General features: G+C 41.8%; 6 protein-coding genes and 1 long non-coding RNA gene across 9 annotated transcripts; 4 read left to right on the top strand and 3 right to left on the bottom strand.

The window, feature by feature from the left end:
- Positions 1–11,130: 11,130 nt before the first annotated feature.
- Positions 11,131–12,789, top strand: LOC135493988 (uncharacterized). Its single transcript, XR_010448334.1, has 3 exons — positions 11,131–11,209; positions 11,514–11,579; positions 11,984–12,789. It is a non-coding gene; the product is annotated as an uncharacterized LOC135493988 (long non-coding RNA).
- Positions 12,790–17,708: 4,919 nt separating this feature from the next.
- LOC135493670 (uncharacterized) lies at positions 17,709–23,740 on the top strand. The gene is made up of 3 exons (XM_064781164.1): positions 17,709–18,314; positions 18,991–19,346; positions 20,046–23,740. Exons 2-3 carry the CDS (start codon positions 19,098–19,100, stop codon positions 21,057–21,059), a joined length of 1,263 nt encoding a protein of 420 aa, XP_064637234.1. The 5' UTR covers positions 17,709–18,314; positions 18,991–19,097; the 3' UTR covers positions 21,060–23,740.
- A 6,993-nt stretch (positions 23,741–30,733) lies between these two features.
- LOC135493375 (E3 ubiquitin-protein ligase parkin-like) lies at positions 30,734–36,319 on the bottom strand. Its single transcript, XM_064780687.1, has 9 exons — positions 36,237–36,319; positions 34,321–35,384; positions 33,789–33,872; positions 33,392–33,510; positions 32,704–32,840; positions 32,384–32,595; positions 31,811–31,894; positions 31,357–31,480; positions 30,734–30,934 (listed from the first exon to the last, which is right to left on the bottom strand). Exons 2-9 carry the CDS (start codon positions 34,744–34,746, stop codon positions 30,831–30,833), a joined length of 1,290 nt encoding a protein of 429 aa, XP_064636757.1. The 5' UTR covers positions 34,747–35,384; positions 36,237–36,319; the 3' UTR covers positions 30,734–30,830.
- Positions 36,320–37,513: 1,194 nt separating this feature from the next.
- Positions 37,514–39,924, top strand: LOC135493376 (cytochrome b-c1 complex subunit 8-like). The gene is made up of 3 exons (XM_064780688.1): positions 37,514–37,638; positions 38,438–38,598; positions 39,310–39,924. The coding sequence occupies exons 1-3, from the start codon at positions 37,547–37,549 to the stop codon at positions 39,402–39,404; spliced, it is 348 nt and encodes a 115-aa protein (XP_064636758.1). The 5' UTR covers positions 37,514–37,546; the 3' UTR covers positions 39,405–39,924.
- Positions 39,925–41,225: 1,301 nt separating this feature from the next.
- LOC135494010 (hepatic leukemia factor-like) lies at positions 41,226–56,873 on the top strand. 3 transcript variants are annotated; one of them, XM_064781738.1, is made up of 6 exons: positions 41,227–41,435; positions 43,703–44,068; positions 48,011–48,103; positions 48,433–48,477; positions 51,667–51,749; positions 52,614–56,873. In XM_064781738.1, exons 1-6 carry the CDS (start codon positions 41,243–41,245, stop codon positions 52,836–52,838), a joined length of 1,005 nt encoding a protein of 334 aa, XP_064637808.1. In that variant the 5' UTR covers positions 41,227–41,242; the 3' UTR covers positions 52,839–56,873. The 3 variants fall into 3 exon arrangements, with proteins under 3 accessions (XP_064637810.1, XP_064637808.1, XP_064637809.1); XM_064781740.1 differs by lacking the exon at positions 48,011–48,103 and having other exon boundaries at positions 41,226–41,435; XM_064781739.1 differs by lacking the exon at positions 48,433–48,477 and having other exon boundaries at positions 41,228–41,435.
- A 7-nt stretch (positions 56,874–56,880) lies between these two features.
- Positions 56,881–61,969, bottom strand: LOC135494009 (transforming growth factor-beta-induced protein ig-h3-like). The gene is made up of 7 exons (XM_064781737.1): positions 61,050–61,969; positions 60,189–60,357; positions 59,406–59,545; positions 58,917–59,056; positions 57,855–58,008; positions 57,344–57,455; positions 56,881–57,132 (listed from the first exon to the last, which is right to left on the bottom strand). Exons 1-7 carry the CDS (start codon positions 61,320–61,322, stop codon positions 56,999–57,001), a joined length of 1,122 nt encoding a protein of 373 aa, XP_064637807.1. The 5' UTR covers positions 61,323–61,969; the 3' UTR covers positions 56,881–56,998.
- A 4,721-nt stretch (positions 61,970–66,690) lies between these two features.
- LOC135493975 (cGMP-dependent 3',5'-cyclic phosphodiesterase-like) lies at positions 66,691–231,568 on the bottom strand. Its single transcript, XM_064781682.1, has 29 exons — positions 231,324–231,568; positions 195,030–195,119; positions 148,181–148,275; positions 136,379–136,488; positions 124,817–124,872; positions 107,439–107,498; positions 106,383–106,506; positions 105,388–105,440; positions 104,733–104,804; positions 102,901–102,942; positions 100,921–100,944; positions 98,352–98,417; positions 97,278–97,408; positions 95,436–95,651; positions 94,798–94,876; positions 93,644–93,667; positions 89,510–89,567; positions 87,743–87,824; positions 85,909–85,943; positions 85,246–85,358; positions 84,036–84,236; positions 83,534–83,604; positions 82,452–82,665; positions 81,645–81,692; positions 79,688–79,762; positions 78,036–78,135; positions 77,563–77,672; positions 77,151–77,296; positions 66,691–76,400 (listed from the first exon to the last, which is right to left on the bottom strand). The coding sequence occupies exons 1-29, from the start codon at positions 231,471–231,473 to the stop codon at positions 76,133–76,135; spliced, it is 2,913 nt and encodes a 970-aa protein (XP_064637752.1). The 5' UTR covers positions 231,474–231,568; the 3' UTR covers positions 66,691–76,132.
- Positions 231,569–234,380: the final 2,812 nt, after the last annotated feature.

Genomic DNA, 234,380 nt, shown 5'->3' on the forward strand with positions numbered 1-234,380 from the left:
ATTCAGAACCTTGTAAAAGTCATTGACAAATAAAATCTGTCGAATTGTAATTCCACTCTGGCGGCTTGACTAACTCGTGATTTCTTCATTAGCATTCCACATCTTTGCTAAAATATCTAATGCAATAAAATGGCCCCCTCTCCAAATTGTACTTCGATTAATGGATCGTGTATTTCAGAACAAATCTATTCCGGTAAGAAAAGTGATTAATTTGATCCGGTATTAGAGGTACTACGTCCATTCCCTAAACTCGCTGTCCCAAGTAGCCCTTCTGATATTAGAATGCGACGGCGTCAGTTGAAATTTATACCACAGAGCTGGAGAATATAGACGTTCCTGAGAATTTTAGAGCTAGACTTTTTGAGCGACCTTTCTTCAGAATGTGGACTGTTACCATGTTATCGCAGTGGAAAATGAGTTTTCGACCTCGCCATTCACTACCCCATAAACAGGGTAGCGAAAATAATCGGAAAGAGTTCAAGATACGCCATGGACAACTCGAGATTGAGCATTGTGCATGTTGATTGATTATTTCAGTTATGTAACTAATTTACATAACAATGCGCTCCATTGTTTTTAACCTCGTTAGCTCAGAGCCCGCTTATAGTTAATGCAGTTGATGAGGAAAATTAAAACACCTTGTGTCGAGGTTTAATTGCTTGCCAACAAGTGTTTCTTTCGTTCAATCTGCAAAAAAATAGAGAAAGCTGTGTAGCCTTGGGTCCATGGTGGAGCCAGGGGGGGGGGTCATCACTCTCCACTGACCACGTTAAAACGACGTCACGACGGCGTCACTTGCAACTTCGAATCGATTCTTGAAGAGAATCGACTCGAACTACAGTGCAAATCTGCCATTGGTGACGTCTTTGGCGCCAAAAACTATTCTGCTGACCTGGATTCCATGAAAACTATGGAGAAAAGTCCACACAAATATCGAAATGTAAGATTATTTTGAGGAGAACTACTTTGGCGGATTCACTCTGTCACTCGCAGGAAATCGTCACAACCGTCATGTGGTGACGACAGGAATTGATAAAAGCAGCTACAAACAATCTTTATCAACTTATTGAACTACATGTACATGTATATGAAAACTATATATTGGGAAAAGATCACACAAATATCGGAATGTAAGATTATTTTGAGGAGAACTACCTTGGTCGATTCACTCTGCCACTCGCGCGAACTTGTCACAATCGTAATGTGATGACGACGAGGATTGATTTTTGATATGGCGACGTGGAATTGTATTAGAGGGACTTCGTCCGTTCCCTAAAACCTCGCTGTCCCAAGCAGCCTTTCTGATATTAGAATGCGACGGCGTCAGTTGAAAATTATACCAGAGAGCAGGAGAATAAAGACGTTCCTGAGAATTGTAGAGCTGGTCACTTCGGAAGATCTGGTACAAACTGATTTTTTCTATTGAACGCTGTTAATGATTTCACGGCATCGTAATAAAGCGAACTTTTGGCGTGATACAGATTAGTCTGATACTGCTGTTATCAATCCCATTGGCCGGCTGCAACGCGATTTGATCAATATATGATAGTGGTCAATAGATCGATGGATGTCGGTTGGAAAGATCGAAAATTGCTTCTAAAAGGACCATACGGTTGATCAATTATCGGCAAATTTATCTATTGAATTCTAAATTTCTATTTCCCTTCAGGCGATCAGGAGGCTCCAGAATCAGACCGTGTTGTTTCTCGCCACAACTGAGACAAAGACACTCTAATGTTCTTTGTAGTCCCCTTGATCGATGAGCAATAAAAAAACACACTGCCTCCATACCACTAAAATGTGAAAACGACATTAATACATGTACAATGTCGTTATAGAGATATCAGAAGGTATAATTTCACAAATCGACACCTCAATGAATGCAACTGAGTTGATAAGAAACCCACCAGCATAACAACCAGAATGCAGTATGGCATTACATGTATATGACAATGAAGAGCCTACACGTAGCATTATAGTTATATAGATACAGCCCACAGGGACAGGCAGTTCATAACAAGTTCTGTCACTAACGCTGGCGTTAACTTAACGTAGCGTTAAGTCTAATGGCTTAACTGACGGAGATAACGCCAAGTTAATATGACGCCAGCGTTAGTGATAAAATTTCTTTTGAACAACCAGGCCTAGGGGAAAAAGAATAACAGCCCGTTTACGCTCACCTTGACCCTCAATGTATTGACATCGCTCAGCTGGGAGAGGCTACGTAGGCAATACTGCTGGAAGTCAGCTTGTGTACTAGCAGCTCTTTCTGACCTTAAAAAGTTTGTCAAATTAGTCAAACATGTATGATGGGATGTTTCATCAAAAATACCTATGATGAAAAAAGTCACACAAGAGAAAGGCCGTTGTGACTGTCTCGTGCCGGAATAAGAATGGATCCGCCTTCACCAAGTTATCAAATTAGGCCTACACAGGTCAAGGTGACATGGCCTTGAACGAGGGACGATAATGATGACCTGGAAATGCAACTACAAATGTACAAATAAGACTGATTTTAAAATCTTTTCCTCCAAACCGACTTTGGCATGGTAAGACATCCGAATTTCGCCCTCAATCCACAGCCATCCGGCATGGTCTGAATATCACTAAGAGACGAATGGGTCAACTGTTTCCAACCCCTTTTTTTCGCAACAGACAGTTGCACTGGCAGACACACGTGTCTATAGACATGTTGGGAAGGTAAACGTGGTCCCCTGGAGAATCATCCATTTAAGGCAAGGGTTTGTTTACAAACAGATGTATACATTGCTAGCGCTGAAAAAAAGGTCAATGGTGTACACAAAACTCACTGATTTGGAGGAAATAAATAGCCTAACTTAGTTTCAGCAAAGTCTTTCATATAAATTTATTTGAAAGACTCTGGTTTGAGTGACGAAAACATGTTCTTAACCATGTTCCTAGCAACATTACGGTCCTGAGTCGTCTGTGTGCAGCACCTCTCTTGCAGCTCCAGCGCGGATACAATATCCGCGCAGCGCGCTCGGCATCTCACATCGTCTTCTGTTACTCCATCAGTATCTTGAGCCTTCTGGTTCCATTCAAGACACGTGTCCATGCACCAATTACGCTGCTGATCTTATAAGGGGGAGTATGGGAAAGAAAGATCAAACAGGTACAGGAGAGTTGGAGAAATTGGATTGTTATTCCGCATATTATTCGCTAATTATACCACAGTGTCTGTCGTCCTTCGTCGTCGTCGTCGTCGACTATCTGTGCTATTGTGTCAGAAGCTAAGGGATTCCTCATCCACAATAGACAATTACAATATATATACAGTATAACCACTATAAATGACACCCTTGGGACTGACAAGTGCTGTTCTTCATAGAGAGGTATCCTGATTAGAGAGGTACTGTACTTCTCCTCAAAAGATTCAGGCTCGTATCTTTGACCAGCCCTACCAAGACATTTCCGAGTGAAATGACCATCGGCTGATTAAACGTTTTTCTTTTATACTGATAATGTGGAAAGAAAGAAGCACAGTTGGAATACTCTGGAAGCACTAGGAAGAATGTGTCTAAGTTATAAGTTTTTTTTTTAATAAGTACTTATATCAAATATTGGTTGCAGGCTGATCCTCCCCTTCGAAGTCCCTCTAATTATGCTGGCATTGTTGGAAGGGTAAGACTAGATCTAGCCCAACGATGCGACTAGCGCTGATCTCACTCACATCCTACTACGAGTTGATAGTATTTCTATGTCAACTTTAGCATGACGGTCCTGAGTCGTCTGTGTTGCAGCACCTCTCTTGCAGCTCCTGGGCTCTCTGCATCGCGGGATACAATATCCGCGCAGCGCGCTCGGCATCCCGCGTCCTCTTCGTCGTTTCCCTCCAACAGCTTTAGGTTGTCATTCCATCAGAATCTTGGGAAGCTTTGCTGTTTCCATTCAAGACACGTGTCTAAACCAATTACGCTGCTGATCTCATCGGGGGGAGGGGGGGGGGGGGGGGGGGTGGGAAAGATAAGATCAATACGGGCATAGGAGAGTTGGAGAAATTAGGTTGTTATTCAGCATATTTTTTTGGTCACGATTCCTTGGGCCAGGGCAAGATTTTACCCTCATGTTTTCCAAAGATCCAAAACAGTTTGAAACTGTTGTGTATTCCTAAAATAACCGACAAATATCGTGGTTTCAGTGTCATTTGGAGCTATCCTTGTTATTCGACTTTCAGTTGACGAAGATGATGAGGACGGTGCCCTTAAGATAGTCAACTGTTACCAAGAGCGCAATCATCTTCTGCCTTGCGTGGTAGAGGAGTCCAATATGCTGAACCTTGCCCACGCATTGAAGACCGAAACACCCTCACTACTGCTGCGGGACATGCTCAGCATGCTAAAGGATGTGGCCAAAGCCATGGCATCGTTGCATGAAAGAGGCCTGATTGCTGGCAGTGTGACTGTAAATGAAGTTGGGATAATTGTCAGCACCGGAAATGAGGTAAGACAGGTTGATTTCAGCTACTCTATGGTGATTCAATTGACGACAGAGATTGTCCTTGTGAGCAACAAGTTTCTGACACAATGTGCTCCTCTGTCTCTTTGGATAGCCGTGCTGTGACCCACTGGACTGGCCATCACTGGACTTCTTAACGGGTTACTATCTTCAAGGTAGGTCAGAATAAGTTACGGTACACGAAGTTGTGGTAGTGCATTTTTAGTCTCACTATCGAAACTTTATACCTACCGCTGAATCAAACATAACCTGAGTCTTTTTAGACTTTAAATTTACCTCCTAGTTTCTGCCCATAGTCTCCCTTTAAGTGACGCATTTCATGAGGATCTCTTGTACTTTAAATTTTGTCGCATTTCATGAGACCTATGATGCAGTTGCACAAGGGTGCTGGTATCCTAAAATCGAGCGTTTCCTTTAATTGCGATACGCCGCGATCAGTTGTTTACCAAGTCGAAATGTTGGATACGGGCGGCTAGCGGTGTGCATGGAAAATGACTGTTGTACTATGGTTGTATACCAACAATGCATTTAAAGCAAGTGGCCAACTTGAGCTGGACAGTGATCAAACTAGACCATATTATCTTATTTCAGAAAGTAACGATGACATGCAATGTAAAATCAGCATTCCCATGTTCAGGCGTGAAACAGACGTTGATTCTGCGCGATTTGAAAGAAAATATCCAGGATTTCGGCAACCTATGCAAGCGACTCTTACGTCACCACACCATGAGCAAAAATCAGCATTGACGGTTATGGCTGGCGCGAGTGGACAAAATTCAGAATTACGCCACGGCGTAAATAGGAATTGTGGTGCACCATAAAATCTGTAACCATCCTCTAGTGAGGGAATCGTAGATCTTGCCTACCTGGTGCCATGGCGATACACTAGGCAGCAGTCAAGTATTTTTATGAGAGAAGCCAAACCTCAAGCAACTAAATAAGGGAAAAGGTGAATTCAATTAATTGTTTAAATTTAATGGATCTCATGATGCAGTACAAGTTGTCCACCTACCTTGTTTATTGCGCGTTGGAGGCAGATACGAGTGTATAGTATAAGTCCGAAATTGTTTCAAAGAAATAATGGTGTCTGGTCTTTTGTCCCCCTCTTCCGTCTCTGAGTTGTACCCCAAATTTAGTGGGTACATATACAACCTCGTACCTGCCAACTAATCCAACACACAGTAAACAGAGTTACAAAACCAAGTTTGTTGACCAAAACCATGCCAACTCGAGTATTTTCCGAGAAAACCTCCCACTTGGTCCAGCCAAACGTGGGAAGATCGGAGGGATCTGTCACTCAAAAGTCCTCTTTATCCTCTCGCACGGACCCAAAGAGCAGTGAACCCACGATTTCCTTCCCAAAGGTACCCCAAGAAACCTTATAATCCCCATAAAAACTAATGTCTTGGAAGACAGCGTCCTAAACCTTAGATACTGATAAGTCAATCCTGCAGCTTAAATAACTGCCTGCTGAGGCCATCCTCCGTGTCTCGGATTATTCCAAGATTTGGCGAGAGAGCCTCTTTAACTAGCGTCCGAGAAGGGCATTAAGTGATTTTAAGGACAAATCCCTATCTCGCGTGACAAGGTCTTGCTCTGAGACCCGGTGTAAAAGTAACCCACGACCTACCTAGCTGGAGTCCGCCGGACTCTAACTCCTGGGAATCTAAGTCCTACGGTCCTGGACGGCTAGGAGCTGGAGTCCTAGGACTTAGGTTACTAGCAACCAATGTCCTTGGACCGTGACTCCTTAGGAATGTAGGTCCAAAATCTAGTAATCTCCGTCCTAGGTGGACTTCCATTACTAGAACAAACTAGTATTCCAAGTCCTATGCAAAACTACAGTAGATTTTCAAGGAAGATACATTACTCTACTCAAAGTGCCTGCACCTAATTTTCATTCGCAGTGAGGTGTTGCAGCTTACCGATTTTCTATGGCAATGGCTTTTACAATTTCATTCGCCTTGTACTGTACATGTATGTACATAAAGAAATCAACAAGTCATTCTGTTTAACTAGATTCTGTATTTAATGCAAGTATTCACAAGGGTTGACATAAATACTAGTATCATACCCTGCTCTTGAATTGGGCTCTCAAATCACTCTGTTTTTAACCAGAATTGATACATATTGTGGTATTGATAATGTGTTGACAGTGACATGAAGACTGGAACGTAGTTTATTTCTTTTCATTCTCAGACGGCCCCTCATGCCATATCTTTAAGTTCGCCCCGTTTATTGAGGATTTCAAGTGGATACCATCCTCGTTCGTTAACAAGTATCCCCCGCTCTTGGTCTTGCTCCTTATGACATACGGGCCCAGCCAAGGTAACGCAGATTTTCCCCCTTTTCGATCCGATCGTACCAAATTTTTCTTCAGGACCTTAGTTCCAACGGGGATATCCTGCAACAAAAAGAAATATGAAGTTTGAGAACAGAAGTTTGTAATACATGTAAGGTGCACATATTTGTCGAAAAAGTGTACCATTAGATTTCGCGCTGGAGAGGAAAAGGCCTATGCTATGGCATGGGGTCTATATATTGATTGAATTTGAAACATCATAACCAAAATCCTACGCAGCGCATCAATAGCCTTCTCAAAAATAAGCTTCCTCCAGTCATCCGGACCTATTTTCCTAGGAAAAAAAGTCCCCAAGACCTCCTTTCCTAGGAATCTAACTCCCCCGGACCTTCTTTTCTAGGAATCCAAGTCCCAAGACCTGCTTTCCTAGGAATCCAAGTCCCCCAGACCAGCTTTCCTCGGAATCCAAGTCCCCAAGACCTGCTTTCCTCGGAATCCAAGTCCCCCAGACCAGCTTTCCTTGGAATCTAAGTCCTCAGCTCTGCTTTCCTAGGAATCCAAGTCCAAACTTACCTTAAAATTGTTCTTTGCTGCTCGGCGGATGGACCGCTTCCTCGAAAGACTGCAACGAGCTGGATAGGCATGGTTCCGTAAATAGCGAAAAATAATGTGCGGGTCATGAGGTGTTCTTTCGGTTGATATCTCGGCAGGAATGAAGGCCAATACAAGTTTCCACTTGCGTTTAATAGGCCTGGGCTACACTGATGATCATGATTGAATGTTGAGTCACTCGAATGATTGTAATCGATTATGCAAGATGTAATGAAGAGAAATAAACAAAAAAAGAATAGACCGAGCGGGACTCGAACCAGCGGTTTCTGCTTACTAGGCAGGGACCATGACCACTACACTATGGGGGATTGGCTGGCAGACATCCCAAAACTTTAAATATTTGAACGCATGTTCTATTATATACCGTAGTACATGCGTATGTAATTTAAGTGGGTACGGACATTGGTTACGGGGACCTCAATTTCTGTCACTGTTGTAAAAGAAATCTAAGTCCCCCAGTAATCAAAGTCCTACCTTCCTTTTATATATATAGGAATCGTAGCCCAGGAAGGGAAGTCCGGTTAGGACAACCGTTCCCAAGGAATGGGAACCAAGGTCCGTAGGACCTTGGTTCCGGGCGGACTTGCATTTCTTTTACACCGGAACAAATCAACCCAGGGGGAGATAATGTGCGTATTGACGAATTCCGACCTCGTTGAACTCAAAGTGTTTAATAATTGAATATTTTAGCGTCTCAATATATAAAGAGAAATAGACACTTATAACTGTATCTGAGAATGAAATGAAGAATAATGGTTTAGGAACTCGGTCACTGATTCATCCTCTGCAACAAATCAACCAATCAAAACATCGGATCTCGTGAATTATGCCGCGGCAGAATTCAGAATTATGCCACGGTATAAATAGGAATTGTCGTTTGGCATAATTAAAACAATCAGAAAGTGGCAATCGTTTTATGTATGATGCGGCATAAAATCGCACTTCCGTCCACAATTCCTATTTATGCCGTGGCATAATTCACGAGATCAGATGTTTGGATTGGTTGATTTATGGTGCACCACAATTCCGATTTACTTTCGTCCTCCATAAATGGCACTTCCGTCCACAATTCCTATTTATGCCGCGGCATAATTGAAGAGATCCGAGGTTTTGATTGGTCGATTTATGGTGCACCACAATTCCGATTTATGCCGTGGCATTATTCTGAATTCTGTCCACTCGCGCCAGCCATAGACGGTGTTATACAGAGACCAATACGTTGTATCCCCATATAGGGGTCACACTAAACAACGTCCACCAGGTTTAAAAGCATATTTTTAAGTCATCAAAATAAAATCTAATGGTCATAAACGAAATAAGCGGGACATTTGTGTGCTAGATTAGCGAGTTGTTATCTAAAATGTACCGGCGTCACCACCCAGTCGGCGGCCATGTTGGATTTGACTTGGAGGAAATGATAGGGCTTCCCAATACAACAGGCGCCCTGTGATTTTAGACAACATCTCCCTTATCTTACACCCAAATGTCATGAAATTTTCAGGAAATGTGTTTTATGGTGTACTGATTACGTTTATGGCTACTAAATTTAATTTTAATGACTTTGTACCTGACTTTAAACCTGGTGGACGCTGTTTAGGATGACCGCCATGTAGGCCTAGTGCATTATACATGCCCCATAGTGATAGTGCATTATAACACGTGAAGAACTATTCGAATTAAAAACAACGATATCTTGGAAAAAGCACATGCAAATTCAAAATTACATTGGAACCTCCATTGGCGAACGGCTCTCTTTTAAGGACAGCCACTCTAATAAGGACACCGCATCTGGTCCCAATTTTCATTTCCTGAATTTGACCTTGCAATCAGGACACCTCTCATGTAAGGACAGCCCCAAGGATCTCCTTGTTACAGAGAGGTTATATTGTAATAGTATACTAAAAGCTAATGTACATTCTTCTGCTCTGTGGTGTCCCAAATATTATTCGGGAAATGTAGTTCTAAATTTTAAATGTATGAGTCTTCAGAAGCTCCTTGAATACTATCTGAATCGCTGGCCCCTTTTTTTGGGGGGGGGGGGGGGTGGCGAAGTCCTTTTTCTTTTCTTTTTTGGACACCCTGTAGCCTATTTTAAGGTAGGCCTATATTGGTAAGCTGGTTGAAGTTGAGAGTTTTTATGGCAACATGATTTATGTGCGTATTACATCAGTAATGGACTTTCCTATAAATATTATGAAATTGTGCTTTAGAAGTTGACTCTCTCTTACATGTAGGAACATTGTTAGGTGATTCAGGAGGAATGAGGATTCAACTAGGCCTGTTGTGATTTGTGCTGGAAACTCCCTGTTATGAAATGTTTTGGGCTAATATGGGGTGTGTGAGCAGAAGGCTGGACGCAAGGGCCCAACGCGCCGCGTAGCGGCAAAAAAGCGAAGCTGGCGAAACATTTATAACGGGTCACCGTCACTTATTATTGGACTTATAGCGCATTTACGGGGTTGCAACTATTTTGCTTTATAGTGTCACCAGGAAAGAAAAGCATGCGACCTAACGCCGATCTATTTGTATAAAGTGATAATTGGAAGGTATATAGTAGGAAATATCAATAAAATAATCATTCCATGTCGTCTTTTGAGGGCATTTTTGATTGTAAAAAATATATGTGTACGTCACCGTAGTCTCTGCAATGATAATTTTATCAGAGCAGTCTCGCGCAAGTAGAAGTTCTTTACCTATTAGTTCTTCACTTATTAGTCTCAACGTCTGGCGCAAAGCCAGACGTTTTCCATTACGATTTCACTACGATGTTTGACAAGAAGGAGCAGTGCGCGAGATATGCTAATGAGCAGACGTCCCTCGCTTGAGTTTCTGAAGAATGTTCCATATCGCGCTAAGCTCGTCACTGCTGATTATGACAGGCGTTCAACGGTAGGTATCTGCTCCCCAACTTCCACCCTAATACGGTACAATAAGTTACCATTTGATGGGAATGGGACAATGCCCTCACTGTGTATGGAGTCATAGGGATAAGAAGACATTATTCATTAGTGTTGGTACAAGTGATTTTGCCCAAAAAGCATGCGCATTCAAAAAACAAAATGCAAGGTATCACGTACATGACCATGACGACGTGCAGAAAGTGCACTGGCCAGTGCATACCCTATGGCTATGTACTAGTAAACATGGTAAACATGAACAACATCATTATTCATCGGCAGTTCATTTTACTCCGAGCTTCTCCTGAAACATATAGCCATGATGATTAGGCCTACCATGTACCATGACCAATAACAGCACTAGTAGATCATGTAGGCCTAGATGTCAACAAGTTCACATGAACCGTATAATCCCGCATGGCGCATGTGGGGCATGCGTCTAAACCAAAGCCCCAAAATTACTTGTTTTGGTCTATTTCACTTGTGTTTCCCCCGTCTCCCAGTCCATAATACATTTACAGTTTACAATCCCCGATCATGGCCCAACAAAAGGTCATCGGTTGACTAAAGGAACACAACTGTTCAATGGATTTATAGTTGAATGCGATCAAACTACGTCTTTTCAATCGTGGATTGTAAATTTAACCCCATGGGCCTAGGGAAGGCCCTATAAAAATACTTTCGACACAGTTATTATCTCCGCTGCCTCCACCATGTTACACACAGTGCTCACTGCTGATTCTAAAATGCGCCACCTAGTCAAAACAGGACATATGTTCTTCTAGGAATAGATCTCTTTCCAATATTTCGTCATTCCACTATCGTCATCACCTCATCATACTTTCATTGACATTACAGGCACACATCCACAGAGCACTCTTCAAATCATCTACACAGTGGTTATCCAACTAGGATTATAAAGGTGATTTCTTAGCCCCGCACAGTGGGTTTCAGTCTTGATAAAGGGGCACTATTGCTAGCAGCTAGGTAGGCAAGATAAAGTTAGCCGAAGTAGCCGATAGGGGTCTCTCGCCCCTCAAAGTCCGTCACAACTATTCAAGCTTGTACAAGGAATACATGCAGCGCTGACTCTAACAAGACCCAATGGGAATGTCGCACAGTCATCTGTCAAAAACAAGACCTATGTTGTAGTATGATCTCTTGCCAATATATATTTAATAATTGCACTATCGTCATCACCTCATCATACTTCATTGACATTACAGGCACACATTGACATAGACCACTGTTGCAATCAACGACACAGTCGCTATCCAAGTAGCATTATAGAGGTAATTATCATTATCATACCTCATTAGCATGTGAACCAATCGCGTCGCGTCCTTTGCGATCACGGCAAAGCCTCATGGAATAATGTCTTTCATCGTTGAATAATTTTTCATATTCCATGCCTACAACTTCAATTTCTTCATATTCCATGGCTAGAAGTTCAATACTAATATAATATCCAAGATAAAGTACAAGAAGTAGTCAATAGGGGTCTTTCACCTCTCACTGTATGTCCACACTATTCACGCTTGTACGAGGAATACATTCAATGCTGAATCTAACAACACCCAGTGCCCTTACTCTGTATATTAGTCACTGGAAGATGGCCCATTTCACTCCTTGCTTCTACTTCACCTATAGTCTCATTGCAAACGCCTCAGAGCTATGATATCACATTCACTTTCAGCTGTCATGCAACGCAACAACTGTGCTATCTGCCATCGCACATCAACGAAGAAGTGCAGCCGCCCATATTCCACCTCACGTCTGTCCGACCAGCTGCAATCCTCGAGGACGCCCCACTGTACCACGATTTCACTACGATGTTTGACAAGAAGGAGCAGTGCGCGAGATAGGCTAATGAGCAGACTTCCCTCGCTTGAGTTTCGGAAGAATGTTCCATATCGCGCTAAGCTGACCACTGCTGACCATGACAGGCGTGCATTGGACTGGTACAGGTTGGAACTGAACATTGAATATGCTGGTGGTGACGCTTTCTGATGAGAAGTTGGTCGTGACTGATGCAGTATCCTTGGACTTGTCCACAGCATCGTTCAATCATTGCTCTCTGAGCTGCCTTGATTCTGTACTTACCCAAATACTAAGACCAAATGCCTGTTGACTGTGCTTTAAGTGAGACTGGCGCCATGCCTAGAGATATGACTGACCCCTATTGGCAAATTTGTATGACTTCATCTTGCCTACCTAGCTGCTGCCTATAGTCTCCCTTTAACTGCGGAACACTTGAAAGTCGATAAAATGCCATGTTCCACCTTTTAATGTGTTCAGACCGCCATTTTCAAAATAATCAAGTCAGGACACTGCCTTCTCGTCTCATAATAAATTTTGCTTTCCTCAATAATAACATTTCTTCTTCTTCAATGCTTTCATCATTCCAAACTTCTCCTCCTCTCACTTTTACAGGGGTACAGTCATGGCAATCAAAACCCAAATACTAAGACCAAATGCCTGTTGACTGTGCTTTAAGAGAGACTGGCGCCATGCCTAGTCTCTCTTAAAGCACAGTCAACAGACACCAACCCCCTCAGACTCAGAAACCACAAACGCCCAACCCTTCCTGCTACCTTAATACTTCTGGGTCACTTTGGAAGTCACCGAGGACCGAGCAGGACCTGTTTTACGGAAGGAGCTCCGACTTATATCCTGGCGTTGGTGCCGCTGTGACTGCAAGACTGCAGTGTACCGTTCTTGGCGTTGGTGCCGTACGAGTCGCAGTGAAACGCGGCCAGACCACTGTCGTGGACGTGGTCAGAATCTGTTCCTGGCGTTGGTGCCGTTAATATCCTTTTCAATATCTTCCTGCCTGAGGGCATACCGGGTCGAAGCACCCAATTCCTGCACTGTGTCTCTTCGAGGTTCGGCCGGCCGAATGTCATCCCGTGTTTATAATAATTCGTTGCTCATACCCCAACCGGAACTGTCCCTTTGATATTGCTGAACACTGAACACTTGTCTCCAGAAAAATTTTTGGACTGTTGCTAAAAGTAGTAGTAACGTGCTCATATGAACTATTTTTCTTGGGTTTTTAATATTCGTTATCTACGTTTATTCTTGTAAATAATCACTCAGTTAATTTTAACCAGCTTTTGTTATAATTCTTGCCGGGGGGGGGGGGGGTACCGATAGCCTTGATACACTTTGTCACGGGGGGGAGGGTAATTTCGCCTTGTTCTTTTATTGTGACATATTTACAGATCTCCATAATAATAGACCACAACAGAACAATACAACACCAATACAATCCGAGACCTGAAAACCAAATTAGAGGAAGATATCAATTTTAGTTTTTTCGAAACGTTGTAGCAGAGGATCTGTGGCTCAAGTATATGTGTGCTATGTTTGTGTGTTGATTGCTTTTGATAAATGAGGTATATAACACACTTAAAGTGTTCAAGAAATGTTTGCATTCATTGCATACACATGTACATGGTCGCATGTACGACATTTGTGCTCATGAACTTCGACCAGATTTCACTCTGAATTTACAGCCTGGAATCTTGATGGCCATATAATTTTCATGACTTTGAATGAAATATACTAGAGTCTCTGGTAAGATACAACCCTTGCTGCGAGTATAAGACCATGAGGTTCAGGCTGCTGGTCAATTGTGGATCAATATATTCACGATCGATTATCAATTAATGGTCCTAAAAAAGTAATCAATGTACAGTAGAACCTCTCTATAAAGGACACCCTTGGGACTGACAAGTGCTGTCCTTAATAGAGAGGTGTCCTGATAAGAGAGGTCAGATTGAATGGAAACTGCCATTTTGTGATCAAAACTAGTGTCCTTAATAGAGAGGTGTCCACTAAGGGAGGTTCCACTGTATCTTATCGATCCAAGGTATGAACCTCCTGAACAATATCGGCTAACGGCAGATCAATACTCTTTTGAATAATGCAACAAGTTTATTGTCAAATGCTAGTTTTATACGGTAGAAGCGAAGCTTTTTGTTAATTCATTTCTGGTTGTGGTTGCCTCGGGGTCTTCTCAATGATGCGCATTGAATTCAAAACTTGACGCAAGGGCCCAACGCGCCGCGTAGCGGCAAAAAAGCGAAGCTGGCGAAACATTTATAACGGGTCACCGTCACTTATTATTGGACTTATAGCGCATTTACGGGGTTGCAACTATTTTGCTTTATAGTGTCACCAGGAAAGAAAAGCATGCGACCTAACGCCGATCTATTTGTATAAAGTGATAATTGGAAGGTATATAGTAGGAAATATCAATAAAATAATCATTCCATGTCGTCTTTTGAGGGCATTTTTGATCGTAAAAAATATATGTGTACGTCACCGTAGTCTCTGCAATGATAATTTTATCAGAGCAGTCTCGCGCAAGTAGAAGTTCTTTACCTATTAGTTCTTCACTTATTAGTCTCAACGTCTGGCGCAAAGCCAGACGTTTTCCATTACGATTTCACTACGATGTTTGACAAGAAGGAGCAGTGCGCGAGATATGCTAATGAGCAGACTTCCTTCGCTTGAGTTTCTGAAGAATGTTCCATATCGCGCTAAGCTCATCACTGCTGATTATGACAGGCGTGCAGCGGTAGGTATCTGCTCCCCAACTTCCACCCTAATACGGTACAATAAGTTACCATGATGGGAATGGGACAATGCCCTCACTGTGTATGGAGTCATAGGGATAAGAAGACATTATTCATTAGTGTTGATACCAGTGATTTTGCCCAAAAAGCATGCGCATTCAAAAAACAAAATATGCAAGGTATCACAATCACGTACATGACCATGACGACGTGCAGAAAGTGCACTGGCCAGTGCATACCCTATGGCTATGTACTAGTAAACATGGTAAACATGAACAACATCATTATTCATCGGCAGTTCATTTTACTCCGAGCTTTTCCTGAAACATATAGCCATGATGATTAGGCCTACCATGTACCATGACCAATAACAGCACTAGATCATGTAGATGTCAACAAGTTCACATGAACCGTATAATCCCGCATGGCGCATGTGGGGCATGCGTCTAAACCAAAGCCCCAAAATCACTTGTTTTGGTCTATTTCACTTGTGTTTCCCCCGTCTCCCAGTCCATAATACATTTACAGTTTACAATCCCCGATCATGGCCCAACAAAAGGTCATCGGTTGACTAAAGGAACACAACTGTTCAATGGATTTATAGTTGAATGCGATCAAACTACGTCTTTTCAATCGTGGATTGTAAATTTAACCCCATGGGCCTAGGGAAGGCCCTATAACAATACTTTCGACACAGTTATTATCTCCGCTGCCTCCACCATGTTACACACAGTGCTCACTGCTGATTCTAAAATGCGCCACCTAGTCAAAACAGGACATATGTTCTTCTAGGAATACTAGATCTCTTTCCAATATTTCGTCATTCCACTATCGTCAACACCTCATCATACTTTCATTGACATTACAGGCACACATCCACAGAGCACTCTTCAAATCATCTACACAGTGGTTATCCAACTAGGATTATAAAGGTAATTTCTTAGCCCCGCACAGTGGGTTTCAGTCTTGATAAAGGGGCACTATTGCTAGCAGCTAGGTAGGCAAGATAAAGTTAGCCGAAGTAGCCGATAGGGGTCTCTCACCCCTCAAAGTCCGTCACAACTATTCAAGTTTGTACAAGGAATACATGCAGCGCTGACTCTAACAAGACCCAATGGGAATGTCGCACAGTCATCTGTCAAAAACAAGACCTATGTTGTAGTATGATCTCTTGCCAATATTTAATAATTGCACTATCGTCATCACCTCATCATACTTCATTGACATTACAGGCACACATTGACATAGACCACTGTTGCAATCAACGACACAGTCGCTATCCAAGTAGCATTATAGAGGTAATTATCATTATCATACCTCATTAGCATGTGAACCAATCGCGTCGCGTCCTTTGCGATCACGGCAAAGCCTCATGGAATAATGTCTTTCACCATTGAATAATTTTTCATATTCCATGCCTACAACTTCAATTTCTTCATATTCCATGGCTAGAAGTTCAATACTAATATAATATCCAAGATAAAGTTACAAGAAGTAGTCAATAGGGGTCTCTCACCTCTCACTGTATGTCCACACTATTCACACTTGTACGAGGAATACATTCAATGCTGAATCTAACAACACCCAGTGCCCTTACTCTGTATATTAGTCACTGGAAGATGGCCCATTTCACTCCTTGCTTCTACTTCACCTATAGTCTCATTGCAAACACCTCAGTTCTATGATATCACATTCACTTTCAGCTGTCATGCAACGCAACAACTGTGCTATCTGCCATCGCACATCAACGAAGAAGTGCAGCCGCCCACATTCCACCTCACGTCTGTCCGACCAGCTGCAATCCTCGAGGACGCCCCACTGTACCACGATTTCACTACGATGTTTGACAAGAAGGAGCAGTGCGCGAGATAGGCTAATGAGCAGACTTCCCTCGCTTGAGTTTCGGAAGAATGTTCCATATCGCGCTAAGCTGACCACTGCTGACCATGACAGGCGTGCATTGGACTGGTACAGGTTGGAACTGAACATTGAATATGCTGGTGGTGATGCTTTCTGATGAGAAGTTGGTCGTGACTGATGCAGTATCCTTGGACTTGTCCACAGCATCGTTCAATCATTGCTCTCTGAGCTGCCTTGATTCTGTACTTACCCAAATACTAAGACCAAATGCCTGTTGACTGTGCTTTAAGAGAGACTGGCGCCATGCCTAGAGATATGACTGACCCCTATTGGCAAATTTGTATGACTTTATCTTGCCTACCTAGCTGCTGCCTATAGTCTCCCTTTAACTGCGGAACACTTCAAAGTCGATAAAATGCCATGTTCCACCTTTTAATGTGTTCAGACCGCCATTTTCAAAATAATCAAGTCAGGACACTGCCTTCTAGTCTCATAATAAATTTTGCTTTCCTCAATAATAACATTTCTTCTTCTTCAATGCTTTCATCATTCCAAACTTCTCCTCCTCTGACTTTTACAGGGGTACAGTCATGGCAATCAAAACCCAAATACTGAGACCAAATGCCTGTTGACTGTGCTTTAAGAGAGACTGGCGCCATGCCTAGTCTCTCTTAAAGCACAGTCAACAGACACCAACCCCCTCAGACTCAGAAACCACAAACGCCCAACCCTTCCTGCTACCTTAATACTTCTGGATAATTCGTATGTATGATTCAATGGATTAAACTTGTTTTGGCGTTGAGGAGGGGGAAGAGAAAACGTACACTTAACCCATCCTCCACTCCTAAACCAGTGTCGACAATCAAACGCAGGCCTTGCCTTTTGAAATTTACAGGAGAGCTATTGATCACTCTCCAACAACATGCTAGGAGAGCTAATCACTCTCCCACCTCGCAGTGCCCATAGCTCTCCGTGAATGGTCTCGGAGTGTGGTCACCCACCATGTACAATCTGTCTACATTACAATAGTGTTTCAGCCAGGATTTCCAAAAGGCAGGGCAATTTCGGACTCTCTTGGTTTGATAAAATATTGAAGTCGGTAAAAGGTCCCACTTCCCGTCCCAACTCTTATCTAAAATTCTTGTTCAACAGTCACATATAAAAATCAAGCAAAAGACATTGTAAAACTACAAGATGGACATACAATTCTTCAGATGCGAGCGCGATTGACTGCGCCCCTCGGCCGAAGTTTACGAGCGCTATGGAGCGCAGGAGCAATCGCGCACGTCAAAAGGCAAGGACTGCAAATGTAAGTCTCACTTGATGTCAGTACTACCAAGTCCAATCACTTCATCCGGAGTGTAGCTGTTGAAAACCCATCTTCCGGTCTGGAGACGGGTTATCAGGGGGTCACCTGGTACACTCCGGACCCAGTGGACCGGCCTCGTCCTGTTACCCGGGTGTATCGAGGAAAGACGATCAGGATGACGAAATGCAGTGCATAGGAGGAGTCTATCACCTGAAGGCAGATGGCAGGATCTTTTGTGGGAATACGCGACCTCGACATTAGTGTTTGACTCAAGGGTAGGTAGCATCCGAATTGAGAACACTGCCACAACACTTGTTCAAGCCTTGGAGTATAATGTTCCAGGACAGCCTGCGGACGAATTAGAAGGGGTGTATGAAATAGTTAAGAGGTCCAATCGGTGCAGTGTAATCGGTGGTCTCCAGGTGATTCCGTCTACAGCGTTCGCTCAGCACGTGGAGGTGCTGCAAGGAATATTCCTCCTTCAAGACCGGATCGTTGTTTTACGTGTCACTACAGTTTGGCGCCAATTGGGTTTATTGGCTGGCCAAGTTACTTCGTTCTCGGCCTGTATAGAGTTGATTGCAAGCTATTCATATTTCTCACTTGATGGGCCGGGTACGTTCCATCATAGCAAATATTTCATGAAGACATGCACAGATTGCGATATTTGTAGGCCCAACGAAGGAGTTCTTGAATCTTTAAAAAATCTTAATGGCTGAAAGTTACGAGGAATCAGCATGTCCGTTTAGAGGCACTTATTTCAGAAGGAAGCACTGTATGCTTGGCGTGCATACTTGACTTACAAAACAGGGATTTTCAAAATAATTATTCAGCCAGTATTTACATATACATGTACAATGGAAATTTCGAACTACATGTACATGTATGTATATAAACATCATATTTCGCTCCTACCGTAACCTTCTGTGGCTTTATGTGCATGAAAAACAGACTCTGATCACGAGCAACTTTTTACAGTGGAAGCTGCCTCATGTTAGATATCAGAAAACAACTGAGAGAAGTATTACATAACTTTATGTTACCAAGCACTGGTCGATATGAATGTGGTCTTCATATATTTCGTAAACGTCATAATCGATTGGTACATTCTAAAACCAGATTTAAGGTCTCAATCCGTAAAATCCGTTTTGGTTTGCGCCTTTGTGTGCCACCAGCAGAAATGCACGACTTTTAATGTTCTGTTAGACGATAATCATATCATTTGCCAGATGAGCAAGCGGAAGGGAACATGCATGGAAAAGACAGATGCATCTCCTTATCCTGGGTTCCGGATGTTTCAAGTGAAGGTAAGTATCAATATGAAATGACGCAAGTTGTTTTTACTTGGCTTATATATATACATGTATGTATATATACATATATAGTAGTTATCCTACCTACGGCGTTTGCTGCCGGTGCAAAAGTAAAAAGTGTCCCCCCCCTGGAAAAAGTGTCCGGCCTTATTGTATTCTGCAATATGGTTCTATAGAAACCGTGACCGTCAATAGCTCAGAGATTGAAGCGCATAATAGAATCCTTTGTTCCCGGACATTTTATCCTAGGACATTTTAAACTTCTACACCGGAACCCAAGGAGGCTCTAGTTTAACAACAATGACAATTAATACGACGCCTATAGCCGCCAGCGATCGTACTGTTTTTCGATATACTGTACGGACGGACTGAGCGCCAAATTTTGCGATTCCGCGACGATAGATTGATCTTTGAAACTTCTTTGCTGAACCACATGTGAGTGGAAAGGTGACTAGACAGGTGAGTAGGCGGATGAGGAGTGTATGGACAATGCTATTTTGGCAAACAATACCTATTTGATCCAATTTGTAAGTACATGTTTGCCGAAGCTTGGTTTGATTGTCCGGTAAATTCCCCGGATTCGGCGTTATTGGGTCCATCCGGACGCAATGAGCACCATTACAAAACCATTCAGGTATACATGTTGCGAATAGCCGGATTCTGTAGATATGTGTATGTGTATTCACATTCTAGGAAACTTCCCGAATTAAGCTTAACCACGAAATGAAATTCGCAGCTATTCCTCCAATAAAAATGACAAGAAGATTACATCTGTTCTTCCATCCTCATCGTCTTCTGGTACTAGCTGCGTATAAAGAAGAACCAATGTTCTACACGAGGCTCCTTGCTTATGTTATTGACTACACCCACCATACCTTTAAGCTTCTCTACAATTCCTCAATAATCTACATGCCTTCTTTCTATACCATCTATAAATTGGCATCAAACTATTACACGATATACCGCCGTATCAAAGTTGGTGCGAAGAAAATATCAATAGGGAATATCGCGAAATTGTACGACATTTCTAAAGGTAGCTTTGTTGGGCAATTGGTCATACCACCAGAGGAGAAATGTCTTCACTCGGGCGGATGGCGGAACCATTATTACTCTCCGGTTCACACTGTGGATCTAAGAGTATATGTTTTGGCATGTTCATTGCCTAAGGAGGGTGTTCATTCCGTTACCACTTACTATTCCTTTGCGAAGTACGAGGAGACGGAACTAATCGTAACGCTTTTTCCTAATAAAACAGTCACCTTAGCTCATGGAAAAAGAGCAGGATTTATTTTTTCGTTCTTGTTTAGAAACGATGCTTGTTTGTATTTTATTACTGAGTCAACTGCTTTCATTTTCTTCCGTAACATACGCCTTGGTCTGACCAACCAACAAAAATTCACCCTGCCAATTCGGCAGATTCGCTTCTTGGCAGTCAATTACATCACTGGGATATTTCTAGAACAAAATGTTTCGCCTTTGACAGATTTATTTGGTGTCGCTATTAGTTGTTCTCCAGCAGATGGGTTGGGTCCAGACACAGAAAATAGAGTAACTCGGACCTACATTGAAACGCGTGGGGTCAGAAGGCTGTTCGTTCCAAAGAAAGCGATGGTCCTTGGTCGGTACATGAAACTTTTGCGAATATATGCTGCAAAAGACAAGCAGGGTTACTCAAAGTTCGATGGCGTTCATGTATTCAACCGATGATCAATTTAGCTTAAAAGCTGTTCTGACCTGTCTAAAACCGAAATAATACACAGGAAAAGAAGTACATTCTCCATGCTATATGTAAGACACTAAATAATCGGATCCCACAGGGTTCCGTCTTCTGACCATTATTGCTTTGTATATACATGTATATATATTGGTGGCATGAAATCACATTCTAGAGGAATAGTGACAAACTTACTTCATATAGGCTATGATATAATGATGTTTGCTTTCCATAGGATCGCAAGAAATTTTTCTACCGCCTTACCAAAAGGTTGCCGTTCATACCTTCGTTCAATCCACAGAAAGCCTGGACCTACGATGAGAACAGTGGCAAAATGTCTCTATTGAATACCATTTCAGAAATGTCTCCTGAGAGAGTTATAGTCGTATACGAGTTGAGTACCACTTGTTACAAGATTTTGTACAGCGCAAATTTTCACATAGGGCATTTGAAGAGACTCAGTGTATTTAAGCAATTCATGGTATTGCAGTGTGCCACTGGTGTCAAGCTTACGAAAATTTTACACTATATTTTTGATCCCGCAAAAGGTTCTATTTGCGGACAAATCATTATTCCTAAAAGTGATGCTTGTTTTATGGCTTTAAGCGTTGTGACATTCGGATGCCAGGGAAAGGTATTGGTCCACTGTAAGGTACGGGGTAGAATAGCAGCAACTGTTTATGACATAAAAGAGTTGAACCAGACTAGAAATGTTTTAGTCCGTATGGAAAATGGCATAAAGGTCTCTCTAAGAAGATTTCTATTCACAATGTGTGAAGATATTTACCACTTCGAACAACGAGGGAAAATAATGTATATCATATCGTATTTTAAGTCGAAAGTGTACCAACCGGCGAAGTATCCAATAAAATCAGAATGGAGCAGTCAAATTCGTGCTCTCCAACTGAAATTCAACAGAGTTTACGGGTTACTGTTTGCAGTCGGAAGGCCTGGACCTCGAGTGTTTGGGCTTAGGCACTCCCACCGAGTAAATAGTATTAAGAGAGAACCAGGTGAACTCGAGTACCGGTACAGAGAGGTCCAGGTATCCTTCTCCCCATCACAATTCGTCATAGATCACAATACTTTTAACCTCAACCCAACTGATGGGTCATTTTTGCATTTCATCCAGTCCTCATCAAACAAACCCGGTATTATGGTGCTGTATCACTCAGTAGATATATACAGTGCAGAATTCTACCACAGCTAGGATAGTTACCTTGAAGCTAAATGCGGACTACCGAACATTATACTCCCAGACGCAGTTGAATCGGCCCTTTATCTCTCCACCTATTCATGAGTAAGCAAAAAGAGGATGAAGAAATCGGGCTGCCTCGGGTGGCTATTACCTGCAGAAATAGGCCTCTTATAACATTATTTCTAGCAAATAGTTACCGTCGTTCTGTCACCAGCGTCTCACCTTGGGGTTTTATTGACGTGCATGGCCGTCAAGGGTTGGCTGTCCTAAATTACACAATCCCACTTTCGGATACATTGAAGTAAAAATTGTTTGGAATGTGTGTTTGTGTTGAAATTTTGGAACTATATATGTAATACCGTGTCTTTAGTTCATCGGTTGAGTAAGTGGAAGATAACATGTATTGAAAAGGTTTTAACCTTGCATTGTAGTTTAGAGTAACTCTTAAGATTGGAGGCTTTCGACCAGCAACCAGGGGTCAGTCTTCGTAACTCTCAAAAATCACTTTTCTGCAAGAGTTCTCCAAGTTAGTCAGGGCAGACTGTACACACATGTAACAGTTCTCTTCTTGAGGCATGGGAAATTTCAGAGAGGGGTGTCCACTATTGGGCCAACCCCTTGTCTGCTATTGCCCCGCTATTCCCTATCAGCTCAGCATGCAAGGTACATGTTTTGTGACTGTGTTGGAACTGATCATTCATTCCATCAATCAAATGGAAATTGCCATTGTCACAATTCACATCAATTAAGTGGATTTATGTGGTGTCACCAACTGATGAAATGTCACCAAATTGTATGCGTTTTTTATTTTCACAACCATAATGAAACGGCCAAGGACCATTGTGCTCACCGTATATATATTTGGTGGTTAGGAATTCATCCCGGTTAAGAAACATGCAACATGTATAGTATATAGGTCAAACCAAAGTCGGTATGGAATGTGATGTATCGCTGCTTGGAGTACCTACCATAAAAATATCATCGAAAACAAGACACTAATAAGCGAGATATTGCACTTTTTAGTGAAGAATCAGATCGGATCCAAATTCGGTGTCGTAGGGAGTCATGTGTACCAAATTTCAAGTTCATAGCTTTAGCGGTTAAGAAACGTGCCATAGTTACACTTTAGCGGCCAATTCACACCATTTTGACCTCTGTGACCTTGAAAATTAGGTGAAATCAAAAACCCGTATATATATATATGTGATGTATCCTTGCTAGGAAAACCTACCATAAAAAATTATCGAAAACGAGTCACTCATAAGGGAGATATCACACTTTTTAGGTTTCCACTTCTGGCCCCCTGGTGGCCAAGTGAAGAATTTGATCGGACTGAAATTTATTGTCAGAAGACACCTGACCTGACCTCGTCAGATGAAGGGTCGAATCCTCAACTGTAAAGTTTGTGGGTTGCATTGTTGGAACCCATGCACAAATTATAACGCCAAGTGTTCCAGAGAACGCCAACAGCTCCCCTGCCACCATTAAGAGGCGAACAGCTTGTCGAGATGAATGCCACACACGACAATGCAGTACCAGCACCAGTAGGAGCAGAGCCAGTTCAATTAAGCAAGATGAGAAAGTATGAACTTTCCCTATATTAACCTCGAGCATGCTTAGCAGAGCTCAAAATCTCAGGTTTGTTAGTGGTCTGAAATATTGATCAGATTTTCATCAAGTTCACAAAGGAACTAGGAAATGTGCTTCTATCAGATTAGTGCAATTTGTTCTATATTATTATAAGATTATAGAGAAATCCTCTCCAAACACATCCAACTCCTCAATTAACATCAACAACGAGACTGCAGTAGAACACCACCCACACTTCGGTATAGAATTCAACAAAGAACTCTCATGGATCCTTCCCATTACCAACACAGTGAACCAAGCTGGCAAGACCCTTTGGTTTTTGTGAAGGAACTTTTGCAGAGCCGAGCAACTTAAAGACGACACGTACAAAGTGCTGGTCCAACCAAAAATTCAGTATGTGGCAAGCAAATGGGACACTCACCTCAAGAAAGATGTGGCAAAATTAGTAGCAGTACAAAGCAGACAAGCAGCTATCAATCTTCCAAAACCATCAACAGCCACCATAAAAGCTACATGGGGAACCGACAGAATGCTCTATGATCGGACATCATTCAAAGCAATAGGAAACCTTACAAGAACAGCTTTATTCCCTACACCATCGTAGAATTAACTTTGGATCACACCAATGGGTCTATTCGAGTCCCCGTTCTCCGCCGTTCCGGAGCAAACCAAGGACAGCCAAACGTTCTCCCCGAGTGTCGAACTGTGGGGAACAGGTAAATACTGTTGTCATAGCTACACTTCTGCAAACACGGGAAAACCCAGCTGTCAAATTACTTACGTAAACAAACATGGCGTTTCGTTCTTTGATTCTTGAGGAATTTCTTGATATTTTTATTGATGAAGATGAATGTAACGATGAAGATCATGAAATTTTCATTTTGGTACTAAGTGGTGTATTGGGGTTGGATGCGAGAGTGTGAAGACAACGGATGGCGCAGTTTGCAGAAGAAAAAGTGGCATCGATAGGAGAGTCTGAATTCCAGAGTCACTTCAGATTAAGCACCAACACATCTCTTTTCATGTGTGAGTACCTTGAGCTCCATCTGCTGCCTAAAGCCCGTGGAGGTTTCGACGTTGTTCCCCCCAAAAAGCAGCTTCTACTATTCATCGATTACATCGCAAATGAGGGGACCGCGATGAGGACTCTGGCAGTGCTTTTTGGAATTTCTGAGAGCACTGTGGAGAAGACTGTATAGTCATCGATTACATCGCAAATGAGGGGACCACGATGAGGACTCTGGCAGTACTTTTTGGAATTTCTGAGAGCACTGTGGAGAAGACTGTATATGAAGTGTCGAAGGCAATATGCAAGCGAAGAGAAAGATTCATCAGATGGCCCAATGCTTGATTCAAAGGTTGATATCCTCAGTATTCGAGGGAAACTGCGACTTTCCAGGAGTATCAGTTGTGGAGGCCATCGATGGTACCCACATAAAAGTGTCAAACGTCTTGGGAGGGTTACCACTGAGTATGTGATTCGGAAAAAGTTTCCCCCAGTCCAGCTCCATCTTGTGGTCGATGGCCTGCAACTGATTAACAACTCGTTTGTTGGATGAAGAAAACAAAGTCTTTGAATTCCACTACTGAGGCAATGAATCAGAAATGGTGGTTTTTTGATTATTCTGATTGTAGACGGTAGAATCTCACCGTGCCGGCATGACGGAGGGGCAGCCAGCCCAGAATCTTTCTGGTTGAGGCTGTCTCATCTCCGTTACCTTGTCGGCCAAACAAATGAGCAGCCAAGCCCGATTTTCTGGCCAATTCGGTATGGTTGCGACACGTCCATCTCTCTAACAGTGTTGGCATGACATGCGGAGGTGGCCCCTAAACTGATAATTAATTTTGTCTCCTCAAGGCTACTGGTTGTGACGAAGTAAACACTTCTAAGTGTGAACAGAAAACTTATCAAAGTCATCACCGTGTTGGCAAGACGCTGTGGGAGGTGTTGGGCCAGGCTTGATGGCAGTCTCATCTCTCACATCGTGTGGGCAAGACGGCAATGTTGCCAGGTCCCATTCGGCCTGTGGTTCTGACTGTCTCGAATCTCTTACCGTGTCGGCAAGACGGTGGAGCTGCAATGGTCGATCGATTTAGTCTGATTGGGTCTGTCACAATACGCTCACTGTGTCGGCAAGACAGCGGAGCTGCCGTGGCCGATTCAATCTTGTTGTGACATTCTCATTTCTCTTACCCACTTTGAAAGACGGTTCTATCTGCCAGGTCCAATCTGTGGCTGTTCCATCTCTCCCACAATTTGTGCGACAATATGGAGCAGCCAGGGCTGGTCTGGTTATGATCGTCCCTCCCACATCTCTCCTTGAATCGTTGGAAAGTATGAGTCGCCGCATCGCACTACTGAACCTTCACAAACGTGCCATCCGCGTTTATAAGGATCCCTGTTTTGCGAGTTTCACCTTTCACACCTGTAGAATCAGCTGCCCTACTCTTGTCGAAGTCATTAGCTAGCACTGATACGCCTTCAAGATTGGTTGTTCCCCCAACACATCAATGCCTTCAGTACGAGCACTTATCTGTCTTTTAGATAGAGTGTTCCCTCTGGACACCATTGCCCAGAGCAAGCACTCAGTGATCTGTCTTCAAGGTAGATTGTTCCCCGCTTCACCAACACCTGGAGCTCAGACTAATATGTCTTCAAGACGGATCATTTCCCAAATACATCATTGCCTATCATGCCAAAGTTATTAGCTAGCACTAATCTGATCTTTCACGGCTTTGGCAAGACGGCGGGGCAGCCATGAAGGTCCCATTCCCACTATGAATAAGTCTTTTAGGACTGTTACCAGGTTCTGGTCACTTTAAAAGCGAGTCGTTCCTCCCCAGATCCCTACAGTGAAAAATCAATACTACACAAAACGTATAGAAGACGTACCGCAGGCTAACCATGGGAGAAATGCCGATAGAATCGCACTGCTATATATACGTCGTGGTATGTATCGTATGTTGGGTAAAGAGAAACTGCTGATCAAACCAGGTTTGACTTAATGGATGACGTATCAGCAGTCGCTGGTTTGGGGTTCCAGTTTATAAATCGTCCCCCTGTTTTCTTTCGGGGAAAAAATCAATGGCACAGAATGGTATAGCCTCAAATTAGTTTTGATTTTAGGCAAATGCCTAGTTCCAATGTCTTAATTCAGATGGCAGCACCTGAGAGTGACAAAGACTTGTAAAGGTGTGACAAATGTCATACGGATTTACCGTGGCTCTTTGTTGTATATCTGCTGGGAGGACAATTTTTCTTCAGAAATGTCTTTTGCCAATCAGACAGTAGACCGGCCTGGCCCTTCCCTCCAATGGATTGTTCCATTTCGCTATACCTGGTGCGCCTTGGCCCCAATGATGTGCCATTCCTCTGATCTGCAAGGTGTGTTGAGTTCTCCATGGTGCATCATGTCTCTGCTGGATGTGCCCAACCCACTTCATTGCGCACCATGTTGATACAGGGTATACCAAGTCTTCGCTGGATGTGCAATGCCCCTTTACTAGGCGCGCATACTCTGTCTGATCTGGATGTGTACTGGTCAGAATGCCCCAGTTGATAAAATGTTACAATCTTGCCCTCGGCAAACAAGAAACTGGTCAACAGTTCGTACTACAGAGCCCAAAAAGAGTACGAGGTAAATGAATAGCTTAATTTATGAATAGCTTTTTTGTGGTTGTGGAAGTGTTCTCTGTCCCAACTGATTGTTACGTTCTGTACCTTAAGTACTTGTGCCAGCTGATAGCCCTGTTGATTGCGATAGTGCCATGTTTGTGTTAGTCTCAGCTTTTTAAGGTCGTGTTTTGTGTGTGTCAGTCATGCTTGGAATGACTAGAGTCTTATTTGAAAGACTGTGGAATGACTAACAAGCTGTGATAACATCAGAGGCTTCTGTAATGGGAGGTGCTGTCTCATTGTGCCCTTGAAGACAGTCACATCCCAACATCAGCATCATTGCACTAGGGACAACACCAGGGGCTATACTGTAACGACAATGACATATTCTGTAAGACAGTCACAACCTGACCATAGAGACACTGTCATATTTACTGGGGACAACGCTATGCCCCCATGTCAATTGTAGTTTTTTATTAATTCTTGCTGTATGTAATGGATAGAGCTGCTGCCTCATTAATGTGCTCTTGACAGCAGTTACATCCTCGTCATAGAGACAACAGCACATGTCCTAGGGACAACAACTGTGCCAGCCAGCGCTGCAATGGATAGAGCTACTGTCGCGCTCTTGAAGAGAGTAAAACAATCTTCCAGCTGGACGAGTGGATGAGCATGCAGAGCCATCTAGTGTCAAAAGGTGACACTAAACGAAAACTGTCTCGAGCTTCTGGCAGAGCTTGAAGAAGACACGATAGTGTCGAACGCTAGTCTCAAAAAAATTCTATGTCGATCTACAAAAAATGTTATTTTATGCTTTCTTTCAGATATTATTCATCTTGATCGACACAGCATCTTCCTGTTCTCATCTCCAGCTTAGTGCATCCGTACGGGTGTATCTGTACGGAACAGGAGTGTCATTTGGGTGTTTTTGAACGATACTCTGGCCATGGCCACTCTCTGTCAAATAAACTTGCAACTTGAGGTGCTACCAGTTTATACTTCAGCCGACTGATCTTGCCAAACGGTTTAGGGAGTTGCACCTCCAGTCACTTTTATTACACCAAGACAACATCACAACGGACCACAGAAGTGAATGTCAAGTGAACTTTTGCACCACCAGACTATGCCACGGACCACATAAGCAAAGGCTCATCTACTGTGTGCATGTCTCAGCTTAATGTGGCTGCAACATCTCACTATAGTATGTATCACTTTCCAATGCGGATACTTTGTTCTAGTCGATGATGTATTCGATACAAATTCTATGTCTATGGACAAAGCACCAACAAAATTAGACATACAATTATGGCAAAGACAATTTACTAAAAACATGCTTTATTTCCAAGAGATAAGACCTACAAAATTCAAACTAGCACCAAAACTTTCATTTTTGTACACTTTTAATGAAACAGATAATACAAGTGAAACCTGTTTATATCGGGTAATATCTGGCACCATTTTAACAACCTCTTTATGTACACTTTATGTACACATGAACCTCTTTATGTACACATGAATATCTGTTGCGCCCCCTATATAAAAAATCTGCACTATTTACACTACAGGGTGTCCCAGAAAAAACCTAATCCTCAAAGTAATGGGATAATATGACCAAGTTGCGGACTACATGGCCAAAATCACGTTTTTACCATAAAGTAGAAGCAAAATGCTTTCCAATGATACCTTGAGGACATTTCTCCAGTCAAGCATGACTGAGCACCACTGCTTTGAAAATGGTATGTCAAAATCCACTTGTTTCAGTTGGGAGTCCGAACATGAAGAAAGAAACCAAGACTTTTATCAATTGAGGATATTAACATTTTTTAATCAATAATTACACAGTTTATGCACCAACACCCTCCACGTGTCCACCTCCCCTTTCAATGCAAGGTTCACAACGGCGGTGCATGTCAGCCACAGCTCTTCTCACCATTGCTGGATCTTGGCACAAGATGTCGACTTCGTGTTCAATGCGAGCTCGTAACTCTTGGATGTTAGGCGGTGGACTGGTGTAAACTTTGTTTTTTAAATACCCCCACAAGAAAAAGTCACAAGGGGTCAAATCCGGTGACCGGGCCGGCCATTCGATAGGATGGTTCAGAGCAATTACTCGGTCCTGAAAAAGTTCCCGCAAGCGATTCCGGACAGCAATGAGTCTGTGGGCAGGTGCACCGTCCTGTGCCCACCACAGTTGTCGGAAGACACCAGGTTGGAAATCAACTGCAGCTGGGGCACAACATCTTGGTTGATCATTGTCAGGTATGCTTGACCATTCACATTGCGTTGAAAGAAGAATGGTCCGATAATCGTACCATTACCACACAGTCCTATCCAAACGGTGATCTTTTCTCGGCTCATGTTTTTCTCGAAGTTGAAATTGGGGGGGATGTCTCATAGGCGCATATTCAACACAGTTATGGGTGTTAACTTGTCCATTCATGGAAAATCCTGCTTCATCACCAATCGTCAATCACTCGAGAAACCTTTCATTTCTCCGTCATCGCTCAAGGAACCATTCAGCAAAACGTAGTCTTCTCCCCAGGTCCGCAGGCAAGATTTGATGACGAACGAGCATTCGATAAGGATGGAAATTCAGGTCAAGCTTGGTTATGCGATTGAACGATGAGTGGGCGATTCCAAGTCCATTTCTCCTGCTACTGGTTCCCCTTGGATGCTCAAGAAGTTGCTGTCGAACTGCGGCAATGTTATCTTCAGTTCGCACCGTGCGTTGTCTACCTGAATGGCCCTTGTTCAGATTGAGGCTTGTTCCATGTTCTCGGTACTTCTTCACAATTGCCCAGATTGTCGTCTTTGCTGGCGGATCCCTATCAGGGAAGGCTTCCCTAAATGCATCTTGAGTAGCTTGTAGGCTCTTGTTTTCAAGGAATTTTGTTACAACAAACACTCTTTGCTCACTGGTAAGTTGCACCATGTTGCTGGCTTGATGTTCTGTTGTTAATAGACCCATCCTTCACCAATTGCCTACATAGCTTACTCAAGAAATCATTGCATAACTTAAAAATTATGTAAGTTAACCTTCTCTCATGAAGGTTATTGTCCCTGTCTTCCAGGTCAAGTGTGACAGTGAGTGCACATTCCATTTCACTGGTTCATCCCAATTGAAACAAATGCGTTTGGACACACCATTTTCAACACAATGGTGCTCTCTGATGCACGACTGGAGGAATGTCATGAAGGTATCATTGGAAAGCATTTTGCTTCTACTGTACAGTAAAACGTGATTTTGGCCATGTAGTCCGCAACTTGGTCATATTATCCCATTACTTCAGGATTAGGTTTTTTCTGGGACACCCTGTAGTGTTGGCTGGGTCTACTCTGGCATTGACTTTGCACCATCTCTCAGCCAAACCAATGTTCTCCTTGGCAGTCTAGATTCCATTCCGTCTGACAAAGCCAACACCAGTCAAACTTGCACCGTGGACATACCATGTGCATACAGCCACCTGTTAATATAAGGAAAAAGAATAAATCCAATTAGAAAATGCAACCTGCTTGATCAAATTCATCAGCTTGAAGGAGGGAATTGGAAGAACAGATCAGAGATTGACCCTTTTTTGACGAATAAGTGCCGTACCTCCCATGAAATCCCCAAGTTAAATGCAGCCTACTGACACTTTAAGTACAATTACAGTAGAACCTCTCTATTGAGGACACCCTCAGGACGAGCAAATGATGTCCTTAACAGAGAGGTGTCCTGATTATGGAGGTCAAATTGAATGGAAAGTACCAATTTGGGACTAAAACTGGTGTCCTTAATAGAGAGGTGTCTGCTAAGGGAGGTTCCACTGTAATTGATATTCTAGGTGAAGAACAGAAATACACTGTATAGAGTCAAAGAAACACATTAAGTATTTGAGAGACTCACCACTTTTCTCCACTCTTACTTTACAGGCAGTATTCGGACAAGGACGAGTTGTGTCATGTATTGTGTGTTGGCTGGCGGCCTCCCACTGTGCTCTCACTGCATGCTCAGGATCAACTCGAAACTCCTAGCATGGAAAAAAGAAACATTTACGGCATATCTGCAGTCTTCGTATTCACTGACCGATCTTCAATTCTTACATCACAGTTCTAATTACATTCAATGTAAAGTACAAACATGAACGACAACAGTTACTAAAGTTTCCTTCGAATAAACCTCAGGAGTTTGAGACACGACTGAGTGTAGAGTGTAGCATCAAGGGTTATTTATAAAAGTGTCAGGTAGATTCATTCGTTTTTTTAGCCATCATTGCCACCTCAATACATGTCGTGTTTCTAAATCAACATCACACACACCAAGAATAGATTAAGAGGTGCTTGCATACATGTATACTCACATTCATTAAAGAACTAGCAGCTTCAATCCTCGACTGGCAGCTCCCTTCGTGATATGCTTCGAGACAGTGCCGACAGAACACAAACTGCAATGCCAAGAAAGCACGTAAAGTAGAACCTCTCTATTAAGGACACCCTCAGGACTGACAAGTGCTGTCCTTAATAGAGAGGTGTCCTGATCAGAGAGGTCAAATTGAATGGAAACAACCAATTTGGGACCAAAACTAGAGTCCTTAATAGAGAGGTTATCCTAATAGAGAGGTATCCGCTAAGGGAGGTTCTACTGTATACCTGCAGCAACAAAGAAAATACTCTCAGTGACACACGAAGAGCATAGGTATACCCAGAGGGCACTCAAAGGGTGAAATTGACCGAGAATTGCTCTAAAGCTGACATCTTCAAAACTGACCATGAACCAGGTCTGGCCTACCGGTAAACTAGATTTTCTGAGCACGGCAAAATGGCAGCCTCTACTTTGAAGCTCGAGTACACTGTACTTGTGTCAGCAAGTTTTTTAAGGCAAAATTTATTTTGCAAGACATCGGTGATGCACATAATCCCACTTGAACACTTACACCACAACCTCGTAGACCTTCACTTTCACATTCAATTCGTCTCTGGCCCTCCTCATGTAGCAGCCCTTGCCCACACCCAGGCCTGGGACACAGCACCCCACCCATCTTCAGGAGACACTCCTCTGTCCCAAATCTCTGGTAACGGTCATAGTCGTCTGCTCCAAGAATGCGGAAGTGGTGAATCTCTTTTATCAGAGACTTATCACATCCAGCTAAAAGATAAAGAAAACTAACTTTAATGTATAAGTACAATGATTTTATCAACACAAAACATACGATACTAAAGCGGGCAAATTCGTTTTTCAAGAAGTTATAGTTACCTGGACATAGTAAAGTATATCCCAACTCCTCACTATGTATAAAAGCTCTTTCGTTAAGCTTTGTGATGCAGTAGGTAGCAAAGCAGTCCAGGCACATACTGTGACCACTTTCACAGGGGAAGACCAGGACAGGACTTCTGTAAAGGAAAGATGGTCCAATCAATACGTTACTCAAGAAACTGATGAAGAAACAAGACAAAGTACAGTAGAACCTCTCTATTAACCCTCGGGACTGACAAGAGCTGTCCTTGATAGAGAGGTGTCCTGATTAGAGAGGTCAAGTTGAATGGAAACTACCAATTTGGGATCAAAACTAGTGTCCTTAATAGAGAGGGTGTCCTTAATAGAGTGGGTGTCCTTAATAGAGAGGTGTCCACTTAGGGAGGTTCTACAGTACATCACATTTTCACAACTACAGGACAGGAACAAATCATCAAATGTTTGATTACATCATCATAATTGTCTTGGACTTCTGGTCGCTACAACACAAAGAGTTCAGCGGCGAGTCCAAGAGATTATAATACTGATAGCCAATTAGATGAGAAATTCATACTTCAAAATAACCAGTTTTGAATGGGAAACTGAGAACTAATGAAATTTGCCAAATACTACAATACAGCTATTGATCGTTGTATAATTTTGAGAAATTTTGGAGCCAGAAACAAAGTTTTCACAAATCAATTCATACACTGTATCCATACAAGTGATACAAGGGACATCCATTATATTTGGCTTGATCAGGTGCAGAACCAAAGCTGTCTCCTCTGTGTCCTCCGACACATGGCCAGAGCATTTGAAGTAAAATTCCTGAGAGGAAAACAAACAAAATGATTAGCAATTTGCAGGAGCAATAACTTAGTTATCATCGAAAAGGGGAGTAAGGTCAGGTTGGCTATAGTCCAGTCGTAAATGTTTTATCCTTTGGGGCTCTGGAGCACAAAGCACATGTAGCTCGATTTCTTTTAAGGTTGGTTTTTATTAAGCTTTGCTGAGCAACTGAACATGCTTTTGATGTTCAGCATGACGTCAGTGCAGAAAGGAAAAAATGTTTTTTTTCAATATAATTCCTAAAGACCAGTACTTACAGCCTTGTTCCCATCACAGTTTTCCAGGAGGCAATCACCAGAGATAGCACCAGGAGTAAGGACATCATGCCAACAGGATGGCTCCTGAAATATTGAAATAAACATGTCACTGTACTGCATTTTCAAATACACATGAAATAGTTATCAACCAGTAGCAGCAGCATACAGTAGAACCTCTCTATTAAGGACACCCTCAGAACTGACAAGTGCTGTCCTTAATAGAGGTGTCCTGATTAGAGAGGTCAAATTGAGTGGAAACACCCAAGTTGGGACCAAAACTAGTGTCTTTAATAGAGAGGGTGTCCTTAATAGAGAGGTGTCTGCCAAGGCAGGTTCTACTGTACTTTTGAAAGAAGCAGATCTTAGACTAGTTACTTGGAACGTTTCATGGTCATGCAATGAATATGGACAAATTGGCTCATTCATTATTCATATCGATAGACGTTGCGGACACTTCCAACTCCAACATGTCCAACTTCATCGGAACACTGGAGCAGTATCATTTACCCTTGTATGTCAAGATGCCACTCACCCGATTGAGAGTAAATGCCCCTTGCTTGCAGGAGGCACATCTTACACGAAGTCTCCCTCCCTTGATCGTCTTACAGGAAGACTTACAGAATACAAAATACTGATTTTTACCATGACCTGCTGGAATCCTCAGGTCACTATTTGCTGCTGGCATTGCTGCAGCTCCATATGATAGTTCACTGGGGTTTTTTAGTACACTATTAGACTTTCTCTTGACGACATGCAACACACTGTTCTCTTGGACACAGTAAGCCTGAAGTGATGCATGTTCTCCAAGTTCTTTTCCAGCAAAGATGATACAGATCTCCTCATCATCCAGACAACTAATCTTTTCGCTGATCTTCTTTTTGATCGCTGGAATATCCTCTCCCTCATTCACTGACAAAGAGGTGGTGCTTGCGTTGAACTTCACATTTAATCTCAACATCCCGAGTTGGTCACTGCTCCCTAGACATGCTAGACAGATGTATCTAGTGAAAGGCAAACCTTTAATCGGCTTCAATCATTAGACTTCCTAAGTTTCTTGCCCCAAAATGTGGAACTTACAATCAACTAGATGGCATCATCGTCCTATGATGTCTGTCTTGTCACAAAGCGATCAAGAATGAAACATACCAGAAGGACGGGGGTTTGGTTGGTCTCCCCACCATGTCAACCCTTGTGCGAGTTCACTAGAGCTGCACTTTACCTATCATTACTTTGTATAGGGCCTCGGCCAAGGCCTCCATACAGTAACACTCGCACTCACTTACAGTGACACTCGACACACAGTCAGACACTACTCTCGTATAGACCGTTAGACGAATTCAAAAGTTTGTTTTGGCGCTGACCAGTCATGTGTTTCACCTTGAACAAAGGATCGCTGTGTCTCTAGGCATTGTCTGAACTCGGCTTAGGTCTTTCATGTGTGCTGAGTGTGTGCATTTGATTTGTTTTGGCATGCTTCGAATTCGTCTTTTGAGACAGTACGAGAATGACAGAATGTCACTGTCGCGTCAAACGCTCATCCCGCCTTGGAGGAGGAGTACTCCCTAGAGAAAATCATCTCAAAGTGCAGAGCGAACACTAAAGAAGAAGAAGAAGAAGACTGTCACTAGTGTCAGTGTCAGACTCAAGACAAGTCTGTCAACTCAAGAGCCTTTTACACCAGGTTGAGGAAGTCTAGTCTATACAGGCCCAAACAAACCTAAATTGGCAGCACAACGCCAAAAGATCATGTGGTGTGCGACCATGCGGTCTTTTGTTTGCTGCTTGTTTGTTGGAGCCCTCAGTGGCTTCCTCCGCCTGGTGTGAGGGCTCCCAGTTCTATGTCAACATGATCATGATGGTGACACTGACGAGACAAGACCACTAATGAATATTCATAGGTTGGAGGGTCGAGGCCTATCAATTAGACGAGTGCATGTTTTTTACTCTCAAGTACATATTTGGAGAGGTATTGAAAAAATATTTGCTGTGGCAAGTCTACAGATATAAAGAAATTATTTGATGAAAAAATTAATTTCGAATTTTGCTAATTGGGTAATAGGGGGCGTGTTTTGAGTTTTTTCTGCCAGTTGGCTGAAAACAGTGGAAATATCAAAGTCTGTCTAATTTGTCGATTATAAAAAAATTTCCGTGGTCAATCACCAATTTCCATCGCACCAGTTACTCGCAAGACTAACCCGTATATCATATCCGAATTTCAGTTTCACTACTTGACGCGTTCTTTGATGCGTCGCGGTCAAACATTGACAATTTAACTGCTAAAAGGCTTAAAAAATCAATTGTGGTCTTGTCTCTGACAGGTCAAGAGAAGAGGAGTTCAATCGATTCAAAGAAAGAGAAACTGAAGTGTAAACTGTAGTGTGGCTTTTCCTCGATCTGATGCATCGATCAATGTCCGCGATTTCAACATGTTTAACGAGTTACACTCACATGTACTTAATGATTACTGAGCAAGTTAGGAATTATTTTGGCAAACACCCCAACCAAAACACTCAAATCGAACTAAGTTTTTTCGTTAACTGCTAACTGAAGTACCATGTAGGTTAGTCAATACTGAGGCAAGTGGTAGTTGGCGAATGGCGTATATGATTTCCATCGATCCATAGTAGCCCCACCTCGAGAGCTGAACGGATGACGATGAACCAAATCCCTGGTTCTATTGTGACACAATTTTTTGTTTAGAAGTCGACTCGAGCCAGGCAGGCAGTCTATATCGTCATCCGACTCATCCTGTATAAATATCCTGTATTTTCTTCTGATCCCTTCTTTACAATGGATCTATCCCCTTTAATATTCCATGACCTGAGAACTGACATCTTAAACCGCAATGATTTTGATAGTCAGGTGACAGCCGCAAACGCATGAGAGTCAGGATGGAGAATTGAGAGCGGACAGAGATAGAAAAAAGAACTAGAACTACATTTTCTTTCAAGAATAACTTGTACACAGCACTTGTTTCTAATGACTAGGCTATTCCTCGTGAGCCTAGAATATAACCACTTTCAAAATCGCTCCCCCTAATTGGTGCAACAAATGGGCTGAAGAATCAATATGAAATCTGACAATAAAAAATGATTACAGACAACTCAAAGACAACATATGCCTGTCAAGGTAAGCCCTGTCAAAAGGGTGACCCACCCAAGTGAAGTTTCTTTTTCTTCTAAGGAAGCTACCGGAACTTAGCATACAAATTTGTAGGCAAATAGATGCCCACGGACTGTACAACCTCAAGTGCAAGGTGGGCTTGGTTCAAAACTGGTTCCTTTCAAAACCTATTGGAAAAGCTGCAAATAAAATCACCATTTACTCATAAACTATATAAGGTGATTACTTTCTACAACATGCTAGCTTGCCCTTGCAATGACCCTTATTCACGCATTGATAAGGTCGGCGGTTTGCTTAAACCTTGCCCCAAAAAATTATTTTGTTTCTCATAATTAGGAAGATTTGTGAACCTGAAATAATTTTTCACTGATTCAATATTTGTTACTGATCCCAAATATATCTTTTATAGCAAGCAACGTTCTTTATTTTATTTCGTGTTTTAGGTTTCGGACTAGTAAAAATCTTACAAAAATTCACCCAGTATCTCTGTCTGGTTACTCTAAGGGGCGGTTGGGGTCCGGGGTGCGCAAAAACACCATCCTCCCGGGGCATAGGAAAAAAATCCTAGGTGTATATATATACTTTTCCTAGGCCGCGGGAGGTGTTCTCTGCTCACCACGGACCCCGACTTAACCATGGGGGTAAGTTTGACGTCACGTCCGCCGTTTTCCGCCGTACTGGTAAGTGAGACCATTGCTCTGCGTGACCTTCGATTCGAGCGAAAAAGGTAGGTATTTTGTCTACAAAAATTATATTTTATGGCTAATTCTCAACCTTCAAAAACCATTGACCAGAACTGTATACTGTTCCAGTACCATGTCATATTCATATTACCACAATGAATGATTAATGGCTTGAGAAACAAATATGTTACAAAATAAAAATAATCCAAATCCGGATGACTTGTTTATGCACATGACATGCGTGATGATGTACATAAACTTCTAACCTAATTTCGGACGAGCGTAATCCTTGCTAAAAGCGACCTGTGGTGTTTATCACAACAACCGGCGTAATACCGCAAAGCCAACAACCAGACTGGATGCTAAGGTCTCAGACCAGAGCTGGTTTGCTCCAGTTCTTAATCTTAGTCTAGTCGAAAGTCCACCATGGTCCTCTTAAGTCCAAGACCAAGACTAGTAGGCAAGATGTTGAGAAATGTTGTGTATCGCATGTATCGCTCTCATTTTCAGAACAGAAGTGGTTATTTCCACGACAGAGTTGTGGATGCAAACCTGAAAGTGACTTTCGGTCCACGACAATTTTTATATTTCACTCGGGGTTCAAGTGAGGGTAATGTGTGCCTCTGGCTCATTTCGCCACAGATCTATTTATAAGCGTCTCGTGGAATTACCTGTTTGAAGAATTTCCCCACAGCACTGGCCACCAGGCCTGACTTTGTTTTCTGTGTGATTTTAGTAATTGTCATTGATCAAATCTCAAAATAATCACAAATCATGATTCCGACTGATTGTAATGTCAGATCTGTCATTGTTTTAAAACTTTTTGAATGCATTTTTTTTCAGGTCCAAGATGGGTAAACGTTTCGGAAACCTGACCACTGTTCGGGGCATCATTCACTATTCCCTGTCTCCCTTTGAGCAGCGAGCCTTTGCTGGTGTGATCAGCCATGGTATACCCAATATATTAAGGAGAATACGGAGTCAGATGTTTAGAGTTGCACCTCGTAAGTTATTTCTTTTATTCTGAGTTGGGCCCAAATTCTTAGCTTAACTTAACCCCAGCCCTGCGACGAGGGCACAAACAGGTGGTGTTGGGCCCTCCCCCCCATTTGGAATTTGAGTGCCAAATATCTGTTTTTCTGGCATCTGAGTGCTGAAATTCGAGTACTCATTTACTTCTTGGGGCGAGAAATGCATAAAAAATTGTTGAGCTCTTCCGTTTAAAATGGAAGATGCACACCTAATGTGCCTCCACCTCCAAATGCACCACTGAAACCAGCCGCCAAATCAAATCTGAGTTTTCGAACATCGCTTTACTAAACTTTTGCATTGACTTATTCATAATATGATAGACAGAATTAGAAGGTTCAACTTTCAACGGGTTTTAGGTTTTAGCAGTGGTCCCGTTTGCAGAGACCAACTAAATTTAGTGACTGGCATTTTGACCTAATCTTTAAAATCGACAAATAACTGACTAAACAGGATTTACATTTAAAATATAGGTTTATTATGATGCCAGTAGATTTTTGATCCTGAATAAACTGTTCCATCCCAGCTTGAATACATACATGTACATCTGCTTGCTGCATGTTTGATAGCTAGTCTTTTAAAATATAGGAGGGAGTTTTATGAATGAGAGAAAATTCACATTGATTTTATAAAAGGAAGGACAAACAAAATGGTCGATGATTAAATCTCTTGACTTCTCTTTTCAGCTTTCATCATAGGATACCTCATATACGATTGGGGGGAGAAGGAAAATGCGAGACTCAGTAGGAAAAATCCGGCAGACTATGCCAATGATGAGTGAAGACAGTGACAGGCAAAATACCTCAAAAAGACTTTATAAGACAATGTTTTCATTCGCTGGATAATAGTGTATCATCTGACACTTGACATCACCTTAATAGCTACAAATGATAAATCACCAAATTCTGTGTCCGTAAAAACTATTTGAGAAATGTTTATGATGCAATTAACAAGGATGAATAGTTTTCTGTACGATCTATTAAACTTCAGGCTCGGCACAATTTACTCCTTAAACTCGATGTCAATGATGCAGCATTTTGCAGTTTTGATTTTAATGAAGTAATCACTGTTAAATAACATCAGCTGTCATGTGAGAACAAGTTTGTCATGTGCTTGGCCCAGTTCATCATTATTGTAATCTAATCCTCATCTCTAAACATGCTTTACGAGGGTCATATTTCAGTGAATATTTTAGGTTTGATGGGTTTAGCTTCAGTAACATCTTTAGACCTGTAGTGTGTGCGTTTGCTGAACAAATTAAATTAATTACATGTATTTCATTTTGAATACAATTTTGCCTCTTTATTCAATAGTTGATTTGTATCAAGTCTCACAGTGTTCAATGGGCAGGTCTTCCACTAGCTGGTCACATTTGTCATGGTGAATAAGTGTTGCTTGTTCCTTTAATACCAAAGGCTTACAAAAGACAAAAAAACCACAAATATGACGAAGCTAGTTTGATTGTGGTGATAACATACCCTGTGCTGCCAAAAATATTCTTCGAAATTAGTCCCAAATGCCGACGGAACGACCGTCAGCTAACCCGTACATTCCCCAGTTCCCGTGTGGCGCCATCACTGTAGCAATACAGTAACACATATTGTTGTCATTGTATGTCTAGTATCCGTCAATAGTTTATAGGTGGACACCTACGCTGCGATTTGTTTAGCATGTCGTGTTGTCACATGACATTGTTCATTAACTGAGCCATTGGCATTTACCCTCAAACATACATATACTTCAAAAGCAAGCTCTCTCGATTAATTTGACACCAGCAGAATCATAATCCTCCCATGGTTGACTGCACAGGACAGATTTAATTGACTCATGTGAAATCTTACTTGTGCCAACTTGTCAGTGAGGGAGAAGTGGACTATCCACAGTGGCGACGATATTGATGCTCCAAAACGGTCACAATATCCTAATATAAGTTCAACTTGAAATGTTCTCACATTAACTGAAAATACAGGGCATAGCCTACCTACTCCTCAACCAGTGAGAATTTGTTTGAATACTTTGTTCCAAAGATTCCCAAATATCATATTTTGGGGAAGAAGTATATTTATTTACTACAATTAGTTTCAATTTTCAAACTTGAAATAATACAATTGTGACCCCATCGCATCGCCATACACGATAGCCAGAAGCAACACGTCATTTGAGGTAAAACTCGTGCTGGTCACGTTCTGGCACATGCTTCAGCGCTCAACACATTGACAGGTCTGGCGCGACTCGATATCCTGAGTATAACGAAATGGTTGACTATACTTCATCCGCAGCGTTCAGGGCATGTCTGCCCAAGGCATAAATCTTCCTCCTCCGTATGCGCACACATCCCCCTTGGTTTTAATACGTCAACGGACGGACAACCAAGTACCTAAAGAAATAAAAGAAGAAGACATGATACTCGGGAACCCCACCCCATCAACAGAAGGCACTATCAAAGCATCGACCCGACCATTCCCGGGCATAAATCAGGACACGCGAAGGTTGCCGAATGTCGAGAACGCCTGTATACTCTGAATATTCAGTGTCGGCCAGACCTGATCAACATGTGACCGGGTCGAGCAATCTGATAAGGCAAGGTGCTTGTGACGTCAGTACACAGCTTAATATTGCATGTGTGTTGGTAATGTGGAACGCACTATTCGTCAACATTGGTTAGAAAGTACAAGTGTGTATAAAGTATCTCGATTTTGCCTCATTTGCGTTAAAATGTCAAGCCTGCCGGTACCGTATCATGGGGCGATAACACTAAAGTCTCTATTGGAAAATCCAGACTTGCTCAACCCTCCACAGCTGCACAGTGAAGGTGAGTTTTTTCTTATGATGAAATGAATAAATGGATTTGGCAAGTATGGGGCGCCGTTTGTGCAATAAATATTTAGCGTTTTGACAGGTAAAAACATAAATTTGGTTTCAGGGCTCATCTTCCTCATTGGCTTACTGGACATCAACAAAACAAAACCAATGAGATAGCGAGTGATCAATTTTTCTAACCGGGTCAATTTTTGCTCCAAAATTGTTTACATTGTATCAATGTATGATTGACTCAATGACTGCCATCCTTGGGAAACAGCCATAGGGTCGGTGAAGCGAACGTTAACCCCTGATTTCCTCGGGATGATTGACTGCATGTTCACGTCTGTTCTGTTGATTTCTAATAGAAAAAACATGTCAGCTTGCCTCTGTCTCTGTGTGATGTCACCAATAGACGTATTCGAAGAAGACGAATCAGTGCCAAAACAAATCAAATGCACACACTCTGAACACCTTAGACTAGAGGGCCTTAGCCGACTTTGGACAATGGAGACACGGCGATCCTTTGTTCAAGGTAAAACGCATGACTGATCAGTGCCTAAACAGACTTATTCGAATTTGTCTGTTAAGTGGCCTCTTGATTGGTCAGGGAAGAGATGCCAAATCCGTACCCTATTTATCCCTGTGCACGTCAAGGAGGATACCGCGGTGACGTCACGGCTTTTCCAAGATGGCGCTGCATATTGTAAACAAACTCGATCCACAGCCAAGGGAAAATCAAGTCTTCAAACAAAGTTAGATTTTTCGCATCAAATCAGAGTTATTAGTACCTTTCTGCTATGAAATAAGTCTTCAGACAACAAGTTATCATTTGAATAATGAAAAGTGCTGTTTTGATGGGGAAAAATTGGGTTTTTAAAGCCAAATAGCCGGGCACCGATCTTCCAAAATTAGCGATGGTTTCAAAACAGTCTTCCAGATATGGGGCAATCTCTTCATTATCATAATGGGATTTGGAGGCATGTTTACAGATTTTACAAGTTCGAGACATGTAGGACCTAAAACTCGCATAGATCCCCATAGATCCCCTCTATTTGTCGAGTTAGCGCCCCTGTAAGATCATGCATTTTCGGACACTAGAACGAAATCTTCCTGCGGATATCGCGGTTTCGGTGATGATTAAAGGAGAAATTGACTGTTCTTAGAGTTGTATGGGACAGAAATGAGTTCATACTTCTTGAATACATGAATATATTATGATATGGGTGGGCTTCTAAGTCAAAACAATAACAAACTCAACTGCATCTCTACCGTGTATCGCGTAGTGCATTGCCTAGTGTATTTCGTAGTGTATTTTAGCGGAGACATTATTTCCGCACTTTGGCCACGCTAAACGTCTTTTTTATTCGTGGAAGTTAATCTGCTCTGTAAATTTTATTTTACACAGGAAGAATCCATACTAGGTATTGCAATATTTCATGTCTATTGGTGTTTTTGTGTACAGGAGCGCACCAGACAGTGGGACGTGGAGATGTGTTCAGTGCTGGTGCTGTCAGTAGACTGAATCTGATTGGCCATAGCGATCACTAATATGGGATGTGATCACGTGATATGACGTCACCGCGGTATCCTCCTTGTGTGCACGTGATCATGTCCCGCCAGCTTATTGGAAGGAGAGTGTAAATAAAGATCAGATTGTGTTATTGCCAGAGAATCTGGTATCTACACTCAGCTGTTCTGGAAAGGAGGATTGTTTACTTGCACATTGCACCTCATACCGCATGGTTGATATCAATATGGGGAGCAATTACTCCCTATTACACTGCTCTCCCCATGTATAACTGCAGCCAACGGATGAGGCGGCTGTGTTTCATGAACAGGAAAAGAACCCTAGGGAATCATTTCGTCGGTTTCGTTTTGTTGCACCTAATTCAGTAAACCCTTCTCATTAGTCATTCAATGTAAAATTTAGAACTGCGAATATTTCAAAGACTGGCTTTCACAGAAGAAAATAGACCGCTCTCTCTCAGTCAGGCCCAACATTTTAAAAATCCAGAGGCATTCTTCAAAATATAACCATGACCCTCCATAGGTCTCTTATTTTCAACTCTTCATTCCTCAGATTAACTTTCCCCTTGAGTTGCGAGAGAAACATACCGTAATCCCGCAAATATTTGAAGCCATTCTATTTCGGGGTTTTGTGGAATGGCAACTTCATACATTCTTTACTTCCCTGTAACAATAACTTCAATAAGATGTTCTTTTTCATGGCCATTATGTAAATTATATGTAAAAAATAAAGATGGTTTCTAATTTTAGATGACACAGAAAAGAAGCTTGATGTTGACCTGTCCATCTCAAGACATCCCAGTTCTGCCTACCTCGGCGGCAGCCTCTGGGACAACACCATCTCTCTGGCAGACCCTGACAACTTCAAATTCGAGTTTATGGACCTGGAGGAATTCCTCATGGAAAACGAGAATGTTCTCCCTGATCTTTCCCCATCCAGCCCGCCGCTCCAGGTACCCACTTCACCAGGATCAGTTAATAGTGCCCCGGCCTCTCCTGTCATTCTCGAGCCGATGCCAGTGATCCGTAACGGGAATCTACAGATGTCACCGCCTCATATGTCATTCATATCGCCAAATACACAAGCTTCGATTATACCCGTGAAGCCTCCTCTTGGTAAGTTATGTCATCAAACTAGAAATTATTGCAAAAACTTGATAACTTGATATTAAACTAACATAATGATATGTGGTGTTTTATCCGCTGACTGCTGAATCATTCGTCAGTAAGGGGTTAAAACATTGTAGAAATGTCCATGAATGGTCAAGGTATAAGAAGGAGAAGGATATCTAACAGGAGGGACTATCTTCAAGACCTTGGATTTCTTGATCCCTCTTCTACTGTTAAATTTAAACCTTTTTACAATGTTTTGACCCTTCACTGACCCTTGAGCCAGTGGCCTGTGTTTATCATTGGAATATTTTGTCGAACATTTATTTATCGAACATGAAAAATGTTTTGCAGTTGTAAAGTGATTGAAATCAATATCCTAAAGATACCAGTACCAAAAAGATGTGATAGGGTTAGTAGGTTTTTTTAAAAGACCTTTACAAGAAAATTGTAACAAAAGGGGATTTTTTTCCCAAGTATCTGAACCTTGGGAACTATTGAGCAAAAGATTGAAATTAAAATTTCTACTAGAATTGTCCTGTCGCCATTATTGCAATTCATGAGCTGGAAATTGAAGCATTTATGTAATTATCTTGCGATTGTAATTGTTCAGCAATTATGGACTGAACAAAATTGAGAAATTTATGGTATTTAAAAACAAAAAAATTAATTTTTAAAGTGTTTTTATCTGTCTGCAAACAAAAAGTGTATGATAAAAACAGGAGTATTCTATTAGGATCAGTATCAGAAAATACTTAGGGAAGTGCATCCAGACTGTTGGGTAGAATGGAATGTTGGTGTACATTTTCGGAAGTATCCAATATGTGGATATACAGGTGCTGGCCCTCACATTTTTTCCCAAAGGCCCAGTTCAAGTATGACCCATGCTATGCCTTAAAAAGTACCATACTCACCGTAACTCTGTAACGGGTTGTCCATAATTATCAACATTTTCAAAAAGCACAAAACATGCTCTAGGTGGGGGGGGGGGGGGGGGGAGTGACAAATGACCCTTTTGAACTTTTAATGAAATGTTGACAATATTCTCAGAAATTAACGTTTTTAGCTCAGCTGACAAAGTCAGCGGAGCTAGTAGAATAGCTGTTCAAATGGTGTCCGTCCTGCAATCCATCCATCTAGGGACCCATCTGTGGACAAAATTGGACATTTCTGATTGGGAAGGCCTAGCCACTTCGTTGACGGTGCTAAATTAGGAGTTGCCCAAGGTGAACTCAAAAAACGAAAAATCAGCGCGATCCGACCTGTATTAAGAGAATGAGGTCATTTCGCGTGTAGATTTCTTTCCCTTTTTACCTCGGTCCACAGAGCAAATATTGTTTTCAAATGTGGCTGAATATTTTTTAATATTTTTTCATTTTTTACTTTTAATGGAATTAATATGGTTTTCACCGCCAGTTGGCGCTGCAGGCACATTGACTGAATTTTGGCGATTTCAAATTTGGCGGTGGCTCAACTTTTTGCAAGCAGTGCCGCTGATTGGCCGATCGATAGAAGAGATGCCACCATTTAAAAATGGCGGTAGTCGCTGCTTCAATGAAGATGAGTGAACTTTCTCATGTTCAATCGGTTGATACTCTTTTAATCAACATGACCATGTACCTGAAATTTGTTTAGGTACTGAAAAGAGTCTATATAATTCAGATTTATCGATAGTTTTTTATAATATTGCGGAAATTTTGTGCACAAATTAGCGAAAGTTGGTGCTCGTCTCATGTCATTTTAGAGCGAGAAATTTGTTTCCGTCGATCTCTACCACTGAAAAATCGCTTGCATAGCTTCGAATTTTTGTGAAAATAAGTATCTGAACTTGGTTTCAAATAGTCTAGAGAGTTACCTTTGTGGTGATACATATGGTATGTGATAAATATTTGTGGAATTTGTGAAATTCGGTTTTCAAACGTGCCGATGATGCAAGCGATCTCGCGTGAATTTTGCAAGTCCTGATATGTCGACCGGGTGTCAAAAATCACTCGCCTAAATTCAATTCAAAGATCAAAAATAATATCTGAACTTAGTTTCAAATAGCCTACGCAATTATCATTTCGGTGATATATAATGCATGCATGTAATAATTGATTAATCTGCCTAAAACGCGCTATTAAAACGGCGAAAGATCGTGATAAACACTCTGGTGGCGGTCGCACTAAATAACGACCGGTAGGGCCCGGCGTCTGGCGGAGAAAAAAAGGTAGCGGCCGGAGGTTGAAACGGGATTTTTATGCACTTTTAACTGTATATATATGTTGTTTGGATGTATTTCTAACAGTTCTGTAACTTTGATGACCAAGCTTGCGCCCAAAGTTGGTGAAATTGATGCTTGTTTATGGACTGCGCTAGCGACCGGAGAATTCGCCGTCGGCCATTTTGGCTACGGTCCCTGAGATGTTGTGGTTGGCAATTTTGCAACAAATTTCGCCATTTAGGCTACGTTTGTTTACAATTATTTTGAAAGTCACATTATGACATCGTAGTATGAATTCCACTGCAGTTTCGTTACGCAGCAATGCTCATGTTTTTGGTTTGCAATCCTGTACTGTCTGTACACTGCGCTGTGCATGGCTGTACTGTAGCTGTAAAAAAGACAAAAACCATAGCCTAGCCCTATAGGACAGGCTTAGAGTATAACTCAACAAACAGGCCCTCATGATTCATTTGATGGACACCTTATTTGATAGTACCTCATCATTAAGTCCACTAGATCCTGTTCTGTCACATGTCGTAGACGATAGACAATTTTCAAAATGTAGTACACCACTCGCTCATCTTTAAGCCCAGCTCTCGGCTCACATCATGTGGGCACGGTTGGCTGTTGAGTGTTATGGTTCAGTCTGTGAGACTAATTTAAAGAGGTTACACTTTTATTTTGAATTGGAAAACAGCCCACAGGACTGACTTTTCACTGAGTAATAAGTGTGCCCTTCGAAGGTAAAGTCTCTTTCTGGATTTGCTTCCATAGATGCCTTGTTCAGGATATCATCTGACCGATGCCTGATCAAGCACAGACTGTATCCGGTGGTGTACATTTCCCCGTCTATGTCACCCTTTTTTATTCAGTCAGTGTTAATTTCTCTTCTCTTTTTTTACAGATTAACTGTTGTTGTTGGCACATTTCAAGTCCAGGAAAGCACTTGCTGTTCCCACATTCAGAGTGAGGTGTGCTTACTCGTTTTACTGCTTTCCATTCCCGGAGAGCGTTATCAAATATCTGCTGCAAGGCAACAAATATCTGCCGCAAGGCGCTTCAAATATCTGCCGAAAGGCATCAAATATCTGCCGCACCAATAAAGTTCATTTTGTTAACCAACTCTTTATCTTCTTTTCTTCACATACAAAAAAGACCGTCCCAAACATTTGGCTGCATCCACTTCATCAATGTCCAGACAACAGTCGGTTCATTTGACCATTGTAAAGCACCAGGCCCCACCTCACAAAATACACTGTAATAATCATGTACCTTGTGTCCATGTGCATGTTATTAGTTCCACCTACGCTGCATGAAGACAAGGACTCCACTCTTTGACGTCACCACACAACTCCTTGACGTCATCACACACCCCACTACTGCAACGGCAATAGAAATGACTTTACGTCATAATACCAGGGTGACGTCAACTCAGTACTTCAGCATGCACTGATATAGCAAGAAGGTCTTTCGCATCAGCACTTCTGCGTGCTAGACGTTATAGCTTCACGTTGCCTCATAATAACGTTACCGACACACACTTGGCCCTTGCCTTCACCTATCCATTTCAGCTGAGCGCCAGGCCCTTGGGCCTCTTGTTGAAAGTACTCTTTCAGGAGGATAGAGGGGGCCTGCCAAAAGTTTTGTCTTGTTTTTGAAAATGTTGATAATATTAATTAAAAGAAACCAATAGATTTATTGCCCATTTAAAACTTCTGACCTTGGAGTTGGTGTTCTTTCTTCAGCGAAGCCCTCCCCCAAGCTTGACGTCAGAGCATCCCCTCCCACTGTTGACTTTAAACTGAATGAGCATGATGCTGTACTTGCCACGATTCCTGGTGAGTTTTTGCTTTCATTTATTTGTGTGATTTGAGCAACGATTGTTCAGGTATAACGCAATATGACTTGAATCGATGGGACAAGCTGGAGTGAAACCGAGGCGGCGTGAAAAAATCTCGCGTCCTGAAAATTCTAAAATCGTGGATTAACTAACTTAGAAAAATTCATTTCATTGGATGAAAAACACCTTTTAGATCTGGCTGTTTACCTAGCTTGTCATCCCCGTGTAGAATAGTCATGTTCATCATGCCTTAGCATTAGCTACCTCAAGCGCACAATGTCATAATTGCATAGCTAGCTACCGTAATGAAACAAGTTATTATTTTAGATTACAACCCTAAAGACGAAGATATAAAGTTATCTTCGATTCCTGGTAAGTTGTGAAGAATGTACAGTCATGGCAGTGAGATGTTAATTTTCATTGTTTCGTCGTTTGTACGGGTTTCTTCTCCATCATAACATTGAGCAGATTGGCGACTTGTACCTGTTGGCTACATCTGGAGCATACTGTAAACCCTGAAATATATTGCGGCCATATTTTTTGCGATAATTTTTTGACGCCAAAAGGCGCCCAATGGGTTTACAGGAGGTTCTCCATCGTCTTCTTCCACCTCCTGCAGTCTTGTGCTGCCGGCTAAATTTGCCACCATGACTGCTGCAGGCACTTCATAAGGATCATCTCCACGTACTGCAGGGTCTGCGGGTCATCACCTCACTCATGGGTTCTGTATAAGAGCCTGCCTGGTGATGCTGGCCACTGGTTTTCGCAGTGTGTGACCAAGCCATCCCCATTTTCTCTTCAGCACTTGGATTCTATTTTAAAACATCTAGATTTATATTGAACCGCAGTTTACAGTGTGCACTATGAGCCTACGGTGCCTCATTTTGAATTCAGCGGTTTCGGTGCCACCGTAACCGCTTGGTTTGGTGCAAAATATGGAAGCAGTCAAAAAGCATTTAAAACCACATGATTCATTATCAAATTTGCGATGTTTTAGGATAAAAATTGATACCTCACTGTCGCTATTGATTGTCTCACCAAAACTGCTCGGGTGGAGCTAAAATGTTCACCAAAACCTCGACTCTGCCTCGGTTTTGGTCAACATCTTAATACACCCTTGTGGTTTTGGTGACAGTGAGGTATCAATTCCTTAATCCTCCCATTTCCGTCTAGTGCTCCGCCATAAATCAATATTTGAGTCTGATGGTGAGGATTTCCTTAATTATGTTTACAAAACTCTGGAGTTTGAATGAAGTGGATAGTCTTAAACCATTTCTCATAGTTCAAAAGGGGGGCCGATATTAGCAGATTCCACTGTTTGTCTTTTAGAGTACCTATTTTAAATACAAAACTGCTAAGAATTTTTCCCAGATGTGTCCTGGATTTCCTAAGTAAAACAGGCAGTAGGTAACCCAAAATGTTAAGAGTTTATCTTTCTCCTTTTCTCTCAACTTGCCTTGCCGTCACTCAGTTCAATTTTTTCAATGTATGCCTTTTGGTTCAAACATTTGGTTCAAACCAGTGTAGGCACCAGACAATCCATGTGGAGTCCGTGGCGGAACTAATGTATGTAGGTCATGAATTTTTGTGCATCAGTGGCTTTGATAACATAGTCAATAATAGTTGTACATAAAGCTTTATCTCCACTATTATTTGTTTACAAGCAGCGTTGGTTGAGCATGATAAGCCAAGATTTGGATTTACTGCAGATTTAACCTTTTTGATCTCCTATTTCCTCAGACTGGAGACAAACTTGGTTGGGAATGACATAATGTGACCCACCATGGCAAAATGGGTCAAGGGTCGCACAGAAGTTGAGCCTAAAATGACACCAGGGCATAATAGAAGAAATTGATATAAGCCGCACTTACACCACCTGAAAATGGACCACCAATCTTGGTTCGGGAACCAATGCCGCACCATCGAAAATCCACCAAGCGCTTACACCAGCGCTGTAGCTAGTTATAAAATCCGGCTACAGATGGCGCGCAAACAATAAGCAGAACGCAGAAAGCCAAGGCAGAAAGCGCCATTTCGAAAGCGCCGCCTGGAGCCGAACCATCTAACTAGCTAATTGCCGATCCATTTGCGCTTACACCACGACAAAGCCGAGCTTTTAACAAGCCGGGCGAATTTGGACCATCAAGCTTGGTGGGACAAATTCGCTCGGCAATTTGTATCGGCAATGGATTGCCGAACCAATTTGTCGCGGCAATGTGGTGGTGTAAGTGCAATTGGTCCACCAATATTTCGTGGTGTAAGCGCAGCTATACTCAGATTTCAAAAAAGGCCAGACAATAGTGAAATGAAACACCAGTCCATCTCAACCTGTCAAGCTCAGAGCAACATGCGACTCATTTTGATGTGACCCGCCATGATGAAACAAGTAGCTTGACAGGTTGAGACGGACTGGTTGTTCATTTCACTGTTGTCTGCCTTTTGTGACATCTGAGCGCATCAATTTCTTCTATTATGTCCTGGTGTCATTTTTGGCTCATCTTCTGTGCGACATGCGACTCATTTTGTCGTGGTGGGTCACATAAGGCATAGACCACCAGGTCTTCGCCAGCCTTGGCCCCGAATGACCCGACACCTGTTATCAATGTCGACAATGAGACATGCACTAGTGTGTTATGTGCCAAGTTGACCATGACGACAGTCTCTGCATGTCCCATATGGTGGTCTGCAGCCTGTACGCATTCAGTAGAAAGAAATAATTTGAGAACCTATTTTATAGGGGTATAATTACTGGTGGTCCAGGAAAACTATGTGTTAAAGCGCATTTCCCCGACAAATACAATCTATCTAGCCTAATCTAGCTAACTGATCTGCGCCAGATGAGACGGTTCATTTTCACCGCCCCAGGAAATGTAAAAAGTAGGCCGAATCGTTGGTGAAGTTGTCATGCAGGCAAATTTGCTGAAAGTTGACGTCTGTATCATTTGTATTGCTGTCTGCACAACAGCTTGGTTTAAATTTAAATTCAGTGTGTATTCACTATTTGCGCCAAATTTAGAAATTTCAAATTTGAGTTTTACATTTTTGAATGAACAGAGTAGGCCTTTAAAAGAGGATATGATTGGTCATCGCTGATGTGTAATAATATCAGAGTTCATGGCTAGAGGGATACATCAAGAGGATACACAAATTAATGGTAAAACTTCTTCCCCGATCAGCCCTCCTAAGTTTTTCTCTGACTCTGAACTACATTATTTAGTGGTGGCCGTCAATGTTGCAATTGCTGAATTAAAAGCTGATTCTAAAAAAGTGGAATGCTGTCATTTTCTTTAAAGGCCTACTGCTCTCAATAGTCTCATTTGATAATTTGAATATTCAACCTCAAATTTGAATTTGAAAAATCATTATAGTGTAATTTCGCATTGAATGTAAATTGCAACAATTCTGTTGTGTTGACCGATACAAATGTTGTAAGTGCCTAGATTCAGTGAATTTGCATGCATATTTATTTCAATTTTCTTGAGCCGCTAGTAAATTCATTCAACACAAATAGTGTACCCTATTCATATATTTCAACTTGAAATGGCATTATTTTCCCCTCAGGTGAAGAAGAATTTGACCCAAGAAAGCGACCATTCTCTGAGGAGGAGCTCAAGCCACAGCCCATGATCAAAAAGTCCAAGAAGGTGAGACCCCCAATTGCGATGTCCATTGGCAGGAGATGTTTTCAGGTCAATGCCTAGATTAGGCTAGATACTTGATGCTGATGCTCCAAGTGAAGCATATTGGTCACCCAACATAATTCCCCTACTTTCTCCTGTCAATGGCAGTTGTGGAACTTGGGTCCAGTTCATCCCGATTGCCCACGTAATCTGCCCGCGCTATCTACCTTGCAGAGTCCATCTGAGTGCATGCCCTCAGCTTTCTCAGGGTGTGGCCAATTCCACTTCTTGGGTAGTAGACTAGATAACTGTATCATAATAGAACTTTGGAACTTGAGGGTCTTCACAGAAATTGTAATCCCAGTCACTTGATAAAATATTTCCGCGATGGACGATTACTGTCTATTGCTTGAGCTGCTACTGTGACTAACAAATATGACCAAGAACAGAATTAACCTCTTGAATCCCAAAACTTGAAAATCCCGGGATCCCAGGGTGGTCACGTGGTTGCAAATTGGGTCTGACTTTCACGATGCATAGCACCTGCATACAACCGCCAAAGTCCTGTACCGAGGCGCCATCTACCCAGGCATGCTCTAACTGACCCTTCTGTACATCAAAACATGCTAAAACAAGCAATAAACTAGCGTCCCAGCTGAAGGGAATAAAAATATCACTGAGACCAACCTGTCAGTCGTTGGGAAAAAACGTTATTTCAGAATGACCGACTGGTCGGTCACCGGGATTCAAGAGGTTAAGATAAATGGTATTTTATTGAGCGTTCCTCTAATATTTGTGAAAAATAATCGCAGCCCCGCTCCTCCAGCCTTGATATCTTCCTGAGAGACGTTTTCAATTTCGTTTTAAATGTGTCTTCATTTCCTACAGGTGTTTGTGCCGGAGGACTGCAAGGATGACCGGTATTGGTGTCGTCGGCGCAAGAATAACGTCGCCGCCAAACGATCGCGTGACGCACGACGAATCAAGGAGAATCAGATCGCCTTGCGGGCGTCATTTCTTGAGAGGGAAAACGACGTCATGAAGGAGCAGTATGAGAAAATAAAACTGGAAAATAAGGTGTTAAAGGCGAGGTTAGCCAAGTACGAGTGCTAAAAAATCCCGCCTTGTTTGCAATCGGCTATTAATTTTTAGTGTTGATCTAAATAAACTTTGAATGACATTGAATGATGTTGTATAATTGTTTAATTGCATGATGTGTGGCACCGTTTTTTTGTGGTGTCCAACTCTAAATCACACCTGGCAGGGAATAGATCATTGTTTTAGATGTGCTTTTACCTTGTCAGGTAAAATTGTAGTAATGGAGTTGTCAAAAGATGATCTTTCTGACCTGTGGAATGTGTATGATAGTGTGTCTACAAGAAAATGGATGATGGGGCGATTGTGAGAAAATCCTAACATTGATGTTTTTCACCATCTGGTTTTTTTGGAACTTGGGGAGCGAGTCTAAGGGTGGGGAGCAGGAGATTTTTCACAATCAGGTGTTTTGAACTGGGATTTGGGGGAGAGGCTCAGGATGTAAGGATTGTTTGTTTTTAGTTGATTAATATCTGAACATTTAGTTTGTAGTTACAACCACGCTTAGACGTGGTGAGAAGTTTCAGTCATACATTCCTAAAGTTAAGTGTGCATGCATTTGCTAACACTGGGTCTTTGAGGTGTTAATATTCGTCACCTGTTTACCATGGTAGCAGCTGATTGGTGTCAAACAAATGTATCTAAACTTGTAAATGATACTAATTGATTATGCAAAATTGTTATTCAAGATTCTAGAATAATGTCGAAATTTTGTAAAATTGTTATTCAAGATTCTAGAATAATGTCGAAATTTTGTATGAAAAATGCCTTAGGCTTTGTTTTTGTCTCAGCAATCCTTCGTCGTGCAACAAAGGACCGCTTGGTATGAGAAAAAATGTATCCGCCATCTTGGTTCTCCATACTAAAAGCTTTATGAGCTTGACTTCACACAGGTTTTGATTTGACCTACTTTTCATGGTCACACAGGTCGAAGTTGATAATTTTGCAGTCAGGTGGTACATTTTTGTCATGAAACTGAATCTGGAAATAGCCTGCTCATTATTCAACACCATCTTCATTTTGCCTCGGATTTTCTTGGGTATCGATTAGGCAGTGCTGGGATGCACCGTGATCTGGGAAGTCTCGCGATACTGATGAGCTGATGATGAAGGGGGACTACAGGCAGGAGCTAGAGGCTCAAAGTGTTGTCCTCCGGTTAATAAAATGCACAGTACCAGGATCTGGTTTTATTTGATGCTGTGATGGATAGCCTGAAAAATTTTGATATACTGTAAGATTGGAGAGACCCCTATTGACGACTTTGTTAAGTTTCGTCTTGCCTACCTGGCTCCTGCCTATAGTCTCCTTTTAAATGTTAACTTGTGATTTTGGTTTAAAACTCGAACATGAATTAGAATTGGTGCTCGTGTCATCAATTTAAAAATCTGGCGCACCTTGAATGATTGAGTGCGTCTACCTGATAAGTGTTCAACCAGGCAATCAATTCTAATTGCCCAATTTTTATCAGTGCTGTTACATGAGCCATTGGGCTACAGAGGAATAATGGGCATTTAAAATTTATATATAGATAGAAGAAGAGTCGACGTAAATTGGTAATGATGCTCTTAAAATAGCTAAAATGATAAAATTGATTTCAGGACAGCAATGAGATACAACCTGATACAAATGTGAATCCTATATTCATCATCATCATCATCTGGCGTGATTTATTTTTGTGATTTTGCCATTGTTGCATGGTACTGTAATGCGATCATTTTGTCACGATAATTGCCCTGCACTCGGTGTTGTCAATTATGTGGGAACGTTTTTGAAGTTGTCTAAAATCTATATTATTGTGTCGCCACAGTCATCTGTCACGATTTTGAAAACGTGGGTGAAAAAACCTCCTTTGTTTTATAGCGTTCTACGAGACTCAGGAATGGTATCGATGACGTCTTCTTGCTCTCCTTTTCTTCGTTTTGAAGTGACTAACAGCATATCATGTGTAACCTAGTGTTCTCCACACCCTTTAAAAAGGGGACCGATTTCCGCCCTCCTTAAAAATGGCCGCCCGCTAAAGTAAAGAATTTTTAAAGGACCTCCTTATTCGTTTTATCCACCCTAATTTATATAGCGCAAACGGGCCTAAATGCCTTTAAAATGCTTCTGAAGTCCTTGAAATCTTCAAAATAAGACCTTTTAACAAGGTAACAATGTAAAAACAATTTTCCTGGTGAGCGCGAAAACGGAAAAAAAGATTAGGCCTACCCCCCTACCCCCCCCCCTCCCAACTCGAAGGCTGTGGAGAACACTGGTAACCACATAAGGTTTGAGCTGATTGGTTGTCCAGCATAAATCAGCGGGACGCGCAGTTGAGGTTTTTTTTTATAAGTTAAAGGGCAACTTGGGTATGAGATCTGTTGTTTTTTCATTCGAAACTGGCTTCTAGGAGGATTTTGACTTCTCCAAACATGATAATTGAAAAATCATGGAACTTGAATTAACAATGCACAAGAACTGGGTGTGACAATAGGCCTGCCTAAAATTCGAATGCCATGCCCAAAACTGCCTCGCAATAGTGACAAATATCATTATTTAATAAATTATTATGGATCGGCATTGGTGTAATACTACCAGTGGCGCCGCATGGTGGCAAGCAGGGGTATTATCCTCCTGACCAGGTAAATCCCACGCCTAAGTAGTCCCTTTAATAGCTCAATTATGGTTGTTATATCTAGTACACTAGCTCATTTTAAATGTACTCTAGTTCTGCATTTTACCCATTGTTGCACCGGTGTTGACCCTCAAAATTGGTTAGTTAAGTCCTTGTCTATCTGAGAATCATAATTTTAATTGTTTAATTGTTTCATTATGCCGTGATGTTAGTTCAAAATAAAGTAAGAGTAGGGAGAGTACATTGACCCCAGTTAACGATTTTTTTTTGAGCCTTGTGTACATGTAAGTAATGTCTTTGAAGTATTGTAATTTCTGTGATGGTACAACCTTACATTGGGTTATGATAAGGTTTTGAAATGGGGTGTTCAAATATACATTTAGTGATAGTTGTTTGAAGAGTATGCTCTCAGGTCTACTCAGGTTGGGTTGAATTGTTTATATTGTACATAGTAGCAAAAATATATAAGTGATCCTTATATATTTTTGATAGTAGTTTGTAAAGATGTAAATTTTATCTCTAAAGTGTTAGTGCATAGCATTTAAAGTTGTCCTAATTACAGTTTACCAGTGAGACAACAGACATCTTGGCACCAAAAATGCGTCGCCCATGGTGGCGAAAATGACGTCATACCATGTAAACGTTATGGAGTCGCCGACAGTCTGGCATTTGCAAAACAAAAATTGCCTCTCCGCAACAGAGGTCACATGATATACAATCTTGTGACGCCACATGGCGGACATCGACCAGTGCGGTTATTTTGCGAGGAATGGCCGGCCGAACATGAAGTGTGCACAGTAGCCAAATGCAGCCTGTTTCTTGGTTGTTTTAGATGTTCATGTGATTACAGTTGTGAAAAGGGGTGTAGCACTAATCTACCGACTCTTTGAGATGGCTGGATAAAAAATGGGGTTGCGCACCAAGTATTTTTACTCTTGAATTAAAGGATCACTTAGTTTGAATTTTAAAAATATGGCTATAGAAAACAGTTCGCACTGTATTAAAATACAGTACAGTACAGCCCTTTCTAATGGCTTTTATTGGATTTGTGCATAACTAAAATGAGTTTTTTGTAGAAAATGTTGATCTTGGAGCTCCAAAAGATTAGTGTTAAATATAAGTGTGATAGTGAACTCGACAATAGTCTCTCATGTTAGCTGTGGAGCAATAATGATGTTGAAAATAAATGTTGCCCTTTACTTCAGTTGAGCACCTTCCTTGGAAAATTATAAAATCTATCTGTGATCTGTATGGATACTGCTATATAATGTAGTAAACGGTATGCAGTATTAACTGTACAGGGTGGATTCAATGTTTCATAGTTTAGATTTGTTAATCTACTAACTAGTGGTTGGATCAACCCTGTTGTATTGTGTTGCAAGTTTCATGAAAAAGAATATGAAACAGTTGGATTTTTTCCATTAAAAATATAAACAACATTCTTCAAGTTATGTTATTTCATTGTATTCATAGAATTCAAACTCTTTGAAAGATTTTTGTTTGATTGTTTAAAATTATTGTCCTTGACCCAAACAAGCCAAAGACAGACCTGTGAAGTGTCAAATCAGTGTTCCCCCTGCTGCAGTGTTCCCCTCCAGTCCCAAAGAAGCGAGTCTATTTTATGCAAGACACCATCTGAACTTGTCAAGTCCCTCTCTAACATGTGGCCATAGACACCATGGCCATAGATGTCTGTCCCTGAAAAGAACAGTGGAACTCTTATCAATCAACTGCTGTAAAATCGGTAAGGAGACTAAGTATCGAGGGACATTGAACTATGGAACAAAGGATGCTCGAATCCGCGTAATGCTCAGTGTAGGATTTTGTTCCTCCGGGTGTCCTGTGCATCCTGCTCTGGACCGCAACACAATTGTCTTGTCACTTTACTTTTGACCATGACTGTACGTACCTCCTGGGCCCTGAACGACCACCAGTTCACTTCCATCAAGAGCTGTCAAGTGCTTATTTTCATAAAATGAGGCGGTGTAGATGGAAGTAATAATCACATGTCTCTCCATCACCTTTAAAAAGATGAAACACATCATGACAGTGTTTTATGAAATGCAAAAGATTAAAATGGAGCTTTTAATTTTTGCCCGGTTTAACAATAAATTGAGTCCCCCCCCAGAGAACTGGTCCTAACCTTTTGGGGATTCATAGATGGAGCAACCATGCCTTTGTTGAGACTAATGTATGACAGGAGTAAAAGTAATGTCCTTCTGACTCTTTTGTTTGCCTGGACTACTTATAACAGGAGGGTAAGTAGATTACTCCACAAACTGATAAAAGAATACAGCGCACTTAATTCACCATCTTGCCGGGCCATTTGCGTTTAGGCCTGTGACATCTGCTCTTGACAGCAGTCATCTGCTGAGACTGGGGATCCATGACAGTAGTACTTTATCTGCGACAGCACCCACCTTTTTTAACAACTTTGTGTCATTTACAAGGTGACCATACTCTTTTTCTGGAATTTCGGCAAATGCTTTATTTGTAGGTGCAAATACGGTATAGCTTCCGAGCGCATTTATCTCCGCCTCCGTGGTTGAATTCCACAGAAGATATTCAAAGATGCTGAAAAGAGACTGTGGATTAGGCTTATGATTTAAACGAATAGTTGCGATACATCTCTTGAGGGCAATCAAAAAGCTTTAATCAGAAAGGTATTACATATTTTGTGTTCTATCACAGATACACAGACTGCGCTACACAGTATCAGTAGACTCCCTGTGGGCTTATTATAAACCGCGAGATGAGAAATCGCGAGATGAGTAATCATTATTTTCTGCCACAAGATTTTCTACTTCCCTGGACCATGACAGTCACCATTTGAAAAGCTGCTGTCCACTTCTCCATTCAATGATAGTAGGGCCGAAGACAATACAAAGGTTACATGCAACTGCATGTTCATCTTGACCACACAAAGGTTTTTGCAACTTATCAAGATATAAGTACCACGAGGTTCAGGATGCTGCATGTATCACGTTTATTTTCACGTTAAGCCTGGCGGCACAAGTCACCAAACACATGATTGACCGATAACACAGGGCATGCACCTGGTGAACGTCTGCTAGTGGTCATCCCTAAAAATAGCGCGGGATAGTCTGACCATCGAAACTAGGCTATAAATTAGGTTAAATTCCATACATCGCACTGCGGAGTCTATTATAATGGGCCAATCAAAACAAGGATAGCTCCATACTACAGCCTCGGTCTCATGAATGTTCGCCTTTTCAGGTTCCATATTTGCAATACATCCTGTGGCGCATGGTACTCCCACCGAGGTAGGCATCTCGCGATTTCGCATTCCACATCTCGCGGTTTATAATAAGCCCTCCCTGTGCAGTTCATTTTGCCACCCTAATTAGGCCTGTCCAGTGCTTACTGACTGTAAATATCAGCGGTGTTTATTTTATGATACACGGAGAGGACTTGAAGTTTGGCGTTTCTAAACAAAACATTTCGTTGGGTGACAGTCTCACCTGAGGTCATCATCTATCTGAATGCGCTCCACAATGGTGATATTTGGGAAGGGGAACATCACATGGTCTATGACGTGGATGATACCATTTGAGGCAAGACGGTTTGTTTGTTTGATGGCAGCACCACTGGCAGTCATTACCTGGCAATGAACATAAGAACAACTGCCTTAAAGATGAACTGACATTTTCAACATTTTGACTTCATTTTTTCCGGGTAATGACGTCAAACAGGGTGGCTTGCATGAATTACACGATTTTCACTGTGACATTTCTATTGTATTTATTTGTTTTTCGTGATTAAACGGCTGCCCCTTTCATATGCTTGGATATTATCTCTGCTTTGGAGAATGCCTGGAAGCCTGTTCTCTGGAAAACAAAGAACAAAGTCCCACCCTTGAATTTGTCATTGACTTCATTTTGAAAGAGTTATGATAAGGAAAAAAGGCAGTGCCTTTGACCAACAAGACAAGGACATGTACTGATACTTGCCTCATTGTCATCATCGTTCCTGTAAGCATTGACCCGAACCTTATACCACTCAGTCCAGTCAAGCTCAATGAAGGTCTCATTGGCCAAACTCTTAAACAAGATGTCATTACCAAACACGTCAGATGACACTCTCTTCTCCACTGGAAGAAAAAGCCATTCAGATTGTTTCTGTAAGAGGTATCTAGAATAGAAAATACTTTATACGTGCTTTCTTTTATACTTTCTTTCTTTCTATCTAGAATACAATGACTTCTATTCCTGGGAGTATTTCCCCCTTGTACACCATGGGCGTAGCTAGCTGGGAGTCACCAAAAATGTGTGTTTGACCATAATTTTGGAAGAAAAATTCGAATAGTGTCATATTGCCCCCCCCCCCCCACCACCACCACCACCACCACCACCACCAAAAAGCTAGCTACGCCCCTGTTCACTGGTGCTGTAAGTCAATGTAAAGGGAAATTGCGCCTCCAGGAGAATTATAGTCCACCAACCACATCCACTTACACTGTGGATGCATTGGATTGGCCCCATCCACCCCCCCCCCCCCCCCCCCCCCCACCCCAATAAGTGATTAGGAAGACAAATGGACTGTCTAAGGAGTCGTTTATGATGGCTAGGACTTACAAAATAGGCCATGTCAAAAGATAGGGGACATAGACACCAATCGACTAATGACTCGACTGTTTTGATGAAATCTTGGTCACCTAAAAAGAACTTGAAATACCAATCAGACACCTATAGATCACCTACTGATCACCAAGAAAGTGCGGCAATAAAGCTCACCCATGTGGTACAGCATCAACTGCCTACAGAAAGCATCATCACTCGATATCACATCCCGAAGTCTTGGGGGTAGCTTTGAAAACGCTGCCTCTGATGGGGCAAAGAGTGTATAATTGCCCTTCCCCGTCATCAGGTTGGTGAGGTTTCCTCTTGACAGGAGTTCGAGCAACTGGAAGAGACAAAGACAGGTTGTGCCATTCAGAGGAGAGATTGTGACATTGACATTCTAAACCCACACATGACTTAATTCTGTTATAAGCTTAGGGGTTGGCCATATTATTTTGGAACTTGAAATCCGAAAGCAAGTAAAACTCTTTCACTGCCAATTTCAAGAGTGGAAGTCTGTTCTTTGTTTTCCAGAGAACAGCCTCCCATGTCGTAAATGGGCATTCAGTTCATTTTGACGGAGTTATAATTGCTTTAGGATTTCAGGCTCTTGTCAAAACAATTGAGCCTATGGTCAACCCCTGAGCATGTAACTTTGTTAAGTCATGGATGGTGCCTATGGTCCGGAGCCGTCTTTGACATGGTTGTCCCACAAAAGTGAGAGGACAGAAGACTGATGTGACTTTCATGAAATGGGAGACACATTTCTGTAACATGATAGTCCTCACATGGTAAGGTAGTGCCTCTGATTTTCAGCTACAACATTTGAGTTTTCCTAAAATGTGAAATGTATCTCGTATCCTTTTTCCCTCAATAGCAAGTACACCACTGAAGATGATACAATTTTGACAGATTATTCCCAGAAACGACGACATCTGACCCTGGAATCTACATGTATAAAGTAAATGTCCTATGGAAGCTCTGGGCAGCTTGGGTGCTTGTTCCCCCAAAGCCCCCTTATCTAAATCAACTTACAGAATTAAGACCGAGTGATTTCGCTACCCCCATCAGGTTATTCATCTTCCAATTGAAATCCTGGTCGCGATGTATCCTCTTGAATCTCAGGGTCCCATCCCTATCTGGAGGTGACCGGAACAGTGCAGCTTTTAGAAGTGTCCATGGAAGAGAGCCGGAGTCACTTGACACTGTCCGAGATGCGTTGTCTGCAAGACAGACGTCAAGATGAAAAACAGGGAAAGTCACCATCACAAAGACGAAAGACAACATCACCACCTTATTTCTTGCCATTCTGTAGGCCTCTGCAAACCTGCAAAGTACTAATCCTTTGTATTGTTCAATATGTTGTGAAATTTGTTCCTCGTCTTTTAGCGTTGTCAGGGATTCGGTGAAAATGACCTATTCGTCCTGTGTCAGACACACTGGAGACGTCTCTTATGATGTTTTCAATGGGTGATCTGTCTGAAGATAAGAAACTGCTTTCCGAGAAATAACTCCAGATAAGAAGATTGTTGACCTCAATACAGCAGTGATACAGGTTGTTTCCTCAGCACTACTGGCTGTGGCATCTCACGATGTCCCGTGGTGGTGTGTCGTCCCAGGCTCTCCTCACAAATTCGTCAACATCTCATATACATGTATACTCCATCAGATTTCGATGTCTCAAATGGTCTGTGGGATATTTTGTGGTACGTCCTCTATTAAAATGCTCACAACTTGTCCTCATGAAGTCCTGGCAATTGGTGGCTTCCCCGTCTCCTCTGCTGTCCTGTCTTTGTCACATCTTAGAAGACAGAGGACTGTTACATTAGATTCCCCAGTAAATAGATGTCAGTAATCTGAGTGAACAAGTTCACTTTAACCATAATGTGTGCAGAAAATTGTGACAACGGTATCGAATGCATGTTATCAGGTGATATTGATCCCAAAAACGTATTGTGTACATGTACAAAAAAGCAGACGACAACAACACTGCAGTTATTTGCTTTGATTTGTGAATTGACGGGTTAACGTGACCTGGACCCTGAACTGAACTACATGACATAAGATGACTGTCACAAGATAGGATATTGTTCACATGCCTTGGCGATATGCCCAGGGTGATTTGTGATTGGTTGTGATTGGGACCGACGTCTAATGCCGTGATCTCTAGGGAGTCCCAGTTTTTCAATTGACTATTTCCTGGCAACCAGCTGAGAAAATCATGACCAGATATGAAAACTAGTACGGTATCACATATTATATGCATGATTTTCGTTAGTCTCTGCAAGTGATTTGATTTATTCAATATTGACGCTGCACTGATAGTAACAGTGATATCCTGGCATTGACCAGCTGGTTGCCAGGAAATAGTCTACTTCAGCACTAAGATCAACGATGCTGAGGCCGATCCTAAGGCCCTGCAGAACATCTATAACTCTATTCTCAATCGTAACTCGGATAGAATACTGCCAACGTGCTCAGATGCTGAGGAACTTGCAAACAGGTTTGCAACCTTCTTTTCCGACAAGATTGAGAACATTCGATTGAATCTCCCTCGACAATCACAATCCACTGATATGCCAGATCGTCCGATCTCAAACATAGTGTCAACTATGTCATTGCTCAGGCCGGCTGAGGATAGTGAATTACGCAGAGTTATTGGACGCTCCCCCGCTAAATCGTGTCAATTGGACCCATTGCCGACATGGATGCTTAAAGGTGCTACAGACGAACTTGTTCCATTTATCAAGGCGGTCGTTAATGCATCCCTTAACAGTGGTAGTGTCCCCAACGTGATGAAGACAGCTCTGGTAACTCCGATCCTGAAAAAAGCATCACTTGACCCAGAAGTTCTCCAGAACTATAGACCGGTAAGCAATTTACCGTTCCTCTCGAAGGTTCTAGAGAGAGTGGTGGCCGCACGCCTCAACGACTATGGATCGTCATCAACTCCACGATGTTCTTCAGTCTGCATATAAAGCAAACCATAGCACAGAAACAGCATTACTTCGTGTGCAAAATGACATTAGAGGTATGTTGGACAATGGCAGTGTCGGGATTCTTGTCCTCTTAGATCTATCGGCGGCTTTCGACACGGTGGACCATGAGGTGCTACTAAAGAGAATGAGAGATGTTCTTGGGATCGACGAAAGTGCGCTCGCATGGTTCCGTTCATATCTAACAGGAAGAATCCAGTTTGTGAATGTTCAGGACAAACGGTCCACTCCTCATTCCCTCAAATACTGTGTACCTCAAGGATCCGTGCTAGGTCCGTTGTTGTTCTTGATTTACATCACACCACTGGGGCATCTTATAAATGCTCATGACATGGATCGGCATGGTTATGCTGATGATAACCAACTGTATACCGCCATTCAGCTGTTTCGGAATGCAGCTGCTGTTCTGGACAAATGCGCAAAGCTTGAGGTATGTTTGCTAGCCATTCAGGATTGGTTAACCGCTAACTTTCTCAAGGGTAATCCATCAAAAACTGAAATTGCTCTGTTCGGAACACTACAGCGCCTTCGCGCCCTTGGACTCGAGTCTCTCTCCATAGCTGGGATCAATGTTCATGTTGCGGATGGTCCCGTTCGGAACCTCGGGGTCTTGTTTGACTCGTCACTGTCGATGGCTTCCCATGTTAGAGCTGTTGTCAGTTCTGCCAACTACCACCTCAGAAATGTGGCACTTGCTCGCCACCTCCTCACAAATGAAGCAACCAGGACACTGACTCAGGCCATGGTGTTATCACGACTGGACTATTGCAATAGTCTCCTACTAGGGGTATCCGAGGAACTTGCCGACAAACTTCAAGTGGTCCAGAACAATGCAGCTCGTTTGATAACCCGTACACCACGTAGGAATCACATCAGCCCGGTTCTAGAAGATCTTCACTGGCTCCCCGTCCGTCCTTGCTTTCAGGAACACTCTAAAGACGGTCCTATTTCAGAAGTACTTTGCTCGCTAGGGGGCGCACTCGAACAGTTTAATTGCTGGATTTGAGCGCCTTACAAGTTTTTATTGTATTGTATTGTACCACACTGGGGTGATCGAGGGCGAACCCTGCCCTTACAAGATTAGAGATAAGGTGACTTCGTGGCACACAGTAATGACATCCTGGCTAATAATATGTCGAATCCTAGACAAACCAAATATTTTTTACATGTCGACCAAGTATTGATGGCCTGAACGGGGGGGGGGGGGTGATGAAGCCAAAAAGGCGTGGCAGGTACGCAAGACCTACCATGAGAAGTCAGCCGAGTTAAAAGATACCGCAGAAGCCGCAAAAGGGGCTTGTGGGACCAGCTCTGCCAGGAATGTGACCCTCGTGATCCTTCTACTACCAGTATATTCTGGGTCCTGTTCAAGAAGATGAAGTGCGAGGCCGGAGAGGCAGCAGTGCACCGCAGCAGATATTTGATGACAGTGGCAACCCTCCCTGCGCACAGACAAAGAAAATGGGGCAGCCTTCATGGAAAGGTACAAGTCTCAGCTCCAGGAGGCCTCCAAAAAAAGCAATCAAAGCCATGAGGAAGATCAACACCACCATATCATAGTGGATGGGAACCAGGCAGGTGTTCCTTTGTTGACATGAATGAAATCCAGAGAACCCTGAGATGGATAAGGAAGGACACAGCCCCAGGGCTGGATGGTGTGAAGTACTCTCACTTGAAAGTACTATCAACAAAAGAGCTCGAGGAGATCGTAGATATGGTTAACAGCTCGATGATGGAGTGGGAGATACGCAGCGATTGGCTCCAGTGCGGGCTCCAGTGCAATATGGGCATTTTGCCCAAGTCTGGCAAAGATCACACCAAAGCCCAAGGGATTGCGAATCATCACCATGTGCAATGTGTGGACAAAGATTTGCGAGAAGATTGCAGCCCTGGCAGAGACTGGTGAAGGACCTGGAAGTGAGATAGAAAATGCCTACCACCTGAAGTCGGTGGAGCCAGGCCAGGAAGGTCGATCACCTCAAACATTGAGGCTACTGTGCACCAAGTTCAGCAAACAATGCAACAGCCGAAGCACACAGCGCTTGGATTCTACGACTTGGAGGACGCCTACAACAGGGTTGACGTCTGCATACTCGCCTCCAAAATGGCTGGGAATATCCAATATACGCTGTCTCTTGGGGAAGAGAATGTGTAGTAGGCCTATGATCGAGATTTGGATCGGCAATCCGAGCCATTTTCCGTCAGCTCAGGTCTACCGCGCAGGGCTCGCCCACAAGCTCTGTACTCTTTAACATCTACACTGTTGACATTATCCCTTGTCTCAGCCACAACAGCGGGATCTACCCATGTTGACGACATAATAGCCGAGAGCGTAGGGGATACACAGCAGGAAGCAGTAGAGGGACTCCAGGAGACAAGTAATGCACTCAGGGAATGAACTATCACTAACAACATTTACATCCAGGGAGACAATAGCATATGGACGAGCCTTGGGCACCAGAGAAAGCAATTACATACGGGGATACAGAAATGCCCTTGGTAGGCCATGATAATCGTTGCAGGTAGCACACGCAGGAATGCTAATGATGCTCTTCACCACTGGCAGTGAGAGGCAGATCATACTGGGAGCAAAACCCCTTCTTCTGAATGCAACCAAGACAGGAGGCCATCCCTTGCCAACAGAACTCATCGATAGAGAGGACGAGGACACCACAGCGACTCTCTACAGTGAAGTCGTGGGTGCGCTATGCGCGCGAAAGAATCGAGGAAATCTGCCCGATCGGCAACATCAGACCCCATTGACACCACAGGCATTGGCTTTCGTCAATGAAGGGACAGGATTGAAGACCTCAACAATGCCATGGTACGCGAGTACATCTATGAGAGGGCACCAACTATCGTTATCGTGACGGATGGATCGATCAGAGATGAGGTCACTGCCTGGGGCGGGACAGTATGGAAAGACGGCAAAACCATATTCGAATGGTCAACGGGCAGACATGGAAGGTCATCCTCATGCACTGATCCTTACTGACTCACTGAGCTTGCAGGTTGCAGAATAGGATGGTAATGAGCACATGGCGGATCATCCTACAGATCCCGGCCAGGATTGCAATAGCGTACATCCCAGGACACGCTGGTATCAAACTCAAGTTGGTTGGGGGAGCGGAACCTTTTCGGCGACCTCTATAAGACTCCTGCAGACGTGGTGCGGACCATTGCGGAGGAGAGCTGGTCCTTTCAGGTGGAGCAGCCTCCGTCATGGTCAAATCAGATACTTTTAGGGAGAGAAATTGGGTGAGGCAAAGGTGGCAGAAGTCAACTCTGGGGGCCAGCAAAGGAATACCAAGACACAACTCCTGATGGGCCAGGTCACCCAAAGGACCATGGAAAATCTACTCGAGATGCTAGAAGGGAGAGGACCAAGGCATATGCCAGTCGTTACTCTCCTGGTGTTAAAGGCAAGGCAGGCAAGGCAAGTTACTGCACCGATAGTGACAGTGATATCCTGGCATTGACCACACTGGGGTGATCTAGGGCGAACCCTGTATGATTTCGTGGCACACAGTAATGACATCCTGGCTGATAATGTGTCGAATCCTGGACAAACAAAATATTTTTACATGTCGACCAAGTGTTGATGGCCTTAAGAGGGGGGGGACAGGGTTCCCATTGACCGCTGCATAAGTCGGGAGAACAAAATGAGACCAACACAGAAATACTTGAAGAAGAAAATGTTTGTATTCTTAAAAATACACATGTCGTATCTTATGAACAATGTAACCTCACAAACTGAATCAAAACAGTTTTAAGCTAAGCTTCAAAAAACAAAAAGAGTGTGTGCCACCCTAAGAAGACCCAATAAACCATACGAAATGTGCAGTCACTGTATTGGTACTTTGGGTCTTGTTCAGGTGGATGACACTTTAACCACAACAGGAGACAAGACAGAAAGATGAAATAACGGCATCAAACTTTTCAAATATATTCAATTTAAATATTGAAACAACTGATTCTAAAGTCTTAGTAAGCTTTTTAAGTAAACATAAATCAGTTTAAAAGGCTTTTTGCTCACTATTTTACCCCTTGGGTCCGTGATTTCTTTGAAAATTCCCATTGCTTTGTGTTCTTTAAGCCCCTCACATTGATCGCTGTCCCATTCTGGAGAATTTACAAACTTGCCACAAATCAGGTTAGGCCAGCTTGGCAAATTGGCAGGCCTCCTAATATCAGAGCGGGCATGTTTTAGACTCCCTCGTCTCAGAAACATCCCAAGATAGGTCAGCTTGAAAGGCCTCCCAACATTCCGAGTTGGTCAATTTTAGACTACCTTCAAGCCTTCTCAGAAACTTCCCAGCTTGGCAAGTTGGCAGGCCTCCCAGCATTCATTGTGAGCTGGCCTGTCCTGGACTGTCACAAACTTCCCAAGTAAGGCCAGCTTGGCAGGCCTCCCAACATTCCGAGCTGGCCTGTCCTGGACTTCCTCAGGCCTGTGTCACAAACTTCCCAAGTTAGGCCAGCTCATCTTGACCTGCAATGTTTTGAGATCGCTAAATTGCTCACTCGTGGATCTCGATAGTGGTGATGCAAACGCATGAGAGTCCGGATGGGCCAGCTTGTCAGGCCACCCAACATTCTGAGCTGGTCTGACCTGGACTACCATAGGCCTGTCTCACATACTACCCAGGTTAGGCCAGCTTGGTCAATTAGCAGACCTGCTTGAATACACAAATTTCTTGGCAAGCTGAGAAGCTGATCCTCAGGGCGAGTCCATCATTAGTGGAAATCATTAAATGTGTCACCAATTGAAGCTTCACAGGTGATGAAGGCCTAATACTGCTCCAGCTAGCCAAGTGAACATGTCACCACCTGATCACCAACACGGACAGGTGTTTAAAGGAGTACGCCATTTGAAAATACTGGTGGTCCAGGGAAATAGAAGTGCATTTATACACAAAGCTGTAGAGCAGTTTTAATAGTATGAATAAAAATTTGCTGAAATTTGGTATCTTTGGTATTCAAATATCTCTCTACACAACAGCATGTGGGAAATTATTTTCAGGATGTCTTTACGCCTATGGATATTTTCAAATTCAATTATAAATTTTAGATTTGGCGTAGGCCTTTAAAGTTGATTAATGAATTATACCTGTGGTTCACAGCTGATAATAGTGAATCAGTTGACTTAAAGGAAACCTATAGTGAAACGCTTATAAAAATGGGGAGTTTTGAACGGCCCGGTTCAAACCTAAGGCGGGAATAAGCTTCCATTGATAAATGCTAGCAGTTTCGAGTTCCCCTTAGGTAGTTGGAAATGCATAAGAAGTAAACACCAATTTAGTTATTTTTACCAGGTTCAGCTAGTCTAAATAAAGACTTATGCCATGACTGGATCTCTTTAAAACACCTTTACTCAATAGAACGCCAGTGTTCGGATGTACATTTGTAAATGTCAGTTCCACATCGATTTAGGTTCTGTAGCATGAACTACTGGTCAGATATCTTTGAAGTTTGGTTGTTATTAATCTCAAATTCGAACCTAACAGGGTTTTAAATTTCTAGTAACCGTGGAGTAACCATGGCAATGAAATGAAAAAACTTTGTATGTATTTATGCACATTGGCGTTTGCATTGGATTGGGGGCATTTTCCACTCTGTACGGTTTATTACTCAACAAATCTGGATGGAATCTCAAGTTATCATCTTTTCATGTTCATCTAGCCACTCATGTGTCAATCATGAATGAGAGATACCCAGAAACAAATTATGGGGGCTGAAGAAATTTATTAATTTCTGCACTGACAATCCTACACTAAAAATCCTGTTAGAACTTGTTAGAACTGGTTTTTATATATCTCAACTTCCCAATAAAAAATCTAAATTGTGCTTCACGCTTTAGAGGTCTAAACCATGCAGATATAACATACACAAATGTGACCCGCTCTACCAAAACTAGGCGCTTGTCGCATCTGAATTTGACAGGTTGATACGGACTTGTTGTTCATTTCCCTATTGTAGACCTTTTGTGAAATGTGACCAAATCAGTTTGTAATAGATTTCACAAAAGGTCTACAATAGGGAAATGAACAACAAGTCCGTATCAACCTGTCAAGTTCAGATGTGACAAGCGCCTAGTTTTGGTAGAGCGAGTCACAAATGGGCTATTATGCAGCACACTGTGATCTCCGCCAATCCATTCTCGGAGGACAAAGTAGGATTGCAGGAAATCAATAAGAGAGTTAATTGGTAATATCATCCTGGTATTGTTTATCTTTGGTAAGAGATGTAAACATTTACACATTTTAACATTCTACTCAGAAAAAGTAGATTCACTCACAGCGTCTGCTAGAACAGAGCCCTTAAACGTCATCATGTTGAATAATGTTAGCATTTTTTTAGGAAACCCTGTTTGGAATTGATGGCAATAGGCGTGGTTTTGATTACTACCAAAACTTTCCACATACATGTATCTCTTAAGGGTTATTAGCATGGACTTACAATGGATTGCACTCCTTTCGTAGTGTATGTATGCCTGCTTGTTAGTCTATGAACTAGACGCTGAGATTTGAGTTTCATGACCAATATACCTAACTCATTTCTCACAAAAAGCATTTTCTTGTGAAACAAATAGCTGCAGTGAATTTGTAAACGTTTTGTCGAAGTAATGCATCGTCAAGACAATTGCAAGTAGCATGCCCTACATCGACAAAACAGCAACAAAGTTTTAGAAAATTAAATCTATATGAGCTTATTTTGACAAGAACGATAACATATTAATTGTAATAAATAATGGCAAATTTGTACAAACCGCTAGTATTTACAGAACAAGACAGGCAAGATACGCAAAACAAACAAACAAGATGACAGAATGAACAAACTCTTAAAATTTGGGCATTTTGAAAAATATTAAGATTTTTTCTTAAATTTTCTCAAACCCTGAATATATTATCAATGCTAAAGAGAAAAAGAAAATAAATCACAGAAGTTGCAATGCAAAGCTGAAAGGGATTATGCACACATTTTTCCCAACACAGTTTTGTAGTGATGGGTTATTTCACATCGAGAAAACAACATTCTGTCATATCTGTAAGGCTTGATAGATCTGGAGTACGGTATTTAATTTATATCAGTACTTTTGTAAGAGAGAGCCACTTTTGAAAAGAATTTGGCCATACAAGAATAGGCCAAATTATACTCTCATTGAAGGGGAGGGGGATTTCATCATCTTTAATTGCATAGCAAAGTATAACATGATAATAAAGGGGTAAGGGCCTTGGCATCAACCAACATACCCTTAGGGTTTGTGAGTAAAAATAATCAGCATTTTAGAACTGTGCATAAGTTAAAACAGCTTTAGACAACTCACTGACAACACAGATGATTAAAAATATAAAGACGGTCACCACAGTTCAAGCACAGAACATAAAGGAATTCATCAGGAGAATACTGTCGAGTCTATCAAAAGATGACATCAGAAGAAAGTTGATCGCACCAGTCAATAGTTCACTGTGGGCTTCGTGGTGTGCATTCAAAATGTCATATTATCACCTTCGCTAATTGGCATCCCTGTAACCACATCACAGCACAATCAACAAATGATGGTTTGGCCACTACGCATCAAGAGTCAATGTTTGGGTATGCGAAATCATCTGATAATCGTTAAAATGAGCTATTACAAAATATTTCCTCCCAGTAATGAATTTAGTGCATCCTCTAAACACATTTTTATACGGCAGATGTCAAAAAGCTTGCTCTGCTCTCAATAGAGAAATCGTTAACATTTTCGGTTCAAATTATTTCGTTCACAGTTTAAAGAAGTGAACCAGCTATCAGATGTGATGCACTTTATTGAATTTCAAGGCCCTTTTAAAAACTCTTTCTAAGCCTTGATGGTTTTCCTGCGCAAATGAGATCATTATTTTCTGCAGACAGGATTCCCATGAAGAAAGGTGACACTGATTTGCCAGGGTGATGTATCCATCAATTAACAGATCTATGTTGGCAAATTCCTTAACATCTTCATTTGCACTTCAACATGACGTCAATCAAAACATGAGGTGTCATTTGAGAGGTTTTAGGTTCCCCAATGAGGGTTAGGCATCAACAATGTCACGGACTCTAGAGTCAATTTATTTGTTTTTTTATATTTTGGACTGTTTATAACTTGATGATTTTGTAATTATATTCAGGAGGAAATCAGAGATGGGGAGATTTGCAATACAGAATAAATGTCACAACTCATGAACACCAAGACTAGTGCTGCCATCTTTCATCTGTATGCATCACTACAAGAAACGTCAGTTGTAAATACCTCAGTCATGGCTTTTAAAAGCTGCATTACATGTGGAGAGAGGGGGCATCATTGCGTCGTTTAGCCACACTGTACCTTCAAATTTGAACGCAACTTGTCAAACAGATTTTTTACGAGACGAATTGGTCTTCCCACATCCCTGGTAACACAGTAGGCGTTTCCTATAAAACAACGATGGGGCAACCCAGCCAGCACGGCGTGTGATTTTGTAAACACATCACAGCTAGAACCTAAACACACCTCAGACGCACCACAAATTGTCTAAAGTAGCCTATGTGAGCACATCCAACCAGAGAAGACGAATCAATGTCTTGAAATTCACACAAATTAGTACCTGTCACACTAACCTAAGTCTGCCAGAATTTCCCTCCATTGAACTACATGTATTGTCAATTTCGTGAATGGCTGGCACTGGGAAATTTGCACTTTGCCTCGAATTTTTTGTTCTCTGTCATGTGTTGCCTGACTCTGGCAATATCCGTGTCAGACATTGAATTTTCATACGAAACAATACATTTTTTTCAACTGCTGCACCATTTTCTCATGAAATGAACTATTGGCTAGAATTCCACAGTGATGGTGTCTGGATGATTCTGGCAAACTGAGTGTAGAATGAGCCAGTGTACCCGTCAGCTGCATCACACATATGCCTAGTGGCGCACCCTAACAGTTATGAAGAGAAAAATATATACAAATTCGTCACACAGCACAAGAAAAGAGTTAGAAAGAAACGTCTTATGTACATGTACTCTCTTGGGCTAAATAAATAGCCACTTCTCTTGATATGATATTTGAAAGCAGGTTTGGTCTGCTCAGTTCCTATTTCAAAGATTGGTGATGATATGTGACCCGTCACACCAAAACCAGGCGCATGTCGCACAGAAGATGAGCCTAAATGACACCAGGAGATAATGGGAGAAATTGATGTGCTCATATTTCACAAAAGGCAGACAATAGAGAAATGAACAAACAGTCTGTCTCAACCTGCCAAGCTCAGAGCGACATGCGCCTGGTTTTGCTGTGACGGGTCACATATACAACTGTACACTGGATAATTTAACTTCATTCTTCAATACTGTACTTGAGGGACTCGGAATTCAGGAATACCAGACGACTCGGACCCTGGACTTGGCACACAATGCCCGGAGTTCAGGATTTTGATTCTCCGGGGTGATGTAACCTAAGGAAAGGTCAATATATGTAACAGTTTCATTAAGCTGGGTGTTAATAAGGATGTATGAAGTGATAGGCTAGATGAATACCAAGCCTGGAATAAGTGTTGTCATTGGTACCTGAAAAGGTGTAAGACAGAGTTGGTTTTGTGCCTGTCACACAGGATTTTGCTGTCTGCCATGTAATGGATTATTGTTGTAATAACGGGCAGCTTGTACCTGTCGATGAGACAGACAGCAACTCATGTGTACCTGTCAAAACCTCTAAAATCACAATTTGGTGCCTGACAATGTCCTTGACCGGCACCCTATTTCCTGGCTTGGAATACTACCTCTGATTAACTGCTGATGATAACTGTAAGAGATGTGAAGACTCTTGCCCAATGACGCTTTCAGAAATCACTCCAAGATGTCAGGGTAAGGCGTGCGAAGTATCCAAGAAATCAACAAGAGGTAACCCAATACCCTGTTTCACGAAAATCCCCATCTTCGAGCACAACAGGATCACCTTCTCACCACATTTTATGTGATGATTGTAGAATGTAAGATACCGATCTGAAAGGAATTCTAACAGTTACTGAAAATCACTTCCTTACACTTTATCTCATACATTAAATGTAAAAGTTAAAATATACATCTTGTAAATTTACAAGTATATTCTACTGCATTTCTGAATGAGACTTTTTCACACCACAAGAACCAGACTCCCATACATTAACTATAGCAATTGTACAAGGAACACGGAGCAAGTTAGAGTGAAAATTTACACAGTCCTAAATTTACATTCTTTATACAATATACAATGTACATGTCATACATTATTAGTGTATTACTTCATGGTTTTGCGGTATTTGGTGAATAACTAAAAACAAATCGTTTAACTGGATTCATTAAAAGTCAAATTTAGTGAGCGACGGTTTGTCAATGATGGTAGAAATGAATGATTTAACAATAACAAGCAATGGATAAAGATGTCGCTGTTCAAAATCTAGTTTTGAACTTCACCAGAAAACTACTATAATGTAATTAGTAATCTACAGATTTTGCCTCAACACGAAATTGTAGTACATTTATATACAGCGCAGTGCAAATACTATTGAGTCAACAGGGTGTACCAAAAAAATTGATTGTTTTTTCCGGCCAGCAGGTTTTTACATCAATTTCTGGGGCAGATACAGAAGGTGGGCAAGGTCGCGCACACTCCTCTTAATATTTTTCGATATGGTCAATTGATTACAATCAGGTTGACCATGTCAACAACAACGTTCGATCGTTAAAACTCAACAATTCGTCAATAAAGCAAGATATCTTACATTAGGTGAATTGAGTAGTATTGCTCCTGGGGCAACATATTGGCGATTTGGAACGTTTTTGAAAACTATTTTCTGTTTTTCCTCAGAGATGCCTGGAAATCATGTTTATTGTATTACATAGGGAGTTCCCCCAGTCACCAATGTTGGAGCCAGTGCCTTTGGCTGTGCCTGCATGTGCTAAGATGTGCCAGAATCTGCCCCTGCTAATTTGGTAAGTCTCTCAACATGTAGTGCAGAATCATCCATTAGGGATTGCGAAAGAAATCAAAAACACACTCTTTCTGGCCCTAGGAAATCTAGAGGTTTTTTTGATGATACACCCTGTATGTAAGGTTGAAGTTTGTTTTTAACTAGAGCCTGACCAGTTGTAGATATGTACAGTGCGGTGTACAGCTTGTTGGTTCTAGTTAAGTCCAAACATGTGTGACCCGTCACAGCAACCAGGCACATGCTGCTCTAAGCTTAGCAGGTTGAGACAGATTAGTTGATTGTTTCATTATTGTCTGCGTTCTGTGAAATCTGAATACATCGATTTCCTCCATGACATCCTGGTGTCATTAAGGTTCATCTTCTGTGTGACATGCGCCTGGTTTTGCTGTGACAACTCACATTTCATATATTGATGAATCTACCGCTCTTGTCATGCGATATAATTGAGTTCAATCGGTAATGTAAAACAATGATTGAACAAAATATAAGGAGGCCTGGTGGCCAACACTGGCTTCAGGAAATAACCAAAGGATAACTTTTTAAAGGTGAGCTAAACAGTGAGATTTATTACTCAAGCTGACCAATCCCAGCAGACTTCATTTCGGAAAAAACAAGTAATGAAGTTGAAACAATTAGTAACAAGGGGGCCAACTCGGTACAATTCTCGTTTAATTTTCTTTGCATAAAAGTATGCAGGTGTACCTGCTGGATAAAACGAAACAAGTAAGATAAAACCATGGACGGTTTCTATGTGAATGAACCTCAAGTCAAGCCTCACACAAAACAGAGAAACGAACAAAGTCAAATAAATTTTACTCTCAATAGTGCTGCTTGGTCACGACCCGTCTGGAAAGAACGTTTTAATGATGACATAATGTCGAGAGTTATTTTGTCATGGGATGGTTGGGGATGAGCTTGTCATCAGTGACTTAGCCAGAAGGAATATACTGTGTCGACGCAGTTAAGCCGGTTAAGAGGCACCTGTACAAAAGGCCTATATGTAACACACACACCTCAATGGCTTAATGGCACTGACACAGTATGCTGATCATTTTATCATCTGAGCCAATAGCTACTCTTTTCTCATCCCAGTATGCAGGCTGACACTAAAAACTGCAACAAAAAATCCAAAACGTTTCAGTTTTAACAAGATGAGACATGGTTAAACATCACCAACAATTGCATGATATTCTGACTCGAGTTTAAAGAAACATACAGCCACACAGACTTCGAAGAAAACTTGATAATCGTAGACTAACGAAGAGAGCAAGACCAGGTGTTAACATCTCATGGTATCAGTATTCCCGTGGCCTATCACAGCCGGAGAAAAAATACCAAGCACAATCACCTACAAACACTTATTGAATTTGAAGAAATGCCTCTCACATCTACAATCAAATTGTCAATCAATGCAAGCTTTAAGTATTTTTCCTAAGAACAACACTCTTAAAATCCTCCGCTTCTTTTCCAGGGTCACAACGGAAACTTCTCAAGGTCATGAGGTCAAAGTCAACAAAACAGGCACAGATTTCAAGGCAGGGTCATGGTCCCCTTCTTTTCCTTGCCACCATAACACGTGAAATTTTGCGCAAGTATTTCATTTTTGCAACTTTGCATCTGCGAACTGAAAAGGTGCGAAAATTTCAACAACACATTAACCGTGAAATTTTGGCAGCAAACGCAACGTTTAGTCAACCAGCAATTGGAAATGAGCAAATATGCCAACTTTTAGCATTGCAAAAATTTCACGACTGACAGTACTGACAAACAATATCATGCTTGCCTTTTCCTTCCCCAAGGCTCTGTCCTGCACTAAATGTACCCTTTCGCTGCAGGTGACGCGCATAGCACGTCATGTACATTGTCCCATGTCGTGCGGGTGACGTGCATTGTACGTCATGTACTTGGTCCTATGTCGTGCAGGTGAGGTGCATAGCGCGTCATGCCCTTCTAAAATATTTATTAACCAGCACTTGATCGTAACCTCTCTAAAAATGCCAACGCACTCAGGAATAATTAGTTTCATCCTAATAGTATAGATGGCGACACTTTCGAATAGTTTCGACCTTTCAGTAAAAAGTTAGCTCCACTGTTTATTATTGATATTGACTGTCAGCACGTAGCGAAAGGGTAACCTGACATATATTTTGATTTACTACACATTATTTTCAACATGCCTGTCACCGTCTGCCTCGACCTCATCCTCAGGTTGTTCGCGCACAGAGTCACTGTTGAGTCTCTCTGCCTGTTCCTTGTGACGGCGCTCCTCCTCGGAATCGAGGTCCATCTCAAAGATATCCAACGAACTGTTACTAGTGAGCTGGCCGGCCTTCAACCGGTTACTAACCCGCGTCCACATGGATTTATGACTCTGGACGGCATCTAAACACTGCTTTGCCTTCGGGTACACCTTCCCCAAAACACTGGAAGGAATAGAGAAGTCCTTTATAAATTCATACTGGTACAGGAGTAACTTTTCAATCAGATTTCTTCATGAAGTCTAAGTAGAAATATGAGAAACGTGCGAATTACAAAAATAATTCCAAAATGTCTTAAAGGGACCCTATAGCCAACAGCTAGGAAGGCAGCAGCTGGGTAGGCAAGGTAAAGGTACACAAAGTCATCAATAGGGGTCTCTCACATCTCACAGTTCATCAAAATCATACATATGCAGCTTGGACAAAGACTGCAGACGAAAAACACATTTGGGAATCGTTCCGTCTGCATTCATCAGTTCACCCCAGCACAGGTAAACCAGTATATTCTAAAACAGGTATGTTCTCAGAATCCTACTTGTCCATTAGGGATACAGGCACGCTCCCTGTCCATCATATAACTTACCCAAACACAGGTAAACAGATGTGTTCTAAGAATCCTATCTGAAGATCAGAGATACAGGCACGCTCCTTGTCCATCATATAACTTACCTGAACACAGGTAAACAGATGTGTTCTAAGAATCCTATCTGAAGATCAGGGATACAGGCACGCTCCTTATCATATAACTTACCTGAACACAGGTAAACAGATGTGTTCTAAGAATCCTATCTGAAGATCAGGGATACAGGCACGCTCCCTATCATATAACTTACCTGAACACAGGTGAACAGATGTGTTCTAAGAATCCTATCTGAAGATCAGGGATACAGGCATGCTCCCTATCATATAACTTACCTGAACACAGGTAAACAGATGTGTTCTAAGAATCCTATCTGAAGATCAGGGATACAGGCACGCTCCCTGTCCATCATATCAAGTGGCTTACGCCCCATTGCCTTCTCAAGGTCACCTTGGGAGAAGAACTCTTTATACACACATTCCTGAAAATGAGAAGTGGAGGATATCTTACCGGACACAAAATGAACTGGAATCGATACAAACGTTTGAAGAAATAGAATCCTTACCGCCCCCATTTATGACCTCATCCATAGCTTTTACTTATAATTATTCCAAATGAGCTACTTGTCACAATTGCAGTCAGAATGAAGGTTTGACATAACCCAGATCCAATATCAAGTCGCACTTGGTTTGTAGAGAACAAGTTAATACTACGGGGTATACCAAAAACATCTATGGGTGTACTTACAGCAACAGTTTTTGAGTTCTGCCAACTTTTGGTTTGGTCAGAGAGATCACAGCAAGTCATGAGGAGGCAGAGCACGAGCTTATGGCACTTTTCTGTGTCTTCCCAGCCATCTGAAACAACACAACACAATAAGTCACTGCTTTCTATATGCAATTGTACTTACTGTGTCCACGCAGTTGAGCCAGTTTAGGTGTGTCTGTTACACACAGGCCTATTGCAGGTGAATAGGCATTTAGTACAGACGATTTTGCATATTCCTCTTGAGATCAAATTGCTATAGAAGGCTTATATATGACCAGGTTCCGTGAGAAAAAGATCTTGAAATAGAGGACACCTCTATAATAAGGACACTAGTTTAGGTCCCAGCTTTGTTGTTTCGATTCCATTTGACATCTCTGTTAAGGACAGTACTTGTCAGTACCAAGGGTGTCCTTGATATAGAGGCTCTACTAATAGTCACTTAGTGTACTTACTTTCTGCCATAGCTTGTAGGTCTTTGATTATTCTTAGATGATGAGCAAGATCGGTCGCAAGGATGACATGTTGGATTAGATCGAGTACTCGTCGATAAGACTGAAAGAAGGGAAACAACAAACTTTAGGTTGGAATGGATATTTGAAGGGTTACTAAGCAAATGAAATGGCCAGGGCCATTGTGCTCACCTCATGTGGAGGAAAGATGGATAAAGAGCATGGTATTGTGTCATGTAGTGTTAGGTTTGATGTAGGTCCAAGCAATTACAATTTCCCCAAAATGGCCAATTTACAGTACATTCGACCTCTGTGACCTTGAAAAGTAGGTCAAATCAAAGAAGACCCGGGTGACACATTGAATGGTTGTTAGAATTAGATGTACCTATGATATAAAATTGGTGCCAATCGGGCAAGTCATTACTAGGAATAATGGCATTTTGAAGAATTTAGGATTTGGCCCCCTCCCTGGAGGCCAAACGGCAAATCAGATCGGACCAAACTTCGGTACCTGAGATCACCTGACCAAGGGGTCCATGTGTACTTAATTTGTGATCAATAGTCATTGCAGTTAAGAAACGTGCCATAGTTACGGCCTGACGGCGAATTTATGCCATTTGACCTCTGTGACCTTGACAAGAAGGTCAAATTAAAAACCTGTGTGACATATACTGTATGGTGGTTAGATGTACCCATGATATCAAATTGGTGGCAATCGGGCAAGAAGTAAAGGAATAATCACATTTTTAAGGTTTTTGGATTTTGCCCCCTGGTGGTCAAGTGGTGAATCATATTGGACCAAACTTTGGTCCCTGAGATCACCTGACTAAGGGGTAAATGTGTACCAAATTTGGTATCAATAGTCATTGCAGTTTAGAAACGTGCCATCGTTACATCCTAACGCCCAATTTACACCATTTGACCTCTGTGACCTTGAAAAGGAGGTCAAATCAAAAACCCGGTGGATATATGATGCACCTTTGCTAGAAGTACCTACCATATTTTTTTCAAAATTTCCCGACAACTATTAAGGGAGATATTGCATATTTTCACTTTTAACGTTTGGCCCCCTGGTGGCCAAACCATGAAACGAATCGGACCGAAACTTGGTCTCCAAGGTGTCATTACATAAGGGTACATGTGTACCAAGTTTCAACTCAATAGCTCTAACAGTTACGAAACGTGCCCTGCTAACGGACGACGGACGACGACGACGACGACGACGACGACGGACGACGGACGCCACGGTATGGGATAAGCTCACCTCTGCTAAGAGGTGAGCTAAAAACAGACAAACGCCATATCTAACGTATTGGTCATACAAAGACCAGCTCCATCTTTCAAATTTCATGTTAATTGGATGAATGACTCTCATTTCATGGCCAATAATGGGTAAATTTTTTTAATGCATTTCCCTTTTTAAAGACAGACAGACGGATAATCGGACCAAGGGTATTTTTACGTCCCCCTTTTGCTCCGCAAATTAACAGGGGATTAAAATGTCTGATCTTCTACACAAGGGAGTCTCACAGCCCAGTGCTGGTCCAACAAGCAATTGGGCCCAAATTTCCAAACAGAGGAGTCTCTGGATGAGGCATCGGTTTTCTTGGAACTGAAACTCCAGGCTCTTGAAAGTCCTACGGAGGGTAGCTCACCTTCTCTGACATACTCTCGAATATGTTGCACGAGTCCAGGTTCAGGATGCAGACGGTCTGTGCGAAGTGGTGGCGCTGAAAGGGAAAACACCAAGTAAGTTGAATGATTTTGGCAAAGTTAGAAGTTTGCATATCATTCTTATAATGAGAGCCCAGCAAGAATTAAATACTATAAATATAGTGGAACACTAGTTTTCAACCCTAATTGGTTGTTTACATTCCATTTGACCTCTCTAATCAGGACAGCACTTTTCAGTCCTGAATGTCGTACCACAAAACAGAAAGAAATTATTTATATATTTCAAGTTTAATCAGTAAAACTGGTAGGTCTGCATACTCAGCCTTTCACCAATTTTATGCATAATACAACCATGCGACCTGCTCCACCATTATTCACAGTGATAATAATTATGATAATAGTGAGTTCTTATATAGCGCTTTTCACTGTATTATCTTCTGTCTCAAAGTGCTTTACAATCGCAAATATAAACACCCAGCCCAACCAAAAACCTTTCTGGAGAACCACAAGGGCAGCCACAACGTAGCACACTCAAGGACATTTAGGACCAGTTTATTTATTTAATTATTCATAATGAACATTATAAACACTGAAATTGTCAGTACATAAGACTGAAGCATTGTGGAGAAGGCACATTCAAGTCAAAAGGGAGGACAGGATGTAGATTAAGTCGGATAATGGCACAGTGAAATGGAACGAAGACAAAAAGCCAGGTCTCTGCAGATACTGTGAGCAGATACTATGAGCAGGCTTTAAAAGCATTTGGGCCAGGTAGCTTGTCATGGAATGGTCAATTTGATGATACCAAGCGTATACCATATTTTGACTAGAAGTTCCGATGGGTAAGTTGTGGAAATCGCGTAACTCTCATTCCAACTAGGAGGGTCGTTCAGCGACACACACCAAAGCTGTGACCAGACAGGCCTTTAGACAGGTGTCGTAGCAGGTGCAGGGAAAATGACACTCTTTTACCATCCATTGATACTGGATGCATATACATGTACCTACCTCCATTACAGATCCCTCAGAGCTGTAAAGGGTAGCCAGTGCTGATTGCTAGAACACAAGAGGTTGAAGATCAAGCCATGGTCAAATGACTACAAGCAGATGAGAGATGCCACATCACCATAGCGCGCTGCCATCCATTAGGTATGCATGCATGAAATATGAACCATGTTTCCCCAAAAAGCCAAATACCCAAAAAACTGTTGACAAACACGTGTTCTGTATCATGAGATAATGATGGTTTCTGTATATCAAGATGGCCGAACAGCAGCCATTTTGAAATCTGTTATGGTCATTAGACAAACTTTTTAAAAAATGTCCTTTGTATCATAGATGAGATAATGATGATTTCGGTTTTCAAGATGGCTGAACTACAGCCATCTTGAATTCTGTTTTGCTCATTACACACTACTCTTACTAGAATGTCCCTATTTTGTTCACTGCATTACACATACCAAATGGACAGCTGACAGGGAGCAGTGCATACATGATCAGAGGCAAGATTCAAGGCATTCGAGAGGCCAGGGCATAGTGATTTACATACAGCATGCCTAAAAAATAGCTTTCACCTGACAAGACGTGCCTCTCAGGTTTTTTTGGATAGAAATTGTAACAACACTCTTCGATGTAAACAGCAAAGCTACTTTTTGCTGGCGATAGCAGTCTCATTTTTGGGCAGAGTTGGGGCAACAGACATATGGGACAAATAGCCATCCCGCTGTTATCTCCTGGAGAAACTACAGAGCTGCCCACTCCTTAGCTTTTGGACTACAGTACAATCAAGTGTACTTTGTACAATTCATTTAATTTATTTTAGTCTCAATTTTTCGACCTGATGTTACTGTTTTAATTTCAAACCTGAGAGGATCGTCCAATCATGCAAAAGCCATCCACAAAGCATGTCATCACCTCGGTGCATCATGGGGTACCTACCTCCATAACCGACCCCTCAGAGCTGTACAACGCTGCAAGCACTGATTGCTGTACAGTGGAAACAGAACAGAGAAGTTAGAGGGATTCCTTACACAGCTTGTGTAACTAACCGCAGCTCCAAAACATTCAAAAGTCTGTTTTGTTCCACAGACTCCGAGCCATTTAAGGAATTGCCATACATGTAGATATTGGTTTTGGAGTGATGTAAACATTATAAACATTTAATTGAAAGTTGTTTTATTTCTAACAAAATTACTTTGACTTATCCAGCAGTATATATGCTGTCACATTAGTTTTCTATACGTGACACTGGTTGGTATTAAACATGACATTGGTTGGTATTCAATGTGACACTGGTTGGTATTCAATGTGACACTGGTTGGTATTCAACGTGACACTGGTTGGTAGTCAGCATAAACACTGGTTGGTATTCAACGTAGCACTGGTTGGTATTCAATGTAACACTGGTTGGTATTTAACATGACACCGCTTGGAATTCAATGCCACACTGGTTGGTATTCAATGCAACACTGGTTGGTATTCAACATGACACTGGTTGGTATTCAACATGACACTGGTTGGTATTCAACATGATACTGGTTAGTATTCAACGCGACAATGGTTGGTATTCAACGCGACACTGGTACGTAGGACTGGTTGGTATTCAATGCATCACTGGTTGGTATTCAACGTAGCACTGGTTGGTATTCACCATAGCACTAGTTGGTATTCAGCGGACACTGGTTGGTATTCACCGTGACACTGGTTAGTATTCAATGTGACACTGGTCTTGACTGAAGCACTTACCGATGCAACTTGGAAGGAGTTATTGGTGCCTCGATGGTCAATGTCATGGCCGATACAGCCGACAAACAGGGCAAGCATTTCAATGTCAGTGAGGTATTTGCCAGCCAGGTCACAGTTCTTGATACAGAGGTAGCAGAAGTGGGCCACTGAGAACGAGTGCATCCAGTTGTGGTACGGGTTGTCACGGTAACCTCTTTTCATCATCAGGGTGAACCTGCCAAGAGAAATCACAAAATGTAAGGACCATTTCGAAAAAATCCTCAAGACTTATTATGAGTTTTTTACATACGCAAGCCACAGCGGATTTCACCAATGCCCAGACCATTCCACGTCGGAACCGAGGTAAGCCCATTCTCCAAAGCAGACATAATATATTCAAGCATATTCTCGGAAGTTTTAGCTTCCATGATGCATTAGTGACTCAAACATGGCTTAGATTCGTCGTCACCTTGGGGATAAAATTACAAAAACATATGCCCTTCAAAATAAAACCACTTCAACCAAATTGTTTCAACCCTTTAACTGCGGCAGCCATTTTTCGGCCAGCGCCACCATGTGCTGACAGTCGATACCAATAATAAACAGTGGAGCTAACTTTTAACAGTTGAAACTATTCGAAAGTGTTGCCATCTATACTATTAGGATAAAACTAATTATTCCCGAGTGTGTTTGGCGTATTTAGAGAGGTTGCAACCAAGTGCTGGTGAATAAATATTTTAGAAGGGCATGACGTGCTATGCACCTCACCTGCACGACATAGGACCAAGTACATGACGTGCTATGCACGTCACCCGCAGCAAATGGGTTATTGTATCATTTTAAACATGTCAACAATTTTGGCATGGCTGGAGGCCCTTAAAGTCTTAAGATAGGGAAATGGCCTACTCGAGGCAATTCGGAGGCAATGGCAACCAATTTAAGCAGGGACAGACAATATCATCATTAAATAGAGTTCCAGTCCAGTGCAAGGAGATGAGCAAAGTCCTCTATTTGTCCCCTGGTTGGACTTGGTAATGACTTCAAGAAGACACAGACTAATCACAAATCTCAAGGCCTTTCTACACATCAGTGTTTCACCTTACCTAGTTAGGGTTTCTTTTCGAATCTTCCATTTTTGCACGAAACCAAGTTCGTCAAACATTGCCATCAATGCCTGAAAAATATTGTTCAGAGGGAATTAGACTGATCTTGGGTGCCATAGGAATATAATAATCAACAAATTGGTCTACTCTCCTGGTAGTAATAAAGACGCAAATTGGTTAATTTACCAAGGGACCTATTGGGCCAAAAACAGGGGCTGCATGCACAGCTACCAATTTGGCCAAAAGGTCTCAAGAAGGCACAACAAGAACCACATCATTATCAAATTGCTTCAAATAACTGACCAGAAAACGTATTCGATAATGAATACAAAATCCAACTCAAAGGGTGATATGAATAAAGACTAGCAAATTCTTTTATCTAAAACTCCATGTACATTTACACTAGGCCTTTCTGTACAAAATTGAAGTAAAAGCATTTGCTAGTCTTTATTCATATCACCCATTGTTATATGATTGTGATCATCAATCCAATCGTAATTACCATGGCCAGGTCTTTGTCTTGGAGGCTCCTTGGAATGTAGTCAAACGTGGAGAAGTTCTCGCCATAGACAGATATTGGAGGGATAGTAACATTCAGCATATAAGCGACGTCATCTTCATTCACTTTCATATGATATGACATCAGCTCGTTGGCTAGCCGACTCCGACTTTGCGCATCTTGGACTTTCTGGTACATTAAGCCCTGAAATGTTAATAATAAGAGGGTTAAGAGGTGGTTGAGGCAAAATGCAAGACATGTGTGGGTTGATGCTTGTCCTATCGGTCCAAGCAATATGACTCTATAGTTGACAGACAACATGTCATTACTTGTCCAATCACAACTGACTGTATACTGGACTATGCTTATACATAGATACCAAGAGAAAATCTGTTTACTTGCATGGACTACAGTCCCAGTCATAAGTTGTGCCTAGCTCTCGCAAAGGTTACATGGACTGTGGTCATAGCATTATTAAATGACATAATTTGGAAACGTAGTTTTGTGATGCTGCTGTGTCCAATGGTAAGACCGTTGTGACTGACTGGGACGTATTAAATGACATACAATATGTTGTATATCTATGTAAGTTACATGTACATTCCACATAACATAGGTGAATTGAGAGATGTCACTTGTGATTGGGACTGTATGCTTATACAGCAATCCACCGAGAAGGCCTGTATACCAACATGGAATATGCTTATACAACAATACACTGAGAGGACCTGTATACCACATGGACTATACAGCAATACACTGAGAAGGCCTGTATACTTACATGGACTATGCTTATACAGTAATACACTGAGAAGGCCTGTATACTTACATGGACTATGCTCATACAGTAATACACTGAGAAGGCCTGTATACTTACATAGACTATGCTTATACAGCAATACAAAAAGAAGGCCTGTATACTTACATGGATTATGCTTATACAGTAATACATTGAGAAGGCCTGTATACTTACATGGACTATGCTTATACAGTAATACACTGAGAAGGCCTGTATACTCACATGGACTATGCTTATACAGCAATACAAAAAGAAGGCCTGTATACTTACATAGACTATGCTTATACAGCAATACAAAAAGAAGGCCTGTATACTTACATGGATTATGCTTATACAGTAATACACTGAGAAGGCCTGTATACTCACATGGACTATGCTTATACAGCAATACAAAAAGAAGGCCTGTATACTTACATGGACTATGCTTATACAGCAATAAACCGAGAAGGCCTTGGCAATCTCAACATCAAATACTGTGAAGTAAGCACCATTTTTCTTGTTACACAGCTGGGCAACACCAATAACCTCTGCAACAGGATGAGATGAAAATAAGTAGAAATTTTACGAGGAACAAAGTTTGGCCACACGCATCAGCCGTTAATTTCATTGAGAGGGATTTGATGACAAAGCCATTAAATGACGATCTCAAGCCAGGAAAACCAAAACTTTAAGCTTGGTCACTTCCAGTCTCTGGGACCATGGCCAAGTTACTTGACAAGCTTACTCTCTTCTTCTCAACTGGGTAGGTTATCCAAGGATCACCCATGTATTCCAACATTAAGCCTTATCTATGTCAGTGAACCCACAGCCTCACTTCACTTAGATGCCAAACTAAAGCTGTTACATAACATGAAAACGAAATAGTCAATTTGCTATACATCTGGACAGGGTGCTTCAATTTTGATCAAACCTGATTTGATGTGGAGCTTTAAGTCCAGCATTAAAGGATTTGTACATGTCATGCAATCAAAGCCGGAAAATTAAGGTCTTTAAACCTTTGTTCATTGAACCAGCCGGGTAGATAGGAATTGATCCAGGTCAGGATTAAGAATACTTCTTGATAAATCTCAAACTCACCATTGTCATCTTTGATTGGGAAACACAGAATGTTTCTGGAAAACAAAACATAAACATGAAAACAAATGAGCAGTTTATAGGAAACCATTTTGCTTAAAACTGCTGTCAATATACTTATTCTTCTTGTATACTATCACAAAGACTTCCTCAATGCTAGTAATATCACATCTTCCCATGTAGCGGTCAAGCTCCGAACTCAACACTAGTTTGGCTCTTAATCAGTGGTGACGCACACCAGGGGGGTACTAAGTTTATATTGACCGCTGCATCAGAAGTCTGGAAATTCCAAGCACACTTACCAACTCAGTTATTACACATCGTTCAGTATTTCATTAATATCTAATTCAAGGTCTCTGGCTCACATTTTAGATACGTTTTATAATTTACTCATTAAAATTGTGACTATCAGGTCTAGTTTAACATTTGCAAATCATAATGCATGTATTAAAACTCAAAGCTTGATCCACTATGACCTACAGATAATGAGGGTGGGATGAAATGTTAGGACTGATATAAACACAAATGCAATTTAACCATGATTAGTTCCATCTCATGCACTCTTGCTTCTACAGTACATACAAACATTACAGCACACAGAGCAACGGTCTTCACCAATCAGCATGTTACTTCCAAGTGCACTGTAGGTTATGGTTCATAGCTGTACACCATCCCTGATTACTGGTGGTCTAGTTAAATGGAAATCCACTGATACACAATGCCAAAGTGCAGTTATTATGAATACAAATTTATTGAAATTTGGTATTTATAGTATTTATAGTATATCTGTCTACACAAAGGCAATGCTGATAATTATATTCAGTATGTATTTACGCAACTGATAGTTTTCAATTTCGATTACAAATTCAAAATTATTTACGAACAGCGTAGGCCTTTGATATCAACGCCGAGACCAGAAATCATTGGAGGTTGGACCCAGTAATTAACACGACAACCTGCATGGTGCATTGATTAGTAGACAAAATAGAATGAAATTTTTAAATAAAAGTGAGGTTAGAAAGTCAGAGTGAAAGCAGTTGAGAAATTAATCAGTGTCAATACAATTAACGAAAAGCAAGTGGTTTTTTTTAAAAATCAAGCTTCAAAGAACAAAAACACATATTTTTAATGTCATTCCCAGCACACCAAAAAAGGTCTTGCAGCATCTACATTCTACTGGAAGGGTCACGCGTAACTCCTTTTGCCAAGCGTTGATCGGCAACCTGTACATCATCATCAACAGTCTTGAGCACTGTATCCCGGTGGGATGGATTTGATTTTCCACAAGGGCTTTTTCTCAGCCAGTTTTTGTAATTCAACTCGCAAATAGTACGTGTATAGCTAGTAACGATGTCTATAAGCATCATCACGTTCATGACATTTCTAAACTTCTGATGAAAGGCGGCTCTTCACAAGAAAACCTTGCCTAAACTAGCCAAGCCAAAAAGAATCTCGGCAACAAGATTTACACCAGAACAGACTAATCTGCCCGGGCAATGTTGACCTATTTCAACTCTTTACATCTATGGTCTGGAACACAGAGACTACAGTCCAAATCACAATTGACATCCATCCTGCATCGCGTCAGTGGCATGCGAGTTGTGCTCCGAGTTGCACGCCAATAATGCACCAGTGTTTTGCGTAAATTATGCACGACTTACCCGCGAACTACGCGCTGGGTAGCGTGTCAATGACGCACCACTGACGCGCAAATGACGCAATTTACGGGAAGTCAATTGTGCCTTGGAGTGTACTTGGCAAAAGGAGTTCTGAAGGTCATTAAGCGTTAGGATCATCTAGGTAGCCACAACGTTACATGCCGACATAGCATCTTTACCTCGTACGAAAGCCGGTGGCCTCGTCCATTCCTCGATAGAATAGACGGTGAGAGTAGGCATCCTTGATATTCAAAATCTCACCTGGATTACATGAGAGGAACAGAATGGGTGAATATGGTGGTGGTGGGGGGTACGTGATGGGGGGTCAGCTACAGTGCCTTGTCATCTTATTACCATAAACTGGATAATCACAGCTTGTTATTTTGACAGCTTTGCAAAAAACCTTCCTTTGATGGACTTTAAATTATTTTAGCACTAATATTTTCATGGACAGAGAGTGACTGCAAACTCAACAAAACTAACCAGCCAGCAGAAAATGTCCTGGTTTAGGATATACTGAGTACCACATTCAAATTTTTAAGAAATCTGAAGAGTTTTATATATCTTGACATGTTTCAGTTCTAATCACAATTATTACTACATGTATATACATATTTCAACAGAAATACATGTAAACACTTCACACTTCAAATTTCATAGTAGCCAATCCTACCAAATAACTTTTGTCACAGAGGCCAAACAATTTTACCAATATCGGTACATGTATGAATCCACTGGGAAACCTCCAAGGCACTGTACTGTGATTTATGAACAAGGTGTCCAAAAGACCAAATACATCAATAGAACTTGAACTGTAAAATGATGTATCTCGCCTTTGGGTGAAAAATGCTAGTAACAGGAGTCCAGTCAGTGCAAGCTTGTTTGAAGTAATACAATTATCGTTAAAGGTAACTGTAAAGTCAGCACATTTCTGGAAAGAGGCAGTTCTCTCCAAAGGAAGGGTATATGACGGTAGAGTTTTTTTGTTTTTTTAGCCTAGAAGAGCAGTGGTAATCCAATTTTATGGGAGCTACTCCGAAATACAGTTACAAAGCAGTTACATGATCTTATGTTTGGGGCCCAGTGAGAAATTCTTGAATTGAAACATACTTGCAGTGACCGCACAAAAAACTCTAACAAGCGTCAAATAAATTATGTTCTAGTCTTCGGGCGAACGTTCGAACAAGAACATAATTTACGATCAGCCAATGAAATGTGGTGATATGCGGGAGATTCTGGATTACCTGGTGTGGTAGCCCGTCTTGTCATCCATGCCATTGTAGAACAGCGGATGACTATACGCGTCATTAATGTTTAAGATCTCGCCTACAAAAGAGCGCAGCGGAACCAGACATTTTAAACTAATCTTGAGAAACTGGAATAATGCGTTAAGATCAATCATTCCACTCCTGCAACCACCTCTGGCATCATGACGGCGTGTTACGCACTGATTCTGATAACTTTTATACTGAACAGGTCACAAAGCAGTCACTAAGTTCCAGAAGGAGTCAGTCAAAGTTTGACCAAACCCTTGATTAAACTACGTCATACGGATCCTTGAGTTAAACCTCAACAATGATTAAAGAACTACTTGAAGGGAATCTAAGCTGGAACAGGACTAGATTAAGGTGAAACTAAAGTGACTTCATTTTGCCAAAGTAACGAGCACCATAACTCGATCAAACACCAAAATTCGGACAAGATTTTGTTTGGTGGCCATGCAGAACGAAAGTGACAACGTCCTCTAGGGAATACTTTTACCATCTTGAGGATTTTGGATGAGTTCTGGTGTTTCTCAGATTGGCAAAATGGAGTCACTATAGTTTCACGATAAGTCCTCAAGAAACATACACATTCCATCCCTCGAGATTGAAGGATGAAGTCTAATAAGTCTGTGACGAGATTTATTATCAATTTTGATCATGGTGAATAAAGTAATACTTTACCAGTAGTTGCAACATATCCAGCAATCCCTTGTGAGATCGGCAAACGAATCTCGGTTTGCTAAAATGGAAATAGAAGAGTTAGAGACGGAATATCAATACCTGACTTCATGATACAAAGTGACAGGGAAGGATTTGGAACAGATTGATTTGACTGATTTTTATCCTCAATGTATCCTCAACTTTGGATTGTTGTAGTCAAGTGCCCCATCCCCTACCCACAATCACCATAGTGATGAAATACATGTGATATGTGCAAAACTGAAGCAATGACAACAAGAAGCTTCTGCTGCTGACAAGACAAAAGCGAGATGTTAAGACACGGCTGATATCATCAAAACAAATACTAATCTTTTACATAATTATTGCAAAAAGTTGACAGAATAATTATTGCCATTGTAAAAGAACCATACCAGTTGAAAGTTTCATGTAAATTTGCTATCTAAAGCACCCTGCAATCAAGGAATTTTCATCAGTGCCACCTGCAATCATGACTGTCAATCTCCGTTTGTGTTGGTCATCGTGGCAGTGGCAACACAATCAGTGGTCCATCCAACTTTTAGATCAACATCAAACTCTGCGATTACCAGTTTCGCATGCAGACGAGCAAGCTTTTTCTTGCTCATAATTGGCACAGGGACAAAATTCGCTTGTTTGTCGGGCACTTAAGTTGTAGCATTAGAAAAATTCTCATGCAATTATCACGCATTTCAAACATTTGGGGGTGTGTGTGCAAAGATAACTGTCATTTGCAAACAAATTCCAGTCAACAAACCAAACGTAAACCAAGTCTGGGCTCTAAGCTATGTCTAAGATTCCTCAGAGAGTACAGTCCAAATCACAATTGTCATCCCCAAATTCATGTGATTGGCGCATTATTGACGCGCTACCCAGCGATTCATCGACGCGCTACCCAGCGCGTAGGTTGGTTGCACGCAAGTCGCGTGTAGGTCGCGCATAATTTACGCGAAAATAGAGAGATAAGCGCGTCATTGAGGTGCAACTAGTTGTGCGTCACTGACGCGAAGCAGGATGGATGTCAATTGTGATTTGGACTGTATATTATGGTTACTGGGGGAATCATTCAGTAGTTTTGAAATCAGACATTAAAATTCTGCTTATGAGTAGCGTGCACAGGGATTGGAAGTTATTTGAACCCAAACTAAATAAATGTACGTACACCTTTAAATACATAGTCAGGGGAGAAGACTTTCTTCGCAAAATCCTTCACGAAGGAGAATGGAATAGCATTGAATAAGCAGAACAAATTAATAAAATAATGCACAATAAACTAAGCTAAAAGCAATACATGCTAATTAAAGGGGGACTAGGCAGGAGCTGAGGGGCTAATTTGGCCATCTTCAGGTGGCTAATATACACAGTAAGGGCACTGGGTAATGTCAGAATCAGCACTACATTGTAAATATAATCCTCGTACAAGCGTGAATCATTTTGACGCACTGTGAGATGTGAGAGACCCCTATTGGCAACTTTGTGTAACTTTATCTTGCCTGCCTAGCTGAAGATGGCCAATTTAACCCCTTTGGTCCTGTCTATAGTCCCCCTTTAAGCTGCCTTGACTGAGATTTGCACCACAGATCTTTGGACTGCTGGTCCACTGCTCTACCATTGAGTTATCAATGTTCCCCGCTCTTCTGCAATGTGTGACACCATTATTACATCAACTTTTTTTGGGACGCTTCCGGACATTGTCCCCTTCTGCTCTTGGTAGGAGTGCTTCAGTCATATTGTACCTACCGACAACTACTCATCTTCCCGATAAAGATTTCTTCTTTATCATACCTCATTAGTATGTGAACCAATCGGAGCGTGGTATTCCGTACCACGTGACCTTGCAATAATTTTTTACTATTGTAGGACATTATCCTATGGTGATGTCACGGAGTAAAAATGGCTGTGTCAAGTTGCATTTCTGTGCATACATTATCCATATTTGGCAACTCGATGTATCCTCAGTTGCTATTAGCACGTGGATCAGGTCGTCTGTCAATATTGACAAACACTAGCAGACGCTAAAATCATGGCTGCAGGACCGCCTGATCGACTGACCAGAGTATTTTTCTGGCAGTATATCAAATCAAAGTAGTGATTTTGTATGATAAATAAGTATCGCACTTCAAGCCATGGAATATTAAAAATTATTCGACGGTGGAAGAAATTTCAGTAGAACCTCTCTATTAAGGACACCCTGGATTGAAAAGTACTGTCCTTAATAGAGAGGTGTCCTTCTTAGAGCGGTCAATTTGAATGGCAACAACCAATTTGTGACCAAAACTAGTGTCCTTAACAGAGAGGGTGTCCTTATGAGAGAGGTGTCCATTAAGGGAGGTTCTACTGTATTCCACGAGGCGAGGCCAGATAAACAAACAAAGAGCTTACAGTCCAAATCACAATTGACCTCCCTAAATTCACGTCTTTGTCGCGCTACCAAGCATTTAGGTAGCGCGTAACTTGTGTGTAGGTTGCGTGTAGGTCGTACGTAATTTACACGAAACCTAGAGAGATAAGCATGTCAATGACACGAACCAGGATGGATGTCATTTGTGATCAAGACTTTACTGTACATGTAGCTGACACATCTACTGGTATTTTAACATATACAATGTACAATTATTATTTCCTACATAATCCTAACATTATAGTATGATAAATATGATGCTAAAAAGCACTTTGGGGAGGAAGCTAAAATAAAAATGATGCGATTAATAAATAAATAACTAAATGAAGGTGATTTGTTTACTGTTGAATAGCCAAAAACATTGTGATTAATCACATGAAAATGGGTATTAAGTTGCAAATGGGGCATATACATGAAAAGTTATCCATTATTCATATAGCTGAGGAGATGAGATATGTTTTGCCACTCCTATCATTGTATCTCGTAAATTGTACTGACATGTACTGTGCCCGAGATACTTTTTTTAAATATATGTTCAGAGAAAATAGTCAGATTTCAAGACATTGTTTGGAGAAAGTCAAGGGTTTTTTTATCACGTTCTCTGTTCATTCTTAGGAGAATTTCACAAAAGTTGCTCTAAAATGCATTTTTTGCCAAACTGACTTACAGAAACCTCAAATAAGGGGTTTACAAAGCACTTATGTCATAATCTTAAAGTGGACCAAAATTGACAAATTTTGTTTTGTCAATAACTGAATAGGTGACTTGATACCAGAAATGATGTTGATGGGTCACATATTACACAAGGTCTGGGTACGCCAAGGGAAGTGTGGGTGATTTTGAGACTAGGTCCATTGGCAAAGTGAAGCTACAAGGCTCTTAAAGAGAGGATCCACTGGCTCCAATGAAGCTATGAGGCTCTTAAACAGCGAATCCACAGGCTCCAATGAAGCTACGAGGCTCTTAAAGAGAGGATCCACTGGCTCAAATGAAGCTATGAGGCTCTTAAAGAGAGGATTCACTGGCCCCAATGAAGCTATGAGGCTCTTAAGAGAGGATTCACTGGCTCCAATGAAGCTATGAGGCTCTCAAAGAGAGGATCCACTGGCTCCAATGAAGCTATGAGGCTCTTAAAGGGACAATGATTGTTTGTCAAATCACCTTCAGTTGAAGTCGAGCAGCAAGAAGCAATGAACAATTTGGCACTTGACATCAGGCAGAATTATAAACCCAGCCATTGGGAACACAGAAACGCATTTATGCATGTACTGTTAACACTTTCAGCGTCAAAGTTTCCCCCCCCCAACACCCCCTTTTCAGACCCCCACGGGGAAAATCAGAGTCAACTCAGAGAGGTTTTTTGCAATAGCTTGCCAAAGACCAGAGCTTGCTGAATCAACAGAGAAAAGATTACAATGCCACCTAGCTGTATTTTAATTTTCTGGTTGAAAAATGACAGAAAGTGACCAAAAATACCCCCTTTTCAGCTGAAAGTGTTGATATGAAACACAGCTAAACTTCAGCCCGAGCCAAAGTGTCATGACACTTCAGCCCAAGCCAAAGTGTCATGACACCAAGACAGCAAACTTGATTCAAGTAATTTTCCGGGTATAGCAGAAACTCCTTTGCCGATCAACTGAACACATTTTTTATTAACAATGCTGCCCAATTGCTGAGTTTGGGTTTGTCTAAAATATATCCACAAATGAAGATACTACCTGTTGTGGAAACCTCACAGTATTCTGAAATAGGAATGTGGTCGCAAAGTCATGAGATGCTGACTTGAAGGATGATGCCATGATATCTTTTGGAACCAGAAAATAAATGTACTGAAAGTGGGTGACAGCAGATGGTCATATGAGTGTAGTGTGTGCTTTGTGAACATCACCAAGCAATTATGACATGATCAGATGAGGAATGGCAGGAACTACAAGACTGGTAAATTTGATCAATATGACAGTTCAACCTAGTTGACCTTTTTCGTGCGGCTCGTCACCTGGCTTCAGGCGGGAAAATCTCTCCAAACTCATATGGTCATCAAAATGCAGCAGCAGCAGCAGCAGCAGCAGCAGCAGCAGCAGCATGCAGCAGCACTGTATTGATAGCGTATTTATGATGTTGAAGAGTTTCTCTCACCCTTTACACTTAGTTAGGACTAGCATAGCATCAACAGCACAGAATCTTGATAGTTTTTTCCAGTCTGGCCCCAACGCCCGAAAAATTGATTCGTCACATTGAGCTGCACACATTTTGGTAAATTCTACACAGAAAGGGTTAATACAAGTATGCTTGCTTGACTGCGGATCAGGCCCAGGTGGTCAGAGGCAGAACAAATCCCTGTTTGCCTCATTGTTTAGACTGGCCAATAGAGGTACACGACATCCCAATGCAATTTCCTGTGCAAAATCCAGCAGTCAAGTATTTTTTGTCATTGACACTGGTAAAAAAGAGAACAGTAAAGACTCCAAAAGTGTACTTGTTGACAGCTCTGCTAACCTGATCTTATAGTCCCTGTGTATCCTCACAGCACCTGTAAAGCATCAGTGAGCACTGGCAACACGTGGGTCAAAGTGGTCAAACTACACCAACCCGATCTCAACCTTAGTGAACAAACTGTAAAGTACCTAAACTAGAATTGTCATGTCAATCACTATTTCTCTGGTGAAATATCAAACAGAAAGCAGCCCTTCCCCAAGAAAATGTTACACTTCCTTGCAACACAATACCATGGGTGTAACCTCCTAAGACATGCAAGGTGCCAGCATGGCTAAGTGACTTTCCTTTCAACTCAAGTGAAAACTATTCAATCTGAAACAAGCCAAACGCCCCAGTCACAAAACCATTCTGGCCTTGAGCAAGTCATTTTACCTACCTCGGTATCAGCAGCAATCCCATCAAAAACTTTGGCGACGAGTTCTTTTGTTTCTTTCTCTACTAAGAAGACGGAACACCTGCAATAGAATGGTCAATTGAAAATACATCTTCATTCCTCCGAGATTGTTGGTCAAATTGTTCTGAATTCAGTTACTTGAACTTCCTTTGGCTCTGTGAATGAAACTTACCTGGTTCCTTATACTGAGTAGCCTATATATACACAAGGCGCACTACTCCTTGTCAACGACAGATTTGGGCGCTTAACCCCAATCAGCGCCAAACCATAGTGGCACACAACTATAAACACTATCAAAAGAAAATGCATATGTGGCAGGCCTCAGAATGACTGTACAGCAGCGAGTATCCTATCCCTGGTGAGGACATTATTTGAAGAAGGACCATTATATACCATTCACTTCACGATTTGGGAATAGCAGCGAGGTACAATGTAATGTTGGCATACACAGTTTGACTTTATTCAACATTTTCAAAGTTTAATTGTATATGACACACAGGCATTTGACATTTTTCTGCGATGGGGTAGCACAATGATACTAACACCACAAGGCTATCATTTACTTTTTGGGGAATTATAAAAGGTATCAAATGTGACCATTTGATGCGTTATTGACGTACCTCTCGGCTTGTGTCAAGTTTCGTGCCTCTTGCATGATCCCTCGTAATAACACAGTCAAGTCGTCTAATTGGCGGAAAAGATTTTTGGCAACTTTTAGTAATGTCTCGGTTTGATTCTTTAATCTCTGTTCTTTCTGGAAAGCTACCGTGCTCGTCAACACTGTTGCTGTATACTGAAAGCACTGTTTGACTGCATTTATGTCGGCCCCAGAAAATCTGAAAATGGACAATTCTAAAGTCAGTCATTTACTGGTGGCAATGTGCAGTGGCTACACACATCTTTTTTCAGAAAAATCTTAGAAGTTGGAAATAATCTCTGAAAGTGACCGAGAGTTTGAGCAGGAGGTGCCCCCTCTTTCTCTGAATCCTTGATCTGCGCTGGGTAGTTGTAAAACAAGAAACACAGAAACGAAACAGAAACACAGAAACGCAGAAACGAAACGCAGAAACGAAAATCAAACGGGTTTTCATAAAAGTTGGAATCAATCGGCACGCCGATACTTTCCTTGCCCAATCCGTTGTTATTGTCGTTTAAAAGTAAAATCTGAGGTTGGTGGGTTGCGGCCAGCCGGAATGCAATAGAGTTGTTGAGGGGATACATGGAGCAACTTGGGGGGGAGGGGGCGGCACGATATGGGTGAAGTCTTTTGAGGTGGTGGTGTAGTACTTTGGTAGGTTCGATTCGATTCCTACAGCATGTTATTTTAAATGAAGGTGCAGTGCAACATCTTGCCTTGTAGTGTTCAATTTACATGAAGTATCAGGATCATCCTACAAATCCCGTCTGATGCAGCACTAAATGCAAGGTACGGTACCAGTACATGGGTGAATCATTTCGACGTTATGTGAGACGTGAGAGACCAATTTTGGCGACTAGAATAGAGTAAAGTGGGGGGGGGGGGGGCGGGCACTAGACTTGGACTTGGAGTAACTCAATCTTGCCTGCCCAGCTGCTGCCTTTAAATAGTCCCTTTAAATATCTGTTTATGTTAATGAGGTTGCAGTAGGGAAGTTCAGCCTAGTGTCGTGCACAGGCCATGGAATGTGCAAAAGAACAGGACTCGCTATTCGAAGGACTATTTTCTATTTACGCCGTGTAGTACATACATGTAGTGTATTGGCACGATCAAGGCCGGATGCTGCCAATCTGCGCACACGTTGATGAGGCTAAAAGGGGTATTGGGAAATGAGCATTCCTCCTTCCATTCCGACTGAATACCAGTTTTAGTTACACCCGCGTTCGCGGCCACAACCATGGCAACAAGATGGAGTCTGCAGACCAGAATTCGCCACAAGACTGGTTTCTGCGTTTCGTTTCTGTGTTTCTGTGTTTCTGTTTCGTTTCTGTGTTTCTTGTTTTACAACTACCCATCTGCGCTGATGTAAGCATGGCATGTGCAGACTATACAGACAGATCTACAAGAAATTTGTTACCTTAATCGTATACAATGCACCTATGCCTATGCATCGATGCAAAAGTGACCTGCAAAGAATGCCTTGTACAGCTAATTCGGGCGAGTTCTCAACAATCCTAGGGGCGGGAGTGGGGATAAAAAGGGTCCAAGTCAAAGACCAATACATCTAGGTGTCACACATGTCATCTGTATATAAGAGAAATCACCCGAATTAGCTGTACAATGTGTTCTTTGCTGGTCACTTTGCATCGGTGCATAGGCCATTTTAGTATTGTCATTACCAAAGAGGGCTTTCTTTACTCTTTTCTGTGGTTCTACTGGTTCTACTGGTCTCTGGGGTGCAACTTCCTGCAGTCAGTGTCACCCCATGAGGGAGGAGTTCCACCCCAAACACCAGTTCTCCTTTGCCTTCCAACACGTTTCTTACCTGGTAGCACCATTTTTGTTGACCAAGCACGCGAGGGCGACGAGCTCGTTACTGACTTTACTGATCACAGGTACACAGAGTAATGAGTGGATCTCATAACCAAGAAGTCTCGCCAGGAACGCCCGCTGCTCCTGAAACAGTCAATCGGAATATTCATTAAAGGACAAGGTGGATTATCCCTTCAACGTACTCTTCTTCTGCTTCGGTTTCATTATTAGTAAATTATTTTTCAGAAACTGACGTTTTTCGATTCTGTTTCAAAATTTCGAATTTTTAACGAATGGCATAGGCCTTTAACACTTTCAGCGCCCAGCCATATTTAGCGTACTTCCCCCAGGGGCCAAGGTTACGCCCCTTTTTACCCTTTTTCAAAATTATGAAAACAATAGAAGGAATAAAGATAATTACATGAAATTTTCTGTGTTGGTTCTTCTTTGTTAGATCTCTTTACAATGCTAATTTGGAATGATAGTCAGCAAAGCACTTGATTTTGCACAATGGTACCCCACACATAGAACAGTAATATCTGGTGTCTTTCCGAATACCCACTTTTTGGCATACTCTCGGCTACATCTGCCCCCGTCATCAATCTTCGACCCGCCATTGCGCCTATTCGAATGCACACGATCTTGGCTATAAATAGCACATTGGCTGAACATCATACTATCACTTCAAGCGCTGTATAGTTAAATTGTTTTCCCCTATACTGCGCTGCTAGTCGCCTCGAAGACAAAGCGGGAAATTTAAAAACGCGACGTAATATTACGTCGGATGGCTCAACCGTGTGAACTTGCAAGACGTAAAATTACGTCAGATGGCGCTGAAAGTGTTAATGGCCCAATTGGTCGTGCAAGATTCCTTGATCGAGCTTCCACGTGATTCATTACAAGTTGCATTACAGGTTGGGAGCAATGGAACCAGCTTGATCTGTAGTGGCTGACGAGGAGCCAAGGGACATCAGTCTGCATTCCATTGACTTCTAATTTGTTAAACAAAGCTTATTTGCATGCACCAGGGCTCCAACTTGACTGAATGGACACTTTTCAGCCACAGATTCTACGGCTCTTTACATACCTCATGTAAATCTTCTAACGTTAAAGGGTCTCTTGTCGTGTGGAGATCCCCATGATCTTGATGATTCTACAAATAAAACATAGATGGCATGAGTAATACAAACAGAACCAACATATTGGATTGAAGGCAAACAACATTTTTTCAGGTAACATCTAATGGCTCCCAAAATAAACAACAAGTTATTCCAATTTCACATAAGGCTTTTTCAAGGCCAACGCAATGGAATTATCAGGTGTGATGACACGATTTACACGATCGAAAAATCGTTAACAATAACCGATCTGTCTAGTTTAAGGCATTGATACTGCACTGAAGGTATTGGTTGTCTCACCGAAACGGCCAGGGTGGCGCTAAAATTTAGACAAAAAACGTGGCATAGCCTCATACGAGCTACTTAAAATGACATCTACTGCATAATACAACCGTTATTATAACATCAACTGCATTCACTGATCCCAAAAATTCGACTTATCATGCGTAATCTACCTCATAAAGCAGTTAGAAAATTTCCAAAGTGACAACCTAAAATCTAATTTCACCAGAGTCGGATTCACCAAGTCAAAAATCACTACGTTACAGTCCCAATCACAATTGACTCCCCTAAATTTATAAATGTTGGGCACAATGTACTTGTAACGTACACACAACCTACGCAAACCCTGTGTGTATGTTGCACAAATGGACCAACCACATTCTATGTACCGGTAACCTTTGTGTGAATTGAGTGCACCTTACGCGTACCTTTTACACAGATTGATTAGCATATGTTATGCGCTATACTGTGTCAGTGTTTTCCACACCCTTTAAAAAATGGGCAGCCTGTCCCCTTTCAGGGGGTCCAATTCCGCCCCCCCTTAAAAATGGCCACCCCTCTTAATTTTTTTTTTAAAATGACCTCCTTATTCGTTTTATCCACCTTAAAATGCTACATTATGACCCCAAATATTTTAAAATGCTTCTGGAGTCTGTGAAATCTTAAAAATAGGACCTTCTAACAAGAAGTTAAAAACAATTTTCCTTGTGCGCGCGAAAACAGAATTGACGTTAGATTACCACCCCCATCTTAACTCAATGGCTATGGAAAACACTGTGTGTAGATGCTATTTAGTTGATTTTGGTGCTTCTGTTTCACACAGGCCTGTTACACATAACATAGGCCTTTTGTACAAGCCCAATTCAACCAGCTAAATCGTGTCTACATAGTATATATGCAAACTTCACAGCAATATGCATGCGCACTAGTGCCTATTACTACACATAGCACCAGAGTCTTAAGCTGCACGTAGCACCAGGGTCAAAGCTGCACGTAGCATCAGATCTTAGGTTTTGCCCAGCTTAGGCAAAGACGAAGGCATGTCAATCATGGATTAAGTTAGTTCACAGTACATTTTGAGATGTTAACAAGCAGGCTTTATTGAATCTTTAACATATAAGCAACTGTTGCTGTTAATACAAAAAAAATGTTTATTTGCAAAAAAGTAAGAAAGCAATTCCCACTTCAACTTTGAGAGTGAAGTACAATTCTCTCATGGCAATTTTGATTTAACTGAACTGAAAAATGCTTTCACATTGATAAAGTACTTGTACCTGCACAGTAGTACAGTAGAACCTCCCTTAGCAGACACCTCTCTACTAAGGACACCATCTCTATTAAGGACACTAGTTTTGGTCCCAAATAGGTCATTTACATTCATTTTAACCTCTCTTATCAGGACAACTCTCTATAAAGGACAGTACTTGTCAATCCCGAGGGTGTCCTTAATAGAGAGGTTCTACTGTATTTTGAAGTTGGACCTCTGCATAAGCACGATAAGGTGGAACTAAATGATGCCGATTCCATGTTGTGATAATGGCCTACAACTTGGGCAACAACTTCCTAATATCGGTTTTATGAAAAGGTCCGATGCAGAATTAAAAATATTATCGTAAGATTAAGGTGGAATATCAATATGAAAACATTCATCACTTCAGGGTTGACCATAGTCACCACCATTTTGTCTAGAACTTGAAATCCTAAAGCAACTACAGTGGAACCTCCCTTAGCGGACACCTCTCTAATTAGGACAACCTCTCTATTAATGACACTAGTTTTGGTCCCAAATTTGTAGTTTCCTTTCAATTTGACCTCTCTAATTAGGACACCTCCCTATTAAGGACAGCACTTGTCAGTCCCGAGGATGTCCTTAATAGAGAGGTTCTACTGTACATGTAGAATTCTTTCAAAACGAACTAAACGGCAATTTCAAGGGTGGTTGCTTATTAAAGATGGTGGTTACTGCGGTCAATTCTTAAATCGAATATATGACTAGATTATTGTAATTCAACCTTGGAGACATACATGTAGTCAGAGTGGGAGGCAGAAGGATGTGTAATATTGCTTTACTACAGGCCCGACATGTAAGCAATATAGACATATGGCTAAGGTCAAAGTTTCCACCTATGCACAGTCCCTATCACCAATGGGAACTTATGTCCAAAGCTTTTGCACAAATGTTCTGAGTTGAAATGCAGGGAAAAAGCCCGAACTGCATCTAGATGCAAAAAGGGAATATCAATATGTTCTTATTACACCAGTGTCCATCATAAATGCCGCCTAAAAATCAAATGAAAAAAATATTAATCAAAAAGTGTAGTGCATCTTCAAAGGATTCAAGTTAACGGAGTGAGTTGTGCACGTAGATCAAAGATTCCAATTCTTTTGTTTGTTAAATGCCTCAACCCTTGTTGTATTTAATTCACCCAAAGCTGGGAAAGCCACCCCCCCCCAGGCATAACCGGCAACACCCCCTTTTCAAGTTTTGTGCCACTGTCACTCTGCTACTGTTGATTGTAATCTCGTGGGAAATATGCGTATTTCTGCGTGAAAGTATTAATATATGGCTGCATCATTTGTTTTTTAAATCTCTCATACATTTTTTTTGTGTTTAGTTTTTACTTTTTGGGATATTGTATTGTTTTTCGGGTAGAAATATTAGCAGAAGTGGATCAGGTTGTGATTGAAAATGATCTTCAGCCTTTTCTGGAGTTAATACAATGCATAAGGGCATGGGGTTAGTTTACACATGATTTTTTTCAACATTTGTTTTTAACGAAAAGTTTGCCATTGCCACTGCAGGAGTTACAATGCATACCGGCGAGGGATCAGTTTGATATACATGTATAGGATGTTTTCGACAAACTTTGTTTTTAACGTGAATCTTGCCATTTAAGATGAATCAGACATGGTGTGCAGCCCATCATAATGCAAGAAAGTTAAAAAGAAACAACCCTAAAACATCATGCTGTTATATTCGCTGTTTGCTTTGATACATTTTTACTTCTTTTCAAACGTTGCACTCGGTCACATAAACACATACAGTCTAAACCACAATTGTCATACCTAAATTCGCATCATTGACGTGCTGCCCAGTGCGTAGGTCGCACGTAAAATACGCGAAACATAGAGAGCTAAGTGCGTCACTGGTGCGTCATTGACGCGCTACTCCCGCGTAACGTTGGGCGTCAATGACGCGAAGCAGGATGGATGTCAATTGTGATTTGGACTGAGCACATGCCTCTGTAGCCATGTTTCGGGCACTCAGTGCTTCAGCTTCCAAATTAAAAGAACCTCCTCAAAATTGCTCAGCACCAAACTAAAGGAACCTTTAATCACTGCAAATTCTCTGAATAGTTTGTCCAGAATGTCTACAGGTGAAAAAGAACTCCCAAGTCCATTTTAACTCTCAATTTCATTTGCTCTATACAACTGAGCTGGTCTAGTCTGTTGTTGCCCCGAACTAGCATACTAAGACAGCTTGATTTTTTGCTTTTTATGACGTATTTACGAATGATATCGATTTGTGAAAAAGCACGAAAAATTTGGTTGATTACAGTATTCAATATGATGAACAGTGTGAGTGTGATTACAAACCTCCATATTTCAGAGTTTGACGGCATTGGAAAGATTTGGTTTTTCAATTCAGATTCCATTCCCCTATGAGCTGAAACACTTGTTGTGCATTATTTTGTCAATGACAGACCAGCCTTACCTCAAAATGTAGCACCATCTGAATAAATATAAACTGTTGCCAGCTATCAATGGGATTTTTTAAATAATTCGGTCAGAAATTTCATATTTCAGACAAACATGACCACACAAAATATACCAAGTCACACAAGACACTTTGGCTATAGGATGCATCTATTTTGTGACAATTAGACCAGACAGAAAGTTTCAGAATCAGGTGGCAAAAAAGATTATGAAGACATAAGGCTTTCGTAGAGATTTTCCTTCTTTTTATGGATTAGTCTGCAGTATTATTTGACTTTGTATCAATGAGGGACTTTACAGCCAAAAGGTGGCAGTGATGGTTTAAAACGGTCCAATACAATACACAACCTGTCGTGGATGAAACTGACATAAGCTGGAAATCTATTGTGTATGGGCAACTAACTACTGGTGCCTGTTGGTAAGTTCCCCATTCTTGACAAGCAATGTTTCCTTCTTGGGATATGTAATCAAGATGACGGCCCTAGATCAAGAACCTTATGTGTTGACATCTATACTTACTGGAAATCCCACCTCTTCTTCTAAAACTTTGTCTCCTATCACCTGCAATGATGAAAGAATGAACAAGAGAATTTAGCTGAAAATCCCACAAGTTATTGTGACATGATTGATACATGTATAACTAAAATTTGCTCATCAACGGCTTTTTAATCAGTGGTCATGTCAAGAGATTTGGGGTATTTTAAACTTTTTGGAACAATCTGTTCCTTTCCAGATTAGCTCCTGTTGTCGCTGAGAGGGTAAACTTTGTTTGGGGTCAACCTCTATTGATTTCGAGACTCAGGCAGCATGGTGTGATGTCAGAAGACCCCACAAATCAGCCATTTTCTTTCCCCACATCAATGCTCCACCAACAGGAGCGCCGACTTGGGAAATTGAAAACCTTTTGGAACAAATTGTGCCTTTCCAGATTAGGGCCTCTTGTGGCCGAGAGGGTAAAATTTGTTTAGTTATGGGGTCAGCTTCTATTGATTTCGAGAACATGGCTGGTGTATTGTCAGATGACCCCACAAGTCGACCATTTTGTTTCCCCCAAATGATGCGCCAACAATTAAAGTGCTGATCTTGATAGTGGCAAATTTATATGTTTTGCACTTGGCGAAAGATTTCAACACAGGAGTTAGGCCGAAACCTAACTTCATAACAAGTTCACCAGTGGCATGGATAGATGTCTACTACTATGAAATTATTTGCAGAATAGCATTTATTGACAAGTAATGCCCTGCACCAAGTGCGGCCCAATCAATCCACATTAGGAACAGCCTCTCCCCAAGATTATCAATCCACTCAAACATCCCCTCATGACGCCAGCCCCCCTGCAGAATTAAGTTTAACTTTCGAAATTATTACTGTCAATTGCAGAGTACGTAGTTAAATCATTTGGGAATTTCATGCTAGGCTAGCTTTAGGAAGTAGCGAGTCACATTCTCCGAGTATAAGCCATTGGGGAGGATGAACATCATTTCTTTCATTCAGATCAGACAGAGCAGGTTATCTCTGCAGAGTCGCAACGAGATAAGATAATTAGATCGAGTGACGAGCAACAATCAGGGGCACCAATGTTCAATATTCGACGCACAATTCACTAAAATAAACCAGACATTGGGAAATGAAAATTTATCATATCCTTGTCAGTTTGCCTGTCGTGTTCTTGGTGTCATGGGACCTGACATTTTCGATTTATAGCCATGACGTCTAGTTACCTCGTCCCAGTAGACTGCTGATCTTGAATCAATGGTACAATGCTTATTTAGGATACTGGGAGCCAGGTTACATATCGAGTAATGGTCTTTTAATCTTGAATGATCAAGTGATAGAACACTGGCATAATATCGTAGCGAGCGATTATGAAAAGATCCCAGGCAATTTTTGATAGGTATGTGAGTAATATTGTTTGATTCTTTATTAAATACTTCCATTTGAAGTCAACAAGTGACAACAAACATATCACAGCAGTTTTTTTTCAAATAACAACTTATGGCTGTCTGCTGGGTCTGAGTGATATCCTCTGGGGAATGAACAACTAAGCGTTCTTATGAATGGTTGTCTGCTGGGTCAGAGGGAACGAACAACTTATGAAACTGGCGCATGGGTGTCTGCTTGGTCGGCGTGGTACCAGAGTAACCTTGGGGGAACAAACAGTGTCATTAAGCATGTTTCGGGATGAGCAGTGGCTTGTGTCAAGAGAGTTATCAGGAATCAGGACAGAGCCTTTCTTATAACATGACATTGGGTCAGGTACCGCTATTCCCCTCTTATCTGGAGCCCCTCACAGAGTTGCCTTCTCAACTTCTCGACTATAAAGAACCTAGGATCTAAACATTTAAACAAACCTGACAGAATAGTTCTTCTTCCTGTGACTTGAGTAGGAGGAATCCACATTCTGCGTCCGTAGTGTCTTGGAGCTGAAATATCAACAAAAACATTTGAGTCAAAAATATTATGGAACATTCATTTCCCTGCACTTTACACCTTAAAAGAGACAATGTACCCACGCTAAACCACCATATGGCTTTCGTCCTTTACTAAGAAAGTGCCTGAAAGTAGTTTTTGGCTTGGTTGTTGAAGTGACTTGAAACTTTTACCATAGACACCAACAGCCTATCAATAAATATGCATGCCTCAAAAAGAGATGGTTGGTGCACAGTACAAGTGGGATTTCAATTGTTTTTGGTGAATTATGGTATCAGAACTGATTTGACACAATTTGGCTTCAGTTCTCTACAGGATTTACACTTTCAGCACCACCTGACAAAGATCTAAGTCAAGGAACTGACTGAGGTTTCCACCAGGTGGGGTCCAATGGAACATGTGTCCACGTTCAATCTCTTTCAAGTGCCTATATAATTCTCCCACGAATATCTCTATAGTGACAACACCAAGTATTAACAGGCATGCCACCAAGCTTCAAATGGCCATCCTTTCCGAATTCCTAATGAAGTGTCTATTGACAAGATAGATGGTAGGAAATGAGGAAATGATACTTACATATTTAATGACTTTGAGCTGTAACGATGCAGCATCCTGGTCATATAATTCAGCTGAAAGGTTAAGACGTTCATTATTAGTCAAAGATACCCCTCTTCTAAGACATTATATTCTTAGTGATGTATACAGAGATGCCAATGAGCTAATAAGGCAAACAGTCTGAAATTAATTTTTTTGTTAAAATCTTCCCCTGTGCCCCGAAAATGTTCGTTTTTGGTCCGATTTTGAATATTCAAAGATCCACAGAAAGCTGAGAAAGAGATATTCCGATACCATCTATCAAATTTAGCATTTAGGGATACGAAAATGTCTGAAATCCACAATAAAATCAGAAATTTTACATCCCTGGTAGCCATCAATTACATGTAGCTTTTAAGCCCTGTGCAAACAAGCCATTTTAGTCCCTGTGACCTGCAGCAGAGTAATGACAAAATGAGGGGTGATTGCAATTAAACCAAACATCAGGATGTCATGATTTTCATCGCAGGTTGTCGTGACAATAAGGCTTGTTGCACAGCACTTTTAGAGATGTGATCACTGAGCATCTCTCACTGGACTGTCAATGTTGAGTAGTGTATAAGTCTGATGTTTGGCAAAAGCAAAACATCTGAGATTGAGACTCCCCTTTTGAAGTTCTCCAAAAGACCCCGAGACCAATGGAAGGCAATAACCTCAGAAAGGGTATGTTTTCTGTAGGATCTCTGGTGTTCTTCTACAATACATTACAAACCCTCCACCTACGGTTCATACTTATAACAGCTATGAATGCACTTGTGTAGGTACACCAGGTAATATCGGTGAATGACATCTTGGATCAGACATACTCTGGTATGGAGGCAAGCAGCTCCCATTGGCAAACAGCTGCCTAAATGATGATTGACGATGATGATGACAATGAAAACTAATATAATGATAATGATGATGATGATGATGATGATGATGACGGCAAGCCAGAAACTCCAATGGCATTGGTCAGAAAATAACTGTAAACTTACCACACAGTTCGAGTATCGACTCTGTGTGTTTTGGTCCCTTATCCTTCATTACATGGTTACTGATATTGGTGTGTGATGGGGTCGGAGACATGGTCTTCTTTATTCGATGGTAGCATACTGCCAACTGGATCGAAAGAAAATTGAGTTTAGACAGGTGACATGACAAACTGAGACCCCAGAAACCCGCTAAAAAGAAAGATTTGAGAAGCACGATGTAGCACCGATCCATGTCATAAACAGTTTGAAACTCATCATGATGACATCTTTCCAGTCCCCAGGTGACAGAGCATGGATATTCATTCAACAGGAGAGTGCTGATGAATCTCATTCTAGTATACCAGTGTGGTGATTCACGACTGATACTTATACTTATACGGATAGAAATGTACACAAAATCCGTCCTCTTTCTACAGAGTTTTATCCGTATATGTACAGTAAAACCTCACCGTTAAGGACACCCTTGGGACAGCAATTGCTGTCCTTAATAGAAAGGTGTCCTGATTAGAGAGGTCAAATTGACTTGAAAATGTCACTTTGGGACCAAAACTAGTGTCCTTAATAGAGAGGTTGACCCTAATAGAGAGGTGTCCGCTAAGCGAGGTTCCACTGTATAAGGATCCTTGATAAGTCGCTGTTCTCAACCTCCCTAATAAGCCGTTAAAGGCCGCTGGAAACTGACAACAGAATCGCTGGAATCAAATTGACGGATGATAGGATTTTAGAGGGACTCTTTTCGCCCCAAAATTCCCTCAATTTTCCAGCCACACAGGATTCCAGCTAGTCTATTATCATGATTATCTCTTTCTGGCGGCCAGAAACCAGAATACAATTTGAACCACCACATTTTCAAGTTGACTAACAATAACTTAGGAGAATAAAACTTGAACCACCACATTTTCAAACTGACTAACAATATCTCAAGAGAGAAGGAGTTTTTTTAACATGAATCTACATCATTTCAAGCACAATTATCATTTTTCGGGGAAACACCATGTTGTTCAACGTCAGGAGATATCAAACTCCTCCAAACGACACGAATATTGGAAAAGGACTTACTTGTTTTTCTAAGAATTCCAAATTTTTAAAATCCGATCCTGATAACTCGTCGCTTACACTCTGGAAAGACGATAGGCCACATGATGTTAAAGTGAGACTAAAGGCAAGAGTTACAATGTAGGGGGTGAAATTGCTTATCAAAAAATATTCATATCCCTCATACAGGCGTGAACAGTTTTGATAAACTGTGAGATAGAAGAGACCCCTATTGTAGGTTTTGTGTAACTCATCTGATCTATCTGGCCTCTGTCTATAACTTCCCTTTAAAGTGTCAATGGCCCCAAATCAAAGTGAATTAGAAGAATGGGTGTTTGACACTGGATGAGAGCTTCAAATCAACTCAATTACCTGAAAAAAATCTTGGTAGGACCTGACTGAATAAAATCCTGAAATGTAATGAGGTTAAACACATAAAGGAAGGCTAGGTCAGATTCTGGAAGAATCTATGCCGGCTGAGACACATGTAAATTGCTGTGAAACAGCCAGCGAAATTGAATGTCAAATTCCAGCTTTACCTGAAGAAAGAAAGACATCTCGACTAAGTCATGAACTCTGTTCACCGTCATCTTGTCAATTCGTGCCTACACTGTCGGGAAACAAGGCCAAATGAATGCTTCAGAGCCGAACACATGTGCAGATATGAATAATAGCATCCCGGATGATGGGGGAAATAGGAATGTCGTGCTGAGAAGACGACCTCGTTGATTACTTGGTATATCAAAATTGAGGAAACCTAACTAATTTTTCGAAGAAAGTGCCATATTCTATCAAAACGTAGGTACAGTAACTTAATGACTAAGAACAGGTGAAATGTATGATACTTGTTTTTGTGGGCCTACCTAGCTAGTTATCAAGCAGGAAGATTTTTACTCCATTGGCCTAAACTTTACTGAGAACATTTTCAATCTTTTATCGAGGATAGGATGATGATGGAGGCGTTTGATTTCTTACTTGGAACAGGTGGTCTTAAACTGAGTTCTTACTCGGAACAGGTGGACTGGAACTGATTACTTTGATTTCTGGAACAAGGAAAACATGAGATTTCTCCTAGTTTTGCCTGAGTTGGGAACAAGAGAGATAACAGGTGAACTGCAGCAGCCAAGCAAAGGTTACACAGAGGTCTGATCAATGATGAAAAGAGAGAAAAAACCGGACACTGATTAAGATGGACTTGTTGCTTTTTATACAACCTGTCTGAGGGGAGTCAAAGGTATAGTGAGCCAAAAAACAAACACTATCGGTCTCTCCCTAGAACCCCTGTCTGTGCCGACGCACCTTCCATCATACACTTAATTACCGAGCATATAAGCTCCGCCTCCTGTCAGGCCATATTTGGATTGACTCCTTCCGGTACTTTCTTAACCAATCGTGTTTACTTCCCCTTTTCGGACTTTTCTACCTGTAAAGCCTGTGATGAATAAAGTTAGTTAGCATAAGTATATCGTCGTTGTAACATCTCTCTGCATGTCTTGCATGGACTATACTCTGGACCACGTGGACTATATATGATAAACCCGCAATAGGCCGAACATTTGGTGCATGTGACCAGGATTTTCTCAATACGAACTCGGTCTATCTATCCTCACGTTTTACTCGATATCACGCTTAAATATGGCTCCAACACCAGAGGAAGTAGCAGCAGACAAGCTTAAACGCATGGTTCACGAGAGAGGCTCGAAACGAGCGACGATGACCAGACTCATCAACAAGATGGAGGACGTGGTGAAGGAACTTAACGCCGAAGCAGCAGTAGACACAACGCTAGACGTCACGAAACTGGATCAAGTATTTGCGAAACTTGCACTGGTCCCTACAAAACTGGCAGAGATTGTGGCTCTTGATAAAGATATCATCAAGGCCACCCCAACCGACACCGTAGACCACGCGGTGACGGAAGCCGAGGACTATACGTCAAACGTGGAAGAGAAAGACATCATTCTGAAGAAAATCTACGACAGGTTAGCGAGCCCTAAGCAGCCCAAACCCGCGACTCTAGCCCGGACTCCAGCTCCCACAAACACGAGCACAACGCCAACGGTACCGGTAACAAAAAACGTTCATCTTCCTAAACTCCAACTTTCCACCTTCTCCGGTAACATCTTAGAGTGGACGACATTTTTCGACGGATTTACGGCAGCCATCCATAATAACAACGCACTCGGAAACGTACAGAAATTCCAATATTTACGCGCCCAGTTACAGGGGGAAGCGTCTTTGGCAATCGCAGGATTGCAACTAACCGACGCTAACTATGCGAGTGCGATTGAACTTTTGAGAGAACGATATGGACAGAACCACAAACTAAAAGCAGCCCTCATGAAAGCCCTCTGGGACCTTCCCAAACCAAGCGATGAAATTGACAACGTGAAGAGCTTTTATGATCAACTTGAAAGTCACATCCGTGGCCTACGCGCTATAGGAATGGAGGAGAGTTCCTACGGCGACCTACTAGTGCCCCTCATCATGGAGAAACTTCCACGCCGACTGAGACAACTCATCACCCGTGACCATGGAGCGAGAGACTGGCAACTACAAGAAGTCCGCGAGGCGATCAAGAGAGAAATTGACATTTCAATTCAAGGAGACGCCATTCTGGATCTGTGTAATGATTCAAACATTGGATATGCCACACCCACTGCCGCATTTAGTGTTAACGCCACCAGGAATACTAGTATGAGTGAGAAAAAACGCGCGAAATGTGTATTTTGTTCTACTGATAATCATCCCAGCGTCCATTGTAAAAGTGTTACTGATCCAAAGCGCAGATGGGAAATCGTAAAAAGGGCCGATTTGTGTTTTAACTGCCTTGGCAACCATCGGGCAAAGTTTTGCAATTCAACCACCAAATGCCACAAATGTAGGCGACGCCATCATACCGCACTGTGCGATTCATCCCGACAGGCCTCAAATAGATCCTCAAACCCTAGTTCAACCGCAAATCCCAACAATGAACGGGAACAAGCTAAAACCGCCACAACTGTTCACCAGAAGTTGGTTAACACCAAACCCCTTATGTTGGGTCCCGCAATTCTGAAATCCGCCGTCGCAACCGCAAAATCTCCGACCCGCTCAACTAAGGTCAACATCATTCTAGATGAAGGGAGCCAGCGCTCCTTCATCACCGCAAAATGCGCCAGCAATCTCGAACTCAAACCGCAATCTCGAGAGATGATAAAAATAGCACCCTTTGGGGCTAACGCCAAAGCCGTACGTGCGTTGGATAACGTCATCGTCCAAATCGAAACCGCTTCTCGAGTAGAAAACGTTCCCATGAAAATGCTCATCGTCCCGAAGATTTCAGCACCGATTAGCACCTGCCCCCAAGCAATCTTCGCCTTACCACATCTGAAGAACCTCAAGTTTGCGGAAACCAGCTCCGGGGACTTTATGGAAATTGACATCCTGATTGGTGCGGACTACTATTGGTCAATAGTTGGAGACAAAGTCGTCCGTCCCGCAGAAAACACCCTCGGACCAGTAGCGGTCTCATCGAAATTCGGATATCTCCTATCAGGCCCGACTCCCGCCAATATCGAAGGTCAACGCGATGAATACACGCCCGCACTCCTGACGACCGTTCTAAACGTCCTAGCAAGCCACACCCTTGAAGACAAAATAGCACAATCTTACTGGGACTTGGAAACCATAGGGATTAAAGACGACACTGAAGAAAAAGAAAGTGACTTTCTACTCAATTACCGCGACACCTGCCTTGAACGAGACGACAACGGAAAATACGTAGCCAGACTACCATGGTTGGACAACCACCCAATTTTACCCACGAACTACCACGTCGCCAAAGCAAGGACAAGATCGATGGTACGGAAATTATCGCCTGACCTCCTGAGTAAGTACCAAGATATTATTACCACTCAACTCCAACGACATTTCATCGGCAGAGTAGCAAACGACAATATCAACATTGGCCACTACTTGCCCCACCATGCGGTTCTTAAAGATTCATCTGCCAGCACCCCAATCCGGGTAGTATATGACGCGTCCTGCAAGAAGTCAAATGATCACCCAAGCCTGAATGATTGCCTGGACCCCGGTCCAAACTGCCTCAACGAGCTCAACGCCATACTTCTCCGTTTTAGAATGCACCCCATAGGCCTTTCGAGTGATATTGAGAAAGCGTTTCTCAATATCAGGCTCAACGAAGAAGACAGATGCTTTACGAAATTTTTATGGCTCAGTGATCCCAGTGACCCCGAGAGTGATTTCCACACGTACCAGTTTGAAGCGGTCTTATTTGGAACAGTGTCATCGCCGTTCATTCTGCAAGCCGTACTGCACACCCACCTTGACGCCGCAACCTCATCCCGTATCGCAGCAGACGTCAAGAACAACATATACGTTGACAACGTGGTGACAGGTGTCGCCACTACAGACACCGCCATGGAATATTACAACATCGCAAACGCCATAATGAGTGACTGTGGCTTCAAACTCCGCGCATGGACCTCAAATGATGCTACAGTACGCGACCAAGCTCAGGCTGATGACATCAACGAAACAAAGACGAACGTCAGTGTCCTAGGCATGAAATGGGACACCGGTAGTGACCAACTATCATATGCAAAGAAAGCTGCTCCATCCCCAGATATTCTTCTGACCAAACGCGCAGTCATAAGTCACAGCTCTAGCATTTTCGACCCACTCGGATATATTGCCCCCACGCACATTAAAGCCAAGGCCTTCCTGCAAGAACTATGGCAACACGGACTACACTGGGACGAACCCCTTACAACAGAACTGTCTGAAAGGTGGCGCAAAATCACCATCGAATTGGAAGAAGCCATGAACATCACTGTCCCTCGGAAAATATTGGACAACATTGACCCGCAAAATTGTGAACTACATGCATTTAGCGATGCATCCCCAGCAGCCTACGGATGCGCCATCTACCTAAAGAGTGGAACCCAGGCATCTCTCCTCATAGCCAAAACCAGAGTCAAACCGCTAAAAGCCACTACCATTCCTCGCATGGAATTAATTGCAGCACTCACCGGCTACAGACTAGCCAAGTATACGCTAGAAGCACTCCAAGGGTTAATTCCAATCAAAAAACAAGTCATTTGGATCGATTCTCAGATCGTCCTACATTGGATTACAAGCGATAAGAAACTTCCTGTGTTTGTTCAGAATCGTGTGAATGAGCTGAGGAAATTCCCAGGTGAATTTCGCTATGTGCAATCAAAAGATAACCCCGCTGACCTCCTAACTCGAGGCATCACTGCACAGGAACTGCGCGACTCCCCACTGTGGTGGACAGGCCCCAGCTGGTTGAGTACCGGGATGTACCCACCCACGCCAACACAACTTCTTCATAATGTACTCTTACAGCAAGCCGCCACTACTGATGACGTACCAGACCAGGTACGAGACGACACTAGCGACCACGCCCCAGATGTCAGAGACCAGACCCATCACCCCGCTACAACACCGCTGCAACACCCGGGTATCGCCAAGGTCATTGACGTCACACGTTTCAGTTCGTACCGCAAGCTTCTCAGAATCACCGCACTTGTCCAGAAAATCGCCAAAGTCTGGATAACAAAGGATAAGACCAATCTCAAGACCCTGATCCAAGCCACTGCACAGGAAACTTCTGCCGCTGAGACACTGTGGATTAAAGCCATACAAACGGACTGCTATCACAATGAGATAGAAATCCTCAAAGGAAAGACCGCCACAGGACCCCTAGCTGGTCGCAGCAAAACACTTGTCAATCAACTTCGCCTATACCTCGATGAGTCAGGCCTGATTCGACTAGATGGCCGACTCAACAATGCCAGAATCAACCTCGACACCAAGTTCCCGTATCTGGTACCACGGAAGCATCCATTCACCGACCTTCTCATAGGCAGGGCCCATGCCGCCCAATTACACTCGGGAATGCGATCTACCGTGGCATGGCTCCGCCAGCGATTTTGGATTCCGAGAATCCGGGAAGCCGTCAACTCACAACTCCGACGATGCGTCACCTGCAAGCTGATTATGGGAAAGCCCTATAGCAAACCAGAAACTCCGCCCCTTCAGGCCAGCCGCATCCAGCAAGCACCCCCTTTTACTGTTTCCGGTTGCGACTTTACCGGTGCACTAAATGTCAGACCCAAGGAGGGTGGTCCCGAGGCAAAAGTCTACATTGCCCTATTCACCTGTGCCATAACAAGAGCGGTGCACCTTGAAGTTGTTCCCGATATGACGTCACAGACCTTTCTGAATGCCTTTCGACGATTCTGCGCCCGCCGCTCCACTCCTTCACAAATGATTTCTGACAATGGCACAACTTTCATCGCCGCCGCCAATGAGATTAAGCAGCTAATGCAATCACCGGACATCCAGGCCCACATGGCCGACCAACGCTGCACTTGGACCTTCAACCCCAAACGCGCGCCGTGGTGGGGAGGGTTCTTTGAGCGCATGATTGGAATGATGAAGATGGCCATCATTAAAACTCTAAGAAGAGCGCGAGTAACACTGGATGAACTGACAACCCTTGTCACCCAAGTAGAAGGCATACTAAATGACCGACCCCTCACGTACATTGGTGACATGGACATCACTGCCCCTCTGACGCCAGCACACCTTCTCCACGGGAGACAGATAACAGGACTTCCGTACGAAGCTACCGACTTGGATGAACTTGCTGATCCGAACTTTGGAGATAGTCTTAACAAACGCGCTAAACGACTGGCGGTACTGATTGATCACTTTTGGCAACAGTGGTCATCGGAATATATCCCTTCGTTAAGGGAGAGACATATTCGATCGAAGCGCAGTCATCGCGAAACCCGCGTAAAAGTTGGTGAAATCGTCCTAGTCCACAGTGATGAAACCAAAAGGGTCAATTGGAAGATCGCTAAAATTGAACGCCTGATCTATGGTCAAGATGGTATCGCACGTGCCGCACAAATAAAAACATCATCAGGAGTGACTAACCGCCCAATAGCGCGCCTTTATCCTCTTGAAGTCACTGCCGCTGAAACTGCGCCGATCGCTGCCCAGGTTCACGAGAAACACAATGAAGCCCAGCAAAACACAATGCAACAGGCACCTGTAAACAACAGGCCACCAACACGCAATGCTAGCAAGAACGCCAGAAATAAGATAATGCAATGGGCAAACGTACTTAATGGCAAAGACGATTAAATGATACGTGTTATTTAGTACGAGTGACGAAGTGGCAGTTCAGGACATGTTATTTAGGGTGTGGCACAACGAGAAAACTGATCCATAGGACAATATACATGTAATAACAATGTAATGAATAGCCGTGTGAACGCGTCACAAGAATTCATATTAGTGCGTTATATAGGACTCTATAGTAGATCATACTACAAACTCATTATTGTCATTCGAACTGTCTCATGCACACTATATTCTGTGCCTTTAGCTGATTGAAATAGGACTTTAGAAATTTGACTACATATACATTGTACTTCGAATTAGTACAAGTCTGCAAGTCTCATATATACTTTGGAGTTTTCGCAATCTCCACAGAGCAATTTAGAGATCCGGTTTGAATACAGGACACTTTAGAAGTCAAGTTAATTGATCTTGGCGTAAATACGGTGTAATCTTTCTAGTTTATGATTGTTTACTCTAGGACTTTAACGTAAAGGTGGCTACCTTGACAGCTTGTTTTTACAAGGGATTGGTCCCTTTGATAGCGTACAAGTCATTTTGGTTTCAATGCCAGACACATTTATCTGCCCTGGGGAGGATGTGCCGACGCACCTTCCATCATACACTTAATTACCGAGCATATAAGCTCCGCCTCCTGTCAGGCCATATTTGGATTGACTCCTTCCGGTACTTTCTTAACCAATCGTGTTTACTTCCCCTTTTCGGACTTTTCTACCTGTAAAGCCTGTGATGAATAAAGTTAGTTAGCATAAGTATATCGTCGTTGTAACATCTCTCTGCATGTCTTGCATGGACTATACTCTGGACCACGTGGACTATATATGATAAACCCGCAATAGGCCGAACACTGTCTGAGGGGAGTCAAAGGTATAGTGAGCCAAAAAACAAACACTATCGGTCTCTCCCTAGAACCCCTCCCACCCAGAGGACAGTCTTCTGGCATCAAAATTTTTTCATTAGCTGATGCCAAAAATCAAAGAGACAAACAGATGAAGCCATTTTTGTCGCCCCTCCCCAGTCAAACAGAATTCCTTTTTGGCTTTAATATAACTTTGACATGCTCCCTGATCTGCAAATGGGATGATCCACCGAACATTTTGGGAAAATAAACGACGTCACTAAATGATGTGATGTGACGTCAAGAGGGTGGAGGAAAACCTGTTAGCGAGATGTCAGTAGCATCTTTAGTAGCAGGTGGATCACCGACATTAAAAGGTAACCTATTTTTGAAACGGATGTTTCTGGAAGGCATCAACATGTAGGAGAGAAAACAACCTCTACCAAAGAACCACTCATAAAATAAGATGCACTGGATCTGTCTGACGTCTATTTCTTTGCAACACTGCAACATAGATCATTGCAGTGGGATATAGTGGGATATTCCTCCATCCTCAACAATCCGGAATAAATATCGGGTAACCGTTTCGCAGACGAATTCTCATACTAAAATTACCCATATTTGACCATCTTGACCCCACAAGAGGTGGAGTATTGACAACCTCAATACAAGTTCTGATGCAAATTAAGAACGAACTGGGCCTTAACTTCACACTTCAAGGTTCAGACTTCAGCTGCAAGTGACAAGTCTATCCTGAGCAGAATTCTGGGGACGAACATCCACATACCTGACCATCCACAGGTGAATCTGGGAACTGGGGGGTCAATTTCACTGCTCAACATTAGAAACACACGCAAATTCAATGAAATTCATTGCAGAAGTAACATCGGAAATCCTGGTTGCCAAGTAGATGCATGGGAGATGCATTTTCACCCCTCAACATTTGAAATCAAAATTCCATAAAATTCATGGCAGGAATAATATGGGAAATCCAGGTTTCTAAGTCGATGCATGGGAGACATATGGGGCCAAATTCATAAAGGGTGTTTAGCTTAAAACAGCGTTTAACTACTGAATAGACAGATTCTGGCCCTTGATGTGAATCTTCACAGAATATGAATAGGCCCTGAAACTGATTAGAGAGAAGTTGTACATGTCTAACCCTTAAACGCCCTTTATGAATTTGGGCCAAAGTGTTCTCTCAAGACAACACGTTCTGTAAATTTGATGTTAGATATGGATTGTCAGTGCCGGCGAAAGGGATAATGCACCTCAGGTTTTGACCACAAATCTGAGGGGGAATAGAAAGTGATGCACCTGTTGACAACATACACTGTAAATTTAATTGATAGGGAGTCTCATAGCCTATACTAGTGGTGAACACTGCTGGCTACCACGCAATTGGGCCCAGGTCGATCCTGGGGAGAACCCAGTATTGTATTTCTGGATGAACCGGCGTGGCTTTCAAGGAACTAAAATTCCTGACTCTTCACAACACGTACAATGCATGAAATACTCGAGGGTCTGTCGGATGAGACTAAAAGCCGTGGTCCCTTGTGCCCGAGTGTCTATGCCAGGGCAAGTAAAAGATCCCACATAGGTGGACAGTAGACTATAGTGGACTCCATACCTCCGGCAAAAATCCAATAGGGTAACTGACGCCGGTAATGATATGATGATTGAGTCTTGGCAAAATAGCCTACAAGACAGCAAGAGACCCAACACTACCGAACATGTGGCCGTCATTGTCCCTTAATGTCAGAGTTGACAGGTATTGTTGCGTTAATTTCGAGCACCTGTAATTGACAGGTGAACGAGCGCCCCGCCGCCATTGGTAGTTAACGGTGTGGACCTAGATTAGCTTCTTGAGACATTAAATCAATCCCGCTCCAATAGGCAGCTATACATCTCCTATTATGGCCGGCTACAAACATGCTAATAAAAGCAAGTCGCAGAAATGGGGTTCTTGATGTGATTTACCTGGGTATATTGGTCAGAAGCTGCGAGAGGAAATCACAAACTTTATTCACAAGTGGGTTTGCTGTACGATTAAGGATTTATATTTGGGGAATGAAGGTGGATCGATTTCTTACAAGCAAGGGTCACATGTACTTCTGTCACCTCTGATTAAACATGGTGCAGGGGTCCAACAAATCCAGTACACTCATGAGTCACTCATAAGTTTTCAGGCCCAGTAGAAGGTAGTTTTCATACCAGGAAAAACCACAGATAAGGTGAAACAGTTGCATTGAAACCAATCATGTCTAGCTAGATCCAGACGATATCATCGACATTTGCTGGCTCTGCAAGCTGATTGCAGCAAATTTCCCATGTGACCTCACTTGAAGTCAATGACAAGGAGCCTCATAGCCTGGTGGTTTACACGGCTGGCTACCAAGCAATAGGGCCAGGGTTCAATCCCGGGAGAACCAAGGATTGTATTTCTGGATGAACCATTTCAAGGAACTAAAATTCCTGGCTCTTCACAGACCTTCCAATGAGACTTGAAACCAAGGTTCCTTGTATGTGATGTCTATGAAAGGGCAAGCCAAATCCTCCACCAAGAGAGAAACATGAGTAGCTTGCGTGGACTCTACATCTGGACAAAATCAGAGTCACTAGCCAATACACCCAATTGGCCCCTTAACCTTAGTGACACACAATAAAATGCACTCATCACGCCTTGGAGGAGGAATACTCCCCGGAGAAAATCACCTCCGAGTGTAGAGCAAATGCATCAAAAGTCTGCTTCCCCATTGCAGGCAAAATACAACAAAGCATCTTGAAATCGTTTCTCTTTAAAATGCCACCGATGTGACCTCTAACATTCTGAACCAATGTGATTTAGAGGCAACAGAATCGCCCTGAAATCTAATTTGAGTTGAACAAATGATTTAGGAACCAATCTTGGTTGTCTATTTCTCCAGGCAATATCAATCAGAATGTTATGATAAAACAACAGATATTTGACATACGGTAACCTTTAAGATTCTCTGGGTCCAGGTTCATGGCACCTGCCCAAAAAAACGATTTCGTCATAAACCTACATCTTGGTTTTATGCGAATGTTGACTTTGCAAAGACTACTAGGACAGACTAAAGGACAAAGCCAAACACCTAGAATCGCTTTCATGGAAACTATCCAAAGCCGGTGTGAAGGACGGGAAGGAGACGAAGTGATGTCTAGTTATGGAACTTGATAATCACTGAGAGTAAACCCGAAACCACATTTTCATATCGTGTGTCTATATTAAGGTTTCCAAAGTACATCAAATTTCCAGTCTTTTATGACAATAGATCTGAAATTCAAAATTTTTGGAAATCTGATCAGCACAGAGCAGATTTATTATTGGAACATATTCTTCATGTTTGGGAGGGGGTTGGGGAATTCTCATGGGGTCCAACAGTATTTTTGACATGACCCTGACATTCCATTTCTCCAATAGATGTGATGACACAGAAGTGTGGCTCCAAGCTAGATATCAGAGGAACCAGGGAACTCAAAAGCATCGATGGTCTACACTATTATGTATGGAAGTATGGATTCTTGCTATAAGTGACACTACCACAGCAAGCTTGAATACCAAACACAAGGGGAGGGAGAGGTGGGAACCAGCAGCTTGCTAAAATTCTCAAAAATCTAATCGACTGACATTTGCCAATCTTGAATCGCGATCGAACAGGGAAGCTAAATGTACCTGAGAGTTCATTAAAACATCTGAATCACCCCCACAGAGGAACCAAAAAGCAGGGCACCATCAGATACAGCCGCTTTCTCTCATAAGAATGTCTACAAAATAATCCCCGGTGGAATTTCATCTATGGTATGTTTGGTGGTAACTTAATATTCCAATGGAGTCACTGCTCACGGCTAGGATTGATTGAAAGTTTCTGAGGGTTCCGCGACGAGATAAGACACAGAACTCACCATCGATAATCTACTCCCCCAGTCACTATAAGTACAATGCTACAGCAAGCTGACATAATGAAGACTAGGGGAGGGAGAGGTGGGGACTATAGCTGTTGGCTCGGATTCCTAAAAATTAAATTGATCAACATTTGCCAAGGAGAACCGATCCAAGAGGAGCATCATCCGACATGATCTCTTTCTATCATATTTTCAAGGTCAGCTTCATAAGAAAGTCGATAAAATAATTGCCGGTGAAATTCCATCTATGGTAGATTGGGTGGTAACTTAATATTCTGATGGAGTCATTGGAACTTGATGGGTTTCGTTGTGGCTCACAAATAGGATTGAGTGAAAGTTTCTAAGGGTTCTGAGACAAGATAAGGTTCTGAACTTGATGCTTGAAATGTGTCAGCATATATCGAGAACTGTGGAGATTTTTCAAAATCATGGTGAGCAAATTATCAAATGGAAGATAGAGAAGTATAATGTGCCATAGATTGGGATAATTTCTGTCGCATTGACCATTTTCGAATGTAAGGCCTATGGCCCAGCAAAGGTAAGATCCAGATGTAACAAAAATTGAATAATGCTTTGTGTTCCTCCAGAACTAGAATAACCATAAGCCGAGTTGGCACCAAACTTCCCAAGCATGTAGAGAAGTTACAAGTTTAAGAGAATTTGGGAATCACGGATCAAGTTTTGGAGAAATTCAATGTTTTGTATGCTTGAAAACACCACAACAAAAGGGCTTTACCACAATATCAACTTTCTCAAAAAATAGATCAATAACACCCAATTGTGACGTTTGGTGCAAACTCGGCCAGTAGTTATCAGGTAAGTAAAGGTATCGGTTTGCCAAATAAAAATATATGTGCCTAACTGGAGAGGAAATGACGACACAAAAGAAACAAACAAAAGATTAGTCCATTTTGAGGGGCGTGAGGCCAGCATTTTTTTTTTTTTATCCGATTGTACTCCTACAACACTGTAATGTGATGGCCTTAACTCCATTGTGCTACAAACCTTTACCCACCGTGGCCTTATATTCAAAATCAAAAGACACAAAAGAAACAAACAAAAGATTAGTCCATTTTGAGGGGCGTGAGGCCAGCATTTATTATTTTTTATCCGATTGTACTCCTACAACACTGTAATGGGATGGCCTTAACTCCATTGTGCTACAAACCTTTACCCACCGTGGCCTTATATTCAAAATCAATCTATTGGTGTTGTTTCTTCCTTTGATGTCCTTGTCGACAAATGACCACAGACACTTCATCGCCACCAACATACACATCTCTAGATCAAATGTGACATTAATGGATGCTGGTACTTGTCCCGTTGTCCCGATGTGTCGGGAATAAAAAATCTATTTGTTCTGAATGGCGCTAATCGTGGTCGTCAATTTACGAATGGCCTATTACGGCCACAATCTGTCACCATGTTGAATACTGATCGACCCAATGAAGATAATAGTGTCCTCTTAATAGTGAGACTAGATGGTTTTGGCAACAACATGATGTCATCTGTATAGATCAGAGACGGATTCACCATTTGTGACCCGTCACAGCAAAACCAGGCGCATGTTGCTCTGAGCTTGGAAGGTTGAGACAGACAGGTTGTTCATTTCACTGTTGTCTGCCCTTTGTGATAGAGTCTATGGTAGACCGATGGTATAAATTCACTGGGACCACCATAGTGGTAATTTGTTTATTCTTCCCAATTACGCAAGTGTGCCAACTACTTCATAAACTGTCACTTATGCTTACACAAAGTCTCTCTCATATCTCACAGTACCCGGAAATGGTTCACGCTTGTACGAGGAACATATTTAGTGCCGAATCTGATATGACCCAGGGCCCTTACCAAATTAGCCCCTCTGCTCCTGCCCATAGTCCCCCTTTAAAGCAAAATCTAGTGAGCACAAACAACTCTTGATAATGATTTGATGAGAAATTCTCGCAATTTCCAACTAACAGCCGATCTGCTTAAAAAAACAGCTACAGTGCAACAATTTTGAACGGAATCAAACTTCCTTTTTAAAGAACGCAGTATTGAAGACGTAAATCAATCTCCAGAAACCATCAACATTATTCAATCATCGTCGATAGAAGCCAACACTCGACACACACACCAATCCAATTATCGCTCACGAAATTCATGAATAGGACATTTTTCATGAAACCCAAGCCGAATTCTCGATTGCCGATCGATAATTTACCTCCTAATTATTGTGCGCGCTCAAATCAATCACAAATTATTAGTTGATCCGCGCACACAGCGGAATAGGAGAATGCGATAATATCGGCTGAATGCGGCAAGCGGAATGTCGTATTCCAATGCACGCACAAGTCACAGAGGCAACCAATCAAAACCGACATGGTCATATCGCATTAGGATTGTTTCGGTGTTTATTCAAAAACAGCGTATAAGTTCGTGTTGGCGAGTCCAACCTGTACATATTGATTAAAGCTTCCGATGGGATTTGTGAAAGACAGGGTTTTTTTTAGCTCATTGTTGTTGATGAGAGCTTATAATCGTAAAATGGCTCACTGAGAAGTAGTTGGCAGTCTGTCAATTTCTAATTGTGTGCCTCGTTGAGCAGTGATTGCTAATCATATAGCTGTGAAGTAAACTGTGATGTTGATAGTGATATCGACCTCGAAGAGTCATGATGGCAATTCAGCTGCCATGCTGCTGAGCCATTTGACTTTAATTAACCCTTTAATTGTCGCCTGCGTCTCCGACTTGCGACGAGCGTCTATGCGTTATTCACCAGTGACTTTCATTGAAAAGATTGTCTGCTACGCAGTTTTCCGCCTACTGAAAGATGGCGTGCAGGTGATCGTTTTCATGGCAGTTTCAAGGAATCAAACTCTTCTCTCTTTTAAAAACAGGTTATCGGAAAAGGATTTAATTAAACATCGTTAAAAGAATGTTCAGCAGTTAAAGGGTTAAGCCTTCAAGAGCTTTCAGATCAAGCAAGTTGTGCGGCATCATGAGATAGAAGAAGAAATAGTACATGTAGCAGTGGAAATTGCCAACAAATTAGACTTTACATGAGGTCTTGCAGTGTGACCTAAATTTTTAAGGTATTTTAGTTCCTCAAGACAACACCAGATGTCCATAGCTACTCAAATGTTTTATATGGTTTCTCTGGCCGGGGGGGGGGGGGCATCCAAATTGAACAATTCTTTCGGCTGAGAGGGTGGGGTGGGATCTGCCAATCCACATTTTAGGTGACAAATGGTGAAAAATGGTGAAAATCGGCCAAAATTATCTCTCCCTTAAAAAAATTTAGAAAAAAATCCCAATAAGTCCCTACTTATTTCTGCTGTTTTATTGAAACTAGGGGTGAAGACGAAGGTTTTGAAGAAATTTGACGAGTGTTTCTCAATTGTCTTTGTGAGATTTTGGATGGTGAAAATGCCAAAAAATCCCCAAATCCTGGGCACTAAAAGAGTTAACATTGCATGCAGTAATAGCGAGAATTTAAAATCTTCTGAGATGCACTAATGTTCACACAAGAGCCTGTAATGGACTGCTTTCCGACCAGATGGAGAGAATTATTATTTCATGCTGTAAAATTTGACTTAAAAAGTTAATTTCGCCCGGTCAACATCTTAGCCAATTTTACATTTTCAATACCCACAAAAACATACTTTCTCATTTCATGTTCAAAACTCCAGTGCAGATCAGTCAGTTAGATAATAGGGCCGTTTAGACGACAGAAAAAAGGCCCGATGAGATCCGATCGAATCCGAATGCGGTCTAAATTTCCCTGGTGTAAACGAAAACCGATCGGGTCTCATGTGGTCCCTTCGGGTCTTCAAGTGGTCCACCTCTTTTGCTGGTTCCATCGGGGCTATAATCCGGATGCATCGGGATGCATCCGGATCAAATTTGGTCGTCTAAACGCGATCAGGCCTAATGCGGTCTTATCTGGACTAATTTTTTACCTACACGCATGCGTATTGGATACGGCAATACTTCCTTTCATTATAAACACGTGTATTTTCGCGGGAATTAATGTCGTTTTGATTGTCAGTTTTATAGTATTTTCTCTTGGCTTATTTTCATTATTCCAATATGGTGAAGGATAAGTTCACGGACACGGTTGTTTTCGATCTCATACATATTTGGAGCGATCAATCCATTCAGCGGAAGCTAGACAGCAGCTACCATAAGAACGAGCTTGCCTAGTACCATTATAACCCGCATTGTGGCGCTAAATCGGTGACGCCACCGCGACATCCTGTGGATTATTGGTGGAACCAAAAGAAATTAGTCCACATCAGTCCTCATTGCTGTTAGCGTCTAAACGGGTACATTAAAATAAGACCACATCCGGTCTGGAATGGGGTTCGATCGGATCGGATCGGAATGCGGTCTTATGCGGTCTTTTTGGAAAGCGTCTAAACGGCCCTAATATGGTTCCATCCAGACATGAGTTCTTGGGAATTCCACAATAAAGACTTCATGCATTGATACCGACTGAGGTGCAGGTAGTGAAGGGGCAATGTAAAGCTCATGCGAAATTCACTTTAAAAGCGAAATCTGACAATAAGCACAATCGCCCAATATCCCTTAATAAACTTGACCTTTCTCGAACAGATTGCCTCAAGGAATGCAATACCCTGTCTCCCCATAATAAGCCCCAACAACTCCGGCCATACAAGCAGGTGCTACAGCTTACCAAACTAGATAGACGAAAAAATTCCATCAGAGTCTTCGTTTCTATGGCGACACAGATTTTTTTGACTGACTACTACAGATTTGAAACGCTGGTAACATGTTAAGCGATAATTGCTCCTTGTTTTCTCTTGGGGTTTGCTTGATGATTCCGCATGAAAATATTCACTTATCCTTATTGGATAATTACAATGTGTTCTTGGTGACTATTTTTAACCCCTCATAGCTATATTGTAGTACTCCAACAAGTGATTGTTTTTCCTCTGTACCATTTCACGTGCAGAGAAACCTCCCTTGGAGAACACCTCTAATAGTAAGACACCCTCTCTAAGAAGCAAGTTGTACTCTAGAAACTAAGTTACACCCCTTAAATGTATTGCTCCCACTCAAAATTCAGATTTTGTAATGGTTTTCCAAAAGAAGAACCCCTCTTAAAGGCCAACACCATTCAGTAAAAATTTGAAATTTGTTATTGAATTTGAAAATTTCTAATTGCATAAAAACGTGTTAGTTATGAATTTCATCATTACCATTGTGTAGACAGACACACTAATACTGTAAATACCAGGTTTCAGCAAATTTGTATGCATGATAACTGCAATACAGCATTGTGTATAACTGCATTTCTATTCTCCTGAGCCACAAGTCAATATGAATGGCGTACCCCTTTAAATTTCACTGCCACCATGCTAAAAATTCCAACCAATCCGGTTTTCAATGAAGAATTAGCCTTTGTTATCCCTCTTAGAGAAAATTCTAGGGAAAGAAAAAAAATCTCCATACTCACCAATATTAAAGCTATGACTCGATCATCTTCCTTTTCTACCACAGGCGAACATAAGACTGCAAAATACAAGAACAGCAAGAAAGTCAACATCAGAATCAGTTTGTAGACTCAGATTGTAAGGCCTGGTGTGGCTGTACCAAGTCATCAGCCCTGCAATGTTAAAGCCATATTGGTCAATGGGGATGTTCTCATTGCACACTTTCTTTTTGGAGAAGCGTCCAAAACCTCATTGCACAGATCACTAAAACTGAAATAAAAACACAAGGGTAAAAAGTCAGACTTCAAAGTTGTCATGAAAAACTAGCAACTTTTTTACTGTTACTGAAACTGCTAAATTTTATGCAAGCATCTTATTTTCGCAGAAATTTCATAAGTAAAGAAGGAAATTTCGATATCTGCCAAAATCAAATTGTAAAATAATTTGGTTTTTCAGAAATTTGAGCTTGTTGCCAATACTAAGAAGGCCAAAAACATTTTTTAAAGTATGTTACTAACCCTTACGCTGTCTCTCTAAGTCAACTAATTGTCAATTGGAGTCATCTTCTACTAATTTCTACTACTTCATGTACAGTGGAGCCATCTACCAATGGACTGACAGAGAATAACAGAAGGTTGAACTCGAACACCAAGGAAATAATCAAATACTTCGAAGCCGTGATGGAAAAGTCACAACCTTATTGTGCTATTAACACACTTAAAACCATCTCTCCAAGTCAACCGGTTGTCAAAAAGGTGGCGTTGATTGTCATCGCTATCGTCTCAAACAAGTTAAGTACCTCCCGCTCGAAGCTCGAGAGATCGACATGAAAGAAACACTCAGACGAACATGGCAACTTTATCCGGCATCATTGTAGACTTTCCAAGATGAAGATGTCAAGTGTGCTATCTATATCCGGCATTTTAAATGTCTTAAAGCTTTAGTTGAACCTCCCTAAGTGAACACCTTTCCAAGGAACCACTTTTTATCAAGGACGCCACCTGTTTCCTGAAGTTATCTTTAACAGGTGCAGTAGAACCTCCTTTTGCGATAACCTCTGCAAATAGGACACCCACTCTCGCTAGCTAGGATATCACATAACTCCCATATGAACCTCTTATGGGGACATTAGAACCTCCCTAAGTGAACACCTCTCCAAGGAACCACTTTTTATCAAGGACGCCACCTGTTACCTGAAGTTACCTTAAACAGGTGCAGTAGAACCTCCTTTTGCGAAAACCTCTGCAAATGGGACACCTACTCTCGCTAGCTAGGATATCACATCATTCCCATATGAACCTCTTATGGGGACATTAGAACCTCCTTAAGTGAACACCTCTCCAAGGACCCCCTTTTTATCAAAGACACCACCTGTGTCCCGAAGTTATCTTAAACAGGTGAAGTAGAACCACCTTTTGCGAAAATCTCTGCAAATAGGGCACCGACTTTCGCTAACTAGGATATCATATCACTCCTATATTAACCTCTTATGGGGACGTTAGAACCTTCTTTAGGATGCCTCATCTCTTGCACACTAATCTCTTAAAGGGAGAGCAGTAGAACCATTCTTGGTGGACACATCGGAAAAGAGGACACCCCTCTATAAAGGACACCGTCTCTTTCCCATGGTAACCTTTAAAATATACATTAAAACTCCTTTCGTCAAAACACCTCTGCAAAGAGGACACCTTCATTAGCTAGGACATGGTTACTTTCTCACATTAACCTGTTAAAGGCACAGTAGAACCTCCCTTAGTGGACACTTCTCCAAGGTCACCCACTCTAGTTAGGACACCACATCTCTCCCGTTGCAACATAGAACCTCTGTTGGTGGACATCTCACCAAGGAGGACATTCACTCTCTGCCATGTTAATCTTTTAAAGGAAGAGTAGCTCTTTTCTAAAACCCATACAGGTGTATTAGTAGTACATAACGCATTAACACAACCAGGGCTACAGTAGAAAAAGTCAACATGTAATCTAACCTCTTGTAAGACTGACTACCTGACAAGACAGCCTACTACCTTTGCTACTCTGATGGAGCCCTCCAGAAGCACTTGACATCAAAGTGAGTGGTTTGACAACAGACAACATCTCTCAAGATTATATCTTCAGTGATGTCTATATGTGCTTTCGGCACACAAAGATACAACATAGAGGACATAGTATGTCTCATTCATTCACATAATACTTTTAGACCTTTCAAAGAGGATTAGATTGCTCCCCTGAATGAATGAAACTCGTGCACTAAGCTATTTTGGTGTTATCTCAAACAGAATGGATGAGATCACCAAAGGAGATTCGAACCTTCCAACCCCTCCACAAAGAGTGCATGCGTACAATTCTAAAAGCTCAAAGATATATGAACCTTTATAGTGAAGTCTGATTTCGTATGGTGACATTTGCGTTGAAACTGTCAGAGGAGGATGAATGAATCATATGTTCACGAGATATGAATGAAACCCAGGCTACTGGCTGCAAGTCAACAACAACGCCACCAATATTGGTGTGCTCCACAAGTCTGTCAAACACCAGTACGAAGAATTTGGCACTTGTAAATGGTGGAAATGAGTTGCTTTATACAGTTGCCAATGGGCTGTCCATCAAATAGGTTTGAATGTAGTTTCGGTTCCTTAATAGCAAGACAACGTAAAGGCGTCTTTATCAATTCTTGATTGTAGGAAATGGGACAGAAACATTTTCCAAAGAGGCAAAATGAAGTGGACCTATACTTTATTAGAGAAGATTCAGCAGACACTGTACAATGCAAATTCCACTCCCTAGTATAAAAAACGTCCAACCATCCACTCTGTATAGGAATTTCCTTATGAAGGCCCATCACCAAAGTTAGCAACACCCAAATCGATGAACTGGTGATGGGTGACTGGGGAATATGCCACACACCATTCTTCTACCACTCAATAACCAATAAAGAATCGAATCCATTTCCTTAGAGTCTCCACCAGCTTGGGTATTGGCATCTGCCGGCTTCTTTTCTGGAGCAACGTGGCGCCTGGTTGACAGACTGTCGGAAACCTACTCAGTGAAGGGGGCACAAGGCAACGTCAACTGAATACAGTAGTTTACCTACTACAGGGCAAACTAGACATTCTTCTTCTCTGTATACTGATCCCAAATCAAGTCAATAAGGGTTGACCATAGGCAACACCATTTCAGCTCGAACCTGAAATCCCAAAGCAATAAGAACTCCTTTTATATGAAATGAATGCCCACTGAAAATATGGGAGGTTTCTCTCTGGAAAACAAAGAACCGACTCCCACCCTTGAAATTAGCTTTCACTTCGCTTTGAAATATTTCTAATAGCTTCAGGATTTCAATTTCTAGCCAAAATGGTGGTGCCTATGATCAACCCTTAAGTCAAAATGTTTGTTCTACAACTGATCCAAATGAGTTATTCCAGCCTTAGTCCTCTCCTAACAGTAACCAACAACCAGAGTTCATTCTATGCAGGATGATTCTATCTCATCAAACTGTCCACAATGGCTGGCCACCTGTAAATCACATTGACGTCAGCATTGCCACGCATCCCCTCGGCTCCACTGGACCAAATCCCAAGATGAGCATCCAATGTTTTGATTGGTCGTTAACATGATAGCCGGGACTGACTAGCTCTCATGCGTCCGATGATTATTCTATCAAGAGTACAAGCCAAGAACTGATAATTCCCTTCATTCAAGATTTACATAGCTTCAAAATAGAACAGTTAAATGTAACAAAGACGGAACTTGTCCAACATGTAGGTTTATACAGATGCGACATTGCAGTGACCATATTTATTGCCTGCCTGTCTTGTGTGCCGTTACTCTTATGAAAACAACTCTCAATCCTGTGGTCATTCTACGAGATCGGATAGCGGCATCAAAAATAGGATTGGTAAGTTATCAACCCTTGCCTAAGACATGTCACGTCATGTCAAGGCATTGCATTTTTACGTTATTCAAAGAAATTGACATCATCAAAATCATTCTTTAACAAGATTGCAGTATTTCACGAAGGGGCTGAAATATCATCGCTTAGTTTCGACATTTTTGCCTGGCGATTGAAAGGATCAAGACACGCACTGTGACAATAGCATATTAGAATATTAAATGAACCACACTGCTGTCCATAGCAACCCATTCCATTCCATTGACGTCAGTCACACCAGGCATGTCTTGCCGAAAGCATCACTAGCCATCTCCTTATTGTGGACTCATCTCCCTTGATGAGCACATTGTGATTTGCTATAAACTTACTCAGCTGAAGCACGATCGGTTGTAACCTGTTCCATTCTACTGACGTCAGCATCACCTAGTATCAAAAGTGGCATCACCTTCCTGAACTCCCATGATAAGACTTTGAGTGCTGTGATTTGTTCTAAACACTATGATAACTAGATGACTGGCTTTAATGTGTCCCTTGAACATTCTATCAAATCCAACAAGCCTTTCCCTGATGACCTGTTCCCTTTGTGGCTATAGTATCGGGCGGGTCGGATTGTACTGGGGTAACTGGATGACTGGCTTAACGTGTCCCTTGATCATTCTATCAAGTCCAACAAGCCTTCTTCTGATGACCCGTTCTCTTTGTGGCTATAGCATGACATTCCTTTTATTTGTTGCATCATAGCATTGCGGAGTTCGGATTGCACTTGGGAGATGTTTCATAGCAGTAATAGCTAGTCAACTGTGCATAAATGTAGTACCAAGTTGTTCAAAGCAGTGTTTGTCACCAATTCAGCTAATAAGTTGGAGTCTCTTGAGTCCTTATGCAAACTCCATTCACACCAACATGGCTCCAACAGTATCTTAAACACCCCTCTCTGCACTAGCCTTTCTTTCGGTCCAGCTGGTCATTCTCAGATAAGCAATTCTCTTAGAAGAAACAGTGCTTTGTGCAAGTTGAAACATAGTAAACGAAACAGATGACCTTCTCCTGGGAAAAACGGGCAATGGAATCAGGCCAAAATAAGAACAAAACCGAAATAAGAACAAATAGACATAACTAAGTAAATAGTCAGTTAATGGAGTATATTTCCAAAGATATTCTCAAAGGAAATACTTGAAAATGATAGAGTAAACACAAGTCAGTCTGACAGCATCACCATTACCATAGTTACGAGAAAGCAGCAAACATGACTAAACATTATCAAGAATGTTAATAGTAATGAATAAATCCGTCCGCTATTATTTTCATTGGCTATAAATAATCTTAATGTCTTCCTCGGAGCGCCAGCAGTGATATCACCACCACCAGATTGGGTTACGCACCCGATTTAATCAAAAGCGCACAACGGTTTCAGGGACACAGCGGCTGCATGGCTGCTCCCAGTCTTCATCTAACAGGGTGTAGGCTTCCCTCAGGCAGGGCGGTCATACCCAGTGGCCTTCCTGTCTGAGGATATCATGTCGAGGAATTCGTCAAGCAGACGAAATTGGTGAGATGAAAATTGGGTGAGGGAGAGTGTGAGCGGGCGATCGAATTGGCCATTAAGGCAGCGGAAAGCATTCAGATGAAGGGCTTTACTCGTTGTTGCACTGGTCTGATTCCATACTGCAAAGTGGGCTTCAGAACAACAGATTTTCTTACATTTACATTATCACAAGTATTATTAGGATAATAGTGGTCAGTATTCGTATTGCGCTTGTACTCAACTCAGATTTGATTCAACTCACAATTACTTTGCCATATTTTACATTACCCTAGTTGTTGCAATGGTCAGTACATTCCAGTTCAAGCTCAACTCACAATAGTATACAGTCCAGTTGCCTCTCAGTGCCAGGACTCATCATTCATAGCTACATCTGCCTACTTGGTACCCATTCTCTCCTAGGTGGACAGCAGCAAGCTGGGCTAAGTGCCTTGCTCAATGACTCAAAGACGAAATAGCTGTGATCAATCAGAGTGCGAGTATTCAACCACCAACCTCTGATTATGAGCCTGGTGCTCCATCCACTTGGCCACTGACCTCCCCTCTCCTCTTCTCTCCTCTTCTCTCCTCTCCTCTTCTTTCCTCTCCTCTCCTCTCCCCAAAATACTTTTTTCTCTCAGATGTAGCCAAATGGGACATGTTTGAGAAACTATTTGGCATGCTGACATGACAAGAGGGAAGCCTGAGACACATAAGTTGCGGCCTAATACTGGGTGGGAGGGTCACTTGCTTGACAGCCCAAAGCTGGGCAAAAACTGCTTTCACTTCACAACGAGTTTTAACTGTTTCAAAGGAGACACTCAGGCTGGTCAAGTTCTGACAGTCTGATCCGATGCTTGACACCTATTCGCATGAAAGCTCTACTCAAAAGCTCAAAAGCAAAGCCAAAATCCTTCCTCCCTGAAAGAGTAGAAAAGACTTTTCAACTTTGGCATATCACAGAAATGCTCAGTCAAATCTGACATACACGTTGACTGATAAGAGAATTGCTGACAGTTTGACATGGCAAAGTGATGGATACTTGTCGAAGTCAGTATCGATGAACTCCAGTACAAATTTCATTTGCAAGTTTGTTCATATTTTGACAAGTTGAAATGATAAAAGCATCAGAATTTGTTCATCGGCTGATATTTTTATCAACACGTGGACGTGGACGTAAGTTTCTTGATGTTGGGCTAGTAAGCTACATTATGACACAGGCGGGATTATCATTTAAAGCTACGAGCCAACTTTCAAACTGGCTGCTGCAACTGTGAAATTTAAATCAGAAATGACAGGCCAGATTGGTTAGTTTGAGCTGACAACTCAGCTCGGTTTATTGACAGTTGAAAGGAGGTGAAGGTCATAAAACGGATAGAGTGCATCTCTCATTGTCAGAATTGCCAACTCGGCTGCTAGTGGCAAGGCTGTTCTAGTGTCGACTCTCAACCATGTCAACACTTCATGTGATTGGAATTAGGATATTTGCTCCATGAAATCACTTCAGGCCGATTTGATTCGCCAATTGAGCTCGACATAGAGAAACTATTCAACAGGACTGAAAGGTAATTGGGATTCGGGGTGCAGTAATAAGCTGTGAAGCTGTGAGTTTTATTTAGTTTGGGTCTTTTGGTCTAAACAGAATAACACCAAATCAATTGCACCCACTTTAAAACAAGCATTTCTAATGATTGCAAAGTGAGTAATGGCAATGTGAACACCACACCAGTAGCCTACTAGTACTACCACCTGCCTCTGAATTTACTTCATTATCGTAAATTGATGAATTTCATCTCGTCTGGTTTCACGTGTCAGAATCAATCAAGCCACCGGATCATAAGGCGTCGACCCATTCAGAGAAACTGATTACCATATTTCTTCTTGGGATTTAAGACTTAATCAAGGTGATCCGCTACTATTGTCACAATTCAGTCGTGCTGATAGATCGGCTGGTTTTCATTTCTCCAAGGAGTATTATTAAATGTTTAGTTCTGTCACTTCAGGGTGACTCTACCAATCCCATTAAGAAGTGTGGTGAAGGCATTGTGACAGGGAGGTCGAAGGTTTCAGATCTTCAGTGGTGTCACATCAGGGTGACTCTACCAATCCCCTTTAGTAGTGTGGTGAAGGCATTGTGACTGGGAGGTCGAAGGTTTCAGATCTTCAGTGGTGTCACATCAGGGTGACTATACCAATCCTCTTTAGTAGTGTGGTGAAGGCATTGTGACTGGGAGGTCGAAGGTTTCAGATGTTCAGTGGTGTCGCATCAGGGTGACTCTACCAATCCCATTTAGAAGTGTGGTGAAGGCATTGTGACTGGGAGGTCGAAGGTTTCAGATCTTCAGTGGTGTCACATCAGGGTGACTCTACCAATCCCATTAAGAAGTGTGGTGAAGGCATTGTGACTGGGAGGTTGAAGGTTTCAGATCTTCAGTTGTGTCGCATCAGGGTGACTCTACCAATCCCATTTAGTAGTGTGGTGAAGGCATTGTGACTGGGAGGTCGAAGGTATCAGATGTTCAGTGGTGTCGCATCAGGGTGACTCTACCAATCCCCTTTAGTAGTGTGGTGAAGGCATTGTGACTGGGAGGTCGAAGGTTTCAGATGTTCAGTGGTGTCACATCAGGGTGACTCTACCAATCCCCTTTAGTTGTGTGGTGAAGGCATTGTGACTGGGAGGTCGAAGGTTTCAGATGTTCAGTGGTGTCACATCAGGGTGACTCTACCAATTCTCTTTAGTTGTGTGGTGAAGGCATTGTGACTGGGAGGTCGTCAGACCCGTTGGTTGCTTGTTCTGACATGGTTAGTTTGCTGCCAGCTAGTTCTTAATCTTCGATAGAGAGTCCTGTTCTAGAGACGAATGTCAATGTCTCATCTGTTGTCATTTGTCGAGGCCACCGTAAACCTGGTCATGGTTACAGTTCCAAATGGCCCGAACTGATTCAGACAGTTAGACTTGTTTCCAATCAACACACTTACCCCCATCCCAAATTATCAAGCGATGTGACCCAAAACCCATACCAAACTGTCCATTTATTAGTCGAAGCATACATCCTCATAAACTGAATTTATCGTGCTGACCACAGATAAAGGAAGTAGGGGGTTAAACAATATAATTTAGTTGTTATTGATTTACTGAACGATGTCAATGCATCTTACTCTGTCATATGTCATCATCTTTTATCATACACTATCCATCCCAATGGGAAAAATACTCAGCCCTAGTCGGGGCGCTTTGAATGGATATTGGGCATCACGACGAGGCGTGGAGGAGCTCTAGAGTTCCTCATCTAGACTTACCATGAATCAAGTCTCATTCCAATACATTTGGGTATAGTAGTCTGTGCATTAGCATGACCCCATGAGATTCTGAGAGTCAAGGCTATCATAGCCCATACTATGCACCAACAGATGACAAGTTCAGGGTTTAAAAGAAGGGATACCTTTGCATTTCCGCAGATTATGGAAAGTGTTCCTGACGGTATTGACAGATGTTAAAACCCTTTTGCTGTGGGTGACGTGCATAGCACGTCATGTACATTGTCCCATGTCGTGCAGGTGAGGTGCATAGCACGTCATGCCCTTCTAAACTATTTATTCACCAGCACTTAGTCGCAACCTCTCTAAATACGCCAATCACACTCGGGAATAACTAGTTTCATCCAAATAGAGCAACACTTTCAAATAGTTTTAACCATTCAGTAAAAAGTTAGCTCCACTGTTTATTAATGGTATTGACTGTCGCTGGGCGAAAAATGGCTGCCGCAGTGAAAGGGTTAACTTCAATACAATTCGCATTACATTCAAAAGCTTTTCTTTAGAAAATTGTAGAAATCCTGTGAAGATTAAGGAAATCAGGTCTTTGGTGGGGGAGACAATGTACAGATTTGTTAATAGAAATGCCACAATCAGAATCAAGCAATCTGAAGCAATTTCCTGGGACCACTATATCGCAATCACAATCTTGTCTATCGAGGCACGCATGACTGACACATGACTGAGGCCATCTTCTGACAGTGACTCTCCCTGTTCATATGTATTATTATGGCAACAACGGTTGTTGCCATTGTACTCAATGAGAGCCAAAGGAGACCTGATGAACTGCACCACCACCACCAAGTTTTTTACTATCAAAACCTTTTCAAGGGACCCTGGCCCCCTCCCTTTTCAATTCCAATACACGGGACATGATACAGTAGACAGATGATTTATTGGGTGACCCAGTGACATTTTGAAAGTCTGCCGATCAATAGCCGGCAACAAGTGCTGGATAGTTTCTCGGCGGGAGACTTAAGAGATGAAGAGATGAAGAGAAGATGAGACTGTATGTTTCCCACAGCGCCGGAGCAATCAAAATGAGATGAAATAAGAGAAAATAATCCAACTCATTTCTTCCTTTTGTTTCATTTGTTTGTGCTTGAAAGATACCTATATTTCCTAACCAGATAGGCTTTGCAAAAGTATAATTGAGTGGCGAAGCTGATTGTTTTAACCTCAGTGGAACCTCTGTTAGCAGACACCTCTCTATCAAGGACAACCTCTCTATTAAGGACACTAGTTTTGGTCCCAAATTGGTTGTTTCCATTCAATTTGATCTCTGTAATCAGGACACTTCTCTATTAAGGACAGCACTTGTCAGTCCCGAGGGTGTCCTTAATAGAGAGGTTTTACTGTATTTGGGATCAAAATATAGTTGGAACAGATTGGATTTACCCAGCAAATTCACCATGACGTGGGATGTTAAAATGAGGGAAAGTGATGTTATTGAGGAATGAAAAAGAATAGGGGGGGGGGGGGGGCAAATTAGGGAATTAATGAGTGGAAGGGACAGGGGAATGGACATTCTGACAAGGTATGAAATTGATGATGTGCATTTTGAACAGTGTGTTAACTAACTTTGTACAATGCATATCTTTGATAGACAAATATACCCCAATGTATAGTAAATTTGTATGGTAAAATATAGAGACCTTGTCCCTTTTGTTATCAGTTATATTATAGAGCAAATTGATACACAAGTAATTGTAATGCACCCTTGCACACATCATACCTTTAGTGTACGAATAATAATACATATTACAGGAGACCCAAAATGCCTTCACCTTGAATATCTTGAAATATTAAATCATGTTTTCTCAACTTTAAAAGAGCACATGATAGTGATACACTGCATGATGATATGTAGTGTATTTTCAGCAAAATCTCCCCTGACAAATGCATGGTTGGATCGGTTCCCAACTGTTTTTATAGACTGTCCACTTTCAGCTCGAAAGATTGATGACTTCATCATATCTTTCGCTGGGGAGATTTTTAATAATTCTCATCACTTCATCATGTTGGCGGGCATTACTGTCAGCTATTTTTGTGTGGAATACTGGTGTCGGTTCGTCTCCGATTATTAATGATGGTGCGGTTCAGTGTCCAGAATAGCTATGGTCTGATTTTACCACCTTTGCCACAGGGGCGTGCAGTTGCTTTTGGTTTTTATTCGACAATCCTTCAGAATTTACAGGAAAGCTGGACCTTTTTCATTACCTGCCACTGTAAAACCAAACTTTTTCATGCCATTTTATTTTGCACTTCGCAAGAATATCTAAAGGAAATAACATTCTCGAGATAGTAATTTTGGTGGGTTACAATATTTCTTTCGGTTTTTCTAATCAAAAATTAGTATTTTTGCGACTTGTAGCATGATACTGCAGCCATGCAAACAATGCTTGTTTTGCAACACTGTAAGCAGAGGGCTCTTGAGCAACTATCTCAATCTCGAACAACAACGAGCAGCTTCAGAACTGTGCGTTGGAGATTACATTTTTTGCCTGAAACCATAGTCCTGCACTGTCAACTCAAAAAACACCTTCACAGAACAGGCTTACGAGAATCTGCTCAGCATGAATGCGGAACTGGAGACCAGCCTCCAGCTCATGTGCTTCAGACCGAATAGAGAGGAATACTGGCCAAAGGACACCGCCCTGAACACAAAGCTCTAGGGCTCTGTGGTGGAACTCTCAAGTACAGTCGACTTCGTTATGGATAATGGACTGACTGACTAGCGTGCATCTCAAAGATTCCGAATGCAGAGAAGAAGAAGAGTCCTGCAACAAGGAAGGTTGAAAACAGGCATGAAAAAGATACCTGAAAAAGATATTATGACGGTATTCAAGAAATTCTTACCTATTCTTTCATCATCTATTGGTTTTGTTCCACTCTTGAGGAGTCCCGAGAGAGGGTCGGCAGGATCAATGCCATCTATTTGTATCCGCTGGCGCTGACGGACTACATCACTGAAACGACAGAAGATAGCTGTTGTGAAGTCAAAGATTGGCTAATGACAACGCAGACTTGTAGGCCCTTAGTAGTGAGCTTGTGGAGTGACATCATGCACTTCCGGACACCGCAAATGAGCAATATGATGCAACAATGGGGGATCAGTGGCAGAGTGGTTAGTGCGCCGGGCTTATAACCAGGAGGTCGTAGGTTCGATACTCAAATGGATCAGCACTGTTTCATTTTTGTGTCCTTGTGCAGGGCACTTAACCCTACTTGCTTCTCTCCACCCAGAGGTAAATGGGTACCAGGCTTGCCTGGGAAGTTAACCTGCGATAGACCAGCATCCTATTTAGGGGGAGTGATACTCCTAGTCCCTAAATGCCACGGAAACCGGGATAAGCTCCGGCCGGATGAGCTGTTTGTTGCTTTGGCTACAGACCAGCCGACTTTTTTTAATGATGTGACAATAATCGCTCATTTGCGGTGGTCATCGTAGGTACCTGCAACAAGAACTGGTGATCACCGTGACCTGCGACCAATATCAAGCCAAGCGACCTCCGTTTTACCCACAGACAAGAGACCATTTTTTCACACAAGGCAGCGATCATAATCGCAATTTGAATCACTCCTTTACACATCACTTAGGGACCCCGAAGATCAGTGGCCCAGTAAAAAAAAAATGATTTGGGGTGATGAATGAACACAGGTGATCGCATTTCACCATGTCTATTACATCAGAACGGACCAAATGTGATTGGCTCCTGTAAGAGATTGATTTTCTGCACCAGTGTCCAATGTCCGATAGCCTGAGGGCACCTAATCAATATGATATGAGAAATACCAGGGTCTCCAACAGAATGCCTCCCAGACTGCTTGTTAGTGGAAAAGGTCAAAGGTGTTTGAGAGGGGACGTGTTTGCCATGATTATCCGACTATAAAAAGAAATCTTTGCACCAACACTTTATAAAAGTTTAGACTCTTGAGAGTTGTAGATCAGAGGGATCCCGGATGGTCACATACACTGGAGAGATGGCAATCATCGGGAGCCTGGATAGTCTTACTCTTAAGAGTTGGTAATCATAGCCTTGATGATCTCACTCCTGATAGTTGGTAATCAAAGGGTGTCTGGACTCTTGATCGAGCTGGCAATCCTAGCCTGGATGCTCTTGCAATCATAGGGATCCTTCATGGACTTACTCTTGAGAGTTGGCAATCATAGGGAGCCTGGATGGTCTGGCAATCATATGGTGCCTGGATGGTCTTACTCTTGAGAGCTGGGAATCATAGCGAGCCTGGATGGTCTGGCAATCATAAGGAGCCTGGATGGTCTTAATCTTGAGAGCTGGCAATCACTGGGAGCCTGGATGGTCTTACTAATGACAGTTGGCAATCATAGGGAGCCTGGATGACCACAGTCTTCAGAGCTGGCAATCCCTCATGATAATGCACACAAGAAACAAACAGCATCCAGAAGTATTAAGGTAGCAGGAAGGGTTGGGCGTTTGTGGTTTCTGAGTCTGAGGGGGTTGGTGTCTGTTGACTGTGCTTTAAGAGAGACTAGGCATGGCGCCAGTCTCTCTTAAAGCACAGTCAACAGGCATTTGGTCTCAGTATTTGGGTTTTGATTGCCATGACTGTACCCCTGTAAAAGTCAGAGGAGGAGAAGTTTGGAATGATGAAAGCATTGAAGAAGAAGAAACGTTATTATTGAGGAAAGCAAAATTTATTATGAGACAAGAAGGCAGTGTCCTGACTTGATTATTTTGAAAATGGCGGTCTGAACACATTAAAAGGTGGAACATGGCATTTTAACGACTTTGAAGTGTTCCGCAGTTAAAGGGAGACTATAGGCAGCAGCTAGGTAGGCAAGATAAAGTCATACAAATTTGCCAATAGGGGTCAGTCATATCTCTAGGCATGGCGCCAGTCTCTCTTAAAGCACAGTCAACAGGCATTTGGTCTTAGTATTTGGGTAAGTACAGAATCAAGGCAGCTGAGAGAGCAATGATTGAACGATGCTGTGGACAAGTCCAAGGATACTGCATCAGTCACGACCAACTTCTCATCAGAAAGCGTCACCACCAGCATATTCAATGTTCAGTTCCAACCTGTACCAGTCCAATGCACGCCTGTCATGGTCAGCAGTGGTCAGCTTAGCGCGATATGGAACATTCTGCCGAAACTCAAGCGAGGGAAGTCTGCTCATTAGCCTATCTCGCGCACTGCTCCTTCTTGTCAAACATCGTAGTGAAATCGTGGTACAGTGGGGCGTCCTCGAGGATTGCAGCTGGTCGGACAGACGTGAGGTGGAATGTGGGCGGCTGCACTTCTTCGTTGATGTGCGATGGCAGATAGCACAGTTGTTGCGTTGCATGACAGCTGAAAGTGAATGTGATATCATAGAACTGAGGCGTTTGCAATGAGACTATAGGTGAAGTAGAAGCAAGGAGTGAAATGGGCCATCTTCCAGTGACTAATATACAGAGTAAGGGCACTGGGTGTTGTTAGATTCAGCATTGAATGTATTCCTCGTACAAGCGTGAATAGTGTGGACATACAGTGAGAGGTGAGAGACCCCTATTGACTACTTCTTGTAACTTTATCTTGGATATTATATTAGTATTGAACTTCTAGCCATGGAATATGAAGAAATTGAAGTTGTAGGCATGGAATATGAAAAATTATTCAACGGTGAAAGACATTATTCCATGAGGCTTTGCCGTGATCGCAAAGGACGCGACGCGATTGGTTCACATGCTAATGAGGTATGATAATGATAATTACCTCTATAATGCTACTTGGATAGCGACTGTGTCGTTGATTGCAACAGTGGTCTATGTCAATGTGTGCCTGTAATGTCAATGAAGTATGATGAGGTGATGACGATAGTGCAATTATTAAATATTGGCAAGAGATCATACTACAACATAGGTCTTGTTTTTGACAGATGACTGTGCGACATTCCCATTGGGTCTTGTTAGAGTCAGCGCTGCATGTATTCCTTGTACAAGCTTGAATAGTTGTGACGGACTTTGAGGGGTGAGAGACCCCTATCGGCTACTTCGGCTAACTTTATCTTGCCTACCTAGCTGCTAGCAATAGTGCCCCTTTATCAAGACTGAAACCCACTGTGCGGGGCTAAGAAATTACCTTTATAATCCTAGTTGGATAACCACTGTGTAGATGATTTGAAGAGTGCTCTGTGGATGTGTGCCTGTAATGTCAATGAAAGTATGATGAGGTGATGACGATAGTGGAATGACGAAATATTGGAAAGAGATCTATTCCTAGGAGAACATATGTCCTGGTTTGACTAGGTGGCGCATTTTAGAATCAGCAGTGAGCACTGTGTGTAACATGGTGGAGGCAGCGGAGATAATAACTGTGTCGAAAGTATTGTTATAGGGCCTTCCCTAGGCCCATGGGGTTAAATTTACAATCCACGATTGAAAAGACGTAGTTTGATCGCATTCAACTATAAATCCATTGAACAGTTGTGTTCCTTTAGTCAACCGATGACCTTTTGTTGGGCCATGATCGGGGATTGTAAACTGTAAATGTATTATGGACTGGGAGACGGGGGAAACACAAGTGAAATAGACCAAAACAAGTGATTTTGGGGCTTTGGTTTAGACGCATGCCCCACATGCGCCATGCTGGATTATACGGTTCATGTGAACTTGTTGACATCTACATGAACTTGTTGACATCTACATGATCATGATCTAGTGCTGTTATTGGTCATGGTACATGGTAGGCCTAATCATCATGGCTATATGTTTCAGGAAAAGCTCGGAGTAAAATGAACTGCCGATGAATAATGATGTTGTCCATGTTTACCATGTTTACTAGTACATAGCCATAGGGTATGCACTGGCCAGTGCACTTTCTGCACGTCGTCATGGTCATGTACGTGATTACCTTGCATATTTTGTTTTTTGAATGCGCATGCTTTTTGGGCAAAATCACTTGCACCAACACTAATGAATAATGTCTTCTTATCCCTATGACTCCATACACAGTGAGGGCGTTCTCCCATTCCCATCAAATGGTAACTTATTGTACCGTATCAGGGTGGAAGTTGGAGAACAGATACCTACCGTTGCACGCCTGTCATAATCAGCAGTGATGAGCTTAGCGCGATATGGAACATTCTTCAGAAACTCAAGCGAGGGAAGTCTGCTCATTAGCATATCTCGCGCACTGCTCCTTCTTGTCAAACATCGTAGTGAAATCGTAATGGAAAACGTCTGGCTTTGCGCCAGACGTTGAGACTAATAAGTGAAGAACTAATAGGTAAAGAACTTCTACTTGCGCGAGACTGCTCTGATAAAATTATCATTGCAGAGACTACGGTGACGTACACATATATTTTTTACAATCAAAAATGCCCTCAAAAGACGATATGGAATGATTATTTTATTGATATTTCCTACTATATACCTTCCAATTATCACTTTATACAAATAGATCGGCGTTAGGTCGCATGCTTTTCTTTCCTGGTGACACTATAAAGCAAAATAGTTGCAACCCCGTAAATGCGCTATAAGTCCAATAATAAGTGACGGTGACCCGTTATAAATGTTTCGCTAGCTTCGCTTTTTTGCCGCTACGCGGCGCGTTGGGCCCTTGCGTCAAGAGCAATACAGTGTGTATAGACATTCTAAATCTAATCACTAATCTTGTGATGTTTGCAGACAATATATAAAACACTGCAGCATCACTCCAACAGATCCGGTGGGATGAGCACACTGTCCGAAACAGCCTTCCACAAAGTTTCCATGAGATGAGAATGCTTTACTACAGCGATTACGCCCAGCATAGCAACAACCATGCAACACCAAAAAAAACCCACTTCACAGCTGAGTATAAATCAGTTGGTGACAACTTGTGCCCACGTCATTCTGCACTGTAATCTACTGCAGGTTTTTGTTTCTTCTTCTCCTTATGTTGAGGCTGTTAATGAAACAGTGACAAAGAGATCTTAAGTATCAAGAAGGACCCCTGTCTGACAAGCCAGAAAACTTTGGGGAATGAACCCCACATGGCTAGCATCAATGAGTAATAGTGGAAGATCATGACTGCCGGACTTTAAGAGACTGATGTGGCCCAGATTCTCACTAACCCTAACCCTAATCAACAAAGATGTTGCCAAAACAATTGTCTTGCCTCTAAGGAGACTTCTCCATGTGGAATTTAATGAGTAGGACAGGGGATGTGACACGAAGAAGGACACTACCCCGACTATGTTACTCTGAAGAGAAACCAGGCAGGACACTTCAGAAATGATCCATGTGATTCATTACAGAGCACTACAGATTGTCAATAAACCACTCACGAAACCAGGTACCTCTTGAGGAATACTGTTGCATGACACGCAATGTCAAGAAGACAACTAATTAATGGACTTGGCAGATCGCATGTCGTCCCTTGCAGTAATATGTGTCGACAATACCACTGGTATATCCCTGGCGTAGCAGTTACGTATTGGTCGTGGTTAATTGGTAGACCTACGAGTGCATAGTTCTTTAGGTTGCAGCTGGAGAGCTGTGATAGACGAAAATCTGCCAAGTCCAAATGTTCAGTTTTTAAGTATGGGGGATCATCAGGGGATTGTATCATCATGGGGCAGCGGTAGTGCAGTGGAAGAAAGTCAGTCTCGTGATCAATAGGGCGTGGGTTCGACTCCCGGGCGGGTCATTGCTTGGTTGAGTTCAAGTGAGCATTTCTGGTTGCTCCTTGAAACCCCTGATTGATTTCTATGGAGACCAGGATGATAATATGGTACATCCCAATAGTGCTTTGAGCAGGGAAATAAGGAAAAGCACTATGTAAGCTCTCAATATTATTGATTATTATTATTGTTGTATGAAAAAAAAGTTTATGAGTAAAAAAGTTCCCTTTGAAGGTACTTTACCTCAGCAGCCTCGGGCATTAAATGCAATTGACATGGTTGGAACAGCTGTTTTTAACAAGTGGCATTTAATATTCAGTTGGATGCAGATATCCGGCTTCATGTGATAATCCGTATCGATAAAGTGATCACTGCAAAGTTTGGCCGAAGGCCCAGGCTTCCAACACTCCAAACGTTTGCACTTCCGAATCCACAGCTTCCTCCTCTCTCGTTCAACTGGCTTTGGAAATTAATGAAAATGGGTCCCATCCGTCATTCGATTGTTCTTTGTGCTATCCTTGACACAATTCGGAGCCACACAATACACCATAGTGAATGAAACACATTACTTCCAGGTGTGCATAATTAATTAAGGCCCTCCTGCTTTTATGATTGCATGACATAGTACAGATAACCTGATCTACATCACAACTTTAGCCAGTTGCTAGCCTGATTAGGTAATCAAGTTGTCAAACACATAATTGGCTATATCTTCAAAATGGATGGAGCTAATTGCATTTGGTTTTCTGTATTGTATAAAGTGTTAGGTACACTTTTGAAATCGTCTTACAGCAGAAAATGGCAAAAAAACCTTGATATATGGCCTTTAAGTAATCACAAATTTTCCTATGAATCGAGATAAAAGGGGCATAATTTTTCAATTAAACTGAATTTGTCATGCCAAAGTAAAACTTTTTTATTTCAAAATTTTTGTCACACAACACCCTGATACCACTCCATACTCTCTTTCTCCACATTTGGACTCCTCACTCCACAATGCCATGGCACTCCAGCACCACCCAACTACAGGTTTAAGAACTATGCACTCGTAGGTCCACCAAATAAATGAGACCTTTTGCCTTCAGCTCCAGAGGAAAAAGACCAGCATCGCTGATTTCTGGCATTAGCCAAATCATACCTTGACCTTGTGGCATCTGTCTCTGTCGTGGTAAGCGTAATTGGATGAGGCTGACTATCCGGAGGAGACAATGGTATGTGCCTTCATTAGCCACAGGGGATCACAGCAGAATTGCTATTCAAGGACAGGGAATGATGGTATGTCACTTCTCATCAACCGAGGAATGATAGTGTCTGGCCAGAAGTACTTGTACATGCAGTCTGACAATGGTGTATCGTCAAATCAGCCAACTTACATTTGTAAAATATCATCGTAGTGTTGACCATTCATGTAGGCACCATCATTTCGGCTAGAACTTGAAATCCTGAAGCAATTACAACTCGTTCAAAATGAAGTGAGTGCTTATTTCAAGGGTGAGGTTAAGTTCTTTGTTTTTCAGAGAACAGACTCCCATTCATTAAATTGGCAATCACTTCATTTTGAAGGACTTTTATTTGCCTAAGGATTTCAAATTCTAGCCAAACTAATGGTGCCTATGGTCACTTTACCCCTTCAGCACGAACTCTGAACTCGGCCCAAAACCAACTCCAGCTCAATTCAAAGTGCAAATGCTCTGAACTACTATCACTAAGAAAAGCCTCATCCTTTCCTGATCACCTCAAAGAGATCTAAACGACTGTATTAACCTCTGGTATACACTATAAACCTCCTTGACTAAAGACAGGTCACCTTCTTTCCTTGGCCACCTCAAAGAGATCTAAACAACTATATTAACTTCTGGTCACACTATAAACCTCCTTGACTAAAGATCCGTGGCCACCTCAAAGAAATCTAAACGACTGTATCAACCTCAGGGCACACTATAAACCTCCTTGACTAAAGACAAGTCACCTTCATTCTGTCCACCTCAAAGAAATCTATACAACTGTATTGACCTCTGGTCAAACTATAAACCTCCTTGACTGAAGACAGGTCACCTTCTTTCCTTGGCCATCTCAAAAAGATCTATACAACTGTATTAACCTCTGGTCACACTATATACCTCCTTCACTAAAGACAAGTCACCTTCTTTCCTTGCAAAAGACAGCATCAATCTGTTTCTAATGGCATTAGCAGAGCCATGAACTCGGCGCATGACTTACACCTAAAGCAATCTCAAGAAATAGTGCAAATATTTTGTACCTCAATGACCAAGACAAGTCACACTAATGTAATAATGACTGCATTAATCTGCTCCTAATGGCATTAGCAGCTCCTTGAAGGCAAGCATCAATCTACTCCTAATGGCATTAGCAGAGCCATGAACTCGGCACATGACTGACACCAAAAGCAATCTCAAGAAATTGTGCAAACATTTTGTACCCCCATGACCAAGATGAGTCGCATTCTTTCCTTGGCACCTCAAAGAAATCTAAATTACTGTATTAATCTCTGGTCAAACAACATGAGAAGATGATTAAGCCGATTGGTAAATGAGATTAGATCTCGCCTGATTGAAAATATCGTCACCTTGTCATGTAATCAAGCTTAAAGCAGCCTGACAAGGCATTTATCTATGATTGCAGATCACAACATTAGCTTAAACAGTGTAAGCATAATATCAGACCCATCAATCCTTGTCATTACAAGTAGTAGAAAATGGTTGTTTGCAGATTTTAAAATCTTACCCCAATAAGTCCAAACCTAAACTTAACAGACAGTGCAAGAGATGCAGTAGGGTGCGATATCATAGTCATATATGTCAAGCTGAGTTTTTAAGGGCTGTTCATGTCAAAGATTGCCTTGTCTAAGTCAGGTTGACCACATTAAGTTCTAAAGATTTTTGGGAAAACCACAAACTGGCATAGAAAATCACTTGGCAGTAGATTTTACCAGGACATCTTTGACAGAGTCTTCGTCATTGGCACTGCTGTTTTGCAGTATTTTGAAGGCTGCTGATGGAAATACTTTGGGCAGTAGATTTTACCATGTTTCATTTGAGCCCTAACCATCGGCAGTGCTGGTAAAAAATGGTATTTTGCAGTATTTTCCGCTGATGCAAATACTTTGGGAATAGATTTTTCCGTATTATTTTTGAGTCTTCATTGTTGGCAATGCGGTTTTGCAGTATTTTGAAGGCTGCTGATGCAAACACTTTTGGGCAGTAGATTTTACCAGATTATCTTTTAGCCTTCATCATTGGCAGTGCTGGTAGCAAATAGTTATTTTGCAATATTTTGAAGGCTGCTGATGCAAATACTATCCTTTGACTCCAATTGGCATCGTCTCTACCTTTCTGTAAAGTTGAACTTTAAAAGTTGCTAAGGAACAAAAATGAACCTCCACGTTCTCGAAGCGCCAAATACGTGTTGGCAGGTCTGAGCTGAAGATGAACCTATATGTTTGCTCAAAGACATCTCAAAACCACCCTGGCCGCTTCAACCTGAATAGGAATGAACATGAAGGATTCCCAAGACACACACTTCAGTGAGACTAGTGCACTCTGACAGTATGTCAAAACAATATTCAGATGTTGGTAAGAGAAGATACTAAGGAGGAGAGAAATAGCATACATTTGGGAAAAGCGTGCCACGCCAAAATCAGGCTCGATGCTTCAGCGAGCAATGAGATAGCTGAGAAGCAGAATGAAGATAGAAGACCTTAAAGTACATGGTAACAGCTACTAAAGCATGCCAAGGCTGCAGTTTGATGCTTCATTGAGCAGACGGATGGGGAGATGAGAGTACACGGCATTGTAAAAACTGTCCTGCATCATGGCTCGGCTTCCGTATAGTGGGGAGACAGGAATACTCTGCCTCAGCAACTGAGATGCAAGGCACTTGTCAAGAGACGAGCTCCAGTGAACAGTGACACAGGAACGGCTTCAAATCAAGTAGCCTACATGATGGTAGAAGCTTACCAAAGTATGACCAGATTCAATGTTCCAGTGAGAAATGATAGAACAAACTCTTTCTGCCTCATCTACTGACATGCAAGGCACAAGTCAAGGGATGAGCTCCAGTGAGCAGTGAGAGAGGAACTCTATTTGGCTTCAAATGAAGTAGCCTACGTGATTGTAGAAGCTTATCAACGCATGACCAGAATCAATGCTCCAGTGGGCCAAGAAGAATACAGGAAGAATCCTCGGGCCTCATCTGATATTCAAGGCTATAGTCGGGAGGGGAGATCAGCTGCATGTAAATGAGGGTCAACAACCAGCCACGGCCATTTGATGTGACCAGACTGATGAACGACTGGTGTGACTTTAGAGGTGAGGTAAAGGTACTCTTTGCCTGACATGATAATCTCACGTATGCTGGACAGCAAGGAAGAATAAATGGCTCACAAGAATTAATTGGGTGATGTCAAAGGTTCTCACACCATCATGTCGGTGTAATTACTGTTATTTGGTGATGTCAAAAAAAGTTCTCGCACCATGAAGTTGGTGTCATTACTGTATTTGCATGATGTCAAAAGGTTCTCACACTACATGTATGAAGTTGATGACATTACTGTAATTAGGTGATGTCAAAAAAGTTCTCATACCATGAGGTTGGTGTCATTACTGTAATTGGGTGATGTCAAAAGGTTCTCGCACAATGAAGTTGGTGTCATAACTGTTCAGATTTCTCCAAACAACAACAGCAACGAATGTATCAATAATAACGATGACTACAACGCTGATGTTGTTGATGGAGCATTTATGCACGAATAGTGCTGAAATAGACCCAACACCGTGCACTTTTCAACAAACATTGACACAAACGCACCTTCAATGAAAAATCTTTTGAAATCGACACCATTGACCTATACCAGCTGAAATCAATGAGAAGCTCAAATTGATTTGAGTACTGGTGTCATTACACAAAACATTGAAAGGGCTTTGGATTAGAGACTGGGTATTGAAAAGTGGGCAGGTTCAAGTAGCAGATAAACTAGTACAAATGAGTCATTCTCTACGAGGACACAGCTATGTTTCAAGAGACTGAATTCAACCAAATAGAAAGACATGTAAAATGCAGGACAAGTACACCTTACAGTTGATAATCACTTTCCTCACAGTGGGATCTGGAGGCAGGTCAGTCTTTGCAGATAAATGCAGCTGTGTCCTTGTAGAGGCAGCTGTACCACTGCAGAGGTAGCTGAAAGCAGCTATGTCCATGCAGAGGCAGATCTGCCTTGCAGTGGGACCTGTAGGCAGCTCTGTCCTCGCAGAGGCAGTTCCTTCTTTACAGAGACAGCTGTGTCCTTGCAGATGCAGCTCTGTTCTTGCAGAGGTAGTTGTGTCTCTGTTGAGGCAGCCGTGTCCTTGCAGAGGCAGCTCAGTCCTTGCAAGGTAGCTTAAGACAACTGTGCCATTGCAGGGGCAGCTGTGTCCTTGCAGAGGCAGCCCCGTAGCTCTATCCTTGCAGAGGCACCTGGAGGTATCTCTGTCCTTGGATAGAATGTCCACTGAGGATGTTCTAGCTTTGACACAGCGGTTGCCATGAATGACAATGACCAGTTGAAGATAGTGCTTCCCGCGCAAAGAGAGGACCTATGATAAACTCCTTTGATCCCAGCACGAGGCAATTCTCCTGAATTAATGCTTGGGCAGTGAGTTCAACATTGAAAAGCTCCTGCTGAGCACTTCTGATGGAACCATTCATGGGTAAATTATCACTTTTCCGAAGTTGATAAAACTGGTAGCATTTTACACAGTAAAATTTATTGTGTCAGGGTCGAAATTTAGTCACTAAGTTGATGCAACATAGCATTCCCGTTAACTTATCTTTAAGTGTAATCAACTTAACTGAGCCCAGTTATTCAAAACAAGTTTTGTAACTAAAGCAGGCTTGAACTTGGCGTTATGTCTAGGGTTTAACTGAAGGAGGTAATGCTAAGTTACCACCAATGTTAGAGAACATTTGTAAACTAGTGGCTATAACTGTGTTAAACAACCAGGCCCTGATGAATAGTTAGTGCAGGTACTTACGCTCCTAGTCCATCTTTTGGCAGTGTGTGGGTCAGTCCATCCGAACTGACCAGTTCCTGAGTATCTGGATTCAGCAAGTACACAACGACTTCACACTGAAAGAACAAGAAACGACAAAGAATAAGACATAATTGGATGAAATGGAAGTTGCGGTGACACACACAATAAAAACCCTGAAAATGTTCTCAGTATGAACACTGAAATAAAGGTTTATAACATGTTATAATCAAATATCAATGGGTTAGGCACTGTGTCTTACTTCAAGGGCGCCAGGAGCAGGTTTCCAATTCTTGACTTATGACCCCTAATGTGGTATGGTACTAAGATTAGACACAAGTTTCAAACTCATGACTAATGACCCTTGTTCTAGTATGGCACCAGAATTGAACACAGGTTTCAGACTAATGACCCATATTCTAGTATGGTACCAAGATTAGACACAGGTTTCAAGCTCCTGACTAATGAGCCATATTCTGGTATGGTACATTTACCCTTCCTTACAAACGACCTCATTCTGGTATGGTAACACCATGAAGTGGCAATAAGGAGAGATGTAAAGAGCAACCTTTCATAGAAGCCCCACACTCCCAGGAGGATTACACAAACAACACATCAGCGCAGATCGATGTTGGAACAGGAGCCAATAGGGCAACCAATTAGGGAGGCTGTCCTCTCCAACACCCATCCATCACACACTGACACTAGTGATCAGATTGCCAATCTTTTGGTGTATAAATGTATTTACTGAAGTGTGAGCGCTCGTCAGAAACGTGTTGGAAAAGGAGGAAGAGAGCGCACAGACAAGGTCCATGGAAAGACTTCATGAGAAGGGCACCAGTAGGAGTGATGGCAGACTTGTTCTTCTACGTGGCCAGAAGTGTCAGATAGCGACCCAGCTACGGTGAGTGCCTTATCCGAAGCGGGACTGCGCACGCTGCTTGAAATGCTGGAGGGAAGAGGGTATGTGTACCAGCCAGAGCCATTGCTCTTCTGATGTTAAAACAAGAACAGGAACAAGAGCGACACGTACCGGTATATGTATGGCCAATCCAAGGAAATGCGATCTAAAAATCGTAGAAAGCTTGCAACTAGACATTATCAGAACATGCCCAAAATTAATTGCAACCTCCAACCAGAGTTCACCACGCAGTAATGGTCTGTCAGCATTCTCATTAATGCCAATGAATCTGCGTGTTTGTAGTTTTTTGCTAAGGCACAGGTGTTCGATGACGCAGTCTACCTGTTATTTTCTTCAATAATCGGCAGCCTCATTGACATGAGTAACGAGCCAGTGTGGCAGTTTGCCACACAGGGTGTTATAATGAAGACGATCGAGTCAATTAACATTTTTTACAAACGCAGAAGCCTTCATTAGTTGTAATTTTTAAGATCGGTGATGTCCTTCTATCAGCGATCCACTGTCGCAATTTTAGCCTACAGCAGGATAAACGACAATAACTGCCAGTGTTAACCCTACATAGCTGACCACTGACAACGGCAGCTCTGACTGACAAGAGGCAAAAGAACAACTCCACTTCACTCTGTCAAAGTGGTGCAGTGACAACATCAGCAGTGCCTGTAACCTCTGAGGCTCCAGGTTAAATTCCCAGGTAGTCCTGGTTGAGCCAGACATGTTTGTACCTGTAGGCAGTTGTAGGCAGCAAAGAAGAAAAGAATAATCTGAAATATTGCGTTTTTCAACTACCAACTCCCATGATTGGCAGTGGGTGTCCTGTTCACACAAACACACCCCAGGGTGCGCTGAATGATACAACCAAGCTATCTTTGTAGGCAATGTCAATAATCAAATTAGGCAAGTTCACACCATGTAAACACCACCTACGTGAACACCAATACAGGGCAGTCAAATAGATGAAATTGTTTTAGCTGACGCTGTTGTGCTGTCAATGTATAATCCTCAACAAAGTGAACGTGGGCGTTCATCCCCGATACTGAAGTATCTTGAGACATGCTATCATCCTAATGCTATTATGCTTTTGATTTCAGTTTTGAAAGCAGAAGTCCACTGGGATTTTCTTATATGAAAATGACGAAGAAAATGTTTCCTTAGAGCCTTGCTCTCAAATTTTCCACTAAAGTACATAACATTTGATGAAGTTCTTTAAGTCTCTTAGCGCCATTTCAATAATTAATCATGCTCCATCTTGCCATCTTGATCCAGCCGCTGGCACGCAGCGCTATTCATAGACTTTTTAAATCTAGATGCAATGATTTGCTGCATCATTTAAGATGTGAATTTACTTGATATGTGCTGGTCATCTCGAGTAATCACTCCCTGGTTTGCTCCCTGCAATATTTATTAGTTTCTGTTCCGGTTTGCTACTCAATATCATACGTGATCTATCAACTCCTTTAAGACACTGGTGAATAATTGATGATATAATTTTACCTGGTATGCATTGGGTGTTCCTTGACCAATCCTCAGCCATGGTGCACGTTGCAGTTTTTTTCTTGCTTTCTTGAATCTAATACTCTCCAAGGTATGGAGAGAGGAAATCAATGGTAACAACCCCCAGACAGAAAGCAACAGGTGACGTTCTACCGTCAATGAATAGGGCACTGCCGACTCAGAAAGCACCTTCACAATATGGGCTTACAAGAATCTGCTTGACGAAAATGTGGAGACCAGACTCCAGCTCATGTGCCTCAGACCTGTTCCCAATGAATAATAGAGAGGAATATTGCCCCATGGACACCACCCTGATCACAATACTCTGGGGTTTTTTGGTTGAATTCTCTAGGACAGCTGACTCTGTTACCTAAAACAGACTAAATGTAGATACATCTCAAAAATTCCGAAAGCTGAAGAAAAAGAGGAATGGTAATCTCAAGGGGTTAAACCTAACAATAATCAATCGACTGAGAAAAAGTTAGCTTATTTCTTCAGACATCTGTCGAAGAGAAATTTTCCAGTCACGCAAGCGAATGCTGATAAGTCGATCTGAACACGCGGAATTGAAGAGCTCAGCGTGTCTAACGACATGAATGTTACAGTTCAGACTTGGGTAATTAGCCAAAAGGACCTACTCGACTGCAAACCAATCTCCACGATGCTAATGTGTCTCAAATATATGTCGCCGAACGTTTTCTAGGATGGGGAACGAGCAGCTGTTAACCTGGAATCGATGCCTTAAGACTTGGCCACAAGAATGGGTATTTAGTGCGGGGATTGCTTATTGCGATTCATCATAACGGAAGTATCAATCGATTTAAAGACGGCAATAATAGCTGAATAGCTTTTGTTACGACTGTAAATAAGGTTCTCAATTTCATGGATTCAGTTAATGCAGGGCATCCAATTTAATCGGAAAATAAATTTCCCCGACAACTATTCTGAAAATAATCTTGGGATATTGGGTAGATCTCGACAGAAGTCTGTTGAAAAACGATTCAATTTCCTAGCGGATTTTATCATTAAATCTAGCCACTATCTCTCTTTCATCAACGCATTACCCGCCTATACGGTTTTCCATTACGTTGCTTGGCTTTTAGAAGCGGAACGATTTCATCCTGCAGCAATTTTAGAGGCGATTTGATACAATTAATTATTCTAATCGGATGAAATATTACACTATTTTCCCTAATTTTATCTATTGATGGACACCAGAAAAGCATCAGATTATCCTGGACTTCTATAATCCACTGCCATTCTCTAATAATGGGTGATAAAATGCTGATACCCAACAACACCCTGGAGCATCAATTCTCCTAATTGCAAAGAATCAGACAGGCCTTCCAATTTGCCGAGCTGGCCCGGCCTGGGAAAGGAAAAAGAAATTCAATTAAGTTGGAAAAACTGTGCTGTTGGAGTCTTTCAACGAAAAATTGTTGCGTTCACTTGGTAATAAGGTTCTTCGAACATGATTTGCATCAAAAGTAGAGAAAAATGCACTGCCAGTTTGAACTATGGAAAGCAAACAAATAGGAAAATATGCATGGATTGATTTTGTGCCTGCACTACAGAGTAACCCGCTCGTCCTAATCTACCTTGAACTTGCTTGCACTATTATGTTTGCCTTGGGAAATCACCAGTTGCATTCCGTGTAATTATGTCGCAAGCGATTGTCTGGTGGAATCCGCACGTCATCGCGAACCCTTATTAACTCTCACTTATCGTCTTCTTATATGGTAATGAACTCAATTACGTGAAACCTTGCTGCTTTGGAACACAGAAAATGATTGGCCCAACCACCGTTATTACATTATACAGTGAATATATCCAAATTGAATTCGTTGCCTATTAGGTACGGTGCTAATGAAAAAAACAAGAGCCATGATTTTCCCACGAGCTAAGTGTCTTTTTGTGTTGGAGTTGAGGAATTCCAGCCTCATTATCACGCTGTTTTCTTTCTGCAGTGCGGCATTGTGGTGCGGCTTTTTGGTGTGGCTTTGTCTTTGAGACGAGCACCGAAGATGCGGATGAAGACGAATGAAACAGTAGATGATGCTGATGCTCAAATGCACCATGTCACATTTAACTCGAAAGAACATCAAGAGATAGAATATTTGAAGACATCACGACAAATTGTAAGCACACCCATTGTGTACATCAAGAAAAAACTGCAACAAGGCGGTCTCATGGTGATATTTCTCTCAATAGCTTATTGATGGTAATCCAGGATCTACAGCTGCTCTTGTACCAAAGTGTCGTATACAGGTTATATTCTAAGATATCCCACAAGTCATGAGGTAGGCAAGAAAAACTCCTCGTGAGATGAAGAGGTTGCATCATGCCATCCTCTATTAAGTGTCGTTAGATGTACACTCGCTCCCCGATCCAATCATTTTTTCATGACCTCAGAATGACACCATTTTGTAAGCAGCTATCCATCTATGAGCAAGTAAACTAACGTATTCGAAATATTAGCTGGATGAAACCTTTTACTTGGAAAAAAAGCAGAAGCAAAATGGATTTTGTTGATCGAATGGAAAGGTGACAGAGCTTGTGCCTGAGAATCAGTACCCCCCCCCCCCCACCCCCTCAGGAGATGTTTATGCATAGAATACAGAGGCCAGACCACGGTCTCCAAAGTGACTACTTCTGATGCCTTGGCCTCAGCAGCTATATGAGTTCAGCTGGAGCTGCAGACGTCACAGGCACTGGTGTAATCCGAAGTACCACTCCCAACAATGACTCAATTGCAACCTTCCTAAGTTTCTCCTTGAAGTTCTCCATTTTGTATGCAGAACATGTGATGATTACCATAGAAGATGGGATTGCCTACCACTGAAGCTTGTCGGCAATTGCAACAACCATTACTGAGGTTCAGGTTTGAGCGTTTCTCCTCGACGCTTTTTAATATTCTATCGAAACAACTCAATGTTTTACAGGCAGAGGAAAGGAGTCGAGGTGACGCGATGAATCCTTGCTAATTGTGACTAAAACATAAATTATATTGATCGGCAAAGTCTTAAAGAGACAACTTGGGTATGAGATATGTTGGTTTTTCATACCCAAATGGCCTCCAGCAGGACTGCGACTACTTTAAACAGGATAATTGAAAAGTCATTGAACAGCAATAAACAATGCACTAGGCTGGGTGTAGCCATAGGCCTGAGTTCTAATGATGAACTTGGACAGTGTTGCAAGGCAGTTTTAGAATGTTTTGGCCTTAGAATGTTTTGGCCCAAACATTCTAAAACTGCCTTGCAACACTGTCCAAGTTCATCATTAGCCAGGCCAAAACATTCTAAAACTGCCTTGCAAGACTGTCCAAGTTCATCATTAGAACTCGGCATTAATGTGATACTACCAGTGGCGGTGCATGGTGTCAAGCAGGGTCATTATCCTCCTGGCCAGGTAAATTCCATGCCCGAGTTGTCCCTGTTTACCTCTGTGATATGAGTATGTGAGTTGAACGTTTGTGTGGTTCATTTATAAGATGAGCTTGATCTGGTGTTCAGTTCTGAGCAGGATTTTTCGAGTGGCAAATCTCTGGTTAATCATGTTGAGTTTCAGTGTTGTAAGTCTCTGGCTCTGCAATAATACCGATGCCTTCATTGATGCACTAGCAGCCCTGAGTTCCATCTGGAACCTGCATCTTGGACCAGATTTACCATGACCAGGACAGATTACGACAGATAACAGCATCGTCATCAGGACCAGACTATCCGACTAAGATTTAGAACCCAGAAGAAGATGATGACAATTGTACCATACCAAACAAATCCTTGGCATGAAGATTACAATAAATATTGGTTTAGCACCCATGCCATATCAACAAAAACAAACAATGATTACCGATATACTACATCCAACCACCCAAACCTTCACACCAAAACATCCGAGTCAATCTCTCCATCCCTCTGAGTGATGTGTCCTTTAGATCATGATAATCTTGTGTTGATCGAATCATCAATATATGATTGCCACTGACTATGATGACAAAGCTGATAGAGTTAGACAAGCCTTGCATGCTGTATGTCCAAGGATTCATCACCATGTATTTCAAGTACATCTCACGAAAAAATGGCACACAAGATTTTATTTGATCCAATACAGAAAATGCAGCAGTGGAAGAAAATTATATTTTTAAGTGGAAAGTTTGAAGTCTAGAGTATCTAAAAAAAAACTTACTTTGCCAGAATCAGACAGTACATTACCAAGAATGAGCGATAAATACTGACAAATTTCCCTGGCCATTACGGGATTTTTTTCTGTACGGTGCCAATAGTCGATAGAGTACATCGCTTGCTTTTTTCAGTAGGAGATGACATGGAACTTATCCATCTCACAAAACTGGTAAGAAACAATCTTGTCAGATAAGTCATGCAAAGCCATGCAGTTTATCATGAGTGTGAAAATCTTTCAGAACCATACATAAGTACATTGCCAGTTCATTTAAATCAGAATGTGGAATGATATCATCCTATGACACATCACAGAGACTCACTCAATTCGAGAAGCCCCCAAATTCTGGATGGAGTGTATTCCGACTTCAACAAGTTCTTACCAACCAAGCCACGAAAACCTAATGAACCATCCCCAAATATATCTGATCAGAATGGTCCACATGAATTCCTAAATCATCACTAGTCACATAATCCACCATCTAGATCCTCGCGATGAGACGAGAGAGTCATAACGAGCTGCTAAAATCTGTGAAGACCATCAACATGAGGCTTATGGTCGCACATTAAATTGGTCATTACCCAAGAAGATGTTATATACTACTTGTAATTGAATAAGGAGATCATAACAAGTGGACGGGTGAGAAATACCACCCGTCCACTGAATATTTGTTCACGGCCCATGGCAACAGGCGCACTGGCAAAAATTGCATTTAAGGTCTGATAACTTCCGATCATGTGACAAAACGAATGGTGCAAGATGTTAGGAGTGATGTCAGACACGACATACCCTACTCGTAATGTGTCAGATCTAACCCACATCATTATGCATCTCTCTATTTGTCATGTGATCAAAAGTTTATCGGACCTGACAACACGATTTTTTGGCACTGCGAGTGCTCAGCTGTCGTTGGGCTTTGAACAAAGGCCGCAAGCTCTGAATTCTGTCATGAAATGATGCCATGAATAGGATTTCTTCTTTTGCATCTACAGATGTATGAAAACTCACAACTTGGTCATTGAAGCTGATATTCTTGCAAATTTCTGCTTGTACAATAAAACACGCTTAATCACAGAATCGTTATCAAAGGAAACAGAGAAAAACAAGAATAAGTCTTGATACAGAAGATTTCTCTTGCAAAAAAATGCAGATAACTCAACCCCACCCAAAAGAAATTTGGTCATAGAGACCTTGGGCAAGTGTAATCTTGCACAAAGACAACATAACAGGAAAGGGGTGTATGTCCATAATCAAGAGACGCACTAAACTCTTGTCTGGTAATGAGCTACTTAGCATCTCCATAGTGGGTGCGCCATGGAAGTCACCATCATTACATGGTATGGCAATGCTGATGATTTCTGAGCACGTCTGAGAAATTGTCATAAAAAGATGTACCAGTACATGTCTGTACATGATCCGCAACACTCCCACTTCCATTCCAATTTCATTCTGTATGTTTGAATTCATAGCTCATGGCAATCTGTCACTGCAATACTTCTCAAATTCCATAGGCTGACACAGTGGGGAATTTCTTTCAAGAATACATGTACTTTGAATTTCAAACTTGGTTTGTAAGAGTGGCACAGTGGAAACATCAGTGCCTGTCATCTCTGAGGTCCCGGGTTCGATTCCCAGTCAGTCTCAGTCCACTCATGTGATAAAGAGGGCGACTCTCTTCAACAACGTAGCTTTCCTCCGGGGTCTCCAGTTTCCTCCTACTTACATTACAATCACCCAATATTGTTCATAGAGCTAATAATGTCCTTGTTGACGCTTGGCTCTCAACTCAATATTTGTAATTCTAAACTTCTTCTCCTCTATCCATTCGTGAGCCGGACGGACCATAAACGGTGAATAAAATGGCCTCGTCATCGCTGAGTGACGGCCACCAACGAGATTTCAGTATAATGTATGATTCGCCATAAGCGGGTCAGAAACATCCCTGATTGGACCAAAACCACCACGACATGAATTATTACATCAGCTATCGCCGTTCTCGCCAGAATATAATTCGTTCTGGACAACGCGGCCAATATACCATTACCCTCGAGAAAAGTGGAATGCACTGATATCAATAAGAAGTTCTCAAGATCGGCCAATAGTCTTTAGTTAGTCGTGTCTAGACTATTGGATTAACCCTTAAAACCTCATGTCGTCGATTTCCAGATTGGTTTTTATGAAGTTTTATCTTCTTTGTTATATCAACAAATGCCCATTTCCTTACAAGAAATGGCCATTTTGTTAGTTCATACTTACCTATGGAACACTTTTGCATGTTACTCCATTTGGGCTCAAACACAAGAGTATCCCTTTAATTTTCTAAAGGGAGAACTGAGTTAACAGCTCGGCCGCCAGGCGGCGCCCTGACCGATCCCGCGAGATCGCGCCGATCTCATGCCGCCATATTTAGTCTTTACTCTTGAGCGTTAATAAAGAGTATGTCCCGTTTGTGGGGACGGCGGGAGGGCCGTGTTCCATAGGTAAGTATGAACTAACAAAATGGCCATTTCTTGTAAGGAAATGGGCATTTTGTGTCATTCAAACTTACCTATGGAACACTTTTGCATCGAATCCCAGCAACCTATTGGAGGTGGGAAACGAGGACTTACCTAAGGCTGAGCTGTTGTTCCATCCAGGAGGCACCACCGGCATATTAGCTAAGGAGGACCGCCAGGGGAAAGAAATGGGGAGAACCGGAGGACCGGTATTTTGATCTCGGTATTACAATCATATTATAGAGAGTAATAGACCCATTCTCCGGAAAGCGCTAGAATTGCGTAATAAAACCATCTTCTTTCCGGCAACAGAGCTTAGAGCAAGTAAGGCATGTTGAAGGGTGTAGAATGAATTATTGCTAAACAACAATAAGAAATTGCGTCCTTTCTAGTCTACTAGGGGTTGCCTGGATGTTGAAGATAGGGCATATCAAAAATGGCGCAAGATGCGCGTTTGACTCTTCAATCGGGCTTCCCCCCCCTTTTTTGATCTAGCCAGGATCAAACAACATGCCCCGCAGACACAATCGGGCCGATTGTGTGCATGCCATCTACGAGGGAAGAAACGTCTCGTAGGTAGAAACGAGAGAATGTGGAGTGATTACTCCAACATGCAGCGGAAACGACTTCTTGAAGAGCAACTCCTCGGTAGTTAGCCCAGGAGGTGGCTAGTGCTCTAACTTCGTGCGCTGAGATGTTAGCTAGCGCACGAAGATCAGAGGAAGTCTTCAAGGTGTTGTAGGAAAGACGAATAGTCTCCACAATCCACCTTGAAATAGTGGCGGCCGCTATCTCTCGTTTATTTCCCTCCTTATAGGACAAAAACAAACGCTCTCTCCCCTGGCGGATACCGGGAGGTTTTGTCCTATTTATGTAGAACTTTAGGGCCCTGACGGGACATAAAGTTCTGTCAGGAAGATCATAAGAGATCGTTCCTGACAGAGAGGGAATAGTAACCGGGGGCCGAGAGGCGGCCGGTCCCTGGTTCTTCGCCAGAAATCCTGGTATAAAAGCCAGGATAACCTCCCCTCCCTCTCTAAAAGCCAGCTTCTTAAAAGAAAGTGCATGGAGCTCTGATCTCCGTTGGGCGGTAGCCAAGGCTACTAGAAAGACCGTTTTGAGTGTCAGATATTTCATGGATGAAATAGACATGGGTTCAAAAGGATGCCTCATGAGCACCTTAAGGACAACAGAAAGGTCCCATTTAGGGGTGTTGTGAACCGGTCTAGGACGCTCTAATAACATTCCTCTGAAAAGAGGGGTTATTTGGTCCTCCCAACGAAGATCCCAGGTGCTTAAAACACGGAGGGTAGAAGCGATGGCGGACTTATACCCTTTTATAGCCGTGACAGATAGTTGTCTTTCCGTGAATAATTCAATAAGGAAATCAACTAATCTGTATATAGAGGGAGAGATCGGATTAACTCCGTTCTCCCTGCACCAGGAAGTGAAGGTAGACCACTTTCCTTGATACACATCAAGGGTAGACCCCCTTTGAGGTGCGGACATGCGCTTGACAGCGATGTCCGAAAAGCCTCTCTGGTGGAGATGCAACTGGATAAGTTCCAGGCGTGAAACTTGAAAAATCCAGGGTTCTGGTGGTAGCATCTCCCCAGGGGGTGCCACAGGAGGTGCTTCCAAGTAGGAAGACTCCTGGGGTGATCTATCAGGAGCTCCAGCAAGGCTGGGAACCAGGCCTGATTTGGCCAGCAAGGTGCGATGAGAGTTATTCTCACCGGATGGCTGGTCAAGATCTTGTTCAGGACTGGTTGGATGAGAGGGAGGGGTGGAAACGCATATGCGTTCAGCCCGACCCAAGAGGCTGTAAGGCTGTCGACTTCCAGGGCCTCTTCGTCCGGAAGTGGAGAGTAATAGATGGGAAGGCGATTGTTCAGCCTGGTGGCGAACAGATCTACCTTCGGAGATTGCCAAAGGCGACAAAGGTCGTCTACAATCTCCTGATGGAGTGTCCACTCTGTCTGAACTAGCTTGTTCTGACGGGACAGGGCGTCGGCAAGGATGTTGCGATTGCCCGGTATGTGTCTGGCACATATCGATACTCCAAGGTCGGCACAAAGATGGTAAAGCTCCCAAGTTAGCTGGCAAAGAATGCCGGACTTTGTGCCTCCCTGTCTCCTGACATATGCTACTACTGTAGAATTGTCGGAGAACAGGGTTACTCTCCGATTCTTCAGGCGAAGGGAAAGAGCCCTCACGGCAAGAAGGACAGCCTTCATTTCCAATATATTTATTGGAAGAATGGTCTCCTCCCTTGTCCATAGACCTCTTATGGACATGTCCCCGTTGTTCAGATGTGCTCCCCACCCTAGTAGGGAAGCATCTGTGAACAGGGACACTTCTGGGGGCGGTGGAGCAAGATCTACACCGCTTTGGAGACGAGTCTCCGACTCCCAGAAGTTCCAGACGTTCTTGAGTAGGTATTGAGGTATCAATACCAACTTGTCTAATGGGTCCCTGTGGGGTTTCCATAGAGACATTAGAAACATCTGGATGGGACGCATATATAGACGGCCAAGGGGGATTTGGTCTGCTGCCGAATTCAGAAGTCCCAAAAGGCTCAAGCATCGCCTTGCGGGAGCTTGAGTCCTTCCTCTGAATTCAGCGACGAGATGAAGAATTTTCTTTATCCTGTCTAGGGGGGGCAGCATTTTCCCTATGGCCGTAAGGAACCGAACTCCAACGTAAACGAAGTCTTGGGATGGTATGAATTCTGACTTTGTTTCGTTGATAATCCAACCTGCGGAAACTACTTTTTGCTTTAGAACCTGAAGTTGTTGCAGTAGTAGTTCCCGCGATTTGCAACGGAGTAGCCAATCGTCTAGGTAGTGATGGAGCTTGAACCCCATCACGTGAAAGGGAGCGACGAAGGCTGTGACTATCATCGTAAAAATTAGGGGTGCCGATGCCAGACCGAACGGCAGGGCCCTGAATTGATACGTCTTTCCTTCGTAATGGAATCGAAGGAAGTGTTGATAGTCTGGATGGATCGGTACATGTAAGTACGCATCCATTAAATCCATCGATACCGCCCAATCGTTGGGCTGTATCGCCGTTGCTATAGACCTGGTGGTTTCCATCTTGAAATGAGGAACATTTAAGAAGGTGTTTAACCTGGAAAGGTCTATGATCAGCCTCCATGTCCCTGCTTTCTTGGGAACCAAGAAAACGTGGCTGTAAAAGCCGGGGGAGCATGGATCTTGAAGGACCTGGATAGCTTGCTTCTCCAGTAATGTCGCGACCTCTGCTTGGAGGGCAGAGGCCTTGACTGGGTCCTTCGGTGGCTGAACTGGGGTTGGATATATGGTAGTCGGGGGGGTACGGTTGAAATCTAGTGTCACTCCGTACCTCAACATGTTTGGGACTGGGGACCCCTTTGGGCACCAATCGTCCCAAATGTCTGCAAATTTTTGCAGACGGCCCCCGACTACCGGAGTCGGCTCCTTTTTGCGTCCGGGAGGAGAAAGGAGGGGGGAGTCACCTCTTCCGGCCAGCACCCCTTGGGCGAAAGGAGTGCTTAGTCGGACCGGATCCACCCTGGTTAGAGGAAGTATTTTTCCTCTTTCCAGTCCGGCGACCCTCCGCTTCCCGTCGGAAGGATCCAGCAGGAGCAGGCTGACTAGGCGGGGTAGGCCTAGGCAGGACCTGCCTGGCGTACGGGATTGAACCCGATGCCTGCTGGGGCCTCTCTATCTTTCTAGCGTTAGGTAGAGAGGTCTTGGCCCTCTGTGTCGCAGTGGGGGCATATAATTTGTCCCAATCTTTCTGTGCTTGAGCCGCCTCTTGCACAGAATCTGCGAACAGGAAAGAACCGTCCATAGGAGCGGTTCTTAAGGCCCCTTCCAGCTGGAGGGATCTGATGACATTGAGAGAGCCCAGTGCGGCGTCTCTACGGAGTAGGACGCTATTTGCTGCGGTCTTGGCGGACAGCGCAATAGCGTGCCTAATCGAATGTGACAAGGATGTCACAAGCGATTTTGTGTCATCAGATAGTGACTCATTATCTTTTAGGGATCTGGCTAGGGCCAGGTTAGTGTGCTCTGCGTAGGAGAGCACCGCTAACGTGTTTTTGGCCAGACCCTCTTGTGCTCTAAGGTCTCGGTAAGCCGAGGAGGAGGTCACCCTAGGCACGAGTTGGTCCAGCTGTACATCGTCCTTTAATATGGAAGTCGATGCTGCAGCTGGACAGCCGGCCGAGCTGACTCGATAATAGTCAGCGCGGTACTGCCTAACGGGAGGAAGTTGTGCCGTGAACAACTTCCCCGGTTTACACCAAGCTTCTGGTCCGACTGCCGGAAGGACAGGGATGGAAGTACGTTGGTGGGCGCCTTGTGAGTCTCTGATTGTACGCTCCAAAAGTTCAGAGACTGCTAACACCGACGGGGAGGGAGGAAGGAATTCAAGTGCCCGAGTGGAGCCTTGAGAAACCTGTGGATTGGGATCCACTTCCTGTCCCCAGAGTGAAAAGGTCGGTGTTGACAAGGCTGGCAGTTCCGGCGGGGTAGGGCACAGATCCTGCGGGAGGTACGCTCTGATCAAGGATCTGAGTGTCCTCATATCCGACAGGATACTGGCCTCCTCTGGTGACAGCTCCTCCTGATTGGGGGAGCGGTAGCCTGGCTGAGAACTCTCGTTCTCAGAAAATTCCTCTAAAATAGAGGAGTCGGATGGTGGGTATCCGATGGGACCAGGCGCACCAGAGGAACCGGAACCCTGCTCCAGATGGCTGAGTCTATCAGAAAGACCTGCTACCATCTGGATGAGCTGGGACAGTTGCTGTCCCGACTCGGGTTCCGGACCCGACGTGCGGCTTCTCTCAACGACGGGCGGTTGAGGCGAGGGTGAGCGCATAAGCGAACCCTGGAAGCCGTATGTGCGGGCGAATGGGTCTTCCGGAAGCGGAAGTTGCCCATATTCTGAACTAGAGTTCAGATGTCCTCTCTGCGTAGCTCGTTCCATGGGAACGACGCCTCTGCTACGAGGAGGGGGTGGCACTTCCGGTTGGTTCCACCCAAGAGGTTGGCCAACGTAGGAAGGTGCCTGCATTTCCGGTAGGACGAAGTCCGAAACCGGAAATGCCCGTAACTCCTTCGCCGGTATGGAGCTACCGGAAGCCCTTTTAGAAGGAGGTACGGAGGGCGGAAACGCTGTTACCGAAGACGCATGGCGTTTCGGAGGTGGCGTTATAAGGTCCGGCCCTACTCTACTGTGTCCGTGAGGACTGGGGTTATTTCGCAGTAAAGACTGAGAAAAACCCCCAGTAGAGTCTTCGGTTACTGAAAAACGGGAACCCGCGTCAGTAACCGGAACTGCAATCGGCGGACCGGAAGCAGGGTGCTCCCGCGGGTACAAAGGGCTTGTACTCGGGGGAGCGGACGACAGGGGAACCGGAAGGTTCCCTGAGGTCCGGGGTATATTAAACCCTTGGAGACTTATTGGATGTAAGTCTCCCTTGGGACCACAGACATTAATAATGTCAGATCCCGCATCCTTCGCAGCCGCGGCCGGAACCGGAACTCGGCTGACGGAAGGGGTGGTGGCGGGAGGTTTGCTAGACCTCCGGGTTATATGCCCGGAAACGGAACCGGAAGAGGGTTTAGGCGTCTTCGCGGCCCGTTTCCCGCCACCAGACGCATTCCTTTGTGGTGAGACAAAGGATGCCGTCGGAGGGGTACGCCATATAAAAAATGGTACCAATGACAATAAAAACACTGGGAACCCCAAGTAGGCCAGAAAGGACGCAATAATTAATGGAAAGGAAAACATGCCTACTTGAATTAAACACTATTGCAATGGATCTGAGTCTTGTTCATTACAATAGAGCGGAGAATAGCCTACTTAACTCTACCCTACCAAGATCAAAATAATGGAGCCGGGTCGACTAAGCTAGCTAAGAAAATGTCTATAATTAAATAGACTGGACAATACTAATGCCAAGATTAGTTTGGCGGTCTACTCCGTAGGTGAATGAACCCAAAAATCGTCTAGACTTGGCTGGTTGAATTTGGTTTTAAATCGAATTCACGGCAGCTTTGAAAAAACGATGTGCTTCGTAGAAGCACAAGAGTAAAGACTGAATATGGCGGCATGAGATCGGCGCGATCTCGCGGGATCGGTCAGGGCGCCGCCTGGCGGCCGAGCTGTTAACTCAGTTCTCCCTTTAGAAAATTAAAGGGATACTCTTGTGTTTGAGCCCAAATGGAGTAACATGCAAAAGTGTTCCATAGGTAAGTTTGAATGACACAAAATGGTTGTCAGAGTAATCACTAGAACCTTTCTCTTATGTACCAGAATGCACTGTACCATTGGACCATGTTTGGAGATTTTACATGTAGGACATGCTGTATCCTAGGTGAAAGGAACATGGACTTTTACAGCATGCCGGGATGGGATGAAAAGTCACTTTTGGGATTGTGGACAGACACCCCTTCTTAACAGAAAGGACAAGCAGTGAATTGCATTGGAATCTAGACAAAATTGCTATTATCGAGACTTGGGACAGGGCCTTGTGACAACACTAACAGGAGCAAGGACAGGTAACTAACTACCAGCACCCCATATCCTGTCCTCCTTAAAAATGTATCACTGCTGACACGCTTACCAGGCAAGAAATCAGCGTTTTCTAATCCAATAAGCTCTGCTTGGCCAAATCCGTCAGTGTGCCTAAAAACTGCAAGATGTGGGCATTTACAAATAATCACATCCGTGGGATTATTACCGCTGCACAGTAGCTTGGAGAAAAAGTAGTGACAATTTCCCATTCGATGCGTTTTTAATGGCACTCTCAACAGGCAGGTGGGTTATTTCAGGGCTGGAAATGATTTTTAACGAGATGCGTGGCGAGATTGATTCCTGTTTGCTGGATATTTCGTGGCAATGGAAAATGGAGGTGACATTTTTCAGTTTCTTTGAAAAAAGTGCTGACGAATTCCTTTGGAGTGACATGATTTTGTACTTCTGATTTTACATGATTGCTTCCTTGAGGCTGTAGAGTCTTTCAAAGAGCATATTTAAATTGAAAGGTCTTGAAGCGATGACGTCAAACATAATGGTGTAGGTTGCATATCCCAAAGGAGGGCTATATCATCCAGAGTTCCGAATTGCATTTGCATTTATCAATCAGAACCCCCTTGCCACATTAGCAGGGTGGACTTGCTGTCGTCATGGCCACAACCATGGGGAATACTTCAGGAAATGGCATTAGAGACTTAGATGGTCAGATTTGTTCTCAGTTATTGGGATTCAGTGAGACTTATTGATGCCAAGAATAGACCAAATGTACTGGCTACAGGGTCATCAAGGGCTTATAGACTTGCTAGCTTAAGAAATTGACACCAAACTGGAGGTTTTGGTTGTCTCACCAGGACTTGGACAATTTTTCTAAAGCCCAATCTTTGTTTTTGTAATTCTTCATTTCTGGGTGACGGGTAAATTATTGCGATTGCCCGAATGAAGAAAAATAGCGAATGCTTCAAGTTTCTGAGTAGGGGATTGGGTGGCCATTGGGCATGTTCTGTTGATAGTGTTATGCAGTTTACTTTTTCTGCTCAAGCAATCAGACAGGGTGCCTGTGGGTACAGGCATCCTATTTTTCGAGCCCTGCTCACCAAACACTACGAGGCTGGAGCTTAAAGCATAAGCCTCCCAACTGAAGTCAAGACAGAAACGTGACTCTGACTGGATCCATAAGTCGGCAATTTTCTTACTCCACAACCGTGCCAAAAAAGTGGTGAATTAGGCTTAACATGTCTGTAAAAATAAGAGAGGAAGTTGAAGGGCTCCGGAACTTACAGGATGTGGTGCCGCCAATCACTCATATTATCACCGTCTATCAACTTTCCTCTCTTTATCAAGTGAAAGTATTAACAATCATTGTCTTATTCAATCTATTCCATGGTATCTCAGTATATCTAAGTTGGTTATTGTCGATTACAAGATTTGCTCAATCCAATTTGGCCACGACCATCCCTATGGATAATAGGAAGATTTATATAGATTTTAGTGACAGAGTTTCTATCTAAATCTACCTTATACATTATACATGTATGTGTAACCAGCTCAGAAATGCCTCTAAAATGCTCATCGCCATTGAGGTAATCCACGGGTTGGGATGTGCAGGATGGAAAATATTGCAGATCACCAACCTACTTCCGGAGGCCGGAAGTTGCAGACAGGAACAACCTGAGGTCAAAGCATTTGGCATCCTGAGATTCAGGTTTATGATACTCCTACCTTGTATACAGAACTCGGAGAAAAAGCTATAAAATCCACTGCGAAGAGCGGCTGTTTCGACTACTTGACACACCCAAAAATCTTTAGCCAGTTCATCACCTCAAGCAGGGGAACTCACACCAGCTTTTTTTCCTTCATTATAAATTGCCCTAGATTGAGCAATTTTTTTAGTTCATCTGCTACTCATTTTACAGTTGGATATTTCAATCACAAAATAATTTACTTTACTTCCACCAAGTCTGCACCCTTATCCCAAATAGGAAAGGGGAATACAGTGGAACCTCCCTTAGTGGACACCTCCCTATTATGGACAACCTCTATTAAGGACACTAGTTTTGGTCCCAAAGTGGTTGTTTCCATTCAATTTGATCTCTCTGATCAGAACACCTCTCTTTTAAGGACAACACTTGTCAGTCCCGAGGGAGTCCTTAAAAGAGAGGTTCTACTGTACTTGACAAGAAAAAAAAAAAGACAAGAAAAAATTAATGAAAATTTGTCACAACACTTATTGATCATGCAGAGCTTATACTACAACCATCAAAGCAGGCAACTCAAGTTTTTCGATGTCGTGTATTTGGAAACCTGATCCAGTAAATTGGGATTAGAATTTTGAAATTAATGATGTATTTTTGCTGTTAATGACAATTCGTGCCAGCAGCCAGATGATGGATCGAATGAAAGAAATATGTTGCCATGACGGCAGGGGAAGGAAGCCGGCAGTCTACCGGCTTATAATTTAGTTCATTTCACTTAAGATGATTCCATTAAAATGCACAGCCATTAAATCCGATGGGATTGGCTCCAAATTGTACCAAAATCTAAATCGGCAAAATCTAAAAACACTGTTGCAAACATGCATATATAGTAATCTAATGACACTGCTCGAAAACTTAAGACATGATGCTGGTTGTTGTATCAAATGCTGTCACTAATGCAGGCCTTTGAGGAGTAAGTCATTTATAGCTGCACTGCTCTTTAATACTGTAACCACAGTGAGCATTCAAAAAGGACCCAGAAACTTCTACGAGGGTACTAGTATCCGGTCAAATATGGCCACTATGGGCCCATTTATTTTTAGCTGGCAATTCGTGCAAAAAACACCCGCATTTGTCCACTGAGGCTGCCACTTCCATCGAAAACATCAGAAGACTGTATATCACATCATTAACAACCTGTGTTGCAGTAACTTGTGTCACTTTTGCCCGACCTTTCTTGGGGTTTCACATGGTATGACGTCATTTATGACAACATGGCTAATGTTTTAAGCGCCAAGACATTCATCTCCTGAACAGCAATTTCAAATGCCAGATGTTTTTCACGTAGTAATATTTCTGCTCAGAAATTGGGTTGGTTGTGATTAATCTCACTGGTCTCTGACAGGTAAACTGTATTCAGAACATTTTTTAATGCTGTCTACTGACTCTTCCACCTGGCGGTTCCATTAGACTTGTCACCAATTTTAAGGCTAGTGTTAGTGACACCTTTGTAGAACCGCCCTGTGAAGTATGCTGAATTGGTTTATGCTAAACTAGCAGTGAAGGTACAACATCAATCGTGTGATCAAGGTCGACCAATGTGTCATCATATGCTCATCAAAATCAGCTGCATTTCTATGAATCCATCAACGGCCAGACGGCATAAAGGTCACGCAAATTCGGGAGAAATACGACTGATCAGATTGTTCTCCTCTGGCTCCACTGGAGGTAATCGAATTGATCCACCACCTAATATAAACCCTTGGTCGCCATGGAAACTCGAATTTGATTGAGGAGCTGTTTCCCAATGCTGCATTGATTGCATTTGATTTTAAAACTATCGGCGGCAGGATTCCATGCCCGCTGAATCAATGCCGCTAGTGGATTAGTTGGGAGGCTGTCTCAGGTCAGATTTAATGGCTCTGCATGGTGGCTGTCTGATGCATCCATTAGCATTGACTTATACAAGTATTGGTAGAAATCGATGAGTGCAGTGCCGATTCATGTTGGGAGTTGATGATGTATGTCAACCACTGCTTTTGAAATCACTGAATTGAGTCCAATCAAATCGGCTCGCTTTTTATATTTTTTATATTTTCCCATGTATGCTAGGTTTAATTTCGGCTCGAATTTCCTGTTGGGCAGTAGCTGCAACAACTCTGACCCCAAGGCTTTGACATTCCTAGCCTAATAATATTGCCAATCATTCGAAGACAATAGCTGGAAAAAATCCATCAGCCTAAGGGCGAGTGACGATAATTGTTGATGAGAAGGTGATTAGATATTCTCGTCCCAATGCAATTATTGAAACCAAGTGAACAATTTAATGAAAGCAATTGATTTTATCATTTTCTGTGTCTAGCCTCCGGCTATCATCAGCAAGGGAAGGTCACATTTCATGCAGGCGAAACAAGAAAAAGATCTAATCGCGAGAAGAAAAATCTCTATATGATAGAATACAACATTACACAAGAAACTGCAACATGTAGTCATTTTTCGACAGTGCCTGACATCATAATTCCGCGACTCTACTGCAAGGTGGCTGATCGGAAAGAGGGGAATAATATAAGGCAAATATTTCAAACTGTGGTTCTTCAACTTCTATTCTTCATGTTCTTATATTTGCTAGGTTAATCTTGCTTTGATGTTGAAATAAGTTGTTGCCATCCTCTACACACGCAAATTGCTGAGAGACTCCCATTGATCATGTTGATACTTCTCACTTGTCCACGTATGCCCCCATTTTAACTACCTCAATACCTACCATCTCCCAAAATACGTGCTCCGTTATCACTCATCCCCAAAGCGTTAACGCTTCCTACAACTGGTGACTGATTGTAGCGTACCGCCTTCCCGGAACAATCTCCGAAATCTCCTCTCACCTAGATCTGTCGCATCTATGGCCATCGTCAGTAAGCCTATTGATTATTGGCTGACTATTTATAGCTGAAGCCTGACACTGTATCATCAAATAGAAAGATGTGTCTCGAGCAGATGCGTGTAGAGAATGAATTCACAATTTTGCAGCGGCAAGTCTTCGAGTTGTGTCCAAGCTGGGTGAGGTATTGACAATAGGGTCTGTGTTGGCTCAAGGGTGTCAGCTTACAACTGGGATGCAAAGGTTGCCGGGAAGAACAAACAGAAATGAGAGTAGAGAGTATGCCGAGGATGGGTCAGATTGAGGTCTGAAGACTGATTTATACATGAGTTCCACGATGCAATCTCTGGGAACCAGCTACTCTGGGCATGAGCACTGGCTGGTTGGGAGAATGCGTTTTTCAAACTTACATATATTCGCTTTGGAATGTCAAAACTTCACTTGATCTTGCGCCTTGATAGCACTGCCCGAATTATTTTCGCAATCAAATTTTCAGGAAGTTCCATGAAGCCGATCTTGTTGAACTACTGGAAATCGCTTGCAAAAACTTTTTTGCCAACCAGGAGGACAACACATGCTTGAGGTTTTGACATACTGCGTAGTGCAGTGTTGACATCTAATGTCATGAAGGTCATGTATAGGTGTATAGTTCGACTTCAAGACAACTTTTTGAAAACTCTTCTTCTTTGGTCTCGACAGAACTTCTTCTTCTTCAAATCCATGGTTTGGGTGTCATACAGTTCGGTCATTCTAAGTACCATTTGTTGTTGCTTTCAACATTTTGCACGAAGCTACAATCCGTAATCCTGTCTAGATCCATCTCAGCTGCATTCTGGCCCGAAATCTACAAGGTGCTTTCCGTACAAATTAAGTCAATATTCACCATACATGTGAAAATTCAAGCTGGAGTGAGGAGCCTTATAGCGTAGTGGTTAACACTGCTGGCTGCCACACAAGGGGCCTGGGTTCAATCCTGGGGACAACCTGAGATTGCATTTTTTGAGTAACTAGTAAGGCCTTCAAGGAAGTAAAATTCTTAGCTCTTCACAGCCCTTGGAATGAGACTCAAAACAGACGGTGGTTCCTTGTCTCTCGTGTCTAAGCCAGGGAAAGCAAAGCCCTCTCCAAGTGAGTCCTTCCCATTGGACATTACCTGTGGTCAAAGCCACCAGGCAATGAAACCCAGCTGGCACCTAACTGTAGTGGCACATAAAAACACTCATCTCACCTTTGAGGTGGAATACTCTCTGCAGAACACCTCCAAGTCCACAGCAAACAAGAAGAAGTAGAAGAACTGGAATTCAAAACACACTATAGAGGAGTTTTAGTCTGAAGTGTAGTGTGGGTGTAGTGAGGAATCGTGTTACTTCCTACAAGGTAACTTGCAGTAGCTAGGGCTAAACGAATTTGCTATCAAAACCTGTACATGAGCTATAGAAATTTTTTTAACAAACTTACGAAGAAAACGCTGCCCAAAAATTTTCATGCACAGAGCAAGCAATCAAATGGTATTTGAAGGAAGACATTGGAAGGGTTGTTTGTGGTGCTCAAAAAATGATGTTGAAAGAATGCACCGGCTTGTTTGTGATAAAGCTCCTTGTGATTCAAATTCAAGGTCACAAATGCCATAGCTATTCCAAACTGCTACCAGCTATAAAGCAGGTAGCTTTACATTAAAGTAATGAGTGTACAGTGAGCTGAAGAGCCAGAGAAAGAGCGAAGAGGACCAAGCTCATTTCTAAAGCAAAACATTTCTAGCAATGCTTAATGTACGGACTCGCCTCGAGAAACGGACATTTGATACTGTCCCCATGTTGCTAAACCATGCCTTGATCTTCTGGGAAGGAAGCTGCTGTTCTTACAAGCCCTAGACATAGAAGACAAATCTCGGTACTGGCAATAACCTATCCAGTATCTGAATGGTTGAGGCTTGAATCATATTGTCTGTCACCATTGTGGGTCTAGTAAACCAGTACTAGAACTGTAACCCACAATGGTTACAGACAATATGATGCAAGTCCTGCAAAGAACAGCAAACAACTTGTATATTAAACAGTTCGAAGGGGTCATGATAGAAGTCTCGTGCAAAGAATATTCTTCCTTCAGAACAACAGGTAGCTGCAATCAGCGAAGGAGGAAACATGTAGATTTGGCTTGTTATCATTTTTGCATTTTTGGTAAATACTTTCTTGAGCAGAGTGGGTAAACACAGACATCAGAAAGGATTCCAAGAGAGTTATGATGATATGATACTGTAAAGGCAGAAGGCTAATTTCAGCCAAGGCAATGAAAAAGACACCAGGAAAAAGTGTTTCTGACATAGAGCTGACCAACAGTGACAGCTACTGACTATGCTGATCTGAATGTCAAGGTCTTACCATCCTCTTTAGTTGACCAATAATTCCAATGTCAAGGTCATAGCATTCTCTTTAGTTGACCACCTGTGGCGGTGACCAATTAGGCTGATCTAAATGTCAAGGTCGCAACATTCTCTTTAGTTGACCACCTACGGCTGTGACCAATTAGGCTGATCTAAATGTCAAGGTCGTACTATCCTACTTTATTCAAAAGAAGCCTTCCATCTAAAGGGAGCTACAATGCACTGTAAATCACGCCTATTAATTTAGCAAATTTCAGAAAAAAATATGTAGTTGAACCCATCTATTACCGACACCCTCGGCACTGAAAAATGCTGTCCTTAACTGAGAGGTGTCCTGATTGCATTGGCCAAATTGTATCCTTCAAATGCGAGATTGCAGGTAGGCGATGTGAATACTTCAAGAGTAATCGATAGACTCCAGCTCACAAAATCTTATCAATATCGATGCACACACACTGATCATGATTAAGTAGAGATAGAGATTATGATATTAACACTTACAAGGGATTATCGTTAGTCATAAAGAGCAAGTGATTTATTGCAAGTCTGTAATTAATAAATTTGCTTTCGATAGAACTTATGGAATCGTAACCATCTCAAAACAGATTCATAAGCTTTTATGCAACAAGATGTGCTCCATATGGCCATTTTTATCTTTTTTAGTACCCCAACACCTCAGCCACAGGGTGGAGGGAGTGAGGTTGGAGTGAAATTGACCAGAGTTCAAAATGCAGAATCAGGCAGACTCTTGTGCTGCTGAGTGCAGTCTGTCTAAGCTTGACAGAACTCACCAGAAACAACCAATCAAAAATATTCTCGGCATGTTTACTAACTTTCTGTTTCTGACCAAAAAACGGTACGTTCTTCTTAACAATTTCCTTCCCATCGTGAAGAAGAGATTCATCACACTACCAAGCATATTGTCTTTTTATCCAAATCTGCCTCAGACGAGATTGGGCAGAGATGGGGTTTTTCTGGTCATGGTGATGTATCTTTGACATTATACAAAGACGGTAGTTTTTTAACCAGAGGATATTAGTATTAGTCACTCAACAAAAGCACTGGCAAAAAGGAAATATCCAATAAGTAGTCTCTTGGGGGAATCTATAGTAGGAGACATTCTACGATTCGGGTCGGGGTCATATAATGCAGCCCAAGAATAAAGGTCTACTCCACCATGGTCAACATGTGCCCGGTAAAAGCAGGCTTTAGTTTCATCTTTGGATTATCAGAGCAGATTCAGACCCGATTCACCAAAATAAAATTATTTTCACCAGATCCACCATCATCCAACGAATATTTCCTTTAACCAGTATCTCCACTATCCCAAATGATATTTCCCCTTACCAGTTTTACCATCACCCAACATGATAATTCCTTTAATCATTTTCTTCAATATCCCAAATGATATTTCCTTTGGCCAGTTTCACTAGTATAAATTCTTTTGACCAGTTCCACCAACATCTGAAATGATACTTTTTTTTACAGGTTTTCCCACATCCCAAAATATTCCTCCCTTTTTCCAAAGTTTTTGAGGGTGGTCCCTGATCCTGACAACAGCAGGCCCCCTTCTAATATGTGTCATGACCTATTTCCACTCCATTTTTGATACCACAGGGGATTATGACAATAGCAGGTCCTCTTCTAATATGTTTAATGATCTATCTCAAAAGTTAAAGATGATTTTGTGTTGGGGGGGACGCCGGTATGCCAAAGCATTTGTCACCAAAATGCTAATGAGCGACCCACATCATTATCACTTAGATTAGGTCCAGGCAATGGCAGTGGCTTTTCCCTCATTATACCACTAGTACAGATAAGCAAGCCTTAACAGATGTTGTGTTTTCGGATGATTTATGCAATTAACATTCCGTGCTACAAAATAATTTAGACATGAAATAGACCTTTTTATACATTCCTATTGTTCTCATAACTCCACTCATGATATTACTACCACCTTCCCTTGTGTAAAATATCCAACAACAAGAGCTATCACTCCAGTTTTTATCAGGCCATCTAGCCAAATATCTCATCAGACATTCTGACTGTTTGGCCTAACCATTCACTTGAGTATCATAGATTTCCTGACCAGACAACATGGCTTCTCCATTCCATTCCTTCTGATTTGATAAATAACTCCCAATGAAACCATCAAGAGCTGAAATAGTGTTTTCTCAACATCCTTGTGATTCATTTCATATTTTCGTTAGGGATGGCTACTATAGGCAGTGAGCCAAATCGAAAAAGGGGCTTTATTTACGTTTTCAATTTCATGACAGCATTTTAGGTGCTTACTCCACATAGAAATTTTTTTCTGCAAAAATAGTTACTCCCAAACCACATGTATGGAAATCTAGGACCACACATCATATAAACTGCTCCAAGTTGAAGCATAATTTTAGTTGATCAGTTGCCTCCTAGGTGGCAAGATTGTAATGTGTTTGGCCACCTAGGAGTCAATAGATAAACTAAACTCAAATCTCATAGCAATGGATGTTTTCATGATAAAAGTCAGTATATCAGGTTCACCTGTGACTATTTTTTGTGGGAACTTTTATTATGTGATTTTATCTCTTAATCCATCATGATAAGAGAATTCAGTACTTTGCACAAAACATGCTGTCACAAATGACACATTTTTGGTTTTAACCCACAGCCTACCATCGCAAAGTGATCAGCATCCTTGCATGATTACTTTTCGCAAGTATGAATTAACCTATACTAGCTTTTTGTGATAAACGGTTTTTACACTATACAGTGGAACCTCCCTTAGCGGACACCTCTCTATGAAGGACAACCTCACAAATAAAGACACTAGTTTTTGTCCCAAATTGTTTTTTCCATTCAATTTGACCTCTCTGAACAAGACACCTCTAAGGACAGCACTTGTAAGTCCCAAGGGTGTCCTTAATAGAGAGGTTCCACTGTATTTCTATGCTCAAAAGCAAATACTAATAGAACATTGAATTCCAGCTCGCAAGAAAGGGGGATACAGTTTTTGAGATCAGAAACTTTGTGATATTGAACCTGGCTGACAATCGGTATCGAATGTGTATAAACTTTTTTCTCATTATTCTCCGTTTACTATGCCATCGTAAATTCCTTCCCATTTGAGTAATCTGCGAGATTTATCTTCAAGACTGGCATAAGGTCTTCCTTTGAACATTTATCAGAGTTAACCAAGCATATGTTTGATAATCTAACTTGAAGCCAGTGAGCCGCAAGTCAACAAGTGAGCCGCAAAGAATGGAATTCCTAGGTTTTAATGCCACGGAAAAGATGAGGGTGAGCACTAAAGAAGCATGTACAGTGGACACCATAACACTGATTTTTGGTAAAAAAATTGGTAATTTGAATTCATTTGAACTCCACAATCAGTACAATGCTGTTGTCAGGCCCAAGGACAGGTTGTCCTTAAAGTGTTAGCAGATAGTAATTAAAATTGTTCAAATTACAGTTATGACTATGAGACTTATGACTATGAGACATCAGCGAGATATATAACAAGAGGCCCAAGGGCCTGGCGCTCAGCTGGACGACCTAATAACATAGGACTGAGGGTGTAAAGTAGTAAATATCAGCTTTATACTACTGTTTGAAGGTCAAGAGAACACGTTATACCACTGAGATTTCCAATGCAGAGCTGCCAGCTGGATGAAATATGAATTATGATTGAACTAATCAGCCATGGTATGTAAATATTACAGGAGGCAACGGAAGATATCCCTAGTTCAGTATGTTGTATCGGTAGCTTGGACAGAAAAGAAGTGTCAGAGAGGATGAGACTTCTCCATGGACAACTGTGGTATGTCCAGGCTGGGTTGTACAGCACAAGGATACAAAATGCTGTCTGTAATTGAGAGGTATCCTGATTTAACAGAGGTCAAAATAAATAGAAATGACCAGTTTGGGACTAACACCACTGTCTTTCTTTTGATAAGGTAGAGATTACAGGAGTCAACAAAATTAATTTTATTGAGAGAAATTGACCTGTCCTGCAGGTGATTGGAATTTACAATACAAAGGGTCGTTTTCATATTTGAAAATCCCTTCATAATCAAGGGCTACCTCTGACTAAAACAGCACCCATAAACAATAGACCACCAATTTGACCCCAGCTCCTAACTGCAGGAAAACCCAAGTCCAGCAACCAAAAGTACCAAAAATACATTTTTGTTTACATTTGAACTGCACACATGCGTTTGTTCAGAGACAAGACCACAATTGATTTTTTAAGCCTTTTAGCAGTTAAACTGTCAATGTTTGACCGCGACGCATCAAAGAACGCGTCAAGTAGTGAAACTGAAATTCGGATATGATATACGGGTTAGTCTTGCGAGTAACTGGTGCGATGGAAATTGGTGATTGACCATGGAAATTTTTTTATAATCGACAAATTAGACAGACTTTGATATTTCCACTGTTTTCAGCCAACTGGCAGAAAAAACTCAAAACACGCCCCCTATTACCCAATTAGCAAAATTCGAAATTAATTTTTTCATCAAATAATTTCTTTATATCTGTAGACTTGCCACCACAAATATTTTTTCAATACCTCTCCAAATATGTACTTGAGAGTAAAAAACATGCACTCGTCTAATAGATAGGCCTGGACCCTCCAACCTATGAATATTCATTAGTGGTCTTGTCTCAATGAAGGTACATTTCAGGGGTTAACATTTTGAGATTTTTTTCAAACTAATGTACATGACATCCCACAACTCTCCAACAAAGGAAAGTCATATCTGGACATTTTTGGAGAAATGAGAGACATTTCAAAGAGTGGTACAACTGTGCCAAAGCGACGAAAGAGGACAAAATCGACAAAAAGTCATGATTTTGCACCCAACATCACCAAATTCAAAGACCTGCCCTGGCCAGAATAAGCAAGCTATGGAGCTGAAACTTTAGGATGTGATTTAGGAATATCTTTGCTGCTTAGGGCACAACTTTCAGAATCAAGGCCTAAGTAGTTTCAAAGAAATTACAAAATGAATGGCAACACAACAAGACTTGTAAAAATGAAACCGAACTTAGACCGGGGTTAGGTTGACTCTTATTTGGGTCAAATTAAGTTTTTTTCTCATTATTTTAGCTTGTTTTGACCTTAAATCATCAGCAATACAATATTCTAAATGAATTAGAGTGATTTGAGCACATTCAAATTTTTCACTATATTGACCCAAAATGTAGTGTAAATAGAGACAAGACCACAATTGATTTTTTAAGCCTTTTAGCAGTTAAATTGTCAATGTTTGACCGCGACGCATCAAAGAACGCGTCAAGTAGTGAAACTGAAATTCGGATATGATATACGGGTTAGTCTTGCGAGTAACTGGTACGATGGAAATTGGTGATTGACCACGGAAATTTTTTTATAATCGACAAATTAGACAGACTTTGATATTTCCACTGTTTTCAGCCAACTGGCAGAAAAAACTCAAAACACGCCCCCTATTACCCAATTAGCAAAATTCGAAATTAATTTTTTCATCAAATAATTTCTTTATATCTGTAGACTTGCCACAACAAATATTTTTTCAATACCTCTCCAAATATGTACTTGAGAGTAAAAAACATGCACTCGTCTAATAGATAGGCCTGGACCCTCCAACCTATGAATATTCATTAGTGGTCTTGTCTCTTCACAATTTCCCGCGAAATCTCGAAAATCAGGTGACCTGCAATCGTGGATTGAAAATAACATTTATCTGGGTTCAGCAGGTCAGCAGGTATACCGGCTGTTCCAATCATCCCCCTACAGCCAGCTGTTCAAAAGGTAATGTTATTCACCCCACAGGGAGTGCAGGTAATTGATTAAGCCCCTGCATAACTTAACAGCAATGGCTTGGCTTCTGTTAGTGGTAAGGAGAATTGACAGTGTCCGATTAAAAATCCCTCATTTCTGCTCCGCTGAAGTAAATTTTTTAATAAAACCAAGACGTTGCATCAGGGTAAGGTGTCACCACCATTCATGCAAAATTTCAAGGCGATCCAACGCCTCTAAGTGTGACTTTATTCGTCCCCCTTCTAATATTATTATATAGAAGATTTAGACCAGCGATGACGTCATGACTGGTGATTCCCTACGTTGTCCAATTTGGCATGCATTAGCGATGTATTTTATCAGCGCTGACAATTGCCGAACAGAATGCCGTAGCTCCGTCAATTTGCAATCAATTTTTATAGGAGTAACATTATTGTGTTGCTTAAAACGTCTACTTTTTACTCATATAAGAATCTTAGTACTAAAAACTAATATGCAAACAGAATCATGCCGATTCACTGCACATACTGTGGGAATTCTCCACTTCAAAATACATCGCGAACAGAGCGTGCACTTCCGATATCGTTTTCACAGAATTGTGGCCAAATTTTCAAGAACTAATTTCTGAAAGTATTCCCTTAAGACCTTATGACTACCCACTGAAAGGAACTAGTGATAATATCGCCTACTTGACTACTTTTTAGCAGAAAATTGGCTACTTGTTGCAAAATCAATCTTCCATCTTTACACTGGTCACAGTGGGTATGCTGAAATATAGCCTGGTTCCCTGGCCAATTCAATGCGCAGAATACAACTGCGCAACTATACGTCATAACCCGGGCTTTTGAATCGTCAAAAAATCTGTCAAATGTGCCTGTAGCGCCAACTGGCGGTGAAAACTAAACTAATTCCATTACAAGTCAAAATGAAAAATTATTAAAAAATATTCGGCCAGATTTGAACACAATATTTCCTCTGTGGCCCGAGGTATAAAGGAAAGAAGTTTAAACTTCCCGATGACCTCATTCGCCGAATGTAGGTCGGATCGCGCTGATTTTTGGTTTCTGAGTTCCCCTTGGGCTACTCCTAATTTAGCAGCTTCAACAAAGTGCCTAGGTCTTACGGTTACAAAATGCCCAAAATTGACATGGAAGGATGGCAGGAAGGACGGACACCATTCCCTCAGTAATATTACCAGCTTCGCTGACTTTGTCAGCTGAGCTAAAAAATGACCAAATTATATTTTTTGATGGGAAAAAGAAAAGAAACTTTTATTGACAGTTTTAAAAGCTGTCAAAAAAATTGTGAGAAGTTATTTTTTCTGAAATCTTTACGAATTACAAAAATAGGAAGCGCAAAAACTTAATGGTTTACAGTATTGTTAACTGCCCTAATCCTTGCAATAATGACTTAATGTCAGCAACATTTTTTAATGCTGTACCAATATTTTGATCATGGCTGACGATACAGACCAATGATGAACATGAAGCTTCTTCATCCTGGAGTATCATCACTCGACCCAAGCCCACCTCTAAAAGCTAACCGGTAATTTGCTACCCATTAGTTTATGCTCCAGGGCTGTTTGCTTCAAGGTCGAAGGGTCCTCTTACCGTTGTCCTTGAAATCATATCGCCATCGATTCTGTTTAAATCAGTGGCCTAATGAGTCCTCTCCTCGAGCAAACAACCTGCCTGCACTTGACGAAAGGTCAAACGGGGCCGTCTTGTTGAAATTCTGACTGCATACCTCCGGCATTTTGTCCGGTAGAGAAGTCACAATCGTCTTGTTGATATTCTGCCTGCATACCCCCAGTGAATAAGCCACAGTCGGCGATGCAACCATTAGAATAAATCACGTTGTTGACATTATCAAATACACGCACTCATCTTATTTATGAGATGACACTTCTGGAGCTTTTCTCTTTAGCTCGTAAACGACTGGACCCTTTTCAAACCGTGATAGCAGTCACGTCCATGACCTCTTCATCTCCATGTTTTGAATAATTTGTGTATTTTGGGAATTTTTTCCTGCCAGTTTTATGGGGTAGAGAGAGAAAGCCAACACAATTTACGAGATTGGTGAAGGAGGCGATTTGGATTCATAAAACCACCAACATGAATCGAGACGAAGGGGTCTACAGACTAAGTCACTTGTGGGATCAGAGTCTGGCCGGTACGACATCTAGCGGTACGACATCTAACTTCTGAAGAAGATGGTGTAACCATTTGAAACGTCAAGGTGATGGTTAACATTGATTGTGTAAAATCTAACTTTTTATCATTAAATTTTTCACGATCAGATGAACAATTTCACACAGTTTTATGACGTCTTTTATTTGTTGCGTAGAGTCTTTCGTTGACATTACGTTTCCTCATTTCAGATGGTTTTTTGCCATCTTTGAGATTCCTCTTTGCATACCTCAATCTTGCTATCGTTTAATTGGAAAATGCTCTCATAATTTGTGTAAATTTCTGTCTCTAATTCTAGTTACATTTGTTTGTAATATGCATTTCATTTATTTTATGACTGTGTATATTTGTTTTCTAGAACATATTTGATTGGTTAAGAGATGTAATAGGATTACATCATTAAATACCTTTTCCAGAAGAGCCTCCTGGTCATCAGCACAGAACTATCACAGTCACACCAGTGACAACCTTTTTACTATAAATTCTATTCCTCACTGTTGGAATTCTTGATTATTCAGAATGCAACGAAAGACATTACTCAAAAGAAGAGAATTACCTTTCCATTTTTAATGCACTTCTCCATTCTATCCGTAGTGATCTGGTTTCCAATTAAAACCTGATGCTTTCAGCGCTAGCTTTTGCAAGTGTGTAATGAAGACTAGCATTATGACTATAAATCCTTTATGTCGTTCAATGAAGCATTATAAATTGGCTGGGAATGATGTTGTGGATTGGGACTGCAGTCCTGGTCTTCTAATTTAGACTGCAATCAAGGGGAGCAGGGATGGTAAGCTCAACATTGGACATTTCTTGGGCGTTTTAGAGAGATTGAGGATGTAGCACATGACTAGTTTATATTTTCATTCGGTGCATATGTTTGCTGGTTGTGGACACCAATTATGGCACAGCAATCCTACATGTATATTTGTCCAGAAAGATCACTACATGTTGTCAGTCGCCAATGTGGTCCTCGACTTATCCTGACACTCATGGTTTTATACTCCCTTTAAAATGTAGTTAAATTAGTGTGACAGGACTGAAAATAGCTTGATAAGATAAATCAATGATATTGATCAGAAGATCACACAGTAAATGTTTCTACATATATGAGCCAACTTTCATTTTATTACCCTGACCTACTTACACTTGAAATGTAGATCGTCTTGATCTTATACTCTCTTTATCAATATGTAGTCTAATGGCTCTCTACATATCAAATTTGACGAGTCTAGGACAAATAATGCCAAAACGTGCCACCTTCAATGAAATTTTAAAGCTTGACCTCTGTGACCTTGAAAAGTAGGTCAAATCAAAATCCAGGTATTATGTCATCAGAAGTATCCACGGTAAAATTTCATGATTCTGGCTATTACTACTGTTCATGAGATACGTACACAATAAGGCTTTCAAAGATGGCCGCCTTGAGCGAAGAAAGTGAGTCAAATTTCCTGTACCAGCCGTGGTACCCTCGAGCAACACACTAGTCTGGCATCTGATTGATTGCAGACAATAAACATTAGTTACTGTGCTGGCTATGATGTTGTGCATGCTCAAGGCTAGGGTTTCAAATTCCTTTACCTGTAATCACTGGAGATACTGAATCACTATTTCCCAAAGCAAAAACAAATAACACTCCACAAACAAGAGTGGCCAATATTTGGATATTGAACCAGTATACTGGTTTTGTTAACAAAGAAATATATTGCGGCCATAATGTTTCACGGTTTTGTGAAATTGCTACTTTGACCCACTTGTAATTTGGTGTTTTGACAACCATGCATTAGTAATTTCAATTAGATTTTATTTTTTGCAGCCATTTATTTTCGCGATTGTCTACAAATGCGAAAAATGCAAAACTAAAGGCACGTGAATATATCCGGCTTTACAGTATTAAGTACTGTTTCAAGGAATGGAAACTTGAACTATTCATGAAAAAAACACTTACCTTTTTAAATCAACGCAGGGGATATGAAAAGATAGAAATAGAGCGTTTTATTGTAATCAATCTGTTGAAAACATGACAATATTCTTCGGGAAGATTTACTGAAATTACCACAGCCGCAAATGCAACTTTTAAGTCTTTTTACTGCTCTTGCAAAATCAGCACATATCAGGTTCTCGAATAAGTTTGAGAGATAGAGCCAAAATAAATTTGAGAGACTGAGCCCAAAATAACTTTGCCAGAGATAGAGCCAAAATGAATTTGAGAGATAGAGCACAAAATAAGTCTTTCAGAATTAAGCACAAAATAAGTTTGAGAGATAGAGCACTTGAAGTGAGCATTCACATTTCTCATTGTCCGATTTCTTCACATTTTGACAGAACACAAACAGACAACGACAAATGGACCCTCGAGTCCAATTATGGAGGAGTGGAAGAAAGATACATCACACTTGGAATCTCTTACCCCATCAAAGACATGTTAGTTTCTAATGCTCACTAATGCACAGTCACTAGGCAACAACAAATTCTGTCGTTGCTACTTAATGTTGGAAAAAGAAGATGGGGAATGCCGAGAATTTCAAAGAGCAAGGTCATCAGCGTTTAGATGGAATTACGTTTTTTTGTTGCTTTTTCATTTCCGAAGTCAAAAATTCTCTACTCATCAGTTCAACTGTAGAATAGAAGACTTTTTATTGGCAACCATCAAAATTTATTGGCAACCATCAGAATTTTTAGACACTTCATGTTTTAGGATAATTTATGGGAGAATCAATTTTGTACAGAATCACTCACAGGGTTACACGTTAAACTCCAATGGAAAAAGTTTTGATGATTCAGGTCTGATACAACCATACCAGTTCTAAAAGAGAATTTGCAAATCAATGGGTTCATATTGAAGATAAGGTCCATTACCCCCCCCCCCCATACCAGCAAGTTGTCACCGGATGTCAAATTGTGGCATATGGCAAAAGAGCCCCCCCCCCATCTGAAGCAGGTTGTCCTTGTTACCTTACAACAAAGTTTGACAAAAAACGCTGTGTTGATATCAATACAAAGCACACTATGAACAGAATATTGTCTCGCCAACTACTAGCATGCACAATGCATGATAATTGATGAGCCAATTATCAGATTCTCCACCAGTATACATCATGATCTAACAGCGTGTTCAGCTTGAAGAGACAAATGTCGACTAGCTGATGGAGCAAATATCAATATTCGTTCACTGGAAGACTTACTCAGACTGTAGAATTCATTCTCGATGATGAAAAGAGAACTTATTAGTGGAGATTTGGATAAGGCCAGGTAAAAAAGAAAAAGTTCCTCACGTACAAACCTCTTGTTAAAATGAGGTGGGGAGGGGGGAGTTATTTTAGTTTTATTGACCAGAGACATCAGAGCAGACATATTTCAAGCAAAAATATATCCATATCACGACCGAAAGACAGATGCCCCCTACCAACACACAGTGGAACAAGTGGAATGAAAAAGTTCTTAAATCATGACTTATTACATCAAGAAACATTTCAGAGTAATGTCAGCTCAAGCCTGTGAACGCGTGGTTTGGTGTTAAGCAAATGGAACAGGTGGCAAAATGTAAAACAAAATTTTGTTTTCATCTGTGGTTTCTGAAATAGCGGTAGTTGGGATGAGAAACAAATTTGTATCTTTACTCGGCTTAAGGAATCTGCCATGCCAATCCAAGAATCCAATAAGCATCCCAAAATTCCTGACCTTGCTCAGCCCCAAGGGAAGTGACTTATGGATGTGATATTGTGTGTCTGTGTCATGAGAGCTGCCTATCCTTTGGAGCTCTTTGGAATGATGTGAAAATCTACCTTTCTATCGCATCACCAGGTCTAGATCATAATCACTTCTCCTTAGATCTACATACTAATTCACACTTGTTGAAAACTGTGTATGTGTGTATGCTGAGATGTATGCACAAAACTCAACAAAACCCCTCTGCAAAATTCAAATTCAATCCAGAATCTAATTTAGTTTTTATCATTCTCTTTTCCTAATGAAGGCATCATTGGTATGGAGCACATCTTCTCTTACGGTGCTGAAGTTGTTAAATTTATGGTGATTAAGATTGACTTTTTGTCTGCTTCTATTGGGGGAAATTATATGTGTTTTTTCTCTACAATTTCACAGGGCTTGCTTGATTCGATTGAATCAGTGAGTTACAAGAGGACCCAACTTTTTTTTAATCATGCAATCAACCTAACGCTTCAGCAGCAGTAATGAAGGCCCCCATCTCTTAAATTATTCCCTGTTAATTACAGTAATCACAGCTTGCGAGCAACATGCCGTCATCCGCAGCGCTTTGACCTCACCGCATTTACAACCCGTGTTCAACAGACACATCTCACCATGTCTCAATGCCATGACAGCAACAATGACAATGGCGTCTTCTTAATCACTGGCAAATCACAATCTATGATCAGGCCGACAGGAAAATGTTGCCTCTCGTTTAGATAAATCAACATCATCACATCACTCATCAAGAAAGATAGATCATCCAAAATGTACCTTCCTTTGATTGTTGATGAGATGGGATCACCTTTCAGACAGCGTTCTATCTTCTTTTATTGCAGGTATACAAGGCGAGCGAGATAAGGAAATTGTTTTGATCTGCAAATGATTTCTTTTTCAAGAATAACATTGCTAATTCTCTCCAAAACAAAAATCATGAATATTTTAATTTTTTTCAGAATTTTTTGCAAATTGCAATTAAACTAAGAGAATTTGGCGGCGAACAATAAACCATTCAAGCATTGTTTAACGTAATCTAGTCCTGAGTATCCATCGAGATGTTCTAAGGATTACCTAAAGTCTGACGAGACAAAATCACGCTAAGGGAATAGACTAAAACACCAAGAAAGAAATAGTGTCAGTTTCGTCACACCAGCAACCAAAACGATCGGATCAACCGTCGCACAGGGCGGAGAGTTGTATTTTGAAAAGTTAGCTCCAACAAAAAAAACCTTCATGAGAAATTTAGTCAAAACTCATTTACTTTACTGTTGCCACCAATTGAATGATTATGCCAAAGAAAGGTAAGATGATTATAAGCCTATTTACTCATGCATTGTCCACTGAACAGCAATTTCCTTCAGACCGCCTTTTCTTCAGCTTGAAGAAATTACTCGGATGCTTTAGAAAAGCGAGCTTTGTTGATCCATAATCAATCAAGAAGTCATCAGCCACGTAAGCCAATTTTTCACAATTGCTTTCTTTTTCAGGAGTAGATATCACTCGGCAAGTTGTGTGGCATTGTTGATTCTAACAATGATGCTGTCATGGAAGATGAAGTCACACATGTGTTCGCCAATTCTGATAGGTTTCTCACTGTCTCCGATCACAGCCCGCAATGGATCTTCTAATGGGGTTCTGGCAAATATCTGTTTTACTTTTATAAGGCTTCTTGTCTACTTTCTCTAAGTGTAAAGGAATGAAAGCTACAATACCATTAGGCAAACAGATCTTTACTTTGGCTTCTGGCAAATATCTTTACCTTATCAAAAAGAAGTTGCGAAAATTGTGTGTAGTGCATCCATTTACAAGATGAAAGAGTGTTTTAGATCACAATTCTTTGATTTTAGGTTCCATTGCGGTTTATTATATTTGCACTTCTTTGATGTGAGCTAATGCAAATGCAAACTGATAATTATTATTGTGTATTGACTTGGTTTTAGAATGAATATTTTGTTTTGACTTGGTTTCAGAATGATAATAATGAGGGAATTCCGCATCAAAAAACTTCTTTACCAGATATATCTATGAGTCAAACGCATGAGAACCATGAGGCCTATACCAGTGAAAAATCTGCTTGTGATATCTAGACCAATGGTATACACCGCAATGGTCCCTTGTAGTCAATCTCATCACAACTGACAGGGCCACCTTAGAGACTCCGAAGAACACATTAACGCAGTGGCCACACGCAACAAATTCTTACCAATGTTTTTCAGCTCAGCATCACCTTACGCCTACTCCTTTCTTTGTACATGACAAATGGATACGAACTGTCAGTGATGTGAACCAGAGTGGTAATAAAGACATACAATTGTAGGTTGAATTCGCTTTATTTGTACCTCTGATGATGAAAGGTAGTCAAAGCTGTGCCAAGTTGTAGTAAATATGGAAAGACAACGGTAACCATGACACTGGTGTACATTGTTAATCCTGATTTGAAAAGGATGTAGTTTGAATGTTGGAATAGCAACACAGGAGGAAAGAAATCTGAATGCCTACCCTTTGGAACAACAACACGTTGTATGACGGTGATAGCTATGCTGATAGTAAACAAGAAGAAAAAGAAAACAAACTTCTTTGGTTTCTTCCCATAGTGAGAATGAGAATTCTTCCCATTGTTAGAATGAGAAGACAAACTTTGGTGGTGCGTGGTTTTCGGATACAAATACACTCTGTTGTGGAGTGAACCGCAGAGAATATAAGCAGAAAGACGGGGCAAATAATTCTTGTAATGAGTTCCATTCAAAAAAGTACCAAACTGTGTGACAGAACATTAAGGAAAAGCAGCTGGATCATTCTCATATTTGATGAAATCTCAGACCATGTATTCATCTAAATTCTCAAGGCTGGCATGATAGAGTCCTTCTCCTTTACAAAGGTTATGCTCTCACCAACACTCCTATCTCTGGCGGCCATCAGGTTTTATCACACTAACCAAACATTACCAGGTGCAATGCAAACATTACAGCTCATCAGTACCGCACGATTTGCCTATCTTGAACTCTTAGGAAAAAGTCTGCTTTGACAACAGATGCTCGCGGAACCAAGCAACAGCACAGATCATTGGTGATCAAAGGTTGGTTTGGAGCGCGGAGTAAAAAATCAGCCATCCCTTGAGCTCCGAGTAGAGGAATCGCAGCCAATGTATTCTATGATCATCACAACTTGACCTCAGACTAGGGAATGGGGTGATTAGAATAGAATATGAGGATGAGCATAGAATATGTTCTATTCCAATGTGTACCATTGTCATCAAGTCTTGAGCGCTGAGCTGAGGAGGGCAAAGCGTCCATCCCATGGCAATCATGACGGGTATCATTCTTTGTCACCGACAAGCCCTGGCTCCATTAATAAAAGTGCTATTCAGCAATCCAGTCTTCTAACACTTCACACAACCAACTGTGGAATCCATTGCTCTACCAGCAAGTTAATGAACCTCAAAGAAACTAAGCGAGCATTGTTAGCCGATCTCAAGGTTGTTAATGCACAGTGGTGAACAGTACTCCTCAATCCAGATCAACAACAGACACCACACTCAGTGCCTAGTGGTGTGTGCTGCTGCACAATCCAAAACCAAGTGCAGCAACCGTTGCTTTTCTGAGTTTTCCTCATGTTGCCTTCACTTACAAAATCCCCGGCCAAATCACATCACAGAGGTGAATTCATATTTGCTTTCCAGTGCCATCCAAAATCCTTGCTTTTTACATAAGATCCTATTAGATAGAAGGTAGTGCATAGAACAAGGTTTCCCAATGCAATTTGAGACATTGTGATATTGGGAAAATTTGGTTCAGCACTAAGCAGCAATCCCTTGGGATCTCACAGTTTACTTCATCATCCACAAAGCTCTTCAAAGGATGCTTCAAGAATATCGAATGTTGAAACATATCCCCTGTGGTTACAAGCATTTGCTACTTCATACCTCACGTTTTTAAGTGTTACCATCCGCATTGGAATTCTTTGGGGAGAATTTCGATCATTTTTGATAGGTTGTAGAAGTAGGATGAATCGGAAAAGTGCTGACAAGTGGGAAGGTAGCAAGCAAAAACACACTTCAGGAATATTCAATTAGGTTACTTAATCATGTTACTCTTTAAAGAGTTGCCATGTGGCGCTAATAATTTTCAATTTTTAAAGAATTTCGTAGTTGGTACTTCAGTATTTTAAAAGAAGGTCGATAGTTCTTGATAGGCCATCAGTCTTGGAGTTCTTAATAGAGTTGTTACCTACTCAGGACAGTCACAGTTCTGACACTGTCTGGGGGAATATGACTTAATTGATTTCAATAGGCGGGCCCAGTGTTTATGTCAGTTTCGAACCAATATCCAGATCATAGAAGACTTTAAAGCTATGTGATGTAATGCCTACCATGAAGTCACAATCATGAAGCCTGTTTATTCTTAGATAAACACAGGTCTATGGTTTCCTGGCCTACAGTGTGTCCAAGAATCATGGATAACCCTGCTCTCCTTGCTCTGGTGTATGAAATGAATCATCGGGAGTTACAGAGATTACGTTGTGGTCTGCTTGCAGCCTTTCTTTTTGAAGACAAGATAGGGGACATTTACAACGCGCTTTTTGGTTATTTTCAAGGGCCTCGACTCGGCAAGGATGTCTTCACGGGGTTAGTCTTGCACCCACGTCTTTTCTTTACTCTAACGGGAGTAACTGTTGAGGATTTTCATCATATGTTTGACAATGTTAGAGAGGCCTTGGTACCCGGGACACGCCCCGATGTGCTAACACCTATGAACAAATTACTTTTGTTACTCATCTGGGCTCGTCAGTATCCTTCTTATGCTATGCTCTCCCACACCTTTGGAGTAAACGAAGTGTACATTTCCAAGTTGCTGACCAAATTGATACCGTACATGGGTTTTTCTACATATCGACGTCATATCAGATGGCCGAATGCTCAGGAGTGGGCAATGATGAGAAGATTACCAGGCAATGGAGTTGGGATTATCGATGGTTCGCCACAACTGATCAGGAGGCCGTATCGAGGAAACCTGCAACAACTGTTCTACTCAGGTCACCGCCACTCCCACGTGATGAACGCGCAGTTGCTGGTTGATTCGGAGAATTACGTAATCAGATGCCGTCCTGGTTTCCAGGGATCAACCACTGATGCTCTCTGCTACAGGTAGTTCCTGATATGCAATTTCTTTTATTGGTTGCCAACAACCAGATCATTTTAAAAGTAACAATTCATTATCTCATAAGTTAACGATGCTATCCCCTGATGGTGAATGTAGGAACTAGGCAACTAAAACACACGAAACATTTGGTTTTGGTTTTATAGTGAAAATTGGACAGATCATTCCTCAATCCTGATTTTTTGTAGGATAATGGAAGAACCATTGGTACCACACGGGACGAACATTCTGGCAGATCAAGGGTATCCATATGAGGTCCCACTCGTGGTGACCCATGGCCGTGGAAGAGAGTTCAGGGCTGGACGGGTGAGAATCGAACACGGTCTTCATGACATAAAGATTTTTCGGGCAGCAGGTGTTCGGTCACGACATCGCCGAAGAACGATTCCCGCAATCTTTGGTTTGGCAGGTGGTTTAAGGAACATGCGCAGAAACAGCTTCAGAAGAATGAATGTCCTCGTTGGTTAAGTCATTTAGGGTTAGAGCTTTATAGATGTCCCACTTTATAGATGAGGCACAAATTTCTGACTACCTCCGTTTTAAGTAAAAGTTAAACGAATCTGAAATTATTTTAATGGGCAGGGACCAGGCTATACTCAATTCCTTTTTCGGAGAGACCACCTGACTCGGCCAGTGTTTGGTGCTTCATTATCATGTGGCCTGTCATTTTTCAGTCCATTAACTACTTCAGTTCAGGCTTATTCAAAGCACCCAACATTGGTGGAGTCACGTGGTCTCTTACAAAAAAGATTAGAGTATTTCTCTTTGTATATATAGTGCATTGCTGGTTTAGACCAGCGGAGACGGTATGAGAAAAATGAAGAGAACAAAGAAAAATACTGTAAAGATACGAATAAAGTTTATTCTTATCTATACATGGCCTTTGCTGTTGGATCATTCATCATCGAGATGCAGGTTCTGTCTCATAAATCGGATCATGTATCCCCTAAGTTCATCTTCCTCGGCCTCTCTTGCCGCCATCCTGTGTAACATGTCTCTCATCATCAACTGATTCTGCGCCTGCAATTGTCGGAGTCCACCCCTGAAATTCAAATTTATCATCAGTTGTTCCAATAGTTATCATCAGTTGTTCCAAAAAGGTTAAACTGTTTTAAATCAAGGGAAGTATTTAGATGGCAGGACAGGGCAGTGGTGAGTGGTTTGGAACACATACTATTTTCCTTCATCTAGTAGTCGGATAAGTATCTCAGTTTAGACATGGCCAGCATCTGCAATAGGTTATTGATGTATCATCAGCTTATGTAAGACTATCACCTTGGAAGTTCATTCGCAGCTCCCTCTTGTCCGACTGGCTCTTGTTGACCACCGTCTTGTTCACCACCATCGTTCATTCTTGCCACTGGGTCGGCAGCTTCGTTGGCCTCTGCTTGGTTCATCTGAGCCTGGATGAATAAAGTTTAAGAGGTATGACACAAGTTTTTTCTGACCAGACTAATCAATAATATAACTGCTTTCACGCCAGTAGTAGCCGAACACATGCGGGCAAATATCCCGAGAACATCACGAATACTGATTGGTTGATTGATGATTTTGCAAGAGCAACTCTTGGAAAGTATAAGAGTATTGAATTACCTAAAACATTTCAAAGCGTCAGACAAGGTTGGTCCTCGAACATTGCATACTTACAGCTAACTCTTCTGGATTGTTTAATCCATCAAAATTGAATACAAATCGATCATCCCTCCTGTTTGGATCAGCAGGCAGATGGCCATCTACAATTTCCCGTCTTCTTATTGCTCGACGAACAACGCGGAGGCGATTGATGATGCCATTGAGGTGTCCATTGTAGATGGCGTGCGCATGCGGCGTCAACTCCTCCCGTCCTGCCAGGAAGGCCCCGATCCTGGCGTTGTCATTGCCCAATTCATGTTGGGCTTCGCGAAATGCTTGGATTTCCTCATCGGTTACTGCATCTGGGCGCTGCCTTCTTGCCATTCTGATCTGTACTGTGCCTGCTGACAGTCCAACTGACAGTGATTCAAGACTGTCTGGGCCAATACAATGGCGGTACCACAACCCAGACTGTCCTCGAGATTACAGCAACCAGTTATGTTTTTTTTTCAATTAACTTTCTTGGCATTGGAAATAATGTGCTATTGATGTAGGCCTAATAGATCAGGGTCTTACCGTTTAGGCCTAAACTCACTCATGCGACTCAATTGTATTCCAGAATTCAGAACCTTGCCCAGTTCTGTGTTATCTAACTAGGCCTTACATTATAACAATAATAATAATAATAATAGTAGAAAATTGTGTCATATTCCCCCAGACAGTGTCAGGACTGGGACTGTCCTGAGTAGGTAACAACTCTATTGGCAGCCAACGCAAGTGTTGAGAGAGTAATCTATATCTTTTCTACTTCATTAACTGGGATAAAAGAAGATAGAAAGCTGTCTGAAAGATGATCCCACCTCATCAACAATCAAAGGAAGGTACTGTTTGGATGATCTTTCTTTCTCTTGGAGATTCTTCTAATGATGTGAAGATATTGATTTATGTAGAAGAGGAATTGTCATTGTAGCTACATGTACATCATGACAGTGAGACATATTTGACAACCTGATGAGATGTTCCTGTTCCACCCAACAAAGGAGAGGTCTTTCCTTGAGCTTTTATGAAGTCAGATCATGAAAGCTGGTCCTAGGAAAGACCTTTGTGTAAAGAAGGGATGATATTATTGACACTGATTACTCTGAATCTGCTAAGTTGTGCTTTAGTCATTTAGATGGTTGGTAGAACTGAGCTGAAGCCATTTGACAACATGATGAAATGTTTCTGCTACACTCAACAAGGGAGAGTTCTGTCCTAGTGCTTCTAAACCTGATCACACTGGTCTCAGGAGAGACCTTTGTGTATAGAAGGGATAATTTGATAAAGCATGATTGCTATGAGGCTGCCAAGTTTTGCTTTAGTCATGTAGATGGTTGGTAGAACTGAGCTGATGCCATTTGACAACATGATGAGATGTTCCTGCTATACCCAACAAAGGAGATTCCTGCCCTAGTGCTTTTAAGTCTGATCATGAAAGTTGGTCTCAGAATATAGAAGAGATTGTATTGTTCTGAGGCTGCAAAGTTTTGCTTTAGTCATTTAGATGGTTGGTAGAACTGAGCTGAAGCCATTTGACAACATGATGAGATGTTTCTGCTGCACTCAACAAGGGAGAGTTCTGTCCTAGTGCTTCTAAGTCTGATCACTTAAGCTGGTCGCAGGAAAGACCTTTGTCTATAGAAGGGATATAGTTGACACTGATTGCTCTGAGCCTAGAAAGATGTGCTCAAGTCATGTGGATGGTTGGTAGTAGTGAGCTAATGAGTAATATCAAGGTTCACATAGTTAGAAGCCAGAAAAAAATGCCTCTTGCATACTTTTGAGAAACATAATGACTTGCAGTAAAATCCTTTTTGAAATAACGTTAGATCAGAATGCAGGGCTTCATTGTTCAAAACCACGTTAGCTTTCAGGGAGTTGTTAAGTCTTAACGCGACAAGTTTAATGTTTTTAACTGAAAGAGATAATGTCCTTGAGGATACTTAACTGATAGCATTATGTGGATGGCAGCATAATTTGTTGGCCGAGTGTTCTGTGGAGCAGTTCCTTTTATCCTTGCCCATTGTTCCCACTGGCACTGATTACCATTTCTTTCTTACCAAGATGATTCTATAACTCGAGTTACCATCGTCTTTCACCACAGGTTTGGTTCATTTTTCAGACAAGCAGATCCCAATTCCCACCGATTACTGTTCCTTTTCTTTAGAGAAGACTCCTTATTACGGAGCGGAAAGCTCCCTCTGCTCTCAAGAAACAGGATGCAGTCATGATTAACAATCAAAGGATAAGCTTTCATTCCTGGGGAGTCAATCGGAGAAATCCATTTGTTGTACCGCATGGAATTTTCTAGAAGGGGAGCAAAAAAGGCTGATTTTTCAATGGCAACATTGGTGGGAATTTTAGAGGGGTGGTTGTCAGAACTAAGAGGAGTGCGCCTAATGGAAAGCATTACCACATCAGAGTTTAAATAAAGAAGGGAGATGACAAAGGACACAAAGGCCCTTTTTAAAATCATGTGGGATTGAAGCAGCCACACAGTCATGCCCAAATCTGATGTGGGGCACTCATCATTTCTATTCCATCCTCATATGTATCTCTCCTCATCCATTTGTCTTGTTTAGAACATTAGACATCTGTTGTCCAGGCCATTATTCCATGAATGTCCTGTGAAGAACTGTACCAATAGCAGAGTAAAAACTCAACCAGAGAACCAATCCTGCCTCATTAAGTCCAAAAAAAAAAATAGTTACAGTTACCATACAGAGAGCGCTGCTATCTCAGTTGTAGTATGCCAAGATAGTATCAAACTGGCCCAAACATAGCAAATAGACTTATAAACAGATTATACCATTAGCCAATCACAAAACTCATTATGACCACAGAAAGCTTTGTATGTCAAAACGAACGATGAGACAATGTTAGAGAGGCAAGCAATGCAATTGAATTAGCAGTCAACTGGGCCCATACGATCGATCGATTGGCCAACACGATAGTTCTCATTCCTTATGCAGAAAAAAAACATTAATCATAGAAAATAATTTCTCAATTTCCTATAGCACGTTGTGGCCATTAGTTTTGGCTTCGATCGGTATACTCTGGTGACATGTTGAGACGACTTCGGGAAGAAATCAATGAACTCGCAGTGTTGTGATTATGAACCTGGCCAGAATAAATTTGATTCTCTCTATTGATCAACGGGGAGAGATTTACATGAAAGTACATCTTGATGGACGAGAAAAGGTTATTTTTCGATAATCTAAATGAAGTGATTGAAGCACAGGAGTTAGCAGATGATAAGATTAGAGTAGACACAGCCATAGTCAAATGAATGACTAACAGAGCCAAAACCAAATGAATCAAGTTGGTCATACCTACAGCTGAATGTGCCAAAGCCAAATTCATGTCTGGACAAAGTGATAGCCAATAGAATTTTGGTGGTTATAGCCAAGGAATATGGCTTGGCAGAACCACAGCCAATGAATATAGCTGGCCAAATTGGCCATAGCCACATGACTTGACATGCAGTAATCTATAATATTTTGGAGTGACTTCGACTTTGACTATTTTGGAGTTGAGAGTCACAGGGGGCAGTTAAATAGGGTTGGTGAAACATATTCAAGCCTACAGGCTACACCACATAGCCTCTAAACATGATCAACAAGTAGGTTTATCAGATGGTAAAGCAACCTGCCACAACTCTGCAAACCCTGTATAACATGGCCATAACGAGTCCATGAGGGTTTGTACCAACAGCCTTGATGGCGTGAGGAAAGGAACATCGGTGATGTAATCAGCCACAACACGTCACCCCATGAACTCATCCTGGATACCAGGGTTCTTCCCTTGATAACAGGATTCTTCACATAAACTCTGCCTTCTGCTTCGGGAGCAAAACCAGCCAGATATCAAGGATGTCATGAATGACCCATGTATGATGTAATACACTGCCAATAATAAAACCCCTGAGGTTTTGTACTAACTAGGCCGATGGTGTGTTATGAGATTTTTGTTGTGTACACTATGAATATTTGATTGCCAGAACATAATTGGCCTTTAGAATTTAGTATTGATCTGTTCCGTGTGATGAAGGATGCTAATTAACCATCTGGTCATTTAGACATTGATTAATACGTTTTTGATCGATGTCTACCAATGCTACCACTTTCTGGTGAATAAAGGCCTGATTGGGCTAGCCTTGCGCAGAAGATAATGGTTAGGGTGCAGAAGTCAGGCTGCCTAACAACAGTACGTCTGGCATGCAGTCAAACAGCTCATAAATGTAATATTCATAACACACGAAAGCCTACATATAAGTAAATGAATCGCGAAATCTCAACATGTTCTCACCAGTTCATAAGTTGCGATTACTTTGGTGCTACAATGTAGTCAAAATAACTCAAACATAAGCTGAACTTAAACTAAGTTAAAGGGAATTTCGCACGGCCAAGGTTTTTTGCCTACTTTTCACACTTTTTCGGGCAGTGGAAATGAACCTTCTCATTTCCTGTTTATAAGTCCGGCCCAGATCAGTAAGCTAGGCCCGGCCTGATGAACATGTGGCAAAAGGGCCTGTAATAGGGTTCCAGTTAGAAACTCGCGTATGACTTCATGATGCACAAATTGCTTTGATACCCAGACAGATTTTGCTGCCAACCTGGACAGAACTGAAGTGAATTCTCAATTGTTTCAAAATATGACTACAGCAGCCGGCCCAAAAAAATTGTTTCGGAGAACACTGGGCATTTGTTTGCCATACCCATCTATGGTAAACACCCTAACGGCACATCAACCCAATATTCATAACATGATATGAAAAAACGCCCACGGTAAACAAACGAAAATTTCTAAAACACCATTTTCCAAATCAAACATTACACTTGATGAAAAAATCAATACCACTGTTGTGATGGAGCGGTTAAAGTATAAAATGGCCAAGTAGATTGAGAATTTAATCAATGGCATAAAAGATAGGTAGAGTTAATTGCAGCTTTTATCCTTGGTTCCATTCGGTAGAGTTTGAATCAAGCACATCCGCAGATTGTAATATCAATATTTACTGTAGCTTTTAATGATACAGAGTACAGAACAAGTTTACCTTGTAGCTTAAACGTAGCTGAAAAGCCACTTTACCGTAAAAATGTGAAATCATTTAATTTTTGCAATTTTTTAAAAGCACTGTGATAATAAACCTCCATAGTGCCAAAATTCACAAATGTATGCAATAACCCCTATATTTTGGCAGTAAAAGCAATATCAGGTCTACTTTGAGTTGAAAACGAGTAGATGGTGATAAAGTTTAACCTCTGTAACCTTAGAAAGAAGGTCATATTGATGTTGACCTAATTCTTGATCAACACGCAGAGTTCTGTGATGCCCTAAATGTGACTACATACCAAATTTGAAGAGTCTAGGGAAAATGATGACAAAATGTCCCACTGTCGGTGGATTTTTAGAGTTTGACCCCAGGGTATTGGAAATCTGGTCAAGGTTAAAATGTTTCAACCACTAAATGTTAAATTTGATCAGATTAATCGATGACATAATCTGCAAGACCACACAGTGAAGGTTTAATAAGATATGACACACATAGGATTTTATTACCTTGACCTACTTATACCTAAAATGTAGGTCACCTTGACCTAAATCTTTGTCAATGTGTAGATATGCCTAATAATGCTCACTACATGTCAAATCTGAAGAGTTTAGGACAAATAATGACGAAATGTGCCACTTTCGGTGAAATTTTTAGAGTTTGACCTCTGTGACCTGAAAAGTAGGTCAAGGTCAAAATGTCCAAGCATTACGTTTAAAAGCCTTGTCCAAAACAATGACATACATTTGAAGATGTACAGGTCTTACTAAAATGAAGAATACATCAAAATCTACTCACCACGTTTGGCAGAGCCAGGTACAGTGCATCCTTGATGGTGGCTTGAAGATCATCAAGACTCGTCGCGCCGCTCAGCCGCAGAATGGCATCCTGTAATACACCAAGAATTTCATGCGATGAAACACACAAACCCATTGTGACATAATCCACAAGAATCACAATATTCCGACAAAATATTCCACGCTATTGGTACTCCATATGGTTCACGGTGACGGATCTATAACATATGCCTCCTCTCCAGATGAAGAATCTGAAAGTTGAAATCTTGTTTGTTACACATATGTTCGGTACTTGTTCCACATGACCAGGCAATCTTCAGATGCCGGCACATTGCAATTACAATCCTCCTCTACACAGATTGTGATCCTATTAAATAATGATAGATTTTTAGTACAACTTGCAGAGAGAAATATGTTATTCTGCACGTCAGAATTTCACAACTTTTTCCACGGTTGTCCTATTCTGTAGATAGTGACACAAAATATTTGTGAACAATGACAAATTCGCTCTCTCTGTTTTTTCCTTTTTTAATATTTTTGGCAATTTTCAGGAATTTGCACAAATCTCACACCAAAGTAGCGTCTTGTGTGACTCGGTTTGCGCATCATTCTCGCAAAGGAATTCCCGTCTCTCCTGCACTCAGATCCCTATCAGTGTCCTCCTCAAAACAAAAGCATCACTATCTGACAGGAAGAACCAACCCTGGTGCGTTATCAAATCCGATCTAAGGGTCAGCCGGGTGCATTCAATCATAAATCCAATATCTCACACAGCATCTGAAAACCATTGGCTATCTATTCATATCCGGGTATCATTTGGACAAACATTTACACAAAACTTTCCTAATTGCGGTGATTCAGGATGACCAGAACTTGTTAACGTTGTCTTAGCGTTGTATTACTAAATCCACTTGAGAAAATGGCCAAGTACCAAGAAGGATCGCAGTTGAAAGGTACTTTCTGTTGAAGCTACCGCAGGAGATTAAGCATCTTTTAGAACCTGACTTGAAGCATCACTCAAGGGAAGATGACAGCTAGGGTAACAAGGTTCACTGTTACTATATTTCGACCGATACCTTTGGCAGATTTATATTTTTTATATCAGCTTGTCACCAAAGGAGTTAAAAGAAGAAGCCCGATCAAAATATGGTATGTTTTAATTTTTGAATAAACAGTCCAGTCCAATATGCAAAGTTACATATGTAGTTTAATTTTTATCAGTTTTTTTCTTTATTTCCTTTCATTTGCAGCATAAGTGAAGTTCCTTTGTTTCTCTTCAAGGTGGAATTTTGTTTCCTTCCTACACATTCAAATGAAAAATTAATCATTGTATTCATATTATCAGGCTGAATATCACATATTAATCTGGAGACAAGGGCTGAAATTTCCTAATCCTACATGCAGTTTGTTCAAATCATCCTAGCTCATTCAAGTCACACTGGATGACAGCACTGTATTTTCTAATTGCTATTTTCAAATACTTCTGGGCCAAGGCTGGAACTCCACTAGAGGCAGATCATGACCACAACACTAGGATTGTCTGAAGGTAGTAGACAGAGGCAACAACCCATCTGTAAAGAGATATCCAGAACTGTGAGAAAAACTCTTTTCGAGAAATGATACTAATGCAGAAAGAATTGAAGCCACTTTTCACGTCAGCCTCAAAAGCACCAGGAAATGCAACCTGTATACTCCTTTGAGGGCGTTCAATCAGCGCCTTGCAGAATTATATTTTTTTCTGGTTTTGTATTCTATAGGGTTATGCCACATGAGCATAGATAAGCCTGGTATTCGCAGCTGCAACTGGAGTTACACATAGGCAGCTCGAAAATTGCCTTTAAAAGGGAACAGCAACTTCTGTCAAAATGATGGCCCTTTTGCTAGTTTGGTGAAAAAGGGCACACTAAAAATGGGATTAGGGCATCTGAGGCAACTGCCTTCGATGCCCCTGATAAATCACACCCTGCATAAGTTTTGTCAAATTTCTGCTGACTGACCCTGGTACTGATTCAAATGAGCATAGCTCACGGAAGGTGTAGGCCTGCAGCTGTTATGCAGAAATCTGCTCAAGTCAGATCAGTTTCCAACATTTGAAAACCATGTATCTTGTGGTGAGTTAGATTTGATTGATAAGCCTATTTTCTTTCTAATTGCATTAAAAAAGAGTTTGATATCCACTTTCATCAGAGAGGCGCCAGCTCTCGTGTAACAGACATTCAAACATGACGTTCAGGCCTGAGGCACCAAGGCTGAACAGATGTAGACGATAGAGACATGAGATAGGCCTATCGAGTTAAAGATGCCCTATCAGCACATGAAAACCACAGCGGACGAGTCTAATTGGCACCAGGACTGGGGCAAAGAGAGACAACAAATAGGCCTATGAGTCTGAGATGCCAATATCAGCATATGATAATCCCAAGTGGACAAGAAATCCTCTCCTGATGATATTAATTACAATCATATAGGCCTTGAGATACCGTGTCCAATATCCCAAGTATATATTTCAACATGATTAACCAGAAAAGAAGAGATAAGAACTCATGCAAAGTATGACAAAAACTCCTAAGTAAGATCAGGCTCAAACTCTTATTCTCAAAACCTTTTGCAAACCCAGACGTACAACAAACTCCAGAGCAATATCAAATGTATTGATGATCAACCCATGAGGCCTAACAGCTGTACGACAAGAGCAAATACACACTTGTCCGAATATCCATGGAATCGCCACACATCACTGCATCGTGTTTGAAAACCTATAGATCTCGCACAATGCATACAGCCTCGAAGAACTGGTCATAAACTGTCAATAATTCAGATATGAATAATCCCACCGATGAACTGAGTCTGACTCCGAGAGAGACCTGTCCTTTCCGTTAGCGTTGCGTATCAGTATAAAATAACCTGAGGCAACACAACATGCCGAATCCGTAATGCATGTATCCTCCACCGAGACTAGAGTCCATCCGATAATGAGAATTCCGAGGGAGAACTTCCAAGCAGGCGAAAACATCGATGACTGGTGTGTAGCTGAAGCTGTATTGGAGTGCTAACAGTATTGGACACATAATCAGCATGAGAGGATGGGGAGCAGTATAGCAGACAGAGATTTTCCTATTAGTATAGGTGGCTACACCTGACAGAGGACCTGAGTTACCAGTATCATAACTGGTACTGAACATATAACTTCAAATAAATTTGTCGTAGTATAATCATATATCGTAGCCTCGGAGGAGAGAGAGTTTTGAAAGACAATTAGTTAAGATGGTTGCAGTACACCTCCGAAATGGAGAGGGATTAGGGACCCAGTAGGCATACCAATTAACCCTATGTACGCAATAATGTAGACTTCAATTAAACCCAGCAATCAAGGGACAGGGCCAATTAGCGTTTCCATAGCAGTCGACTGGCTAGAAAAGAATTCCGTCATTCAACAGTCGCAACTAAATGACTGTGCAGCGGCCGGGTCACGAATTGGCTGTTTCCATTTCATTTGACCTCTCTTATCAGGGCACCTCTCTATCAAGGACAGCGTGTGTCAGTCCCAAGGGTGTCCTTAATAGAGAGGTTCTACTGTATCAGCTGAATCTGAGAAACTGGCCATTGGAATTGGTTGGGTGATGATCCAATATTGCTTTTGGGTTTTGACCCCTGTACCACCGAGGGATACAGATACAAGAGGAACCAGATTCATTACCATACTCCAACTCCGGAACAAGGCACATGGCTCAAACCAATGGACTTTGAATTGGTGACATCAAAAACTGAAATCCTTTCAACTCAGGTTGGAGTTAAATTTCAGTAACAATAGCAGGGTGGTTATGTCCACCAGTGACAATAGAAACCAAGTTGAACGTCATCAACTACTGAAGGAGACAGACCGCCGAATCAAGCCGAATCATGTAGCTCATATACTGCTCTTAGCTGCTGAGAAGACAGACATCTGGAATGCTCATGCTTGAAGCAAACATGTCTTAGCGTCATTATTGGTAAAGTCACAAGTGTACGGTTGTGATGGCAACTGCATGGTGAATGGTTACAGCGCTGCTCCTCTGAGGGGAGAGTGCTTCTGAGAAGGTTTCATGGCGGCTAATCATGTCAGTTGACAGAAACACAAACAGTTCAGATGATGGACCATTTTCATGACTTGGTCACGTGATATAAAGTAATTAGTATGCTTATTACTAATGATTCATGTAGCAGCTCTAATATTTTTGGTTTATGTTGGTATCTAGCAACGACCTTCATCTTAAATGTCATGCAAATTTGGATAAAAGTACACCGCTGGGACTGACAAATGCTGTGAGGTGTCATGATTAGAGAGGTCCCATTGATTGGCAACAACCAATTATGGACCAAAACTAGTGTCCTTAAAAGAGAGGGTGCCCCGATTAGAGAGGTGTCCGCTAAGGTGCCACTGTAATGGCAAAGCAACAACAATTTTAGATAAGACATGTGTTGTATATATCTGCTTATAATTACTTTATAAGTAGGTAGGTTCCATTGATTGTCAGCCTTTTTGTTTCAACTGGTCTAAAAGATAGTCACTGTTATTACAACATTTCAGAAATCCAATACTTCAAAGTGATGCCATTTCAATTGGAGTGATCTGATAATGAATATTGAAATAACACTTCATACTCAAAAGTCAGGGCTATTAGAATAAACTAAGTAGAACAATATATTGATTTTTTCTTTTAAACATTTGAAAAAGGTGTAATGCAGTCAAGGTGCCCTAGATCCGACCACATATCAGTCACCTCACTTGTGGACCTGAAGCCTCCACGATTAAGAGAATCATCTCACCAGTCATATCATGAGAGAAAGGTAGGTGGTCAGTAGGCCAATTCTTGAATTCTGAAAATCGTATGACACCAACACAACTGGAAGCAAATGATAACTACAAAAGATAGACATCAAGATTGGTAAACAAGTACCCAGACTAGCGAAGGAGATCCGAAAAACATTAAAGAGAGGCTGCGATAAAGAAACAACGACCATATGACAGATCCAATGATACTGACATGATTGATATGGAACATGAAGAATATTAGCTTTCTCAAGTCAGCTCTTCACAGATCAGAAAATAATTGATCTTAAGAGAAGCACGGCCAATCATTAACAAGGCCAGTCAGATGAGAAAGAACTAGTGATAAAGAACCATGACAAAGCCACCATCATGATGACACATGCTTTCGAAAGAACATTGTCAGCAAGAAGAAACCATACACATGTCACAGCCAGCAAGAAGAAATCGCCTCGCATCAGAAAACGTATACAAACTTCTTTTGTGCAATGATCGGGGCTTGTCAACTCGTTCCAGATGAAGATGAATAGCAATAAAGAAGAGCCAGTTGGAGAGGCAAACAGATCAAAGACAAGAAAGTGACTAAGGAAAAATGTCACTGAAGAAATCCCACTTGATTTCTCGGAAGTTGCGAGATCGGAAGTGAACAACATCAGTCCTGAAGAAGCCCTTGTGGACAATGGTGAAACTAGACAATCTCCAGTAAATCTGAATCCAGTGATCACATTGAATATTCTCTGCACGAGGTTAAAAATCCCCCATGCAGTTGTCCCAATTTTGTTACTCCCGAGACACGCTCATTCTTGCCCAAACTGGAATTCACCAACGATATTCCTGCGGTCTCTTCTGATGAGGAATCTCACATTGCAAACTCCTTTTTCAATGTAGAGGCAACCCTTGTTGTTTAAAATTTGATTCCGCCATCTCCAGTCACCCTTTGTTTTCTAGTCTCTCTTCAGAAGCACACCAAGTTACTCGTCAATCTGACACTGCCACCAACAACTGTCCTTTGCTTACCAATCTCTCTACAGGTGCACCAGGTTCTTTGCAATCTGACCCTGCCATCTCCAACTCCCCTCCCCCTTGATATCAACTTTCAGAAGGGCATATGTGACAAGTTATAGGGGATTCGTCAAAGGGTGACTCAATTAGAAGAGGTTGGGAGGAACTCTGACCAAACAGCATTCAAAGCGATGCCAATGTGGCCACAGCGCCTGATCAAAGTCAGCGAGTGCTTGAGGATATCAACCGGATGTCCTACTGCGAAAACTTGCTGTTGACATGCTACAACTCGGTGATCACGTGAATAATACAATAACTCCTGCGGTTCTTTAACTGCAGAGAAAACACTGCCTAACAACATGCTACTTGGGAGGGACCATGAGGATGAAGAGAGAAAAACATGACAGCTCTGCAGGAAATACATCTATTGATCAATTCTTTTAGATCTCCAACAGGGCTTGCTTATTTGTTCAAAAACAAATTTTGTCACCAATGCTGTCATTAACTTAACTTGGTGTTATCTTTTTCAGATAAGCCCTTAAACTTAACACCAAGTTTAACACCAGTGTTAGCGACAACACTTCCTTTGAACAACCAGGGCCCAAACAGCATTCCTTTCCAAATGCACCTGGCTGGTTGTGTGCATCACTGCATTATTGAACTTCTCAAATCATGACCAAGCAATTCCATTTTTAGCCAAGGGTTGAGGGTTAGTTGAACAGAGTTTATCAGTATTCTGTCAATGCTTTTTCTTTCATGACTTTGGTGTTGTTTCAAGCAATATGCCAAGCAGGGTTCAGCTGACAGAAACATTTCTGGTTTGGCCATTTACTGGTGCCACTGACGTCACCCCATGGACTCATTCCTAACAATACCTGGCCAAACATTATCAAACAACATTTGCATTTTTGGATGTAAATAGAATTAGCATCAACATCCGAATTCTGACTTCTGAACACTTTCAGCTAATCAACCATGTACACAAGAATTATGTTCAATAAATGATCCAAAGTTATAATCATGTAATAATACCCATTTAGAAGCCCATTCAGAATCGTTGATTGTGAGAGAATAATCTGAATGATTCATTACTCGTCAGACTTTGATCCTGTTGGCTAAGCTCGACCGATGGGGAGAGCTATTGATCACTAATCTGGTCACCTGCCTTTTGAGGGTTGCTCATGACGTCAATGATCGGGTGATGGAGTTTGGTCAGGTTTAACTGCCTGCTGGGCATGAACTATGGACTTGGGTTTCAAAAAGACATATTCCTCTAAAGAAGGTTTGGTAAAAGCCTCCAAGTTCAAGTTACCGGTAGTGTATTCAGATTGAGATAGGTTCATCAAAATCTTCATGCGGTAACTTGCGGGAAGCGATACTTATTACATAGAGGCCATGCACACACATCCCCTTACTCAACGAAAGGCTGTTGAAATTATTTGAAGAGGGTCAAGGGACTTCCCAACAGCTCCACAGTAAAATTCCTACGAAGCCAAATCATTTATGTACACAAGGACTTTGATGTCATCACACATGACTCAGTGGGCCAAAGCGGCAAGACCGACCCCAATGAACCGGCCAACATGGGTGTGTAGCCTGACATTGCTTTTTTCCATGACTGGGATTTTTCAAAGTGATGACAAAACAGTTTTTTATCTATTGATACGTTGCAATTGTAAGATTTTACTCCACTACTTTCTTCGCGTTAATACAACCGCTAGCCTGCTGGTACATTGCCAATCCTCGAGAATAGACCTGACCAACCTCTCAACATCTAACTCTGCAACACCTTCCTCATCCTATGCAGCACGGTTCAAATACTTCTGGGTGACAACATCACTGATTGATGGTAATTGCAACACAGCATCTTTCTTCTTCATTTCGCTCTTTCCACTTTGCCTGCTTGCCTAATGAAGGCAGCACCATGGTCCATGCAATAGCCAGGAATGGTTCCTTCTCTTCCATTGGTCCCTACCAAGGGTACTGACCATTTGACCTTGAGTCTCTTCCGGCTAAGGCTCTGGTATCTTTGCGTGGTGATCGGGTTGTGCACTGCTGGACCAAGCACCATGCTCCCTGCTAATTTGGTTCTTTCTCAACCATTGGTCCCCAGCGAGGTTACTGACCATTTCGTACTTGAGACTCTTCCCAGGTCTCTGGTATCTTTGATGAATAGATAATTACCAGACGTCACCGCGGAAATGGGTTCACCCAAGGAATAAATTTTGCCTGATTACTTTCTGCCAGTCATATCCTCCAGTTAGATGGTTAATATTCCATCACATCAGTTGTGATATTCTGGTCTTATTATGTATGTGGCTGTTTATCAGGAGTGTGACACCTGTCACACTGAATAGCATACCTCACATGTCACCCCAGGGAAAGGGACGCTCATCGAGCTGAGAACTCAGCTCCTCGGTTTGCCATCTTCAAGAAAAACAAAAACAGAATTTTTTAAAATTTAGTTGAATAACACATGTTCTATCACTACAGGTGGTCACATTAAATCATGTAACAGTTCAGTGATTCTGAAGTGAGAAAGCTCATAATTTTACCCACGGAGCCCAAACAAAACTGTGCCCCCAAAACTTAGCTGCATTATTACAGGGTAGTTTGAGTGTCATGACCACAAACTGAAGGTTGTCTGACTTAACTGTTGTCTGACTTAACTGTTTCAACTGAATTTGTGAAATGTCTGTTTTTTTGGTATTTTCATAAATTTATTGAATGAGCGAGTGGAATTTTCTCTGCGGGCAAAGACAATCTGTTTTTATGAGAAATATGAAATAAGTCTAAGAAAATACCGCAATCAAAGCTACAGGTATATAACACTTAATTAACATAATCATAGCCGGCCGTTCATATCTCAAACGATGCAGTACTCTCTACTTGGGCAATCACAATATGATGCAGAATTGTATAATTGATCTATACATCTCAGGCCATGCTCAGATAATCATCTCCAATGGCACATCCACTTGGTAGGAGCCAGGCCATGTCATCGCCAGGCGCCGAGCAATTGGATTGCCCGGTTGAATGCGCTCGTGTGCCAGCACCAGTTGTCGCCAGAGAAGACCGACCCTGGATCAGGAGCTTGGTCATGAATATTAGCAACTGGGATCCAATTACATCACGTCTTGTTGTTAGCTCTGAGCAAGGCTAACCCCTTGATGACTGTCATCCTGGTCATCACACGTCCATCAGAGTGCCAGCGGGACATTTATAACCCCGCCTTTAGAAATCTGCCACGGTTGTAAACATGCTCAATTGGCTTGATAAACAAATTTCGACCCATGTCTCCAAGTTTGATTAGTCTTGATCTTTCCCGAGCGGCAACCTACAGCTCACCAGGGCTACAGCCACAACATCGCCACAGGGATCCAAAGAAAACAGAAAACCCACTAGCCTCCTCAGCACTAACAGCAAAAGCAACAATTTTGATGGTTTTTCTCTTGATCATTTATACCTGACTACAGCTCTAGGCAAAAACCCACCAGAAACCTCACCACAAACAGCATTAAAGCAACACTTTTGATGGTCTTTCTCTTGATCATTATCTGACTACAGCTCTAGGCAGACCTTGGCCAGGTAGCACAAAAGTCGGGAGATGGGCCACCACAAACATTTTGCAAACACACATTGCTTATCGATGTGACCTGTAATGCAGCCAAAACAACATGACAATTGATTGCGATTCGACCAATCGGCAGGAACCTTCCAATCAAAATCGTCATGTTGTCATAGCTACGTCGCATGCTCTGTCGCTTGTGTGAGGAGCGCTTCAGAGAACTGGGTTTGTCATGAAAAAACTACTACGTAGGTGTAAGGTTTTTAATCATTGCAAATTTGCCAAAAATGACAAATTTTCTCTTGTGCCGGCAGGAGAGCTGGCACGTGTCATTTTCATGGAAACCACCACAAAATTAGGCAAACGGTGTAACACTTCAAAGACTTTCTCGAACTAAGGGGAGCACTACACACAGGGACTTCGCCTACGCGCAGCTCGCCACAGGATAAGCAATCACAGCAACAATCAACTGTTGGATAGGGCCACCTGCCAAGGTTATCAAACAATCATTGATAGGAAGCTCACAATGATGACGAAAGATTACAGCAGCCACAGGAGACTGATTACCAATTTGAGACGACTTCCTCATCAAGAAAATAGGGAAGAAGAAAAAAGAGACAGTTGATGTAGTGTTCTGAAAGATGAGGAGGAAGAAGTTCAGTACTGGGCCATTGCTCCACAGCTGGAGTTTGAGTCACCAATAAAAAAATGCATTCGTTTGTTTAACGCAAATACGTTTTTTATGAGATCAGATAAGTGTTGTGGGAAGTAAATGCATTAAGGAGTAAGCAGGTAATTATGGGCATTATTACCAAGATGTCAACTGCCACCTTCTAGTTCAACACTACGGTATATGTTTCCTTCATCAAATTCCACAGAAAGAGGAATGATATTAAACTAGACGGATTTAATAACGACTGAGTAAACCCACCGTGCAGGTTGATCTCCTGGTTGGAATAATGGGTTTTTTCAATGCATTTCAAGGTATTTTAGGCCGGCAGTTTTATCCCATTTGATCTTGCGCATTGATAAATGATAGAGCTGCCCGAATTCTTTGCTCCTTAAAATTTTCAGCCAGTTCCATCAAGCTGATCTTGTCGAATTTGGATCCCAAAGCTACTGGAAACGGCTTGCAAAAACTTGTTTTGCCAACCCAGTGGAAGGCGCATGCTTGACATTTTGACATCACAATGCGTAGCGCTGTATTGCAATCTCACATTGTACATGTCGTTACATCAAGACGGTCATCTATAGGAACTACACAGTATCTTGGGTGAAAAGAACTGATAACCAACTCAGCCTGGACCTGAAGGCAGCCAGGGGCCCCTTGTGGATTGTGGTAAAACTACTGATTACCCTACAACTGTATAGATGGCAATACTGATGGCTTGGTAATGATATTTTAGATATAACAAGAAATGTTCAATAACCAAGCAGGAATCAATTTGGGGTTAATATGTGCACTTCAAAAACTGAATTTTGACACCTGGCAGGTTAATGGATATATGTGGGACAAATAGGCCTATGGAATGATTGTCCATTGTCACATCATAAGTTAGCATTTTGTGCAAAAGCAAACATTACAGTGAAAGACCAATAACTTAAAGTGGCACAAAGCTTTGTGAAACATGCACCAACATTTTCCACTACGAACCACCATGTACCATACTGAAGTATGTAAACGAAAAAGCAATCAATGTAATTAATATTGTTTACTTTTTTGTAAATGCATTAATCGTACTGAAAAAAATCACCTTAACAAACCACTTTAAAAGTTAAGAGTGACTTCGGCTTATTGTTAGTTGGTCTTTTGATCACAGAAATTGTGTTGACATTTTTAGCTAGGCAAACAAATTCTGTGGGAACTCAGTAGGCCCTGTTGAGCGAATGTTTAGCAGAAAAGGTATCAAGGGAAAGTGTGAAAGCTAGATTCAAAGCAAGCTAAATTTTGTATAGGCCCTAATCCCCCCCCCCCCCATCTCGAGTTTTCAGGTGATGGATGAGAGGCCCAATTCCAAACCATTGCCGATTGACCGGGAGGGGGGGGGGACTCAAAAGATAATTAGCCATTCAAGTCGCGCATAGAGTAAACAGGAAAATAAACAAAATGTATTGACATGCCTCATTGATTTTATGCCCAGAGGATTTATATCAACAACATCATGGAGAATCGATTCCCCAGCTTGTTGAGAATCTGACAGGCCTTCCAAATTACAGAGCTGGCCTGTCATCAGAAAGGAGAAAGTTTTTCAATAATTTTAGGGAAACTGTGGTGCTGCAGTCCTCCAACAGTGTCAAACACAATAATATTGTGTTCATCTGGTGATAAGGTTCTACAAGCACGTTTAACATAGAGGAAAACCACTCCGAGATTGTCATCCCACGGATTGCAAGCAGATTGCAAAGTATTCACAAACTGATATCATGAGTGTAACTCGGTGGTTAATAGACCCCAATCTTCAGTGCATATGATGTCATATTGTCCGAGTTACCAAACAGAGAAAGATTATTTTAATAAATTTACCAATGAGTGCACATTTTGGTGGTTGTTCTAATTGTTGTCATACTTGAATGTACATGCATTTTCAGGCATCTACTAGGCACTATACGGGTAGGCTCCTCGGTAAGTTGGAAAGCAGGTCTGTTGGGGAACCGATTCTCCAGGGTGAACAAGAGAACTGGTCACACTTGCATTGGGAGGGAATTCTGAGCACGGACTTCTGATTGATCGATAAAACGTGCATGATGTGGGTGAAATTAGTCTTGTACTATCCAGCCAAGAGGAGTCTGGTGACAGCTCCTAGAATTAGAAACCAGTGTTATGAAGATGATGAATGGCGGCATTTTGACACTATAAAATTCCTGCGGTATGGTTGGTAAGGTGGGGGCTTTGGATTTGATGGGGTAAGATGGAATGAGGGGAGTAAAACAAGTGTTTTGGGCCATCGGAAGTCCAAACCTGCTGTTTACTTTTCCCAAACACCACCTTGAAATATTGTTTCATTGAAATTGAGAATAAAATCTCAACTGCGCTAACTGGAGGATCAGTGGCAGAGTGGCTAGAGCGCCGCCTTAAAACCAGGAGGTCTTAGGTTCGATTCTAAGACGGATCAACACTGTTTCATCTTGTGTCCTTGGCAAGGCACCTAAGCCTACTGGCTTCTCTCCACCCAGAAGTAAATGGGTACAAGGCTTGCATGGGAAGTCTACCAGCATCCTAGCCAGTTGACCAGCATCCTATCCTGGGGGAGTAATACTCCTACGGAAACCGGGATAAACTACGGCTACATGAGTCGTTCGCGGCTCGGGCAATGGCCCTGCTGACAGTGACCGCTGAAGGGAGGTGACAATGTAATCACTAAATTACAGAATGAACCTGGCCTTTAACGCAATAGCGTATCATTATCCGTTTCATTACTTTGTAGCAGTAATTGTTCAATTACCCCTGGAGGCAACATCACACGGTCAATAAAATAGCGCAAAAACATTTAATGGCCACTGTGATGAGATTTCAATAGACTAGCCACAGCGATGACAACTGGTGATGGTTATGTTAGAATAAACAGTCCTACCACATTAAAGGAATGGGCGGCCTTTAACTTTAATACGTTTGATCTTCTTCTTTTTCTGAACGTGTTTGGTGCATTTTCAATTTTGTTTCAACTCTTAGACAGTAGAAAACGTGTTTTTTGTTATTTTTCGTATGCACAAGGCCTGGCGCAAAAATCCTTTCCCGTCACGTGAGTGCACGCCGAGATCGGAGTTTACATCACCCCGCTATTACGACACAACGTCATTTCCATTATCGTCGCAGTACTGGAGTAATCAAGCGCTATCAGGGTGATGTCATGGTGTAGATTTTCATCTAGGCGCAGCGCGTCACTATGAATCGGACCGCACAAAAATTATCTCAGCACGGAGGCCTCACTTGGGTCCAGTTGGAACCAAAATACAAGAAGTGTGTTAATTTGGTTTTTGAATTTTTCCATTTCATGAGTTATGTAATGATCGAAACTGCAACTGTAGAATGAATGGAGACTGAGCAGCCGACAGCATGGAAACAATGCCCTTATTGATACCAATGGTCCTTTAAAGGACATCTTCCTGGGGAGCTTATCAAACGAAGTCGTCTGATAGAAAAATGTCTTCAGGCGGGCACCACTTTGTCGATACGGTTATCTCCGGACACATGTGCGGCCAATCAATTGCCCGAAGCATGGGAGCAATCAGCGCAGCCTCATGTGACAGCTTGGTTATAGTTTTCATGGAGATGCTACGCATATCAAAGGCCAAGGCAATTCGTTTCAAATTTGAAATTTGAAACTTGTAATGGAATTGGAAAAGTTTTACTTGTACGAAAACACACTGAATATAAATTTCAACAATGCCGTTGTGTAGACCAATGTACAAATTCTATCCATGCAAAGTTTCAACAAAGTTGCATGCATGATTACTGCACTATATAGCATTGTATAACTGCATTTCTATTTTCCTTACAGGACCACCAGTTATCATGAACGGTGTACCCTTATTAGTGTTTGTGTTTGCAAGAATGGCTTTATATGCATCTTTCGGGTACAGTAGTTGAAAATTTCAAGAGTTGTCAGAAATGAACATAGAAGTCAAAAAACACCCATTGCCAAATTTTTGTGATGCCATCATTAGGCCATTATAAGGTCTCATCCTCCACGCACAAATTAAATTTCATGTGAAATCGAAAACTTTCGATATTACGAAACGGATGGCGCTTTTGAAACACACTTCCACTGAAATAAAACATACTAAATGGTTGAAGGATGTTGTAGACCATTTATATGATGACTCTGTCTGTAGTCATGCTCACTGGCTGAAACAAATGAGTTTTTAAAGTAAAGTTCCAGCCAACTGAAAAAAAGGCGCATTGCATGCTTCGGTAAAATAATACTAGCTTGGGGGCAATCGAACATACACAAAAGATAATACGTCAATAAACCATGAAATGTTGTGTGAAAAAAATAATTAGGTTTCAAGTAGCTGCTCAACATTGATACCTTGTATCACCTCATTATTTTCGACTGAATAGATTTCATGACAAGGATCCATTCAGTTTATAATTTACTGTGTGAAACAGCGAGTTGTATTGAATTGAAATTAAATTACTGAAATAATGTCTAGATACACCATCACATGTATGAACATTGATCGAACTACAATTCATAAGCCTTTTTCATCAGCTATCAGTGTGACAAGTTAAAACTCACTATCTCTCTGAAAGGCTCTACCCCTGGCATAGCACAGCTAAACACCCAGAGAACTGGTATTTTGATCCACTCGGGCATGTTTTCGTATCAGCTATACACCGGCAGCAGTGGTATTAAGGGGAGGGTGAAGGAGTCTCCAAACTCATGCCAACTTGGGTCTGTATATAAAGAATTTGACAGTTAGTCACACAACGTATGACTTAAGATTACGTCACCACCAGCAAGCTATACGGCAGATAGCCTGCATCAGGAGCATATATTTTCCGACATCTTGCAGAAAAACGTATAACTCTCAGGAAAACCATGTATCAAGATTACAGGAATACTTGACTATAGCCCCTAGCTCGAGATGCTGTATCCTCCATGAAGCATGATACAGCAATTTATCTATATTACTGAACAGTAGGCAAGATTTTCCCGTCGGTGATCGCAGAACACGACCACCATCTTTACGCCTTGCTCAAACTAATGAATTATGAAGGTCTGTGACGTCATCGTATCAACTGATCACGATTGACTGCGACGTAAATGAGGTCACGAAGTCGCAACATTCCTGCCCCTTGGACATCGAGCCCTGGCGACCAGCCGCACACACGCTATCAGAGAATCAGGCGTGGTCTCGGTGAAAGCTACACCACGGTGAAAGCTACTACTAAGATACTACTACTAAGATGAAGGCTAAGGTGAAAGCTACTACCAACACTAAAATGCAAAAACGGCACATCAATAGGTAAACATTTGCTATTGAATAACAGCACCATAACTGCAGGCGGCAAACACTGCAATCTAACAAACCACCAATGGGCATCTACTCAGATGAAAATTGGAGGAACGTCACATTGATGTATTGACTGACGTCATTCTTAATTGATTACTGATAATTCTTCATTCTACCACTACTCTGATGCTATCATCAAGCCGCTTCTAACGATTACCAATCAGGTATTCAGTCGCACTGAAGCAATCAGATTAACCCCACCCCGAGCAACGAGTGGAAATCAAACAATTATTGACAAAGATTGACAATTATCGCGGCGGGTAAAGGTATCGGTTTACCTTTGCAACACGTCAGAGACATATGACCATCCTATTTCAGTGTTGGAGGGGTAAAGTCACGAAAGTGTATCATGGAAGAAACGTAAGAATCGGGGCCTTCCTCCCCTAAAAATAAACTGGTCTTTTATCTGTTTCCTTTGCGTTATTATTTCCTTTCTAGGCAAGCACACATTTAAAAAAAAGGCTAATCGATACCAAAACCAACCTTTACCCACCATGATTATCAGATATTTCATTTTTTTCAAAATTTTGATTCTCTGATTTTTATTAGACATAATCGTAGCCCCAGTAACAAAGAGGAATGCATGTCATTGCATATTTTTAACATACATTCATACATTACAGTTTGCATCAACCCCCCCCTTTCCATCACGCCCTTTCCAATATTCACAGCATAATATCACGAAGTAGGCCTGCGTTTATGGCTATGCCGTTTGGGCTGGCTTTCTATGGAGTTCAACTTTCAGTGATTTGCCACAAACTTTTACTTGAATTTAAAGATACAGTTGCCGTACTTACTTCTATTGTCATGACTGTATCCTTAAACTAAGTGATGTCAACCTATTGGTCAACAATCCAAAGCAATAAGACGGATTATCACAAGCACAGATGAGGAGAAATCCAGAATGGACTTCCACATGTTCCCAAGCAATGCATATACATCAAAATGATGATAGGCCTATCCACAGTGGTTTGTTGACTTACAAGCTGTGACCTTCTGACTTTGCATAACAGGATAAACTCGGCAGAAAATTGCCCAAACAACTTCCATGATTTAGACAAATATATATTCATAGATTCTGACCTAGTTTAAAGTAAAATTCATTCAAGTTTTAGTTTTTATAGGTGGAGGGGAGAGGTCTGATCGCTCTGATTCACAGGACTCACTGAAGGAAGTCAAGAAATCGATCGAATCTATTGCCAATGCCATTGCCCCAGGGCAGTGTTCTCCACAAGGCCATTTGTCAGGGGGTCGAACCCTACTTTGGTCGAGCAATCCTTGTTCAGATTTTTGTAAAGGGTTTCTATACATGCTTCCCGAAATTGGTGGCTTGCATTGGAACTAACTTTTTCCCCCTTGTCCGTCATCAAAGGCATTCAAGTGTGTTGGTCAACCATGACTATCTCCTTTGTCCCTCCACCATAAGGCCTAATTTCCCCTTATGACATCACTATTTCGGACACTCAGCGCCCCATTTCTGGAAAGGTGTATAGGGGCACCCAACCTAAAGTTGCTGGCCACCCAACCCTGTGCTGCACACTGGCAAAACTTCTTGAATATCAAGGGTAGCACCCAACCTTGAGAAAACCCTCTTGAGAACTCTGCCATGGTTAATCAAGAGCCTATCAAAAAGTTCTTTAACATCATCAGGACTGACTCAAAGACTGTTGATCTCGTCCTCAAAGATCCTTAGGTCTTGCGCTGCCCTAAAGCCCGCAGCACACTAGTCGCCAACTTTGGCGACAAGAAGCGTTCAGCTGACGCCTCTCGACGCCGAAGTTGGCGGCCAGTGAATCCCGATCAGAGCACACCTACCCAGAATCGGCGTCCAGTAGCGTCTTCTCCTCCACTTTAGGCTGCCATTTTGAAATCATGTGACATCAAGACGCATACAGATTGGCCATAGCCTCGCCGTTGATGCCAATTCAGGCGGCAATCCGTAGCACACCTGGCTTCTTCTTGCGTTCAAACGCGACGACACGCGTCAAAAATCAAACATGTTAGATATTTGGCGTTTAGTTGCGGCAAGTCGCATTCGCCAACGCCGTTCGTAGCAGACTAGGGATTTTTCAGGCGTTCAGGACTCTTGCGGCAAAAAATGCCTGTGAACGCCGAAGTTGGCGGCAAGTGTGCTACGGGCTTTAGGGAGGAATTCTGGCCATCTTTAACCTGTGCCCAGGCCAACAATGGTCATACAGCCGCATGACCGATAACAACCTTTATCCACAGCTGATGTAGTCCACCCCCCCCCCCCCCGAGCCTTGGTATGGCGATTGCACAGGTACCATTTGTATCATAAGGCAAACCAGACTTATTACTCTTGTGGGGACACAATCACATTACCACGATAAGTGCGTAATTGGATACCATACATTACAATGAAAGAAATCCGCATGTGTGAATCCATCAATATTCTGTTTAGTGGATCGCAAGATATCGCATCTTGAAACAACTAGCCTTTACAGAAATTTCGATCAGTGCCAGTAATTGCTGAGACTTTATTAATATGCTGCGAAGGAAATTGATATTGATATGGAAAGCACGCACAGAAAAGGAAATTGGTTGGTAGTACACTTCAAACAAAGAATTAAGTACATGCATGCACTGGTTTAATGAGTAGTTTATATTGCACTCAAATACTGAGTGTGGAATCTATCAAACTGTACACCCACAACTCCCTGAGAATGTACTGGCAAATGATCCGCAGACATAATTTTTTGACCTACAGTTACACTCCATTACTTGCACCCGCCACCAAAGAATTTGTTCACCCTGTGACATCACAATTAACTCTAGTACCTGGGGTGCCTGGTCGAAGTATGAAACCCCCTCACCGATGTGGTTACTTCGGGATAAAATGGCAGCCACACATGATGTTTTGAGAATAGATGGCACACAGTTTTCAACCCCGGATTTGCGATGCGAGAAAATCAGTGGAGCATACCCTGTCCAAAGTTTGCTACTTTAAAGACATTTCAATCATAGACTTTTGGAGATATCTGCAAGTCAGATCTATAACTGGGCTTGAACTTTCAGTCTCAATGTGAGATAACAGAGCGATACATGTACAGTTAGTTAATAGCCTGTTTACATACTGTCGGACTGTCAATGCACTATCTGTAGGCTACTGGTCTTTCTTATATAGGCCAACATATCAAACAACCACTGAAATCAAGACAAATTGCTTAAAACTTGTTTAAGTATGCAAACGTCAATCTCAGCACCCTTTCTCCTTTATAATTAAAGATAAATTCAATTAATTAATGAAGAATGATTTCTAAGCCAGTCTACCGATATAAATCAATAATAATCAATCAAGTCGGCAGTACAGCTAATATAACCTATCGCTGAACTCAACTGTGATGATGTCAACGTGTCAGTAGGAAGTCTGGCCATCGAAGCCTCATTGATTACAGGTTCAGCTCAATTGGTTTCCCCTTAGCCATGTAAGCCCGAAGTGAATATGTTCATTGAACATGAGCATGCGACAAAATGATATAGACATAGACAGTGTTTTAAAGTGTTTATTGTGATATTCATCAAACAGGCAGCGGGGGGGGGGGGGGATTTTAGCTAGTAACAACAATTACCATCAGTAGTGGACAACAACCAATGAAAATGTCTGTTGCTACAACAAGGATCAAATTCTGAGACTCAGATGCAAGCGACACTTTTTTTTCTACCCCCATAATCCATTTAAAGGAGATGAGACTTCACCAGTGGTTTGAAATATCGAGCTAGGCGGAGTGCATTGAAACCCATTGGTGCAAAGATGTAGATCGACAAACCCATCACTCAAGAAAAAAGATGGGCAATGCGTTTCATTCACCAAGGTGAAAGTAAACACAATTTTACATTGATTTCTGACGTGACACATCACCATACGTTCAGTGATTGGTCGATTTGAAAATAACATAGTGCATACATGTGATTATCGCCAGGTCATCGCTGTAAATAGCACTGGTGACCCTCCAAACAGCTATCATAAAAAAAGCTCCAAGCAGAGTCATCACAATAGTATGTCACGGCTTCCTTCTATGGGGTAGACCAAATTGAATTACCACTGGAATGTCAGCCGTGTTTCGAGGGTGCGAGCTGACATAATTGAGAGCTCATTTCACCAGCATCGGCAGACTAGATAGACAGTTGGGCTGGATGAATATGACTGCTCGGTGGAATTTGGCACAAATTTAATTTCATCTTGTTCCAGGCTGTCCTACTTAGGAGAGAGAAATAGTATGGAATAGTCTTGCCTAGTTGCCTGCAGTAAGATCAAGCTCATTCAGTGTCTCTCCTCTCCCACGTCCATCTCCATCTCCATCACCTGAAACTTGTCATCCTTTAGATATCGAGAGCCAGGCTGACCCGTGTTCATTCACGAAAGTGAAGGCCATGAAAGAAGGATTTTGTTGTATCAATGCTACAATTCTATCGAGACTTCAACGAGTAAAATACTCATGCCGATCTACCATCGCTATTAGTACATATCCATATTCACCGCCAATAAACTCCCCCCCCCCCCCGATCGGCCATCTGAACGGCTGTTTAATACTATGACTTTGTGCATACCCTTCCATGTCCCGACAACACTAACATTACACTCGTGGTTGTTGAACAAGACACGAACTGAAAGCCACTGCAGTGGAAGACGGGGTTCCGGGGCTGATGACCTGACACTAGTGCACTGTGCGTGTTGTTAGGTAACCTGATCATAAAGCGATTTTGGCAATATCAATACCGGCCGTCATGCAATTACCTTGTGTCGAGCAATTCCCTTTCCTTATGAGTGTGCGTCTGATAGATTTCCTGCCCTATTGGGTCGGCGGTGAATGCCGGTAAGTCGGCATGAATTTTTTGTACGCATGTTTTTTTGTTTTGTTTTTTTTAGTCATGCTGAAAATTGCAGTTTCCTTCCGAATACAAACAACCTAATACACATAGTCAGCGGTTCAAATGATTCTCATTTTTGAATCAGATAACAAGGGCATGATTTCAGTGGCAATAAATATTGTGGCTACACGTTGTTAGTAGCGAATCATTGTATGTAACCTGAACAAATATCCAAAGAAATACTGTTGACCGTGAATATTCGAAAGCATACACACAATAGTGAGGGAGCCAATTCAATTCAATTTAGCTGTTCAAATCATGCTTTACTGAGTCAACATCATTGAGGTTTGATCATTAGTGGCCTTCTGTTATGGCCCTTTGGCATAGTCTACAGTGAAAGCTCCTATGAAAGACTTAGAACTACCGCAAATTCGGCGCTCATGCCCTGATTCTAATTTTTATAGGGTCAACATGAATGTCATTTTAAACCTTTATTAAACAATGCTAAACAGGCTAAAGCCAAAAGACCTCCTTGCTCCTCAATTATTCTCAATTCAATCAATGATACAGTTTAACTGCTTACAAATGATCAGAATAATAAAGCTAAATGTTCCAGATAAAAAAATTCCTAAACATGGATTTCTCACAATTAATAGACGCTTGTGCATGAGATCTCCAGGGAAGACACAATGCTGACCTATTTTTTTCCTATCCCACAGGGTGCAACAATATTATGCCTACACTTTTTGTAAATTGATTTAACGTACCAGTAGCTTCTATGAATGAGTTTTCTATTCGATCGATACTTATATCGACATACCTCATCAGGCATTTACTATTAGGCATTTACTATCACAGTTTGTTATCAAATTGCACGAGAGCATGATACTACTAGAGTGCTTAACATGCAGATAATATCCAGCAAAGTACTTTATCTGATTCAGTATGAATTCATGGTCTTTACAAATGATAGTAGTGAATCCTCAGACAGGCCCCAGGCTCCATAGTCTGACATTCTATTTTTGGAGGTGCAGAAAATAACACTGGTACAACCATAGCAAGTGACTAGCGACCTGAGAACAGCAAGTGACAAGTACTACAATGTGAATCCTTCATTATAAAACTGGTCTGAGAAGAGGACGGGGGGGGGGGGGTGTTGGTGAAAATCACAGTGTCTCTCTCCATGCAGTCACGGGGGGGGGGGGGCAAGCACTGAAGGTCTAAGGTTGACTGATCTCTTCAAACCTGCGGTCTCCCTCCGTGCAGTTACGGCGGGAGGCAAGCACTGAAGGACTAAGGTTGACTGATCTCTTCAGGACTACAGTCTCCCTCCATGCAGTGACGGGGGGAGGCAAGGACCAAGATTGACTGATCTCTTCAGGACAACGGTCTCCCTCCGTGTAGTGACAGGGGGAGGCAAGCACTGAAGGACTAAGATTGACTGATCTCTTCAGGACAAGGGTCTCCCTCCGTGCAGTGACAGGGGGAGGCAAGCACTGAAGGACTAAGATTGACTGATCTCTTCAGGACAACGGTCTCCCTCCGTGCAGTGACAGGGGGAGGCAAGCACTGAAGGACTAAGGTTGACTGATCTCTTCAGGACTACAGTCTCCCTCAGTGCAGTGACGGAAGAGGCAAGGACCAAGATTGACTGATCTCTTCAGGACAACGGTCTCCCTCCGTGCAGTGACAGGGGGAGGCAAGCACTGAAGGACCAAGGTTGACTGCATGATCTCTTCAGGATTGCCTGAAAAATAAGCCAAACACCATACTCGCTGCTCATTCAATTGGGAGCTCATTATTACTATCAAATATTACAGCAACGTCTATCATGATTTACCATATTATTAACACTGATAAACTCCAACCAACTCCGATGCTGAGATCACAAGAAATCTTAAAGTCCGGAGAACGCATCAACACCATGTGTATGTGAAACCATCAGAACCATAGTGGCGTTGAACATTTGAAGCACTGACCACAGAGACTTTGACACTGCAGATCTGTCTGGGGTAAAGGTATCAAGTGGGGGTTAGGATATTTTGAAAGTACCACCCGTCTGTGACTTCCAGAAGCGTGGTCACCCTAAACCATGTAACAGCGTGATTACCTTCTTGACCGTTTTGATAATTAGAAGGACACTTTGAAAGGTAGTGCAAAAAACTTTGCGGTAGTTCAGCTAGAATCCATCCATGTGCCAACACCAGAGCATTAAGTAGAGTGTAAACAGAACATTCCAAACTTGATATATTAGCCGCACTTACACCACCTGAAAATGGACCACCAATCTTGGTTCGGGAACCAATGCCGCGCCATCGAAAATCCACCAAGCGCTTACACCAGCGCTGCAGCTAGTTATAAAATCCGGCTACAGATGGCGCGCAAACAATAAATTGCATGCACAGAAAGCGCCATTTCGAAAGCGCCGCCTGGAGCCGAACCATCTAACTAGCTAATTGCCGAGCCATTTGCGCGTACACCACGACAAAGCCGAGCTTTTAACAAGCCGGGCGAATTTGGACCATCAAGCTTGGTGGGACAAATTCGCTCGGCAATTTGTATCGGCAATGGATTGCCGAACCAATTTGTCGCGGCAATGTGGTGGTGTAAGTGCAATTGGTCCACCAATATTTCGTGGTGTAAGCGCAGCTATTGTTTTCCACTGTTTATTGCAGTTAGTTGTGTATTCCTGGCATTGATCAGGGGGCAAGGAGGAAACTTCGGAAGTGCTTTCACAGTGGTAGGCTAAAGGCATAACAGAGGGAACAGGCAAACTCATAACATACGCAGTGCAGCCAAAGACCACCCAGCATTTTGCCTCCACACAATTCTACAAATTCTAAAATTCCACATTCCTCCACACTTTTACTGATTTGAAGTGAAACAGTAGTGATAGGAATAACGAAATTCAGCAGAGGTGGTAATGAAAAACCATGGAAAAAGTAATGGGCCGCAAACTCTACCTGCTGCCGGCTAATCGAACTGTCTGACGAAGTGAATGGAACAACTTTTCCAACCAACTGCATGGACACCCTTGTTTGTTTGTACAAAAATGCCAATTTCTGGACTGCACACATATGAGGACCAACTGAAGGATGGACTCATCATCTCAATATGAGGAAGTCTCGCTCTGAGTGTTTACTTTTATCTTATGATCCCAATATGAATATGGCTGCTTGCTTACTCATGTACTCGAGTCAAGGGTTCCATCACAGCAGTGGCAGCCTGCATTCCTGCGATGTTCTCAAACATTTGCAAAGCAATCAGCGGCTATTTCTCACGCTCATTACTTTAAAGTTCTCGGCAAATTATGCTTCAACTCTAATGCACCTACCGGTATTCAAAGTCGACTTGCTCCAATGCTGTAACCCGCAAAATTTCTGCAGGCATTTTACTTGAATGAAATTTGCACAAGAATTAGGCACGAAAACTAAATTTGTAAAAATAGTTAGTTTTTTTCGATTGGAAAAACCAAAACAATTTTCGCAATACACCAAAAAAAACCATAAAGATGAAATTTTGCTAAATTTTTTTCGCAGAAGCGCAAAAACTAAAGAGGCACAAAAATTCGGCAATACATTTGAACTAACGGGTCTATCGAAAAAGTTTTGTATTATACAGTCCAAATCACAATTGTCATCCCTGAATTCTCATCATTGGCACGTAATTGACGCTCTAACCAGACTCGTACATGTAGGTTGCTCGTAATTTATGCGAAACATAGAGAGATAAGCGTTTGTCACTGTTACGTCATTGACACGTAACTCGAGCTTACGTTGCGAAGCAGGATGTCATTTGTGACTAGGACTGTAATGTACCTATCATAAGATTCCCTGAACATTTTGGATAAAAATCTTATTTCCCATTTGGAGTTTACTCCAGCCACGCCAGTCTTTACTCTTACATGTACAGTAGAACCTCTCTAGTAAGGACATCCTCGCGACAGACAAGTGCTGTCCTTGATAGAGGGGTGTCCGCTGAAGGGAAGTTCCACTGTATTACAATTACATAGTTATGAGTGTCTGTCTACACCAGAAAAATCAGAAGATGACGATCACTCAGTAATGTAATAGATGCCACCAAGTATCCTATTCCAATCGATTTTCATCTGAATAGAAATCGTGGTCCTGAGGGTGCGGTACGGCAGCTGAATTCGATATGATACATTGTTATTGACCACTGAGAATATCGACAGTCAATCCTGACAATGCCTCCTTTTATTCGTGTCATTGCTGTTTGCTACAGAGAACAGGTACAGAACGACATTGACCGCATTGTTGATTAAAGGTGAGGTATCCATTTTCCAATACGTATTTATCATGATATTATAATGATATTTTGTGATGGTAACTATTTTCTTCGTTAACTGCAAAATTGGTACAGTTTGGTCCTTGGGTAGTCTTGTTTTAAAACATGACCAACTTGTCCGACATCGGACATACTGAACTGTGTTCAGCACGTGAGTAGTATAGCATGTTGTTTTTGGTCCCCATTGGGGAGGATTTGCGAGGAGGATTCGTCTAAAAATAGATTCTAGGCGGGAAATTCAAAAAATAGTTCTCAAATGGATAAAAGAGGGTGCTTTGATCAGCGGGAAATTTGTTGAGAAATAGTTTTCAAATGGATAAAAGAAGACGCTTTAATCAGCTCAGCGGGAAATTCAAATTTTGAAGTGACAACAGCCCATACTTCTACAAGCTTGCATCGGTACGATTGATCTCTTTTTAAATATTTGGGGTGGCCTTTAGAAAGGCCTTTTTTGGTCCTTAGATTAGAAGGACCGTTTTTTTCCTTTTTTTTGGAAGGGTAGCCCTTCACAGGAACTTTGGAAGATGGTCTTGGTGAAGCAGATACCAGGTTGTCTCATCATCCGCTTCGAAAAATCGACTTCTGCATGTCTGTAGCAGGAACCAAACATCGGGATTGACCTCTAACATGGTGATGTTGAAGCTGTCTCTTCGCATCTGACGTACTTGACGCAAGGGCCCAACGCGCCGCGTAGCGGCAAAAAAGCGAAGCTGGCGAAACATTTATAACGGGTCACTGTCACTTATTATTGGACTTATAGCGCATTTACGGGGTTGCAACTATTTTGCTTTATAGTGTCACGTCGATCTATTTGTATAAAGTGATAATTGGAAGGTATATAGTAGGAAATATCAATGAAATAATCATTCCATGTCGTCTTTTGAGGGCATTTTTGATTGTAAAAAATATATGTGTCATCACCGGAGTCTCTGCAATGATAATTTTATCACAGCAGTCTCGCGCAAGTAGAAGTTCTTTACCTATTAGTTCTTCACTTATTAGTCTGGCGCAAAGCCAGACATTTTCCATTACGATTTCACTACGATGTTTGACAAGAAGGAGCAGTGCGCGAGATATGCTAATGAGCAGACTTCCCTCGCTTGAGTTTCGGAATATGTTCCATATCGCGTTAAGCTGACCACTGCTGACCATGACAGGCGTGCATTGGACTGGTACAGGTTGGAACTGAACATTGAATATGCTGGTGGTGACGCTTTCTGATGAGAAGTTGGTCGTGACTGATGCAGTATCCTTGGACTTGTCCACAGCATCGTTCAATCATTGCCCTCTGAGCTGGCTTGATTCTATACTTAACTAAATACTGAGACCAAATGCCTGTTGACTGTGCTTTAAGAGAGACTGGCGCCATGCCTAGTCTCTCTTAAAGCACAGTCAACAGACACCAACCCCCTCAGACTCAGAAACCACAAACGCCCAACCCTTCCTGCTACCTTAATACTTCTGGATCATGCTTCCATCCATTGTGTAGAAGATTTGCTGGTAGAATTATCACCCCCATGCAACTGTTCATTTCTGGTTGAATACTGTGCTCAGGCTGAGTTGGAAAAATCCAATTGCTAAGTCATGAAGTATAAGGGTGTTGCATGAACTACAGAAAATGGAGGACATTTTCCAGGTAAATATAAAAGTGTACTCAATCAATGAGCAAAGTCAAGCAGAACTGATACGTCGTAGTCTTGCAAATTATAGAACAACATTGTATTTGAATCTTCATGAAAAACATTTCAGTTACATCAAGGACTTCAAGTCATACTCTAAAGCGTAACAGTGCTATCAAGATGTCATGCCATATCAGATTTATTGCAACATTATATAACATTCACAGATAGAATGAGCAGAATACATGATTCCTTTTACGTAAGCAACTAATTAAGCCAATCATTAAACAGCAATTAAAACAAGTTCTTGACCTTTGAATTTCCCGCCTAGAATCTATTTTTAGACGAATCCTCCTCACAAATCCTCCTCAATGGGGGAAATAAACAACATGCTATACTCACGTTTGCTCATTTGTAATTTTGCCCTCTTGAGATGCGTATTCAAAATAAAACCTTTTTAAGGGTCTACCTGGGGACGAACTTTGGCGATGTCGTCCCTCCATTGGCCACGGCCACATCGAAAATCAGTCCGCTTCGCCACCACAACTAAAGACGAGGTTGTGCTGGTGGCAGAATGAATTGGCTAAAATAATGCTCCTCAAAATAACCATCGCTGGGGCACTGCATGTTTTGTTTTTATCAGTTGTGTAGGATTGTCAGCCGTTACAGTTACAGCCTAACCACAAATATTTAATGTAACGTGAAGAACAGGACAAATATGACTATCAGTCTTGACAGAAAACAGTCAACAAAAGGAATGAAGTTATCTGAACTTGATTAAACACACCTCCCAAACCCAAACCACAGAGAAATTCAAGACAGGCAGCATCAGGCAGTAATTTTCACAAGGATATTGCAACCTCAGCTGGGACTGTCACCGCATAATCATCAAAAGCTCGATGAATGCATCCTTGGATAAGTTGGAACAGCGAGCGACATTTTTAATGGATTCTTTTACAGTTTTCATTTTATCTCATGTTATGTATGACGTCAAACGAATTCTTGATGACGTGCGTTCCATAAATTCTAATCTAAATGTATCATGCTTTCCCTGCTGAGGTGGCAATAAAACTCTCTTGTGGGAGCTTATTTCATGTTGCCTACATTTTGACTTGTAGAGCTCTTTCCATCAAAACTGTGCAAGATTTCTGCTGAGTTGATTTAAGATCTTTCATTTTGGTTGCTGGGACTCAAGTGAGTGGTACAGTGCAGCTGGTCCGTAACTGACAACCAGAAAGTGGTCCATATCTCGTTGCAGTCATTAGAATAATCAGATATTAGAATTACGTACATAACATGTACAATGGACCACCTACATGTACATGCATGCACAACATGCACAAATACGTTGACAGATTACTGTCTTGCCTTGGGCACGCCATTGACCACAAAGCAATTCCCTGTTGCCAGGCCTTTGATCTTTTCTCCATGAAAGAAGAAATCCTGACCATAAAAAAATCAAACTCTAGCTTGTCAGTTTGGATTCAACCAATTCAACTCTTGCCATCCATGGGATGCAAAACTGCAAATTCCAATGAATTTGATGACAGCCAGACAGGGTAGGTTCTAACCAAACCATGAAAGCTGCCCATGAAACTACCCAAAATACCCGATATGAGTGAAGAGTTTCAGATTTCAGCAGGGATATCATTGACTTTGACTAAGTGCATGGACAGTCTTGTTGGAAGTATGAATGGGCTTAATCCCCCAAACTTGTTGGTAATACAGCGGAACCTCCCTTAGCAGACACCTCTATATTAAGGACAACCTCTCTATTAAGGGCACTAGTTTTGGTCCCAAATTGATTGTTGCCATTCAAAATTTGACCTCTCTAAACTGGACACCTCTCAATTAGGTACGGCACTTGTCAGTCCCGAGGGTGTCGTTATTGGAGAGGTTCTACTGTAAAATGTTGCGTCTGAAATGAGTGATGTGACATGATATCATGACAGTAAGGCCAGGTTCACATAGAGCTACAATCAGTGAGTGCTCTGGGTAGCCAAAGTGTAACTGATATCCAAAGTGACCCAGTTGCTGGCAGATTATAGCCTCGGTTTAGTATACCTGGTTAGCATAAACTTGGCCGCCCACTGACATAGATTCATGCATAATATGTCCTAGTTTACCTATATTAGGAATGTAAACAATAATAGTGCCATGCATGGAAAGTGGAGTTTGTCCATCTGAAATGTGCATTGAATTCACTATTGCAGTACAATAAATAAAATCACCCTCTCAACATCCCTAATCCATTGAATCAAGAATATCCAAATATCCAAACAATTATTTCATTCCATATTCCTTTTTTGGTCGAAAAATATAAGTCAAAGTAAGGGTCACTGAATGAATATAGGCCTACAAAGGTGAAACATTGATAATCCAAAAGAAGTAAGAATATAATCCACCAAAGGAACAACAAAATAAGTTTAACCTGTTCAGAAGAACTGGAACCAGGAAAGATGTAACAAAATTGACAAGGCAGGAAGCACTTGATCTTCACCACCACGTGTTTCATCATGGTTACTGTGGTCAATATGCTAATGAGCGGCTGATAATGAGCTGGACAAGCAACATCAAAAATGTGATAGCCACTTCGTTGATGACCAGAAAGGGTGTAAATTGTACTCATTCACTACAGTAAGACATGGTCAACACCATGGAATTGACCTTCTGCACTTGAAGTATCAGAAACAAAATCTATTACAAGATCAAAGGAATATGCCGCCTTGCAAACAAGCAGCCTGCTGAGTTTGAGAGATTATAGCAGACAAGTGTATAAACAAATTAACCCAAATGTGTGTAATTAATCAAGCAGAAAGGTCCCTGTACCAGGCTGTATCATGATACCATACACAAGTTGACCACCAAGAATGTTATTGACAGTTTAGTTGAGGGGGAGGGGGCTGTGCTGGGTGGACTCCAGCCATTCATAAGCCTCATACATCAAGGGGTGTGCATATTCATTGAGAAAAGTGGTTGAATTCCACAGCCAAGATGTCAATCAAAGGTCTCCCATCAATGGTCTCTTGTTTTAGACATAGAAACTTTTTCTATCCCAATTAGAAGTTGGGGGTGGGGTGTGTGTTGGACAGTACTCACAATGAAATGCATTTTATGCTCTCAAAAGTGCTTAAATGGAATACATGTTGCATTAGGATTGTAGTGTGGTATGTATCTAACAATATTAAGCATGTTTATTGAGGTAAAAAAAGATTTGGGCTGTGTCAGAGTCATTTCAAATAATGACCCCAGCTATCAAAGCACTATCTGAGATCATAGTGCATTGAAACTGGAATGCACTAGATAGTACACAAACTAGGTCAATCCAGAACGAGGCTGACTTTGGCCTATTTTGTATAAGTTTTGACCCAGGTTGTACACTGAATAGTATTCCGACTCGCCAACGTAACCCTTTGTGAAGTCATTAGTCGCTGGCTTGTCCGTGTATATGTATACTGAGTAGTTGTCGACTGATCACATGGACAGTCAAGTCTGAATGGGATTGATCCTCCAAACATGTAGGTAATAAATGATGTACAGGGAATAAAAAGATGTCATGTCATGTCATGTATGGTTTAGACACGCCAACAAACACAATGGTTGGATGGTCATGAACCCTTTGTGAGTCACCGGTGTGTCCGTATACCGTGTAGCTCTATAAAAGTTAAACTCTACCTAAAGAAAAATGAGTTGGCAACTTTGACTTGACATGTTATGTTAGGAGGCCAGTGGATCACCGCCATTTTTTTATTAAAGGGTTGGTTTTGGGGATTTCACACATGTACATCCTAATACTAGTAGAAGCTCAATCAGTCAGAGTCAATCAAAGTCATGGCTGAAACTATCATCATAATCTAGTTGAAAACAGGGACAACAAGATAGTTTATTGCAGGGCTGAAAATATCCTCATAATCTATGAAAACAGGGACAACAAGATGGTTTATTGCAGGGCTGAAAATATCTTCATAATCTATGAAAACAGGGACAGCAAGATGGTTTATTGCAGGGCTGAAACTATCTTCATAATCTATGAAAACAGGGACAACAAGATAGTTTATTGCAGGGCTGAAAATATCTTCATAATCTATGAAAACAGGGACAACAAGATGGTTTATTGCAGGGCTGAAACTATCTTCATAAGCTGCGCTTACACCACGAAATATTGGTGGACCAATTGCACTTACACCACCACATTGCCGCGACAAATTGGTTCGGCAATCCATTGCCGATACAAATTGCCGAGCGAATTTGTCCCACCAAGCTTGATGGTCCAAATTCGCCCGGCTTGTTAAAAGCTCGGCTTTATCGTGGTGTACGCGCAAATGGATCGGCAATTAGCTAGTTAGATGGTTCGGCTCCAGGCGGCGCTTTCGAAATGGCGCTTTCTGCGCATGCAATTTTTTGTTTGCGCACCATCTGTAGCCGGATTTTATAACTAGCTGCAGTGCTGGTGTAAGCGCTTGGTGGATTTTCGATGGTGCGGCATTGGTTCCCGAACCAAGATTGGTGGTCCATTTTCAGGTGGTGTAAGTGCGGCTATAATCTATGAAAACAGGGACAACAAGATAGTTTATTGCAGGGCTGAAAATATCCTCATAATCTATGAAAACAGGGACAACAAGATGGTTTATTGCAGGGCTGAAACTATCTTCATAATCTATGAAAACAGGGACAACAAGATGGTTTATTGCAGGGCTGAAACTATCTTCATAATCTATGAAAACAGGGACAACAAGATGGTTTAACTTTATTGCAGGGCTGAAACTATCTTCATAATCTATGAAAACAGGGACAACAAGATGAATTATTGCGGGTCTGAAACGATCATCATAATCTAGATAAAAAAGAGGGACAACAAGCACAAGAAAAAGTAACTTACTTGAACCAAGTCCATGATGTAGGTCTGATGTATCTTGAACCTAACTTCAAGAATGATTCAGTTCACCTGCCAACTAGCTTAAATACTCCAAACCAAAATACATGAAATAAGAAATCGACTGGATATTTGATCAAGATTTGTGCAGTGGAAAATCACCAATGGGTTCCAGTGATGCCACGGATGGAGGTAACTTTTCACTGAAGCAAACTCAACTTGATGCAATAAACCAATTATTTAGCTGGTGAAGTTGGTTTCTCAGTTTGCAACAAATTTCACTAGTGCGCTCAATCTTGACACTATAGAGGCACTGATTTTGTTCCTTACAACACCTCTGGTACTAGTAAGTTGCCACCATCTTGAAAAGCAGTACCGGGGATATAACAGGAACGAATTTTTTGATTTGCAACGAGGCTATCGCATCACCACTAAGCCCATGAAAATTATTGCTGCCCTACGCTACATTTATAGTTCTCCATAAAATCACCTTAAAACCCACCAGAGCAGAATGTGTCAGGTTTTATCTATAATGATCATATTTTGTTATTTATTGATAAAATGAAATGATTTATGAGAGAAAGTGGCACTAATTTAGCCTGAATAAGACTTACAGTCTGAACTGGTGACGCAGTAAGCCAGTATACAGCAGGATTATCAAACACCTGAATCTCAGGATGCTGATATCAAGATGGGGGCAATTGATCAATTCCAGTGTCTGAAATTTTTTAATTTCGGCACTGTGTGAGTTTGTGGGTGCCTTGTATCATTTCAGTAACTTGGTACATTGGCTGATTGATGTTTTTATCAACAAATCTAAGGTCAGGAGTTTGACTTTAATCAGAAAACTAAAGCAAGGTTTTCTATGTAACCAGATTACTTGATGAGAGAATCTCAACGATGATTGATTGAACAGCATCTCATGTTGCATGTTTGCAATAACAAATGGGGGAGGGGGTTTGGACTCTATAAATCACTAAAAACTTTCACTGACTGACAGCAACTTTTTACACTACAGAAGGATATCCTACAATTCAACACGATTAAGTAGAATATTGTCTTAAAAGACAGTTTTCAGTGCCAAAGCTGTCATGACAAGCCTACAATTCAACTAGATTAGAGAGTTAGAATATAAAGACTGAGTTTTCAGTGCCAAAATTGTCATTGCACGGGGGGGGGGGGTCTAAAATTCAACTCAATTACATTGTAAAAGAAGAATATTGTCTTTAAAAAAAAACATTTTCAGTGCCAAAAATTGCTGAAACAGCACAAAATTTAAGTTCACTCGAGTGATGTGCATCTCTACTATTTGTTCGATGTTTCACCACATGATGCTTGCTTTGCCTGTCATAAATCCGGGAGAAAAACATGAACATCAAATGAATGAAAGCAAGCCGACACCATTATCAGGCTTTTATGCAACACAGGGAACCAGAAACCTGCACAGCAGCACACAGCGCTCATAAACGTTTTCCTTTATGGAAGACAGTCACGCAAAACTTACTGGCACATTGGAAAGTGCAGATTAAAATCGGCAAAACAGAAGAAATAACAGTTCTTTTTTGGTAATTATACCATCGATGTAGCGTAATAAAGAGGGGTAAAATTTGTAAAAATTACTAACAATTCCTTATGTTTGGGATGTTCACCTTGGCCTGCCCACTTCTTAGCAGGTAGGGACATTGAGGTAGGGACATTGACAAGGCAGAATTGCAGTCTTATTACCGTTGTTGACATAAAAATCAAACCCCAACTTTTAGTTTTTACCATTTCTCCAGGTTGGCACAGCATTTTGACCCCCAAGGCTTTTTAAGGGGCTATAAAAGAGTCGGGATGCTTTGCATGCACTACCAGTTGTTGTGCACAATATCCTATCAAAGCATGGTTGGTCTTTCACTCAGTCTGCATTCATGCATTAGAAAATCCATACTTGAACCAACCACCAGATCTATTTCAAAGACTTGGCCTTCAATCATCACCGGAATGATTTCCTTTCAAACGAATAAACCGGAACGAACTGTGGGTCACCTATTTTCACCATATCCCTTTCAAACTCAAATGGGCAGGCTTTCCTTCAAGTAGATAATGAGATCAAATTTTCTTGGCGGTAATGTGGGTTCAATGTGACAAAAGATTTGACAGCCAAGCAACTTGATATAATATCAGGTCCCTGGAAGTCATTTCATTTTACACAATGATTGACGTTGAAAGGACAGCAGTGGCATATCAATCACACATTTTCATGACTTTCGCACAAATTACAACTTGTTAGTTTATGCCAAGACCTAAAGTGCATCCCGGACAAATTTACAAATACTATTACTAAAACTGCGGCCTTGAGAGGAATATCCCATGTGACAAGACTCGTGACAAGCTCGCTCAGAAATTGCATTTTGCAGTGTGAGTGATAATACCCAACCACCTCTGATGATACCATTAAATGTTAAATAATGCTCGGCAGAAACCATGGAAATAATTGTGCTTTTGCTTGTACATAGGTCAGTTAGCTCATCAAGTTAATCGCAATTAATGACCGCAGCTTTTTTTTTTAATTGGGCAACAAAAATCAATGTGTCTACCATAGGACCTTGGTTTGATAATAATAGTATAGCATTATCAGCAAAGAATTCAGTCATGTCAGTCATCGAGTCAAAGAAAATCAAAGTCATGAACTGTTAAGATTTGGTGTCAATAGCAAAGATGTCTCTTGGTACATTGTGTGTTGTCCAAAGGCCTCTATGATATAGACATGTCGACGAAAAATGGTTTCACAAAGGGTTCATGACTATGAAACCATTGTTGTGTAGGCTACTGGTTACAGGAAAATTCGTCCCCGGATAATTCGTCCCCGGAAAATTCGTCCCCGCAAATTCGTCCCCGGAAAATTCGTCCCCAAGGAAAATTCGTCCCTGGAAAATTCGTCCCCGAGGATAATTCGTCCCCGAGGATAATTCGTCCCTGGAAAATTCGTCCCCGGAAAATTTGTCCCCGAGGATAATTCGTCCCCAGAAAATTTTACAAAGTTGAAAGTTTCTGACTTTACTTTCTAAGACTCTTTAGTCTTGTCGAATGGACTGTAGTAATAACTACAACTTTCGATTTTTCTCATTCAGTGTAACATCTCTCTTTACTAGCTAGTTACCTACCCCACTATTTTCATAGTAGGTAGAGGTAGGCAGGCGAAATATTTTATTGAAGAATTTAGAGCTTTTCTTTCATTCTGACCAGTAAAAATACTTATTTGAAAAAATATAAATTATTTCGCCTGCCTACCTCTACCAACTATGAAAATAGTGGGGTAGGTAACTAGCTAGTAGGGTAGTAAAGAGAGATATAACGCTGAATAAGAAAAGTCGAAAGTAGTAAGTAGTAGTTATTACCAGAAAGTAATGTCAGAAACTTTCAACTTTTGTTAAATTTTCTGGGGAGGTATTTTCCAGGGACGAATTTTCCTCGGGGACAAATACTCCGGGGACGAATTTTCCTCTGGGACGAATTTTCCAGGGACGAATTATCCTCGGGGACAAATTATCCGGGGACAAATTATCCGGGGACAAATTATCCGGGGACGAATTTTCCTAGGGGACGAATTTTCCGGGGACGAGTTTTCCGGAGACGAATTTTCCGGGGACGAATTTTCCTAGAGCCAGGCTACTGTGTAGCACTACTAAATATACCAGCCCGACTCAAACTGCAACATCTTTGGACTCCTAATTACAATTGTCATCCCTAAATTCGTGTCATTGGCGCTACCCAACGCATACATGTAGGTCACAGGTAACTCGAGCCTAGGTCACGAATAAAGTACGTGAAACAGGGAGAATAAAGCGCGTCACTGGTGCATCATTGATGCGCACCTCGCAGATGTTGGGCATCAATGACGCGAAGCAGGACAGATGTCATTTGTGATTTGGACTGTACTGACCACAGTCATTAAAAAACACTTGTCAAGATCAGAAGTACACGTACATGTACGAGTAAAAGTAATAGTTGAGTTCAAGTGAGCGCCTTTTGGCTGCTCCTTGTAACCCCTGATTGATTTCTCTGTTTGAGACTGGGGTCATCATGGATCCCAAAAGCACTTTGTATTGAACCAGGAAACATTGAAAAGCATTTTATTCAATAAAATCAAATCTTTTGGCGAGAGGTGTCAGTTGAGTTGACAAATCTCCACTCTGGATTTAACTGGCAACTCACTAGTTGTTCAAAAACTGTCTACTCCATCGCCCACAATCAGACTGCACTGGCCACTGTTATCTAATCAAGACCAATGGCTCAAGCACCTGAGATTGGTACATAAGAGGTCATTCTTTAGGCTAATCAAGAAGTGAGAAACCTATTGTCACTGAGGGTGAGATTGGTGACCTAGGTACTTTATCTCGCCTGGTAATCAGTATAAAGAAAACAAAGGCCCTATTCAGATGATGGTCATGAGGTCAGTCAACAAGAAATTTTAACTGACAGGCCAATTTAAGATTGACTGACCCTAAAATTCATTAACTGTACATCGTCATTGGGATGAGTGACTTGATCTCATTAATTTTTATTGTTTGGCTCCTCTAAAACCAATTTTGATTTATTTGGCTCTGCTGCTGCACCATCACCAACTTGTGCAAGTTCCTTAGACCCATTGCAGTCAAACCACAAAGTTATGAAATTTTAGACTGTTCAAAATAAGCTACTCGTTAATTAATGCGGTGTTTTCTTTGAAGGGGTTCTGAAGTGTCATCGTCGTAGTATGTCCAATATGTCGTCAACTCAAGATATATTTCATATCACGAAGTCACGTCTCCATAACATTGCCATTGGCATTGCACAATACAGAATTTTGTCAGCGAACCCTAAATTCTTCATGAGTGCGGAGCACTAATGATATAGACGATTCGAAGAAATTTGTTTTGGCTCTGACCAGTCATGCGATTCACCTTGAACGAAAGATCGCCGTGTCTCTAGGCCTTGTCCGAAGTCGGCTTATACTTTAGGCCTTCTGACGTGTTCCGAGTGTGCGCATTTGATTTGTTTTGGCGGCGATTCGTCTTCTTCGAAAAGGCCTATTCCTCGACACATCTTCACTCATTTGCGAGAACATCCTTCAACCCTCCGGGCGCCCCCGCCCCCGGCCCGCTCTTCTAAAAAGTGAAATCATCGCCATCGCACTCGAAACAGGCACAGCTCAGCGACAGTGACACTGTCGTCAGCAACTAAGATGAATAGTTGGACATAAACATCACGAGTATGACAGTAACCTACATGTAAAAAATCTATCTCACCTGAACTTGTTCGCTGGTCCCCGATTCGGCCATGTTCAGCAAGTTCAACTTTTCACTCTCCGATAAATTTGGGGCACTATTCTCACTGCCCTTTCCACGAAAGTACCAGTAACACGCAGCTGCTACGGTCAGACCTAAAGCTATAACCATTATTCATTCAATCACTCATTTAGAGTCCGATAATCTCAGTAAATGTGACATAAACATCAAGAGAAGACTTGTAAACATCGTCTGCATGTGTGTGTGTCCTGTACAGACATGACATGCATTGACAGAGTCATGCGTAAAATGTACATGTTCTGTACAAAATACACGGGCACTTGCTTGCCAGTGACATCTGGCGGTCGATTGTAGAACTGAAATAGTTGGCAAATGACTGGTGTGAGTGTAAATTAAGTCCTCCAAACATTAGTCCCGAAGATGGCATTCATCATCGATCATTATCATCATCGTATAAGGTCGAAGGCCTTGTGAGCCTATTGGCATAGATACTACGAGATGATGATATGAGACATGGTAATAGCAGGGTTATTAGCTTTAGAGACTTTAGGCTGTCATAGTTTTAGGGACAATGTTAATTGAAATGCCATTATGATAGCAACAGGGACAGTGTTGAGATGTCATCATCATGAGAGACAATGTTAGGGACCGTGTTGAGGTTATTATAGACAAACGATGTTTGAGACAGTGGCAGTGTTAAGATAATATTAGAGACACAGTGTAGGGGACAGTGTTGAGACGAAATTATTATTGACTCTGGATATAGACACACAATGTTATACACAGAATTGAGATGAGATTATTGTAGAGGCACAATTTTAGGGACAGTGTTGAGATAATATCATTATAGACGCACAATGTTAGGGACAGTGTTGAGGTTATTATAGACACACAATGTTTGAGACAGTGTCAGTGTTGAGATGATATTAGAGACACAGTGTAGGGGACAGTGTTGAGACGAAATTATTATTGACCCTAGGTATAGACACACAATATTACAGACAGAATTGAGATTAGATTATTGTTAGAGGCACAATTTTTGGGACAGTGTTGAGATGATATCATAAGAGACGCACAATGTTAGGGGCAGTGTTGATACGATAATTTTCAGAGACGCAATGTTAGGGACTGTGTTAAGATGATAATATTTAGAAACGCAATGTTAGGGACTGTGTTGAGACGATAATATTCAGAGACGTAATGTTAGGGACTGTGTTGAGACGATAATATTCAGAGACGTAATGTTAGGGACTGTGTTGAGATGATAATATTCAGAGACGTAATGTTAGGGACTGTGTTGAGACGATAATATTCAGAGACGTAATGTTAGGGACTGTGTTGAGATGATAATATTCAGAGACGTAATGTCAGAGACTGTGTTGAGATGATAATATTTAGAGACGCAATGTTAGGGACTGTGTTGAGACGATATTATCCAGGAATCGTATGGTGGTAGGAACAGTGTTGAGATGATATTACTTAGAGACACAATATTGGCATTGTTTTGGTAAAATGTGTCAAGAAGATAATTATTACAATAGAGTCCCAAGGGACGGTGTTTTGAAGATATCATTAGAGAAAAAATTGTTAGGGACAGCGTTGATATGATGTTATCAGGGACACGATGTTATCCTTGACAGTTTCAAACAGTTGCACTGTCTTTCATCGTCACTCGTCACTAGGGTGTCCAGAGGGATTCATATCACTCCGGTTCTGTGCGCACTCCACTGGCTTCCTTTGAAAGCAAGGCTCGAGTACAAGGTTAATCTAATGGTCTACAAATGTCTAGATGGTTACGCACCAAAATATCTCGCAGACTGCTTAGAAGTTTACAAACCCTCACGCTCCCTGCGGTCAAGTACAATGTGTCTGTGTAAGGAAGTCCGCACAAACCGGGTGTATAGGCTCCTCTGCATTTGCAGTGGCGGGACCAAAGCTATGGAATGAGCTTCCAAATAGTGTTCGTGGCCAGAGTACCCTGGGTCGTTTTAAAACTGCACTAAAAACTCATATTTTTAAGAAATTCTTTTGAATCCTTTGCACGTTTTCTTTAGTAATGACTTTTATTCTATCATGCATTAATGTTATGTTTTATTATTAATTGTAAATCGCTTAGAAGTTTTAACAACGTTAAGCGCTATAAAAATGTTTTTAATAATACATTGTAATAATAATTTCATCAGAAGTTTTGGTTCTTTGTTTGACTGCTAGGTGTAGCGGCAAAACTTTCGTCCCACACGTGACCTCGTCTCTGAAAGAGTCACGATGTCGGGGACAGTGTTGGGTTGTCTTTGGTGGAGTCACATTGCTTGAGTGTTGAAATGCCAGTGATGGAGCGGGCGCCGAAAAATTAGAAGAGACAGTGTTAGATGCCATTATATCAAAGTGTCAGAATATCATTAAGTGACTTGGAGTCTTCATTATGAGAAAGGTCTCAATGTTTCAGCTCGGATCCTTCTGGTTGTGCCTTTGTCCTCAAGGAAATCACGCAATGCCATGCCAATCTCATTCAATGAATCTATGGTAAGAAAACAGGCATGACAATTATGGGTGAAGTTTGAAACCATGGTAACTAGCGGCCTCATGGGATCCTATGATGGGCTCACATTTCACCATTAACAAACCATTTATGTTTTCACCCGCTACAGCAGATGTTCATTGGGCCGGTGGGCTGGCATTCCGGTGTAATGTTTTTGAGTGTTTCTGTTTTTGAGTGTTTCCCCTCATTGTTTGGGAACGCTCAAAAATAGATTGACGAGTTTTTCTGTGTATCCCCCCTATTGAAAAGTCGTGGTCTCTCTAGCTGCCTATTGTTTGGAACCACAGATGTTACACGGGTGTAACATCTGTGGTTGTTTCCCATGTGTCAGTGTTTCCAAGGTGTAACATCTGTGGTTGTTTCCCATGTGTCAGTGTTTCCAAACAATAGGCAGCTAGAGAGACCACGACTTTTCAATAGGGGGGATACATAGAAAAACTTGTCAATCTATTTCTGAGCGTTCCCAAACAATGAGGGGAAACACTCAAAAACAGAAACACTCAAAAACATTACACCGG

This window comes from Lineus longissimus, chromosome 9 (genome assembly GCF_910592395.1).
Source record: "Lineus longissimus chromosome 9, tnLinLong1.2, whole genome shotgun sequence".
Taxonomy (NCBI): Eukaryota; Metazoa; Nemertea; class Pilidiophora; order Heteronemertea; family Lineidae; genus Lineus; species Lineus longissimus.

Bases quoted from the DNA above. Each gene is read 5' to 3' on its own strand.
- LOC135493670 (XM_064781164.1), top strand. From the start codon at position 19,098: ATGAATGTGGTCTTCATATATTTCGTAAACGTCATAATCGATTGGTAC. The intron at 19,347-20,045 runs GTAAGTATCAAT...TTCACATTCTAG, and splicing joins TCCGGATGTTTCAAGTGAAG to GAAACTTCCCGAATTAAGCT.
- LOC135493375 (XM_064780687.1), bottom strand. From the start codon at position 34,746: ATGTTGAGATTAAATGTGAAGTTCAACGCAAGCACCACCTCTTTGTCA. The intron at 31,895-32,383 runs GTAAGTGTTCAA...TTGGCATTGCAG, and splicing joins AAGGTCTACGAGGTTGTGGT to TTTGTGTTCTGTCGGCACTG. The intron at 30,935-31,356 runs GTGAGTCTCTCA...TTATATTAACAG, and splicing joins AGTAAGAGTGGAGAAAAGTG to GTGGCTGTATGCACATGGTA.
- LOC135493376 (XM_064780688.1), top strand. From the start codon at position 37,547: ATGGGGGTAAGTTTGACGTCACGTCCGCCGTTTTCCGCCGTACTGGTA. The intron at 37,639-38,437 runs GTAGGTATTTTG...ATTTTTTTTCAG, and splicing joins CTTCGATTCGAGCGAAAAAG to GTCCAAGATGGGTAAACGTT. The intron at 38,599-39,309 runs GTAAGTTATTTC...TTCTCTTTTCAG, and splicing joins GATGTTTAGAGTTGCACCTC to CTTTCATCATAGGATACCTC.
- LOC135494010 (XM_064781738.1), top strand. From the start codon at position 41,243: ATGTGTGTTGGTAATGTGGAACGCACTATTCGTCAACATTGGTTAGAA. The intron at 48,478-51,666 runs GTAAGTTGTGAA...TTTTCCCCTCAG, and splicing joins AAAGTTATCTTCGATTCCTG to GTGAAGAAGAATTTGACCCA. The intron at 51,750-52,613 runs GTGAGACCCCCA...CATTTCCTACAG, and splicing joins TGATCAAAAAGTCCAAGAAG to GTGTTTGTGCCGGAGGACTG.
- LOC135494009 (XM_064781737.1), bottom strand. From the start codon at position 61,322: ATGGCAAGAAATAAGGTGGTGATGTTGTCTTTCGTCTTTGTGATGGTG. The intron at 59,057-59,405 runs GCAAGTATCAGT...GTTCATTGCCAG, and splicing joins GGAACGATGATGACAATGAG to GTAATGACTGCCAGTGGTGC. The intron at 57,133-57,343 runs GTACGTACAGTC...TGTTCTTTTCAG, and splicing joins GGTCGTTCAGGGCCCAGGAG to GGACAGACATCTATGGCCAT.
- LOC135493975 (XM_064781682.1), bottom strand. From the start codon at position 231,473: ATGGTTATAGCTTTAGGTCTGACCGTAGCAGCTGCGTGTTACTGGTAC. The intron at 98,418-100,920 runs GTAATAAGAACA...TTTTATTTGTAG, and splicing joins CATTTATGATGGACACTGGT to AATCATCAAGATCATGGGGA. The intron at 82,666-83,533 runs GTAAGGTGAAAC...TTCTCTTGGCAG, and splicing joins CGAAAAGAAACCCTAACTAG to GTTCACCCTGATGATGAAAA.